Source organism: Squalius cephalus (genome assembly GCF_949319135.1).
Source record: "Squalius cephalus genome assembly, chromosome: 14".
NCBI lineage: Eukaryota > Metazoa > Chordata > Actinopteri > Cypriniformes > Leuciscidae > Squalius > Squalius cephalus.
Window position 1 is genome coordinate 29,764,188 of NC_137135.1, and position 237,403 is coordinate 30,001,590.

General features: G+C 37.2%; 10 protein-coding genes across 20 annotated transcripts in view; 3 read left to right on the forward strand and 7 right to left on the reverse strand.

The window, feature by feature from the left end:
- The first annotated feature begins 45,961 nt into the window (after positions 1 to 45,961).
- On the forward strand, positions 45,962 to 46,828 carry atoh1b (atonal bHLH transcription factor 1b). Of its 2 annotated transcripts, none has more exons than XM_079893406.1 (2): positions 45,962 to 46,032; positions 46,206 to 46,828. In XM_079893406.1, exon 2 carries the CDS (start codon positions 46,234 to 46,236, stop codon positions 46,813 to 46,815), a length of 582 nt encoding a protein of 193 aa, XP_079749532.1. In that variant the 5' UTR covers positions 45,962 to 46,032; positions 46,206 to 46,233; the 3' UTR covers positions 46,816 to 46,828. The 2 variants fall into 2 exon arrangements, with proteins under 2 accessions (XP_079749532.1, XP_079749531.1); XM_079893405.1 differs by having other exon boundaries at positions 45,963 to 46,032; positions 46,103 to 46,828.
- A 178-nt stretch (positions 46,829 to 47,006) lies between these two features.
- Positions 47,007 to 55,381, reverse strand: dok3 (docking protein 3). 2 transcript variants are annotated; one of them, XM_079893403.1, is made up of 5 exons: positions 55,310 to 55,381; positions 54,011 to 54,319; positions 52,629 to 52,719; positions 50,836 to 51,005; positions 47,007 to 49,901 (listed from the first exon to the last, which is right to left on the reverse strand). In XM_079893403.1, the coding sequence occupies exons 1-5, from the start codon at positions 55,364 to 55,366 to the stop codon at positions 48,678 to 48,680; spliced, it is 1,851 nt and encodes a 616-aa protein (XP_079749529.1). In that variant the 5' UTR covers positions 55,367 to 55,381; the 3' UTR covers positions 47,007 to 48,677. The 2 variants fall into 2 exon arrangements, with proteins under 2 accessions (XP_079749529.1, XP_079749530.1); XM_079893404.1 differs by lacking the exon at positions 55,310 to 55,381 and adding an exon at positions 54,798 to 54,858 and having other exon boundaries at positions 48,662 to 49,901.
- Positions 55,382 to 55,665: 284 nt separating this feature from the next.
- ddx41 (DEAD (Asp-Glu-Ala-Asp) box polypeptide 41) lies at positions 55,666 to 63,381 on the reverse strand. Its single transcript, XM_079892634.1, has 17 exons — positions 63,189 to 63,381; positions 62,699 to 62,788; positions 62,395 to 62,548; positions 60,897 to 60,971; positions 60,743 to 60,803; positions 60,517 to 60,653; positions 60,356 to 60,428; positions 59,802 to 59,955; positions 59,483 to 59,619; positions 59,172 to 59,334; positions 58,881 to 59,012; positions 57,917 to 57,988; positions 57,735 to 57,831; positions 57,249 to 57,398; positions 56,606 to 56,677; positions 56,334 to 56,444; positions 55,666 to 56,197 (listed from the first exon to the last, which is right to left on the reverse strand). The coding sequence occupies exons 1-17, from the start codon at positions 63,213 to 63,215 to the stop codon at positions 56,061 to 56,063; spliced, it is 1,842 nt and encodes a 613-aa protein (XP_079748760.1). The 5' UTR covers positions 63,216 to 63,381; the 3' UTR covers positions 55,666 to 56,060.
- A 2,014-nt stretch (positions 63,382 to 65,395) lies between these two features.
- fam193b (family with sequence similarity 193 member B) lies at positions 65,396 to 77,459 on the reverse strand. Its single transcript, XM_079892746.1, has 10 exons — positions 77,100 to 77,459; positions 74,764 to 75,039; positions 73,586 to 73,769; positions 71,513 to 71,728; positions 69,754 to 70,162; positions 68,524 to 68,710; positions 68,176 to 68,412; positions 66,675 to 67,689; positions 66,487 to 66,562; positions 65,396 to 65,598 (listed from the first exon to the last, which is right to left on the reverse strand). The coding sequence occupies exons 1-10, from the start codon at positions 77,286 to 77,288 to the stop codon at positions 65,502 to 65,504; spliced, it is 2,886 nt and encodes a 961-aa protein (XP_079748872.1). The 5' UTR covers positions 77,289 to 77,459; the 3' UTR covers positions 65,396 to 65,501.
- A 1,833-nt stretch (positions 77,460 to 79,292) lies between these two features.
- Positions 79,293 to 87,241, reverse strand: abhd18 (abhydrolase domain containing 18). The gene is made up of 13 exons (XM_079893178.1): positions 87,122 to 87,241; positions 86,165 to 86,274; positions 85,498 to 85,582; positions 85,279 to 85,379; positions 85,090 to 85,165; positions 84,755 to 84,841; positions 84,623 to 84,648; positions 84,357 to 84,495; positions 84,137 to 84,226; positions 81,390 to 81,491; positions 80,851 to 81,229; positions 80,604 to 80,766; positions 79,293 to 79,530 (listed from the first exon to the last, which is right to left on the reverse strand). The coding sequence occupies exons 2-13, from the start codon at positions 86,254 to 86,256 to the stop codon at positions 79,476 to 79,478; spliced, it is 1,395 nt and encodes a 464-aa protein (XP_079749304.1). The 5' UTR covers positions 86,257 to 86,274; positions 87,122 to 87,241; the 3' UTR covers positions 79,293 to 79,475.
- A 772-nt stretch (positions 87,242 to 88,013) lies between these two features.
- LOC307171259 (metal cation symporter ZIP8) lies at positions 88,014 to 97,361 on the forward strand. Its single transcript, XM_079892767.1, has 8 exons — positions 88,014 to 88,717; positions 88,884 to 89,046; positions 90,671 to 90,840; positions 91,290 to 91,412; positions 91,902 to 92,036; positions 95,081 to 95,270; positions 95,454 to 95,638; positions 96,851 to 97,361. Exons 1-8 carry the CDS (start codon positions 88,499 to 88,501, stop codon positions 96,998 to 97,000), a joined length of 1,335 nt encoding a protein of 444 aa, XP_079748893.1. The 5' UTR covers positions 88,014 to 88,498; the 3' UTR covers positions 97,001 to 97,361.
- Positions 97,362 to 98,328: 967 nt separating this feature from the next.
- Positions 98,329 to 134,458, reverse strand: dgkq (diacylglycerol kinase theta). Its single transcript, XM_079893470.1, has 23 exons — positions 133,708 to 134,458; positions 128,698 to 128,777; positions 119,639 to 119,738; positions 117,242 to 117,327; positions 116,246 to 116,371; positions 114,233 to 114,389; positions 113,042 to 113,116; positions 112,860 to 112,960; positions 112,501 to 112,715; positions 110,304 to 110,394; positions 109,932 to 109,986; positions 108,825 to 108,886; positions 108,501 to 108,651; positions 106,486 to 106,524; positions 104,954 to 105,069; positions 104,040 to 104,191; positions 103,772 to 103,920; positions 103,507 to 103,685; positions 101,902 to 102,003; positions 101,654 to 101,799; positions 101,446 to 101,557; positions 100,682 to 100,834; positions 98,329 to 100,276 (listed from the first exon to the last, which is right to left on the reverse strand). Exons 1-23 carry the CDS (start codon positions 133,913 to 133,915, stop codon positions 100,175 to 100,177), a joined length of 2,757 nt encoding a protein of 918 aa, XP_079749596.1. The 5' UTR covers positions 133,916 to 134,458; the 3' UTR covers positions 98,329 to 100,174.
- Positions 134,459 to 139,576: 5,118 nt separating this feature from the next.
- On the reverse strand, positions 139,577 to 177,267 carry nfkb1 (nuclear factor of kappa light polypeptide gene enhancer in B-cells 1). 3 transcript variants are annotated; one of them, XM_079892954.1, is made up of 24 exons: positions 176,884 to 177,267; positions 174,148 to 174,182; positions 172,977 to 173,073; positions 164,290 to 164,330; positions 163,993 to 164,091; positions 159,066 to 159,214; positions 158,785 to 158,948; positions 157,321 to 157,479; positions 156,183 to 156,287; positions 154,259 to 154,350; positions 153,396 to 153,534; positions 152,945 to 153,088; positions 152,730 to 152,822; positions 152,127 to 152,291; positions 151,897 to 152,038; positions 151,614 to 151,728; positions 149,404 to 149,605; positions 149,154 to 149,323; positions 147,427 to 147,529; positions 147,050 to 147,186; positions 146,899 to 146,959; positions 145,878 to 146,044; positions 143,557 to 143,683; positions 139,577 to 141,270 (listed from the first exon to the last, which is right to left on the reverse strand). In XM_079892954.1, exons 2-24 carry the CDS (start codon positions 174,175 to 174,177, stop codon positions 141,182 to 141,184), a joined length of 2,790 nt encoding a protein of 929 aa, XP_079749080.1. In that variant the 5' UTR covers positions 174,178 to 174,182; positions 176,884 to 177,267; the 3' UTR covers positions 139,577 to 141,181. The 3 variants fall into 3 exon arrangements, with proteins under 3 accessions (XP_079749080.1, XP_079749078.1, XP_079749079.1); XM_079892952.1 differs by having other exon boundaries at positions 152,127 to 152,300; XM_079892953.1 differs by lacking the exon at positions 176,884 to 177,267 and adding an exon at positions 176,718 to 176,827 and having other exon boundaries at positions 152,127 to 152,300.
- Positions 177,268 to 177,439: 172 nt separating this feature from the next.
- On the reverse strand, positions 177,440 to 189,805 carry ube2d2l (ubiquitin-conjugating enzyme E2D 2, like). Of its 2 annotated transcripts, XM_079892956.1 has the most exons (8): positions 189,405 to 189,754; positions 183,771 to 183,834; positions 183,648 to 183,679; positions 183,413 to 183,490; positions 182,441 to 182,546; positions 182,203 to 182,296; positions 180,332 to 180,388; positions 177,801 to 178,704 (listed from the first exon to the last, which is right to left on the reverse strand). In XM_079892956.1, the coding sequence occupies exons 1-7, from the start codon at positions 189,426 to 189,428 to the stop codon at positions 180,340 to 180,342; spliced, it is 447 nt and encodes a 148-aa protein (XP_079749082.1). In that variant the 5' UTR covers positions 189,429 to 189,754; the 3' UTR covers positions 177,801 to 178,704; positions 180,332 to 180,339. The 2 variants fall into 2 exon arrangements, with proteins under 2 accessions (XP_079749083.1, XP_079749082.1); XM_079892957.1 differs by lacking the exon at positions 180,332 to 180,388 and having other exon boundaries at positions 177,440 to 178,704; positions 189,405 to 189,805.
- A 7,995-nt stretch (positions 189,806 to 197,800) lies between these two features.
- The window catches only part of LOC307171369 (transcription factor COE3), a 104,002-nt gene continuing 64,399 nt past the window's right edge, over positions 197,801 to 237,403 (forward strand). For all 6 annotated transcript variants that reach the window (XM_079892958.1, XM_079892960.1, XM_079892962.1 and 3 more), the window contains exons 1-6: positions 197,801 to 198,519; positions 210,989 to 211,145; positions 213,439 to 213,502; positions 215,171 to 215,226; positions 218,011 to 218,084; positions 223,625 to 223,693. In XM_079892958.1, coding sequence (XP_079749084.1) covers positions 198,386 to 198,519; positions 210,989 to 211,145; positions 213,439 to 213,502; positions 215,171 to 215,226; positions 218,011 to 218,084; positions 223,625 to 223,693 — 554 coding nt within the window. In that variant the 5' untranslated portion in view covers positions 197,801 to 198,385. The remainder of the gene's footprint in view (positions 198,520 to 210,988; positions 211,146 to 213,438; positions 213,503 to 215,170; positions 215,227 to 218,010; positions 218,085 to 223,624; positions 223,694 to 237,403) is intronic.

Here is a 237,403-nt window from a genome sequence, read left to right on the forward strand (position 1 = left end):
TAATCGTTAAAATTCAAATGATACCCAACCCTAATCAAATGGCAGTAGAAATGTGTAAACAACTACTTTACATGGGCAGACAAATAAATTGATAGGACTAACTACATAAAATTACACACAATCCCTTCTAATTGTTAACAGATGTGATATATTCTACATTGTTTAAGTCTCCTAAAGAGACACAATAGCTTTGTGTTTTTATTGATTTTGATCTATTCCTCACACAGTTCAGGAATCACAGTAGTTAACAGACTTATCATATGGAGTGGTATGGAGCACTTTTATGATGCCTTTATGTCCTTTTTGAACCTTAACAGCCTCAGTCCTCATTCATTTGTTTTATATTGAAAGGAGTGACCAGGATATTCTTCAAAAAAAAAAAAAAATTCACCTTTTGGCCTCCACAGAAGAAAGTGAGATTGAGCAAATGACAGCATTTTCATTTCTGACAGAACTATTCCTTTAGAATCTCATCTACATCACAGGCAATATTGCACTGCAGCTCAGGCCAGACAGCGGGAGGAAAAAGCTCCTGTTTGCCTCATGAACTTCAGGCAAGACTCTAAGCCGAGGTAATGTTCTCACGAGCCACCGCAAAGATTTTACTGCTCAATACGCAGATTTCTATCACATACTTTCCCAATACAGTAAAAGATCTCATCACAGACTAATGTTATCCTTGAGTTTCTGAATTGTTTGGATTCAAAGCCAATGAATTCTGTAGCTTTTTTTTATACATCCTGAAGTTCTGCCTGTGCAAATTCACTTACTAGCATTCGCATGGTGAGAAGGCTAGTTAAGTGTACTTGGGTTGAGATGGTTTTTGAATGCTAGTGCTTTCTACATGAGCACATGGTGTCAAATGCTGCATAGTTTGAAAATAAGGTTAAACAGATTTGCAATGTGTGAAACAGATAAATAATGCTTTTAGTTTTGATAAAGGACTCGTTCTTTTAGTTTGACCAATTTTATTGCATAAGCAATTGAGAAAAATTTCAACGGACTGCAAAAGCATTATTTTGGTAAAACTCTAGCACATTAGAACATCTCAAAAGTTAATGGTTAAAAAGAGCTATGCCAGCAATTCCAAAAGTATTACGGAGTATTTATGGCTGGATTAAATCATGAGAGATGATTATGTAAAATTTCTCATACTACAAAAGGACCATAAATAAACTGGAGGCGTTCATTAGCGCTTTGGCGTTGTAATGTATAGACCTAGCGAGTTCGATAGGAGGGTTAGTTAGCCAGCTATCAGCATGATGCATCAGTCCAGGCTGCCGTGCTCAGCGCTAGATTTGAAACGTGTCAGAGGTAATGGGAAATATCGTCTTATGTTTTTGCTATCATGACTTGCAGTGAGTTTAACTCCATCAAAGGTGCAGTGCAGTGTGAAGAGAGAAAATGCTCTCTATCCAAGATTCACGATGAGGCAATTCCCATCGCATTTCATATCGAATAATATTATGTTGCAGTTGCACGGAGTACATGATGCTTTATATCTTCCACTCAAGATTTAGTACGCCAGCCGCATGAAAATACATTACAATGACAGTAAATATCTAAACAGGGTTTTACAGAACGTATCTATTTACAACAAAAGACTTACACATGGGACACGATTCCACCCATCATTCATGCCAGCTATATGCTGATCCACTTCATTTATTTTCATTCATTTTTAATGGAAACACAAGAACAGCTTTTCGTGTTGTAGCACGCTGAAGCGAGTGTATCTCTCTCTACAGAAAGCAAACAAAGTCATCTCAGCAGGGTGCCGAAATTTATTTCACCCTGTCCTTTCTCTATGGCCCTTAAACTGCAGCTCTACACTCCCGCAGGGGCGTTTTTGCAGAGGATCAGAGGGAGGCAGGGCCTCCTCCAAAAATTGGGATGAGAAAATAATTGGCTGTACAAATTTAAAACAAAAAGTATGAGATCAAAACAGTCTAAAGTAACACTGTTTAACAATGACACCAGAGAATTTAAGATTCAGAAGACTTGGAAACAAAGACTGCGGTGCACTATTTACATCTTAACTTCTGAAGTAATGTCGTCATTTACGTCTAGGGATACAGCAAAATTAACATTCTGGCTGATATTAATAAGCAGGTGATTATTTTTATGTTATGCTCAGTGACTGATAAAAGGCATTTTTATTTTGTCTAAAATCAATCATTTGAAATGCTACAAATGAATTTAGGCATCACAACATGTACAATGTATAAAATGAAAGATTACATGTAAAGTCAGCATGAAATTAAAATTCAAATTGAAAATATTTTCTAATTGTATGTTACTAATCTTTTTGAGCAATTATTCAAATTTGTGAACATTGTGAATGATTAATGCATGCATGTTTTGACCTTGTAATTTTTAATCAAAATGTCATTACTCAATCTTCTGGTGAAATGTCAGACTTGTGTGAACGTGCCTTTATTGCACTGATTTTTTGGGACAATTTGTGGATAGGTGACATGCTGGAGTTCTCCAATTATTTGGTCCGCTTAAACCCCACCCCTTTCTTACAATTGACTGCAAGCCCATATTCAGATCTGCCTCCATCCAATCAACAACCAATGGATTGAACTGAGTGCCTGCCCTAGAGTTATTATCATTATTTATTTGATAATCCGTTTTCCACTCAGATGCACGTCACAATTCGGAAGAACAAGAGCTATCGCTACTCCGCTTCACCGCGACTTTACTAATTTAGTCATTTAAAAACAATAACATTGTTAAAGTGTTAAAGATTTAAAGACTTTAAGTGAGCATGACAGCAAAGTTCATCTAAATGTTAATTATTACATTAAATATCAACATGCACAATTAAATATCCAATATCAGCCGTATAACAATAAATTGACAGTAATCAATACATTTTTAAAAGCTAATGACCGATATATATTGTAATGCTTCCCTAATGAGATGATAATTTGGTTCTGAAGATGGTGAACACACAGGGCTAGATCTTTAAAAAAAGAGAGAGAGAGAGAGAGAGAGAGAGAGAGAGAGAGAGAGAGAGAGAGAGAGAGAGAGAGAGAGAGAGAGAGAGAGAGAGAGAGAGAGAGAGAGAGAGAGAGAGAGAGAGAGAGAGAGAGAGAGAGAGAGAGAGAGAGAGAGAGAGAGAGAGAGAGAGAGAGAGAGAGAGAGATTTGCAGCTTCTGTGGCCAAGCACCAGCTCCGGCACAACAACCAGCACCATTTTGGTAGAAAAGAGTAACCAGAGAGGATACCTTTGCCTCCTAATTTCACAAATCCAGCGCAAAGGCTGTGCATTTTTCTTCGTGAATGAAGACTGACAACAGAAAGGGTGTTACTGGCATTCAAAGACAACCCACAGAATCAGTGCATGGCCCGTTTTTGTATCTCACTTTTAACTTCTTGCCCAGCATATAGAAGGGGAAAGCAAGCAGAGGGAGGGGTCGCGACCCTGGCTCCTCTAGTTTTGAGTGGCTTTGGTTACTCCAATGAATATCAAGGGCAGATCAGTTCCATTATTCAGCAGCTTAAAAGTGCCTAAATTTACACATATATTGGAGAAGACAGAGTGAACTTCCTGTCCTCTCTCTCGCCTGTAATATTGCCTCATTCTGAGTTTTGTTATTGTGGGATCTTCACAAAACCTGGCACCCCAGAGGCGTTGTATGCATTTGTGGGTGGCAGAAGATTTATAAACATAGGACAGCCAGATCACATTTACCCGCTGAATTATTGAACAGGGATTTTATGAGTTTCTCCTCTCTCTCCATCACATTTTCTGTTTGGCAATGTCATTCAGAGTTTACCGAGTTGCCAGCTGCCTAAATGATCTCAATATACAGAAAGATGATGAATTCTGAGAGAACTAAGTACTACAGTGTTCAAACTCAGCACATAATCCTTAGTTACTGGGTTGATGATGTCGAACATCCGAGTTTCCATAAGAGTGTTTGAAGAACTGTTCACCTCACTTGTCATTCTAGCCAAACTGCAGCTGTGTGGTGTCAGGCGTTTGTGTTTTGGGGCAGCATGTGCAGGCTTTTTTTCCAGCATCATGCCAAATCCTAGCCAGTTGGTCATATTTTATTTTAGCTAATCAAAATGCTTTTCTTGTTAGCCTTCTGCTAAATTGCATAGCAGTTTGTTAACTTATCTGGCCAATTGGTTAACTTGCTGAAGTAACCACAAAATAAAAATAAAAAACGTAAACCTGTAAGAAATTTGTTAATTTTCAGAACACAAATGAAGATCTTTTAAATGAAATCTGAGAGCTAACAAATAATTCATCTCCAATGCAGGTTCAAGCAACAACATTTGCTCTCACGCCAACAACAGGCATCTCGTGAACGCAAGTTAGAGATTGTAAAAAAAAAAAAAAGGTAAAAAAAAAAAAATTTATTCGTTTTTTTTCACAAACAAAGCACTCATGTTGCTTTATAACATTGGGGTTAAACCACTGTGGTCACATGGATTATTTTAATTACGTCTTTATACCTTTTTGGGGCTTGAAAGTGGTAGTTGCGTAAAATAATTTGTGTTCTTCATTTGTGTTCCGAAGATGAACAAAAGTCTTGGAGGTTTAGGACGACATGAGATAATTAATGAAAGAATTTTTGTTAAACTAACCCTTTAAGTTGCAAACATTATTTTGTAGGGGTGTAAGAAAATATGTGAATATCACGATATGTTTGGCAAAACTGTACCGATTCTCAAAAACATTACTTAAAAATTTATAAAATTTATTTATTTATTTGTTTGTTTATTTGGTTTACATCCAAGATTCATGTCAGTGGCCTTGTGTTTAAACCCTACTGCTGGATGGATTGAACTATGTACTTTCTTTTGTTAAATACTTCAGAAATCAAAAACTGCTATACTGTGTGTTTGTGTATATATATATATATATATATATATATATATATATATACCTAACGAATCCTGCAATCATTTTACTATTTTCCTTTTACTTAGATTGCACAAATTAGTGATTAGTGATATGAATGCAGATGACAACGTTTTGGTTAAATTATATATAAGTTTTTGCTCAGGTTTTATGCATTTGGTGTGTGTTCAGGACAGTTTTTCTAAAATTAGATCCTCTTCCTAAAAGAATAAATTGTAACCCCTGTATCGCGATACGTATCGTGATGCCAGATTATTGGCGATACACACAGCCCTATTATTTTGTAGAGTTCAGTTGACATAATAATGTTGATCATTACATTAACTTAATATTGTGTGTAATTTTAACTCAATTTTAAAAAAAAATTTAAGTTGTAGTAACAATGAAATTGTCTTGATGACTTTGAAAAAAGGGGAGTGGATTTCTAGTTCCCAGCATGCTTTGAATAGGATTGTATAGGGAGAGTAAATTTTGAAATTAAAGGGACACTTCACCCAATTGCATTAAGCTTTGCATTGTTAGAAACCCAGTCATACTATTGAATGGTCGTGCAACACTCTCATTTTCCCCTGAGACGGGAGAAATCCGTTATTTACCTCTTACACTTCCTCCTACAATGACGCAAAAATCGTCATTTTGCGTCATTGTAGGAGGAAGTGTAAGAGGGGGGGATTTCTGTTGAGACTACAAGCACTCGTTCCTCATCTTTCCCAGGGGGCGGGACCCGCTCACGCTACAGACCTATTACAGATCAGTGGGTGGGACTTTACTCTCTGAAACTGAAAGCAACATCCTCCATCTTGTTTGAAGCTAAGCTAACAGGCGCTGTGGAGACAGATGTAAAGTAATGACAATAGCGGAGGAGAGTGCTCAATATGATATAGAAGAAGAGAATTTCGGAAGTCTGATGCTTGAATCAGGTGTTTGTGGCTACCTTTACAAGCCGCATTATAGCGAAGAGCAGCCGAGGCAGAAGACCTGCCTGCCGCGGACGAGGAGCCCGGACTGGCTCGAGTTAGGGCGGACTGGTGGCGCCGGTGATCTCACTATGCAACTACGAACCGCTACGAACACAGAGATAGAGTCCGTCTGCGGCAAAGAATTTCAACGATGACAATTTCTCCTGGACGAAATCTCTGAATCAGACGAGGACACGGACGTTTGTGTTGAGAACTATCCTAGTTTCGCACCGCATATGTTCTGACTGAACATCCAGGTACCATGCAATAATTCACCTTTTCGAAAGAAATACAAACGAGGAGTAATGCACTAATGAGTTCGCCAACTAACTAGACATTTTGTGTGAAATGAATTTCAAGCTCTGGTGGTAGCTAGCCTTGTAGACGGAAGAGTGATTTCTCTTATAGGCAGATATGCGCTTTCTGGATTAGTGGGAGTGGCTTGCGGAGCTGTGCAATGTGGTGCATTGTGGGAGTTGTTGTCTTTCATACAAATGCGTCCTGAAGTTATTTTTTGTCTTTTCTCGGTCACAAAGGCACCAAATTCAAAATTTCTTTTACATTTCGACTACATATATGACCCACTTTAAATAAAAAACAATGTTCAAATGGGTGAAATGCCCCTTTAAGTGTTATTTTATGTGTTTTTAGTGAAGGGAAATACCTGTTTGTTTCTGTAATGTTAAAGTTTTTGTGGTTACCAATGTGCGGAAGAGTAAACACATGAAGGTAAACATTGATGCTATAAGCAATGACTGTGCTAATGCCAGTGACAGTGATTATCTGGTCTGTACATGTTAAATAAGTTACATTTAGCATGTGTTATGATAGCTGTGGATTTTATATAGATAAGATTAATTTAGTTCCTGGGCTAAAACTCAAGTAGTTGTAGCAACTTAGAGTAATCAACTTAAAACTGTGTTTATGTTACAGATTATTAGGTTCCTCTAACTCAATATAGCTTGTTGGTTGAAAATAATTTCAATTAAATATTTTCAGTTGTCATAACTCCAACAATTTGATGCAAACTGAGCCAACACATTATTTTTTAGTGCAGGGGGTCTCGGTTTGCTTCAGTGCTTATGAATGCATGCTTGCTTTTCACTTTCGTCTTTAAATTCTCAATCACAAGTACTCTGTCTATAGGCCTATAACTTGCAGACATCTGGGAGCAGCTATCTATATGCAGGGGTTTGAGACCGCTTTTGAATGTATGCTCGCTTTTCACTTTCAAATTTGCAATCATGGGTACTCTGTGTATAGGGAACAGCAGTACTGAGTGCACAATGATATTTTTACAAGAAGAGATATTTGTCACTGACACTCAGAATCTGTTGCGCACCAAATACAGTGCCATCGTCTTGTCAGTCATCTTATCTCTCCTTACTCTTGTCACGTAATAAGTGAAATCTGAACCCTGCTGCACTGTTCTGTGACTCTACAGCTCGTGCTGTATGGAGCAAAGCAGACGCTTTCAGTTTATAATTGGAGCGTGTACTAGCGTTCGTTATCCAACTGAACTAAATGGTTTTTATCTCAATAAAAAAGCAAAACGACAGTGGAGGCAAGATGCCGTGGTGGGCAAGTAATGTAATCATGTACAACTGAACACTCTGTAACACCGGTAACACAGACTACCGCAGCAAGCCTATTCGATAAGTTTGCAAAATATAAGTCATAAACACTGTCTAATCAGGTTGTAACATTATCCTTATGCCTTTTGTGTTATATAGATTCTGTGTTAAAAATAACTAGGCTATAAGCCAAGCCAACCAGGTCTAAATATATCATTTTCTTTTTTGGCCCGGACCAAAATAATCAAGAGAAACAAACTACAAGTGTGAAGACACCCTAACAAAGAATAAATAAAATAATTGACACACATGAAATGAACACACTTGGAGAAGAAAACAAGCCATTCCATCAACATGACAAATAAATTAACAGGCATGCTAATGACACCGGCTTCTCACCCCCCAGGCGGAGTTCATCAGCCCAGGTGTTTACACCTCTTAACATACTGAGCGGAGCATGTAATTGACATTCATTTGAATAACAATAGCACCTGTGAGTTTGATTATATGGATGCCAGCCATCACTCCCGGCACTTTGAAGCCATCTAACCTTTAGACCATCGAATCCCTTATCGAAACCAAGAGATATAGCAGCCGCTAATACTGCAGCAGCTCAGTCCTAATAGAAGATAGCTTGAAGCCTGTTGACAAAGCATTTGAGAGCAGGCCCTAATGCTGTGCCTCATTAGGATTACCCAGGGCCTGAGCCCTAGCAACATCACTCATGACGGCCGTCATGACAACAGGAGACTGCAGAGCTGTCACAGAGACCCGGCTACAGCCAAACATATACTTCAGGAGAAGCTGGAAAATGAAGTGTGCGACAAAGGAGAGAGAGAGAGAAAGGGAGGGAGGGGGAAAAAAGAGAACAAGGGTTGATATACAGTCTATCACTTTCCCCTAAATAAATCCTCACAAGGGCAGACCGGCAGTGTCTCTTACCGTGAGACGGTTCAGATAGCTGCACAATACAGAGGCAGGGTTTGAACAGTCCCCAATGGCTAATAAATCTCTGCATCAAGACAACGCTGCAACATGAGCTAGTTTATCCAAGCACTGGTCAGTCCAGCAAAGACCGGGTTATCGTCTCAGGGCTTTTCATCGCACGGCCCAAAGGGAATCGAGACGGCAAGATGCCGATGACAGGATGTAGTTACGGTCTCCATATCTTATTCATGTGGTCAGATCCCACCTGGGACTTGAGGTTGTCTAGAAACATCTATTTACCACCATTGTTTTTTTATTTTTTATTGTGTACCCCAGGGGATGTACCAGACCAGACAACCATTCCAGGAAGAGTAAATACATTTCAGTGCTATCCCAAAACTAGCGTGTAACAGATGAATCCAGCTATGTGAAAATGATCAGTACAGTACCTTATGGACTAGCACTTCCATAATAGGCTAGCTATGATAGCCGGTGTTACCAGTGTTCAGCCGCAACATTGGTTACATCACTTGCCCACCGCGGCACCACCCCCAATGTCGTTTGATTTTTTTTATAGTAATAAAAATCATTTAGTTCAGTTAGAGAACAGACACTACTATTACAAAACTGAAAAAAAGTGTCTGCTCAATTCAGCGTGAACCAAACAACAGTCGCAGCAGGAGACAGATTTCACCTCACTTCGCCCATTTCGCCTCACTCTTGACTGACAAGACGATGGAGGAAGATTTGGTTTCAAAGCTAAATGTAAAAGTGCTTTTTTAAGCGAGTTTGGCATTATACTGTTTTGTTGTGTTTTTCATTAAGAATAATAATGAACCCACCCTACCATATTGGGACGCACAATGTGTCTTTCCTCCAGGTGCACAAATTGATATTCAGCAATGCCTATGTTGCCGAACACGATTTCACATTCTCAGGCGACAACAATATCTAGCAGAAATCAGAAGCTGTGGTCCTGCACGTATTCAAGGTTGGCCTGTCAACACTTTTTGTCCACGGGAAGGGAGGCACTCCAGAGAGGGCATTTGCATGACTTCATTGTTTTCCGCCGTGAGTCATTTGAATGGCACAGGGGGGGAAGCGTTAGGACAGACACTCTACGAGAACGAGTGCCGGGCAACAGCTGCCTTATCTTCTCTCCATCGTTTTTTTATAGAAAGCAAAACCATAACGGCTGTGGCACGGTAAAGGAGATGTCATCGGAATGGAAACGAATTTGACAGTTGCGAATGAAATGAGGTGAAAAATCAAAGTCACATTCTATTTGGTCTGTGCGGCTGCCTGGCCTGAGATCAGTCTGAGCACATCTGGGTGTGTGTGTGTGTGTGTGTGTGTGTGTGTGTGTGTGTGTGTGTGTGTGCGCGTGTGTGCACGACACACGTGTGTCTGCGAGTGTGCGTGCTTCCAAAAGCTTGAGCGCCTGCCCACTCATATCATCAGCAACACACTAATAATTCACAACAGATCTAGCCCGTATCAAATCAAAGATGAAAAGCAATTTACGACAGTAATCACCGGCGATCATTGAATTCCTGGCTTCAGAATTGATTGGTGCTATTCACTCGAAACATTCCCCTTACAGGCTGGAAATGGAATTTCACACAAAATATCTATTCTCAGGATTAATCCGTGTTTTCCAGGCCCACCGTGATGTCTATTCTGCCAAGCTTGTTTGTTTGCGTGCACGTGCGTTAGCATAAACTCAAAGAATCACTGTAGTCTGCTCAAGAGGCCGCCGAGAACAGCCTGCATCTAAAGAGCCCTAAAAGCGGAACGAGGTACGGCAGTTACATCTTACATGGTGCCGGTCAGGGAAAACAAGCAGGATGGATGAGTCTATTCACAAGCTGTCCATTAGTTTTCATTAGTCTGCTCTGGGAACCTGCAGATTTATTGGCCAGATTTGCCTCACACTAAGTCCTGGGGGCTTCCGTCTGATTGCGACACTGAACAAAAGAGTGATCAGCTTTCGTTCGTTTCAGCTCGTACGCCTCATTTTTATCCCTCCCAATTCCACGTCAGGGAGAAAAGCCTGCCAGATGAGGCCTACCATTACCCTTGATCTGATTCATTTGATTTGGACCTGTTCGATCAATTTCAAAAAATTTGAATTTCTCTTGTGATGAGGCCATAACTACTCCACCGTCACATGCTTGAGTAAGCGTCCTTGAGGGGCTCCTCAAAGATTCTCCTCACACTATTAACAACAATCGCGACATGGCAGCGCTAGAAATTAATTTTCTTTGGTTTGAGTTGAGAATCACAACTCATGCCCTGCATTGACCGGCGTGGCTAAAGACGAAGTGCTTTTATTGATTAAACAGATATCGATATAGAGGAGGACATAAAAGAAGGTGCAATCTTGACTAATAATACCCTCCATTCATATACACACTTTGCACAAGCTGACAAAACCCTCATAATATTCATTACTCGCCATGCCTGCGTTTGTTGTGACATTGAAGCATTATGGTCTTGTTTACGACGGTTAAGGTGACAGAAAATCGGGTGTTTCATGTATCAAAGATATGATATTCTTGACCGCATCCACCCAATATTTAAAGTGCAAACAGAAATGATTAATCTGATCACCATGGAGATATTGGATTCCTCCGGCAGTCTCCAATCAATACATTCTTTTCTCAAAGGGGAAATTTGGAGATTTCATTAACCCACTACGAAGCTCTTGACTGTGGCGGCTGAACCATTACACAAGGTGAGAAAGGGCAAGACCATTCTTTTGGCCTAATCACACATATTTCCTTCCACATGTCTATACTTCTTTTTTGGGGGGCTGCACTTTAGCAAAGCGTTGACCAGGATTTATGGTGCAATAAACTGAAATGTATTCAAAAAAATGAATGGGCTTTTTTTTTTTTTTTTTTTACAGCTTTCCACTGGTGATATATACTGCTTTGTTCAAACATGTTTCATCTTTCTTTTCTACAATATTTTGTAATTAATATCGGTTTATCTTTGTCGACCGTATGGCCTGCAAGCAACTCTGCAGTATTGCATGGTTTATTCATGTTGAATTTGTTAAATATGGTTGCAAGCCATGCAGATCAATTCTTAACATGCCATTGTACGCAGAATATCTGAAAGCTTTGAATTACTGTCTCCAAGGAAACTCCCTGTTCACTTTTGCAATCAGTCATTAGTTATTTCATTTTCCATTTATCAACAAGCCTTGTGATTCATATAACACCCAAAGCGTCGCTGAGAATGAGTGTTTTAAATCAACATTGAAACTAATTTTACAAATCTCCTTTCTCATTTGTTTTTCTATGTGTACAGTCTCACACGGGAATATGTGTGGGCTTCTGCACTGGAGTTCCTCCCAAGTCCTCCTAATTTTGTATTCGAAAGGACCCCTTTCCTCTGAAATGCTGTTGAGTTTCCAAAGAAAGTCCAAAGACAAAAGCCTCATTAGCAAAATTTGTCAAACTTGCATGTGATGTGCAAAAATTAGCTCTAACACAAGGGTAGAAAATGCAAGATGACCTTGTTGGTAATAAAGCTAGCTCCTCTGTTTTATTTCTTCTAATTTTATGGCTTGGGTAGCAAAACTTTTGAAGTTGGCAAATATGCTCAAAGTTTAATTTGTGCAATGGACAGTATGAACAAAGCGTTTTATTGTAGTTCTGCAAATTGCCGTCGAGTGCTATTTAAACCCTTTCCAAATCATGCATACAAGAGACAATACAGTCCCTCACAATGTCAGTGTTTTTTTCTTAACCTTGCAGCCAGCATTTCCGTTCCTCTTGTCTTTCATTGATTGATTATACTCTGTCCTCACCACAAACCCACCAGACAGGGATAAAACACAAATGATTTTTATGCTTTGCCACAGTGAGGATCTATTCAGCAGACCTTTCATTAAACTATTTTATTCAAGAAGAATGCCCTCAAATCAATGACATTAAATTCAATTTATTCATGTACTGTATTATTTATTGCAGTTCTAATTCTGTCGGCGCAATCTGATGTTCATCCTAAAGCTTTGTCCCAAAGGTACTGAAATGCGATAAAAACAGTGTTCATTCAGTACTCTGTTCTATATTGTGTTATAAAACTGATTCTGTTACAGAATTCTGATTGGTCAAAAAAAAATTTCCCTCTAAATTTTGAATAGAACAAAAGCTCATTTGCTATACAAAGTATTACGCCAACTGATGTTTAATTATATACTCTTGCAACTGCTTAGCTTTTCTTATTTAAATTGATAGCATTACACATAAAGAAATACCTTAAGTCACTCTACAAAGAGTTTTTACCCAGAAAGAGAAACAACAACTAGAAATGTCTCACTACAGGCCACAGATATTGTTGAAGTCATTTTGTCTCCTCTCTTGGTGGAGAGATGGAATTACCCATCCTTATGTGTTCATACATCTTTCCTTCTCCAGATGACCGGCCCTCCCCTCTGGGATTGACACCTACCATTTATTCTCATTTTAGGCTTTCTTCAAGACATACAGTGCTCCTTAGTGAGGTATAACCAGCCTGGCTATCAGCAGACTGTGTCGTCCGAAGCTTTCCTGGAGCTCTGAAGCTCCCACTGTGCCAAGCCATCAGCGACGGCCAGCATCAGAAGACTGATGCTATCCCATCATGCTGTGGGAATAAGCGGCAACACATCAGATCAGTCCATCCTCGGTGAGGAGGGTAGAGAGAAGCCATTTGTCATTATCAAATGCCTTTTAATTTCAGCTTCTGATTTATGAGTTTCACTCCTCAAAGTAAGACGTTCATTGGCAGTGTTTTTCTATTCTGTGGCATTTAGTTTTCATTAATGCTGCATATTGAGGCCCTATGAGTCACAACTAGGCCTACTCAGATCTCTCATTAAATGTCTGTAATTTATTTATAATTCACATATAATTTGTACAGCATAGGTTCTATTCAGAATTGAATTGAGAATCAGTTTCGACTGAAGAAAATATAGGATGCATAATTGGAATTGGAATTTAACAAAGAAGAATGAATGCATGTTTTCAGTATGAAAACCCATGAAATGTTATCATACAAACAACGGAGATATTTTGAAATGGGCCTATACAACAAACATAAATAAGTTCATTCAAATTTTGATTTAAATTATGTTATCTGAAAGCAATATGTTAAACATTTTGTGTTGCTGCTGTAGGCCTATAGAATAATTATAATCTGTAATGGCTATTGTCTTGTCATTTGTTTTGAGACAATGCATAAATACTGCCATTTGAGCATTTAGGTTTTAACTTAAGATATAAAACTAAAATACCTTATAAATACCTTATACCTTATAAAACAACATCCACACCCACATTAAACATAAAGCGCGATATACAGGCCAACCAACTACTTGGCAAGAAATTCTCAATTATTTCAACAAAACATTTCAAATAAATTCTGCTTTTGTTTACGATAATATAGCCTACTACAGGCCTAGACACGCCATATTGATCGGAACGAAACAAAACGATCAGAATAAATGCATGTTTTGTTTATCTAACAGCACGGCAGCAATAAACGTGAACAAAAATAACCGTGAACTTACCGAACTCCGCTAATTCCACCTCGTGCACATCCGGTAGGCATACCCGCTAAAATTGTTAGCGCCAAAGTTTTTACAAGGTAGAATTCAGTTGAGAGAGTGCCTCCTTCACATGCTCAATGAATGTGCTGTGCATGCATGGTGCCACTTGCATTTATTTGCTCCCAAGTCTTTTCAGTGTTTAGTTAATTCTCATGACTTGTTTTTAAAGCTACCATCCCAACCAAATAGCCTAAATATTTTTGATTTGAAAAGGGTCCGATTTTTAAGCTACTAGCCTACTCTTTCTGCATAGTCACCATGAAATCAAAATGCACAATTTTTTTTTTTTTTTTGGGAATTTTGCACAAATGTGTTTACTATACATTATTTATTCATGCACATCATTATTTTTTTATAATTCATCAGCCCTTCAAATCTTTTATAGACAAAATGAAGTCCTGCCCTATATTTTTTCTCATTCAAGAAGCTGTTTTACTCAGATAGGCCTTTTCATGCCAACTTTAAAAAATAGTAAGTGGAATAGTATTCAAAATAAATATTTTAAGCTGCACTGTTGTCATATGACCTCACCAAATGTGTAATTCAGAATATAAACAGCCTATGCAAAACTGGTTATTTTGCATTTGTAATCCACTTTGTATCTTAAAAAACAAAACAAAACGTGACTAACAATTCTCCCATACTGTGCACACATTTAGTATACTATTCTGAATATAGAATATTTAGGTTCTTTGTCGAATTATTTGATAAGGCTCTTTGTTCACCCATACAAATAAGCATTAATGTTGATATGATAATGTACTATGATGATGATAATATACTATTTCATTTCATGATTTATGTATGCACAACCGCCAACAGAGGTCTCGGCAGATTCCAACAGGCGCTCTCTCCAAATTCTCATATCTATACAAACATGCCTTGGGCCGCATTGAATATGCAAGTCATATTAAAACAAGCTCCCTTAGCTTTGTAATGCATGGCTTCACTTGCTCTTTGCTTGTCTTGAGAGACAGTGTTTTGGTTTTAAAAGTTTTCTCTTTTCTGCACTTTTTTGTGCTGCTTAATTCATTCTAGTGATTTGCAACACCACACCAAAATCTACAACAAAAAAAAAATTATAATAAAAATACAGTTGCTCCAGTATCCTTGAATTAGTCTAACCCTTTTAATGTTGTTTTTCTTTGAGTTTATTCATTCTCCTGACATTAATATTAAATATTAGCCTTTGCTGAATTAATTAATTCCCCCAAGAAAGTAATACGCCATTCTCGCAGATGGAGGCAGAGCATAGGTACCGCTGTTTTACGAAGAATAATGATCCCTAAAAGAGCGTAGTTTTTACAAAACTCTTTGTTCTGTGCAGAACAAACAGGTCATGAAGCTGCCATCCTGGGCCAAGGTTATAAAGAACCCCATTTGTTAGGTTTGCAACAGCATAAGGGAAATTGCAATGCAACAACGGCTGAGCCGTAGCAAACTACTAACCTAAAAAGCTAATTTAATTCATTTTCCAAACAGCTGAATGGAACCTCTTTCAGTGACTCATTTGTTTACCGTCCGTGACTGAAGATCCACAATCACTGGAAACCATCTAGAATGAGAAGAGGAAGAAAAAAAAAGCATCACTGGTGAAATAGACTGTGATTCAGATTGCTCTTAAAGCCCTCTGATTGTGTAGAGAGACCTCGTCTCCACTCAGGAACAATCTCGGCAGCACAGGAGCGTTCCAGTTCGGGGGTGGCATCTAAATTGCAAACAACAGACACAATCAGCAAGGAAATGGCCATTTCCTGTGAGTCAGCCACCGTGACAATTCTCCTCTGATAGCTACTGTTACAGTACAATGAGCAGGCATTGATGGAGATGCGGGCAGGGAAAACAAACCCTCAGTAAGTCAACAAGCTCGTGCAGTTTGGGATGGTCAGTGGAGGAGAAAGGGGTCCGGATCACCTGTGGGGTTAGCGGGGCCAATGCAGGACCAATTGCGGGCTCTGATTGGGCCAATTTAACATGTGTCTATGCAGCGGGAAGGTAAACAACCCCAGAGACACGGTCAAGGGTGCAGACACATCTACAGTATAACTCATGATGGACTGTGGCAACTTTAAATGGCATTTTAGAAATCTCATCAATCTCTTTGATTTCACAAATCCCGTCAGTTCATCGCATTCCGTCGGTGCGATCAGAAACATATGCTATTCGCATTTGCGCTCATTAGATCAAATAGGTGAAGTTCCAGAATTATATTGCACGGGATGCACTGATGGCTCTCTCACTGATGGCTTGTTTATTGTTTAATTTGGGTTCAGCGAGAGCTCCTGCCCAAGTGCTCTAGCCCTCAGTCACAGAGCAAAACAAGCATGTCTTTGCACTGATGGCTTTAATGATTGTCTTTCGGGCTTGTTGTCCAGGTAACCATTCCTTGTTTAGACGTGTTGTCAAGGCAACAAAGATGGAAAAATCAGTGGATTGAAATTATATTTTTAGAAAATCACCAAGATGCTGCCTAAAGGGTTGTTAATTCTCGAGATCTGTGTGCGTGAAAAAACACGAGGATGTTTCATTTTCTGCCACTCTGCAACCCTGAAATGTCTTTTTAAATAGACCATTAAAATGAAATCGGGATCAAGACATTGGCTTTTGTATGAACCCTTTAAATGAACTTCTGTTAAAAATGATAGATTTTCACCTAGATTATGTATTACTCATATGCTTGAGGCTTAGATTCATTTGTTGTTTGTTTTCATCAGAAAGCTTGAGCACAGCAAATAAAAGAGGTAAAAGTGGAGATTAGATAGATTTGTTGTGTTGCTATAATTGCTCTTTCTGCATGAGAGGCTCGCACTGCTGAAGTTTTCCTGCTGTGGTCTTGAGAGAATAGTTATGCAGTATGGCACTGTATACTTCTTGCCTTAAACTAAACCTGGCTCAAATCTCTTCCCACATAGCTCTTTTGTTTTCTGTCAACACACCCACTACATCTGTCATGTTAAGCATTCTTCTCTCACTTCACTTTTTTTCCTCTTTTCTCTGCGATTCACACTGTCTGCAACAGTGATGCATATTTGAGTTTATCACCTTGAAGTCAACATGAAACACTTCACAACCCATTTTTACTTCTGCAAAAAAATGGGATATTCGATTTTCTGTACTTTGTGTCATTCAATTCAATACCATTCTTAAAGGCACAGTATGTAATTCTCGCCACTAGATGTCGCTTATTCAAAACAAAGGCATAGCTTGATGCTGCCGTGAATGAGCGGGTAAGCATGAGAGTCGTCACCTTCACTTCCACAGCCAACGGAAAGCAATCTGACGGGACTCGGGCAGAAATCATGTGTATCGGTGAGCTAATATATTAAAGTTTTATTGATGTTACTGTGGTATGAAGCAGGGCTCAGCCTGAGAGCCTGTGGCATTTTCACTTGCTGTTTTTTTGTGCTTATATGCCGCAGTCGGCCGCTGCTGCTCCTTTTGTTTTGTTGCTTATGTTTATTTTATGATTGAAGTTATGTTTCATGTCTGCCTCCTTCTTCCACTTTAACTTTAACTTTGTAACAATTGCATTTGATAATGTACATTAATGAATGAAAATTCATTAGAATAAGTGCTGAATTACCACTTATACAGGTCACTTTACTTGACGAATTAAAATTTTGGTAATAGCGCTGTTTTACTTGGTCAAAACAATCCTACTTAAATACATTTGAGTGTGTTGAAAGTTATGTTAACATTACTCTGTGCGTTCGCTTTGTGTCTGGTATCAGACACACTGTAAGCTAAACACTGTAAGCTATCGATATTAGAATGTCATATTAATAAAAGCTGGATGACTCGTGTTGCTAAATGGCATGAAATTCATTTTAAAATATATTATATGATGGATAAAATGCTGTATTACTGTTACTGTGGCTATGTTAGCCACTTGCCTAAATGGTGTTGTCCCTGAGGCATGGTACAAACATGTTACTAGTGGTAAATCAAGAAACAAGAGATTCAAACACGACTAACCGTGTTGAGCTATATAACAATGATTAGTTTTCTGTCGATAAAGGTATTCAAACAGTTGCTCACCTGTCAAATAAAACATAATATATTAAGGAAGTAAAACCAGAAATTTACGGTAACGCGGATATGACGTCATTGACAGGCGACACATTGACACGGGCCGTTACACTGTTTAAAATAGCTGAAAAATCTTACATCTTCTGCCTTTAATGCATTCTGTTTACATTCCATTCCTTTGAATAAACTTTTTTTTTTTTTTTTTACCTTTTCTTCTAACTAAATAATGCACACACACACACACATGGTTGAAAAATAAGAGAGTTTGGCAACATCAACCAAAATGGAACGTCATTTCAGAGGCGAAGCAATTTATATTACATTTTGGTAAAAGATTGCGAAGACAAGCATTTGCTTTCCTCAGAAAAACAAGCACTTATTAATTTCAATAAGAGCAGAAATGTCTTTTAAGAGAGTCCATTTTGAATTTATTTTGTCTTTAAACTCTTTTTATAAAAGGTTCCTCACGTAGCATCTTGGATGACTACCTGTCCACAACGTCTTTTGGAGAAATGCTTGTTTTTATTTTAGTGAACGGTGCAATTATTTTAAAATCTCGCTTGTCATACTATTGGCATTTACCCTGTAAGAATTTCTCTGTGCAAAAATTTAATTTAACCGTAAGCGATCATCTTCCTTCACGTAGCATTAGTCACAAAGATGAGAATCATGACAACTTCACAAAAATATCTTGAGGAGCCAGTCCTGGGGCTGACAGAGAGGCTTTGTAAAACTTCATTTAGAGGATAATTGGTGTGCAGACATTGTTAGATTACAACCTTTCAATGGCAGTTCACTGAAGGCAGGTGATTATAATGTTGGATATTCATGGTGATGACAAAGCTGGGTGTGCTGTATGACAAGAACTCCTTCTGCTGCCATTCCCTTGCTCCGACCCTCAAGAAAACACCTGCCATGTGAGACAAGGTTGTCTACTGTAATGGGACTGGGGGCTTTTTAGGGATAAGGGGACGCAGGGACCTGTAAGAAAAAAAAAAAAACTCATAAATGTGATCTCTTCAAAATCTTAATTATTTCTTCTAGACAGCAAAAGATTAAAATGAACTTTCCCTTAAATATCACCCTTCTCAAATGTTTTTCCTTAGAAAAGGACCTTAGTAATTGTAGATTCATCACCTGTAGAGTTTCAGAAGTGATCTTAACGTCTCAAATGTGCTCAGATTTGACAAAGCAAGTCTGAAATCAAAAGTCAGAGCTTTTAAGTAAGGAATAATTGATGACTGGCCTTTGAATTATCAGAAAATAATGCACACCTGAGGTGGTACTGTGGCCACGACGCAAAGCAGAGCTCTATTGTTTTCTAATAATTCAATGGACCGGAGTCAATTATTCTGCTTATACTGCGGCAACCACACCTCAAGACATTGTTCAGATGTTGTTTTTCAGGACATTTGTCAGGTTTCTTGCGTGTAGGACTAATTTCTTACGCATCTCATCCCATGCTTCCGTTGCTAATTCCAAAACGTCATTTTAGAGCTAGTAACGGAGGCTTGAGCCATTGATAGCAGACTAATGCAGTTATTAATGCAGTTATTAGAGAGAGAGAGAGAGAGAGAGAGAGAGAGAGAGAGAGATATTATGCGTGTGTGAGTCTGTGTGTCTCTCAACAGTGCTCGGAAGCAACATCTCTAACATGTTTCCGTACATAAAAAAACATACTTTTGTGGCAAAAAAAAAAAAAATGGAAACATGGAAATAATTAGATGTTTTTATCCTATTGTTTACTATATTTATTTGCTTGGTCAGTGTTGTTGTGGGTTTTGGTTCTTTTGCTGTTGTAGGCTGTGTAAGGACCTTTGAAATAACTGAAATCATTTGGTAAGTGACATTTGATAAGTGACATAAGTGATATGGACATGTAATGCGTTCAAGACCTGCCTGGACCTACTTTAGCCGAGCATTTTAATCCTTAAATGTGACCCTGGACCACAAAACCAGTCACATGGGTCAATTTTTTTAAATTGAGATTTATACCTAACCTGAATAAGCTTTCCATTTATGTATGGTTTGTTAGGATATGACAATATTTGAACCGAGATACAACTATTTGAAAATCTGGAATATGAGGGTGCAAAAAAATCAAAACATTGAGAAAATCGCCTTTAAAGTTGTCCATTTATGTTCACGATTGTGCTGCATTCACTCACAAAATGGTAGGAAATTTACTAAATATCTTCATGGAACATGATCTTTACTTAATATCCTAATGATTTTTGGCATAAAAGAAAAATCTATCATTTTGACCCATACAATGTATTGTTGGCTATTGTCACAAAAATACTCGTGCGACTTGTGATTGGTTTTGTAATCCAGGGTCACAAATGACACATAACACCCACAAAGCAAAATTGTGACGCCCCAGATCCGGCCCACATCTGGCACACGTGGAAAGATGATCTGGCCCACATGCAGCGTGGAATGACGGCCCTTGGGTGGCTTACTCCTGTTTGCCAGTGCTCATATTTGTTAAAATATTTAAACTGATTGTTATAATACTGCTGAATCTCATGCTGCAGTAACACAGGATTTGTAGTATTTATGTATTAATGGAACAACATAATTGTTAGATTAAAAAAACTATTTCATGATGATTATAAAGCCATCAACAGGTAACCACCATCACCTGATCTCATTTCTCTTTATCTTTCTTTGCTGCTGCAAATCTATTTAACAAACACACTGTCACAGTGGCCAAAAAAGACGAAAGCTATAATAAGAGTTAAGAGCCCAACTAATGGACACACTAATCATAGTTATGGTGACTTCTAATGAAACACTTTAGAGTTAAACACTTGTTAATTCTCAATACAAACTTTTGTAGATGTCTGACAGAAATAAAGTCAGTCTGGTTAATAATAAGTGAAGCTGGTAATGCTGTTTGTGGAGTTGTTTAATCCTCCTCTGCTGAGATCTTCAGAGATTTAATGTCTTCTTTTCTCTTCAGTTGATTTCATCTAAGGCTGTGTCTGAAGTCAGTTGTAGTTCTTGTGTTTCTGCTCGTCTCCTTTTCTGTTCTCTTTTTCCTTCAGTGATTCTGCTTGTAACAGGCTTATTAAGGCTGAGATGACTCAATATTTAATATACACAGATTTTGTGGCTTAGATAAGGTCTAGTTCTGGTTTATTTCTTTGCTCTTGGCTGACATGTGGCATTGTTATGGCCTGCTTATGGCCCAGATCTGGCATCAGTGAAGTCATAAGAAGAAAAAGTCATAAGAAGATAATATGCAGGTAAACAATAAAATCATTTCAACAATATTTAATGTTCACGTATTGATTTATTTGGTGGGGAGCCTTGTTTTGTTTACATTATCCCTTACTTAAATCAGACTTTGAACTGTTTGGAAAAAAACTAGTTATTTTATCATTCAGGGTCACAGTCACATGTATGTTCAGTTTAGTTCAGTTTCTGTCTTGTCTGTATTAGTTCTCGTTAGTCACTATGGTTCTAATTAGTTAAGTCTTGTCAGCTGTTCCCGTTTAGTGTCCTCATTTACGGTGTATTTATACTCCCTGTTCTGTTCAGTCCTTGTCGGTTATTGTTTGTGTTAATGTGATGTGAATGTTCTTGAGTTTGCTAATTAAAGGCATTGTATCTATCACCATATATCCTTCGTCGTGCACTTTCTACAGCCACCAGATTCATTACAGTCACCTTCAAGCATTAGTTTCATCAGTGGGTTAAACACAGCTTAAGTTCAAGTTCCGATGTCCTCGATCTGATTCGTCGGCCTGTGCCGGGAAACTGCAGGGCAAGCTTTTGTATTTGCTACAATACATCTACAGAGAGGCTTGTTACTGAGAAGGAGGGTATTTTCTGTATTGGCTTACTCACCTTATTAGCAGTCTTTATTACTTTCCATTTTAATGAACCACAGAGCAGAGGATCAGTTTGTCTGTATGTGTTTATTTGAGTTGCTAATGGACCAATATAATGCAGCTCAAGGCTAGAAATTCAGATCTGAGAGCTAGGAACAGTCCCTCAAGAGATGGCAGGGAATTTTGATGATTTTTGGCACAAAATATACTTACTGAATGGCAGAATATGGATTTGGGTGCAGAACATCTTATTTAGGGAAGTCTGCTTTTTGTATAATCATGCCTATTTATTCCCTGATATGTACTATAAGTTAGACAGCTATACTATAAGTTATGACAGTTAGACAGCACTGTTAAAACGATTAACAGAGCCATCAAAACGGAATTTAATTTCGCAGCACAGCAACACAAAATGTCAATAACAATAAATAGTGAAATTTAATCCAACATGGTCCAGAAAGTGAAAATGAGAGGCTATGAGCAAAGGAAATAGTAAGGTTTACCTTAGCTTCACAAATTTCTGTGGATTGACACATACTACTGTCACGAATAATAACAGTGGATTAGAAGAGAGCTCTTAATTATTAAAGGAGAGCATGAGATAAAATGACACAAAGCTCATCTTGTCACCTTAAACATCACCATAAATGAGCCTGTCTCACTTTATTTCATTTCAGCATGGTATGTGACAAAAGTCTAATTTAACAAATATATTGTGTGGTTGCTAGCAATGCATTTTTCTTATACATATGTGAATGTGATAATGTAATGTATATGACACTTTTTTCTTGTTCATGTTATCTGACATCCAGTAGAGGTGCAAATTACATATTCATTGATGTCTGAAAACTCTTTTTTAAATCTCATCTCCTCTCTAAAGTCTCCTAGTAAAAGAAAAGTTCACACAAATATGAAAATTCTGTCATAACTTACCTTCATGATGTTCCAAACTGAAAAAACAATGTGCCAGTTGAATTTTTCAATGCCGTTACTTTTAATGGGGATCTAAGCGGAGAGTTGAACCATTCAGTCATTCAGACTGTTTACATGATTTTGTTGAGCACTTTGCTCGCTGTTTTTAAATGTGCAATATCAATTAAATTAACTTGAAACTTGGTTCATGAACTGGATGAACTCAAAAGAAAGATTCATTCACATTCAGACATTATCACTTCTATCATGAGCAAACCAATGAGCGGTAAGGCAGATGTCAGGATTTTCACTGAATAACAAGTTCCTCAGAAATTCAAAGCTATTGTATGGTTTGGAATGTGGTGTACAGATCATATGGACTACAATATGGTGCTTTTTTTTTTTTTTTGGAGCATGACAGCCCCAGTTCTCTTTCACTTTATTATATTGAAAAGAGCAACATGAGGGTGAGTAAATAAGTTTCGATTTTGGGTTATCCTTTGTGTGTGAACTGGGTATTGCAAATAAATTAAAAAAGAGAAAATTTACAAGCTCATACCATCCAAACAAGGTTGAGATCACGGATTATGGCACTGCATGAAAGCAAGTGCCATTCAAGTGCCAAGCATGAGATATTTACTGTGCTAAAGCCCACCTTGAATGGAAGAGCACAAGGACGGGGTCTCTTTAAAGAGGAGAAATATCTACTTAGCTCTTTTCATCTACAGCCCACAGTGGGGAGGTGAAGATCAATCAAATGCATTTTGAGAAATGTCAACCTCCCGTCTCCCTCCAGCCCACTGTACTATAAACAGAAGGGCCTCTATTTGCTGAAAATTACTGCTGTTAATTATAAAGCCCATTAGGTTGGGACGCAGTCGATAGAATCCTGCTATAACAAACTAGAGCTTGTTTTTTCCGAAACTCATTCCAGCAACCCTTCGCAAACAATCTCTGTCCGTGCACTGTTAATCACCTCCACGTTGCCACGGTGACATTAGTTCTGAAGACAGTTCTGTCAATTAAACGCCATTCAACAGAAAACAAACAGCCAATCAGGGATAGCGTGCACCGTGGCTATTATGCGTGTGGCAATAATATTAGAATATGTAGATGTCGAAAGTGGAGAAAAAAATGACAGAAACAGCTACTGAACACATTTAGGTGATACATGGATCTGGTATTTATATATGGAAATAATTCTGTAGGTCTGGAGGCATTTGTTTATTTTTCGCAACTGCAGTCATCCTAAAAAAATAATGAGTACATTTTGTAGAAAACTGCCAAGACATTATTAATTGATTATGGAATAAAGTATTCATTAGGTGCTAGCATGACTTCTATCCTGTCTTGGATAAGCAAGAGCACTTGTCATTTAGCTCTTGGTAGGATTAAATCAAAACTAGACCTGTCAATCAATTACAAACACACACTATGTCAAATAATGAATATGAAGAGTTCCATCTGAAATTTTCTTCTAGAATGATCATTTTTATCAAGCTTGTATATTTAAGTTCAATAATTTCACTTAAATGGCAATGCAAATGACCTATTCATTGTCATTTAAGTGAAATTACTTAACTTAAATATACAAGCTTTATGAAAATGATCATTCTAGAAGAAAATTTCAGATGATACTTAGAGGCTTTTGCATCTGAACTCTTCATATAAATAATTACAATAATTGCAAATATCTATGTTGGAGAGCAAAGCCCCTAAATAAAAGTTACTCAAAGACATTTACACTAGTGTGGCAAAACAGAATATTGAACATTACAGCTACGGCTATAAAAGTCAATATATTGTTAGTTTTATCTGTCACTGGCTTACAGTCCACAGCAATCAATTCTGCAGTCAAGACTGTCAGTTTGTCTTTTATTCCGTCTGCACTATTTTAATAGGGGTCAGGGGCATAATTAAATGCATTATTTTCACGTTATTTTCTAAATTAACATGCCAAATTGACAGCCCAAATCAAAACATACAAGGGATGGTTCAGAGTAATTTCAACCTAGTGTCCTTTGCACCATGACCTCGAGCCAAACACCCCCAAGAAGCTTTTTTTCCCTTGGTCGAACATTATTAGGTTAGAGCTTATTTAGAGATATCAGCCGAATGGCTTAGTGCAGGCGCTAATGGATCCTAGTTTGTATCTCGTCAACTAATAATGCCCAGAATGGTACCAAACTTCTACAGTAGTACAAATAGGTTCTGTACTCATAAAACGAGGCATTGGAAAGTGTGTAAGTACATCAGGACTTGCCTGATGGCTTATGTTACCGCTAACCCGGACGTCGAGGTCACTTCCGTGATTTGGGAAAAGCGATGCATAAGGATGTAGTGTAACGACGCCCAGTTCCAGGAATGCACTAATATTTTGTTGGTAGCACCAGTTTGCAACAATTATTAGTTAACACTAAGTTGTGAAGAGAATCCCACCGAAGTAAGTCATTCGTGTACTTTTCGCCTGAATTTTGAACATACTACTTGACTCACACTGTTTTTCGCCTACTATATAGTAGAAGTAGGCACATTTGGATGCATAATTACGACTTTTGAGAGGAATATCATTCCATGATAAGCAGCACCATGCATGTTGAAATCATGTTTAAAAAGCAAAAATAAATTGTCATGAGTGTTCTATAGATGTGCATCTACTGTTCAATAAAATCATTACCAGGGCCTTAAAACAGCACAGCTGTCTGTTTCAAACAAACGCTGCCACCCCAGATCCTCTGTAAAAACAGACCTGTTGGCAAAAAAAAATGTATAAAAAAAAATTATAAACACCTTTAATCTATAAGTGACTTCCTCATGAATCATTTCATTGTATTCTGTGCGTTTCCCCATTCTGTCCCTGTGGGGAAGCAACAGTAATCAACAAAGCCATATAGAGCAGCAGTGCTGTTACCTCCCGTGTGGAAAACAAAGTGCCAATCCTAATAAGTAATGGTGCAGCTATGGCAACTGCGTTCAGCTGCTGGTGCTCGGACTCCATTCCTTCAAGTGCTCACAGCGAGGAGGTGCATTATGGGATGTGTTTTCTTCAATGTCTGGACCACCTATGAGTTAAAGGCTTCCACAATGATTTCTGCACAACTGTCGAGCCCTGTGTGTTGATGTCGCAAGCGCGGTTCAGACAGCCAGTCACGCTGGGGACCATAGAGGTGGACAATGTCAGGCCAGGCTGAATAATGGGCCCTGCATTAGCCTTAGCTCTCAGCATATGCCAAAAAAACACATTCCCCTTAGCTATTCTCTCTCATGTTTTTGGAGCACCTCTAGCCAGTCTGCTAACTGGACATGGATGAAAGCAGTAAAGGAAAGCAGAGACTTATATTTAGACTAGTTTTCTGGTATGAGGAAAAAGGGTAGGTTTTCTTATTCCTCAGAGGTCTCTCTCTCTCTCTCTCTCTCTCTCTCTCTCTCTCTCTCTCTCTCTCTCTCTCTCTCAATCTTATTCTCACATTCACAAAATGTATTACACTATGGTTGAAGGGATTTGATTTAAGTTGCTCTGGTGGCTTAGTGTAGCCTGGTAATACCAAACTCTGCTACTTCGCTTTGCTTCGTAGACAGAGTCTGGCATGGCATAATTGAAAAGCATTTTCTTTCTCGCGGGGGGGCGCTTGTCTGAAGTTTAAAATCATTGGTTACCCATAAGCCAATCACATAACGTTTGGTTATGGCGTGTGTTATGCGCATGCTCAGCCGCATCTAACTTCCACTGTAAACACATGTATGATGCGAAAACAAAACCATCGAGTGAAATACCGGAGTGAACATGGCTGTGAACGACTTTTGCAGATTATGTGAAGTAAATCTACGCATCCACGGTACAATCAGTGTCTACGTCACGGCTCTCAGCCCACCCTCTGTTCGTTGATTGGCCGGCTGTTTTCAGGCCGGAGGAAAACGGAAAGCTATTACGCTGTCTCAGACTGAGTACAGAAGCGAAATGAAATTGAGCGGAAGTAAGAAGTCTGACGTAGTCAGGCTAGGCTTAGTGTGCATTTAGGACACTTTCACACTTGGTTTGATTACCTATTCTGAACCCGAGTTCGATTATATGTCATCAATAGCAGTTTACTTCCGCGATTTGGTACGATTGCGTTCATATCAGCAGCGAACCGTACTGGAGTTCACATGAACCGTACCCCAGACCACCCTTTTTAAGCGGACTCGAGTACGGTTCGTGGGTGCGCACCCGAGTTCGGAAGACAGCGTTTCATATTATCCGAACAATCCGAACTCTGACGTCATTCGAACCCGGGTGCGCACCAAAAGTGCTAGTGTGAAAGCGCCCTTATACTCGTGAGGTAAGATGGCAGTGCTTATAAATAATTAGCTGCACACAAATAAAAATGAGAAACATTAGCCTACAAAATATGATTTTCTTAGAAATCATTAACAGTGTCAACAGTAAATAAAGGAGATGACAAAATATCAGCAAAATGTCTGGTGAAAGGCAGCGCCTCCCCATCACTGTGATTGGCTAATTATGTCGTCAGTGTGATAATGCCCGCCTACCAGCTTAGTCCAATTCACAGCTAAATGACTCTTATGAACCGGATCTTTTAGTGAATCAAAAACTTACAGCTCCACCAGTGTAGTCCGAATTATGAACAAATGACTCGGTTCTTTTTGTTGAATCAAAAACATACCAATTATTCATGATACTAAATGAGCAAGTGTTTTTAACAAATATAAAAACACTTAAATCCTTTGCTGAACCGGTTTAGTTTCTCAAAATCATTGTAAGCCTATAAGCAGATCATCGAAACAATTGGTGCAAGTTTGTCCACACTCTATTTATGCTTACGAAACTTTTAAGAAACGCATCCCAAAGCAGTTAAGAATCAACATATCACTGAACTCTGAAAGTTATTATTTTCAGTGATGTCTGTATGCCCAGATAGAAGTGAAGAAAGCTTTGTGACACCATTATTACATATGACAACATGTCCTGAAATGAACACCACCACACGGCACTGCTTACACTGATATCAGATTTGAACAGTTGCATCCCACAATCACGACTGTGCGGAAGGTTTTACATATGACTTATAGCACATGCACACAGGGGTCTTTTTCAAAGGTTTTCAAATTTGAATACTTCTCTCCCTGCGGTGATGACAGCGCCCCTATGCAAAGGCCAGACAAAATATGTCTGGTTTCGCTGGTTAAGTGGTTTCGCTGAATTTACCACGGAGCACGATCTACGTTTACCTGCTCTCTAAATTCAGCAAAAAGCTTTCGGCACCATCGAATTTCAAAAGGAGTGACTCAACAGAGCTGTATAGTATGAAATCGTGTTGGAAAACAATGCTGCATTCAGCAGGAAACATATTTATGCATGCACTGATGCAATGCTTAAAGTTGAATGAGACACACAGTGAGGTCGATATAAAATGGAACAAAGAGTAATATAAAATAGAACAAAGTTCCAGTGCAGATCCTCAAACTTCTTATTTTCATGCTGAAATCTGAAAGAACTTCAAACTGATAGCAAAGACCCCTTGACTCCTGCAAAGCCTTAAATATGTATGTATCCTATTTAAGAATTTAACGGCACCATTCAAAAACAGACGAGACTCCTGCACTCACTGTCTCACTTAGACTCCTCACCCCTGACACCACTGATACACACACTGACTTTATTCTATAACTCCATTACCACTAAAACTAGTGGCTATGTCTCACTCCCCCTAATACAGCCCTGCTCATCCATAAAATTATGTTTTACATAAAGGACCCGTAACTGAATGTGTGGTCGACCTGAAATGTCCACAACAGCTCTCAAATGCTACTAGTTAACTAATGCTCCCCCTGGTTTAATTATTCTATTTAAAGCCCCCGACTTTAAGGAGGGATGTTTTTTGGGGATCTAGTCTGCGTGCATATGTGCTTGAGACAGCCAATTAATTCAGCTTTTGGAAAGCGGGTGAAGAGACATAGTGACTTCCAGGCTGTATTAGTCATGCGGAGTGGCACAGAACGGCAGTCACTGGGGGAAGCTCTCATGCATTTTAAAGGTGATGGTGGAGATGTGCTCCTTCTCGTCTCTTTGCCTCCTGGCTCCGGGCCTGTCCTGTCCATGTCTCCTGTCATGGTGCCACGCCAGTGCCTGTCCCCTCACTGCTTAGACTCATGCAATTGCAGCCATGTGAGGAAAAACTGCACTTCCTCAACTCAACTGAAATTTAAAGAAATTCAAGCGTCTTTTTAATTGAAAAAGGGAACTTTGTCAGAGCAAACATTTTAATGTTAGCGTGACAAAGCTTTATATGAATTAAAAAAAAAATCTCAATTTGAAGGTTTAATAGGCCTTACAAAGAGATTTACTGACGATGGATGGATGGATGGATGGATGGATGGATGGATGGATGGATGGATGGATGGATGGATGGATGGATGGATGGATAAACCTATAGTATGATAGAACAAGATAGAACAATAGATGATGGATGGATAAAATTATAGCATGATAGAATGATATATAGAAATGGATGGATGGATAAAATTATAGCACGATAGAATGATAGATAGAAATGGATAGATGGATAAACCTATAGTATGATAGAACAATAGATAGAACAATAGATGATGGATTGATAAAATTATAGCATGATATAATGATATATAGAAATGGATGGATGGATGGATGGATGGATCTATAGCATGATAGAACGATAGATATAATGATGGATGGCTGGATAAAACTATAGCACAGTACAACAATGACAGATACTGAAGATAGATAGATAGATAGATAGATAGATAGATAGATAGATAGATAGATAGATAGATAGATAGATAGATAGATAGATAGATAGATAGAATGAAGTGGGAGTGAGTAAATAATTCTTCAACGTGCCATCACAAGGTAGGCGTTCACAAGAACTCTCACACAGAGCAATCACAACCACACCTTGGGTAATTTCACGACAACTACGGGGAACCTAAAGCAAACAACTGAGTTTAAATTAAATTTCCAATCACTCAGTCTTGTTAAATAAGACGGAAGGAGCGCTTAGAGACTACAGCTGCACTGAGCTGTCTCTGGGCTTGCAGAAGTGTTATGAGTAATTAAGACTCGGTTGGAAGCGGTTTTGGACCGCTGGAGGACTGTAACTGTACACTTATTGTTATCGACTTCTCTGCGGCTGCCAAAAGGTTACGCGCGTTACACAAGATCAAGAGCAAGACACTTGAAGATGAGTTCAGCATTTCTCAGCATCCTCATGCAAAAAGATTATTAAACAAATGCATCTTCTCATAATCTATTCATTTTTAAGAAGGGTTTTAGAATAGGTCCTCAATTATTCATGAATCAAAGGTGTTTCTCATGTCTTACAAATATTACTTAGAGCTTCACTGTAATGCAGGCGCACGTTATAAACACTCTTGTGGAGCTGGGTATTGTCAGGGGTGTGAGGTTGCAATAAAGCGCACGGCGAAAGAGAATTCACAAAAGTCTTTAATAAACAAAATACAAGAGAACACACAGGAGAATTACCAGGAAATAACTCAACACCATTTACACTCAAACTCAAACAAGACTGAATCAAAAACTGAGGAAACTAAGCGCTTAAATTCACGGGGAGAGATAATTAACCAGAACAGAAACAGGTGCGGGATTAATTAACAACCAAGGAAACTAACTAGGAAAACAGAACACAGGAAAATGAGCACAAAACACAAAAAACTAAACAGATAACCAGATAAGCTCAACTTTCGGTTCCAAAAACGGAGGCAACTTTCAGGGTATGTAAGTAGCCATAGCAATCTCTGAACATGAGCTGCTCCGAAGTTAGTTTAGTTTACTTCAGAGGTGTTTGCAGAGGAATGCACCCCAGATGTGTATTCCAGAAAGCAAGGTTATCTTACCATCAAACATACCCTGAACTCTCGGTTGATTAAACCAATCCTTGCTTACTCAAGGTATGCTGGTTCCAAAAACACGTCCGGGAGTAAGTTCATCCAACTCAAGAGTATTCATGATTAACACAACAGACATTCTCAACAGAGCGACGAATCTACGAGTCATCATGGAAACGAACGCTAAGAAAAAGCGTGCCGTACTACTTCTTTCTTCTCATTTTGTTAAATGCTGAGTAACATAGGCTACTGAGTGCATATCACCACATATTTGGTTTTAATCACTAGGGCTGGGTTTCGATTCAAATTTCAAGAATCGATTCGATTCCGATTCTCAAGATCTTGAATCGATTATCATTATTCGATTCGATCCGATCCGATCTTCGAGATTTAGATAATGGTTTTTGAAAAAAGCATTTTTTTCCAGCTGTTACCTGAATTACAGGACTGTAGTTATGCAACATATTGATACTATTATTATAGACATTCAACTGCAAATTAATGGAGTAGCCTATTGGTGGTTGTAAAGAACAATCCCCCTTCCAGAGTGTTGATACAACTGCTTTCACAAACTTGCACTGGTGTAGACGACCGAGGACGCAGAGGTATATCAGCAGCAGTAGACCGATTATTTAGACGTGAACCTGATGTAGGCCTATTATTAAAAATTACATTAAGAATTTTCCAAAAAGCTGCTACAGTTCAGATGCAAATGCACCTTTATTTTTTATTTTAATGATCAACATTTAGAACACATTTGTTCTAAGCCAGTGCAAATGTAAACAGATTGTTGGTTACTGGCTTCAGTAAACAGACAACGAGATGCGCAGATGGGCTATTATTTCAACCGCATCACAAAACTCATCCGTCCGCACCAACGTTTTTGACCAATTTTCAAAACACCACCCGCCCGCCATCCGCTTAATGTATGCATATATTTTTTATTTGATTGGTTAACCGCCCGCCACCCATCCGAAAATATAATTTTTCGTCACGTCATCCGCCCGATCCACGGTTTATCCGCTGAGTCCGCGGCTGTAACCGCCAAGCGCGCATCTCTATCAGAATGTAAATCAAATTTGAACTTACAAAACCTTTGCTTTTGTCAAGCTCGTTCTCTGCATTGCTTCTGAACCCGAAATGGTGCCAGATCGCAGCTTTGAGCGTTTCTGGAGTTTTCAAAGCAACCGCTTGCTTAACGTTACTGACGTTGTTTTAATGTCCTTCCACCTCGCGCGCATGCGTGAATTCATTGACGCGGAAAGTTAAAGTTCACGGGGAAAATCGATCCTCTGAGTTACGGATCGATCTTTAGAAATTAATATGAAAATCGATTCAGAATCGGTGAATCGATTTTTTCAACACAGCCCTATTAATCACTGTGAATAAGAACTATATTGTTTGTTTGATGCTATACAATAAAAAGAAAGACTGATTAAACTAAATACAGTCTGTGCTTGCAAAGATAACATGGCTGTATAAGTTTACTTTTTGTTTATCCATTTTGCTTCCACATTGCTTGAAAGGTAAGATATATCATATCACATTTGTCTTTTATTATAGAAATACATTATAGCATAGAAAAATCAAATAAAAACGTCAGAATGCAGATCAACAATGTGTGAGATTAGAATTATATAGCTAGGCCTATATACTATTATAATAGCACTTTATATATCGATATAACTATATATATATATATATCGATATAACTATATATATATATATATATATATACACATACATATATATATATAATATTGTGCGCAATCTGTCACGCCCACTGGAACCTCATCAATAGAGCACACATGCACTGAACACCTGAAGTAAACTAATCTAAAACTAAATCTTCAAATTTGCAGAGGCCAGTTGTAGCTCAACCTCAATGGCGGGAGTGCTTTCATCCCCACAAACTAAGAAACTAGCAAGGAAAACAGAATGCAGGAAAATGAGAATGAGAATTACAGTAAAACACAAGAAGCTAAACAGAACTAAACATGACTGTGACAGGTATTCACCACTGTTGTCAGTGCTCTAAAAAGTTAGCCTAGTAGATTTATTGCCATTTAACGCATTCAATGAACATAGGCCAGTTGTCTTGATTTACTGGTTGTGACAGACAACAAAGTAGCAAATCATGATGTTGAACACAATCACTCAAACACCAACTGCCTTGGAGCCTTTTGTAAATGGATATATGAACTAAAGCCTGGGAGTTAAAAACATAAAAAAGAAAGTATCTGTTCCTATATTTATATCCCCATGACTATATCCACCTTATTTTATCCTAATACAGAAATAAGATATAATAATGTAATAATAAATAAAAAATAATATGCAATATCAAGCAGCATAAAAGACTGTTTTTGCACTTTCAAATTACAAATGGCCACTACTGCTCTTACCTTAAAAATAAGGTGGATACTTTCACATAATATATTTTATGTATTTCAAGTATTCCTTGCATTTTTAAAATATTACTGAGTGTGAAAAATAGTAAGTACAATTGTCAATCTGCACATGGCTTGCTGATCAAAACCGTTGAGTTGATTCTCAGTGAAATTGTCAACTCTTCACAACTTCTAAACATTCCTTGATCACATGCAAGATGAGCCGTTCAATAATCAAAATCTGTCAGACATTCATGTATATTCCATACATATCTTTGACATGGAATGTCTGTCAACTGGCAAATGTTGACTTTATGACTTTACATGTAAAAATGTGTAAAATGGACATGCAAACATTTACATGTAGCACATTGCTACAAAAATAAATGTACTGTATACGGTGCATTATTTTTCTGTGTACTACAGTATTTATGTTTCCTATACAAACCTTTATAATGTTGAAATCTGTAGCCTACCTAAAAAGCTCAGTGTGATACCAATAGCATTCAGCGAGACAGAAACAAAATTCTTGGATAGGGCAGTAAACAGTCAGTGTCAGCAAAAAAGAAGAACAAAAATTAAATTTGTACATAAGATTTTCAGTGTTGACATGGTTAAAAATAAATTAAAAAAATGGTACAGTACAGTTTGATCAGCACTGCTCACACATTGACAGAAAACCTTTACATTTTGGTGGCATTGGCCAATTTACTGACACAATAACTAGGTTAAAGCATAAAATAAATGTTTGGGTGAGTTATTACATTTTGCAGAGTCGTGATGACGTCCCATGGGAAAGTAGTGACAGTTGCACTTACAGTTTAGAGAATGATTTAAAAAATTAGCCAAGCAATTGAGAAAAACTGTAATTTGATTTAACCCTTAATCGCATAACTTGGGTCTTTAGTAACCCTGGACGTCATTCACTACCGTCCTCATTCATTTTTTAAAGTTAGACATCAATCTTCTTAGTATTCCTCAATCAATTAATTATAAACAATAAAACAAGAAAAAAATTATAAAAGAATGTTCACTTTTTGTAAAAATTGTATAGGGTCGCAAACGACCCGAGGTGTGTAACAGTGCAAGTATTTTTTCTGCACAACAATAACTGAATCTTTGATGACTGAATAAGTGCAATTCACCTTTATTCCACAAGGTGGCAATGTCTGATACAAAAGTATGAAGTGACGTTTCACTCAAAGTTCCGCAGGCAGAAAACAAAAGAATAGAAAGTATCATCACCAAAACTTGAAGTGGCTCAGCGATTTACTGCAGAGCAAGTACTGAACGCTATAAAATATTAGCGTCACTATCATTTGATGGTGGATCTGGTGAAGAAGCTATCAGCGATCAAAATATTGATTTTGAAGATGTTGAAAATGATAGTTTTGAGAATGTTTGAGATGGCGAATATGATGCAGATGCTGAATGTACTGGGAAATGAGCTCTGATGAGGACAGTGATGACGGTATAAAACATCTGCTCAAACTGAACTCTTCCCAGCTCCAAAAGGTAACAAAATATGCTTTATTTTATTCTTCTGTAATTGATACTCTAATATCAAAAGAGTTTTATATTACCGCGACAGGTAGAGATCCATCCGTGTTAGATATAGATCCGGGTCACTAAAGACCCGAATATGTAATAATGATTGGAGAAACATTCATGCATTTAAGGGTTAAGTCTGGTGTATGATCTCACATTCTCATCCATCGTGCACAGGGCTGGATCCTGGCACCCGCGCACAGGTCTAAGACACCGACTCCACTTTTCTGTTGCTCATTCCAAGCAATTTTATGGGATTGAGCCCCCTCTCTGTTCCGCCTCCAACTTTCATTGGAAATGAATTGTGTCCTAGCGGGTGACTTCTTCCGAGCAGCACCTTAAACGATACTTCTCTCCCTGCTGCCCCACCTCCACTGCTATCTGTACATCTGTATCTGTTTATACTGCTGTCTGTAAGCCCACTAAAAAGTTTCCTTTAAAGCCGGCATGAAACAGAATTTGCAATTGTCTTTTCTTCCCTGTTGTGTATATCCGAGTGAAACATTTTCAAACAAGGAAAAATGACAGATAGCCATATCAGTCAGGAAATCCTATTAATATCTTTATTATTGTTGTTTTTGTTTGGAGGAGTGGAAGGAGAGGAGAGTGAGAAAAGAGGGGGGAAAGAAAGAAAACAGAAAAAAAATGTTAAAGAACCAAATACCCTAAAACACTCAACATCCCCAAAGGACATGTAGTGTTTCTAATTATAAGGTTTTTCTTTTCTCTTCTCTTTTTTTTTTTTTTTTTTTCTCCTCCCCTTATATTGTTGTTTGTGTTTTGTCGATATGTGTATTTTGTACAATTTCTGTATGTCTACCACTCATTCTTGCAATAAAACAAAACAAGGAAAAATGTAGGGAGAGACTTAAAGGGACAGTTCACCCAAAAATGAAAATTCTGTCAGTAATTACTCACCCTCATGTTGTTCTAACCCTGTAAGATTTTCGTTCATCTTCGGAACACAAATTAAGATATTTTTGATGAAATCTGAGAGCTGGCTCACTCCTTCATATACAAGGTAATTTCATCTGCTAGCCCAGAAAAGTCAGTAAAGACATTGTTAAAATAGTCCAAGTGACTACTGGGCTGGCAGATGAAATTACCTTGTATATGAAGGAGTGATCCAGCTCTCAGATTTCATCAAAAATATCTTAATTTGTTGGCGCCAATGGCCTTGTGGTCAGACATGTAGCTCCTTTGCGCTCGGACGGCCCGAGTTCGAGTCCCTGCTCGTGGACCTTTCCCAATCCCATCCCCCGTCTCTCTCCCACCTTGTTTCCTGTCATCTCTCTACTGTCCACAATAAAAAGGAAAATCACCAAATAAAAATCTTAATTTGTGTTCCGAAGATGAACGAAAGTCTTACGGGGTTAGAACAACACGAGGGTGAGTAATTACTGACAGAATTTTCATTTTTTGGGTGACCTAACCCTTTAATTTTGTTGATCTATAATTGATTGGATCATTGTTGTTTGGTATTGCTGCAATAATGTGGGTGACAGGTTGCTGGAGGTCGTGCCAGTGCACGTCATCAGTGAAGACATGAGGTTGGTGACTCAACAGAGGGCATTTACATTTACATTTATTTAATTCGATTTTTTTATTATGACTTACAAATGAAAAGTAATACAAAACAGAAGCTATTATTAATACAAGGTAGAATACAAGTAGTTTTACCGTGCCAAATTTCTGTACTACAGTAGTTCGACACTACAGCCTAAGTGCATTTATTTAAGGGCAAGTTATGTTTTTAAGTAAGTTTCTTTTTAAAGTGCAAAAAGGCAAAGTGTGAATAGGCTTGTTAGTCAAGTGCTCGCAGTTTTCGCAGCTCGGGTGAAGGTTGGGTGTTTTGCACCATGGGACACAGTGAGTGTTAAAGTTTTTGAAAGTGGCCTTGTACCATGCTGTGATTTCACCACCAAACGTGACACATGCACATTTTGAAGGGATGGGTTGTATTATTTTAATTTAAAGCGACTTACATTGCATTCAAGGTACATCAGTTCTTTCTTTCCCTGGGAATCAAACCCCTGAGCTATAGGTAGGTAGGTAGGTAGGTAGGTAGGTAGGTAGATAGATAGATAGATAGATAGATAGATAGATAGATAGATAGATAGATAGATAGATAGATAGATAGATAGATAGATAGATAGATAGATAGATAGATAGATAGATAGATAGATAGATGGACGGACGTAATAGAGTTCAGTCTCATCACACTTTCTAAACGCAGCTTTAGCAACACCCACAAGGCCACAAGGAGCGTACAAGGTCACGGAGAGATTCCAGGGATGCAGCCTTCTATTTACACTCATCAAATATGTACTTAACCTGGGTCAGCTGATCAAAGACTCATGAGTCGAAGTCTACAGATGATGTATGAAGGCTCCCCATGGATATAATGGCTATGTTATGATTTACAGTGTCTGTATTTAGCAGGGGACATTAATTACCGGGAATGGAGTGACAGGAACAATGGGACGAGGAGTGGGACGTCTCTGCTCTGGCGTTCTTCAACATCTCCCCCTGCAGCAAGGCCGACAGCAGCCCACTGGGCTTTACATTCGCCCTTCAGAAGCCCTCTCCCAGCCAGGAGCATCTGGAGAGAGAGAGAGAGAGAGAGAGAGAGAGAGAGAGAGAGAGAGAGAGAGAGAGAGAGAGAGAGAGAGAGATCAGAAAGATAAAGAGGATGATCCATGAAAGCAAAAAAGAGGAGTGGAAGAATCTGGTTAAAAATAAAAGGGCCTTTTTGGGGACTGGAGCACCAAAACAAGAGAAACAACAAAGGAGAGAGTTAAAAAGGGGACCTAAACAGTAAAGAAGGATTGAGTCAGTGCTCATGAAAGTCTTTACGAGTCCCTGTGATCCATTTTGCCATAACTCACATAAGCAATGGCTCAATGATCAGAGCGTGGTCACAGAATCATCTCTCTTGAACCAGAATCTTTCCCAAGGGGAGCGCAGCCTTCCTTACTCTCCCTCCAGCCGTATGCAGCAAGTTATGACACCTCAGGACAAGACCACACTGAAGGAGGATGTAAACATGGTACTGAAACTAATAAAAAACCAACAGACAGTCTGAAACATCCATATCCTCACATATTGATAAAACACCTCTGTGAGGATTATTCCTGTTGATCCATGCAGCCCAACTCGGACGTTATATATATACGGACGTTGTGCATCCAGCTTCGTGTGTATTCTCATCCCATCAGGACCTTGAAAGGAGTCCGTCGCTGATTTAATCAGCAGCCTTTTTGTTGACTTTTTCTCAGAACAGGAATTATTGATTGGTGATGTCACCGCGATAAGCAAAAATGCCAGATAAATGGCGATGAAAGACATGCAGTTCGCAGACGCCTCACCTTCCTCTCAATCAAATACAGTGTGCAGAGAGAGAAGCTTTGATGCAAACTGTGAATGTCACTTTCATTCTCATTACAGAAATTTCCCAAAGGACATGCACGGTGACAACGGTTAATATACAATCAACAACAGCTAGTTAATAAACAATTAAAAGAATGCCTCGAATAATTGAAACCGCCTCCGATAGTGTTACTGATTAGATTGTTAAATCGCTTCTTATAATGTCTCAATTATGAGAAACGTATCTATTGTTGCATGACTTAAATGAAAGATATTCTCCCATAAGTAAATCACTCTGCAAACTAAACATAGAATCAAGGTTCATTTTATATTGAATTAGATTGGATTACAGATAATTGCACCTCCTGTTAAATTCCACAGCAAAACAGGTGATGTAATGAGGTTACTAAATAAACCGATGGCAGACAGAAATGAAGACATATTCTGGAGAAATTGAACAGACAGGGACATGTTGGAAACACTAAAGGGTACGACATGAGGGCATTTTTGAGAGTCTTCACTGATCAGGAATCCAAGTTTGAAACACCCAGGACGCTATGACATTTCTCCCACCATGAATTTAATTACTGGGGTTACTAAGGGCAATGGGAAAAAGGAAAAGGACAGAGAGAAAGAAAGAAACTTGATACACAACAACTACAAAGTGGAGCGCTACTGCCCTCTGTTGATTTGAAACATTAAGCCATTTGATCTCATATTTGTCAGGATTGTACTCTTTGAATAGGGCAATAGAATAAACTAGCCTACAAACTGCACTTTTAAAAAAAAAAAGTTTAAAAAAATTTACAGTATGTTTTATTCCTGTAACCCATTTAGCAAACTATAGCTAAAATAAATCACATTATAGACTAATGTAATTTGATTGATGTGATTGATTATGTCTACTTACTCAAGTCACGGTTTATCAGACAACTGGAAGTCTTTCATTTTTGAAAGAAGAAATTCAGTTGTAGATTTCATGATCTTTCTCGTAAGGTATGAACACGAGAACACGAATGGTTTTCGTTTTGCCTACAACAGTCGCGCGCACGCACGCACACTTGTCTGCTTGATTATTTAGGGTGATTGTTATACGCATGCGTGTTGCTCAAATAGAATGTCATTGAAGGCACCGAGTCCACGTATGCCAGTTAATTTTTCTCTTCGGCGAATAACGAGTGGGCACAGTTCAATGAAATAGGCCTACCAGCTGTTTGGCAAGAATTTATAATAATCCTATATAATAATAAATAAATGGTTCTGCCTTTTGAGTATCTTCTGTTTGGTAGGCTATATGTTGGGTTTATTAATAAAAAAAAATAAACTTTGAGGAAGAATGTTTTATATTTTCTAATAAATTAATAACCCAAAGAAAGCAGAAAACAGCTGATTCAGCAGGAATAGCTATTTAAATATATTTTATGTTTTGGATACAGGAGTTCGAATATTATTTCTTTCTTACCGGCCCAGGTGTTTGGTAAAATCAGATATGTTAAAAGTCTCTGAAGCATGTTCGCAATGTAAAGTTCACCATGTCCAAACACTTTTGGAGCTTCGCTATTTTCTCCTCGCTCTCTCTCTGGTAAAGTCTAGACGGTACATTACTGCCATCTGTCGGAATGTAGAGAAAACGCCACAACCATTTAAACCCCTCTAGACCAGACGCAGTCCATATTAGTTTGTTAAAGAAAATAGATAGATAAATAAACAGCACTTGTATGTGTTTTCTTGCTGGTCGATGATGGTGGCGTACCAGTTTATTATAAGTCATATTCTTATTAGCCTTATTATTGGTCAGTGCAGTCAATAAGACATAGGCCTAGTCGTATTACTCTCTTGTTTGCAGCCACGTCTTTATTTAAAAAGGACTCATTAATTACCTACAACTCTTCAGGTGTGGATTGTATGCAGACCTCTGGCAATCATGTGTTGTGAAAGCAAAGCTATTTGGAGTTATTGAATTATGGGTGCCACTGCTGAATTGTTTGCCTATGAATGAGCCACGCGCCTCTCGGTGTCCATATGCCATTATGATGCGTCATGTTGAGTTTTACTGATGGTGATCATGCAGAATTATAGTTGATTTTCAGACTACCATAACACTTTATAATAACTTTCAGTAATCCAACTTCTCAGTCAACATCTACACTACCTTCTTTCTTTTTTTCTCTTTTTTTTTTTGAAAGAAATTAATACTTTTATTGAGCAAAGATGCATCAAATTGTTCAAAAGTGACAGTATAAAGGCATTTACATTGTTTAAAAAAAATTCTATTTCAAACTAATGCTGTTCCTTTGAAGATTTTATTCATCAAAGAAGCCTGAAAAAGTATATCACAGGTTTCACAAATATTTAAGAACTGGTTTTGCTCTATTTTTGATTAAATTTGAAATTACAGCCTTGGTTTGCATAAGAGACTTATGACACAAAACTTTTGAACGACAAAAATGTCAAATATAATATAAATATATTATGCAAATAGCCAGCAATTTGGCTAATGCTAATGCCTACAATTCAAAATTTGCTATGCAAACTTTTGAACGATAGTGTACCTTCCTTGACAAAAACTAAATATTTTTTAATTAAGAGATTTTAACAAAATCACTAGAGTACACATACATTTACGTAATCAGACTTTTGACTCAAAACCAGTTACTGTGATATAGGCTAGGCTAGCCTAACCCCTAGTGAAAATATAAAAAATATGCTTTTATGAAAATATCAAAGTTTCAAAACTATCCATATGTCACAGTAAAAAAGAAAGAAAGAAAAGAACATGGGACATATAGGCTATTTTAATGTGCACTATGTTAACCCTACTTTATATCTGTGGTTAATATTGACTGTGCTGTATTGCTAACTTGCACTCCCAAAGTACATATTGCATTAACTGACTTCAGCCGAACTTTTTTTCTTTTAGAGCTTATGTAGCCTACAGATGAAATGAATTCTGTTCACGTCATTGAATCATTTTCCTGTCTATCATTGTAAAGCTGCATCGAAAACAAAAGCACGATATAAATAAAGGTGACTTGACTTGACGCAATGTTGGTTGGTATTGCACTTGTTATGTCATATGGTCCCCTGTGTTTTTTTGTTGTTTTTGTTTATTGTGCATTATGTTGTTATAGACGTGTGATAGCCTATAGGCTACACTGTAATGATTCCACTGAAGGCAAGGCTTAAGAGAACCCAAGTGCAGATAAACATGAACAAACATAAAACAAAAGCGTGGCGTGGCGTTAGAACAAAAACATGGACATGGAGCTTACCATCAATGGTTACACAAACAAAACTTGACAAAGACACATGGCAAACATGAGGGCTTAAATACAAGTGGACTAATGACAAGAGAGGGACACATGTGGAACAATGAACCAATGACAACATGACACATCAGACAAGGAACATGGCAGAATCACATGACTATGACAGAGAATCACATGACAGACATGAAACATGACCAAATCGTTACACCTACATTGTTAGTTGTGAAAGTGTTCATGAACACCTAATAAAAACAGCATTGAGAAAAAAGTTTTGGTTTTGGGTTCATATGTTAATTAGCTCATCTGAGCAAGAGTGGCCGCTATTCTCGAGCTGATCAATGGAACAATTGCATTGAGCAAATGGTTACTGTAGGCCTAATTATTGACGGCATTGATCCATCATAATATAATGTGGATTTTAATGAGCCCTTAGGCTCAACAGAATATTACTTCCGTTCCTAAAATTAATGAGCCGCTAATTTGCTTAATTTGCGGGTAAACCCCTAAATTAGACTCAGAGTGACAAGACAGTATCTAAAGCAGCACGTCCGTACCTCGGGCTGAATGGGAATAATTACATGGGGCTGAGATCAAGGGCGGTGTTGAGATAGGCGAGCGATTTTCACTGTTTCTCTGTGATATTGTCTATTGTGTGAAAAGTGGAAGCGTTCGATCTCTGCAGGTCTTTAATTATCTAAAGGAGAAACAGGCGATGCACGCGCACCCCGGGTCAGACGCGGATCATTCACCCGCGCTTGACTGAGCTCTGAAGAAAGAGTCCATCGTTTCAGGCTCTCCGCCACTGCTGGAGTTTATCGACGTATTGTTACTATTACTACTTTTTACATAAACACGAGCCTAGATGTTCTATTTACAGCCTTTCGTGTTTGTCGTGGCGCATATTTTCATCTGTGGCCGGTTGCATAAACTGCTTGACCTCTCAGTTATTCACTTGTTTTGTTTTCTTCAAAACTGGCCCTGACTTTTTAAAGCCAGTTAGCCAACATCAACATGAAAAGGCATTAGTCTAATTTAAATCGGAAAAGAAAGAATAATCACCTCTTGGTCTTCTTAAACTTCTTAAGACAGTTAGAGGCTAAGTTTATGCAACTGGTCTAGAGGCTCGCAAAATCGCGTGCCTAAGGAAAGGTAACCAGACCTTATTCAGAGCAGCGCCATGACATGTATGAAAGCGAGGCTGTGTTTGACCGAGGGATAGATTTACCGTGTTTTTAATGGCATCCACACAATTTCCCTCAACTCATGTTGTCTGGAATTTTTCTGTCTACTGAAATCTCCTGGAAATATATTTTTTGCAGTGTTTCGTCAGCAGAACAATCCAAAAACACATTGTAAAAAATAAAATAAAGATCAATAAGTAGCTAATGACAACATATGTTTTTACATTGCTTTAACTTTTCTACTTTTTTTAGTTATGCAAAATTCAACTTATGTTTTTAAAGTCAGTTTAATGTAGGCCTAATTTAAGTTGAAATGACTTAAGCATCCAAGTTCATTGAACTTAAAAATTTAAGGCAGTTTTTTTCTATCCCTCTGGCCCCTCAGAGATGTTGTGAACAAGGTCTATAATGTTTGAGCACTTGACAATATGTATAATGCGTTTATTTATTACTTAATTAAAGATGTAAATATTAAAAATAAAGCATAAACAAATCTGTAAAATAAGCTGCATTTGAAGAGGGGTGCTTGGCAATTTGAGTTGCAGTCTTTTTAATGACAATTAGGATTAACACTTATTCAAATTCTTATTGAAATCATTATTTTTCAGAATTTATAATCGAAAACGATCATTTTGATTGCAGACATATTATTCTTTTCTGTTTTTCATTAATCACTCGTCACTTTTGACGCTGTTCTGCCAAAACCTCAATAAACACTGTGCATCAATAACAATAATGACGCCATGGGAGCTCATACATTGACCTTTGATATGTTCCCAAAACCTTCCGCGGTCCTCCACTGTCCGCCACCCCCGTCTCAAGGCCTATACAGCAGATGGGGAGTGTGTCTCTGTCTGCTCAGGGCTGCAGGCTGTTGCGCTGGCAGTAGGATAGCGAGAATTAAATATTCATGTAAAAAATGAATGGAGAACCCCTGCGCGGAGAGCGTGCCCATTTATTCAGCTCGCGCAAGCCTCATTAACCCGATGACTGGCTAGCAGGTCACGCTGATTTCCTTACCAACATTTAACATCTACCGCCTGTCTTCAAACACACACACACACACACACACACACACACACACACACACACACACACACACACACACACACACACACACACACACACACACACACACACACACACACACACACACACACACACTTACAGAGCGACAGAGAGGAATTTCAAACCTTCCCTTTGGAGTTTCAGAAAATAATTGGCTTGTTCAGATAAAACAGGGTATAGTTTATCATGTCTATTCTGTGACTCTGTTTTGATGTTTTTTTTTATTATTTATTTTTTTATGTTCAGCAAATGCAGAAATACAAATGTCTTTTTTAAAAGTAGCCTAGTAGGCTATCCCTTACAAATATTTTACCACAGTTGTCAAAATACCATTATTTGCCGACACTGCCACCAAAAAGAACGATATTAAACAACACATTACAGAAATTATACAAAATGTTGCCTAGCTTATTTTTTAATAAAAAAAGGATAGATTTAGATGCTGCTACTGAGGCCCAGCAAGCATTTTTGCGTTTAAAAGACGTCAAATAGCCGTCCAAACACAGCCCTGACGTCTAGCTAAAACAAAGCAAAATTTGGACTGTCAGTGCAAATTGAATAGATGTCTAACCTTAACCCAATAATAGAAGCACAGGCTACGCATAGAACATGTCAAATAAATTAAACCAAACACCTTGTAATCACTGTTAACTTTGCTTACATGATGGAATATGAATAACAGCAAGTTATTTTGGCAAAAACGACATGTAACCAAATTCAAGGTTATTTTGGCTAGAAGTGGGTTAGCCTACTATGGCCAGACTGTTGAAATGACAGCTATTGCTTGCTGGGATAGCCTACTACATTTTTATTTAAAAAATACAGTGCACTTTTTGAAAAGGAAGAATACTTTACTATGATTTTAAAGAAGCATCAATATGGAATTTTGACATTATTTCCATATAGGCTACTTTTTATAAGAACTGCGCGCGGCTCGAGGAGAGCTGGCCCCTGTAAATTAAAATGATGATGTTGCTCAGTGATTAACACTGTCATGGATGAGGGGGGAAAAGTGTGAAAGTTAAACGATCCCTGGACGCGTCGCAGCATATGGGAGACGTTAGTGTCGGCCTCTGACTGTGAGACGGGTGCCAGGGGACAACAGATGACTGGGCTGAAGTTTGCTACTCTATTCAACTCTCACGAAGAGCAGCCTCAGAGGGGCCACTGTCATCATACTCTCTCTCTCTCTCTCTCTCTCTCTCTCTCTCTCTCTCTCTCTCTCTCTCTCTCTCTCTCTCTCTCTCCCTTTGAGCAAAACAGTCTCGTGTCAAAAGACGTTGACTTGGACGTTAAAAACAAATAAACAAGAAATAGACCTATAGAAAACATCAGTGACTCCCTAGCCCAGCTGTTCGACACAATGTTGACATAGTATTTTAGAAAGGCGTCTATGCTTCTCTGCGCATTTACCAAATTTGATAGGCTAACTAAATTAATGGCATGCACGTAAGCAAGTAAATAAAAATACACTATAATTAAATACACAGGCAAATACATATAGGCTACCTTTCAACTGCGTTTTTTAAAAGTTTCAGTAGGCTAACCACAAGTTAGTTATCTAGCCTAGCTCGCGAACAGAAGTCCCCTTCGCCTGAGGAGTTAACACGCAGTTTCCGTTCAGACGCACGCCGACACAAATAACTCTCGTCATTGTTTATCATAAGCTATATCGAGATTTTTTATTTTTTACACCATAAGCACATTAAAAAAAAAAAAAAAAAAAAAAAGAAAAAAAAAAAGGTGTTTTGTTTAAAACATCGTTAAGACTTAAGTTAAATGCTGGCTTAATAATAATAAAAAAAAAATAGATGAAAAAGAAGAATTAAAAGAGGCTATTGCAATGAATTATTTTCTTTAACTTTAAACAACATGGTCGTTTCGTGTGTTGTTACTGAGCGTCTCCACCTATGATTTGTCCAAATATTGTTTTGCTTCATTGCTAAATGATTTATGACGAGACTGAAGACACTTATCAGTTTTCCTGGACTTCGCTGACGACAGGTGCGACTCACGAACTGCTTTCCACCTGCTCGTTTTATTGCTGCAGATTTTACAGTTTATTTGAGAAGAAATATGACGCTGCTATGCAAGTTTCTTGCTAGATTTTATTGAATACCAATTCCGTTGCTTATCTTGGAAAGTGGATAAGGATGTTAGATCAAGTCCTCTGAGGTTTGAGATTTGAGTTCTTCTGACTAGACTATTTATTTCTAACTTTTTAGATGCATATAGGCTAGACTCTGTTTTTATTAAAACAGGAAAACACATCACAAAATATGTCATGATTTAGATGTAAATAAATGAAAACATAATTTTAAAATAAATATTACATGCTATTTAAATCCAAAGTAGGCTAAATTAGTTAGGTTAAAGCATATGTTAAAATTTCAGTTGATTAAATTCTAATCTGTGTTGTGATCAATCTTTGGAAAATCTTCTATCACCCCAGGACATGCAAGGAAGAAAAAAAACAACTCTTTATTCTATGGAGGATTGAGGAGCAGTTTCTATTGGCTGTGAGCACTCAACAGGAGCATTCAGGGGAGGAGGGAGGGAGGTGATGCCACTATAAGGCCGACAAGGATCCTGTCTGAAGGTAAAGGGCCCACCCAAGGCACCAAGATTGAGTTCAGCATTCTCCATACTTGATTTTTATTTTTTTGTAGCCTACATTATATCAGCCATGACAGCAAAAACCAAACTTTTGCACTGGTCAGATGGAAAATTTCGGGGACGACCTGATGAGTTTTCTCTCTCTGAACATCCGAGGTTGACCCGCAGTGACCCACGGGCCTGGATGACCTCCGCGACCCCCCCGTACTCATCCGCAGGGGACCACTACACTCACACGTCGGTGGATGCCGCCATGGACGAGTACATGTCTGGAGACAACAGTCCTTTGACATCGGAATCTGATCTGGGAGGATCTAAAGCACATGGGGGTTCCAAGCAAAATCCCCCCGGACCTCAAAGACACAGACGTGTGGCCGCTAACGCGAGAGAAAGGCGGAGGATGCACGGACTGAACCGAGCGTTCGACAAACTGAGGAGCGTCATTCCGTCCTTGGAGAACGAAAAAAAACTCTCTAAGTACGACACCCTTCAGATGGCGCAGATTTACATCACAGAACTGTCCGATTTGTTGGATGGTGTTGTGCAGTCGGATTGCAGAGAGCTGAGGGATGGATGCAGCGCATCTGGCAACCATGGTAACCTTGGTCAGAGGAGTTCAGCTCAGACTTTGAGGACCAGCATCCCTTACGCAATGGACGCACCTTCTAATTTTGTTCCGGAGAAAAATGATGTCACGTTAAATGCGAGTGATGGCGAATCGTCCCATTTCAGCGACATCGAAGAAGGACAGACTGGAGGACGCTGATGGCTTTGCTGGATTGACTTTGAGACTGTGGCACTCTGATTAATCATAATTTATTTGTCTGTGTTTTAGTAGACACTGAAGGAACCAAATAGATAGGCCCTGTTGATAATGGTTAGTTCTTCTAGACAATGCTTCATTAGGCTACTTGATTGTCAACATTTCTGAAAACTCACAAAAAAGGGAAGGAAAAAAATATACAAGCCCTTTAATTGCACTTTAAAACAGACAATTACATAAATTTGGATTTTTTCCATTCCACGTGTACAAAACCTTCATCAGTAATGACAAAAATGCTATTTATGTCTCTGTGATTTTTTATTACCTCAAAAGTTTAATAAAGATTTTCTTTTCATATATTTATCGGGATTGCTTCGATTCATACATTGGTTTCATCAATCTGAATGGCTGAAAAACGTTGCACTTAGCCTATTACATTTATTTTAAAAAATAAAAAAAGTTGTTTCATTCGGTATCACATTCCATTGATTAACCAGCACTTGTAGCGTTTGAAACAGTTTACCAAAAACTCGCTCTTTCTTTAGGTTACATAGTTTCTCCAGTAGTTGGTGACAAAGTAGCCCAAGTGTCTGTGTGTTGTGCGAGTCGTTAAAACGGATTTACTCAATAGATTTGTTCACGACTGAAATAAAATCGTTAAAAAAGTTACACGCTTTCCCAATGTCAACAAATCAGGTAGGCCTATGGAAGTATGACTTTTGTTGAACCTTAAAATTATCAAGACCCAACGAGTTTCTGTAGGCCCACCACCCGTATGCCATTTCAATTGAGTCAACATTATTGCGAACCAATTTCTTAAATTGTTTTAAACTCGACTGACTCACATGATGAGTCTCCGTTGAATTGGTCAGCACAGCAGCCTCTTTTCACGAACGACATGCTTCATTCAATCAATTCGTTCACGAATGAGTTTAATCAAATAACTTCTTTGGTTTAATCAAGGGCAAGGCCACAAGGGGGCGTGTTCGTAGTAGTCCAATCAATGAACTGCTTATTCAAGGTCAGGGTTTAAAGACATGTGAGGCGCTTCAAATGGGATTTCACCAAATGAAAAAGATAACTTAAAGGAAGTATTAAAACAGTGTTTCCCAACCCTGTTAATGGAGGCACACCAACAGTACACATTTTCAAACTCTTCCCATTCAGACAAGTTTCAACTAATCCGCTCCTTAGTAGAGACTCCAATACCAGAAATAGATGGGTCAGATAATAAGGGAGAAGTCCAAAATCTGTACTGTTGGTGGACCTCCATGAACAGGGTTGGGAAACGCTGCATTAAAGTGAGTTTATCCAAAAATAAATATTGTGTCATCATTCATTCGCCCTCAAGTTGTTCCAAACCTGTAAGAGTTTCTTTCTTCTGTTAAGAAGATATTTTGAAAAACGTTGGTAACCAGACAGTTGATGGTAGCCACTGACTTCCATATTAGGAAAAAAATTACTTAGTCAATGGCTACCGTCAACTGTCTGGTTGCCAACATTCTTCAAAATACTTTCTTCAACAGAAGAAAGAAACTCATACAGGTTCAGAACAACTTGAGGACGAGTAAATGATTACAATTTTCATTTTTGGGTGAACTATCCCTTTAAAAGACACAGAGGCGACAACCGCACCCAACTATTTCATGCCAGTTAGTAATACACATTTTTACAAAGACTTTTCTAATAAAATCATTTACTTTAGTATTCATATCATACAGCTTTCTCTAGATTTAGTCATTAGCCTATCTCACATATTCTGTACATTATTATTGAAAAAGTATGTGATAACTTACCACACCGTATAACACATATCATTTACATCAATCAGGCTAGCAATAACCTCAACTATAGACATGGAAACCTTAATCAGTCATCTCCTCATCTATATTGTCTATCTGATCGCGACTTCCCCCATGTGACCTGGAAGGAAATTGGGGTTGCATTTTGGACCGGTCTTTAAAAAGAATGTTAGAAAGGGTCTGTTTGAAGTTGACAGGGACTTCGCTTGAAGTGATCACGGGAGTTTGTTGGTCAGCGTTTGGCTGCTCTTGATCATCGTTGTTCTCAGTCTGTCTGTTCTTAAGCTTGGAGGCAAAATTCACTTTGCTATACAGATCCTCAATATTGGGTTGATCCTGCTTGGCAGTTGTCTTAGCAGTCCAGTTAGTGTAGGGAGGAGTCTCATCATCGCTGCTGTCAGAAGGTTCTTGTGATGATTTCCATTCCTTCTCTTTCTCCACAATTACATCTGTATCCGGATTCATGTGAATTCCAAAGTGTTGTGGTAGACTGGGAGGTGTTGCAACTCTTGGGAGATTCATTTTTGCTCTTGGTTTTGGTTGTGGAAATATTACTGAATACAAAACATCATCTGGGCTACCCACAGGGCTTTTGACACAAGAAGGTGGATCTGGTAAGGAGATGTTTCTGCGTGATAGTGCCGGACACGGTCTTTCTTGATTTAAGTTAGCCGGAGGAAGCTTTTTAATATTAGGCCTGTCCCGTGGTTTGGTTTTAGGCAAGGGTGGTGGCAGTGGAGGGGCTTGTTGAGGAGGGTTGGATGATGCCAGTAGCTCTTGGACATTTTGGTGTGTGAGAGCTCCTTCCATGACCCTGTGTTTTGGCTGCCCATAATTCTGCAGTGCAGGTGGGCAAGGTCTTTCCTGATTCTTGTTGACTTTAGTTTTGGGTTTTGGTGAAATTGGTGGGGCTGAAATGGATAGTGGAAGGGGTATGGGTGGTGGCAACCGCTCTTGGAAACTCTGGTGTACGAGAACCTCCTCAATGGTTTTGTGTATCGGCTGTCCATATTTGCATTTTAATGCTGGACGCGGTCGCTCTTGGTTCATGCTGATTGGAGGAGGCATTTTCACCTTAGACTTGCCCTGTGGTTTGCTTTTAGGCGAGGGGGGCTGAGGTGCAAACTCTTGCGGAAGAGCAGAAGCTTGTGCCAGCAGTTCTTGGACACTCTGGTGCATGATGGCCTCCTCAATGGCCCTGTGTATTTGTGACCCCTGTTTTGACAAGAAAATGAACTGACCCTCCCCAGTTTGACAGCGACGACCAGCCTCGATCATAATTCCCCCCTGAAAAGACATAAATAGTTCAAATTCAAAAACTTATATTCACTTATATTCAAAAAACTGAAACAAGAAAATAATTCTATATTTTCAATCATTAAAGATCCTCCTTGCCAAAACATTCTGTTTCTACTCATCAAAGAATCCAGAAGAACTTTCCACAAAAATTGTAAGCAGCACAATTGTTTTCAACATTGATAATTATAAGAAATGTTTCTTGAGCACTAAATCAGCATAATAGAATGATTTCTGAAGGATCATTTGACACTGAAGACTGGAGTAATGATGCTGAAAATTCAGCTTTGACACCACAGAAATAAATATTAAAATATATTAAAATTGATTTTTTTTTATATAATTGTAATAGTATTTCACAGTATTACCTTTTTTTTACTGTATTTTTGATAAACTAAATGCAATTTTTGTGAGCATAAGGGGCCATTTACACAACTTTTTTTTTATTGCGTTTAAGCCATTTTGAAAGATTGAAAACGCAAGATTTTGAAAACGGGTTTCAAAAATGTATGTTTTTGAAAACGATACTGTTATCGTCTCCATGTAAACAACAAAAATGCAAATTTGAAAACGTTGACGTGCGTATTACGTGTTTAGTCTATAGGCACATAGTGTTTCTTTACAAAGTGAAATTTACAACCTCTGGCCTGAGAGCAGAATACAGCGTTTTAGTCGTTATCGCGGATCCGTGTGAACGGGGATTGTTTTGACAAAGTTGTCATCTCTGTACGCAAAAAAACAAAAACGTTTCAGTTTTTAGTACATCGTCGTCATGTAAACGTGCCCTAAGACAGTGGTTTTCAATCATGGTCCTTTAGGGAATTATACATATATGTGTGTGTGTATATATATATATATATAAAATTTATATAAGCAAAAATGTTGAGTCAGAGGGTTACATATCTCTTTATTCCTCATGAAGCACCTTGACTTGGCCAAATCTCCGGAGGAGCCTGTAGGGCCAGCAGTAGATGGACTGTCCGGTCTTGAGGTCCAGCAGGCAAATAGCCTCTTTCTCAGAAGACAGCAGGTATGAACCAGACATCCTACACCTCTTAGATGCATCTGTGCTCTGCACTGTCACCTGGAACTGGCCTGTGGGGTGGAATTCATAAAAACATCAAACCAAAGTCTCTCTGGACAAACCATTTGATGTCAGACCTCTGGAACGAAAGACTAAATAAAATATATTTTACAGGGGTGGCCAAGACTTATTAAGTAGTGAAATTGATTACATGAATAATTGGTCTAAAAGCAATCTTAAATTTTGATCAATAGGAAATAAATATCTTTTAAAAAAAAAAACAGGCTGCATAAATCTAACTTTACCAAAATATTTTCACATTTCTTAAATCATTCTAGTTAGCTAATATATTCATACACACACACACGCACATATAGTCATAGTATATATATATATGTGTATGTATAATATCAGTCTTTAAATGAAAGAGTTTAAAGTGTACCTGAAGTATACTTGCAATAGTTCCAGTTTAGCACAATCAAATATACTTAAAGTCCCCCTGTAGTCAATAATTTTATCCATTAAAACTCATCTTTGATCACCAAAAATTACATATTTAAAAAAAAATAAAAAAAATAATTCCCTTGACATTTTGACAAATTTGCCTTAAAATAGCTTGAATGTAACTTACACCCTTGCCTCATTTAGTATACGAGGATCTATGAATATGCACATTCAGCACTATTTCTGGATAACTATAGTACATTTAATACTAAATTCGTTTTTTTTTTCCAATTTAACACACTTTAAGTATACCAATTTAGTATGTTAAAAGTACAATAGCAGGATATTCATATTAAGTACATACTGAAAATATGTAAATGTATTTGTAGTATACTTGTAGGGTATGTACTGAGGGGCCCTTAGTTTCTAACACCTTTTATGCACACATAGATCTATAGTCCAACAGCAATACATCTGTCTGGCTCAAAAACAGATTTCAGATAACCGTTACTTCGTGTTTCAAAGAATTTGCGTTATCAGTGTTGCAAGTCATCTTGAGAATGACCACCAGTTTCTCTGAGACTAGACTTCTTATCATTTATATTTAACTGTTATTTAACGCATCTCTGGGTGAGCATTTTAATGCTAAGAAAATGGGGAAAACTAGGAATGCGCTGCATAATATTTATTTATGAGAAAGAGGAAGGTAGATCCCAAAATGTTTTAAATAAGTAAAATTTACAATAAAACAAGACCTGTAACTTCTCACCAGACTACTTCTAAATAAGACAGAAATATGTCAAGATGCTGAAACGAACAGCAAGATATGATGCAAAACCAAAGACGGCCATCTGCACGAGTAGATGACAAGAACTTAGACTGAAACCTGAACACTTTTAGACTTAATGTTCAAAGATAAGGAGATAAAACAATATTTTGACACTTTTTATAACTTTTTCATTTATCTACCGCAATAACATCTTTGAAGTGTCTTAACTTTGGGATTTTTGATATCAAATAGTATGTGTGAGAGTGAATATTTCTGTGCTCTTTTCTTATTATTTTAGACCTACATATAGATACAGGACCACATAATGGAAACAGAAGTAGGTCTGCATCATTAAAACACATCCTCTTGCTTAACTGAAACAAACAGTTGGTTACACCTAGTTTAACAGTAGCTAATCGTTATCGTGGTTCTGGATCAGACTTCGCTTATAGCGAGGTGTATTTTCAGACCCCAGTCTCACCTGCTCCCCAGGTGGAGTACACTTGATTATCAGCCAGTGGCATGTATTTATCTTTCTGGACTTTCCTGGCATCTTCAGTTCCTTGGGTTTTCTAAAAAAAAAAAAAAATAAGGCAGTTGATAGCAATGTACATTAGTAATTCCTCTTTTTATGCTATCAATCTTTGAAAAGAACAATCTTGTGCAATCATAAACTCAAAGGTGTGGTTATCAACACTTCCTCTGTGACAGGCGAGCTGTTGTGAGAAGCTGTACCTTAAAAACTGTTTGTCATAATAGATGTGTTGAACTTAGTCACTTTAGTACTTGGGAAATGTACTTCCATTCAATGATGACTTGCTTTATGAGGGCTTACAAGAAAGATGCAACTAAAATGATTCAAATAACTGCTTGATTTATCAACACTTAATCACACATCTCTTGCTTCTGCCGAATAGTTGGTTAATGACTAGATATGAGACAAAATGTTGTGTTAACTAGTTTAGGGTATCGGACAAACTTGCTGTTGCCTGGTTTTAGGTGTCAGACAAAACTTGTACTGGTTTTGGATACATGAATGGATCAAAACGGATAACTTCTGAGAGGAGACTGGATCCTATGATATGTTCCTAGATCAAAATCCTTGTTCGTAGTTGCTTGAACAATTTATCAATAATATATTTTAATAATTTCCCTTTGATTTTAGCAGTGGCTCATAACTAAAAAAAAAGGCAACATATCACACTCAACTTTTTAACTTGATGCAACTAATTCGCTCCAATTGAACTGAAATACTTTTATTTATCTAATGAGCTACAGGTAGCCTTTTGAACTTAAAACTTATTTTCAAGGCAAAAAAAAACAACTAGTTGAGCCTTAAAAATTATTGTCAAGGCAACTAAAAACAACTAGTTGAGCCAACTTGGAAAAAAAATAAGTCAACCTATCACACTCAACTTTTTAGGTTAACTCAAATAATTAGCTCCGGTTGAGCCAACTTAAAAACTTTTGCTCATCTAATTAGTAAAGTAGTCTTTTGAACTTAAAAATTCTTGTCAAGGCAACTATAGAATGTTTTGCATTTAACAATGCAAACAGCTGCATTGTTGTTAGTAACACCCAGGCAAATATATTGCATACAAAAGTTGCAATGAGATGTACGAGTTTGTGTAGCTCAAACACTCCATAATGGTGCTAGCAATGCCAAGGTCATGGGTTCAATTCCCATAGAATGCACGACCAAATGAAATAGCCTACCTTGAATGCAATGTAAGTCGCATTGAATAAAAGCATCAGCCAAATATGTAAATGAAATGTAATTGTCAAAGTTATGGTTAAGGATAGGGTTTGTTTGACAGGAATGTTTGACCCAAGAACACATTGTACTTTGCAAAATCCTCATACCTGAAATGCTAGCTGGCACAGAACAGAGATCCAGTCCTCTCGAGTGGGAGCAGCGATGGTGTAGGTGCATGAGGTGGTGTTTAAAAAGAAGGCAGAGCAATCCGTGGGACAGCTCTCTCCTGGGGCCGGGGTGATGCTCAGACAGTCTGTCAGGCGAATCACCCGTTTGTCCGTCTTCCTGAGCCCCGCAGGCCTCGCAACGGCGAACCCCTTCAGACCCCCTCCATCACGCATGTCGTACAGCTCCATGCGACCAATCCCTGCAGGGCTGGGCTCAAACAGAATCAGCCAGGATTTCCGCCATATCTTCTGCAGGAACAAGGGGAATGTTTAAATGGAGGCAAAGACAGAGTAAGGAAAATGAATTATTTTGTAGCATAACTCGGAAGGGTTTATCAGACTGTCTGGTTCAGTACTCCTCCACTGGGACTGGTTAGTATATGGGAGAGCATGCCAGAGGCGGCAGCAGAAGTTATGAAAAGTTGCTTCGTTTAATCTCCTATGCATGATTCATAGCCGTTAAACGCTACCATGAAGATGGAAGTACCTCAGGTGGTAACCAGCTGCCGTTTCCCTTCGATTAATAATGTACAGTTGAATATTTCTGACTACCTATAATTCCCAAGGCTAGTTGTAAATAATTAAAGGGTTGTTTTAATGCTGTTATAACTGTGATTAGCAATGGTTTTCCTGCCTTTTCCTTTTCATTACTTCCTAGCTAATAAATTGTAATTACTTTAAAGGAGCAGTTCACCTGAAAACAATAATTCTGTCATCATTTACTCACCCTCATGTTGTTCCAAACCTGTATGACTTTTTCTTCTCCAGAACACAAAAGATGATATTTTGAAGAACGTTGGTAACCAAACAACATTGGAGTCCATTTACTTACATTGTATGGATAAAAAAAAAAAAATACACAGCAGGTTTGGAATGAAATGAGGGCAAGAGTAAATGATTAAAAAATGATTTTCATCACTTGGTGGATTTTAATCTCCCTTTAAATCTGTTGATATTTATATGCATTTGCCTGACATTTTTTTTAATCAAAGTGATCACATTTTATCAGTATGCGTGTTCCCATGCAAGTTTAACCCATGACCTCGGCCTGGCTAACTTTACACTCAAGCAATAAACTATAAAATATACTATTATAAGTAATATAAAATGCATAAAAACTAATGCATCAAATATAATAGTAGTACTAATACTAGAATTCAAATAATTAATAAATAAAATTAAAGCCACACAATTTCCACGTGTAAGTGTTAAATTATAATTTTCAATGAACAACCTTACCTTCCCAAACTTGACCCCCTGCAAAAAGAGCGGTCCCTCTTTAGAGATTACGTCCATTGTGCTAGTTTGCCTCTAAGTGCTCCTGTCCAGTTCCTGTATTTACTACAGAAGGTGACAAAACAGAGAGAGAGAGAGAGAGAGAGAGACAGAGACGTGTATGATGCTAAATTTGATAGTAATCATGCTTCAGTGAGGTTTAGGGGGTCACGTCATTCACCATCAAGAGGCCTAAAAATGGTCCGGACTGGTTTCCTACAAATGCTGAGAACTTAACATAGACATGCTTCTTTAATAACAATCAGCAAAGCTTGATCATAAACAGGACGTTGCAAAGAGATGTAATCAAATACTCAAAGTAATCTCTAAGAAGAATTTTATTTGCATCATAAAACAAAGAGAATGAATTGACATTCATATATTTACACTGGATGTGTAGCAAATAAACAATTAACTGTCAAAAACATGCCTGAGTGGATTTCAGATAAATACTTTAACACTTCAGCTGTTACATGATTACATGAACATCAATATAGAGCAAAACCTGCTGAAAACTCTATGGAACTAACTAACTTTAATATATTTTTTACTTATACAAAGCTCTATTTTTGACTGTATTTTGCAACAAAAGGTTCACTGAAATGAATGAAACAATGTACAGTTCCATGAATAATACATTTTGTACAAAATGACATAAAACATAACACCGAAGCCTCTCTCAATGAAGAATTTAACGTCGAAGGAGTAGACAGCATTAAAAATCCATGGAGCTGTTGGCCAAGTAGTCTTTGCGGCCGATGTTGGTGACCTGTTTTGTCTGCATGGCCTCCAACTTGGGACAATCTGTGATCCTGTGGCCCAAACCGCCACAAAATGTACAGCCTCTCTCTCCTAGAAATAAAAAGAAGAAGTTAAAAATGCCTTTATCTTGTACTTGAACCTCTTTGCACAATCAAGCAAATGTTGCAACAATGTTGTGCATGTAAGCTATGTAAGCTTGTTTCAGCAATAAGTATGTAATTTGTACCTCCAATATCCAGCATCGTCTCGTCTCCCGTTTGGAGGACCTGCAGTACAGGAGGAACCTTCTGTTTGGCTTCAACCAAAAGAGCTTTCAGATCCATCAGCACAGACTCATCTATGAAATAAAACAAGAGTTTAGATGCACAATAACATCTATACAGTATATTTTTGGAAATAATTATTCATTGTTTGTGGTAATTTTATTTCGGAAGAAGCAACGATACAATAAATAAAAATGAAAGAGAAATTAAAGATCAATCTATAAAAAAAACTTACCACATCCTTTGTTGATAAATGTTGTTGCTATTCCTGTCTTTCCAGATCGACCTGTTCTGCCTATTCGGTGGACTGTGGAATAAAGGTGTCACACATTTCATGTAAACACAAAAAAAAAAAAAAAAAAAAAAAGGTGCCATATTATGAGCTTTCATCGTAACTTAACTACTTTTCTGAACCATTCTTGCAATGACAATTAATAAGCTAATTTCATAAACTTGTCAAATGTGAAAGGAGAGCTTATACTACCGTTATTTAAAATAAATGCCATTCACAATATTGACATTTTGTTATCTAAAACACATTCCTACATGTGTGGCTTCTAAATATGTTTTGAACTGTATATTAAATACTAGTGCTGATTAAAAATACTGTAAAAACATCTGAAATTTTATTACAATATAAATTAATTTGTTTTCTGTTTTAATATATTTTCAAATTAACATATCAGTGTTGAAAGTTGTGCTGTGTCACATTTTTGATGAATAGAAAGGTAAACAGAACAGCATTTATTTGAAATATAAATCTTTAGAAGCATTGTAAATGTCTTTTCATGTCCCTTTGGATATTTTTATGCTCATAAAATTAATTTATATTTAAAAAAAAATCTAAACTTTAAATAAACAATCATTTGAACACCTACCATAGTTCTCAATCTCCTCTGGCATGTCATAATTGACTACATGCTGGATAGCTGGGAAATCCAGACCCTTCGAAGCAACATCAGTAGCCACTAAGACATCTTTCTTTCCCTCTTTGAATGCTTCAATGGCTTTCGTTCTCTCTTCTTGGTCTAAAAAGCACAATTGAGAAGTGTGTTGCTGAACTGTATGATCGGTTTACGTTTGTGCTGAACAGTCACATTCATAACAGACTATTAGTTATTTTAGGTAACGTGAACAGCATTAGCTAGTGCGTATGATCAGTGTCAAGTGAAGCCACAGAAACTGCAGAGTTCATTGCTCCTTTGAGGTCAAAGTGAGATCAAAAGTTCTGGCATAGTTTGAACACTGGTTGAGCACTGACTATGACACCCGGTGGAGAGCGTCTGTAGCTGCAGGAGCCAGCATGCATACAGCTGATTGACGGTGTGTGCTTTACAAGCAGATTGAGATGGATGATGTGGTACCTTTTCCTCCGTGAATAGCCACTGCCTCCACACCTTTCAGCAGAAGATACTCGTGTATGGCATCTACATCTGCTTTCTTCTCCGCAAAGATTAATACCTAAGACAATGTACGAAGTATGACCTTTAGAAGAGATAGTGTAGGGTTCTCAAATGTGGTTTAAAAAGATCGAGAGGCTACGTACCGGAGGTGGTGTCTTCTGAAGACACTCCAGGAGATAAACCATTTTGGCCTCCTCTTTGACATATTCCACTTCCTAAAACACACAAATTAAAGTGAGGATGTATATACGAAAAACGTTCTGTTCAGATTCATTAGCATACACTAATGTTCAAAAGTTTGGGGTTGGCAAGATTTTTTTTTAATGTTATTTAGTCTCTTATGCTGACCCAAGCTGCAAATAAAGATCAAAAATATTGTTAAAATCATTAAACATCACTACAATTCAAAATATCTGTTTTCCATTTTTAATTTTTTTATTTATTCCTGTGATGGCAAAGCTGAATTTTCAGCATTTCAGTCTTCAGTGTCACATGATCCTACAGAAATCATAATATGCTGATTTGCTGCTCAAGAAACATTTCATATTATTATCAATGTCAGAAAGAGTTGCTTGATATTTTGTGTAAACCATAATTCTTTTTTTTCAGGATATTTGATTAATAGAATTTTCAAAAGAACAGACATTTATTTGAAATAGAAATCTTTTGTAACACCTTAAATGCCTTTATTATCACATTGATCAATTTAATGCATCTTTGTAGAATAAAATAATTTCTTTCAAAAACAACCCCCTTTTGAATGGTAGTGTATTATTCATAGTCATAATTTACTCACCCTCTTGTCTTTCCAAATCTGTATGCATTTCTTTCAATGAAATGAACATCAATGAAGATATTTTGAAGAATGTTGGTAACCAAACAGTTTCAGTTCCCATTGACTTCTGGTGGTCATGTGGGAACTGAAACTGTTTGGTAACCAACATTCTTCAAAATATCTTCTTTCATGTTCCACAAAAGAAATAAAGTCATCCAGGTTTGGAGCGACATGAGGCTGAGTAAATGATGATAGAATTTTACAAAACAAGTAAAAGGATTGAATGAAAGATGAGGAAAGAATAATGATGGGCCTTCATCTTAATGTCTTACCTGGATGACGTCCAAGCTTGCAGCTCCAGCTCTGCCCACATTAATGGTGATGGGTTTCACTAAAGCACTTTTGGCAAAGTTCTGGATCTTCTTGGGCATAGTGGCACTAAAGAGCAGCGTTTGTCTCTGACCCTAAAGCAGACCATAATATCAGGCAAAAAACACTCTTATCCTGGTAAAATTACCATTTCATGATAAAACCACTACATATTCAGGAAAACATTGAAAAGAGCAGTGACATTTAGTTATATATTCTGACTAAATGTTCAGTATAGATGTGCAGAAAAGTACCTTAAAGTAAGAGAAGATAGTCCTAATGTCCTCCTCAAAACCCATGTCAATCATCCTGTCAGCCTCATCCAGAGCCAGATAGCGGCAGATATCCAGACTCACCATCTTCTTGTTCAGCAGGTCCATCAGTCTGCCAGGAGTGGCCACCATCATGTGCACCCCACTACAATCACATCATCATTCATGAGTTTATAAGGGATTTCTAACTCAATCAGCATCCAAATAAAGAAGACCCAGTATGACGCCCTGGTATTTTATGACCTTTTCTTTTTTAAATGTCATGAGGTGTAAATTTAAATAATTTGACTTACTGCTTTACAACCTCCATCTGGTCTTTGACGGACATGCCCCCAATACACAGCGCACATCGCAACTGTGGAGCCCCTTCATCCTCTAGGAGTTTACAGTAGTATTCAATGATACTGTGTGTCTGCCTCGCCAGCTCCCTCTACAGACGAAGAGAAAGACGTGCAATATAAATTACCATACTGTTGCCATCTGACTCTTGACTTGTGATTTATATGAAGAAATATTGTGAAATATTGTTACATATAGGTAATCTGCTTTAATTATTTTCTGCCATATTTCTAGCAGATGACACAGGATGTGTGAGAGACAGAGTGGGCTTACAGAAGGGCAAATGATGAGGCCGTAGGGTCCCTCTCTCTTACAGAAGGGTAGCCGTTTCTCTTGCTCCAGACAAAACATAGTGATGGGCAGCGTAAAAACCAGAGTTTTTCCTGAGCCGGTGAAGGCAATGCCAATCATGTCCCTGCCATAGAGACTAAACAAATAAATAATGTTAATATTTTGAAATGTTTATGCCATATGTACAGTATGTATGTATGTATGTATGTATGTATGTATGTGTGTGTGTGTGTGCACATGTATATCTACATATATACACATTATAAATTATACATTATAAATATATGTGTGTGTGTGTATGTATATGTATATATATATATATACATATATATATATACATATATATACATACATACATACACTTTAATATGAGAATATTAAAATAGTTAAATATTTTTTATTAAAAAAATCAAGCTAAAAAAAAGTATTTCTACTTTTTTAAATGAACAACAAGCTAAAACCATCTAAAGCCCCCTGACACTGTATAATAATGATTGAATATCGCCCCAAGCAAAACAGCCCCACATGGAACTCACATGGTTGGTATTCCCTGAATCTGAATGGGTGTTGGGTGAACGATTCCTTTCTTCTTCAGTCCTTTCAGGATGGCTGCAAAGACCATTAGAGTTAAGAGCGGGCCATTAGCGTGAAGCTGTGAGTGAGGTGCTGCATGTAAAATAGGTGAGATGGATCTTACCCTGAGGAAGCTTCATCTCTCTAAAGCTCTTAATGGGTGGTGGAATGCCTTCACCTTCAACAAGAATATGGTACTTCTTCCGTACACGTTCGTGCCGTGCTGGCGGCATGCCGAGAATGTAACGTGGCGCATTCCAGCTGAAGAGAATATCAGAAATTATTCGGTGTTGTCTTTAATGCAAACACACATGATTTGACAAATTAATGGAGAGTGAAAGTCAGCTCACCTTGTTTTTATTGGGTCATCGTATGTGATTCCTTTGGCCATTTCCTTCACAGACATTAGAGCTGATAAAGACATTAAAAGATGCGGGTTTATGATGATAAATACTTTTGACCAATACATTTAAGAACCTGGCAAATGATTCTGTTTTAGCTTACCTCTGCCTTCAGCCACACTTTCCAGAATTTTTTCTTCCTCTTTCAACTGCTTCTCCTTTGCAGACTCCTTTCGAGCTAGAATTATTAATGTGAGAATTGAGAATAAATAAAAATTATGGAAGAAAAAAACAGAGACCACTCAAGAAAATTAATATAGGCCTATATTTTTTTTTCTTTTGAAACTATACTGTACTACAAGTATAATTTAAGTGAAAACATTTTTAAAAATAAATAAAAAAAAAAACTTTCATATTTATACATTTACATCATAAATTTAAATTTTCAAAACCAAAATCTTAGATCTCTTTTTATTTCCAGGTTTAAATTACATTTTTAATCATTGCATTTTTTACACACAGGTTAAACAAGCTAAAATGTGTGATAAAAAACATTTATGAAAGTAACTCCTCCAAAAAAATATATATATATATATTTATAATGTTTTTGAAAGAAGTCTCTTATGCCCATCAAGCCTGCATTTATTTGACCAAAAATACAGAAAAAAAAACAGTAATATTGTGAAATATTATTACAGTTAAAAATAATGGTTTTCAATTTTAATATACTTTAAAATATAATTTATTTCTGTGATGCAAAGCTGAATTTTCCTCAGCCATTACTCCAGTCTTCAGTGTCACATGATATTTCAGAAACCATTATAATATGCTGATGTATCATCAATATTGGAAACAGTTGTGCTGTTTTATAATTTTTTATAACCTGTGATAGTTTTTTCAGGATTCTTTAATGAATACAAATTTAAAAAAGAACAGCATTTATTTAAAATAGCAATCTTTTGTAACAATATATAGCCTACTACCGTTCAAAAGATTGAGGTCAGTACTTTTTATATACAGTGCTATGCATAAGTTTAGACAACCATGCTAAAGTTGACTAAAAAGAGGAATAAAAAATCATATTTTGCAAATTGAACTTAATGCCTTATTTGAAAAAATTAGGAAAAATCCAACCTTTAAGGACACCAATTTTCTTTGTGAATGAATAATGTATCGTAAATAAATAAATGTTCTTCCTTAAAAAACAGGGTGCATAAGTTTGGGCACCACTATGTTAAATTCCCATAGAGGCAGGCAGATTTTTATTTTTAAGTATTTTTTTAATTTTTTTTTTAGGATACCATGCATCCTGATAAAGTTCCCTTGGCCTTTGGAATTAAAATAGCCCTACATCATCACATAGCATTCACCATACCTAGAGATTGGCATGGTTTAATTTCAGTTAGCCTAAAAGCTAGTTTGATTTGCATTGCTCTCAATGTTTTCAAATAAGACATTAAGTTCAATTTGCAAAATATGATTTTTTATTCCTCTTTTTAGTCAACTTTAGCATGGTTGTCTAAACTTATGCATAGCACTGTATATATAGATAGATAGATTCAAATACTGTTAAGACAGTGGGAGGCCCAGAGTAAAAAAGGTTGAGAACCACAGCGTTAGACTGTAAACAAGTAATGAAGAACAGGGGAGTGTGTAAAGACCTTCAGCTTTCTCCTTGAGGTGTTGGTGCTGGTCCAGCAGACTGACATTGGATCGGGGGCCCAGACCCTCATCCTCATCTTTCTGCTCTCCACCGCTGTCTTTCTGTTCCTCTTCCGTGAGCCCTTTCCCACGCAGACGCATCACCTTATGGAGCTGAGGGTCACGGCAAAAGTATGAGACAGAGTTTTTCAAAAACCATAGCAAATATCCAAGACAGTGGCAGAGAGCCACAGAGCTGACATATGAAACAAAAACACGTTTCTCATGACAATCAATGACCATGCTGTAGTAGAGATTGCTTACCATCTGCTGTTTTCTAATCTTAACAGGAACATACGGCACATAGTCATCATCCTCTGAGCCCTCTGATCCAGACTTCTCCGAGTAGTTTCTCTGACAATTACACAAGTCACACAGCATTACATATAATACAAACTGCATTCATTACACATCAAACAGCATCACATAACGTTATAAAGCAGTTCAGGAGCACACATTCTCTTCGTATAAGTGCTTATTTACACTAAAGCAGGGTGAGCTTTAACAGATTAAATCAGTTTTTATCAAAACACAAACAAGCACACTAGTTTGCTTAATTTTGACACATTTAACTCGTTATTTAAACTGCTAAAACGTAATTCTATAATGGATAAATATAGTAACCAGTAGGGAAAACTCTAATCGATGTACAATTAATCACACGTTTAATACTGTGAATGTGGGTGAGTCTGTTTTTCGAGTCTGTTTCCTTTATTTAAGACCCATTTATTTACATAATAGTAACGTTACTCACCTTTTTAGGTCGGTTTTCTGTTTCCATGATGCTCGACGTTATTAGCTTTAGTTTTACAATTTAACGATAATATTTAGTGTAAAAATGTTAGATAAATGTTACATTATCAAGTATTGTTTTTACTCGCTAGCATGCTACGCTGGTACTGCGCAGCAGATTCGTGACGTACAGGTTACGTACACTACGGTGGCCCAAAAGAGACTAAACGAAACGAAACGAAAGTATCTCTGATCGTCCATATTTTTCACCATAATGTTGTTCCAAAAACATTATGTTGGAACACACAAGGAAATATTAGGCAGAATGACAGTCTCGGTCACAATTAATCATTCCAATCCCAAATATTCTGCCTAAAATCTCCTTAAAAGTTCTCCGGTTTCAAAAGAAACGAGAGTGAATTAATGATAGATTTCTTGTTTGTTTTAGCATAAACTTTACCTTGAAAACCACTCCAAGGTGAATAACGTTAATTTGTAACTACAATTTTCCAAATTATTCCCATTTGTTTATCATATTTTTCAATTTCTTATATTAACAGATTTGAATGGTACCAATAAGTTTAGAAAGCAAACACAACACATTTTTTTTTTTCTCAAAACTGTCATGTTTTAATCTTTCGGCATGAAAGATTTTCACAGTATCAAAAGTGAATAATAATAATAATAATTATAATAATAAAAAACAACAAATTAAAACAGAAAGCCAACATACACTTGGCCATTAATGGTATAGTATAAATCTACATTCCAAATGTTTAAGATAATGTTTTCTAGTTGAATATAACCTGGATAGAGTCAAAGATGTCGGAAAAAATATGAAAACAGAAACTCAAAACATTTCTCAATTGATCTCAATCCTTCAAAGGAGATTCAGACGATCATAAACCCAGAGACCCTAATATTCAACATGATGTCATATCTGTAGTTGGGATTTTTACCAGAAGGGGCTCAGTAAAAAATACAATGCAGACATACAAAGCTATGGAAAGGGCAGCCAGATGTTACAAGTGCCGTACCACTGTGGAGAGTCTTAAATCATCATGAAAAGTCCTTGATTGCAAATGTAAGTGAAAACAGGTCTGAACTTGTCACGCACTAGTGGACTGAAACTACACGAGCAGAACTACTGCAAGTGTCTGGGATGAACAAAATGAGGTCATGCAGCCAAAACAAGGATGCACTGCTGGAAAACCAACTACAAACTGAAACTCACAACAAGAACGTGGTCACAGCACAGAACTATATCCAAACCACCACATGGGAGGATCAGCAGGGACACTACCATAAGATTTTGCTCGGGGAATCAGGGATTTTTGCCAAAAGTCAGTTTTGAACAGCATTCCATACAGTGTTGAAGGAGATGGGAGAGGTTTGTAGTAGCCTACACTTGTCAGTTTTACTCATCATGCAAAGGAAACGTAGCTCATCTGCTCAACCTTCAAATTTGTGTATAAAAGTGACAGTCAACGGATACAGGTCTTTAAAATCAGTTTCTTTTTAGTGTTGATTCCTTTTTCTTTTCTTAAAAACGTCCAAAGTAATAAAACAAAAGTTCTCACTGATGTTCTCGTCGTTGTTCTAAAGGACAACCAAGTCCATGTGCACGGTTCACTTTTTGTGCATATTAACTGTCTAGGCTTTACAAAGTCGACTGTGAAATCAAATGACATAGGTGTGGTATAGTCTATCCAGATCTTTGTATTTCACATAGACAAACGACAAACTTAAACACATCAGTGAACACAACAGTCTTTTGCTGCCTTTTTACCTCCATTATGACAATCAGACATGATACAGCAATTTGAATTTTGTATTATCAAAAAATCTATTCTAAGACTACAGTATATTTGCAGGGTGAGTGACGTCTGCAAAAATGCATGATGGTGATTTGCAAGTGGAGAAGTACCTTTTAAAATCAACAGCTGAAAAAGGCTTGATGGGTCAAACTAAGCCATTGTTGCAAATTTTAAAACATTTTTATTGTAAAATAACTGTGTACATACGACATATAAAGCATATAGATGAACTGGATCAGTACCCGAATGTGTTTTAGCGACTTATGCAATAACAAGATGCAGGTTTTCGGACTGAGGTCAGGGTGCAGTGTGATTCCCCACGAACAACAGGTATAACGAAAACATGTTTGATGACTGGTGGTCAAAAATCAAGGTCCCGTGGCATAGAGGCAGAAAGGGCTGTGAGAGGGAGCAACCTTAGGCCGATTGAGTGTTAAGTACAGTAACCAAAGGCCAAACTGGTTTTTGATACAGTCTTGCTGGGAGGGGAGGGGGGTCTGTTTACCATCACCCATCTGTTACTGAGCTGCATTTGAGGGCATCTTTTTGAGGCTGAAGTTGGACCAGTTCACGGCCACCTTCTGTCGGGTTTGTTTAGCAGAGTCAAGGCAAAACCTAAGAAAAAAAAGGGGAAAATAAAAGAATGTTGAGCAACGAGTGAGACTTTTACATCTGTATACAATTCTGGTTGGTTCCGAGAATGACCTGTGAGGCGATAAAGAGACAAGCGATATCTTGACTATGTAAACCTAGTTGATATCCTAATGATGAGCACCAGGAAGTTTTGGTTACCCTATCTAGATTTTCGTCACTATATCTGCACTTGGTAGCCCCAGCGACAGTCAAATCTCGTTGGAAAAATTGCAAAATCCTATTTTGCATAACTGTATATTAAGCATCAGATATGTTCTAATTGGCATAAAACAGTAATATTGAGAAACATTATTACAATTTAAAACAACTGTTTTCTCTTTTAATGTTTTTTTAAAAGTGTAATTTATTCCTGTGATGGCAAAGCTGAATTTTCAGCATCATTACTCCAGTCTTCAGTGTCACATGATCCTTCAGAAATCATTCTGATATGATGATTTGGTGCCCAAGAAACATTTCCTATTAATATCAATGTTGAAAACAGTTGTGCTGCTTGCTATTTTTGTTTACTGATGCATTTTTTTCCAGGATTCTTTGATGAATAGGAAGTTTAAAAGAACAGAATTTATTTGAAATATAAATCTTTTGTTTAACTTTGTCTTTACTGTCACTTTTGGTCAATTTAGTGCATCCTTGCTGAATAAAAGTATTCATTTCTTAAAAAATAAACTTATTTTTGACTGTAGTGCACCTACAGAAGTCTGTGATCACCATATTAGAGCTAAAATATTAATATAAAATGTAACTAAACTAAACGTCTGTATTGTATCCTAAATATGAGCAACAATAATAATGGTCATGCTTGTCTAAAGAAACAGTTAAATAACAGAGCAGTTTGTCTTTGGGTTTTACCTCTTGAAATATTCAACCTCACGATCGATCTCATCCATTTCGGTAGGGTCAACATCTTTGGGAAGGAACACATCATCTATCAGGGATAAAGGGGGTGAAAAGTAATGAAGAGCTGAACACAGTCAAGAAATATGATTAAACGGACACACAAGATCAGACCAACTTACTATTTCCCAAATGTCACTTACCGATTGCATTTGACTTTTCCGTCTTGTTTTTGTTCTTATTTTTAGTCTTTCCCTTCGGTTGCTGTGCTTGCTGCTGTGAACTGTGAGTGTTGGAGGTGTTTTTAGAGTCTACATCCCGTGTGTCCGAGAGTTCGTTCTTCCCCCTCTGCGTGTTAGACCCTGTATTATGGTGACCGTTTGAGGCTCCGTTGGATGACTGCTTGCAAGCTTTGACCTCTTCTGCTCTCTTATTTCCTGTTTTCTGGGAGTCTGTCTGCTGCTGAGTCTGGTGGTTCTGTTTGGATCCACCTCTGGTGTTCTTATCTGAATCAGCTGCCCTTGTTTCCTGTGCTTTGTGCATCTCAGTTTTTGCTGTTTTCGTATTGGTCGCCTGCTCCTGAGTCGCCTGGTCCTGCTGCCGCTGATTCTGCTGTTTCTTACCCTTCTTTGTCTTGGATCCGACTGCAGTTGAGGTCTTGGTTTCAGGAACTGCATCGTTGGGTTTGGCAGCAGACGCGGTGCCAGGCTGGATGGACTCTGACCCCATGGCTGGGCTTCGTTCTGGTGACTGAACACGGATGAGCTTGGAAAGACTGGGTGTGGAGTGGAGCCTCTGGATGTCTTTGGCTGCAGTGGTGTCCTCCCAACCGTTCACTATGTCTAGGTCCCTCTTGAAGTTCCTCAACGAGAGCGGTGCCAGATCCAAGTCTATCTGCTGCAGATCAGAAGATCCATTGAGGTGAGACAGCAGATGGTTTCCTTCCAGTGTCGCCGCCTTCTTCGGGAAGTCGTTGACGTCCAGGTTGAGGTCGTACATGCTGAAAGAGGCACGGATGGAGTCTTTTATGGTGTTTTTGATCTCCTCCAGACGACTGGTGAGGAAACTGTTAACTCGCTCCAGCTCCAGCTGAGGCCACTCCAACAGTCTGTTCGCTTCCCCATCTCGAGTCGAATCGTCTATGGGGTCGGGGGGAGACGCCGAGCGGGGTTCACCGATGGCTGCCTCAACGCTGCCCTGAAGAGCCCTCTCCTTCTCCTGTTCAAAATTGTTGATAAAATCACTCACAATTGTATTTTTTAAAAGAATGTTGGAAGAGAAAATGCTGCATTTGCATAAAGACTGCAACTGGCAAGTTGGCTTCAAAAAATCTATTTCTGGAAATCAAAAAAGCCAAAGCTTCAAAAGGTACAATCTGGAAACAGAAGCCTGTTAGAAATCAGTGGCTTATCAGTAATAAAATTCAAAATAATAATATTTTTAAGCATATTATTCAAGCACACACACAACCGTTCAAACATTTTTAAAAGAAAAATAAATAGAGAAATAATTGTTATACTTATAATTTATTTCTGTGATGGGAAATCTGAATAGTCAACATAAAAAGGTGTAATTTATTTACAATTAGTTATATTCATGTAGCATATTTAGGAATGTTTGGAATAGCATTTCAACATACTACTCTTACTATTTCTGCAGTTTAAAGTGTCTATACTGCACACAATCAAATGGAAAACACTGTACCTTTTTCTTCTGTTTGTGCCGTGCCCGTTTAGCAGCCTTGGCACTGTTGATGGGTTTGGGCTCTGTGCTGTTGATGAAGTCCAGGAGCTCATCCACATCTCGATGGTCTATGGCACTCGGTGGTGCTGCCGGGTCTAGATCCTGCCTCTGAGGGAGCTCCTCTTTACGGCGGGTCAGTCTGGACCGAAGCTTCTCCCTGATCTCAGCATAGTTCCGACTGGTGGGGGCAGCCGGAGGCTGTAGAAGGGGAGGTGAAGAATACTTTTATTTATGGTTGACAGAGCACACAAACATAATGCGTTAGAGCAATGTCTAAACATTAAAGAAGGAGCATTAGGTAAAAAGTACCGCGTTGTGGCCGAAGAATTCGCAGTAGCAACAGTCACAGTATTTCCCGTCCTTCTGATTGTTGGAAGAGGAAGCACAGGAGCTACGCTCCGAGCTGCTGTCCTCATCATCTCCTTCTTCAAGCTCACAGGGCGGAGCGTGACACAACGACCCATTGGGCAACTTGTGCCCTTTACATGCCTGGTCCCTGCTCAAACAGAACAATACAACTTTAGACACAAATTTTCTTGATTCAATTTCAATTCACAAGCTTGTGATTCGGTTTCATTTGATTTGATATAGATTCATGTGGAATGGATATACTGTATATCAGGTACAGTACATGTCAATTATTCTCAAGGAAAACAAAAATACTTCTCAATTAAAGATGTAAACTATACAGGGAACCCTGTCAGTTGGTACATTACTGTAATATTAAGGATTCAAACTAACAACTGATTAAGGATACAAACATTTAATGACATAATTATGTTTCTTGAATAAATATATACAAATAAACTGTGCCGTCTTAAAAAGTAGTTTTAATGATTGATTTATTCAAACTTACATTATATATTGAAGAACAGGTTAAGTAAAGATCAATGAATATGTAATATGGTGCATATATTTATCAAAATGCTCCTCTCTAAGGTTCATTTTTCAAGCTAACAATCGAGCCGTAGACACTGAATGGCTTTTCTGAGGTAAATGTGACGATAGGTGACATTGTTTGCAAGCTATTTCATCAATGTCTTTCTGTGGTTGAAACACTGATTGTGTTGTACTGTATCTTTCAACATACAGTACCTTTTGATGTTCATTCATGTTTATTTCATGATATAACTAATAGTAAAGAGGAAGAGATGATCAGTAAGGCGGCTATACAGTGATCCGTCGTGCCAAAACGGCATTTATTATTTGAATTTCAAAACAACATTGACGGACTCTAATTCTGAGACTTTGTTTCATAGCATAACAAAGCAATACGTTTAGCACAAAGCACAAAGTTTATTGAGATTTATTGGATTGGAGGCGCACTACAAATAATGTTAAGTAAAGTTTTGTTTATGCATCAATTGAAAACAGCATAGACTAAAATATCGATTCCTGGGATCTAAGAATATAGGCTAATCGATTAAAGCGAATGAGAATCAATAAATCGATATTTTCAACAAAGCCCTAACAGTTAACATACAGAAATGTAAAGTAATAAAAACAACCGATGACCAGTGCACGTCCACCGATGCTCACCTGCATGCCCCAGACGTCAGATGGCCAGCATTGGAAGAGGCTACAGGGCTGCCGTTACTGTGTCCGTTGCAGGGGTGACTGCAGCCTATGAGTGAGTTGCTGAGTTTGCCGTGTTGCGTGCTAACAGCGGGAATGTGGGAATTCTTGCAGGCGCTGGGCTTGTGCAGGGCCACCGGACTGTCCGCCCCACTCGAGTGCTTGGCTGCGGGAGAGTGAATGTTTGGTACCAACGGAGAGAAAGGAGCATGCGAAGGCAGCCCCGGACTAGCGGAGTTGACGTGAACATGCTGACTGGAGTTTTGTTTGGGAGGCAGCAGCGAGGAATGCTGGGATGAGAGACCCGTTGGACTGTTGGGCGGCACTGACAGGTCTGCAGCTTGGTGGTGATCGTTTGGGTGGAACGCTTCACCTGGAGAGAAACACATATTTTAATACTTTGGATATTTAGTTGTCTTTAGAATCAACTCTTCCATGTTAATTAGAGTGACAGCAACAAGCAACGGGACACTTTCTCGGTTGCTTGGTTTCTATTTTTTGCTGTGTTCAGTGGCACTGCCCAGTGAAACTTCATTGGTTCATAATCCCACCTTACATAACAGTTTATCAAATATCGAAATGTTCTGATTGGATGTGATTGTGACACTTTGCAGCAACATTTCCTTTGCAGTGATGTCTGACACATTCTTGTCACATTGAGTATGGTTAGGAAATGGTGTAAATTTGAAAGCTTTGTGGCTCGCACCCATTACATAATGCGGTGCAAAATGAACAACTGAAAAAGCAAATGGTGAAAGTATATAAATTAAAATGCATTAAAATATTAACTGTTATTGTGTACATTAAAGCTGAAGTGCTTGCGTACATATTCTCCCACACAATCCCTTTTAGTCTTTCTACTGCAACACTGCGCTAAAATTAGAACAAGCACTTCGACGTGCAATCAGATACATATGGAATCGGATATTACCAGATTCCATATGTAAATACACCTAAACAAAGTGGTGAATGACATTCTAGTAACATTTTAATTTGATAAAGTTAGTAAATGCATTAGGTATCATGAATTAACAGTGAACAATACTTTTACAGCCTTTATTGATCATGATTTTTTTTTTTTTTTTAAGAAATTAATTATTTTATTCAGCACGGACATACTGAATTGCTCAAAAGTGACAGTAAAGCCATTTATAATGTTACAAAAGATTTCTATTTTAAAATAAATGCTGCTCTTTTGAACTTTGTATTCATCAAAGAATCCTGAAACAAAAGTCTTACCGTTTTTCACAAAAATATTAAGCAGCACAACGGTTTTCAACACTGATAATAATTAAAAATGTTTCTTATATCAGCATTTTAGAATAATTTCTGAAGGATCATGTGACACTGAAGACTGGAGTAATGATGCTGAAAATTCTGTTTTGTCATGACAGGAATAAATTACATTCTCAGTTATTTTATATTGTAAAAATATTTCTCAATATTACAGTATTATTGATCAAATAAATGCAGCCTTTGTGAGCATAAGATAATTCTTTCAAATATATTAAAAACTGTTACCGACCCCAACTTTTTGAAAGATACATTTTTACCATTACAAGTAAATTAACATTAGTTAATGTATTATGAATGCACATGAATTAACAATAGCATATTTATAAATGAATATTAACCTAGAAGTATAAATGTACAAATAATTGTTGATTGTTGTCAGTTAATGACACCCAGTGCAATAACCAATAAAATCATATGGTGTTCTCACCTGGAGGAGTTGGTCGTCGACACATTGTCTTGAAGTGCTTGGGGTTGGTCTTACATAGATCAGTGGAGGCAGACAGTGTCCCAGGAGAAGCTGCATTGGAATTCTGGGATGAGGGATGACTGTATGGACAGACTTTAGTCCCGAATGTTTTGGCAGCCTTCCCGGGAGCATCATGAGAAGATCTCTTCTCATGGCAAGCTGGTCCCAACGTCCCGCCTACCAGGACAAGAAATAACACAATCAGTCTGTCTTATTTCTACAGCCAAATTCTATTTAATACTTAAAGGGGTCCTAATATGCCCTTTTACGAAGATTTTATTTTGTTTTTGTGGTCTACTAGATTATGCTTTCATGCTTGATTGTTCTAATTATTTTTCACATATTTTTCATTATTACAGCTCCACTCTCCCCAGTCTTGCCCGAACGCATCGTTTAGTTCTGGTTTAGTTCTTCATTCAGAAATACGAAATGTCCTGTGATTGTTTAGCTGGCCCAGTGTGTTGTGATTGGCACCGCTTAGCGTGTGTTCGGGAAATGTCACGCCCCTTCATAACCGCGAGCTCTACTCAATTTCAAACCAATTAAAATCTAATGCAGACTTAAGAATGTTAACAAACAAGGGGATCGTCCAGACCAGAACGGATTTCATGCACAGACTTTGCAAGCACGGATTTCACAGGACATTTCAGAGCGGTATGTTTTTTTATTTTTTATTATACATTTTAGATACTATGTTACACGATTTAATCATTGTCTTTGTCAGAAAAAAGCATGGTAATACAAACAGTAATCGATCACAAAACCATGGTTAATTTTCCTAAGGGGGGGTGAACAGCCTTACAAATGTGAGAGTTTACAAAAGCTATAGTAAACAGTATATCAACACTAATGTTGGCTAGCAGGCGAGCGTAGCAACAACATAAAACTTATAATTGGAGCTGTTAAAAGAAAACGTCTCAGTTCCGTATGTAACCCTTGTTCCCTGAAGGAGGGAACGGAGACGTTACGTCCCGTTGCCACAATTGCTGTGCTCGCTGGGCGGCCAGCTCACTGGCTCGGCTCCTCAGCACAAAGCAAATGTGCATTGCATCAGCTTCCTTATTTATACCCGCGCTGCGGAGCGGAGCATGAGATGCAAATATCGCACACCAAATTTCTTTGGCTTATTTAGTTTACACTCGAAGGTGATTAGGCTCTCAGGCAAGATCCCAATACGTCGGTGACGTCGACGTAACGTCAAACGTGACTGACTGAAAGGGAAAACAACTACAAATAACAAGACATACTTACAAGTTGTGATCCACAAACAACAGATTGTCCCAACAAAGAGGGAACTGCACCATTTCGGGAGAAGCTTTTGTGTGTTGTCAAAGAGCCGCTGTTTTTTCCTCAACTCACTTGTTTGACCTTCCTAAGGCTGACGAACTTAGATTCGATGCAGGCTACATAGCAGCAGTTCAGCCAGGCCTCGTCCGCTTTTTTGCATATTCCTTTGGCGGGGATTATTTAAATGAGTAACATTTATGACTTCACAAACCCGGAAAAAACGTGTTGTAGTCCAAATGAGCCGTTCGTTGTAGTTCTTGAAAAGGGGATTCTGTAAAATAAAATATCTCCCTTTGGAGGACTTTGCAACCTTGGAGCTTTGTACCCTTGCAGATCCGTTTTTATGCTCAAACAGCAACATTAAACACTAACTTTCACTTTATGAAAACCACTCTGCAGACTACACGAAATGTTAGATTTTTTGAAGAAGTTTGAAAGAAGCGGTTTATTTTGTCACAATGCCTGTCTGACTGTACATTATCCTGCTTATTACACAGTTAAGTACCAAATAAATCAATTAATGAGCATGACATATTGATTTGAGTTTATCATCTGAGAATAAAGAAGAAATTATGGAGTGATATGAAACCTGAAATTTGCACAGTTAAGTAGAAAATTGGCTTCCTGAGGCGGTCAATTCAGTGGGCATTATACAAAAAAATCAGAACACACAATGCTGCAATTGACCAATCAGAATCAAGTGTTGAAGAGTGCCATGTAATGAAGTAAAAGAGCAGGAAGACGTACCCTGTGAAAGTGTAGGTGTGCTGTGGTTGCAGTGAGACCCTCCATTAGAATGAGCCGAATTCCACAGGCCAGACAGTTTGCGTGCGGAGAGGAAGGAGCTGGGGTCCCAATCCACCGAGCTATGCTCCGGATAACCATTCCCGCAGCTCTGAGATTTACACGAGGACGAGTGGGACAGCGGCACCTGGATAACAACACATCCATCTTTTAGACAAGTGACAAAAAGCAAAATGTGAGTCTGCAAAATCTTTTAGGGATCTCTAGGGGTGCATGGGAAATTATGTTTCACTAGACAAGCAAGTGCTATCAGACTTTTTTTGCCTGTATTATGTACACAGGATTGTCCTCAATGACCTGGTGAGCTTTCCTGTCTAAAGAAGGAACGGTTTTGGTCACACATGTGACACACTAGGTATGTTTCCATCCAACTATTTTTATCCGCATTTTGGGATGTTACATAGAAAGAAAAAAAACGCTGGGTGGAAACGCCAAGATGCGCTTTAATTCTAAAAATGCGCATTAAAAAAACGTATTCGCTCAATTGAGGCGGATACATTGTGGGACAGTGGCATCCTACAAGAAGACATGCACATCCACTACGACGGAAACACATTTAACCGATATATCCCTCGATGCGCAACAACAAAAAACTTGTGTGTCTTTGTGTCAACAGTGGATGAGATTAGATAACTGGACTAACCAGCCGACCAATTTCATCGCACAGGCACTGCATCTCAAATTTATCATTCTGAAATGCCTGAGCAAAAGTCTGTCATCAGAATGCTTTGGTATAATGACCTCCCAGAAGTGTCTCGCATGATTGCGTTCCCAAACACCAGGCATCCGAATGCAAAATAGCATGACAGCATTAATTGCGTTTCGTCTGCGCGTTCTGAGACGCAAGTCATTTATGATGTAGGGAAAAAAGAGCCACAGTGGCTTCCCCGATTGCAGTAACTTCAATTTTTATTACAGATATTTTGCGACAATTTCCCAAGAAGTGATTATTTTATTCTCTTGAACACATGCAATCGAAATGCTGCTTTATTTGTAAGTTTTAGCCTATATTCCAATTTGGCGCATTTAAGTTAAATTCATGAAAACATAACTACTGATCTTCATGCTATCAAAGGATAGAAGCTATATATATATATATATATATATTCTGTCTCAATTACCTGCGTAGTTTGCTCCTGAACCGTTCTCCTCTCCTCCTCTTCCACACTCTTCCTGCAGCTCTGGCAGATCCACAGCGGCACCTCACCCAACAGGGACTGAGAGAGCGAAGGCACGGCGTCTGCCAGCTTGCGGCCCGGAACCTCCCTCAGCAGGGCCTGGGACAGCGCAGGCACAGCCTCCGCCAGTTTGGACCCGTGACTGGGGAGCCCGTTCACCTGGCCTGCCCCCCAGTCTTTAAACTCCCGATGGCACAGCAAGCAGCACGTATGCATGGACTGTGTGATCAGAGCAAACGAGTTAACAAAAACAAACGGACAGATTGTAATGAGCTCTGCATCTGAAACCAAGAAATTATATTCACTAAAATATCTATGAATTTTAAAGAATTTTTCATGCCTGAAAATCAAAAATTCCCTGATTTGTCCCAGTGTTTCATGACCGTGGGAACTGTAGATATCCCACAATCCCGTGCAAGTTGTTCAGGAGTAGGTAACATTTTTTTTAAAAAGGCATCCAATGGAGTAAAATCAAGTTAAATGGGTTCATAAATGATTTCAATGATTCATTTTCTACTAGGAAATAATCACTGCAGAAATATTTTCTTGGTTATGTCTAAAGATCATTTTAATTTGTTCTAGATCATTAGAGATAATGTTATAGTGTTTTGGAAGAAACCGGTTCATACAAAAACGCTGTCTGTCAATTCAATGACTGACTGGTCAGTAGAAAAGCTTTATATAACAGGAACTCAATAATTAAAGCATGATTCTTTGCAAATAAGTTGTTAAATTGTAAAACAGACCTGTGCACATAAATCACATTAGAAATATCTGTTTTTTTTTTTTAACTGTTTCAACAATACAACTATTATAGACAATTGAAAGGGTTCAGCAAGACATGTGTAACCCACCAAAACAAATACCACACATTCAGAATCCACTGTACACACTCCAATCACGGCAAAAGCATTGTTAAATGCATAAGCTCAAACATTTGACTGTTTTTGTGCATTGCAAGTCATTTTAGAGTGTTGCAGATATTAGCAGGTTGGTAACACTGAAAGGCAGCCAGAATTGAATCGTATGACAATAACGTATGTAACCATTGACACATAGTAAATATGCCTCTTAAGTCATTTAATGCACAAACACATAGTAATTGTGTCAGCGCATAGAGTGAGACTGTGGCTGGGTTAGTAGCGCCGCTTTAGCTTGAGCTCTATAGAAATAATTTAGTAGCTACAGCAATAGACGACAGCAACACACTGTTAGCTTTGTGCTTCACGGACTTTCGTTTAGCTTTCTTGAACCAGCTAACGTTATATCTAAACAACCAGTGTCGTATAAAACATTCAGAAGGTACTGCACTGCTTGGGGCTATTAAAACGCTGTGAAGGCAACACATTTATTTATTTATATCGTTGCATAGGTTGCGAGCGAGCTAGTGCTGCTCCGCCCGTGCAGCGCGAGAGCAAGCGTAGTGATGGGAAATCCGACTTATTTCCGACAAACGATTCTTTCGAACAGTTCGTTTCGAAGAACCGGTTCCAAAACAGATTCACGTATTATTTTACGTCGGGAAGTAATCGCGCCATCACATGGTCCCTCAAAGACATATCTATATATATGGTCCATCCTGGCGTGTCATATTATATGCAATCTGCACATATTACTGTTTATTAGGTTTTATTTTACATTTTATAAAAGTGTAATCCCAGGTATCCGACTTCTAGCTCAGTTTGTTTTAGACATGATTCGGCTCATTAAAACAAAAGTCATTTTATAATTTACATTTACATTAAACAATAAGATTTACATCAGCATTGTCTATTTAAAGTGCTATTATAGTACTAAAATAAACTGTTTTGAGACTGTAATTTAATCAAATCATAAACATTTTCATTACGATTGTATATTTTGTTATAGGCTATTAAAATAATATACTTTTTCACCACATCACTCAAAATGCTCTTACTATCACAACTCCATACAAAGCGTAAGTTTCTATAAACGGCTGTCAGTCAGTCAGATGTTTTGATCCGAGAACTGTTCTGACAGATTCCGTCCGATTCGTGAACGAATCGTTCAGACCAATTTTGCGAGTCGGTTCAGCCAAATCATAAAAGATCCGATTCCAAAGAACAAGTCGTTCATGAATCGGACATCGCTAATCAGGCGCTACAAAACGCAAAATAAGCGCGAAAACACAAATAACTGCACGTGCAATAGAGCCCCAAATAAAACACCCGTTCAAATAGTTTACAAAACCAAGTCTCTAACAGCGCGAACCGGCTCGAGGAGGTGTGCTGTTGGATGGACGTGTTAGCATTAGCTACCTGATTGGTCCTGCTCGCTCCTGCATCTCCTCCAGCACCAGCGCCTCCGCCTGCTGTCGCCGCCGCTGCTGCTGCTGCTGCTCCCGCATCGCCGGGCTTCTTCGACAGGCTCTGCTGCTGCTGCTGTTGCTGTCCCGACAATAAATCCTTGGCCCCGACGCCCTGCTGCTTGCTTTTTTTCCTCGCCATCGCTTTAGTCCGTATTATGCCCGTCGGCTGGTCTCCAGGCTCGGTGTATAAACACAGTTTCGGTTCTTGTGGGCAGTCTCGAATGCTCCCTGTTCTTTCTCAAGGCAAGACAACAGTGAATATGGCGGAGGGCTGGCACGCACACACACACACACACACACACACACACACACTCACACACTCGAGCAGGTTCAGGGGTCACACGTACTGATGGCAAACGGCTTCAGTAAGATAGGGGAAAACCGAGGACTCCATGTTTAATGAGGGCAAGATTTCCAGGTGACAGAATACTGTAAGTGAAACTACAGTAGTGCAGGATAGAAGGAGAAATATCAACATAGTAATCACGTGCAGCTTTAATACGTACATGCAAATATGTTCTTTGATGAGAGTAACGCCAGTAAAATTATACATTAAAATAAAATATCATTTTTTATGCGCTTATGTTGTGTTTAGAATATTATATGAATTTTAATAATTTATTTATTATTTATATATGTATATTGTATCATTTTGAAAATCCATCTATACACTGTAAATAGTCAATACGTAATGACAATGTTTACATTGCTTTAGCTAACCAATTTTCAAAATTTGTATAAATGATACAAGACAAGTTATATAACTCTTTCAAAGTCAGTTTAATAACAGTTGAATTGACTTAAACATCCAAATTGATTGTACTTAATTTTAGGCAGCAACTTTAAAAAAAAAAATTTTTTTTACATTGTATCATACAAAACTTTATCTGTATTTAAAAAATATATATTTTTAAACTCTCAAAAACTGCACAGTACATGTATATTTCTTTACCCTGTCATACATCTAAATCACTCAGATAACCATACTTTTACAGCTTCCATATCTTAATTTTATGGTTGTTAATTCTGGGTAGTTGTATGATAATAGATGAAACATTATGTTTTTCATACACTAGGCTATTTAAAAAATGTATTAATATACATTGTCTGTTTATAAAGATATATTCTCACACCTTTAATCTCCCTTTGTCAAACATTAAATGTCCTCATGTTGTTTCTCCTGTAATTCTACAAATGTAAAGTTGTTTAAAAAAAATAAAACTTAATTTCTCCATTTTGTTTACCAGTGTTGTATGCTGAAGAAAAAAAAGTCTGAGAATCCCGACTACTTGGCAAAATATTGTCTTCCATATCTCACAGTGTGTTTGTTTGGTCTCCGACTCAAATATTGTCATTATAATATTTCACTGTTATTTTAGCAGTTAGTTTATAAGTTTCATTTTGAAGAAGGAAAAAAGGACACTTCAATATTTAGGATTTCCTTTTTATTTTAGAGGGGAGAAACAAATGAAATGAAACAAATGGCTCATGATGAATACAGTGAATAGTGAACACATGGCAGATCAGATCAAGTGACAGTAGTGATATAGAAAACATTTCAATTTATTGAAACTACAATTGGTAGTGGTTACTGTAGTATTGGCAGTGATTAGGATTTAAGAGTTTGAAATACACGCAGCACTGATTTTAAGAATGCAGTTCACCAAAAAAAAAAAGTGTATTTTGAATCCTCAAATGAGCCCCAGTCATTGCTAAAGATCTGTTTTAAGTACAACTCATCTGAATGAGTTGTTAAACTTTTTTTTATTTATTTTTTCATATCTGAGATTAAAACAATGGTCTGCCCATGACAAGGCCATTTTCCTGATGCATTATTTTCTAAAAACAGGCAAAGATTTGCTCTGCAAATTAGGATATTCCATGTTGGTGAAACAAAAATATAGATTGCCAAAAGTTCATTTATTTGCCTTACAATTCAAAACACTATATTTTCAGAGATTTGCTTCATTAAGAGATTTAAAGACACCTTGATGTGTAAGTGGATTATGGTTTGGAGGCACATCTTTGTCTCGCTTGGTGAATTATGTTTCAGTCATGATTATAAATATGATTAAAGGCAGTGAGGTCAGAAAGACAAGGTTTTGTATGGGTTGAGCACATGTAAGTTAGCTTCAGGTTACTGTGAGTTTTGAGGTGTACCACACAGAGTTACACAGTTCTGTCACTACAACCGCTGCACACTGCCTCCCTTTGGTTAGTATTTACACAGTCTTCTGTAAGAATCACGCTTATCGCATTCATCGTGTTCTCCATCTCCACATACTTTCAAAATTCTTGTCAGTGCTGAGTCCCAAAAAATCCATGGCTATAAGCTGGAATACTTGTGAAGAAACCGGTCGTAGGCGTCGTAAATCGCTTGCCTAGAAGTAAACAATCAAGCATGAAATTCAAAAGTTAATGCATGTATTTAAAATTTTTGGACATATGGTTAATTCACTTGATTATAAGCAATATGCTACAGTTTAACCACATAATTAACATTGATCACTATTAATGGAATAATTAAAAGAAAAAAATACACCACAGTATATACCTCAGTGTTCAAATGTTTGGGGTCGGTAGATTTTTAAATCTCTCTATGCTGACCGTAACTGCATTTATTACAACATTTGTTATTATAATCAATGTTGAAAACAGTTGTGCTGCTTAATATTTTTGAGGAAACCATAATACAATAATTTTTAGACTAAAAAAAACCAAAAAAAACTTTAAAAATGATGCAAAACACCATAAAGAATCATGATGAATAGTGCATATGATTTGTGTATATTCAAGTTTTCTGAAGTCATTAGTTATTCACTAATAATCTTGACTTCCACACTAACAACTACGTTCATAAGAGAAGCTGGGATCTGTGAACGAATCATTCCTTTGAATTGGACTTTTTCAATGAATTGATGTAGTTTATAAAACCACTCTAAATGTTTCGTTCACTGACTAAATAATACATGATTTTTTGAAGCTTGAACAATTTTGCTTCACTGTAACTGCATGGGGAAAAAAATAAACAGAAATCAAAAATGATCTAATTTTGTGTTTTGCAGAAGAAATAAAGTGGTAACACTTTACAATAAGGTTCATTAGTTAACATGAACTAAGAATGAACAATACTTCTTCAGCATTTATTAATCTTAGTTAATATTAATTTCAACATTTACTAATACGTTATTAAAATCAGAGGTTGTATTTGTAAATATTAGTTAATGCATTGTGAACTAACTTGACAATGAACAGCTGTGTTTTTATTACCTAACATTAACAAAGATTATTAAATACTGTAACAAATGTATTGCTCATTGTTAGTATACATTAACTAATGTTAACTAATAAACCTTATTGTAAAGTGTAACCAATAAAATCATACAGGCTTTGGGTAAACTATCTATTTAAACTCCATGGATATTTCCCTTTTCTAAATTTTGACTGTGCTTACCGAAACAGTCTTTGTTTGAAAAGGTAGGCGCTGACGTGACCTCCATTGAGGTAGCGAACCTCACAGCCAGGCCAGATCTCCTGTAAGCTGCGTACTCCAGTGCGGGGAATATAAGCGTCTTCCTTTGCCTGGACTATAATGATCAGACTGGGATCCACAGGCACTGGAGACAAAGAATGCAAAAAGAAAGAGGATCAAACCCAGGAACACAAGCCAAACCATGGCCAAAACAAAACAGATGTAGTACCTGAAAAATTGGCGATGTGTGTGCATTCGTCCATCACTCCCTTCATGAAGCAGAGAGACTCCCGCTGCAGCGACTGCCGCTGGCCGGTCCCGTAGGTGATGTTCTTAGCATGTAGCATGTCCAAATGAGGCCCGCTGCTGCTCACAGCGGACAGCATCTGATCTAGTCCGTCCCTCTCTCTTCGCCCCATCAGCAGGGCTGAGTCTGACGCGTGACCTCCAGTCCCGGGCTGAGAACACGAGGATTGTAGCCCCATCTGCTGGTCCCTCTCTGGCGAGTGGAGGTCAAGAAGGTCATGGCCAAGATCCAGGTCAGAGAGACTGTCAAAGCTGCCTGGGGCATTTTTTACGAATTCCTGGCCCATACGGAACGAGTCTGTCTGAATATCAGGGGTGTGTCAGTGAGTGATTAGTCAAAAATGTTGCACATTCAACATCAGTCATGTGATGCAAGGAACAAATCATATCTTCCTCTGTGATCTTTTGTGGTGTCCACAAGCTAAATCACAGCAAAACTCTGCCACAGAATAACATACTTACCCCACAATACTCCAGCATACTGATGATTTCTTCCTCATAGACTGTGTGAGCTGCATACTGCTTTTCCAGTTCTCTCCAGTTCACGGCTCGACTTAAAACACCCTGCAGAAGATCAAATTAATAAATCTGATGTTAAGAAAGACACCCAACTGAGTTATTCAAATGGGAATGAGTAACACATGGTGACATAACCATGTTCTGATGCTATCAATTCACTGACACGGGAATGAAGACGTAAAGTTATTCATAGCTACAAAGTTCAATAGCTAAGTGACTAATACTGTCTTTATGTCCTGGGAAGTCCCTACATACCAGGGTTATTATAGTTAAACTAAAACAATAATATATATATATATATATATATATATATATATATATATATATATATATATATATATATATATATATATATATATATATATATATATACACTCACCTAAAGGATTATTAGGAACACCATACTAATACTGTGTTTGACCCCCTTTCGCCTTCAGAACTGCCTTAATTCTACGTGGCATTGATTCAACAAGGTGCTGAAAGCATTCTTTAGAAATGTTGGCCAATATTGATAGGATAGCATCTTGCAGTTGATGGAGATTTGTGGGATGCACATCCAGGGCACGAAGCTCCCGTTCCACCACATCCCAAAGATGCTCTATTGGGTTGAGATCTGGTGACTGTGGGGGCCATTTTAGTACAGTGAACTCATTGTCATGTTCAAGAAACCAATTTGAAATGGTGGTCATAAAGGGATGGACATGGTCAGAAACAATGCTCAGGTAGGCCGTGGCATTTAAACGATGCCCAATTGGCACTAAGGGGCCTAAAGTGTGCCAAGAAAACATCCCCCACACCATTACACCACCACCACCAGCCTGCACAGTGGTAACATGATGGATCCATGTTCTCATTCTGTTTACGCCAAATTCTGACTCTACCATCTGAATGTCTCAACAGAAATCGAGACTCATCAGACCAGGCAACATTTTTCCAGTCTTCAACTGTCCAATTTTGGTGAGCTCGTGCAAACTGTAGCCTCTTTTTCCTATTTGGAGTGGAGATGAGTGGTACCCGGTGGGGTCTTCTGCTGTTGTAGCCCATCCGCCTCAAGGTTGTGCGTGTTGTGGCTTCACAAATGCTTTGCTGCATACCTCGGTTGTAACGAGTGGTTATTTCAGTCAAAGTTGCTCTTCTATCAGCTTGAATCAGTCGGCCCATTCTCCTCTGACCTCTAGCATCAACAAGGCATTTTCGCCCACAGGACTGCCGCATACTGGATGTTTTTCCCTTTTCACACCGTTCTTTGTAAACCCTAGAAATGGTTGTGCGTGAAAATCTCAGTAACTGAGCAGATTGTGAAATACTCAGACCGGCCCGTCTGGCACCAACAACCATGCCACGCTCAAAATTGCTTAAATCACCTTTCTTTCCCATTCTGACATTCAGTTTGGAGTTCAGGAGATTGTCTTGACCAGGACCACACCCCTAAATGCATTGAAGCAACTGCCATGTGATTGGTTGATTAGATAATTGCATTAATGAGAAATTGAACAGGTGTTCCTAATAATTCTTTAGGTGAGTGTATATATATTCGTTACATGCTAAATAAACCCTAATTGAGATAAAATTATATAAGAAAACTTAATTCAACTTAATTTTTTTTTTAGTTTAATTTGATGTATTAAAATAGCGTAAAGGAATAGTTCACGCAAAAATGAAAATTCAAGTTGATCCAAACCTGTATGAGTTTCTTTCTTCTGCCGAACATAAACGAAGATTTTTTGAAGTATGTTGGTAACCAGACTGTTGACGGTAGCTGTTGACTTCCATGATATTTTTTTCCTATTTGGAAGTCAATGGCTATCGTCGATTGTCTGGTTACCAAAATTCTTTCAATTATCTTATTTTTGTGTTCAACAGAAGAAAGGATTGAACTATCCCTTTAAAACTGAAATAAAAAGTGAATAAAATCAATACACACACAACAAAAAACCTAATAAAAACACAAAAACAAAACAAAATTACTAAAACTTTAACTAAAATTAAAAAGGAAACATAAAAATAAAAACTAATTTAAAATATGCGTGAAACTTGAATCTTAGGGCACATTTACATGACAACGATGTACTAAGAACGGAAAAGTTATTCCTTTGCGTTTTTTTGCGTACACTTTGTCAAAATGATCCCTGTTCACACGGATCGGCGAAAACGATTAAAAACGCTGTATTAAGCTGCCAGGCCAGTAGTTGGCAGTGTCGCTTTGTAAAGAAACACTACGTGCCTATAGACTGAACACATAATACGCATGCACATGATTTTTAAAAACTAATAACAGTTTCCAGTGTTACTAAAATAACACTGCTGCATACTTTCTTTTTTCATTTTCTGACAAATATAAGCTAAAATGCAGGAGCTTTTCAGCACTAATGCCACTGATGATTTATCTATGCGTTTTATCATCACTTACATTCTTGTGCTGCCACAGAGCCTTACATTTCATAAACCTTCTTAATAAGCAGTATTTTCTGGGAGGATTTATAGTTATTGATCATTAAAAGATCACAAATTGCATTCGAACTTAAAAGTAGACAACTGACTTGATAAATCCAAACTAAATCAAGTTTAAGTTTCTCACCGGAAAAATTATGATTTTGTGGAATCCTAGAAATACAACCAATCCAAAATGACTTATAGGCAACATTAATACACCACAATATGATGCTAAAACATAGTTGTTTAAATCTTACTGTGGTAAAAACACTTGAAGCAGTCGTCCAGGATAAACAAGGTATGAGCGGAATTGGTTTGGGCCAGTTTGTTACAGCTAATGATGCCATCTAGGAAGAAAATGAGTCAACAATCGATTTTTGATATGTTATAGGATATGTTACAGGTTCTTCTGAACACAGTTGATTGAAAACTGTAGCAATAAAGTCATATACTGTAAATGAGGAATGCAGAACCTACATGTCCGCCCATAGAAATGCCAGTCATGCCCAGAGGCCAGAAACCCTCTCGCTCAAGCCAGTGTAACAGCACCGCAGACTCCAGGATCAGTGCTCCACCCATCACAAACAGGTCTGATACGTTCTTCAGACTGGAGCGACTGCAATAAACGCAAATCATATACATTGTAATAGTAAACATGCATTGTTCATACTAACGCTCCATATTACAAAGACATGGACAAGAATAGCTTCCATCACAGCTGCTGCCAGTAATCAAACACTCACAGTTGGTCTTTAGGTTTCCTGTATCCATGTACAGCTCAGAGTCAAGGAGGTGTCAGATGAGATATAGTCATTTTTGATACTAGGAATCTACATGGCAAACTAATATGTCTATAGTTTAGCATTTTTAAGGATATAATAAGGATTCTCCAACAGAAGAGACGCCATCCCTGATTCTTTAACCATCGGCCTGGCCATAAGTGTTCGCCTTCTCCAGAAAAACTGGAAAAAAATCAATAAAAAACATAGAGATGCATCAAATTCAAATAAAACTCTAGCTGATACTGATATGCCTTGTCCGATAATCGATACATATTAATATTAAATACTATTTAATAATTTTACAATTTTTTTAATAAATGTAACTTTTGAAGTTTAGTTTCTATTGTTTATCCCAAAGAAAAACTTCATAAGTGATGCGGAGATTGAATGGAAGCACAGCCAAACAATGGCAGTTTTTGCACACTCACGTGGTCTCCTGTTCCAGCCAGGTGAATACAGACTGGCCTGTGCCTCTTCCATTTCTTAGGTACAATGAACTGGAATCTGGTGGTAAAGTTGAAACAAAATGTCTTCATTTGAAAGAACAAGCCACACAATAAGTCACATTAATCCTTCACATTTGCATTCAATGTTTGTGGGTGATTTGTTTTGGCTACCGGGCTTTGACGGACTCAGCTGGCAAGATGCCCGGGACAAAGTGCTCCAGTGGCGATATGAAATGACCGTTGTGAATTTTGCAATCTGTTTGATCTTCTACCTTTGGGCACAGCGGTAACACACAGTTAATGGATCATTATACAATTTTTAATTGTGCTGAATAATATACAGTATATGCATATACTATAGTTACTATTACTAACAATAATGTCACTTACTTTGTCAATAAATACTGGGTAGTCCCTCTGTACCAGATCTTTGCACCTCTCCCTGTTGCCAATAATCCTCCGGAAATCAAATATTCTGTAATATCCATAAAGCAATTTAAATTAAACAAGTTAATATCATTAAAGGTGCACTCAGTGTCAAGCTGGTTGTCAATGTGGATGCAGCATCATCCGAATGCTAAACTCTTACTTTTTGTGGCAATCCACAATAAGCCATGATTAATAATTTCCACTATTGAAAGCTTTCAACAGTAGGAAGGTTACAGAGAATATGTTCTTAATACAAATTACAAAAAATATTTGTATATACACATTTTAGTGTTTTATTCACTACTGTTCATTACCATGATGTGACTGATCATGTAATATCCCACTGCCTGTACGCAAGACTACATGCTCAAAATGTTATTCAACCAAAGTCATTTTTAAGTGTGCATTTTTGGTCCTACACACATATCCATCCGTTATGAATGTTTATTTTTGTTACAACAAAAAATAACTGAGTGCATCTATGCACATTCTATAAGCCATACATCAACAAATATAATGTTTATACCACTGCTAATTATTATTTTAGCATCAATATTTTATGAGTAATTATCAAAAAGTTTCTGTATAAGTCATATGATGCAATTTGTTTTTATTGTGTGTAGTTTACCTTTTCAGGTCCTCTGGCTTCCCCCATCCTTGGATGAAGAGTTTGGTGAGGAGAAGCCTTCTGTACAGAACATCAAGCCGACTCACACCCATTGACAAAAAAACATTCTTCTGCAGAGAACAAAACACACTTAATCAACATAATCCGTCAGTCAGCTTTAGGCTTTACACATTCCAGTATATAAGAACTGAGCAGCACAACACACACTTAACAGAACACCAGCTAGACCAGGGCTTTTCAATCATTTAGATGCCATAGACCCCCAAATATGATCATCCTCGTGTCAGGGACCCCATCCTAAAATTTAAAAGGCATCTATCTTTTATACACTGAACATTTTATATTATAAGTGTAGTATTAGAAGTTACATTATTATATATATTTTTTCTACTCACTATACTGTTTAATGTATTATTTGTTTATTTTATTCTATTTCAATATAATCTATTTCAAAGATTAATAAATTTTTTTACATTTGTATTCCTTTATTTTAATCTAATCTATTAATTTACTTATTTAACACCCATTTTTAAAACCCATATACGATACAAATGATCTATCTCTGGTTATTAAACTTTTAGAGGGTGTTTTAGACTATTAGAAAAGGAATTTACTTAACTTAGTTGCTGAAACAGAGCATAAGTTAGACACTTGATATGTCATAACCTCTCATTAATAATGAATGACTAGTGAGTAACCATTGACAGACATACTTCAATAGGTTTGTGTGAAATCTAGAACATTAAAATGATTATCGGGTTTCTCACATTGCCCCTAAAAGATGAACAATGTTTGAACATCCCACACTGACTGTCTGTTGTAAATCTAATCAGCTGTCAGTGATGAAGCTGCAGTAGAGTAAGTTGTTTACAAAGTTACTAACTGCTTGTCTCTTCAAGCCCACAAATACTTTAAAACAAAGTGCGGATGAATGGACGTAAAGAAATAAGTATATACCTCGAGCTAAAAGGACGGATATGTGGGTTTCTCTGAAGAAACTGGATCAGTGCACATAACAGAGGGCGAATTCCATTTGATGGTGCAGCGCCATCCCAGCGTTCAACTCACTGCCGGAAGTAGTAACTCTTCTTCTACGCTCATGATCGGCAGTGATGTACTCAGTTGCACAGGTAGATGGCGGTGTTGTACAGGTACATTTTACAGTCGAGCTCTATTCATTTCAGAATGTCTAGTGTAATTTTATAAAACCGATCCTACCTCTATATCACATTCTTATAGGATTTTCATAGGATTCCGACATAAAATAAATGTAAAAAAAAATCCATTACTATTATTCTGATTTCTTACATATCCCTGTTGCACATCGAAAGGAATTTTTTTCTTCACTATTTTAAAACGCCTATTGTTCCAGATGCAGTGTCCTACCCTATCTCGTGTATATATAAGCTATAAAAAAACATATATATTTACAATTATAAACCTATTTATATTAGGAATAGTGCATTTACTTCACCATTTTGTAGGCTATATTAAAAGTTGATAATTTGATCCTGAGCATCACTGTAATAATAATAATAATAAGCAGAGTTAACTTTGGTTTAACAAACACTGTTAAAGATTTGAAACAATGGCACTTCAATTAGGATAACTTTTCTGTCCTTTAAGGTGATTTAAAAGAAAAATGCTTTAAAAAGTATAGTGTCAAATAAGTTAAAGCAAGTTACATGCAAATATCCCCCCCAAGATTTCAATAAAAGGGCCACTATCGGGTAATTAAAAATGTAAACATATTTGCACTGCTTGTCTGTTACATGTGGATTTACAAATATTTAAAAATTTCCGACTATTGTCATTGAAATTTAAATAAATAAATGCTCACCGAGGCTCCGCCCATAAATAATAAATTAAGTGATGAATTTAGCACGACGTTTTCTTTCTCATGTTATTCACTGTATTAACTAACTATTTTGTAATCTAACCTGCAAAAGTGATTTAGCCTAAGTGTGGGCTCACTGGATTGTTTTGATGGAGCCACTTCTGCTAGAATAACAGTCAAGATGTTTCGACCACAGTGTGCTAGATTACTAGTTTTATTTGTGGGTGAAACAAGCGGAATTTATCATGGTGGGCTGAGTGCCAAATGGAGGTGCGACATATTGGTCAGGTCACCGAGGATATTGGGGAAGAAATAATTAACTCTTTTAATAGTTCTTATCTTTATTATTAAGATGCAACTTTCTTCGTATACGATAGATTTAGTCCTCTGGAGTCGCGCGCCGCTCCCGGGATAATCTCCCGACGGGACATTTAAAACTCTCTCGTTGCTATTGCTTCACTCGGGTCGCTTCAGACTGAAACGTGTGGTCTGTAAGAATGGCAGGCATTCCCAAAGCTTTTACTCATGTCTTCATAGGCTTTTTAATAACTGAAATCTCGGGATTAAGAGCTAACTCTCTGCAGCAGGTTTTCGTGAAGGATATCGTAGCTGTTTACGGAAAAAACGGTTCACTGGATCTCAATGGCATTAACAGTTTATTGAAGACAATTGTGCAAGACAAGCCCTTGGATCCGAACATTCCTCCGCATGCTCAGGTAAAATGGTTACTTTAACTTTAGTTAGGCCTTCCAAACACTGTTTACTAAACTTGTAAAGAACATTTGACATTTGATTTTCTGCCATTTGATTATGTGCCATACATTTTGAGAGCATGGACATTCTTATGGCCTTATTTCATTGATATGTGACCCTGTTTATCAGTGTGTGTCCGGAGAAGATATTCTGGTGCATTATGGGCTTCAGAACCTCTCTCATCTAACAGAGGAACATCTGGTCACAGTCTGCCCGGCTCTGCTCAACCAAGCAGTGCTGCCACCCTGTTCAGCTGAAGCTCCCGTCCTCACTGATCCCACAGAACTTCACGGTGAGTCTTCTTACATGCTCGAGAACCTGGATCAGAACACATGACAGAGGGCGAATTCCATATGATGGTGAAGTGCCATCAAAGACCTATGCTGTCAAAGACCTTTCTCCTGATGTAAACCAGCTTATTGGAGATTTTGTATCCTAAAAGCAGAGAATGATGGGATGGATGTGCCACATGAAAGTTGTAGGCCCTACGCTTTATCTTAATTTATAATCATGTCAATTAAAGTACTTTTTTTTTTTTAAAGTATATCATTTAAAAAAGTATTTTATTTGTGTTAGTACTATTTTTTTATTATGCTATTTGAATAAAACACTGCATATGTTTTACTATAAAACATTAAAAATGTTCTGTATGAAAATCAGAGTTGAGAATAATGGCAATTACTTTGTCACAAAGCAAAAATCTTTCCTTATGCAAAACACAACTTCTAATTAACTCAGACATAACAATAATTATATATTAGTATTTTTTAAAAGTACTATGTTTGTACTGCCTTTAAAAGAATGATGCATAACAATAGTTTGCACTATAATAGATTAAAATGTACTGTATTACAGTCATGAAAATCACCATTGAGAATAGTGGCAATTTCAGACAATTGTGTTTAATTGTCTTAAATATAATGTAACAAATGCCACTGTTGCCTTTGGCTTGCTCAGTTGGGGATATTTTGGGGATATTTAATTTAATTTTATCAATCAATAAATTCCACTAGAAACAAACCTTGTTGTATTATTTTAATGTAATACTGTGAAGCTGCTTTGATACAATCTGTATTGTGAAAAGCGCTATACAAATATACTTGACTTGACTTGACAAATCTTTCTTTATGAAAAACACAAATTCTCACAAACTTAAAAATTAAATAATTAAATGTAGTTTAAAAACTAGTTTAAAAATAAAAAATAGCACTGTATAACAGTAATTTTTACTATAAAATAAAAAAAATGCACTGTATTTTTTGAAAATCCAATGTCAATTACAGACAACTGTGTTTAAAAAAATGAAAGAAAACACAATTTTCTTTATTTAATCTCATAGATAAAAAGATTGGCTTACACTTTACAATAAGGTCCCATTATTTTATGCTTTAACTAACAATTAGCAATACATTTGTTACAGTATTTATTATTCTTTGTTAATGTCAGTTAGTAAAAAATCATCTTCATTGTTAGTTCATGTTCATGTCCTGTCTATTCAATATGAACAGATACAACTTTTGATTTCAATAATATATTAGTAAATGTTGATTTTTATTTTTATTTTTATATATATATATATATATATATATATATATTTTGAAAACAATTATTATGTTGTGTAGTCTATAATAGACAGAGGCAATTTTACTCATTGAGAGATATATATTTGTGAGCCTTACACACATTTATACTGTAATACACTAAAAATGCACCGTATTACAGTAATGAAAATCACCATTGAGAATAATGGCAATTACAGAAAATTGTTTAATTGCTTAAATAATGTCACAAAGCAAAAATCTTTCTTTAGACAAAGCATTTTCTTTCTCTTTTTTTTTAGATGCTAGGATGAAAAATGATTTACCTTTCTGTATAACTTTAACTGTGTGACCTCTCACCTCTCCTTCTGCATATAGTGTGGGGATATGGCTTCTTGGCTGTTACGATCATTAATCTGGCCTCACTGCTGGGTCTGGCTCTTGTTCCTGTCACTAAAAAGCCCTACTTCCCCAAAGTGCTCACCTACTTCATTGGTCTGGCTGTTGGCACACTCTTCTCCAATGCTGCTCTCCAACTTATACCCGAGGTGAAATGCTTTTTTCATTTTTCAGTTTATTTCATTTACATCAGAAGCTTTCTTCCTGTCATTTAGGTCAGTTTAGGACAGTCCTCTAGGAGGTTGTTGAAAGTCAAATTGGTGGTATTGCATGATTGTGAACCCGATAACCAACACTAGTTCACATCTTTAATTGCTGCCTTATCAGCACAATGTTGCTGATGCAGATTATTTATGCTTAGCCTATAGAGATTTCATAATAATACAATGCAAAATGCTCTTTGAACTGGACTCATTAATTCCAGACATTGCATGACGTGATAATTGTTTTGCACTGATTACATATTGTAATATTTATTTTGGGTTTGCGTTATAACTTTAAAATAATACCAATGCGTGTTTACATGAGGAAACCTGGATATCTGGCTTAACTTGTTGAAAGACTCATGATTACATGATTGATTCCTATGATTGAACAGGCCTTTGGGTTTGACCCAAAAGCAGACGGTTACGTCCTCCAAGCTGTTGGGATCTTTGGTGGATTCTATGCGCTGTACTTCACTGAAAAAATCCTGAGGATGCTCCTCAAACCAGGACATGAGGTAGGTAGGTTCAACTCAGTATAATGAGGACTCAACAGAACTCAATTGGTTCTTTTCATTCATTTTGTATTCCTTGTATAATTCAAACTAATAAAAAAAAGCAGTAAAACATTATTATAAGTCTCGATGGAATACTTCCTTCTGATTAGTCAGTCACATACCCACAGCATTCTGTTGTCAAATTTTGTCTTATGTAATAAAATAATTAAACTCAAATCAGTATATCATATTCTTTTTGTACAAATACAGTAGTTGCATAGTGAGCAGGACAAGGTAAAGTCAGCTAGTCATTATCGCTGAATCAACTCCTTCAGGGTGATATAAAGTTTATTTTGTCCTGTTCACTATATTATCTCATTAATATGCATGTAATCTGCAAGAAAATGGAGGAGTGGCAGAGCTTTATTGATGGTCAGTGTTGTATAAGCATGTATGTTCTTTAAAATCGTATATGGTTTTAATTTAATCCTATCTGCTTCGGTCCCTCAGCACGGACACGGACACAGTCACTTCCTCCCCTCAGAGAGTGTCCAACAGAACGGCGTCATTATTCCGGCCGACTCTGACTTCAGCTTTGCCGGCGCCGACAAAGCCAGCATAACCACTGACCCCCCAGTGGAACAGGTACAACTGGTCACATCTCACAAAAAAACACAAATAGTTCCAAGAGATATGCGATTGACCTAAATATAGCTGCAAGTTACATAAACGTTATAAAATAGCAAATGGTTTGGAGAAAAAAACACACAATTCTGATTCATTCCCACATGAAATGAAGTAAATGTAAATGTACTATAGTAGCTTGTACATGTAAAACACGCTAACGGGATGCCAGGACGTTGCTTTGTGGTTACTAGGGTGTTCTAGATGGTTGCTTACGGAGTCAACTAAATAATAGGTCAAATATAAAAAGGATATGATGTGTACACTACCATTCAAAAGTTTTGGGTCAGTAACATTTTTTTGGTTACACTTTATTCTGATGCTCCCCTTAAGACATTCTGTTTACCATTAGTACCTACATGTCAACTCTCAGAGTATTAGTTAAGTATTAGTAGACTGTTAGGGGTAGGATTATGGTTAGTTTGTAGTTGCAAAGTTACTGATAGTCAGTAGAATGTCTGTTAGTGGCGCATATAAAGTGTTATCAGATATTAAGCAGACAGTCTACTAATACTCTATACACTAATACTAATACACTAATACAAGGGGGGCAACTTTACAGACAAATTAAATCAAATTAAAGTTACCTTTTTTTATTTTGAAAGAAAAATAATACTTTTGTTCAGTGAAAATGCATTAAATTGATTAAAAGTGACTAGAAAGAGTCATAATGTTACACATTTTTGATTCAAATAAATGCTGTTCTTTGAACTTTTTTTTATTCATCAAAGAGTATCAACTGTTTTAATAGCACCGAATCAGCATAATATATTGATTTTTGAAGGATCATGTGACAATGAAGACTGGAGTAAAATTTTAGTAATATTTCACAATATTGCTGTTTTTAATGTATTTTTGATCAAATAAATACAGCCATGGAGAGCATAAGAGACGACTTTAAAAAAATCTTACCAACCCCAAGCTTTTGAATGGTAGTGTATGACAGAAATATAAAATATCATAAATACGATATAAATAGGCCAGCCATTCCCATGTGAAGGGAAACTAAAACTAGTACATTTTCTGTGATGCTTGTCCATGCAAAAACAGGATGCCAATGTGTCGCTTTGCAGTTGCTAAGGTGTTCAGAGTAGTTGTTAGCACATTGCTATGCGTTGCACACTCTTTTAGAGCCCACCTGCTCCATAAATGGCTCAGGAACCTCCTTCAGTGTAAGTCTGTCGAATTTCATGTCTGCTTTTGTGCAACAGTCTCCTCAACAAGCCGTATGATTTGAGGTACCATTCATGTCTGCAGTACAAACATGCAGGACAAGTTATGCACCAAAGTTGAATACTGATTGGCTTAGCAAACAAACACCTCTAATTACTGTACGTCATCTACAAAAAAGTTTGATTATCGCAGCGGTAACCAATTTATGATTACATGAAGGAGTCTACAATTATCAAATAAAGATAAATGCTAATTATCTGTCATAACAACCAGGCTATTACATTATTAAAGGGATAGTTCACCCAAAAATGAAAATTAGGACATTTTTAGCGCAATTTTCCACCGGACAAAATTGCGCTTGTTAACTCATGATTTCTGTTCTGTGCGTCTGTGCGCACCAAACTTGTACTTCTATCTACTCCTCAACCAGACCACCTAGAGACTTCGGGTTTTCGGCATTATGTTAAGGAAGGTCTAATCTTGGGAACGCACAAAAAAAATCCAGGAAAAGATTTACTATCTCTTACGCCGCCTTCACACTGGCAGTTGAAATCAGCTCCGTAATACGCAATACGCCCCCAGCGGACGTCGTACACAACGGTGAAAAGCGTCGGAAGCACTGATCTATATAGAATGACATTATATATATATATATATATATATATATATAGAATGACATTATATATATATATATATATATATATATATATATATATATATATATATATATATGTCATTATATAGATCAGTGGTCGGAAGCCTCGGAAGCGAGTATATTTAAATATTGAATTATTTAATTGTATTAACTGCCCTAATAACGTTAAAACATCATGAAAATAAAAAAATGACATGACAACTAATCGTTATAAAATCATTATTTATTTTATTACAAGTTAAGAATCCAGGTTTGTTTATCAGTACCATAGCAACGCTAACTTCCGTTGGGATTTTCGGATAGAAACCGTCCGTAGCCTTTCGCAAGAGTTCTATTTTTTGAACGCATCCGGATGGCCAACGGACACGATTTTTTTCGCACCGCACTCGTTCGCACCTGGTTCGGACCCATTCGCATGCGGTCTGCGAATCTCCATAGGAAATGAATGACTTCCGGTCGTTTCGCTGCCGTATCAGAGCTGATTTCAACTGCCAGTGTGAAGGCGGCGTTAGTGTTGTGATCCCATGACGTCAGAAAATTGCGCTAAAACACTCACTGAGTTTTTATTACTTGTTTAATATAACTCAGATTGTATTCGTCTGAAAGAAGAATGTCATATACACCTAGGATGACTTGAGGGTGAGTAAATCATGGGCTAATTTTCATTTTTGGGTGAACTATCCCTTTAAGTGTAACATCAGACTGTAGTCAATGGTTAAACCAGATTCCTGGGTCATGTGATAACAGTTGTCCTTCTGCGAGATCCAGTACAGTTCTTTGAAGGCCTTCAATCATGTAACACTAAAAAAAATGAATAAATGCAAGGTTTTTTCGAGGGTTTTGAGTTTTAAAAAGCAGTTTTTTGGTACAAAATTAAGTAGTACATAGTGTACAGGTCAGTGCAACTTACAGTCCAGCCATAGAGACACACACAGCTGTGTTTACTTTCATCTGTCACAGCTGCCAGCAGAAACAAGATTGTCTTCTGACCTTTGACCCTAAATCACGAGCACCATGTAATTGGGATCGTCGTCTTGACCCTGTAACAATACAAAAAGTTAGACCTTGGGGCTAACAAATAGTATTTGAAATATGAACCCAAGCTCAAGAGGGTACAGTAATGTTGTTAGAGAAGAGAATGAGGTTTTAATTTAGATGTGTGTGAATGTGTTTGCAGGGGTCTTGCAGATGGCTCAGAGGACGACGGCTGTCCAGCGTGAAGACGGTGGCATGGATGATTTCCCTGAGCGATGCTCTACACAACTTCATTGACGGACTGGCCATCGGCGCCTCGTTCACGGTGTCTGTTCTCAATGGCTTTAGCACCTCTATCGCTATCGTCTGTGAGGAATTCCCTCACGAGCTGGGTAAGAGTAATACAGGGATTCAACAACAATTTTTCCACCTGGAAAACCTTTCAGTTGTCAGCTCTGACCTTTAACCCCTAAGCCACACCACCTCTATGACTACTGCCCTTTGAACGTTGACCTTCACTAACAGTTTATGGATAAAACATGCGAGGCACATTTGTGCTCTGTCTCCCCCTGTAGGCGACTTCATTATCCTGCTGACCGCAGGGTTGAGCGTTCCACAGGCCGTCTTCTTCAACCTGCTGTCTGCGATGTCCTGCTACGTGGGCCTGGTCCTGGGCATCTTGTTGGGCAACGCTTTTGCCCCCAACATCATCTTTGCCTTCGCTGGTGGCATGTTCCTTTACATATCCTTGGCTGATATGGTAAGAGAGCGGTGTGGGTTAGTAAATACAGCACATAACATTTCACCACATTTCATTTTTGGATCGTCTTCTTGGCGCATTAAAAAAACATACATTACTTTTCAAAAGTTGTGTCAGTAAGATTTATTTTTATTTTTAAGAAAATACTTTTTATTAAATCAAGTCACAGAAAAGTATTGTTTTCTGAAAAGAAGAGAAATCAAAATGAAGAGTTTATGCTTGAAAAAAGGAAACAAAATCTGCCATTGGGTTTAGAAAAATAAATTAAATTCAAAGGGATTTTTTTTTTTTACCTCATTGGCAGATATTATTTCTTGTTTTAAGCAAAACTCACTTAACTCTGGTCAGACAACAAGACTTAATAGTAAAATACATTTATTTTGATTAAGAATTTGTAGATATTTGTACTGGAAAACAAAACAAAAATACTGAGTAAGAATTTTTTTTACAGTAAAACAAATGCCATTTCTTTAAAATTTTGTTTATAAAATAATACTGAAAAAATTTAAATATTAAGCAGCACAACTGTTTTCAACATTGATAATAATATTAAATGTTTCTTGAGCAGAAAATCAGCATATTAGAATGATTTCTGAAGGATCATGTGACACTGAAGACTGGAGCAATGATGCTATGCAAATAATATTTTATAATCTTAGAGTTTATACTGTAGTTCTGATCAAATAAGTACAGCCTTGGAGAGCATAAGAGACTTCTTTAAAAAAAAAATGTTTTTTTTTAATCTTTTTGAACAGTAGAGTATTTCAATGCTAACATTCTTACTAAGCAAATATATTTTGGTGCATGTTCTGAGCTAAATAAGCAAAAATATGTTTGTACTATTTTTGTCAGAATCTAAACAAATCCTGACAAATCATTTTTGGACTTTTACTGACACCTAGAGGTGTGGAGGCAGCATAACAAGTAGTTTTTGGTTACAGATGCATAGGAGAAACGCACTGTTAATAGTGTGCCACAGATAATACATTCAGTGACCGATAATAGTGGTGTTAAGATAAAAGAGTGCCGTGTCAGATTGATGTGACCCACTCCATGTCAAATGACTGGAGACTTCATCGTATGTGAGCTTAGATGATTTTAAACCTAGAAGTATACATTTATTTAGGGAACAAAATGACTCCAATCACTAAACGGAACATAAATCTGTTTTAGCGCCGCAAATACTGAATCCTCTTTCTCTCTCTCACCTAGTTGCCTGAAATGAACATGATTGCCAGTGAACAAGTGCGGAGCATGAAGGACGATATCATTTTTTTCGCAATCCAGAATGCTGGAATACTGACAGGATTTACCTTGATTCTTCTCATCACATTGTTTTGTGGGAATATTAGCCTGGGCTAATGTCCCGTTTCATTCTGTGCCTTTCCTGTGCACTTCCCATTCCAGATGATACTCTCATTTAAGCTATTTATTTGAGAAAAAACGACTATTTTTTAAAATCAATTGTACTGAGGAAACTTGAAAATCATTAGGTGTAAAGTAATTCGATTTGTATAAGCTGATAATTCTCGAAATGTAGAATTCTAGCCATTGTGTACTGCTGTAAATAAACTGTACTGACCTACTAATCATGTTTTGTAGAAAAGATTTATTTTTTGGTCCATTTGGTGCTAACTGAATGAACAAGTTTGTTACTTTGTACAATAGGAACTTCTAATATCATGCAAAATAAAAACAGAACAGAACTGTATTAAAAAGTCCAAATTTATGTCTTTTTTTCTCATTGGACACATCCATCTGTTATATCTATACATTTAGTTATTTAATATTCATTTAACACAATGTACACTTAAAAACATCTTTAAAACAGTACAATCAGTGCAATATCTTTCCAGACCAAATTAAAAACATATTCTCTTCAAAAATATACATCTATATAGATCTCAGAACATTAATTCTAACCCACTTTACAAGAAGTAAGAATAAAACCTAAAACCATAGCAAGGGGTAAAATAACTTTAAACCGTTTTGAACAAAAGTTATTGGGCAAATCTCACGAAACCCGTCAAGAACAGGTCCGGGTCATATTTCATCCCAAAATCAAAATAAATGCTTAAAGATATTATTAAAGATTATTTTCATGATGCTGTCAAGTATTTACACAGAATTGTAGTCATTGTTGTACTGCGTTTAATTAACACAAATTGCAAATTTAAGTTTTTAAAAATCATAAATAAAAAAGTAATGCACTGCACTATCTACACCAAAGAGAATCTAACGACAATAATCAGTGGGAATTATGGGAATTACAAAAAAAAAAAAAAAAAAAAAGAGTTAGGTTAAAAATATGCTGGTCCAAAAAGTATAATTAATGCTGTCAAATTGATTAATCACGATTAATCGCATCTAACATAAAAGTTTTTGATTACATAATATATGTGTGTATGTATATATATATATATATGTGTGTGTGTGTGCGCGTGTCTGTGTATATACATATACACAAATATATATATATATATATATATATATATATATATATATATATATATATATATATATATATATATATATATATATAAATATAAATAAATATATATATATATGTGTGTGTGTGTGTGTGTGTGTGTGTATACAGTATATACACACAGAGACATGTAATATATATAAATATAATAATCTATACACACACAGTTAGATGTTAGATATATATTTTTTCTTTTGATTTTAGGAGTAAAATGTGACTGATTTTCGTGAGATTTACCCTATTAGGAGGCACATCAGCTCTAAAGGACCTAGAACAGCACGGTTGTACTTCATAGTCACTGAACCAGCAGAACGAACAGAATGGCATGGAGCTAAACGCACACGTACGGCAATACTGCAGAAGTTCTCGAAGCACTTATATGAGGCACTATACGGGCCAAACCACACCACAGAACAGCACGTTAACCCGAGGGCTTGTCATCGCAAGAGGCACAACTAATGCACAAATCACCACTGTACACACTGCTGGCAAATCAAACACGCGAGAGAGGGCGAATCGGCGAGATAAGATCGCATCTTCTGATTGGATCTGAAGAAAAATGAGATTGAGACCTAAATCATTGGTCATAGATATATAGATAAATGCTTTTCATATCTGTCATCATTCCGAATATTCCCAGACATGACCCATGAAGTGCAGGAAGAAAAGCAGGCGCAAGTCTTTGGAAGAGCTTGGCGGAACTTGATTCTCGGAGTGATGTGTGCCGGTGAGGTAGATGAGGTCAGACAATCGCCGCCCCCCCACCCCGTAGGTGGCCGAGGCTTTAATGCATGCCTGATGGGAAGTGGAGCGTCTAACTGATCATACAAACAAAATCTAAGGCCAGCCTCATGAATCCATACAGCTGGAGCAGGGCTGACCAGTCACTGTACAGAAACAACATATACACGCCACTTACTAGCAAATATATATTACAGCACCGCGCTCGCCTCTAGCTTTAGCTTTACAACAGGACGAGTAGCTTTACACGACTGTCAGATAACAGTAACATATTTATTTACTTACAAATCAATGCTTTCACCAGAACATGATGAAGCTACGCTTGGCTTGAAGGTTCATATGACCAGTTAAACTATAAATACAGAACTTGCTACGTGATCTTGCGCGGAATGTGTTATCAAGTATCGTACAGCGTTATATTACTATTAACACCAAAAGTGGTGCACATGTCCACAAACATTCATCCTTTGTAAAATCCACGACTCTTTAAGTCACAGTATTTTTCGGTACCGCTCCTGTTCGAAAAGCTCTTCGTCTGTCTTTTACAAAACGGCTGTGATGACACCAGCTTGTTTACTCATGATTGTGCCTACAGTCTCACAGCTAAGAAAGCTACAAAATTGATATACAAAGACGATTCTCTCTCCACACTTACACATTCAAATGTGCTCTTAATGAACAAGAACTAGAGTTGTTTGTACATATATACTGCATTGTTTTGGTTTAGATACTTGTAGAAAGCTACAAGGGGCTGCTTCTGCAAATAAACTTCAAGTAAGACATTAACGATAATCATCGTAAAGATGAAAATGACCAGATGAAACCAAAAAGGCAAGATGTGAGTATTAAGTGATAGTCGTAACTTGGCGATGTTGGCGAAACGGTAGTTTTTGGCATTTGTGATGCGCACAATGGGATTAAATACTGGTTGCTTACTCATATGTGCCATAGCATTTCAGTGATGGACTACTTTAAGACAAAATTGCCTCTTAAAAGAAGATGCAGATTGGCAATGGAAATAAAACCGACAAAATGATCTACACCAGCATGAATCTAAGGCAAAAACAGGCCGGAAACAGGCCGAGGGCAGCTAAAGTCCTGAGAAACAGACTGCAGTGCTATCATCTGATGGGGCGTTTGAACACTACAGACTATGAGATGTTAGAGATGAGTCATACATTCTAGTTCAGCTAAAGTCAATGTTGATACCCACCCACCCAAAGTGAAACAAAGAACAGGGCAAAGACTCAAAGAAAAGTTGTCAAGGCAACAGTAAAGGGCTGTCAATGAAGTGTTTGTGAGGTTTGTCACTGCCCAGCATCACTGGGAGCTGGACTGTCGGAACGGCCTTCCTTCAAACTGCCCGTTTGTTTCTTCTGCTTGGTTTTGGACTTTCTTAGCATGCACACCTAGAACAGAAACACAAGGCTGTTTTAAATGCACAGAACTTGATATTCGAACTGAAGGCTGACAGATGGTGAGAAAATGAAGTACTTGAACGGAATGACCTTTGGTTACGTTAACAGTTCTGGAAAGTCTGCATTCTTCCACCGATGCGCAAACATTTTTGAACTCGCTCAATTATTTGTGCATTGTGCAAGACAAATAGAGGCCAGGAAGGTGTATCTAGTTATTATATTTGTATAGAATTCAATGAATCAAGCCTCTACCATTGTAAGACTGTTAAATTCACATCTGGGAATATATTCCACGTCATTAATGTTGTGTCGTCTTTACACAGCAGCTCTGGAGTTCATGGAGTTGGCCAAGCAATTTAGGGAGTATGACTGTGTTAAAAAAATATGTAGAAGTACCTTTGGTCCTGCGGCTGAGATGATGATCTGTCCAGGTGATTGTATCCAGGGTTCTCCGTCCACCTGCACTGGAATGGGTTTGGTCACAGTGATGCGAATATAGCTGCCCTGAGCGATACGAATCCCAGAGCGCAGCCCACTCTGAACCTGACCCTGGAAAAAAAAAAAAAAAGAATAATTAAAAAATTAATTATGGAACATAAAACAAATCTATACTATGATTTAGAGAAAAATGATCAAATTATGTTTAATAAACAATATACAGTAAACATTTTGGCAAAAACTACCATTCAAAAGTTTGGGGTCAGTAAGATTTTTCTTTTAAAGAAATGTATAATTTTATTCAGCAAGGATGCATTAAATTGATCAAAAGTAACGTTAAAGACATTAATAATGTTACAAAAGATTTCTATTTGAAATAAATGCTGTTCTTTTGAGCTGAAAATGTTAAGCAGCAACTATTTTCAACATTGATAATAACCAAATCAACATATTAGAATGAATTCTAAAGGATCGTGTGACACTGAAGACTGATGCTGAAAATTCAGCTTTTCCATCACAGGAATAAATTACAATTAAAAATATATTAAATGTGTTATTTTTCAATGTAATAACATTTTACAATATTTCTATTTTTACTGTATTTTTTATCAAATAAATGCAATTTTGGTGAGCATAAGGGACTTTTAAAAACAGGAACAAATCTCGCCGGCCCCAAACTTTTGAACAGTAGTGTATGTACTTTCTTAGAAAGAAGAACTCACCATGTGCACCACACCAGTAACTCCCACAACCTCCAGCATCCCATCATCTATCTTGGGCCGCCTAAACCGAGAGTCATTGTCTGAGCCCCACAGGTCAGCACCAGAACCCCAGCTACACACACACACACAGCAGCTTTAATCTTCTATAACAAACTCCCGGGTGTGGAATTGTCTTTACTTTCATTGTGTGAGACTGACGTGTGTTTACCTGGGAATGTTGAGGAATATTAATCCCTCTATACTGGGCAGTTCCACATCATGTCTGTCCACTTGCAGTCTGATGTCTTTATGAAGGTTTCGTGTGTGACTCAACTTCTGCAGGCCCACCTTCACGTACACACCTTTATTGTGGAACCTGCAAGAACAATGACAAAGTCAAAATAGCAATGCACACAGACCTCCCTCACCTTAACTCTGAGTCACATGACCACCCTTTAGAGTAAAGAACAATACTTTCCTGCTATTAAACTTGTCTGGATCCTCCTCACGTGCGTGATGAAAGTCCAGACTCAGTTCAGCATCAATTCCCAGCCCAAAATAATTATTCATCTGCACAATCTAGAACACAGACAGGTACAACCCTGTTATGTATGTTTGACTGCTTTAGGCTAGTAACTTACAAAATGTGTGCAGTAACAAATTCCTTAGAAGAACTAGAAGCATAAAAAATTAATTCAATTAGTTGAATTAATAAATAGAATAATTATTTATCATAGTATTGTTATATATATATATATATATATATATATATATATATATATATATATATATATATATATATATATATACACACATATACACACAATGGGTCTCATGTTAGTTGGTGCGAAATAAATCTACACCTGCTCCCAGCCACGCGTAAATAGTGCGTTTAACATCCGAATGTTTTGCTCATTAATAAGGCTGCATTTTAATTCACCTTAATCGGGTACATATTTATTTACACAGAATTTTGAAAAAAATATTATATATATAGTAATTACATACGGTTTTTCTTTTTACTTTTATTATGAGAGCCAGTAATAGCATCTGCAAACGGAACACAAGCCCGCAAGTCACAAGTGTTGCAGTCAAGCTTCATGTCGAACCATTTTCTTTTCACTTCTGGGACTGTTCGATTAACAGATGAAACTCCATTAACTGCATCTGTAATATGCTGCCAAGCTTCCTTTTTTTTAGGACCTGATACGCAACTATGTACGCTTGAAAATAAAATGTGGCGTTTTGAATGAACTTCTGATAATAAAACTTAAATTTCTGCATCAGAGAAATTTCTCTTTTTCATTCGCTTTTGAGAAGACATGTTAAAATCCTTCATTTGGTGTCATAATATGATGCCCATATATAGTTGTCAGTCGTATTTAATGGGTGGGATTTATGGTAATTGAGAATGAGCGTGCACGCGCGTCCCATTTACGACTGATTGGAATTCATTAACACATACACACACACATTTCACTATCATATCTGACGTTTACGAAGTATTTGTGAATCAGGAGAAGAGTTTTCGGGAAGGTCTCTTTACCGCAAATCACTCACATATTTACTCGTATATTTACATTTACATTTATGTATTTGGCAGACGCTTTTATCCAAAGCGACTTACATTGCATTCAAGGTACACATTTTACATTTTGTCAGTTAAATGTTATCATTTTGTCGTTTGTCAGTTATTATGTAAAATGTTACATTTAAAAATATACTTTATTTTAAAACATAAATAAATTATAAAATATCATTAATTATTAAAATAATATTTTGATCATACATTTTATTATTAAAATATGAATAAATAATTAATATGAAATTATTTAAAATTAATGTACATATATGTACATATAATAATTGCATTAATTACATTAAAAAAAACATTTAAAATGTTAAATTAAAAAATATATATATATTTTTTAATAATAAAATAAAAGAGCCGCCCAAGGTACGCAGTCAATCCCTGAGACTTAAAATTACAATAAATATGATTTCTGCATAAATGTACTATAGGTGCATTTATGCAGAAATCATATTTATTGTAATTTGAAGTCTCAGGGATTGACTGCGTACCTTGGGCGGCTCTAGGAAGCCGTTCTCTTTGCCGTCCTCTGCCATTTCCTGTGCGTCCAGAAGAATTGTCCAGCGGTCCATTTGCACTAGCTCTGCCTCGTCCACAGACACCAGGATGTTGAAGGGGTCCTCGCCGCTGTATCCCGCCCCCCATCGCAACACCCGAGCCAGATCGTTCCCTGAACACAAACCACAATGGTTGCAAATAGTAAAACCTACAGTAAACTAGAATTAAATGATAAACTTTTTTTCCTCCATCACGCACCTGTGCCCAGCGGTATGATGCTGATCGCTGGCTCAGGACAGGCAATCTTATGTCGGATGGACTCCAGAACCCCCAGCACCCATCCCACTGTGCCGTCTCCTCCACACACCAGGATACGGAAGTGAGGGACGTTCCTGAACGCGTGCAGCCTGTACAAAACACATACTCATACATGTGAGCAGGGAACCTACAGCATTCATCCATCCATACATATTCCTATCAAGACATTAATATCAGTTTGACCATCATTCAAAAGGAGAGGTCTAACCCAGGAAGTGGTCCTCCGCTGGTCAGCTCAAACACTTGGTGAGGGTTTAGAAGTTTCCGGAAACTGTATAAGATCTCTCTGCCCTTTAGCCCACCACTTTTAGGGTTGACAAAGACCAGCAGGGGGCAGCTTCCTTTGTCCAGCTTGCTTTGCTGTTGGGAGAGAAAAGAACATTTGTTACACTTGTTGTTGAATTGTACTGTAGTTTCTCTCTGGGCCACTAGAGGGCAGATGGATCTAAAGCTTGGGCCAGCATTATGAACTTTAATGAACAGCCTTCTATTGTTGCAATGAACAGCATGTGACCTACTGATCACAATTAAGTCAATACAGGTGATTATTTTGATTCAGCTGTGGGTTCCATATATCTGATATTTGGACACAAAATAAAAAAAACGGCATTATACTCACCCTCATGTCATTCCAAGCCTTCTACGACATAGTGATTTTTTTTTCCCCAAAAAATGTTGTGTTCCCCCCGAGAAAGCACTGAAATACATCCCTCCCACTTCATTATTTCCTTCACAAATGTTTTGCGAACGCAAAGTTTCTTGAGGGAACGCAAATTTTTCGAAAACAAAACATTGGAGCCCACTGACTTTCATTGGTTAAATAAAAAATATATATTTTTAAAAGATCCGTTTTGCAGAAGAAATAAGTCAGAGGTTTTGAATGACATGGTGGTAAGTAAATAATGACAGAATTTTCATTATTGAGTGAACTATCCCTTTGAGCCTCACTTAAATATGCAATGTCAATGTAGAAATCACACTGCATTATACAATAAAATATCAAACCAAGTGGCATTTGTTTTAAAGAAAGTTTAAGAACACTTTCCATATTCACAAAAAGGAGTCTGTCGCACCCACTGAGTGTCACTATTAGATTTATGGCTTGGTAAAAAGATGTTGTACCATGATCTCAGGTATGACAAGCGAGTAGAGCTGTTTGCCGCTGGTGCTGATGTCTTTGGCCAGCATGTAGATCCTCTCTGCCTCTGAGAAACAGCTGATCTGCAGAACCACAGCACCTGAAAACAGCACACCAGCTCAGTTATGCAAACACACTCACTAACACCTGCTCAAACCTGGGACACAATTATTTTTAGCTCTGAGCACAATTATTTTTACCACCTATCATGATATGATGGAACAAGACTACGCAAATCCCAATGCAATCCTTTATATATACCAGTTAAAAGGTTTTTTTAAAAGATAAAAATGAACACTTTTTCCAGCAAAGATAGGCTATGTTAAATTGATTAAAAGTGACAGTAAAGCCATTTATAATGTAAAAAAAAAAAAAAAAAAATTGTATTTCAAATAAATGCTGTTCTTTTGACAACAAAAAGAAAAAAAAAAGTGCAGAACTTTCAACAGTGTTAATAAGAAATCTTTGAGCAGCAAATCAGCATATTAAAATAATTTCTGACATATATATAATAGAAAACATTTTAAATTGTAATAATATTTCACAATATTAGTGTTTTGATCAGTATATTATAGATTTATTATAAATTAATTGATTAAAATATATATAAATAATAGTAGTATATATTATATATTTGATCATATTACATACATATTATTTTGTTTAATTATGATAATATTATATACATACTGTGGGATTACAAATTTAAGAATCGGTTTAAGATCTGCTGGTCTTATGTCCTTACATAACATAACTTGAAAAACTAAGGTAGAGTACATTGAATTTAGCATTTAAGGTTATGATGATGATATAACAATATATATATATATATATATATATATATATATATATATATATATATATATATATATATATATATATATATATATATATATATATATATATATATATATAACACCTGAAAGTTCTTACATCAAATTACCATTTATTTTGCACAATATTTACTTGAGGGAAACACAAGGGGAACTACCACTTCTATTTACTGGCCACTTTGCACCATTACATGCCCTTTGCACCATTGTTTACTAGTGCATAGCCAACGATAGAAAATAATAACGAGTAGAATAGTAATAGCTCTAGGTGTCAGAGCTTGTGTGTTAACCGCTACATACTTCAAGACCTCCACACAAACCAACGCGCCGCTGCGACAACATTATAAATGCGTTCAAAGCATTAAAGCGAGTGAGCCAGTGGGCATGTTGAGGATGACTGAGAACAACCGGCAGTTCGGAGCGTGTGTGTGCAGAACAAGGGCTTTCCTTTACAGAGCGCTGACAGTAGGCCAGATCATGGCCCACGGACACAGCGAGCGGTCTGTTCTGCAGCATGCACCAGCGACCTTCAGTGTTATCAAATAAAGTCATGCAGTTTAGTTGTACTCGGAACAAAGACGGACATTATGAGTCGCCTATAATGGAGGGATGCATTTCCTGTGACGAGGAAACAGGCCGTTCTCCCACAGAACCCTGTGATTTATGGATGTGGTCGCTCTTACCTTGTCCGTCGTATACGTGAGAGATGGTGGCCAAGTGACCTGGGTGGGGAAGAGAGAGAAAGAGAAAGAGATATGTTAGTGTTAACCATGCAATCACAAGAAATTAGAGCCCGACCGATATATCGGCAGGCCGATATTATCGGCCGATATTAGGCATTTTCAAAACTATCGGTATCGGCATTTATAACGGCCGATAAATGAATATTTCAAAAAATAAAATAAAAACGCACGAAACACCCTTCAACCATGTTATGAGTGTTGGCGTTGTATAGTTTGTCCACCAGAGGGCACTCTACACCGTCCCTGTTGGCAACACTCGTGTATAACGCGCCACACATTCTGCAACCTGCTGATCCAGCCAGAGTCGGGCAGAGAGAACCGCGAGTGAGATCATCGGTGAAGTGTGTTCATGGTGAGTTGGTAACGACTCACGAGACATACATTGCTTGAATAACAATTAAAAGAACATCCCTATCAGTTCTCTTAACTCAAATAAGGATGACAAAATTCGTGACTCATGTCCAGTTTTGCTGCGGTTAAATAAGCCGAGAGTGAAGCGGAACAACGCGACGTAGGCTATATTCACATAAAATGTTAACACTGCAGTTCACAAAAGTTTATAATGTGCATGTGCTTTAATGCTTTGTCGGTTAAACATTTAATTTTAAATGCTGATGCGCTGTTCTAACGTGTGCGTTTCTCAGCGCGTACATGTGAAGCTCACATGCACTAAAAGCCTTTCTACCAGCGCCTGGATACTGGACTAAGTTATCTTTCGAGTATTATTGTGCTAATACTGTTAAATACACACAAGATTTACATAAACAAAGTCGGTTGTCTAAAGTGAAGGCAAAATTGAGAGAAAATCTGCTTGTCAAATGCGTGTACATTAGACGTGTCGTGCTCAGCTCTTAAAGAGACAGTAGCAATTGTAAACACATTGCCGCTTGTCCTTAAAGGGATAGTTCACCCAATAATAAAAATGATCTCATTATTTACAGGCACTCTAATGTTGTTCCAACTGTATTAATTTCCTTCTAATATTTTTCTAATATTAATAGTTTGAAGAATGTGGGTAACCAAACAGTAGCTGGTCCCCATTGACTTCCAAAGGAGAAAAATATACTATGGAAGTCACTGGGGTACATCAACTGTTTGGTTACCCACATTCATCCAAATAACTTATTTTCAACAGAAGAAAAAAACAACTTGAGAGAGTAAATTATGACAATTTGAATTTGTTGTCAATTTGAATGTGAAATTGTTGTTTTTGTTCAAAGGACTAAACGTTTAGTCTTAAAAAATAAAGAAAATCTTAAGTTTGTATTTTTATACATTTTATTTATCAGAACTTTAATATATTTTGATGTTCCTCTGTTCTGTTGTGACAATAAAAGAAACAAGTTTCTTTTTAAAATGCATTATCATATTATTTTAGTTAAAACTAATAAATAACTACAAATAACTAATGTTAGGGAAATTTGTTAATGTTTTGTTGCGCGTTTCTGAAAAAAAAAAAAAAATATCGTCCGATATATCGGAATATCGGATTTTAAAACCAACAAATATTTGTACCGGTATCGGCCTTCACAATCCTTTATCGGTCGGGCTCTAGTACCCATCAAAAGTTTGTACACACCAATTGTAAAGTGTGTCCAAACTTACTGTACTATAATACACATAAATAATATCGGCCGATATATCGGTATCTGGCTTTTTTTTATCGGCATCGGCGCCCAAAAATCCATATCGGTCGGGCTCTACAAGAAATCATCAGCTGTCACTATATTATCTGCTCTAAACCCTCTCAGCAGTGCGGCGTCAGGCATACTTACAATGAGTACACAAGATGACTTATGTCAGAGTTATAGGTCAGCATTGTTTGAGGACAATTTCATGGAAAGATTAATATAATCCAAAGAGATTGATGGGACGAACGGCTAAAATCCAAAGGATCGCAGCAGTTTAAATCTTGAGCTTACACATCATTCAAGCACACAGATGTGCAGACTCACTTTTGACGGCGAGGTGTTCGGATAGCAGGTGAGCGTATTCCTCTTTGTCGAGTTGTGTCGGAAAGCCTCCCAAAATCAGATTGACCTGCACCATTCGATTCCTGCTTTCCTCGATGTAAAACCGCGTCTGATTCATCTGTCGCAACGACGTCTGAAAGTCACATGCTCAGAATCAGAGTTTGAGACAACCGAGAAGCTCTCACAAGATGTTTTCCACAACAAGCTCACAGACACTGTAAAATTTGCATGCTGTGCTTATCAGGGCTCATCACCTTGAGTGTTTTCCAAATGCCAAGCAATATCAGCATGACCCGCCCCACATACCTTCCGTGTCTCCAGCAGTTTGTCCAGTAAAAGCTCCTGACCGCTGAGGACTTGCCTTTGAACTGAAGATGGGTAAGAAACACAAGGTTAGGATATCATGAAACTCTTCCACACTTTTCGAAGCGGTTCTATATGTTGAAAGGGGTTGAACCAAAATCCCTTTCATGATGCCAATCAGATTCTCAAGGTACTTGGAGAAAATGACATCAAAATCAATTCAATTCAATTCACATTTATTTGTATAGCGCTTTCATAATACACATCGTTTCAAAGCAGCTTTACAGAAAATGCACAATTTAGAGTGATCTGTTATCAGAGGTAACTGTCTAAGTTATGTATATCAGAAATGTACAAATACAAATGACACAGTTAGCTAAAAATGTATTAATTTAAGGCAGAAACAATTAGCTCATTGAAGTAATGAATACTTGTTTGTTAACAAATGAATATGACAAAAAAAAAAAAAAATCAGGCACATTACATTTTTGCCATTACGGTCTGTGTTTGTCAACTGTAAAATATAAATAAATAAATAAAATTCCTTATGAAAATATACATTTTAATTATTGTGTGCATATACATATTCACATTAAATGTTTTGGCTCAACATAACACATTTTGATTAGAAAATCTTATTCTCTAAATCTTATCCTCTAAATCTTATCTTACCACTGCAAAATTAGCAGTTTCTCTGGAATTATTATTTATATGTATCTGTTTGAGTAAAATGAACATTTTTGATTTATTCTACAAACTACTGACAACATTTCTTCCACATTTTAAATAAACATATTGTCATTTAGAGCATTTATTTGCAGAAAATGACAACTGGTCAAAATAACGAAAAAAGATGCCATGTTTTCAGACCTCGAATAATACAAAGAAAACAAGTTTATATGCATTTTTAAACAACACAATACTAATGTTTTACCTTCAGAAATCAATATTTAGTGGAATAACCCTGATTTCCAATCCCAGCTTTCATGCGCCTTGGCATGCTCTCTATTAGTCACCCCTGGCGTTAAATAATAAATCCAGAGAAACTGCTAATTTTGCTGGAGCTGTATAATATAATATATATATTATAATACATGTAAGAGAACTTACCTTGTTTGCTGCTCATGAAAACTTCTACAAGGTTAAAGTCAGCAGGGTTTTTATTCTATAGAAATTTGCAAAAAGAACATGAGGATTAACATGCAAATTGTGCATAAAAAAATTTACTATTTGCATTTTAGTAAGAATCTATTGTGGTATTTGCCTGTGCAAAAGCTGCCACGGAGACACAAGGGTGTTACAAGCAGTTGCTATGTGGTAGGCAAAATATCAGTTTAAAAAAAAAGCAACAAAAAAGGTTGATTGTTTATAAAAGTAATGGCACACATTTCCACGTGTGTTTTGAGACATCATCAACATTGTGGCACAAATAAGTTGTGTGTCAGTACATGCAGGATTTTTGAGAAGTGAAATCCAAGTTACCTGTTTTCCTAGTTGTGGGAGCACTTCCTTTATGACTGAGTCTACCATGCTGCTTTTCCCAGCAGTCACTGAGATGTAGGCGACTCCAACCCTGAAACACAAATGTGAAACCCAACAATGTTCCTCATTACACCATAATTTGAAAACGTAAAGCATCGAAAAACAATCCATCCCATGATTTACCAGCTGTGTGGCACTGTATAAATCATCCACTGGTCTGCCACTGAAACTTCAGACAATGTTTTGATTTACTGTAGTCAATATTACATAAGAACAAAAACTTTTGATTTTGGCACTAACTGGTTGCATGTGTTAAACCTGACTCAATCCCTCCCTGACTCAAATCTATGTTAATAAAACATAAAAGTCATCATTAGTTCCAGACCCATGTTAACAAACCAAAACGCCTCATCTAATGAAAACATCAAGCACTTGAGTGGCACTGCTCTTCTTTTTAAGAAATCGAAAGGTTCCCTGATGAGTTTTTGTAGGCGATGAGGGTCCATCAGCATTTGTGATCCATTTTCTGCTGGCAAGGCAACTGTGTCACCTCATCTCCGTGGCAACTGGACACACAACAGCAAGACTCATCAGTCGAGCAATGCGTGTTTTGATGGGTTTCATATACACTTGCCCTCGATGACTGGTACACGACACAACTATTGTCCATTTCCTTGCAATGCCTGGTGATGATATATGGTTTGTTTGGAGAAGCGAGGGGATTGATGTGCCATAAAACCCTCAGATGAGTAAACTGTAAGCTAGAACCTCCATTCTGACGCAAGAACTGAGCATCTTTATGATGTGTTTATGTAAATTCCATTTTCCATTCTGTTCTGCTTACCTACATAAAGCTAACTTCGTCTTCTAAATAGGGGTGTGGGATATGTATTGTCTACGATAATTTATACCATGGTCTGGGTGAATACTCGATTCTGATTGGCTGCAGGGTGTCCATTAAAATGTGATAGAGGACACCTAGTAAATAAATCATCAGGCATAACCAGGGAAACCAAGTTATTGTTTGTAAAAACTTTAGATTTCGATTGTAAAACTAATTAAAATATAAGTTTTATATTAATGGACTTTGGCGGAGGCAACCGTCCTCCACGCACGCCTCGCCGTCGTCCATTAATACCTGACAATGGACACCTCGTCGGGCATTAACCCTTACATAAAGTACAAGCTGACACTGAGTAGCCTATTAGTATACAGAACGCCCTCAAAATTCAAGATGGGTGCCTCAAATGCCTCTGTATGTTTTAGTCTTAACTATATCATATGACATAAACATAAGCAATATCACAAGCAAGCGTGCTGTTCTTCTCAAATATCAGCATGATTGCAAATGTGAAATATTATGGTTTAATCATTTACTTTCTTAATACACATTACTGGTCTAATTGTGCATGAGTCATGACTAATCATATCTTTTCAAAATATAATAAAAAATTAAGAAAAATAAAATAACTAAAATGACTAACCCTTAATTAGAACGGCTGTGGAGTCAATAGAGTCAATAGGTTTCCATTAAAGTCAATGTGTGTATTTTCACTGACTGCGGAACGGCTGCGTTCCGACTCCGGCGATCCGGAGTCCTCCGGAGCAGATACGCAGAGCTTCTATTTTTGCCGGATGCCGGAGAGCTCCGCAGCAATTTAGCACTTATATTGCGCGATCATACGTGAATTCGCCAGATCTCGTGGGTCCTCGTGACTTCAGCTGTCAGTCATGGCCGCAGCCGTTCCAGAACAAATCCGGACCTGGTGGGTACTGAAGGACGACGGAGCACGGAGCCGATCCGCAGCCGCTCTGCAGTTGGTGGAATTCCAGGGTTAGCTTTCCAGCTGATGTCACCAAGTCTTCTCATTTTCGAACCATTTCCGAACAAGTCTTTTCAAGTCCTTGTATATAAAATCAAGGTCCATTCTACATGTTTTTCATATTCAATTTCAGTTCAAATATATTGGATTATGGAACAAAAATGTGGTGCGGACACCGTTTCATGTTGACTTTAAATACCATGCCACAGGTGCTGTTGACAGAACTTGAATTAAACCTGAAATATTGCTTTAAAGAATTTGTCTCCTCTACATTCTTGTACAGTTCCTTGTGAATCAATATATGTATGGCAGTCGGACAACACTAAACAAAACGGCAGCGCATGATGCACTAAAAAAGCAGAAGTAGAGCTCACTTGTGCCAGCTGGGGTAAATCTTCACCACCTCTGTTTCTTTGGGTTTTGCTCTGAGCACCAAGGGATCAGACACCGTGTCTTTAAAAACGGGCTTGTTGTCTGGGGTGCCGTTACGGTTGATGATGTCATCTGTAAACAGTCCCTGTTGGCTGGAACTCTGTAGCTCATAATCCTGCGGTTCATCTGGGATGTAGAACGCCCTGAGCGCCGCTTCCTGTCACAACCGGAAATCAGAAACATCAGAATAACGAATGTTATTCAAGCATGATCTTTATAAAACACTTTTGATGTATATATTCATTGTAAAATGTATACATTGCAATTCTGGTGAAACCTGATTAGGGAAAAAACATCTCACCACCACTTCCTCATTCTTGATTATTCGAGGGATCGAAACCAAGCGAAACTGATTGCGCTTAGCTGCATCGTCACCATCGAAAACTTTCAGCGTCTGTTTACCTAGGCCAAAAGATGGGAGATTACTTTGGGTGCAAGTGTGATTACCATTAGCCATGATGTCATTTTTGGACAGTTTTGTACCCGTGTCAGGTGACCCCGTGGACTGTGTCTCCTTTGATGTTACCGGACTCGTAGTATCGACATCATCTAGGTTATCTGGAGAAAACACACTTCTCTATGAGCATTTACAGACATGTGATCTTGTTATTTGATATTCAAAGGTGAATAGGACAGTCTAACAATGAATTAAAGGGCTAAATTTTAATTTCCCAACCATCTCATTTTCAAGGCTTACACATTTAATGGTAGAAAACAGTAATTAAAACGGAAAAGAATTATTGTGCTCATTGACATTGAAGAAATGTTCTGGGTTCAATACAAGTTCAATACATCTGTGACGTGCAGTCGAGTACCAAAGAAAACAATTGTGACATGCATCCCAGTTTGTAAAAACAAGCAAAAATCATGTGTTCAGTAATGGAAATCTATAGGGCACTGCAGCGGGATATTCACCACAACATTTCTAAAGTACAGCCACAAGACTTACCGATTATGGATGTAATCATAAGACTTCCAATCCAATATTATCACTGTAACTTTCACATGACACATGCAAGGATACCAAAAAGGTCTGAATAAAAAGAAAAAAAAATCCATCTGTCTAGAGTTCCGTAACAAAAAGTATAATTTAGCCAACTTTTAACTTTTGAACAGTGGTAAGATAGTAAGATATTTTTTTCATGCTTTTGAAAGACATTTAATGTTCACCGAGGATGCATGTATGTGATCAAAAATACAGTAAAAACTCTAATACTGTGAAATATTATTATAATAGTATAATTATAACTGTTTTCTATTTTAATATTTTTTTAAAATTTCATTTATTCCTGTGATGGCAAAACTGAATTTTCTCATTCAAAGCTAAATCATTCTAATATAGTGATTTGGTGATCAAGAAACTTTTCTCATTATAATCAATGTTGAAAACAATTGTGCTGCTTAATATTTTTGTAGAAACCTTTATTCTTTTAATGCGTCCTTGCTAAAAGTATTAATTTATTTATTTTTTAAATCTTACCCCAAACCTATATTTAAGTGCAAACACATTTTTTGCTCGTTTTTACCACCTTGATGAACAAAATGTCAAAATGATTGTGCTAATGAAGCCACAGATGCTGTGCACAGAACTTGTTGTGAATCAGAACATTTCTTTAACTTTAAGGTGTATGCTCAGATTTCAGGGATAATGGGAAAGTGTCTAGGCAGCATTACCCATCTCGCCGTGCTGGGAATTCTCTGAGATTCTGTAACAGTGCATCTTGCTGAAGTTCCGCGAGCAGATCCACACGCAGCTGGGGTGAAGAATCATGTTCCGCAGTCGTCCCAGGGTGCACTCCGGGGACATGATTATGTAACATGACGCATGTGCCTGCAAACATATAAACACAGATAAGCTCACAAGCTACAGTACAGCTTAATGACAACTGCAATTTTTCTAATAATAATGACAACAGATGGTTCATTTATTTATCCAAAGCAACATATAGGGACATTGTTCCTGTATTAAGGGCGCTATATTAACCAGGGGTTAAGTGGCTTGCTGAAGAGCACACTCATTCATCCATTTGCAGGGTTTCTACCAAATAACCTTTTGGTTACCAGTCCTGATCTTTGACCACTAGACTACACCACCCTGGCTAAAATAAAATAAAGCTACAATCTTGTGTGTAAAGTTCTTTTTTCTTGTGTCTATGTTCTCAAAATCCCTCAAAATCCTAGAGGTTTGTGCTTTCAAAGTATTAGAGCTGCAAACAGCCATTTCAAATATAGACCCTGAAGCCTCTGTCCTCAAAAACCTTTTACTCAGAAGCTACTGCTTACATCATCTAATAACCTACAGCTACAGTACATGCTGAAAAAATTGAGAGCTGGAGAGAGGATGGAATGGATGCTAGTGTTCAGAGGTACATGTTGTGTTAGCTGGAGTGCAGTAGAGTATTTTATTTAGCTCCGGGTGCTAAAACACTCTAATGCAGAAAAAAAGTGGAGAGTGAGCCATTGGTACAGTATGTAACTCTATTGACACAGTGGCTCTCTTGCAAAAATTGCATCTTCGATGTAGGCAGGTGACTTCTAAGTCAGCATCCTAACTAAAATGGAAACTCATAAGTGAGTGATTTGGAACATGGCCATACAATTAGTGCAAAGTGGCTGACTCAACAACTGATTTAAATACAGGTATCACAAAAGGTCTAACAACAAGCATAACTTAACAAGCATTTCTTATAAACCAGTAAGGGTCAGTAAGATTTGTTTTCTCTTTGATAGAAATGAATGCTTTTCTTCAGCATTAAATTGATCAAATGTGATATTAGACAATTGCAATGTTAGAAAATATTTCCATTCCAAATAAATGCTATTTCTATTCATCAAAGAATCCAAATGAAAATGTATCACAGTTTTCACATAAATATTAAGCAGCACAACTGTTTTCAACAGTGATAATAATTAGAAATGTTTCTTGAGCAGCAAATCAGCATATTAGAATGATTTCTGAAGGCTCATGTGACTGAAGACTGGAGTAATGATGCTGAAAATTCAGCTTTGCATCACAGGAATAAATTACATTTTATAATCTATTAAAGTACAAAACAGTCATTTAACTATTCATAAACGAATTATTTAAAACATTTAAAACAGATTTTTATTCATACTCTTAAGTACATTTCTCTCGCATCATTCATCAGTCATCTTGGAATAATTTTTTTATTTCAGGTCAGAGTAATGCATTCTGGGATTGCCTTCGCTGTAAAAAATATAAGAGATGTTGTCTTAGGATCTGGAAAAATAAATATCTGAAGAGGCAGCATAATTAGGTTGCATACCTTTTGATGCCATAAAATGGTATCTATAAATGGAAGCATGATTGGTTTTGAAACAAAAGGCAATCTGGCAACAATCAAAATTAAGAAACCAGGCCAGGCAACAGAAAAAATAGCCACTGCCAAGATGACAGAGGAATAAAAACTTTTTTCCTGCATTCAACTTTGACCGAGTACAACTTTGTGAGTGCTGACAGGAGATGCATCCCACATTGCACCTGTTAAATAATTGATCAATTCTTTCAGACATGACAGCCTAAAAGCCCACTCACCTTCATTCTAATGACTAAATAATGAAGCTGTTTGTGTGATGAATACAGTCGACAACAGGCAAACTGAAAGCGTTGAATGCTAAGACAAGTAAAGTTTGGGTGCACTGTAAAAACGAGAAATAAACACTTACCGTAACGCCACACCACTCACATCTCATGCCAGCCAGGACGTCTGAGGAGCTGCAGGTGCGACGGCATAACTCACAACGGGCACCTGAGGACATGTTGCCCTCCCGCCAGTGATGCTGGTACGTGTCCTATCAGAGCAGGAGGAGATGATGGGTTAGGAAAAGCCATGTGGTCAATAACACAATCTAGAGCAATAATAGAGATGTGATTTACCCAGGACATGCTCCTGGATCAACATCCTAGTTACACTTTTTGCTGGGGTTGAACAACATTCTTATCAACCAATCATTTCCCTCTGAATTAAGCGGTAATTTAGAGTTTGATCTATAATTAGAAATGATCTAATTATATAATTCTAAGTAGAAAGGCAGCTGACTTGTTGCCTTGCAGCCCTATAAATAATGACTATACAGGCAGCGTTTGCGCACGAAGGTACCTCGTGAGGTAGCATAATGGATTCATGATCTACAACAAATCATTGGTAGGCTAATAACTAAGCAAATATTGAATTACTACAATAGTAATTTCTCGCAAGAAATGACATCAAAAGTGGAAAATGTTGGCCAATAAAATACATTTACACAAACTGACCACCAAATACAACTTTCAGATACAATCTTTCTGTTACTTAGCTCAAATGTCACAGAATGGAACGCACAGGATTGTGGGATATCAAAGGCAGCGACGGATACATCTATGCTGCTTTCAAAAATTGAAGGCATTTTTTTTAAGCCCTCAAGCGAAACTCCCAAATGCGTGGACAACAATAACGTTGTGCAATCACAAATAACAATAAGTAGGCAACATGTAGTGTTAATCAGTACTGATGTAATTAAAATCTACCAAACAACATAATTTCAAGCGTGAAGAAAAGCTCGACAAGCTATGAAAAATTCAATTACTTTTCAAATTGAGGTCAGACATGCTGGCTTTAAATGTCAGGTTAATATATCAGTAGAAACAGAAGGATATAGTGCAGTCCTGCTTCTCATACTCACAATGTCTTGCCCTCCATCTTGATGAGAGAAGCGACAATCGCTAACACTGAACGGGGCACAGTCGCTGTGGACGTGCAGCTCACACACTGAAAGACATGTGAGGTAAGGTTATTGAAAGAATAGGGAGTGTCTTTATGTGGTTTATCCACTAAGCAAGCATCATCTGAGGTGAAACAGTTGGTATTTTCATTTTATTAGCACAGGCACTATTAGTACTGCCTGTGAGGTGTTACAGGCCTAATAGAGGGAAAAGCCACTTAATTCATAATATTGTAGCAACTGTTTAAGTGTGTGTGGGAATTAAAGATCGACTTTCCTTGTGAGCTTCATTTGTGCCTTTTGTATGCGAGAGAGGAAGAGAAATAGTAAGAGATTTGGAGTGTGATGTTTTTCTTTTCAGCTCAGTTCTTAGAATTCAGCCCACTGCAAAAGGCCATTCTGATATTTCCATGGAAACAGCAGCTTTCCAAACAGGAACAGCCAGCACAGACAAATGAGCAATGACAGAAAAAAAAAAAAAAAGGAAAAAAAAAAAAGACCAAGACCAAGGGTTTGGGGAAACAGAAAAGGTTTTAGAAGAAACATTGAGAGAATCTGATTATTAAAATAAGGGAATAAGTCCTACTGTGGTGAAAATCAAGCTTTTAATGTTTTTTTAGATGTCTATGTGGTGTTTTAATATGCTTTAAGACAAACCATGTGCAAATTCATAAGTTAACACCATTGCTGAGTATTTTCTTCTTAAAACTGCAGTGAACCAAAGACAGTATCAAAAACGCGCTTTGAAATCGCTGGTGTTTCTGACGTCACAAACTACCTTGCAACCAATCAGGTCAACATGTGATCGTCAACGAGCGGATCTCTGAGCCGGTTCGAGTGAATGGAGGCGGGGCTGAAGCAAGGGTGTAGAGTTACATTTAAGTTATTTTAAGGCATGAAAAAAAAATTTCAAGGAAAACAAAAAAACGATTAAATATGTTGTTTTGGTGATCAAAGATGAGTTTTAAGGGATAAAATTATGGACTCCAGGGGTCTTTAAGATATTCACAACCCTGTAGAAAAAAAAATCTATCTGTACCTACTTTTGTCCTTTAAAGGAGCTATATGTAGAATTCAGAAACGCGACACCAGTGGCTGTTAATTGAACTGCAGCCAGCAACTTGATACTTGTGCTCGCACTTGTGCACACATAACGTATAAGAGACATGATTCAAGGTCCCGGTATAATCACAGCGAAGTGCTTTTTTGTTCTTCGCTAAAAGGCACACTATGCAGTTTCCATTTTTCTCAAACTGCGACCACTAGAGTCGCTGTGGAGTACTTGTATTTAACGTTACTGTCGTAAATACCACTCACGCAGAGCTGTCGTTTTCTTTTCCTTGACTCTTCCGACCGCGCTTTCTTTGTTTTCTTCGTCGACTCTGGCATGATTCACGTCTGAAATGCGTGCTAGTGTCTTCCATAGAGGCTGCTTCATATGTTGTTGATGTATGTGACGTCGTGACGTAAAGCAAGTCGTGATTCTCGCGAGATTTGTCAGGGTGCCACTCTGAAACTTGCACTGCTGGTTTTGCCAGAAAACAGTATCCCAAAACCTCTCTAAAACTAGCAGAACAAATCAGCCTGATCAGAAAATCATATTAACGTGCATCAGCAATGGAAATATCTAACCAAAAGCAGCTGATAGGCTTCAAATAGACCATATCATACAGCTTTCTAGTAATTTTGGTTATTTTCCCAGAAGATCACTTCTAAGTCAAGACTATAATTTAATTTAACGTGAACATTTTCCACCCCCTCTCTGACTCTTAGAATTAAACAGGCTGTTTTTGGTACTACAAACAAAATGAGATCACCCAAATATGTAATTTCTGTCCTCATGTTGTTCCAAACTTATTCAATGGAACACAAAGATATTCTGAAGAATGCTGGTAATCAAACAGTTTTGGTGCCCATTGACTTCCATTGTATGGACAAAAAAAACCCCCAAAACACAGACATTTCTCAAAATATGTTCTTTTAAGTCCTACAGAAAAAAAGATACAGATTCGGACGACATGAGAGACACAAAATGTTCATTTTTGGGTGAACTGCCGCTGAAAACAAAAAATTGTCATATGAGCCCAAATTAGTTTAGGTCAGGGATGGGCAACTTCGGTCCTGGAGGGCCACTGTCCTACAGAGTTTAGCTCCAACCCTGAAAAAAATCACCTGCCTGTAATTTTCTAGTAATCCTGAGGACCTTGATTAGCTTGTTCAGGTGTGTTTAGGGTTGAAGCTAAACTCTGTAGGACAGTGGCCCTCCAGGACCGAAGTTGCCCATCCCTGGTTTAGGTTATTATCAACACTTTGTTTATTCTGAATTTATAACATCCTCCTTCACACACACTCACACACCTTCACAGCGCAGAGCCGAACTGCCTTCCAGATGCTTCCGGCAAACACAGCAGAACCTCTTCTTCTGACCAGCAGGACCGAAGCAATGTGCTACAGGAACCTGGACCACAAACAAGGAGAAGCATGATTAATAAAATCAAATCTTCAAATGCAACGAGGAAACTTGTCGGTGTTCGTTATTACAACATGTCACCTATTCAAGTCGGAAAGTAGCCTTAACAAAATTATAGCTACATCTGAATTCAAAATATAATTTCTATTACTATGCATCCGTGGTTTCCCATTTATACGTGAAGCAAACTGTGAAGGTTGAGAGATTAACACCATTCGTGACAAATTTGCTTTCCACTAACTGATCTCTATACAGATTATAGATGCATCTTCTATATTATAGATCAGTGTTTCCGGTTTCCACCATGTTTCAAATAGACATACCCCTTCTAACTTGTATCATCTAAAAAGTTTCCCACAGTTTCGCTTGGTCATTCATGTGCTTACAATTGGTAATGACGATATTTCCGACACCACTTGAATGGCACGCTGCCCTGATCCACACTGAAACTAACTTACATAATTGTATTCACATTTCATTCACTTTAGCGTATCAGTATGTTTCAATGAAGGTCAGGTCCACAAGAAATCTACACCCTACTCAGTATAGATTGGAAAGTTGGTCATTCTTCATTTAAATTAGTCATTCAAATAACTTGCCAAATCATACTATTAGTCACAAATCAGACATCACTAATGGGCTAGTCATGTATTAGGGAGCAAACCGGCAGATCTGTGCTTCCATGTGACATCACTTCCTATCTGAGTGGTGTGAATGGTGGGAAAGTGCGCAGATGCCCGCACTTCCTTCCCGTCTGGGGGAGGGAAGTAGAGAATTTTAGGATTTAAATAGCTGATTTCTTTTCCCTTTGACCTCATGTACCACCATTGTAGACCACAAATAGACAGATTTATAAATATAATAGAGTAAGGTTTCAATGTACAGTATATGTCTTAATGATAAATTAAGGAATGGGAAGTACCGTATACCCCTACTAAGCATGGCCCATATTTAGATGTACAGTAAAGCACATTACGATAAAAGTGAACATAATACAACACTGAAACCTAATCCTTCCTCTGAAAGCGTTAGAGTGCATTCAAGCTTTATATTTAAAAGTGTTTAACCTGTTTAACCAAACATATACAATTAAACGCACTCAAAGAAAGGGTGAATGGCCTGAGAGCAGTTCTCCCTTTCCTTCCAACAGAGGCCCTCTTTACATCTAACAAGCAATTGCATTTATCGAATCACAATGACCACTTCGCCTAAGTTTAAATTAATCACGGATCACTTAAACTGCATTTGAATCATTATTGCATACAACAAAGAATATGTAATATGCAAATAAAAAATGAATCAAACCGAATCATAAAGAATGTAAAGATTACCACTGAAATGGATTCCAGCTAAATGACATCCAGTTATCTGGAATATGACTCAAATGTGAGCCTGTCTGGAACTATCAAAGACCTGTAGCAAGATGTTCTGATATAGTGAAGAGATGTGGTGACAAGTCCCAGCCCATCTGTAACGACTGATTTCACGGGAACACATTGTGAATTACACAGAGGATTGTGACAGAAACGAGGGAGGAGAAGTCAGCCTTTCTGCCATCTCCTTCCCATTCTCTCACTCGTGATGGGCGGCACTGTGACTCTGGATACATATCTCCAGGTCTTTAGTTTGGTTTGGATTGATGTGCAGGTTTGTAAAAAATTATACAAATATTTTGGTGGGGTGGTGAATTAGTGGTTAGAAGTTTTATGTTACCAAACCAAACATCTAAGGCATTTTGGGTAGTGAGAGTGAGAAGCATCTGGAGAGCCATATCTTGCACTGCCTCCATCAAGCTCTTGAGCTGATGGTCTCCATTCGCATACTGAAAGTCATGCTGCAAAAAAACAAACAAACATCCTTTTAATTCCCCACACACAGGAAAAACTCCCTTTAATTGACGGAAAACTCCCTTTAGGATGTCTATGCTGCTGAACATTTCCATAAAGCATTCTTAAAAGTGAAGTGTGTCATTTTTCCACATCCCAGTTTCTCCTGCCCCAGTTTAAAATGCAGAGAAACTATTAAAGGAAAAACACTGTGGCACAATTAAAACACTGCTAAATTTGTTCGAGCATGTTTTTGACAGTTTCTTCTGCTCATCATGCCTGCATTAATTTGATCAAAAATACAGTAAGAACAGTATTATTACCGAAATTTAAAATAGTATGTTGAAATGTTAAAAAAAAACTTTGTTGCTTATAAGTTTTGTGGAAATCATGATGCATTTTTTTCAGGATTCTTTGACAAATAGAAAGAACAGCATTTATTATACATGTTTTTACTGTCACTTTTGATCAATTTAATGCATCTTTGATGAATTAAAGTATTAATTATTAGTAAAATGTATTAAGACTCCTGATCTAGCCCTAAATGGTCCATATTAGCATTAATACTGTATGTACCCTTAACATACTAATATGTATTCTTTAGGGGTAGATAGCTACAAAGGTGTCCAGTGACAATTTGTGAACATAGTATACAAGCACTGCAAAAAGGCAGGGGACATTGACTCCATTTCTGTGCTGCTAGGCATACCTGTCAGCTTCAGTGAAAAATTAAAGTGACATTAAAAGGGCAGACATTCACACGACAGCACACAGCTCAGTGAACGACGGGATAGATTAGGTGTTTTACTCAAGATTTGAATTTATGGCTCGGAAATACAACGAAAAATAGCTTGACCTTTGCTCAAGCAAATCAGGATATTTAGATGCTTGTCAGGGTGCCAGAAATCGAACTCGCTGATGTCTGTGAGCTCACAGACAAGGAGCAGCTGTTTAAAAGTCTGGACTGCCTTACATTTTCATAACGCTGTGAAATGTCACGAACCAAAATATGACCACTGCACAGAAAATACCTAAACTCTAGGGACAAAAAAAATGTATAATTCCACATAATACAGAGGATGATATGGTGAGGTTTTGTGGAGGCTAAGGTACTCAAAATCTCTGCTGATGAAACCCCGAACACGCGTGCGCGCACACACATACACACACACACACACACACACACACTTTGCATGTGTCCTTGAGCTGCGGCCCATCTCTCCGTCCTGCAGTGGACACATCCTTACTGGCTCTTGCCCTCCCTAGGGAGTTGCTACAGCAGACTACAGAGCATCCTACCGGACATGACCTCGTTTCCTGTTATTAACCGCCATCTCTCTGATCCTAAAGGTGATTGGCTCCTGTAAATGGCTACTGCTGAGGTAGCCTACTCGGCTCAGAGTCCTTTCGGAACAAATGGATGAAAATAAATTATGCTCATTATTGCTAAAAAGCAAACTGTTTGTTCTTGAGTTCTGGATGAGAGATATTTAATGCTATTCACTCTTTTTTGCTGTTGTTTTGGATGGTTTTCAAGAGTAATATTTATATTATAGATTAAGATTCATAATTCATCAAACTGAAATTGTGAGTAATCACTTTAAAGACTAAATTAAATAATAAAAAAATGACACTATTTACTTCCTTAATAAATGTCCTTGCAGTGCTGTTATTGGTAACTAAAACTAAAACTATTAAAAATTGTTTTCAGGAATTGTTTTGTTTGTTAATACCTTAATGCCATGTCAGCTACGATGGCTATATTCATGGCGAGTAAAAAAAGTGAAAGACATAAAAAGTTACTAAATATATAAAAATATAAAACTTTTCAGGGATTGAAATAACACTGAAATAAAATAAAATAAAATAAAATATACTTGAAAAAAATTAAACGGAAAAAAAACTATAATATAGCATATAAATAATACTAAAAGAACAATGGTATCACTGTTTATAATTCATCGGTGTATGACATGTTATACTAAAAAAAATATTTTTTAATAATTTCATTCAATTTACTTTCTCTAGTCCACACCTTAAATTACCTATTAATTCCACTAACATTAATCAAAGCTGTCCAAACAGGGAAACATAATATTAACCAATATTATAAGAGCCTAACAATGACAATCCTCAATCAAAACACTTAAGTTCCAACCAAAATTATGTCCACTTCCACTATGCCAAACATTCTGTTTCACGTGGAAATACGTACCATTCCAGAAGTTAAATGTGTTCTGTGCACATGAAGTCTTCAATTATTAGTTTATTTTAACTACATTTTTATCCACAGAAGTAGAAAGACGACTTTCTCAAGTCTTAAAGGACATGTTCTCGACTTTCAGTAATAACAGTGTCGAATAGCTGCGACCGTTGTGTTTGTATTTCCTCAGATGCGGTTCAGAGAGGTTGTTGAGTAAAGGTTAATGGAGCAGTTGGCTCGAAGACTGACTCACTCCTACACCACCCACCCACCTACACACACGCACACACACACACACACAGAGCTAAGAAAAAAAGTCTTCAGCCAGTACAGAAAAAGTCCACTTCCTTTTCAAACTGAATGCATCACTCTTAAAGCCTAATAAACTAGAAAAAGACAATTAAAACACTGCATTTATTTTCTTGTTTTGTCTCTTCATTCATTATGCATGAAGGCAAACTTCCAGTAGGTTCTCTGAGGGCCCGTCTTTGATTCAGACCGGTGGTTTCTGTTCCACCTCATTATCTTTTGGTTTAAATTAAGTTTTGCTGTGGCATGGTGCTTGACTCGGCCTCCTGTCATGCCCTGAGGCCGCTCTGATGCGATTGGCCGGTCAGCGTTACCTCTTTGCCGTTTGGCTAAAGCAAGGTGGGTTTTGCTGGGTGGGAACTCAGCCCTGATGTGGCATCAGCACATTGAGAGGATGCAATTTCTAAGCATCTCATGTGGTTACTTTTTCGCTAGCTTGTAACCAGCAAGATGTGTTTTTTTTTTTACATGCTAAATGTACATCCTGTTTAAAAAAAAATTAAAAAAAAAATTTAAAAAAAGAGCCAGATAAATCCCAATTATTACATTCCAATTCCACTTAATTAATCATTATTTAAATGACAAATAAATAAATAATTAAATGCATGGACACAAAATATTGATTTTACAATGTTTTTACGAGTTGTAAAATCAATATTTTGTGTCCATGCATTTAATTATTTATTTATTTGTCATGACTTCCTGTCGCGTTGTGGTCTTTCATGAAGGCCAACTGTCAGCCAGGCTTTGATAGCAGCTCATCTAGCATTGAGCTTCAATGAGCATCTAGCAATGAGCATTTTTTTCAAGAAGTATTTCATTTCATTTAATATTTATATTTTATTTTATTTCAGTGTTATTTCAATCCCTGAAAAGTTTTATATTTTTAGATATTTATTAACTTTTTATGTCTTTCACTTTTTTACTCGCCATGAATATAGCCATGGTAGCTGACATGGGATTAAAGTATTAACAAACAAAACAATTCCTGAAAACAATTTTTAATAGTTTTAGTTTGTTTATATGTATGTGTGTGTATATATATATATATATATATATATATATATATATATATATATATATATATATATATATATATATATATATATATAAGTGTGTGTATATATATATATATATATATATATATATATATATATATATATATATATATATATATATATATATATATATATATATATGTATGTATGTATACAGTGAGGAAAATAAGTATTTGAACACCCTGCTATTTTGCAAGTTCTCCCACTTAGAAATCATGGAGGGGTCTGAAATTGTCATCATAGGTGCATGTCCACTGTGAGAGACATAATCTAAAAAAAAAAATCCAGAAATCACAATGTATGATTTTTTAACTATTTATTTGTGTGATACAGCTGCAAATAAGTATTTGAACACCTGAGAAAATCAATGTTAATATTTGGTACAGTAGCCTTTGTTTGCAATTACAGAGGTCAAACGTTTCCTGTAGTTTTTCACCAGGTTTGCACACACTGCAGGAGGGATTTTGGCCCACTCCTCCACACAGACCTTCTCTAGATCAGTCAGGTTTCTGGGCTGTCGCTGAGAAACACGGAGTTTGAGCTCCCTCCAAAGATTCTCTATTGGGTTTAGGTCTGGAGACTGGCTAGGCCACGCCAGAACCTTGATATGCTTCTTACAGAGCCACTCCTTGGTTATCCTGGCTGTGTGCTTCGGGTCATTGTCATGTTGGAAGACCCAGCCTCGACTCATCTTCAATGCTCTAACTGAGGGAAGGAGGTTGTTCCCCAAAATCTCGCAATACATGGCCCCGGTCATCCTCTCCTTAATACAGTGCAGTCGCCCTGTCCCATGTGCAGAAAAACACCCCCAAAGCATGATGCTACCACCCCCATGCTTCACAGTAGGGATGGTGTTCTTGGGAATGGTACTTATCATTCAAAAACAAAAAAGTTCTATTTTGGTCTCATCTGACCACATGACTTTCTCCCATGACTCCTCTGGATCATCCAAATGGTCATTGGCAAACTTAAGACGGGCCTTGACATGTGCTGGTTTAAGCAGGGGAACCTTCCGTGCCATGCATGATTTCAAACCATGACGTCTTAGTGTATTACCAACAGTAACCTTGGAAACGGTGGTCCCAGCTCTTTTCAGGTCATTGACCAGCTCCTCCCGTGTAGTTCTGGGCTGATTTCTCACCTTTCTTAGGATCATTGAGACCCCACGAGGTGAGATCTTGCATGGAGCCCCAGTCCGAGGGAGATTGACAGTCATGTTTAGCTTCTTCCATTTTCTAATGATTGCTCCAACAGTGGACCTTTTTTCACCAAGCTGCTTGGCAATTTCCCCGTAGCCCTTTCCAGCCTTGTGGAGGTGTACAATTTTGTCTCTAGTGTCTTTGGACAGCTCTTTGGTCTTGGCCATGTTAGTAGTTGGATTCTTACTGATTGTATGGGGTGGACAGGTGTCTTTATGCAGCTAACGACCTCAAACAGGTGCATCTAATTTAGGATAATAAATGGAGTGGAGGTGGACATTTTAAAGGCAGACTAAATGGTCTTTGAAGGTCAGAATTATAGCTGATAGACAGGTGTTCAAATACTTATTTGCAGCTGTATCATACAAACAAATAGTTAAAAAATCATATATTGTGATTTCTGGATTTTGTTTTTTTAGATTATGTCTCTCACAGTGGACATGCACCTACGATGACAATTTCAGACCCCTCCATGATTTCCAAGTGGGAGAACTTGCAAAATAGCAGGGTGTTCAAATACTTATTTTCCTCACTGTATGTATGTATATATATATATATATATATATATATATATTTAAAAAAAAAGACATTTTATATTTAATTTTTTATATTTTTTATATTTTTATATATATATATATATATATATATATATATATATATATATATATATAAAATATAAAAAATTAAATATAAAATGTCTTTTTTTTTTAAATGTTGCCTTGGCACCTAACTGAAATAAATAAGTTTAAGTACTAAAATGACTAAAACTTAAACTTATTAAAGCTATATACAAATAGAAAAAACTAATACAAATGACAAAAGCACTTAACAAAACTACTAAAACTAAAATTAAAATAAAAACTGTAAATAAAATAAAAGCTTACTCAAAATAAACTAAAATGACAATGGACAAACACTAAAACAATATTACATTATTATAATATATGCAATTATTAATTTTTAATATTTTTTTTCTATGGACTAGTTAGCTACTGCAAGACTATCTGTATATGAAGACTGTGGACTGTGGAATGATACAAAATGCAATAAAGTAGCACTAGAGCTGCACGATTCTGGATAAATTGAGAATCACAATATTTTTGTTTCAAACTGAGATTACGATTCTCCAAGGATAAAGAACGGACAACTAAAACAAAAACAAAAAATTCTAGAGGTTCTGACAAAATGTTCATTACTGCAGTCTATTTTTTTTTAAAAAGTCAAATTAATTTTAAATTCTCATTTGTGACTAACCAATCAGAATCAAGTATTCCAGAGCAAAGTATAATAAACCAAATTAGCATGCCAACACAATATGTTCATATCAGCAAGGCCACTTCTAAAATTCACAGGGATCGGGACCTGCATCAAGTCAGTACAATGAGTTTATCAACTCTAGATTGTGTTTATAATGAGTAGTGAGTACAATGGGTCAAAAAAACTTCCGGTCTAGGCTGATAGCACCTCATCTAGATTGCTAGATGAGCTGCTTTCAAAGGCACAAAGGCTGGCTGACAGTTGGCCTTCATAAAAGACCACAACGCAACAGGAAGTCATCAGTAATTCATTATGAAGGCTGGACAAAGGGTTACACTGACTGCTGTGTCACTGAGCAAAACAGCTCCAGTCAGTGTATGAGGACTAAATTATTTAATGTAGATTCAGGACATAATCCACTTCCTGTTTGTAATGCAAAGCCACGAAGACGACAGGTAAGCATCAACTGCAAATTAGGATCTTCCTTGCATGATCATACCCTATGAAACGGTTTGATCATTCTTCATTAACAGCATAATTGTTCGAGACTTCATGTCCTGTATTATCAGAGCATCCATCCAGCATCCTCCTGATCCCTCAATAATGTTGTTAGTGGGATGTCCGAGTAAATAAACTTTGCCTTATGTGTTTAAGTGTAATATTCACAGTGTCTTATCTGGATGAATGAATGAATGAATGAATGAATGAATGAATGAATGAATCTCAAGTTCATGTCCAAGTAACATATATATTACAAAAAATATGAAGCCTAAAAATGTATAAATTTTGCATCTATATGATTGATTTTTATAGTAATAATTATTTTTAAGAATAATTTTTTTTGAATAGTGATTCTTATTATATTTTAGTTATGAAAAAAATACATAATATATATGTTTGCATTACAGTAATGATTTTTAGTTACAGTAACAAGAATTTTGGGAAAAATGTGTTTAATTGTAAAAAAAATAAAATGTCAAAATGCAAAGAAAATGAAAGTGAATATAATCTTTTTTCTTTCATTTCTTAGAGATTTCCTCACATAGTTACTGATGTTTGTCTGTTCTGTCAGATGTTATGTGTGGTGTCACTCACCCGAACTTGTGTGGGAGCCATACAGGAACACACGGTCCTGACGTGCTTCAAACACTTCTCATGTGACATGAAATTACACACTGCAGAGAAAGAGAAAGAGAAAAAGAGAGAGATTTAGTGCATGCCACAGAATTATGGTGCCAAGATATGCAGGTACAACAGCTTTAACAAAAAGAAAACTTGCCATTCTTTTTCAGCAGTGAATTCACAGCCATGTCATCATAATTTTCACAATTTAGAGCCAATGTCACTTTGTATTTTGTAAACAAACAAATCATCTATAGCACCAAGAGAATTTCCAAAATAGCATTTGTAAACCGGTTTCCCACACCCATGTGCCACTCTTGAGGGGAACAAAAACAAGAAGATCTGCCCCAAACTCATTTCATTTGTTGAGTGAGAAATAGACTCGTTGGACTGCTCACAAAAACAAAGTAATGCTTATAACTCTAAGAGAAGGTCAATCTATGACTGGACAAAATTTCATGAACATTTACCGCTCAAGAGAACAATTTGCACCAAAGACAACAGTCTCTATGGTGGTCGGTGACTGCAGGATCGCTGCGTGCCCAATTTATGCTGCTGTCAGAGCCCACTTTGGCCCTCAGTACAGACTGAACCTCACTGATGCATTTGTTGGTTTTTCACGCTTACCAGAGACAGGAAGTGATCTCACTGGCCAGGCTGAGCTCCTCTCACTATCACAACCACAAGAGCAAGGAAAACATTCTAAAGTTTAACGTACCACAGCTAAGGACAGAACAAAGACTGTTCTGTTTACACATTCTTAATCAACACAAACATCTGTCATATGAGCACATGCAACTGTTTTAGAAGGCTGCATTTTTGTGAAGTCTAATACGCAAAACACTAGTGACAGTCCATTTAGACAGGGTTTCCAATGTTAATTCCAAAAAAACAAAAAAACAATTATACTTTTTCTTTAACATTTTCTCCATTTAATTTGCAATGACTAAAATTTCAATGTCAATTCTGCAACTGTTGCATTAAAGAGCTATCTGTGCCCGATTTGACCCGTAAAAATGAGTTTAGTTGGTTAAAAAAACTTTTTGACTTCAATGAAACCATTTTTTTTTACGGTAGACCAAATATCTTGGCTGAAACAGAGATAAAAGATACTTTGACATAAACAAAGAATTTTGGCCATGAAATTATTCAGTTCTAATCATATTTAAATAGTATTGTAATAAAGACCTTATTCAGAGCTGCGCTTTGTCTGGTATGAAAGCGAGGCTGTGAGGGATAGACTTACCGTCTTTTCAATGGCATCCGCTGTAAAAAGATGTTTAAAGCTCCTAGATCACTAATCATTTTCCACAGCTCATATTGTTTGGGGTTTTTTTGTCCACTGATATTTCTTGGAAAGATATCTTTGCAGTGTTCCGTCAGCAGAACTATCAAAAAACACTATTAAATAACAGTAAAACCCACTGAAGAGATGCGTCTATCCCTCACAGCCTCGCATTCTTTCCCGTTAAAAATCAAAGATGGTGCTGCTGTGAATAAGGTAATAGTTATGCACAATAGAAATACTTATTTTTTTAATGAGTAAAAAAAAAGAAAAGTTTTTCCTTTACATTTGTTAATTCAAACAATATTTTAAACATTGATAGAGCCTAATGAACAACCACACCAATTGAAAAAAGCTACTGAAGCATGCAACTTTTGAAAGCATAAGATCCCACCCTCCCTTCAGAGCTTCTACAAAGCCACGCCTCCTTCAAAACACATGAACACTCAAGGCCAGAGAGTCTGCAAAGCATCACGAGAGACGACGTTAAATCATAACATTACAATATTAATGAGAGTAAACAACTTTGATCTCTGACTTGTACCACCTGACTGCTGCAGATTTATTTTGGTGTTGATAGTGTTGCATAGAAACGTATAAATCCGAGTCCGAGAACGCGAACAGCTCCGAGTACAATGTCACGAGTTGCCATCTTGTAATCACGGTTATGACATGGCGTGAACACAGAAGGAAATGTAAAAGGTGGCTGCCGCTCTGCGTCTGTGTCTACAACTCTGCATAGCCTTACGAAACGTGCTGATGACTTGTGATGTCTGCGGGAGCAGGTGCATGGAGGTATGGGAATACAGGTTGACAGGACATCGCATCAGAACGAATGTAATGATTGGACGAACGTTTTTTTTTTTGGTCCTGAGACCTGAATGAAAAAAATGGGCCAAGCCCAAAATGGCTAACCACTAAGCTTTTAATTGTCTTAACCACAAATGATTGTTCAGGAAATTAGCAGAATTTAAGTAAATGCACTACTTAAAAAGCCATTGCTGTCTTAGAAAAACAAAGACAGAATTAATTTTTTGGCAGGAAATGTGAAGTTGTGTGTGAAGTGATGAATCACAATGAAACACAAGTTGCATGGTGATGCTCCAGAGTGGTGTCTTCAAACATCTGGTGAGAAATATGATAGTAAAAGCATTTCTACCACACAGAAGCATGGAGGAAGTGTGTCATTGTGTGCGGAGGCTTTTAGCTGCTGGTATTTGTGAGCTACTTCACTGTGAAAAGTCATTTAATGCTTTGGTGTACAGGAGAATATTGCAGAATAGCTTGCTTCCCATGGATGAAAAGTTGATATCTAAAGAGGAATGATCAGATGTTAGTTTTCAACAAGACAATGCTCGTGCTCAAACTGCAAAGTCAACCAAGAGGTGGCTTGAGAACAAGTCCATCAGGCTAATGTTTCACTTTATCTACAGTATTTGTGCAATTCTTGCTAAATTCCTGACCAGTGATTTGTGATTAAAACCACTAAAAATTGTGCCATTTTGGGGTTTGCCCATTTTTTTTTAACCCGGGAGTTTATGTAAAAAAAAAAAAAAAAAACATATATATTTAGACCAAACTTCTATTATTGATTGCTATCAGGATGTGAAGAGAGTTTCAACCAGTATAACGAGAAGTTTTACGTACATCAGCATTATATAATTCGACCCCTACTAGTCATGTCTTACATTAATAGCAACAGTAATGAATATACAATGACATGAATTCATTAGTCTGAGCCTGGCACGTTCCTAGTCTCTTCACCAGTGCAATCAACACACACTGAGCATTAGAACATAGAGCATGCATGTGTGTTTATGTTCTGCTCTCGGTCTGTCTAGCTACAGCATCCAGTCTGCCGCTTTGCTCCATTGGACTATGTGTTGCCATGCCAACCTGGAAGAGTCAATCACGACTTCACTGCAGCACATTACGTAACAGAAACGTCTCATTTCTGCCTAACTCTGCCTGGTAACATCCATATTGTCAATCAACATCTGCTTTCCTGCCATGCCAATCTCATGTGGCGACATAAATCCAGTCCACTTGTCTCTAAAGTAATGCTGCTTGTTGCCATAATCATTCATAGAGGAATTATGGTGAAACCTTGATGAATAGCATGGCATTGTGGATTAATCTCTCCCTAGGAAACAGCAACAGGCTTTAAAGGGACAAAACCGGGTGATCTAGTTTACATTCACTCTATGTGTATGAGGAAAAAATGTTTTATCCGTATAGAAATCAGATGGAAGGGGATTTGGCCCCATCAATGATTCATTTTGAAGTCATTTGCAGACCATAAAAGTTTAAAACCTACAGATCAGCAGCTTTGTGATGACTCCTCATAAAGAGTCAAAAGAAATAAGCTCAGACATAGATTACATTCTGGCTGGTCTTTAGAGAAGATATTCTATCACAGATTCAGCAAGGCCAAGGGTTACTACCCCAGGACTGAATACAAAAGGGGAAAAAACAGTTGCTTTTTTCTATGATTACAATAAAAACTCTCAAGCTTCATAAAGAACACAAAACTAAGCATCATAAAAGTGGTCCATGTGACTATGTACTATATTCCAAATCTTGCTTTGTGCTTGTAAATTTAAATTGATTGAATCGCTATTAATTGAAAATATTGATATCCACCCTAACTTTCATTCATTAGAGCTTATGAGAGAAGACGCAAATGATTCATTTGCTAACTGACATGATCAAGTTTTCTCATTTGTTCAATTATTTGTTTGCAGTCTTTGACAACTGACTGGATGGGAAGTTTATCAGTGAATAAGGGATTACATGTTGATCTGCTCTTGACATCAGAAAACTTGGAATATACTGTTGTATGGACCCCTTTATGATCCTTTTATGGTTCTTTTGCATCTTTTTGTTGTCATAACTCATTGTAATCTGGGTTATTGTAGGTTTGGATCCTGCAAAAGGTGATCAATAACCCATTAGAGATTTTTTTAGACGGATTGTCCATAGGTTGCTTTGAATTAAAGCCTAATTTAAAATGCCCAAGAGCAACTTGCTTATTGTTTACCCAACTGAGCAGCTCTGTAAAGAAACTGACGCTTAACATCTAACTAACAAAAGTGAGAATGGTCCAGATCTTCTCTCTCTCTCACCAGCCTCCATCAATTAGATGGATCTCATCAAAGTGTCATCCTGCACAGATTCCTGTCCAACAGGAGGAGTGTGCTGGATCGATCTGCATCAATCTGTCTTCCCCATGTTAGTAGACAAGCGATTCGATTCTGTCGAGAGGGAGGTGTAGAGGGGAGAGACTGATTTGCTTGACATCCTCCATCTATTTTCTAACATATTTTCTTCATCCCTTCCCTTTGCAGGATGGCACGTGCGCAGATAATAATCTGCCAATCAAAATTGTCAATCAAAGTGGTATGGGGAAATGCAACTTGGAACAAAATCACTTGCACTTTAAATTAAATAGTTAAATGACCCAAATTACATTCAAAAGTCCAACTCACAAATATTATGTTTAGGATGTTTAGAGAGTATTCGTCCAATACTATGGTATATAACAAATTACCATAGTATTGTCGTCTAATACCATCACTGCGCCATAATACTACCACAGCAGTTTTTTTGTTTTTTGTTTTTTTTAGTAAGAGACACTTTGTTGACATTGCTTTGCTGAATGAAACATACCGACCAAGTGAATCCATAAAGCATCTTACCTTCACAAACAAACCCAACAATCCCCCATATGAAGTCGCTGCAGTGATGGCAGAAGGTCGGTTTGGTCAGGGTCACTTTCCGAAAGCAGTGTCCGGGAGCGTTGACAGAGTACCGCGCCTTTGAACCGGGCGACTGCTGCGCCTTTTTCCTCCCGGGTCCGGGGCTCGAGCTCGGGCTGTCGATCTTCACCCGACCGCTGTCTGCCATCTCTGTCGGTTCCAATGGAAAATCCAGCGCAAAACGCCAAGAGAAAATGCTCCACGAGATTGGTTGTTGTGAAAGTCACATATGTGATTTGGCAGTTATGTTAAACCCAACCGAGTCATCACTGAATAAAGTGAATGTTTCTTCTCTCCCGCTAGAGTGTATCAGAGTCGGAAACGCGCGACAATGAATCAATGTAACAGAATGTTTAAACGTTCCAATCAAAGCGCGAGTTAGTTACTGTGAGAGAGAGCTTCACTATCTGACCATCTAACCAGACATCAAACTCAATAAATATGCCAGTCTGCTTTTACCGACGACAACCAGCAGTCTGCAAATGCATGAGGGAAAATAAAGCCACCGCGTCCACATATGATGCGCTGAGGTTTTAATCGTCATAAAACGCCTGCTGCTTATTTACGATGATTTTCACTTTCTCAGCAGAGGAGATTTTCACCAACACAAGCGCCTGTAACTTCCGCCTGTAGTAGAGCTCGGGCCAGAGAGAGAAACACACATTCACACGAGCTTCACACCAGCAGCCTCAGCTATGGCAAGCCGTTTTAATATGTATTCCTTTCAAATTACAAGTATCCTGAGGCGAACCTACATTAAAGGTGCAATAGGTGTTTTTTGTTTTTTTGTTATGCTGGTTGAAAGTCTCCTCACGTTCACAGCGTTCACCTACGCTGTGCAGACAGAGCAAGAATGGCAGGCAAACAGTTGTTTACGTTTGTTATTGTAGTACTGGTATTACTAACTGTATACTGTAAAGTTTTCACACCAGTGAATGACACATGATGTAATCTAATAATGTTGTCTGTGGTCATCTTGCTTCTGGTCTGTGTGCTTTCATGTGTTTTGGAGGAGGTGTGGCTTTGGAGAGTATAGGCAGAGCCCGTCTACGGAGAGCCTGGCCACTCCCTATTAAGTCCTATTGTACCAAATTTTAGTTGTAGTTCCACCAGAGTTCCACTGGGGGCGATTGCCCATGAGTGCAAAATGAATGGGAGTCTATGGAGCTAGACGGCTAAATTTGTCTCTTTCACCCGATTGCCGTTGAGAAATCTCAGATTTGATTGTAGGTTTTGCAAGTTCAACATGGGTTTTAGGTCGAAAGTTGAATGAACGAGTACTTATGTCCTTTCGATTTCTTATAGGTTGAGTTGTTGTTGCCCATAACACGCTAGCATTCTGCTAATGAACGCTGATTGGTCAGTGAAGGACTGATTACGACCAGAGATACCGCTTGATGGCATCGTGGCATCCGGAAATGTTACCAGAATGTTAAGGTAACATTGGACCAGAATGTTAAGGCGGACTTTTTCGTCCAAGTTTTTTTTTTCAACGCAGCAACTTTTTTTTTTTTTTTGGTTGATGGCACTTTCTGCCTTGACAGAAAAGAAAGTGCAGAGCGCGAAAGCACCAAAGTGACTGAAGGATTGCCGTAAAGCAGTATCTCTGGTCGTGCGTTGTGTATGACGTCAATGACATTTTAAAAGACTTTTTAAAGCAAATAAGTGACTCTAAAAAATCTAACAACCAGCAATGTGTAATTTCTTTGCATCTCCTTTCGAATACAACATTCAAATTACTAGACAAAAAATTATATCCTGAGAAAAGTGGATTTTGAGGGGTATAGCTCTATAGACCTCCATTCATTCTGCACTCGTCCTGTGAGCGCCCTCATATGGAACCAGAGTGGAACTGCAACCAGTTCAGAAGCCAGAAGTTTACTGAGAGTGGAAGTTCTCCCCTTATTAGACATTCTCTGGTATAGGGTCTCTGCAGAACAAAAGTGGGCGTTTCTAAATTTGTGGGTGTTTTCTAACTGATGGGTGTTTATAAATCATGCAATTAAGATGCAGAAAGCTTGCTGCTAAGCACCAGCATAATGATAATAAATGTGTAAGAAAAAATAACAAGGAGACATTTTAGCTCCAAAGATAAAGATAAAGATTTAGAGATTGACCCTCAAGCACATTTTTTTTCTTCTAAAAATCACATTTCCAGACGAATTACATCATATGAATCACCACCTACTAAAATATTTATGTTTTCTCATGAGATTCTTATTGGTAACAAATCACAAATGGTTGCCATTGAATTCCAATATAATATATCTATTTATACCATGGGCTGTTTAAATACTCGATTCTGATTGGCTGGAAGGTGTGCAGTAAAACCGTTTAACCTAACCGACCGCTTCGCGTCGGGTGGTTCTTCGCCTCTACGTCGTGCATTAAAATTCTTTAATGCATGGCTAGCCGTGGATTATCCCTTACATATAATATTATCAGCGATTCACTTCATCCTAGTATGTATTCTGGTCTTTTGGAATACAGTATAGTACCTTATCTAATATCTGCACTGGAAATCTCTATAGAATTCAATAGAAACTATCGCAATTTGTTTCAGTGAAAACTATTGGGATAGAAACTAATAGCAAAGGTATAAGCAAAGGAATACGTGCTAGTATAAAAAAAAAATTAAAAATTACTAGATTCTAGTCACTATTGGATTACTATAAAATTTAAATTAAGATAATCATGACTTTTTATCTCACAATTCTGACTTTTTTCTCACAATTGTGAGTGTACTATGGAGCTACTAAAGGGACATGGTGGTGGAAAAAATAATAATTCAATGCTTTTGCACTCTCTCGCAAATGTTTTGTGTTCCCCCGAGAAACTTTGAGTTTGCTGGCAAATCCGTTTGAGCTTTTCTAAAGTTTTTGCGAGAGAACAAAAAGTTTATTGGGGGAACACAAAACATTGACAAATATTTTTTCCTCCATCTCATATTTTTTTTCCTTCACCATGTCCCTTTAGGGGCTCCGTAGTTTGCAATGTCAGAATTACGATATAAACTCGCAATTACGAGAAATAAAGTTTTACATCTTGCAATTCTGACTTTTTTCTTGCAATTATGAGTTTATATCGCCCAATTGCCTTCTTACTCAGAATTCTGAGATATAAACTCACAATTACAAGTTATAAAGTCTAATTTTGAGGAAAATTCAGTTCACAACTTGACATTTTCTTACAATTCTGACTTTTAATTCGCAATTGCAAGTTTATATCACGCAATTCTGACTTTAAAATTCACGGTTGCAAGTTTAAATCACACAATTCTGACTTTATAACTCGCAATTGATAGTTTATATCACCCAATTCTAAGAAAAAAGTAAACTTTTTAAAGGGGTCATATAATGTCATTTTTGTACAAGCTAATATGATTCTTTAGGGTCTAAATTAAAAGTTTGTAATATACTTTAATTAAAAATTCTCATTAGTATTGTAAGAAAACACTCATTTTACCTGGTCAAAACCAGCTGTTTTCAGCACGCCATTTAAGTGCATGGGTCTTTAAATGATAATGAGCTTTGCTCACCTCGCCCCTCTGTTCTGTGCGTACACCGTTTGAAACACAATAACCCTAACGCATTGTTTATTATAAACATGGGATTATGAATTATATTGAGAACGTTGTATATAGAAAACATGCCGTAATGTACCCTGAGTGTAAACAGCCGCATTCATCGTGAAGCGTGCTAGCGATTTGCAAAGATTAATATAAAGATTAATATAAAGGTTAATAAAACGTTACACTCACTCACTTCTTCTGGAGGTGCAGCAGGAACACGAATAGTTGGTAACGTTACCGATCCTTTTTTCAGGAGCAGCTTCTTAGTAAAACCAGCTTTATACTGACCCTTGTTTGTAAAGCAGCCTGGTGAAATGATTCGCGCAAACATGAAAGCATTGGCGTTGATCGTGGGGAATATTCCCTTCGAAAACAAACTCAGCCACTGCGTCTTCAGTGGTTCAGATTTAGGAACATCAAAATGACTGATGTGTTCGTTATTACACCCAAGAACACCACAATCGCTTAGACGCCATTCTACTCAGTGCTCCAGCTATCAGCAATGAACGCGCCAGTCGGCGCGGGCTATGATTGACAGCTCGCTCACGAGGGCGGGTCTGTGTTGAAACGCTGCTGTCAATCAACCATTGTGGGAGGGGCGTCGATTTTGTGACGTCACAAAATCGAACAGCTTGATTCAGGAGAGGGGGAATCATATAAGAAGATTAAAAAAAAAACACTGGATGGATTTTTATAATTTTATGATGGTTGTGTACAGGCACTGCCAACACACATTTCACACATATGACCCCTTTAAAAATGTTTATTCGGTACTATATGGTTATCCGGACGACATGTGATAACCTACCCCAACCCCGCCCCTAAACCTACCCGTCACTGGGGTTACGACCAATCAAGAGCGGTTGTGGTCACGTGTGGTCAGGTGTGGTCCGGATAACCTATAGTAGGCCTAGGCTACCGTTTATTCATTGGCGGTGTGTTCAATAAAAAAAAAAAAAAAAGTTTATTCATTGGCGGAAACAAGCTTCCATAGATTATTAGTAATAAGAAACAAAACAAAAACAAGACGAAGTATATAATAATATACTGGCAAGTTGCCAGGCGAAATGTTCAAACAGCTTGCCACACACTTAAGAGCTCCAAGCAGGATCCACAGGCTGTTTTTAGAATGCGGAATTCCGTTGTGACGTCGACGCTCGCAGCATATTATGATGTTCTGCAGATGCTTGAGCTCGACGCCCTCCTGGCTGCTTACTTACTCTCATAATAAGTGTTTTATGTCATAGACTAGTATAGTACTTTTTTTTTTTTTACCTAGTGTGAGGACATCCCCAAAAGGAGGCTTTGTCAGATTTAGCTAACTTCTGTAGGCAATTTGGTCCCCGAAGTGTAGCTAAAAACACCTTCAGACAGATACAATCAACTAAAGATTGGGTGGTCACAGCTCTTTGTAGGCTTCCTGTTAACATACACATTTCTTTTACGTGTCTCTCAGATTGCTAAACACATTGATGACACGCCTTTAACATACCTGGAATAATACGCAATAGTGTAATGGCCCAATGTTGCTAAAATTGACAGGGCCCGGGACTAAATTTCAATGGTTGGTCAATCTGAGCACAACGAGGAAGCAATGCAGTGATTGTCATTTGTCAACCAAGGATAAAGGTGTGGCTTTGTAAACTGTAAAACAAACAATAAAAGTTTAAAATTACATCGAATGATCTCGAGATTTTTCTTCAGTTACTTTTTAAAGAAAGAAAATAAACTAATGTTTAAAATGTTTTATAAATGTATGTGGATGGTAGCCTACTCATAGAAGTCGTTCTCAGAGTCGTCTTTCACTCAGTATCAGATGCTAACACATTCGGACAAAAACAAACTGCATACACATTTAACATTATGTGTAGCTATACTTGTTATACTTGTTATACTAAATTGTTAAAAGAAAAAGGAAAACTTGGTTGAAAAATAATAGTTAATGAAAAATAATGTCTATTAAATTATATAAATGATAAAAGTTACACTTTATTGTTAGGCTTACAGTTAGCTTATTGCAATTAGCTAAAGACTATTATATACAAGTGAAAAGATATGAGGTATATGAGAATTCAAATAAATAATTGGATGTTTCAAAAAGTAAGTTAGGACCCCATCTGCTGGTAACAACCGGCAAAATAAAAATTACTGTATCAATTATGAAGCAGACACAAATTTATGTGCACTATGGATAGTCAATAAGTACAGGAGATGTAGAATAAAATTTCAAAACATTAGTACACAATGAATAATTTTATTATAAAAGTATTACAATAAAACCAGTTACAAAGCACACACAATTTTCCCTCTGTACAACACTGCTTCACAGGGTACAGACATAAATACCAATTTACAGCCAAAAATACATTACAGTGCCTGTCAAACCTTTAGTCTGGGGTATTGGATGGTTTTGTTGCTCTTTTTAACATAATTTTTTATAGTATGAAAAATATTATGGCGGCTAAAAGCATTTTGGTGACATGCGAGTCCCCGAGTCAGTTAAAAGGTCAGAGGCCATGATTAGAACATTTCATAAAGCAAAAAGAAAGACAGCTGATCTGGGATCAGTTCTAAATATTCTGTGATGCATGAATAGAACGGATTCTACATCAGCATATTATTGGAGTGATGTTTTGTCTTCTACAGTTCACACACAACAGAAGGGAATGAGATTTCACTTTTTTTTTTTAACAGAATGATAAAAATATAACTACAAAAATATTTCTTAAAAAGCACTTGAGGCATCTGGTTGAAGCAATCCACACACACACACACACACACACACACACACACGCACACGCACACGCACACACACACACTCCATCAAAATCTAGTCAAACACACTCCAATCACTGCTCAGGACTGACCCTCCTGTTTTTTTTTTTAAATCAATCAAACAAGTGGAAGAGAGAATAATCTCTCAAAGCTTATGATTTTTTTTTTTATCAGAACCCATGAGCAAACATTAGGAATTACAGGTAGCACCACTAAATGCAAAACAAATTCCATCGCCAACCCAAATAACAGCTGAAAGGGTGAGTATGAAGAGAAGAACTTTTTCCATCATCCAACAGATTCGATTGGTCCAGAGGGTCATAATAATCCAGTAGGACCTCCTTTTCCTCTCATCCTCTTCCTGTATGTCATTGCATTGCAGTTCCAAAAGAAAACTCTTTGCAAGCAAATGACTATGAGGAAGTCTGCGTAATAGGTTATCTAAACTGAAGGTGCTGTTCTTAAATCGGATTGTTTAAAATATATTAACAAAGGAAATAGTTGAGGGCAGACTTATCAAACCAGACGTTAATTTTTATTTATAAACAATTGAAGCAAAAAATTGTTGTTTTTTGCAAATCAGGCCTGAGAATCTAATAATGTCCAAGACATAAACCAACTAAATATTTTGTTTCATTATGTAACATCTGAGCTCTGGACGTCATTGTTCAGCTTAAGCACAAATGAAAACAGCCACTTTAATATACCTTTTTAAAGCTATATTATAGCTATTTATAGATAATATAGCTCTTATAAAAGGAAAAAATAAAACTTTCAAATAAGTGCTGTTTGGTATTATTCATATTAAAAGCTAAAAAAAAAAGAGAATAAAATCCCCATGGCCAGAGGACTCCCCAGCTTAAGGACTCCTCAGAGTTCAGAGCTCATTTGCATTTTGGGCGTGGCTGAGCAGCATCCACAGAGGGCGCTGGCCAATCAAAGGTTTTGTAGGCGTGTCCTGAGGTTGAGTGGCACTGCTGCTGTAGTGAGGAGGGAGAAGCTGGTCTTTAGGGTCAGGCCTCAGTTTGTGCGATTGTGTTTGGAGTCGGCGAGACCAAAGCTGGGGCTCTAGAAAGATGTCTCCACCCCACTGTCACAAATCCCACTCTCCTCCTGATGGGGGCCCAGTGTCAAACCCTGAATGGACTTACAGAGCCCTGAGAGAGAAAAAAAATAAAAAATTTGATATGACCATAGAAGCATTTTAAATATTTTCTCTCTCTCTATATATATAAACACGTTTTATTTATATAGAATAAAATACTTTTATACAGAGTAAAAATGTCATAAAAATTGCTTTATAAAAAGAAAATGGAAAATGTTAAAATTAAATTGCACATATACTCAAGCTATGACACTTATAAAATGAATTCTATAATACTGTGCCAAAATGATCTCTTTTTGATCATTGTGTTTGCTTGGCAATCGTAAACCACAGAATCACAAGCAATCGTAATATAGTTTTATTTGATTATTATAAAATGTAATTACAGATGGGTCTAAAAGTTTGCAAAATAAATACATTAAACTAATATACATTAAACATTAAACAAAAACTAATATCACCAGGTTAACCACTTGAGTGACAAGTTGAATAAAAATAAAAGAATAATCTAAAAATAAAATAAGAGTCAGAATATTGGGTTTGTCCCTATTTTGCATTAATAACAACAATACTCAGAATATGAAATATTACACATCACATCATTTTACATCATGTTTCCTAAAAACCTTTGTTTCCAGATTATTTCACGTGGCCTCTTTTGAACCCCACTATATTTATTGAACAAACAACGTGGCACGACAATATGGACAGCCACGAGAAGGAAACCGAGACCAAAAAAACAAAAAAAACTTTCCCGTGCTGGCTTACACATGCTCACTGAACCCTGACGATGAACCCTTCATATCAGACAGTAAGGTGGAAAGACTTGTTTCAAAGAAACTGCGCCAGAGACAAAAACCAGAAGTGCCATATCTGGCTTTCACTTCTGTTCCTGGGAATCCCCCTCTCAAGCGTCCACTTCCCCCTGAAACATTGGCATCACTGCAGAATCTATATGTGAACACGGGTCACCCCGAGACCGAGGGGAACTCCCTCAGAATGCAGTGGCAGTGCTGTTTTGTTGACATCATGTTTGAGTGCACTTGAGGTAATGTCAGGACCACAACGTGATATTATTGTTACGGAGAGAGGGGCCCGAGACTGACAGTGATTTAGTCTGGGGGTTTTACAAACCATATTGTGGGACAAAAAAAAAACTCCACAACAGGGGTGTGTAATACAAAATTTCACGCATACCACGAAATTTCACAATGACGACATGCTCTTGGGAAAAGATCCAAAATGCCTCACCAATGAGCAAACAATACCTTTCGAGAACATGAATCTTTGAGGTTTATGTTCTGGTACACAAAACAAAATAAATATTATTTCACTATTAGACAATGGTTCAAATGTTATCTGGCATTGTAGTATTTGTACCTTCAACATGTAAATTAAAGCAATAAATAAAGCAGTCAAGGCCTTGTGTTACTGTGATTTTACCATAGTTGAATCTTTGGCACAGTGGCCTTGAGTGGCTTACTGGTTTTGTAAAATGATTCCAACAGAAATGTGATTCAAATATGTTTACGCAATTTAGCAATTTGCATTCCACTACCTTTCAAAAGTTTGTAGTCTATATGTTTTTTTTGTTTTGTTTCAGGAAAGACATTAATACTTCTATTTAGCAAGGATGCAATAAATTGATCAAAAGTGACATTTATGTAATGTTGGATAAGATTTCTATGTCAAATAAATGCTGATCTTTTGAAATTTCTATTCATCAAAGAATCCTGAAAAAAGTATCAGTTTCCACTAAAATATTAAGCAGCAGAATTGTTTTCAACATTGATAATAATAAGAAATGTTTCTTCAAATCAGCATAATAGAATGATTTCTGAAGGATCATTTGACGCCGAAATAATAAGAAAATGTAGCTTTACCATCACAGGAATAAATTACATTAAAAAATGCATTAAAAAGAAAATCTACTATTTCACAATATTACTGTTTTTACTGATTTTTTTAAATAAATAAATTCAGCCTTGGTGAGCATAAAATACGTCTTTCAAAAAAAAATTTAGACCCCAAAAATTTGAATGTCAGTGTGTCATCACAGTTTTTTTTAAATGTTACAAATGGCTTTAAACGAAGTGTATTTGATCAGATTTTGTTTTTATATTATTTGACGAATTACTCGTTTACTAACATATCCAAAGGGACTTACAGTGGAGAAGTTGCTGCGACCAACCCGTGGTTATGCATACTGAAGGACACAATGGTAACGGTTCATGGATCACCCCTTGTGGGCTAGAACCAACAACTTTTGGCTTCCCAGCCCAAATGTTCAACTACTTAGGCCACATTACCCAGAAATGCACATATCAAACAACATTACCTGTGAGCTGAGGTGTGGTGTGGACAGCTTCAGGCTCCTTACACACAGCCTGGAGTAAACTGACAGCACTGCTGTTCCCAACATGCTTCAGTCCCTCCAGCAGCTCACGCACCGTTCCTCCAGACACCTGAAGGAGACAGATGATTAGCAGCTGAAACCAGAGCAACTACAGGAAGAACAAAAATAACAGTTCAGCTTACTGATATAGTTAGTGTTGGAGGAATTAATATCTTTAATGTCGTTCTGAGAAATATGGATCAATAGGTTTAGCTTTAAGCATAGAATGCCATATTTCAATCCAGTATTTCTGGATATTTAAAAAATAAATAAAACTGAGTTCACTCAGTTTTTTTATGATATATGATATAGCCTGTCACAATCATGACAATGTGCTGACAATGAATTGTCATACAAATAATCACAATTAACTATTTAATTCTGTTTGGTTCATGTAACTTACAATGTAAGCCTACTATTAAGCCTACTACTTTTTTGTTGTTTTGTTTTTTTTACATATTATTAATGTAATATAACATAATATAATGTAATGTAATATTATATAATATAATATAAACACACAAGCCTTCATTTTGTATGAAGGAAGTCCTTTGACTATCTTTGTGTTCTTGTATATTCTCTATTCTTGACTCCCTGGCAGATTATGATTCCCTTGCTTTTATAGAATAACCATGATTATAAAATTAATAATTGTGATAGGCCTAAATATAATATAATATAATATAATATAATATAATATAATATAATATAATATAATATAATATAATATAATATAATATAATATAATATAATATAATATAATATAATATAATAATTGGGTCGACAGGTTTAATCCTAAGCATAAATAATACAGAACTTTTTCAGTTCTAAACATTTGAAGTTTTGAGATTAAATACATTTAAAATACAAAGGAATTTCCTAAAGTGCTACAAAGTATTGAATACACTTATATCTAATCTGTTTGGGAAAATCAATTCTCTTAGACATACATATCAAATCTGTTTACTGCCCCACTTTAAAAACAATGCAAATTCGTTCATAACAGCTGAGCACTGTTGCTTCTGCAGGATGGCAGTCAGTTAAAGGGATACTTCAATGATTAGCATTAAAGGAGAACTCCAGTCAATTTTAACATTGAGCTCATTTTTTTGTAAATTTGGAGTGCTGTCAATACAGAGAACAACGACAAAAATCGGTGTTGCCTACACCATGTTATCCTCTTTTTAAAATTTGCACCCTGTTGACTTCAATGGGGCAAGTTTTAAACCTGCTTTTAGCCTCTTAACATCCTTGATGTGTCATTACAAGTGCACAGCCATGTGAGTGATTCCTTCAGAGTGAACACGGGTGAATCTGACTGCAGTAGATGTGAAAGATATGGATAAAAATGATGTTAATTCAGCCAGCGCAAATACCTGTGTTTACATCCTGTTTTCGGTCGAAGGCCATAGTAATCGATTGTCGAGTTCACGCGCATATGCTTAGTTTCCTATGATCACGCGCGTGAACTCGACAATCGATTACTATGGCCTTCGACCGAAAACAGGATGTAAATACAGGTATGTGCTGCAAATTTTAAAAAGAGGATAACATGGTGTAGGCAACACCGATTTTTGTAGATTGTAGTTGTTCTCTGCATTGACAGCACTCCAAATTTACAAAAAAATGAGCTCAATGTTAAAATTGACCGGAGTTCTCCTTTAAGCTTTGTATCAGTAGAGACCCGGTAGTATTTTCGAATGACCGTGCTTCCCTCCCTCATGTCCCCCTGAGACGATAGATTTCTGTATTGTGTGTCTGGAAAAAAAAACTCTGATGTCGCAAAAATCGTCATTTTCGTCATCAGAGGCTTTTTTGGCCAGAGGTGAGAGACTACAGCCAGTAGTAGGAGCTCGTTCCGCATGTTTTCAACCCGCCCATAGAGGGATCTCACGGTAAAACGCCGTCTTTTCAGTTTCGAGTCAACTAGTAGCCTAGTTGTATCATTTCTTCCGAGACTGCCCTCTGTAACCGGTAGGCGTGGCTTGGGAGTGGCCTCGTAGGGCAGCGAAGCAAGTGCATTCTGGGAGTTGTTGTCTTTCATCCACATGAGCCAAAAATACATTTTCTGGCTTTTCTCAGTCTAGAAGGCACCAACTTCTAAAATAATTTCACATTTCTACTACATAAATGACCCAGTTTAAATACACATTCATCTTTCCAGTGGTGAAATATCCCTTTAAGATCGGATTAAAAGACAACTACTTTTTCTTACTACTGTCCAGTGTTTATGCAAGACTGAAAAAGGAAGTGAATTTGTTTACCTCGTAGCTGTCCAGCAGCTTTCCAGCAGGGCAGGAGCTGAGCCTGAAGGCGCTGGTCAGGATCCCAAGCCCCAGAGCATGAGCCAAACTCTCCCAGCCTCCCGTCTGCCCTTCCAGTGCCTGGCACAGCTCCTGCTTCGTGTCAGAGCTCAAGCTCTTCATGTCACCTGCCAACACGGGCCACACGCATTTAAAAACTGCTATGTGTTCTCAACATACACTAACTTTACAATGTTTGGGGTCAGTGAGATTTTGATACTTTTGTTCAGCAAAGATGCATTAAATTACACAGTAATTGACAGTTAAGACATTTACAAAATAAAATATTCAAGTATAAACAAGTATAATGGTTTTCAACAAAATTTTAAGCAGTACAACTGTTTTTAACTGATAAAAATGAGAAATGTTTCTTGTGCACCAAATCAGTATATCAGAATGATTTCTGAAGGATCATGTGACACTGAAGACTGGAGTAATGATGCTGAAAATTCAGATTTGCCATCACAGGGATAAATTATATTTTAAAATATATTAAAAAAGAAAACACGTATTTAAATTGTAATAATATTTAACAACATTGCAATATTTTTGATTACATAAATGCAGCCTTGATGAGCGTAAGAGACTCAAAAATATAAAAGATTTATGCGAACCCCAAACATTTGAATGGAAGTGTACATAGTACTAAAATAGTTTTCCCTTTTTTCTTTTTTGCTAAAAGTATTAAAATTTTCAGCAGCGAGTATATTTGTTCAAAATAAACAATCAGGGTTCCCACACTTTTAAATTAATTTCCATGACTTTTCCAATCCACTGACTTCATGATAACTGGATAAGTTTTGTTTTTTTTAAATTATGAAGAGTAATTAAATAGTTTATTAAATATTTAGAGCTGAGCATAATTATATTATTATATTTCCACAATAAATGTTACTTCCATGCCAAGATTTTATTGACTTACATAACTTTTTGAACCTAAAAAGTCCTGACATGACAAGAATACAAAGACTGGAACTCATACCTTGCGGTGGAACGACGATAGTGTTGGGCTGATACTCTTCTCCATTAAGAATATCATACACCTGTCAGCACAGAACAGACCACACATTATTTTCACAACCAATGACAACCAGCAGTACAATTACATTACATCCTACATTTGGGAAACCCACCTCTGGGGAAGTTGCCATGTTCAGAGGGGTCGTCCCAGGAATATAGCCTTCATCCTCCTCCTCGTCCTCGCATGTGCCACACAGCTCATCATCTTTGAAGAACAACGGTTCAAAGTTCTCCTTATGAGGATCTGCTCCTAAAAGCAAAGCACACAACACTAGTTGGTTACACCATGTAAATGCAAATGAATCTACTAACTATGGATGGACACAATTTACGACTTGGGATGAGTCGTGAAACATCTTTAATAAATGATAATGAATTTGCTTTAGAATGATTCTACCAGATCTATATATAAATCACTAATGGCAGCAGACAAAGACAGTTATTGTTGACCTGTCATGTTAGTTATAAATGAACACACATAATTCCTCACCTGCAGCCATTAGAAGTGCGCTCAGTTTGGTTGAGTCCCGTCCTGCAGCAATGTGCAGAGGAGTGGAGCCGTTATAGGTGACGCTGTCTACATATGCATTACCCTGCGTAGACAAAATGTTACACGTGCAGTGTTATTCATCAAGAGATAACTTCATGAGCACGTTATTTCTGCATTCATCTCACTTTCAAAGGGATATATGGAAAACAAGATTGTCCTTCATATTTTAATATATAAGATTTGATATACTATTTAGACATATTCAAAGTTCTTTTCACCGTCCAGTTTGACTGTTGGTCCTTCAGAAACCGCTACGGCTATGATGTCAGACTTGTCAGTGTATACTGTGATATATCATGTGACCATCTTTGTTATTATATGCACCTCCATTCAAAAGTTTAGCATCAGTAAGATTTTATAATTATTTTTAAATAAATGATGCCGCAAGGACGCATTAAATGGATCGAAAGAGACAGTAAAGACATTTAAAATGTTACAAATAATTTCAAATAAATGCTGTTCTTTTGAACTTTCTATTCATCAAAAAATTCTGAAAACAAAATATCAAGGTTTTCACAAAAATATTAAGCAACACAACTGTTTTTAACATCAATAATAACAAGAAATATTTCTTGAGCAGCATATTAGAATGATTTCTGAAGGATCATGTGACTGCCACTGAATATTAATCTTTGCTAAATAAATAAAATAGAAAAAGGTTATTTTAAATATTACACAATAATAATATTGTAATAATATTTTTTATTACAGTCTTGGTGAGGATAAGAGACTAAAACAAAAAAACTAAATAACATGTACCCAGGGTTTCTGCAGGTATCTTCATTTTAAATTTAATGCTTTTTAATGCCATTTTTTTCCCCATTTTTTATGCCATACACGACCCATGACTAACCACGGATATTTTTTATATATCCTTTTTCCGTCGATTTGTGGCTGTCAGACAGCATATGAGATTTTACGGCGTTGATTCCCATTGTTGCTACCCAACTTAAATACCTTTTCACAAACACTGCAAAATCCTTCTTTATTTTGACCACCAACGGGCTGCAACCATGTCCTAAATTGTTTGTCTTCCTTGCACTTTCCCATTTTTCTGGTCTAGTTTTATTCCTGTTGTTCCTGCTGTTCAAAATGCCCGCGTAATCTCCGCGTCACGGCAATTTTGCTCTGGCCGGAGGCAATCACCAAACTGGTTCCGCATGTTTTTATCACACTAACGTACATATTTTGCGACAGCAAATAAAAATGATTCATTATGAAGGCTATATTCAAATAAATTGATAATATAAAATTTTCTTTAAAACGCAAAATCAATTAATTATCGCAAAATCCATTTAATGACTTTTAATGCTTTTTAATGCCCCGCGGAAACCCTGGTACCGACCCCAACAGCAGTGTAAAAATTAAGTATTTATTAATTTGAAAGGGTTATTGTTACTCATTTCACATGAAACGAGTTTAGCCAATCATAACATAGGTCATTTAGCAATAAAAGTCTTAAAGAGAAAGTAGAATCAACTTCTAACAGTTAGTGAGGTCATGACAGACTAAAATATACACTAATTAACATTTATAAGTGGGCTTCAGTGAAAAAACACTAAAACAGTAGAGTAAACTTTCAAATAGTAGAAATATGCAGTATTCACTAAGTAGCATCCTCCAAAAGCATTCACTGACTCATTGATCATGTGAGGTGTTAGTAGTACCTCCAGCAGGAGGCAGCCGGCGAGGGAAAGGTTTCCCAGCTCTGTGGCCAGATGAAGTGCTGTGCGGCCACAAGTAAGCTCCTGAACCTCCACGTCTGCCCCGCCATCCAGCAGGGCCCGCACACAACACAGACTGTTCGCCTGTACAGCCAGGTGAAGCGCGCAGAGACCTGAACACACACGCATAAACACATCAGAGCCCAAAAAATGTGATCGAATGAATGATTCTCAGATAGTTAGTCCAGCGTACCTGCTGTGTTGGGGATGCTAGTTAACTGCGCCACTGACTTGTGCTTTAGCAACAATCGCAGCATGCTTTCCTCTTTCTGTCGAGCCGCCAGGTGAAGCGCCGTGTTTCCATGGCGATCTGTCAGCGTGACGTCCACCTTGGCTTCCAATAAGGCCTCGACTACCTCTTTCTGCTGCGTCAACACTGCGAGGTGCAAAGGAGTCTGGGACAGAAGTATCAGAGGATTTTATTGGCTACAGAGTTTTTGGAAATTTCACAGGCCTCAGTTGCAGTGAGAAACAAAACCTGTTTTTAAAGTATTATGGGAGTTTTTAGTATACCTGGTAGTAGGGCTGTGCGATTAATCGAAATTGATTTTCGATTTTGATTTTGGCTTCCAACATTATGAAAATGTTGGAAAAACGATTATTGTGCCGCTGCCACCCAGCGCACCATCCTTTCCTTCACTGCGGTGCACTTTCGTTCCTCCCTAAGCCAAACTTAATTCATATTCATACAGAAATTCACACAGGTTTGGAACAACTTGAGGGTGAGTAAATGACTTGAAATGGGTGAACTATTCCTTTAAGGTATACAGTGAAGTCTATATGCTGTTATTTTACTTTATTCAATTTCTGTTGTAGGCTATTACTTATCTCAATACCACTGTTAGTACATCTTCCTATAAATCCTAAAGCACTGTTTATTTAATTTATATTTTTGTTCTGCTATATTTATTTGTCAGTTTTGTTTGTAATTAGTTTTTTTTTTTGTTCTTATTGCATTGCTGACTGTTTACTTGTCTTCTGTAACTGTTTTGAGGACCTTTTACTTAGCTACATTAGTTAACTTAATATTGGTTTTGCTGAAGTATTGATAATTGTGAAATTTTACTGATATCTAAAGTTTAGGGATGCACCGAAATGAAAATTCTGGGCTGAAACCATAACTTCTGGATGCACTTGGCCAAAAACCGAAACTAACTTAAAAAAAAAATAATAATAAGAATTAGCTTCTTTTTTTGTATAATTTTAATAATATTAGACTTTTTATAATTTGATTGAATCTCACACAAGCCAAACTTTTATTTAAAGTAACACACCAAAATTGGACATAAAACATTAAAATAATATTAAATATCAATATATTATTCTTCATTCAGATCCATGCAAAAGAATCAGATTTATTATTTTAGATACATTATTTTTAGAGGTCGACCAATAGTGGATTTTACCGATAACGATAACCAGGTTCTCCTGCGCTGGCCGATAAAGAGATTTTGAATGAAAACAGACATAACATGAAATATTTAAAAAAATTAAAAACAGTACTGAACCATGAAAATGTACTGTACTTTTTAAACATAAATATATTAATATATTAATTTTAGCTTGATCATTCATGTTGGTTCATAGTGCATTAACTAATGTTAAGAGAAACAACTTTAAAATGTAAAAATGTATTAATAAATGTTGAAATTAACAATGAACCTTAGTTAATAAAAGTAATCGGTTATTGGTGCCGATTAATTGGCAAAACTGATCAATTGGTCGACCTCTGTTTATGTTTTGACCAATTATCAAAATAAAGTATAGTTAGCTATTATTATCAGAGCATGTGAGCAGAGCGTAGAGGGGAACTGATCTGTGAACGAGAGGGTAGCGTCATTTTACCAGCGTTGCCCAGCACGGCTATTCCACACCATGTTACAGCAAAGTAAGGCTATTGCAAACAGAAACAAGTCTACTTCAGAGAAATTTCATGTCGGCACATTATTTGAGCAGACTTTGTTTTTCCGGTGAGCGTGAGCGGTACATGAGTGGAGCGTTTGCTTGGGCCGTGAGCGACTGAACAGAGCGCGCAGACACGGAGCGGAACATTGAGCAGAGTAAACTGGGTGTCGGTACAGACTTACCTGCTCAGCCAGAGTCGCTTCAGAAGCGCTTGCGCTCGAAAAGTTACAAACAATGCAAGAGTGAAAACTGAACGCTGAACACTGAGGGGCGGGGCGGGGCGGGGCGGGGCGGGGCGTTATATATTTTCTGCCTTTTTTCTCTTTCAGCCAAAAACTGAAAATGGCATTTTCGGCGGCCGAAATTTCAGTGCATCCCTACTAAAATTACTCATATCATGACATAAGACTTTGATCATATCACCCACCAATAATCGTGATTTCAATATTGACCAAAATAATAATGATTATGATTTCTGCCATAATCGAGCAGGCCTACCTGGTAGAGATCATTCCTCATGTTAAGTACATCCTCTCCAGGGAGATCAGAGATGACTTGTGCTAGATTTCGCACGGCATCTGTCTGACTGTGGATCACTCCCAGATGTAAACCCCTAAAAACCAAACCCAAAATTTCAGTATTAAACCTTCAATCTTTGGGTGAAAAAAGACAAAACAACATCTGAAATCATTTATTCCCATTTGACGTGTTTTGGTGAGAAGTGGATAGTTTATGTGAATAGAGCTTCTACAAAAACATGAGATTGGTTTGTCTGACTTACGTGTCTCCGTTCTCGTCTTGAGTGGTCATGAGGGGGCGCTGTGGAGCCAGAAGCATTCTGGCATCACCGCTTAATGCGTAATGAAAGAGAGCTTGAGCATGTCTTCCAGCTAGCTCAGCCAAATGTGGCTCTAACACACAGCCTGAAAAGAGAAATGCACAAATTTATCCAGAGACAAGTTTAAAGATTTAGCTGCATTGACTATACCGAGAAGTCAAACTCAGTCTAACCTGTGGCGTCAAACTCGAGATCTTCTGTAGGCTGTGCGTCATCACTAGCCACTCCCTGATTCAGGGGAACAGGTTCAGGTTTGGCGCAGATTCGCACCCCTCCACCTGAAGCAGGATCATCATCTGTATCACTGTCGCTATCCTCTTCACTGTCTTCTACTGGGTCTTGATACGCTAAAAGAGGAAGGAAAACTGAGAAACGGACTTTGCTGCAAATTTTTCCCCCAAAAAATAAAAAATAAAAAATCAAATAAATAATAATAATAATATAAAATAAAAAATGTTTTTTCCTTATAACATTTGTACACTCCCATTCTTAGGGGCCAGTAAGTTTTTTTTTAAAGAGATTCATACTTTTATTAAGCAAGGACATATTACATTGATCAAAAGTGATAGGAAAGACATTTACAAAAAAAATAAAAATCCTGAGGAATTCTGAAAAAAAATACATCATGTTTTTTTTAAAGTTAAATAACTGTTTTCACCATCAATAAGAAATGTTTCCTGAGCATTAAATCAGCATATTAGAACGATTTCTGAAGGATCATGTGACACTGAATATGCTGTGATGATGGCAGCTTGATTGACAGCTTGGACACTCACTATGCTTGATGCTTGTCCCGCCTCCTCCCATGCCTGAGGAGAAGTTGTATCCAGACCCATAATTATAATTTTGATATCCCTGGTAAAAATGCGCTAGAAGACAAAAACATGAAATATTTTGATCTAAAAGATTTGGCCAACATCAATGCATCAAAGCAGTGCACGGTGGGATACTGAAACGTTTAATTAAAAAGTCCAATGCAATATTGAAGTACCTCCTCCTCCTCCACTGGGACCACCCCCTGCTGTAGACCCACCCCCTCCTCCTCTAAACATGCCTCCAGCTCCGCCTCCTGCTCCGCTGTAGTCCTGGAAGTTTGGCAGGGTTTTCTGTCTCTTTCTCTGGACCTCTTCTTTGTCTAAAAACAGTTTAAAAGAGAAATTCAGTGGAAAAGTAAACCAGTGTATGGGCAGACATTGGACTTTTTACTTAATTGCTATGCAGTAGAAAAAAAAAATCTTACATTTCAAACATACAAAATAGAATTATTGGCACTTTTGGGCCCCACTCTAAGTATTTTTTTGATTTTGTCTTTTGACAATAGACATTTTTTTCTGTGTGCAATTTTTTTCTTAGCTCACAAAATTGTGGCAAAAATCCTAAAAAAAAGAGAGTTGATGCTGTGGTTACAATCAAAACTTTTGGGAGATGGGTAAAGACTGTACCTATAATCTGTGGATGGTAAGTGAATGGCTTGGGTTCGCTTGTTTCATTGTCTGACTTCCTCTTGAGCTGCACAAACACAGAGATTGGCTTCTGGAGGTTCTGGTCTCGATATTTAGGCGTCTTGAAGACGATGGCAAACTAAGGGATGGAAATGAAAGGTGGATTATTCATTCCGCCAGAATATTTTATTAATAATAATAATAATATTACTATATAATTAGTCATTTAAAGTCAGTATGAAACAGTGACTTGATGAATAATTAAAACTTTTTTCAGCAAGGATGCATTCAATTTATCAAAAGTGACAGTAAAGACATTTATAATGTTACAAAAGATTTCAATTTCAAATAAACGCTGTTCTTTTGAACTTTCTATTTATTAAAGAATCCATAAAAAGATGTATCAAGGTTTACACTAAAATATTAACTGTTTCCAACACTGATAATAAGCAAATTAGAATGATTTCTGATGGATCATGTGACTGAAGACTGAAGTAATGATGCTGATCATTCAGCTTTGCCATCACTGGAATAAATTACATTCTAAAATATATTAAAACAGAAATAAATAATTTTAAATTGTAATAATATTTCACAGAATTACTGCTTTTACTGTATCAAATAAACGCAGCCTCTGTGAGCATAAAATTTCAAAAACATTTAAAAAATCCAAAATCCAGTTTTGAGTCAATGCTGCCTTAATAAATCCTCAATAGCTGTGCTTCTTCTCCAATTATTTATTCCAGAGAAGTTAGGATTTGTCTATACGAAACAGACTGATGGCATCATCAAACCACAAAGCAAGTCACTAAACATAAAGAATCAGGTTTGAACCAGCAGCGCAGGACAGTTCCTGTGCTGACCTGTCTGTGGACGTCAGTCGGGGAGAAATCCCCGTAGGCCTCCCAGGTTAGACCTGAATCATCATCTTCGTAAAACCGCACCTGGATGTCATCTGTCACAACAACAAAAACAAACAATGACATCACATACGAGGAAAATAAGAAAATGAAATTACTGTGAACCAACAGGGAAAGAAAGAGGAAACAACTGTCGACAGACACAGTAAAATTTGAATCTCCGTCATCACAATGCCGAACGCTCGTACTTCCTCAAAAGCCATGATCTAATATAATATAAACTTCATTCAACAGATAAGCACAATACAGACACATGATCCAGAAATATATCAGATGTTCTAGGTATCAACTGGAAATGCCATGGTACTGAGAGATATACCATGATACCAAACAATAAAATAATCATGTAAGACTGTCTTTTCATATTATTAGGGCTGGGGATCGCCAATGCCACCGCAATATGATTCACGCAGCAAAACTCATTCAATGCATCACAATACCATAAACAGATCATGACTGAAACTGTGGTATGAATCTTATTCCTCATTTTAAAACACTCCAGAGCTTGTTGTCAATGTTTCAGAGGATTTAGTGGGTAGTACGTTTTTTTTTTTTTTTTTTTTCTTGTATGTGTGTGTGACATTGTTTTATGTGTATGCTTGTATGCTGCAACCAAATTGCCTTCAGGAAACGAATAAAGATGAACTGAACTGAACTGAGTAATGGTGAACACTGTTGATTTTGTATTTCAGGTTCAACCAGAATCAGAAACAGACTGATCATCTATTTATCATACTATGACATGTCCATGAAGAGACATCTTCTTTGTGAGCAAGGTTAGGATAATATGAGAGAAGGGAAATGGCGAGTAGGTCGTTGAAAAACTGACGTCTCCTACCCCCGAATTTGCATATGAAATGGGGAATTCCCTACAGCTGGAAATCTGCAGTGAAAACTTCCTTTAAGAGTGCAGGGCATCCGAAATCTACGACAAGATAACAAGGAGCCGGATCACCTGTAGGTTAAAAGCTAAAACTGTTTCATTCAGAAAACTTCACAAAATGGCTTTTTCAAATGTTCCCGATCCTTAAAGCATCCACACTTACACCTTTACATCCCTATCTCCTGAAGTCAAGAATTCTTGCACCAAAAACAGTCACTACTTAGTTTCAAAAGACCATTCTTTACTCTCTCGTTCTGAGAGTGTCAGTTCCCTCGGCGGCCATCTTGGTAATGCCCAGGGCAACTATTACCAGTAATGCAAGTATAGCTCCTGTCTACTTTAATGGCAAAAGACGGAAATCACCGAAATTGCCTGTCAATATTACGTTTAAATCACATTTCAAATGAGGAATAAAATCAGACAACAATAGGCTAATAATCTACGCTTTTTTGGTTGAAATCATGCAAATTGTTTGTATTATTCAAGCTGGTCTAGCTAATTCAAGTTCAAGAGTAAAACAAACAGCTCATGGCTCTATCAAAAAGGCGATTGGCTCTTTAAACCATAAGGCGGGACTTCCAGTCCTTTATTAAAAAGCTGATTTGCTCTGCAAAACTGAGCTTTACGATTTCTTCCATTCACATTTATGCATTTCCTACTCTGCTCTGTTTTTGTAGTGTAGTGTAAAGTAGTGTATATGTAAATGATCTTTATGACTGGCTAAACTCTGCAAGAGAAATAAAAAGAATGGCCGAGTTGCTGTACAGGAATTGCGAATGCAATTGTCTATGTTAATTTGATCATGGTTGTGATGTCACAACCACAGTAATTGCTGAATAACTCTTTAAGATGTCCATTGTAAATGTTACAATTTGAAAGTGGCAAGGAAAAAAAATCCTATTTTTTCATTACACGTCCTTAATTCTGTTCAGCAATAACAGACAGGCAGAGCATGCCATGACCGTTGTGATATTGCTCTCTGACCTTTCTGGACTTTGTCACACAGCAGATAGACTTCCTCTCCTCCTGTCACACAGCCGGCAGTCCGATCCATCCGCACTATCTTCAGATTGGAGGCATTTGGGGCTTCTAAAAAGCAACAAGAGAGACAGGGGTGTTTGAGTTGTTGAGGTGTTGTGGAGTTTCCTTATTTTTCCTTTTCATTATATTTTTTACTCTGACAGCACTGAGGAGAGAGTCAGAGATTATCAGAAAAGGGAGGGGAAATTGAAAGTGTAGGCTTAGTTTCAGGGAGGAAGCAATACCCAACAGTTCTCTGCCAGAGAGCGAGAGAGACAGAATAAGAAAAAGAGAATGAGACTGAAAGTGAGACCTGATAACAATCATTAGCCCCAAACTCAAAATCATGTGACCACCCCGTTAACAGAAACTACTGGGACAAAGAAGAGAAAGAAAAGTGTTAGTTGCTAAATTTCTCATGAATTAAGTTATTATAGTTAACTAAAACTAATACTAAAACTGTTAAATAAAACTATTTTGTAACTTGAAATAAAATAAACGTTCACTGAAATAAAATAAAATATAATAAAGTAAGTGTATATCATTTCAGCTAGTTTCCAAGGTAACATTTCTCATTTTCAATCAGTTTAACTAGATGTGTTAAATTAACTAAATAAAAAAGTAAACACTATAAAAAACAAAAATGAATAAAAATGACAAACATACAACAACAAAAAATAAAAACACAAACTAAAAATAAAATAAAAACTAATTAAGAATGTACAATAAGGTTTTATTTGTTAACTTTAGTTAACTACATAGTTAACACGAACAGTTGGCAATACTTACAGTATTTATCAATCTTAACGTTACTTTCAACATTTACTAATACATTTTTTAAATCAAAAGTTGTATCTGTAAACATTAATGCACTGTGAATTAACATGAACAAACAATGAGCAATTGTGCTTTTATTAACAAACATTAACAAATTAATAAATTCTGTACAAAAAAAAACACATTGCTCCATGTTAGTTCATGTTAGAGACCTTACTGTAAAGTGTTGACATAAAGACTACAAATGTATCTCAATGATACTAAAATAGCACTGCTATGAATGCTTCTGATTGACACGGTCAGCATCAAGGAGGATGATACTCACTGCTGTCGAAGATGGGGTCGGAAATGACCGGATCCAGTCTGCGGGTGAACCCTCCATCACTGTCGGGCAGGAAGGCTGTGAACATGAGCCGGACCACACTCAGGTCCATCTCCTTCGACTGATTATTGGCTGCAGTGGTAATCTGGTTCCTCTCATGTTCTGAAATACATGTACAGACAGTCACAATGTGCTGAACACTTCAAGCATTCATATAAAGAATCATCAATTCCTATTTAAATCCATAGGACCACTGCCTTCGGACCAAACTGGGGTTCATTTTCTTTGTACAAAGTGACAAGTGTTCGCTTCTTGTGGAGTTTAAACCTACAACATTTCGGATACTATTCCAGATCTTCAACCATTAAGCTAGAACAACAATAAGCAATATAATAAGTTTAGTCACTTGTACTTTTGGGTTGAAAACTACAAAACAGTCAGTAACATTGGTCACACTGTATGCCATCAACCTCCTGCAAAAATGTATTTATGAATGTACACTACAGTTTAAAAATTTGGGGTTGGTAATATTAATGTTTTTGAACAAAAGTCTTTTATGCTCACCAAGGCTGCATTTATTTGATCAAAAATACTGTAAAAAAAGAAAAAAGAAAAAAATAATAATATTGTGAGATATTATAAAAAAATTAAAATAACTGTTTTCTATTTTAATATATTTAAAATTTTATTTTTATGATATCAAAGCTGAATTTTCAGCATCATTACTCCAGTCTTCAGTGTCACATGATCCTTCAGAAATGATTCTAATATGATAATATGATGACTTGATTAGGGTTGGGTATCTTTTTTTTTTTTTTTTTTTTTTCAATACCGGTGTCAAATCGATACTTTTAAAACAGTGCTGGTGCCTGAAACGATACTTTAAAAAAACGAGAGCCTCAAAACGATGGTGTATGACATTAAAGAACGTTTTTTTATTGAAAAAAAAATAAAATAAAAATCTTAAAATTGAATATATTAAAATTTTAGAGTAAATATATAAATATAAGTAGTCTAAATACAAAACACAACAAATTTACATAACAAATTCACAATAAAACCTAAGCCACCTAACCCAAATACAATAATTTAACACTAAATAACACAAGTTAAGTAGTCTGTATTCTTGGTATGCTACAAACCAGCTTTAAATTTCAGCAATTCTTTTCACATTTTTTGCCTTCTCTGGCCAAATACGACACCTCTCCTGACTTGACACTGACACCTCTCCTGACTTATTGCATGTCCTGCACAAGTTGAGCGTTATTTTAGAACGCATCACCTTAAATGCCGTGACGCGAAACCCCTCGTGGAAGAAGAACGCTGTCATGTTTTACTGACACTTTTAACCAATTGAATGCATCTTTGCTGAATAAATTATTAACAACAATGTTGTTTATTTTAACTGCCCCATGTGGATGTAAAAATACATCACACACAGACACACACACACACACACACACACACCTGTGAGTTCTCTGGGTATGCGAACTTCTCCTTGTAGGACATCTATGTCAGGATTGATGAATATGCCGTAGTTATATCCCATCCTGTAGGCCTCAATCATCCTCTCCTCCAAAACTTTACTCACATTCTTCTTTGTCACGTGCAAAATGCCCAAGTTAGGAAAACTGCGAAACAAGTGCAAGTGGATATTAATTATGACCATTATCATTGCATGTACCAAAAGTGTTGTTTCTCAGAAAGAGGTATTTTGAATCGCTGGATGTTGAGGGATAAATTCAGACCTGATACTTGAGTCTTTGGGCTGCAAATCGGCAATGCAGATTCCTTTATCGCACTGTTTGCCCACCAGACTGTGAGCATGGAGATGGGGCTCCGGAGAGTTGGTCACCAGCTGAACAACCACTCGCGCTGCTCCCTGGTAGTTACAGATCTGTTGTCCCACAAACAAACAGAAAAGAATGACACAATACAGTTTTTTAAAAAGACCGTTTCAAATCCAAAATCTGCTAAAAATTTGCCACTTTGCCATAATCGTCAGCACCATTTATAATTAAACAATAAAAACAATTACTGATCATTATCATTATTTATATAAAAAAAAACAATGTAAATAATTTATTGTGAAATAATAATAATAATCACGTATAAATAAAACTATTATTATTATTATTATTATTGATAGATTATTGTGATAATTAATTGACAATAAATAATATATAATTATAATACTTTATATAATTTATACCTCATTATCTATTTATAAAACACTTATTGATCGATTAATAACTGATCCATTGACAATTATCATTATTATCTTTTAATAAATAAAATAATTGATCATTTAACGTAGATATAACAATAATCGAATCAAACAATAAAACAAATAACATTATTACAATAACATTAATTTATTGTGAAATAATAATAATAATAATTCATGTATAATTAAAACTATTATCATCAATAGATTATTGTCCATAATAATCATTGATACATTTGACAATTATCATTATCTTATGATAAATATAATAATTTATATAATTTAATGTTAAAAAATATTATCACCATCTAAGCAATAAAAGCTACTGATAAATCAAGTGATATTTTTGTCTTTATTATTCTTATTATTAAACAAACAAATAGTACTATATTATATACTAAAATGACTATTCATACATAGGTATGTACAATTTGAAGTCTTTGTGTAGCAGTTCGACAAAAAATACTGTTCAGAAAGACAAACCAGAAGATATTAATGGCAAAGGAATGTCACAGGTATGCTAATCTCATTTCGGTGGGGGAAACCCCTGCATTCAGGGAAAGTGGGCGGACCATTTGTGGACTTTTCCACAAAATAATTTGGCCATTCTTATCAACAACACCATCCTTAATAAACACACAGAAGAGTTAAAATAAAAACAAAAGAGTGCCCTGGTGGCTTGAATAACAAGTAAATCCCAAATATTAATAAGAAAAGACTTTAAAATCATCTCTTCTTGACTCATATGCTGGGGTGTGTGGTTTGACTGCTCATAGGCCGAGTTGAAATGTGGCTTATAAGACACTTTCTCTGGGAAGAAATGACTCATGCACTTAGAAATATCAACCCCCAGAAAAAAAATACCCAGAGAATATTAAAGAACATAAACGCAAGCCCCTCTAGAAAGATCGTTTGATGATATCATCAAAGCACTGATGCCACACATGAAAACATACATGTGTGTGAATACGTAAATAATTATCCTCCATTACGCCCTCTCAGATCCGGCTGAGAGCCAAACAAAACTGAAGACAGCTGAGCTGAACAGTTGATGTGCAATATGGCCAACAGCTGAGCTAATTTCCTCTTGCTGTGAGTAATGATATAAAATACATCAACACGGAAATCGCTACAATAAACCTGTATGATGTCCATAGTAGAGCGAGAAAATTAATAGTAGACCACAAATGAAAACAACATTATAAACATAGGGGATTCCAGCGCATGTGTTAAGATTAAAAGTTGAAGTTTTAAGTTGAAAAGTTTTAAAGAGGCTATATTATGCGCTTTTACAAATTCTTGATTTTGTTTTGGGGTCTAATAGAAAAGGTTTTCATGCTTGAATGTTCAAAAAACATTATTTTTCACGCATTTGTCATTGTTGCAGCACCTCTCTTCCCAATCTGTCAGTAACGCTCCATTTAGTTCCGGTCTCTATGAAGCCCCTCCTTCTTAAAATAGCAGTGTGTTTTGATTGGTCGGTTGGACCAGTGTGTTGTGATTGGTCAACCGCTTTAAGCATGTTTTGGCCCCTTTACCATAACCACGAGTTTCAACACACTACTAACGCAACTCAACCAGGCCTTTTGGGGCGGGAATTATTGAATATTGTAACGTGTAAGTTCCCAGAGCAAAAAACTCAAGACTACAATCAAGACGTTTAAGGGAGTACAGAAACACTGCGCACTGATATAGAGAATAACTTGCTTTGGAGTGAACTTTGTGCTTTGTAACTTCACAAGTCCTTTTTCATGCTCAAACAGCAACATTACACACTAAACTAAAGAAAGTTGACAAAGTAAAAAAGCATAATAGGTCCTCGTTAATAACTTTTTCTTTTCAGGAATAAAATAAAAAATTCATTTTTAGGTTTCCTCTTCCTCTGCTTTCAGAAGTCATCAATATTGTGTGGATTAAAGAGGAAATAAAAAGTCTGTTTATAGTCTATGTGGCTCCATAGCAATAAAGTACATTCACTTATGTGGTTCTAGAGCTATTAGTGAAAAATGTAATAAGCCTATTATAGTGCCACCTATAGTCAGATGTATGTGTGTGTGTACATCTGAGTAGCAGGTGAGATCTGGGACAATTCTACCAAATTTGGGGGCTGTAATTTAATGTTTTTTTGACGACCAGACACTTCTAAAAATAAAACATTTATACAACATCAATGCATACCAAATAAAATTAATCTGATCAAGAATTTGGAGTCCCAGTAAAGCCCACATTTACTCGGAGGTGTGTGTGCAAAGTACACACACACACACACACACATTCTTGTACATCTATCTTTATGATGACATTCATTGACACAATGCAATCTCTAGCCGCAATCTCTAGCCGCTTACCCAAACCTTACCCATCACAACTAAGTGCCTAACCAGAACCCTTACCCTAAAACCTACCCTTAACCTAATTATAACCTTATCCCTAAAACCAAGTCTTGACCCTCAAACAGGCTTTTAAAGGGGTCTCAGAAAGTGAGGACCGGCCAAAATGTCCTCACTTTACACTCTCTGTCCTCACTCCAATGGTCTAAAACTCAAACTGGTCCTCACAAAGATAGTTTTACAAGTACACACACACACACCCACCCACATACACACACACACCCACTCACACACACACACACCTCTTTAATATGTGCTTGTATGTGTTGCATGTCAGAGTGTGTCGGGGCGAGAGGGGGCGAGATTTCCCATCTCTGACGCCACATTACAGAGAACGATTCTTCCCACTAATTACCCCAGTGACACACTGAGGAAATTCCCAAACAGACTGCCGTCATGAAGGAGAACATGATCACAGAACAAAGTCCTTCTTTCATTTCTCTCCTCTCTTTCCTTGTTTTGTTTCACTCACTTTCGAAACCTTGACCTCAAAATAACTGTCCTGGCACAGACAGGCAGTTGTTAGAGAAAGCAGCTACTATTTTTAGCCGAGCGCTCCAGCAAATATTGCATCATTTGGATTTATCACTTGATGAAAGAGCCGCCATGTCAGACAGTGCTCTCTCTCTCTCTCTAGATCTCAAAACTATGCAAATTAGATATGCATTTCCTGAAGGAAATACCAGCACTTACAAGCTTGCAAAAAAAATATTTAGACAAAAATGGCATTATTTACTCATTGTCATGACGTGAACTTACTTCTGTAGACCACAAAAAGATATTAGGTAGGATGTTCATGCTGCTCTTTCATACAATGAACGTAATTGGTTGTCAGTGACAGTGTCAACCTCAAAAACTTAACATTTTCTGAAGCCATACAAGCTTTATGTGAGAAAAAGGCCAAAATGTAAGTGATTTTGGAGCTTAACAGCCTCTGGTTGAAATTCATTGTACAAAAAGTAGAGCATAAGCATTCTGTAAGACATCTTTAGTGTTTAACATGAGAAACATCAAAGATGAGCAAATTAAGACTTTTATTTTAGGTGAATTATTCCTTTAAAGTTTTGGTAAGAATATGATGATCCATACCTAAGCAAAAAGACCAATCACAATTCAGTATTATGCATATTAATACAAGGAAGAACTCAGAATTCAGGATGCAAATGTCACCAATGACATTATTGCTGCCAATTACACAATTTACACTGTTGTTCAGAAATTTGGGGTCGGTAAGATAAAATCTAATTTATTCCTGTGATGGCAAAGCTGATTTTTCAGCATCATTACTCTTTCCTTCACATGATCCTTCAGAAATCATTCTAATATGCTGATCTGGTGAAAAAGAATAATTTCTTCTTATTATTATTATTGAAAACAGTTGTGCTAGTGCTGCTTAATATTTTAATGGAAACTTGATATATATTTTTACAGGATCCTTTGATGAACAGAAAATTCAAAAGAACAGCATTTATTTGAAACAGAAATCTTTTGTAAAACTATAAATGTCTTTACTGTCACTTTTGATCCATTTAATGCATCCTTGCTGATTAAAAGTATGAATAAAAAAATAAAAGGTTACACTTTATTTTAAGGTGTCATTGTTACAGTGTAATTATATATTTAAGTACTGAGTAATATTAATTAACTACATGTACTTACTATAGGTTTAGGGTAGGATTAGGGTTTGGTTGAGGGTTAGTTGCATGTAATTATGCATAATTTACTGTTATTACTATAGTAAGTACATGTAACATATGTAACAAGGACACTGTAAAATAAAGTGTTACCAAATAAAATCTTACTGACCCAAAACTATTGAACCGTAGTGCAAGTCAAAGGGAGATTTTCAACCTTTATTTTTTTAATTTATTCGAGATGATAAAAGTCTACCAAGACCACAAAAAAATAACACCACAATAATAGCAGTGGAGAAATAAAATAGCAGAAAATGGGTTTATCCTGTCAATCAAAACCCTATTGCCGAACCAGAAGTGAACTGTAAGAGAATGGTTTGTTTCTCGCAAAGCATCAGCAGAGCTCTAACTGGTTGAAGCATACCTTCACTTGTGGGTAAGACTTCCTGTTCTTCTCGCTGGAGGCCCCTGGGAGTCCTCCATGGGAGGGGCCTTCACATCCATAGCGGAACCTGAAGCCCCTCTGGAGATGACAATGTCAGAATTAATGTTGTGCCATACTGAGTCTGTTATTGCCACTGCCTGTTGGCAGAGTTACCAGTCTCTTCTGAACCTTTGTGCCATTACACAGTATTTAACTTAAAAACATGTTAGGAAAAACCTTTTTTGACTCGTTCAAATCATTTAACAAGAGCATTTGCCAAAATATTATGTGCATTACCTGTTTTGGTTGTTCGATGATTCGCAGACAAGGTCCGTCGACTGCAAAAGGAGAGATGCAAAAAACTTTAATGAACGGTAAAATTAAAATTCCCTCATTTGTTCTCTTAATCTTCCACTCTGCAGTCCTTCTTAAATATCTTTATACATGCTGGATCATAATTGGTTTTGAAACAGACAACCAATTCCATCATTGATACCAAAAATGATTTGGCAGATCTGAATGCGTCATAATTTAAAACTTGTAAGCTGCAGCATCTTAGACATCAGTCTGCTCCTCGCACAAAGCAATCACATGGCAAAAGGGTGGCGAGAACATCGTGTCAAATATCTCTTTTTGTGTTTCATGGCAGAAAGGAATGACATTCTTCAAAATATCTATCTTCTGTGTTCATAAAGGTTTGGAACAACTTGAGAGCGAGTAAATCATGACAGAATTTTCATTTTTGGGCGAACTATCTCTTTAAGGATGAACTAAGTTGTCATGTTTGCGTAGTTATTGCAGATTCTGTGATTTAATTTAGACAGTTGCATAAACTACCATTCAAAAGTTTGGGGTCACTAAAATTGTTTTTGAAAGAAATTAAGACTTTTTTTTACCAAGGGCTCATTAAATTGATTAAAAGTGACAGTTCTTGCGAACTTTCTATTCATTACAGAACCCTGAAAACAATACGTCGCGGTTTCCACAAAAATATTAATCAGCAAAAATGTTTTCAATATTGATAATAATAAGAAATGTTTGTGGTTTGATTGAGAACTGTTCGTCTGAGAACTGCTTGTGGTTTTTCTCCAGTAATTCAGCTTATAGTGTCCATGTCACACAACAATGCAAACGGCAATAAAAGCAAACATGACTAGCTGAAAGGTTCAACCAGGTGTGGGAAAATCAGAAGGATTACAATGCAATCTTATCATGCAGACTTTCTAACCATCAAGCATTTCAAAACATTCGCTGAGAGGCTGGTGTTCTGCAGATATTTCAAGGCCAGAGCTCTCGCCGTACCACGTGTTTCCACTGAAGTGCAAGCCTCTTCCTCTTCCTGTGCACTACAAGGACTAAGACCACATCCTTGGTGAAGCGCAGCTAAATCAATCTGCTGTCAAATTTGCAGAATTTAACTTCTTAGAGCCCAACTTGAATGTGTACACCTCTGCCAACGCACTGACATTATGGAACGGATCTATAAATGTTGACATAACAGGGACAGCCAGGTAATTTATTTGGTTAGATATGGCATAATGTATATCATTATCATATTTCCAACATTACCCATCAAGTCTAAAGCAGATGTCAAAACCACAGGTGCACTGAACTCTAAACAGAAATAGAAAGAGATTAAATTGTTACACTGAACAGTGAACACACCATCTCAAAACAGAGTAAGCTTGAAGCAACTACTACTCGGTGTTCCTACTTGACCGCCAGCCAACTGAATCACTATCTGCATCTGCCACTGTCTGGTATTTGCCACATCGTGCCACTGCATGCTTGAGAAAAGTTGAACTCTGCTCTCAAACTTTGTCTAACTGGCTTGACTATTATCAATAAGATTGATAATATCAGGGACAAAATTATAACTATGCAACCGTCTACTACAGTATCGCATCAGGCAGTGCATTGTAGTCTCCCTGAGGAAAAATTTGATTCATTCGTTGCTATAGGAGAGGAAGAATTTACTAAACTCATTAAATCATCTAAATCTACAACATGTATGTTAGACCCTATACCGACTAAGCTACTGAAAGAAATACTTCCAGAGGTCATAGATCCTCTTCTTAATATCATTAATTCGTCTTTGTCTCTAGGATACGTACCAAAAAACTTTAAGCTGGCTATGATTAAACCGCTTGTTAAAAAAACGCAACTTGATCCTACAGAATTAGTCAATTACAGGCCGATCTCGAATCTACCTTTTCTGTCAAAGATATTAGAAAAGGCAGTATCCTCACAACTGTGTTCCTTTCTTGAAAGAAATGATATCTGCGAGGATTTCCAGTCAGGATTTAGACCGTACCATAGTACCGAGACAGCTCTCGTTAGAGTCACAAATGATTTGCTCTTATCATCCGATCGTGGTTGTATCTCGCTATTAGTGTTACTCGATCTTAGTGCTGCATTTGACACCATTGACCACAACGTTCTTTTAAATAGATTAGAACATTATGTTGGCATTAGTGGAATTGCACTAGCATGGTTTAAATCATACTTATCTGACCGTTATCAGTTTGTAGCAGTAAATGATGAGATGTCTCATCGATCACAAGTTCAGTATGGCGTACCACAAGGCTCAGTACTAGGACCGTTGCTGTTCACTCTGTACATGCTACCCTTAGGAGATATCATTAGGAAACATGGCATTAGCTTTCACTGTTATGCCGATGATACTCAGCTCTATATTTCTTCAAAACCTAACGAAACTTATCAATTCACAAAATTAACGGAATGCATAGCGGATATAAAAAATTGAATGACTTGTAATTTCCTACTTCTAAATTCTGAAAAAACAGAGTTTCTAATTATTGGACAAAAAACTTCCTCACGTAATAATCTAGAATACTGTCTAACACTCGATGGCTGCTCTGTTAAGTCTTCGTCGTCGGTTAGGAACCTGGGTGTGCTCTTTGATACCAATCTTTCATTTGAAAGTCACGTGTCTAGTATCTGTAAAACTGCATTTTTCCATCTTAAAAATATATCTAAATTACGCCATATGCTCTCATTGACAAATGCGGAACAATTAGTTCATGCGTTCATGACCTCAAGGCTAGATTATTGTAATGCTCTACTGGGTGGTTGCCCTGCACGCTTAATAAACAAACTACAGCTGGTTCAAAACGCAGCAGCTCGAGTTCTTACCAGAACCAGGAAGTATGACCATATTAGCCCGGTTCTGTCAAAACTGCATTGGCTCCCTATTAAACATCGCATCAATTTTAAAATATTGCTGATCACTTACAAAGCACTAAATGGTTTAGCTCCGCAGTACTTGAGCGAGCTCTTAACGCATTATAGTCCGTCACGTCTATTGCGATCTCAAAATTCCGGCCAGTTGATAATACCTAGAATATCAAAATCGACTGCTGGCGGTAGATCCTTCTCCTATTTAGCACCAAAACTCTGGAACAGTCTTCCTACCATTGTCCGGGAAGCAGACACACTCTGTCAGTTCAAAGCCAGATTAAAGACACATCTCTTTGACCTAGCTTTCACATAATACATTATAGACTTCTATAATTTAATGTTAGGCTGCATAGATTAGGTCAGCCGGAACCGGGAACACTTCCCAAAAATCCTGATGTACTCGTTACATCATGAGAAGAATGGCATCTACGCTAATTTTAGTGTCTGTGTTTATCCCGAGGTTTTCCTGCAGCCTGCCGGATCCAGGCCGTATCCAGATCTGACGAAGGACCTTCGCCTGGACCGATGACAACGCAGTGCTGAAGTGCCAACTAGTCTCTCCCTATGGAGGATCCCACTACCACTCTACAGATAAGGCGTTGTCGGGAAAATCCGTTTCGCGTTCCTACCCCAAAGCAACAAAATAAAATAAAATTCTTTATAAAAATTTATAGGGAAAGACAAGTACTTTGTTTAGGCTTGGCTTGTAGGGAATTCCAAACCTGCATATATTCAAACGCACATAACTATAGAACCCATTCTAAATGCGCATGTGAACGCCATCAGTGTTTCTCACAGGTTCGCGTTTAAAGTCTGTGTAGAGGGAATGGTGTCGTCTTAGCGGCCCCTAATTTAATAACAAATGATCGTTGCGACGGAAGCGAATCAATCAAAACTAACTTTAGCTGGAAAATAACTTTATTAAAGAACCGCTATAAAGCCAAAACAATCTCTGTTACCTTAAATTATACGCTTATCTCTGTAAAGCTGCTTTGAAACAATCTACATTGTTAAAAGCGCTATATAAATGAAGATGACTTGACTTGACTTGACTTGACTTGACTCTCTGTTGCTCATGTCACCTCTAATTAGCAACTCTCATTGAAAATAAATGATGCTGGTCGCTTTCTCGCAGTTAATGCGATGCCCTTCCTTAATAACCCCACCAGTTGAAACCTGAAGTCAGCATGAAACAGAAGTTGAGATAGTCTTTTCTTCCCTATTGTGACATATATCTGAGTGAAACAGCTTCTCGAAGAAGAGAAAATGTAGGGCGGGACTTGATTTTGTCCATTGGGAATTGATTGGATGGTTGTGGTTTGTTATTGCTGTGATGTCATGTGAGTGACAGGTTGTTCCGCCCTCATGCCAGTAAACACATCATCACATCAGAGAAGAGATGTTGGGGAAGTTATTTTGATTAAATATTAAGAGGCCACATGAATAAAAAAATAATTATTTGCATGATTAAATAATTTAGAATAAATACTGCAACTGGGACCAAATACGCCAGGAATCATTAGACCTCCGGGGTAAGTCACAAGTTAGTTTTTCGAAAAGAAGGAAACTAGCAATTTGATTCATCCACATATTAACAGAAGGGAAATGAGGAGTGGACCACAACAGAGGTATACATTTTCTCGAACAGAAGTATACCTAAGTAGGTACAAAGATGTACAGTAAAACACATTCAGCTTTACAATTCAAGAGATAGATACTCAGGGACATAGCAAAACTGTCACAGTTTTTTTGTGTGTGTTCCACAGAGAAAGAATATCACACAGGTTTGGATTTTTTTTTTTGTTGTTGAACTATTCCTTTAAGTTTGCCTTTTTGATAGTCTTTCATTCAAAATTGAAAGAACATTTTTAACCAAAACTGTACAGATTTTTTGGGAGCTGTACAAGCATGCTCAGGTAGATCAAGAGAGCGTGTCGAAAGGTGGCAGCCCCAAAACTGCACTTATCTCAAAGCGGGTTTCTCAAGTAACCACATGGCGGTGAAGGGCTGTTCATAGTTTTTTCAGCCCTGTCTCTGCAATCTATGGAGCCCGGGAAGTCACCTGTGGGAAAAAAAACAATCCGTGGCGACGGTTTTGCAATCCGTCCCCTCAGTTTAGAAACCGTACTCACAAATTCTTAAACTGTTCCCTCGGTTTAACAAATCGTGCCCACAGGATTAATAAATCGTACCCACGAGTTCCTAATCCGCTCTCTCAGATTTGTAAACCATGCCTTCAGTTTTTGCAATCTGTACCCACAAATTCATAAACCGTGTCCACGCTTTCGCAATCCGTTCCCACGGGCTTGTAAACTGTACTCATGGATTTGTGGCCCCGCCCTCATTTTAGAAGAACACCAAGCGGTACGTTGTTAACGAATCTTATAGTATATTGTTTTATTGTGTATTAAGTGGAATACATCATAATGTTTTAACTGCGTCTGCATGCTTAAGAGATTCTCAATTGTTGCGGGTATGGGGTGAGGTACACTGAGTTGTTGTTTTTTTACAACATTATGTACTTATTTATTTTTAATTAATGTCAATCTTCATATTTATAACAGAAGATGGGTCATTCTACAGAAAAGTCCACTTTTGGTATGGCAAGATGTCTTAAAACTTTTTCTAACATTTAAACTTAGACCACATTATTAGATTACCATTTGAATTTATGAATACACATAAATGACACCTTAATGATTTTGTATATTTTTTGTGCATTTATTTAAAGTGGTGGTTGATTATGACTTCACTTTTCTAACTTTAGTTAGTGTGTAATGTTGCTGTTTGGGCATAAACCACATCTGCAAAGTTAAAACGCTCAAAGTTCAAAGCAAAGGGAGATATTTTCTTTTAAAGAAATAGCTTTTTAAGGACTACATCAAACGGCTGGTAGGGACTACACAACATTCCTCCCGGGTTAGTGACATCATCAACCCTATAATTTACATAAACCCCACCCCCAGAACACGACTTATAGATTATCAAGACAGAATATGCTAATCAATGACTAGAAGATAACTACACATAAGCTACATAAATTCATCAACTAACCATACAGAAATGTCCAATTGTTTCTACATGTTGTCACCTCTTCTTGAGTGTCTCCATAATTGTCTGACTCCGGTTTGAACATAAAAGGCTAAAAGTTGTAGAAATTTTCAGTGCATATTGGTGTGAGGTAAAAGGACATGAGCTCTTGAAGCTCCGCCCTATGTGCCGGGAGCAGCAGCTCATTTGCATTTAAAGGAACAGACACAAAACGGTGCGTTTTTGCTCACCCTCAAAAAGTAACAATTGTAACATTCTATATAAAAATATCTGTGGGTTATTTTGAGCTAAAACTTCACATACACACTCTGAGGACATCAAAGACTTATTTTACATCTTGTGAAAAGGACATTATACCACCCCTTTAAAAACTGCATGCACCATTTTTTGTCACTGGTGTTACCTTACTTTGGCAAAATTAAAGGTTTTTATGAAATATTATTTCTCTTATTTTCAGCACATGTAGTCAGAGTTACAGAAAAATAATAATAATGCAACAAATGGAAAGGAGATTATGTTTTATTTATTTTAGTCAGGTTTGTTATGAGTGTGCTTGAATCATGTTAGTTCAATTGTGCAACCATGTGTTAGCTATAACAATGAAACTATTTGGAAAACAGCTAAAATCAAGTAATGATGCAATCCTTTAAATCTTAACTTTTCAGTATAGCAGAATTAAATGGATATAAAATGATCATCATGTCACCTGATATTTTCACATGTGACATCATATAGCCTAACGGGTGTTACCCATAAGAAAAGTGACACCAGTGACATTAACACCAGTGACAATTTTCATGAAAAATTAATTTTACAAAATGGCTGCTGCAAGGTATCAAACCACATGTTGTCAATCATGGTATACTAACTAAATTAAGTAGTTTAATCCATTTGTATTCTAGTTTTTTACAATTCCCTAACAATAAAGTAGGTCATACCAGTAAGTTCAACTAAAAGCTTCCTATGAAATCATGAGATAAATGAGAACATTTCTGATAACTGAAAAGAGACAGTGGATTTACTATGGGTATTTCTTCATAGATATTCAGGAAATTGGAAGGAGGAAGTCAAGTGATGTCATCAGTGTGATTTTTATTTCAAAATAAGAGATTTCTGTTTAACTAACACCATTGACACAACTCCAGGGGACCACTACTTTCATTATACATTTTATAATATTTATTCAGCTTTTTTTTTTTATGTCAGTTACATAATATATTTGATAGTTATGTATACATTATTGTATTTTAAATGGTAAAAAAAACTTTTATTGACCTCAAAATAAAGCATTTTCCCTCTGTACATGACTGTGGTGCTTGGAATTCTATATAATTAATTAAAAAACAAATATTGCCACATTGATGGCTCATGAAGGTGTAATTGTTCAAATAACATTGTTTTATTTTAAAATATAAAGAAATTGTGTAACCCTAAAGTGTTGTTCTTTTAAGCAATTAGCCAACTAATCATACGTTTATGTTAATTTCTGCTTAAATAATGGGTGCATGGAGGAATATATCCTATCCTGCGCTCAAGCGCTTACATAAATCTGGCCGCAAAAGCAGGCTAATGATAATAAATGTGTCTGAAAAAATAACGAGGCATTTTAATTGTTTATTAATAAACTAATGTTTTTAAAATGAGTGTTGGCTGCAAACATATCTACATCTTGTGTTTCTTTGTGATAATCTTAGCCCTTTATTATTATTGTCTGACCTGTATTGTGACTGACATTTGACGAATTGCTTTGTTCCTTTTTTGTAAGTCGGTTTGGATAAAAGCGTCTTCTAAATATGTACCCTAAATAGGCTACCTAAATAGTTTTTTTAGAAAATTCAGGAAATTATCCATTTTGAAAAAAAAAGTTTAGAGCCTCCCGCAACTAAACAGGTGGCCTGGTTGAATCAGCCGGCACAGACTGAGGGAGGGACCACAAATCCATGAGTACGGTTTATAAACTGAGGGGACGGACTGCAAAACCGTCGCCACGGATTGTTTTTTTCCCCACAGGTGACTTCCCGGACTCAGTAGCAATCCAATAAGGAAGTCCTGTAGCGACAACCCAAATAATACAAAAATGACTGCGTTTGACATCAGTGAGTGAGATGTTCCTGGGAGTTTTAAAGTGTCTGTACTTCTCTAAAACATCACATCGCTACACTGGGCGGTTTATTGGATTTAGACCTCTGACTAAATCTTAGGGTGCAGCGTTACTGTTTTCTTGAGGAAGGAATAGAGCAAGAAAAGAAAAAAAGGGAAATGCAGGCTAGTGTTACTGCATCAATTCTGCAAAGTTCAGCAAATTATCTTATTATTAAAGTCACCATGAAATCAAATTGAACAATTCTTATTGTTTTATGGAATATTGCCGTATTTATTATACGTATATAACACATCACTTTTGTTCATGTGGTCTCTTAATCTTTATTCAAAATAACTTTCCCTCCCACTTGCAGCAACATCTCTTCTCTTCTCTGATGTGTTTATTGGCATGAGGGCGGGATAACCTGTCACTCACATGACCTCACAGCAATAGCCAACCACAACCATCCAATCAATTCCCGCAAGATCAAGCCCCACCCTACAATTTTTCTTGTTCAAGAAGCCATTTCACTCAGATACACATCACAATAGGGAACAAAAAGATTATCACAACTTCTGTTTCATGGTGAATTTCAGACCTTGATTGAACGACAAGTTTAATGAAACTCGAACTGGAAGGAAACTCTTACCTGTCCTCATAACATTATTGTTGTGAATGCCTGGAAATGGTGTCGGGTCCATGGTCATCCATATTGTGTCGCTACTGAACTCAATTGGTTCCATGAACTTCAGAGTATAAAAAGAAAAAAACAATGAGACACACTGACTGAGTTTATATGCACAATAATATTCATATTATTATTATTCATACTGTATATTTAGAATTTGGTCATATCCAGATTATGCATGTCATGTAAACACATTAATCACATTAAAAGGCATAATTTTTGAATTACTAAAAATACACAACATAATAAATCACATATGCAGGTTTCCATATATATATATATATATACTGTAAAGACTGAGTTTTAATAAAGGCTCATTCAGAATAAAGACATCATAAAATGATATGCATGAAATTATGACCTTTGTTTTAATTTTTGTTAAAGTTTTAATTTTTTTTTTTTTTTAATTTATTAAATTACTTTTAATTTAAAAGTTTTAATTTAATCAGAATTTAATTTAAGCTACAACGTACTTTAGAAAGAGCTTCATGACTTTGTGCCATAAACAAAGAGAGATGTTTTAGTGTTGCATAAGGAGAGAGTTTAAATTTAGGAGTCAGATTATTAGCACAGGTGTAAGATGCATGAAGTGAGTGTAGACAGAAAGACAGACATTTGTGGATACAAAACTGAACAAACTCTAGTCTCGATCTTAATTTGCTGCTGTGTTAGGGTTGAAATATCAACCACAGCAGGCAGGAAAAATGAAAACCTCTTCAGCTTTCTAAGAGACACTTCCTGTGTGATGCTGTGGTATTTGCAGAAATTAATATGTCCTGTTTCAAGTTTAATCATTTACTATCAAGCTTATATGCCTTCGAAGGCATACATCTGTTACAAACAACACAAAAATAACTCTGTGGTCTATGTTTATCTTGTGAAGATAAATGTAAGGCATGAGTTCATGCTATCTGTCTGCTATCTATTATGTTGTCTTCATGACAATAAGCATTTTCATAAATAAATCAGCATGTAGCAACAGAAGCTTAAAATCAACATGAAATCAAAACAGAGCCTATTTACTCCCTGGTCTTACAATGTCAAAATATTCAGAAAAATGTCAGATTCCTGAAGTAAAATAAGTTTCGAATGGCAATTGTGACTCCAAACGTTGTAAAAAACATTTCCTCACCCCTGGATGGTATGGGTCCTCTCCAGCCATGATTCCTAAGAAGAAAAGTAAGACAAATTCATTTATGATACATTTTTTAAAAATAGACAAAAGTAGTAAAACACTGAAAATATAATATAGAAAATATGAGGGGGATGTGAAACGCTAATTCTGCATTTTGTTCAGTCAATGTCCTTTGCAAGGAAAGTAGGCAGCAAACGCATTAAAGTCACCATGAAATCAAAATGGACAATTCTTAATTTAAATGAAATAATCCGTGCACATTAATCAAGTCCCGACCAACTACATTTTTTTTTTCATGCTCCAGAAGCCGTTTCACTTGGATATGTCACAATAGAGAAGAAAAGACTACCACAACTTCTGTTTCATGGAAATGTTAAACGTGTTAAATGACTGATGGCCAACCATATACAATTAAAGGGTTAGTTCACCTACAATTCTTTCATTAATTACTCACCCTCATGTCGTTCCAAACACGTTAGACTTTAGTTCATCTTCAGAACACAAATCAAGATATTTTTAATGAAATCTGAGAGATTTCTGTCCCTCCTTTGACAGACCCTATGCTCCCTTAAAGGAGTATTTCCCTTTAAAATGAAAATTAGCCCATTGTTTAACTGACCCTCAAGCCATCCTAGGTGTATGACTTTCTTCTTTCAGACGAATACAATCTGAGTTATATTAATAAACACCCTGATGCTTCCAAGCTTTATAATGGCAGTGGATTGCAACCATCAGTTTGAAGCTCAAAAAAGTGCATCCATCCAAAGAACCAAAAGTGCTCCACACAGCTCCAGGGGGTTAATAAGGGCATGCGAAGCAAAGCGATGAGTTTGTGTAAGAAAAGTATTCATATCTAACACGTTACAAAGTAAAAAACTAGCTTCCGGCCAAACGAACATACGGATTCGACTTAAGTCTAAAATGCAACTTATGCGAGTAATGCACTGATATTTACGCTACGCCATGATGCACTACGCTACTTCCGACGTCATAAGTTGGGCTTTAGACGCAAGTAGACTGCGTATGGCCGTTTGGCCGGAAGCTAGAATTTTATTTTGTAACGTGTTAAATATTAATATTTTTCTTACACAAACTCATCGCTTTACTTCGCATGCCTTTATTACCCCATGGAGCTGTGTGGAGCACTTTTGGTTCTTTGGATGGATGCACTTTTTTGAGCTTCAAACTGATGGTTCCAATGGTTGCAATCCACTGCCATTATAAAGCTTGGAAGCGTCAGGGTGTTTATTAATATAACTCAGATTGTATTCGTCTGAAAGAAGAAAGTCATATACACATAGGATGGCTTGAGGCTGAGTAAATCATAGGGTCATTTTCATTTTAAAGTGAACTACTCCTTTAAGGAATGTGCGCAACAGAGATTGACAGTCCAAGCAACTGACACTTTGACACTTCAAAAAGTTCACAAAGAGATCGTAAAACTAATCCATATGAATTTTTCATTGAGAGATTTGATCGCTTTATATGATGAACAACAGATTGAATTTAGGCTTTTATTCACATCTAAACATTCATCAACTCACACATCAGTTGTGGTAAACCGAAGCTCAAGTATGAGTTCATTCTTGTGTTACGCAGCATGTTTGAGCTTTGACAAGAACCAATGAGGTTTGTTCTTGCGCGTCAAGCAGGTTCGATGGAGATATATGCAAATAAAAGCCTAAATTCGTTGTTCATCATATAAAGTGACCGAGTCTCTTCAGAAAATTTGGACAAAACTGCTCAAATCATATGGATTAGTTTTACGATCTCTTTATGAACTTTTTGAAGCATCAAAGTGTCAGTTGCGTAGCGGTCTATGTAGGGACAAAAAGCTCTCAGATTTGATTAAAAAGTTCTTCATTTGTGTTTCGAAGATGAACGAAAGTCTTACGAGTTTGGAATGTCATGAGGGTGAGTAATGACAGAATGTCCTTTTTGGGTGAACTATCCCTTTAAGGTGATGCAGGCAAGTGATTATTTTCTGTCTTTTTTCAACAAAAAAAGTTGCGATGGATGAAAATGCTAATCTGTTTTGTTGTCATTTGTAGCGATTTGGTTGAGGGAAATATCAAGTGAATAACTCACAGCACAGCAAAGAAAATTCTAGCAGCTAATTGTCTCGCAGTCGCCACCTACTACTGGCGTTGTGAATCGGTCACTGAACGAATCAGTGAGCAAATTATTTGAGGCGTTTCAAAACATTATTGGCGTTCTTAGAATGAATCAAAATCCCAACCACTACTACTCGTCTCAAACACCGAATGACACTAGAGTCGACTCTAATAGATCCCCGCTCGTTTAAAACAAAAGAGATCTCGCGCGTTTAGAACATCAGATTTAAAATTCGAATAAAACTTATATTCTAACCAACTCCGGATGTTCGGACTGAATGCGCCTTGATGCCCATATGCGCCTTGATGCCCACTGTCTTTATTGATAGATTTTGACACACGGTCAGCACAACACATAACAGTCACTTATCTCAAACTTTGTAGCCTAACTGACTAACGTCCATGAAAAACACATTAAGTTATTAATGTGCATCATGAGTTGCTCGTACTCACCCAAACGAGTTTATCAAAAGTCCTTGATAGCTGAAATGTGCATTTGGCCTCTGAGGCAAAAGTAGGAAGTTCAGCAGCACTTGATACAAGTATCACAACAACCTTTAGATGGCAACATGGGCAACTCAAAGACAACAAGCATGGCTGGATCTACGAGGGTGCTTACCTTTCCTAACAGATATTCGAGGTTCAGGATCAACATCAAACAGCTGGGATCTGGGATTCCGTGTCAAGTTTTCTTATTCGTTACAACTTATTTCTCCATGTTGCGCTGAAGTCAACTAATGTAAGCTCATAGAAAGTCAGTTCAAGGCAGGCTCCTTATTCAGGAAGAGTGTTGCGTCTGCTAGACATGGATATGCAGAAGTCCCACTGAGGTTAAAAGGCGCATCGATCGATCAATCGATTTTAATCGCCGGTCGCGAATGATCACAGTAAATCATGTCGAGATAACGCGACGTTTGAATAGACGGCTTGACTTCCTTACTGGAAATTCCCTGACGTAACTCGTGTTCATGTCTTGCTTTCAAAAAAACTTCCTCTTGCGCCCACTTGTGGAAGAACCTGTTTTCATTTACTGTATTTGAACATGAAAACAAAGCGTCTAAAATGGTTTACAGGTCCCATTTCCTTAAAGAGGTTTTGGGCATATTTAATACCGCCAGGGAGGCCTTTTAAACCATCTAAGTGCAGCAAAAATAAGTAATTTGGACCTGTGCAGGTTTTTATTTTTTTTAAGTGTCTTAAAAACCTCAATTGTGCTTTTTGAACATGGGCGCTCCTCTACATCTATCCACATATACATCAATGACAACTTCAATGGTGTTGGTTAGCTGCTATTCACCTCACAACTGGGGTCCCTCCTTCAGAGAACTAATTATAGTCCAGCAGTTGTTGAGAGATCTCAATTGGACGATAGGTCAAGCAACATGGTCAAACAACTACAGTATACAATTCCGTTCATTCACGTAACATTATTGTCCCAGATTTTGAATACAGTGAAATGAATAAAGTGCAATTATGAAGATATGCAAAGTTCTCAAAAAGACTTCTCTCAGTGATACCGCAGAAGGAAACACAAAATGATAGTTTAGCAACTTTATTGAGCAAACAAAATGAACAGCTAAGTGGAGCTATTAGTTGATCGGGCATCCATTGAGAGCTTCCAATCACATATTCAGTGCAGGGACAGAACAGTGTTTAGGAGGATAGACAAACTAATAGCTCCCCATTCTAAAAACATCAAAAAGAGGAGAGAAAAGGAGTAACAAAATAAGTTCTCAGACTCTAAAAGTGGACATGTATTTGCTTAACATCGTCTGCAGATATTCAATTTTGGCAGACCACAGACCAATTACTTTAACTGTTCCATTAACATGCAAAATATATATTTTCCGTAACTGCTGATACAATGACGAGACTGATTTGGTAAGAAACAGTCAGATATAAGCAAGAATATATTTCACAGACCATAGTTCTTCTCATTGCTATTGTAAAAGCATATAAAAACATGAAGGCCAACCGAGCAAAAGATCGACTTTTTGAGGTACGCTGGCACCTGCAGAATCGTTGTTTCTTTTTCTGAAATAGCACCTCTAGCCAGTGGCGTGAGTCAGAAGCGTTCGATGGTTTCACCTTAGTTATGTTTTTTTCTTTTCTTATCTCAATAAAAAAGGTCTGAGCTCGTAGTTAAAACATGCTTCTTTGACACGAGCATTTTTCTGAACATAAAAGTTGGTGATCTTTGCAATATTGTGGTCTTTTTTTTTTTTTACAGCATGTGAATGAAGGTTGAAAGGGGTTAAAAAAACAACAAAAAAAAAAACAAGCAGAACTGATATAGTCTTAATACATGGAAAACTGTCAATTCATTGAGGGGAAGAAAAAAAAAAAAAAAGTTTTTCCAGCTAAACTGCAGATTGGTCTGATGTTCCTCAGGTATCACATGGCGTACTTTTGAGTCCATTCCCGAGCTATTCTGTTGTACCTGTGCAAGAGAAAGAAAGAGAGATGAAGTGTGGCATTGGCGCAGAGGCACTGTCACACATGCTGGGTAAGCAGACCGTCTGCCAACTCGGCACTGGCCAACATAAACACACAGAGTGCAGAAACAGCTCAAGGTCAAACACAGTGGCATCTTCTCCATGTTTACACTATACTCTAAACATTACTTATAGTATTTACTGTGATGCTAGTTATAGCTTGAACTGTTTACCTCAACCGAACCTTTTGTCATCAAACCTATGATAAAACCAGACATATTTAGATCTGATTTTTGTATGCATGGCCTTTGAAAGTTAAAACATGTACAACAACTGGCTGGTTTGTGTGAAAACTGCTTAATTTGTCATATAAATAGCCTAATTTATCATTTATTTCCATAAGTAATGAAAACGAATTAAATCAATCAAAATAATACATAAAAAATAATGCATAAAAAATGTAAAAACACTTCAGAAATCATCAACATTCTAAGTGAATCTGTATATATATATATATGTATATATATATATATATATATATATATATATATATATATATATATATATATATATATATATGTATATATATATATATATATATATATATATATATATACAGTGAGGAAAATAAGTATTTGAACACCCTGCTATTTTTCAAGTTCTTAGAAATCATGGAGGGGTCTGAAATTGTCATCGTAGGAGCATGTCCACTGTGAGAGACATAATCTAAACAAAAAAAAAATCCAGAAATCACAATATATGATTTTTTAACTATTTATTTGTATGATATAGTATAACTTGCAAAATAGCAGGGTGTTCAAATACTTATTTTCCTCACTGTATATATATATATATATATATATATATATATATATACACACACACACACACACACTGTATATGTATGTGCGCACACACACACTACATAATATAACAAATCAATATGCAAACATTCCCCATGCATAATGTTAATAATTTCAGTAGCAAGAAAACTAATTCATTTTCAAAAACTGAAAAGACATTTTTACCAGCCATACAAAAGTTTGGGGTCTGAATTCTCTTGTGCTCACCAAGGCTGCATTTATTTGATGAAAATTTCAGTAAAAACTGTCATATTTTGAAATATTACTATAATTTAAGATTTAAGACTATAATTTAACTGTTTTCTATTTGAATATATTTTAAAATGTAATTTATTCCTGTGCTATCAAAGCTGAATTTTCAGCATCATTCCTTCAGTCTTCAGTGTCACATGATCCTTCAGAAATAATTCTATGTTGATTTGCTGCACATTTTTCAGCATTCTCTGATGAGTAGAGAGCTCAAAAGAACATTTATTTAAAAATATATATATATTGAGGGGTTATAAATTATAAATGTCTTTACTGTCACTTTTGATCAATTTAGAAAGCGTCCTTGCTTAATAAAAGTTAATTTCTTTAAAAAAAATCTTACTGAACCAAAAATTTGAAACATGTAATACGATTTTAACACCATCAATAACATTAGAGCATCCAGTAGTATGAACACCTACTAGTGGTGACCAACAATTCTGCAACATGGTGACGTCCAGAGATTAGTAAGCCTTTTTCATGCTCAAACAAAAACACTCTCCCACGATACCTTGCTCACCTTAACACCTATAACATGGCATATTTCTCTGTCCATTCCCTGGCTAGTTTATTATACCTGAAAGGAGACATCAAACTATTCACACTAAAAGTAGGGGTGTGAATGACGATACACTTAGCTCACGAGTTTATACACGATATTGGTTCCACAAGAACAAGACGAGACAATATTTTAACACTTTTTTTTTAAAGAAATGCCGAAATATAATACTCTTTTATTCGACTGAAAGTAACAAAATCCTAAATAATGCAGCTGCATTTTGTAATGTTTTAACTATTATCATCTTTTATAAACACCAGAGGGTTGTGGTGTAAATACAGAGGTCCCAAAGTTTTAGCTTGATAGTTGAGTTGGGGGAAAACGACTTGATAATAATGTTAATATTTCTTGTCTCGTCGAAAGTTACGAATTACATTAATCGTGTAAAATATATATATATATATATATATATATATATATATATATATTTTTTTTTTTTTTTATTACATTTTAATCAAAATTATAATCAAAATCAAAATTAGACAAAAGTTTATTATTTTGCATCCTTGATTACTTGTCAGTTCTTTACCAGTTATTGTAAAACAGCTGTCAAATATGAAATGTTCAGTTAAGCTACTCTTATCTCGCTATGACCGTTAAAGGAGAACTCCGGTCAATTTTAACATTGAGCTCATTTTTGTGTACATTTGGAGTGCTGTCAATACAGAGAACAACGACAAAAATCGGTGTTGCCTACACCGAGTTATTCTATTTTTAAAATTTGCACCCTGTTGACTTCAATAGGGCAAGTAGTAAGCCTGCTTTTTAGCCTCTTAACATCCTTTAAGTGTCATTACAAGTGCACAGAAAATGTGAGTGATTCCTTCCGAGTGAACACGGGTGGATCTGACTGCAGTAGATGTTAGAGATATTAATAAAAACGAAGTTAATTCAGCCAGCGCTCATACCTTTGTTTACATTCTGTTTTCGGTGGAAGGCCATAGTAATCGATTGTCGAGTTCACGCGCATAGGTTTAGTTACCAATGATCACGCGCGTGAACTCGACAATCGATTACTATGGCCTTCCACCGAAAATAGGATGTAAACAAAGGTTGAGCGCTGGCTGAATTAACTTCGTTTTTATTAATATCTCTAACATCTACTGCAGTCAGACTCACTCGTGTTCACTCGGAAGGAATCACTCACATTTTCTGTGCACTTGTAATGACACTTAAAGGATGTTAAGAGGCTAAAAAGCAGGCTTACTACTTGCCCTATTGAAGTCAACAGGGTGCAAATTTTAAAAATAGAATAACTCGGTGTAGGCAACACCGATTTTTGTCGTTGTTCTCTGTATTGACAGCACTCCAAATGTACAAAAAAATTAGCTCAATGTTAAAATTGACCGGAGTTCTCCTTTAACTGAAGCAGTGATTTGCACTGAGCCGCTTTTGTGAACATAAAGGCCGCCTACATTGATTTGATTGGTCATCTCAAACATTTTGACATAGGCGAGCGGTGTTAGACCGCTGAGGCAGCTCAGATGAGAAGGTTGGTTATCTTGGTGTTGTGTGATATCTTTGCAGTACCAAAGTAAAGTTGATATTAGACAATTATTTTACAACCTTTATTATATACACTTCAGAAGAATGAAGAGGTCCGGACCTCAATGGCGGGTACAGCTCTGTATGCAAGCACTGTAAAAGGTTTTGCCACAAACTCAATTCCGTCATCCTGATATCGTGAGACAGCTTTTCATATCGCGAGACCTTGTGGTACAAGATCTTATCACACCCCTATCTTAAAGGCATCTCTATTATTTTCTATTGATCTCTAAAGAACAAACAGCCTGGATTTATTTATAAGGCTCAAGACAAACAAATGCACTTACTTTTCATTGTCTGTTTTATAGATACGTGCTATCTCTGGCACTAATGGATCATCTGGGTTTGGATCACATAACAGTGAGCAGATGGACAATAGAACTGCAACAGAAAGAAGAGAGAGGTTGGCACATGGCATAAACAATATCAGTGCATATATTGGCTATCCAATTAAATGATTCTTAAGAAAAAGGTTTTATGTTAAGGGTTAGTGATTTTGTTCTCTGTTGATTTTAATTGGCTCACCTTTAGAGATAGTTAACGCAGGAGACCACTGTGACCTTAGAATATCCAAACAGATGCTGCCATTACTGTTAATATTTGGGTGATAAATTCTTGTGGTGAAAGCAACCTGCAAATAAGAGGGTGAAACAGACGGTCAGACCGCATACATTTCAAACCAATTGATATTTTACTGTAGATCAGCAGGTTTCTCTCATGGAACCTGACTATGTGCAAAATACTGCTAAAGCTGGGCTCAGACTGCAGGAGTTTTTAAATCTTAACCGATTGTGAATTCTGGTTGCATCACACACAAAAGGAGAATCTTTGCAGATTTTCTTCTTTCAAATCTCAAACCTGCGCACACTACAAGATTTAAAAATCATGGTGCATCACAGACTACAAGATATTCTTAAGATTATCATGCCAGCTTTAGCACCTCACGTGATCTCACGGGGAAGAGGATGTAAACAAAATGGATACTGTGTTGCGGCAACATGCTGTAGACATTATATGAGGAGACTTTATAAAGTTAGTCGTGTTGTTGCCATATTTCGTCCAGCCGTTCCTCCATCTCCATTGTCCACCTGACCCCTTACAGCTGTTTTTTGTTTCGCGGTCACCATTTCAAAAGTCCCGTTGCTCCTCTCTCCTTGTAGACTTGTCTCTCATTAGCTATTGTGGAAGTAGTGACATAATCATAGTCATAATCATCCCAATTTAAAATCCTAAATATCAAACATGTTTGATATTGTCGGGGCGGCCCAACATGTCCGCAAACGCCTCACATTACCAGATAATCAGGGCCGAACATTGGAACCGACTAATGCCCTGAACGCGATTTTTCTCTGAATGTCAGGAGGGGTAAATCGGCTTGAAACTCCTGTAGTCTGAGCTTGGCTTTAGAAAAAACAAAAACAACCTTGACAATCTTATTCAAATTTACTCTTTACAGACAGATTAAACCTGAAGGTTGTTTAAATACTTGATTCTTGCCTTAGGTGGTTTGAAAGGGTAGTCTGTAGGAAAATGAATTGTCAAGAAAAACACACCCCCTTGATATGGACTGTCATTCTGTAAAGAAAAAGAAAAAACAACAAGAACAATGTTACACGATTTCCGTGACTCCTTTAGTGAATTCAGTGTTATAACAGTCCAGACACTGCATGCAAATAAATGCCACAATCCATCATTAACATGCATATGCAAATAAGGACATATATCCACTTACAGGTCCCATAATTGTTGCTTGCCAGTGAAACACTGCAAATAAAGAGCAAGAAACATCTCATTACGGTGAGCTCTGTGATGTGCTCGGATACAGGTAATGAAAACAAACAGCGAAATCACTCACGGTCATCTCCAACCGGCCCTGCTGAGCACTGCGCTGGGGGGTCCCGGCCCAGATCAGTCAGCTCCTAAAGACAGAGAGGATGCATCAGTATTGGACAGGATCTTTTATTTTCTTCCTAATTCTGGGTATCTCATCAACTATGTCATCTTTCATCCATCAATACAGTTTCCATTCATTTCATTCCTGAGGTAAAACGGCAAAATGAAAAATACTTTTTCCATTGCTCCCATGTTTCATGTCACTCATGATAAAAAATGCTCATATTTTACATAATTATACAAATTATTGATAGAATTATATAAAGCTAGTTGACTTTTGGAAGGTAACATGTCCTGTGACATGCTACTGTATACTGAATCTTAAATTATTTTAACAATGTTCTAATTCTTTCATAAGTCTTATACATGCAGCTTTAAAACCTCATATTAGAGTCTACATGGAACGTGTCAAAAAATGTCAATTTTTCTCTTATACACAGTAGGGCTGTGTGTAAAATGGAAAATCTTCTTGAGTAACCAATAACCTACTTGGTTTGAAGCAATTAAGCAATATACAAGACAGTCTGTTCAAACGTTCAGTCATCACAATCAAGGAAGTAATAATTTAGTTTTTACAACAAGAGTCTTATGCCACTATCAGGACAAGACAGACATGATACCAGTTATAATGTACCATGCTCTGATTGATCGTCTCTTTTAATATACTGGATAAGCAATCGGGTTTTGATTCCAAGTACATTATCAGTCATTGTGTCAGTTATCTGGTTCTATTATAATTCACATTTAGCCATTTAAACAGCTGAAATCTAAGATGTATCTGTAGGAAACTGTAGACTTCAGTCCTTTCATTTTAATCCAGATGCATTCCTCTTCCAGACAGATCACACGTAATTAATAAACTGTCACAACTATGCGCTCTTCTGTCCCAGAGGCCCAAACTGTTGACCCCGGAGAACAATCAGAGCGGAGACTCATGTGTCATCAGGATAAGATGGGAACAGTGGACAGATTATCCTTTAATTTCACATGCTCTCACCCTTTACTGATGTGAATACTGACAGCTTTCTCAACTCTTGAAAAAAACAGGCAGGAAATGACAGTCATGATGTCTTCTTAATGTAACTTTACAAAGAACATCAGAAGTTGATTGAGCAAAATGTTCTTTTGGTTTCCTCACAGTCACCTAAAAACCACAAACGTCAGCAAATTCATAAAAAAAAATCTAGGGATCACTTCAAACCGTTTTGATTTTAGTCTCAAAATATGTCAGAGAAGTCTGTTGTGACGTATCCCCTTGTACCTAGTTAATATACTTTATGAGTAAATGTGATTTCACCAAGTACATTTCAATCAACCAATCAGATTTGAGGGACAAGTTTACAGTTTATGTCAAGTTTAGGCTTGCAAACAGGGTTAGGTGCTTCTACATTAGTGTTATTCATTTCCCTCTGATTTTATGGATAAGTAATGGGTTAGGTTTAAGGGTAGGGATAGGGATAGGACTACATTTTTGGACAGGAATGTTGCTCCAGGATCAGCAAAATATGTTGATCCAGGACCATGTCTTACTTGGCAAAAATCACGGTGACCAGACTTTATGACACGATATTAAAGAAATCAGCCTTTTCATTTCTTTACGGGTTATTATAAAGTCAAACCAATTGAAGTTCTTTTGCCACACAACAACCAAATATACATTCTATCAATGGTACAGTGTCTGATCACGATTTTGGAAGCCTCTACAGTAAGAGCTGATCTAATGGCTAGTTCATGCTGCCCCAATAAACATTTCAAACATTCTGCAGTTGGTTCTTAGATTTATAATGTTGGGAAACAAAATTCAAGTTCACACTCTCTCAACAAACTTCATCTTTTTTTTTTAAATAGGCTAACACTTTTACTTGTACTATTTTGAGAGGGGCTTTAAAGAATAGCCTTCTATCCAGAAAAGATATTCACAAAGTAACTTATGAAATGTGCTTATAAAGACATTTTAGAATATTTTAAAAGACTTATATTTCAAATAAATGTTCTTTTGAAGTTATTAATCAAAGAATCAAATTTGAATACTATTTCACAATATTTACTGTATTTTTGATCCAAACATTGAATGTTATTATTAGTAGTATATAAGCATTATTTTAATAATAAATTAAAAATAAATGCATATTAGCATCATGTAGCCTAGATTATATTATTGTAGTACAATTGCTTTAGTTATAATTTATTATTATTGCATCAAAACCAAAAATATACCAAAATAGCCTAATCTTAACAATCATGTTAAGATTGTCATAGGCCAAAATAAACCAATATTGTCCAATCAACTCCCTACAATATCAGCACTTGATCAAGATCTTCAGGTAGCACAGATTTCAATGTTTCTGCTTTGGCTAGATTTCTAGGTGAAATAGGGTCAAAGTGTTCACAATGAGGTGTGTAGGCCTAGCTGTGGAGTAGAATAGTTTTTATGATGCATCGCGATGCTGTGAACATTTCTGCATCCATGCATAAAAACAAAAGAACCGATTTTTGAAAAATGTAATTAAATTGGCCTATAACAATTATGTTAATAAAAAAGATGTGTATGCTTAGCCTATGTTCTTTCGGTTTTTATGAAAAGAACATGCATGAATATGAAAATAAAGTGCAGGATGTGCTTGATGCCAAACAGAGTTAAGCGCAATAAGCCACGAAAAAGAATTCCATGCGTTACACAAGAGCGCTCACAAAAAGACGCTTCTCAGACAGCATGCGATCCTGAATTCAGTTCTCTTTAGTGGAATATTTGCGCTAGAATGGTCAGACACACACAGTATTATTTCAAAATATCTGTCTTGGCGAGTACTCACAGAAACATTGTCGGTTATGTTTTAAGCGAAACCAAAACAGTTTGGGGGGGGGGGGGGGGGGTCTGGTGTGTAACATTATATTAAATCCGTGCATAATAAAATGAACCTGCTACTCAATGTTAATCAAGCACCAAAAGAAAAGAGGGAATCACTCACTGCTCTTGACCGAATAACTTTCATAGCTTTAATAATAATCCATTTATTTGTAGGCCTAATTAATAGACTAAAGACTATGCAGTGATTTTTAAATTTGATTATTTGATTTCTGTATTATGTCTTTCCTGAATCCTTCAGTTAAAAGGATGTAAAATGAAAAAAGTAAAGCACTGTTAATTTAATTTGTTTCTTATATTGTGTTTGTTCTGTGTTATTTGCATCTTTGCTGTTATTTTCAATAAAGATAAAATAACAAAAAATAACTATATTGTGATTATTAATACAGTAATAAATAATAAAAGAATTGGAGGAAAAGATCGAGAATAGTTATACAATCGAATTTTATCCTGTGGCAAGTAAAGATTCACACCTCTCATAAGGCGTATAACACTTGCACTGGTTTAAGTAATAATGAAGAATGTTGGCATAATAAACTAGTCTTCTGATCTCTGGCCACACCTAGGCATTTAGACAACAAGGAAATAACTACCGTTCTAGATCTTTCGGTCTCTCTGTATGGGAAAATACAGTGACTATATAAACCACTTCTGAGAAAATAGCAGGTTTCTGAGAATTCATGTATGCGAAGTGCAGGCAACCCTCTGGCAGCGCTTGCCTGTGCGTGTGAACATGTGACCATACAGGAAGTAGAGGTCATAGCTTTCTTTGATGATGAGAATGTCTGAGATGGAAACATCAAAACAAATACAGGTAGACTCACGGTTTAGTTCATAATACTGTTGACAGGTTGCACATCTCTGAATACAAAACCAGTTGACGAACATACAAATGCCTATGAGAACATCAGTTGCTCAGACCTGAAAGATTATGGGTAAAAATTAAAACCACAGACTGATATTGTTTTTTTTGTTTCGTTTTTTACCGGTATCATGATACCTAATTATTGTCCTCCTACAACCAATTTGAAGAACCAAATTTATTTATACTTTTTGACAATAAAAAAAATAATCATTAGACTGCAACATATAGGCTACATTAAACACTGTATTATTAATTATAATATAAAAATAAGAATATAATTAGAAAATGTATTCTGAATTCAATAACAAAAATGGCTGTATGAACTTTGCTGCGAGAAGCAAAATAATCAAACATGGATCTGAGATTCACTTAGATCCATATCTGAGGTACTATTGAGGAACTTAACCAGTCTAAACTAGAAACTAAAAAGTCAGTCACAAGCCACACGAGAAAAATAAAGTTGACAGAGTTAAATCAAGGCCAATCTGTGTAAATAACATTTCAGCTTATTGTAATTGACAGACTAATGCCAGATCAACAAAAATTGTCATCCTTAAAGCTGCCTGGATGACATGTGTGGAGGAAGAGTGTGTTTACGAGAGTCAATGTACGACACCAATTCAGCCAACCAATATAGGACAGTGTGAACATCAGCATTAACAGTAGCAGCTATTTTTACGTCTGCATACTTCAGATGAGGGTGTGGGGAATAAACCAGCCCTCCCACTAGAGATAGGTCTACACGTTGCTGGTATTTTCAACCAGTCGTCTGTGTGCCCACTTGGCATTTGCTGTTCCAAAATTCTCAGCTCATCTTTCAATATCTGCCATACTTTTAATTTCCATATTAAACAACCCAAAGCCCTGAAAACTGATTGATATGGGTACAACAAGCCACAGAAAGTGGGACCAACTCAGTATTTGGCCGTCCGCCTGCAAACAATCTGCTGTGTCAGTCTAATTCATAGAAGCTCTCAAAGTCAGCGAAACAGGTGAAAATGATCCTTTCACAAAGTTCAACAACTATTGTGCAACTACTTCATGCTGGTATGGGCCGGATATTTCCGATTGGAGTATTATGTGCTCATAGTAGCTTTCCAGGAAGCACTTCTAGCAATGACGTAAAGTTCTTGTTGCATTTACCAAAACAAAAGAACATCAGTATTAAAAGAGATGAGAACAACCCAAAGAACTAACAAGTCAGCATTATATGCCCATAGGATTTACTCAAAATCAGTAATGCATATCCTGTCCCAACCAGCACTTCTGTGGCTGAGATGATTCATAAATATTATTCGCCTGAACCAACACCATGAGTTCAAACATGAGGAATCCCATAAGGTTGTGTTTACCTGGATGTGACTCACAGAGGAAACACATCCACATAAAATGAATCCCCCTCATCCACCTTCTAAAATCTGATTCCAGTATTTCCTCTGTTTTTAATCAGTAATATGAGGAATGTCGTGTATAGTTATTTTAGCTTTACCCATTACAATGTGGCACCTGTTTTTATGGGTATTACATGTAATGAATTAATTAACAGATAACGTTAGATAGATAGATAGATAGATAGATAGATAGATAGATAGATAGATAGATAGATAGATAGATAGATAGATAAAAAACGTCGGCATTCCTTTTTGAGGTAAAATAATACAATAAACAACATATTAATAATAATACTAATAATAATAATACTAATACTAAACATATTCAAATAAAAACAGCCTACATTCATAGCCAAGCCTGCTATCCTCATAGCATTTGTTAACATAGGCTATCTTTCTATAACATATCCAGCGAAAAACCAAAGGGTTTGGGCAGTGAATTTAAAATTATTAACATAAAATATAATATTTTACCTTGTGAATTCGTTTTAATGCCATTCTGTGAGTGTACTGGGCTCCCGAGGCCGAGGAAAGAGGAGATTGATCCGGCTAGCTGCGGTTAGCTGTGCTCGCTAGCCAGACACTAAAGATCCAACAGAAACCCGAAGAGACCGAAACGGAAACGAACAAAATGAGCCGTTAAAATGGACCCACGGAATCCCAGCTGTTCGAGCGATAATAATCCTGACGAGAATGAAAGATATATTGAGTATGACCGGGAAGGCCTGTATTTCAATACTGAACACTTGTATAGGTATGTGTGTGTCTCCACCTCCTCTCTCTCTCTCTCTCTCTCTCTCTCTCTCTCTCTCTCTCTCTCTCTCTCTCTCTTTACAAAATGTCCTCTTTCTCACTCCCTCTATCTGTCCTGACGTCTACGCACAGCATCAGTTTGCGGAAATGTTGTGTTAAATGCTGGAAGCAGAGAATAACAGAGAGGAAAGGGCATTACGAAACAGTCTTACAAAATATGAGGATTTGTGTCAGGGTTCTTCTCTCTTTTTAGTGGTTGTGTCTCAAAACCTAGTGCCTACTGTTAAAGTCTCAATGAAATAAAAATTCTGAACATTGCCGTATTTATTATAAATTAGATTTATCTCTGCACATCATTATTTTTATTTATTTTTTAATTCATCATTATTATTTTTTCATCTTTTTATCTTTATCTTTAAGTAAAATAACGTCCCCTCTTGCAACAACGGCTGCATCCAAAATCGGATATTTCCCTACTAGGCCTATAGTAGGCAAAAAACAGTATGTGACCAAAGATGTCTACAGGCTATGCCCGAATTCACAGTAGGCTACTCATAAAAGAGTAGGCAAAAAGTACCTGGATGACTTACTAGCCTATAGGCTATACTTGCACGGGACCACGGGAGAGGATTTATGAATGGCAGTAAAGCGACACAACTGACGCTGGAAGGTCACACATGACAGCATGGCAAATAAAGTAGGCTACGTCCATTCATACTACACACTATAAAATACTTTTTAGGCGGCGGCTGTTAAGTAATTAGGCCTACTTAATAAGAGTATGCGATTTCAGACGCAGCCACTATCTTGCATCAACCTGTCACTCACATGACATCACTGCATTAGCAAAAAACAACCATCCAACGAACGAGCCAATCAATTTCAGATGGACAAAATCAAGTCCCGGCCTACATTTCTTCTTGATCAGAGGCATTTTCACTCGGATATAGCCTACATCACGAAAAGATTATCGCAAATTCTGTTTCATGCCAACTTTAAAGTCAAAATTATTGTTCCATATTTAAACCTATATAAATATAAAACCTATAGCCTATAAATATAAAAATAATTACATAAATAGGCCTACACACACAACACAATAGCCAGGGAAGCTCATTGTGAAATCCGCTAAAAAAGGGCCCGGGGTGATGGTATCTTCCTTCTTTCCTTCTGAAATCACAGACAACCATGGCTGGACTATAGATTTGGCCATTGGGGCCAGTTTCCTGAGGCCTCAGACTTCCAGGGCCTGTCAATCATCATCTGGCAGAAGGACCCTGGTTGGTCAGTAAGACCTCAAATTATTTTGTTATAGCCTACCCTTGCCAGAAATTTTGTGAACTGCAGGAACAGTTTCATCTTGGGAATTTAAATTTACATTGACCTAAATACTGTGCTCTAACCCTTCTGAGCTGTAAAAATATTACACATTCTTAATACTGATATAAAATTGGTATGATTACGATATACTTTGCTATCTTTCAATATCTTGATACAGGAATTTGCTTTAAATCTCTCCTGGACTTGGCCCACAATTCTGTCAGTTGTGCATGGTCCTTCTTGAGGTGTTAAATTAGTTATTCAATTAGTGAAAGACTAAATTAATTACAGTGTTTATATTTTTCTTCTTGTGGAGGCGATTTTGCTAGCAGCATTTCTGCCTGCTTTATTTACTGTTTCTACAGTTTTTAAGCATTAAATATAAGGTTGTTTATTTCTGTCTCTCTGTGCGCATGCGTAAGCGTCAGTTGCGCGGGGTGAGTGGAACGAACGAGGCTGTAGCTTTTCCTCTCAACTTTAACGGTTAGCCAGTCAGTTTTCTGTGTTTCTCACTGTTTGCAGTTGCACGATCACAAAACGCCATATGACACACAGGGCAATGATGATATAGAGTAGGTGAGGTAGAGGACATTGATGACATTTAGGGAGGGAATGTTCGACATGCCATGCGCGTCATTTGGCAAAGTCAGCTTGTTGTCAATTAGTAGCTAGGCTACTTGTGCCAGCAATTATGCAACATGTAATGTGTAACATGCTACTGTACATAACAGGCTTGAGCAGATTTCAACCTGCCATTGAAGGAAGAGTTAGCATAGGAGGCATTCTTTTAGCAGTTCACTCAAATCTGCTTTGTTAAAATATGTTATTAATTTTCATATTTAAGTGACAAGGTCATATATTTCTTGTTCTTCAATATAAGTTTTATAAGAATGTGTTGATTGGCAGCAGTTGACTATGATTATTAAAATATTGTACATAAACTCTTCACAGAATGTGCATAAAATGTTATTTTGTTATTTTTAGTTTTTCAAGTTTGACATGTTAGATCGGTTTCTTTGCTCAAAGCAATTAAAAGAGAACTTGTTCCACAGAAACAGGCAACGTATTTTATTTGGTCTAGAGATTTACAGTGTCTTACATTTCAAAATTCTATTTCCAAAACACTGTGATTGTCTTTTATCTGAACAACTTAAAGGTAAATTTGAACCTTTAAGTTGTTCAGAGTTGAGTTGTAAAATATTATCCATTATAGTTAGGCTTTATGAATCTTATTGACCAATTTGCGTGTTCTAAAGCTCAAGATTATTTATTTTTCTGTCACATTCCTTTCAAAAGATGGTCTCTTGCAATCATTTAGATAAATGTGCAACGATTTATTGATATTAAATTAGGACCTCAAGAGATTATGATGAAGGTGAAAACAGAAGACAGTTTATGTACATTTTTAATGTTATCAAGTTAATTTTTAGTTTTGAACAATTGGAGATTATATCCAGTCCTATATTAACATAATGTATAAAAACTTTTCTAAAACATTCAGGTGGTTTATGAATTTTATTTATAATCAAGGAAAAGAGGTCAAAATAAACAACAGCACAACAAGTTTACAGGCATGTTTGTTCTGTTTGCAGGAATTGCAAGTGGACACCAGTCTTACCTGTATCTTGCAATGAAACACAGAAGGAAGGTTTGTATATTTTGTCTACGATATTTTATGTTTGTGATCTTCATGATTTTAACACTAGATGGTGCTTTTTATCTTAAAGGAAACGTTAAAGTCTCGCAGCGGTTTGTTTTATGCAGCAGAATGTACAGCAGTAAATCAGCCCTCATGTTTAAAATGGATACAATCAATTCTTTGAATGTTTTGAAAGCGTTTACCAGCTAAACTAGTTCTGATTCTCTTGTGACCTTTGAGTAAAAACGTTTGTTTTTACTTTGCTTTTCAAGGGATACAGGTAGATATATGTTTCTGTTTATTCCCCTTTATAATGCCATACATCAAACACACACACACACACACACACACACACACACACTTAGACTTCCATTGATTTTATATTGGGATAATTATATTTTCTATGGCCCAACCCATCACAGAAACATGTGCAAAACACTAGATTTAAATAAACACGTTTTGGCTTATTTATAAGCCTTTTAACTAGGAAGAGTAAAATGTCATCACCAGTAGGTTGTCATTATATTTCACTATATAGGTGAGGATATTTTGCCTGCACAATTATGGCCAAACCTGTACACACACACACACACACACACACACACACACACACACACACACACATATGCATATATATATATATATATATATATATATATATATATATATATATATGAAGAGTTCAGATGCAAAAGCCTCTAAATGCCATCTGAAATTTTCTTCTAGAATGATCATTTTTATCAAGCTCGTATATTTAAATTCAATAATTTCACTTAAATGGCAATGAAGATTACCTATTAATTGTCATTTAAGTGAAATTACTGAACTTAAATATACAAGCTTGATAAAAAATTATCATTCTATAAGAAAATTTCAGATGGCATTTAGAGGCTTTTGCATCTGAACTCTTCATATATATATATATATATATATATATATATATATATATATATATATATTATAAACACAAACTTTGCATTTAGAATTGATTCATCGATTTGACAGCACTTGACTATATATATATATATATATATATATATATGGGGCGTTTCCTCCGAGGAGGCAAGGGAGGCAGTGCCTCCTAAAAAAAATTAATCCATTTTACAAAATGTGTATAAATCACTTTTTTTAAACTAACACTGTCCAACAGCGACACCCGCAAGTAAAGTTACAGCGGTGGTCTGTGTCTCTCTTGCCTCCCCTGAGCCCATTGAGTTTTAACAGACCCCCTAATGCATGTGTTGGGGGGTAATTGAGGATGAATGGGGGAAAGTCACATGAGAGGAGGCAATGCCTCCATTGCGTTATGATTGGATATGATTGGTTATGATTGGCTGTGAGTGATTGGTTCCCGTCTCTTGTTTTCATGCGTGTTCTGCATTTGCGAATCAGTCCGAATGAAAAGAATTATAGCGTTAATGGGAAGGCTAATGGAAAAAGTAAGTAAACAGCTCAGCCACTTAAAAATCACTGCTTTGTCATGTCAAAATCAAACTTGAAATGGCCCGAAAACATGATGACTGTGGTGGTTTTTAATGAGCAATCAGCTTGGTGAAATTAAAGCTACATATTCATGTCTGTGACCAGTGTTTACAGAGCATGACTGATGATCATAAAATAAGTTAACAATTAAAAAGAACTGCTGAACATCAGCTCACAAATAAAATATATTGTTTAAATTGTTGCTGCCTTTAGTTATTGTTTTGGAATACATGTAAAAATATATTTTTTTATGTAATATAAAGTAATATTTAACCAGGAAAATGTGACAACATTAAGTGTAACTGGGACATGAATTTACATTTGGTTTGTAAAAAACAAAAACAACATCAACAAAAGTGTCCATAAGAGTGAATTAGCATGTTAAAAAAACATCTATTTACAACATCTGGGGGTATTCCGATCTTACAAGCATGTAATTAAATATTCAAAAAAAAACAAAAAAAACAAAAAAAACTAGAATTTTAAACCAAAACTAGAATTTTGGAGGAATATAATGGATGGATGAAAGAGTGGAACAGTGACACTACAGTATAATAATATGACATGTAAATATTTTGGACTGCCACACATGTAAGTCCACAAGTTTTACCTGTGTGGCAGTCCAAAATATTTACATGTCATATTATTATACTGTAGTGTCACTGTTCCACTTACCTTGTGTTAAATGTCTTATCCTATTGTGTACTTAAGGACCTCAAAACATTTCCTTTCTAATGGGGTTACTGCATGGAGGAACTATTGACACTATCTTCTGTAGAGTTCCTGGATTGTGTTTTGTACATTCCTGCCCTTTTTTTAAAGGACGTGCAAAGGAGGGTCCTGCCAGTGTGGCATTCTGAGAAAACCCAAATGCTTCCTCAAATATCATGTCTTTTTACAGTGATGTTAATTTGCTTGCATTCAGATCTTCTAGTAAGGTCATTGTTAGAACACTAGATGGAGCTCTTTACCTTACTAACAAAATAATAGCATGGCCTTGATAATGTCTGTTCAGTTGTGTACTTATTTTATTTACAACTCAGGTGTCATGACTTCTGTGATTTACGTTACAATCTTAATAATTATCGCTATTACTAACTTGCATTCTTGCATAATACTTGCAAGCATGGCGTGACAATTAGCACTCAGCCTGATTCTAAACTGACTGTAATTTTATTGTATGTTACTGATAACAGACAAGCTCACATGCTTTTAATAAACAATAAAATAAATTATCCATAAAATGATGTTGCAAGCTGCCGAATCTCTGATCTCAAAAGACCCCAGTAATTATTTAAAACTCTTGAGGTCCTAATTTAATATCAGTCGTTGCACATTTAAGGTGATTCAAAAGATTGCAAGAAACCATCTTTTGAAAGGAGTAGGCTAATAGAAAATAAAATAAGTAGGGCTAATAGAAAAAATACAGATTTTCTCTTGACTTTTTGAAGAGCACCATTAAGTAGCCTAAGTTTATAGATGCTCGAGCATGATTATTGATAATGAATATCCTGGCAAGAAATATTGCTTGTTTTTTTGTTTTTTGTTTTTTAACTTGACGGCCACTAGGTGGAAACAACCGTTTGAATCTGACAGAAAGATGTCCGGACTGATATAGTGACTTCAATTAACCTGAGCCACATGTGTGCGAAAAGACAAGATACCAAATTAAGTGCTTTTTCTCGATTTTTGTTTAAGATATATTTCAGATACATTTCATAAGAGACATTAAAACTATTAAAAAATGTCTTTGCACGTATCTCGCTTTTCACTAAATATGTTCAGTGATGTTTGATAAATTGTGCACTCCAAACTAAAATGCAAATCATCGCCTAGGTTCAAGAGTTTTTTCATATAGTAAAATGTCAGCCGGATGTGTTATATTGTATCAAGGAATATTACTCCATTAGCAACTTTTACAACCCGTCCGTGCAGTTAAAACGGCTCACATGATGTTTTACAATTTGACAGCGTCCATTCCGCGGACTAGGCTACATATTAGAATGATATAGAGTAAAATAAAATGACATGTTCTTGCCATTAATTAACATATATAAGACATGAACATTTGATAGACTCCCAAACAATCGAAAGTGGCTGAAATAAAGCATTAGGAAATATTTTTATACCGTAAACATCTTTCAGACGTCAGACGTCGCGGAGATATTTATCACGGGTCTGGAGAGTTGCGAAAAGCGCACGAGACACAGATGCTGTGCTTTGAGGATTGACCCTTCAACCTCCTCTAAAATATAGAATAGAAAAGAATATTATAGACCGTCTTGTATGTTTTAGTTTCGTCATGTAACCAAACATGAGTCTCTGATGACTATTGACCTTCAACCTTCTCTCAAATATAGAATAGAATATGTTTTATTAGTGGTCAGAGGTCATGCTCCGTTTGAGCCAGTTCAGGGCAGAGAGGGATCGTGTTGTTTTGTAGATGACTTTCATGAACACCGGGCTGCTTTTCTGCGGCTTCAAGTTGTCTTTGAGTGAGACGTGGACGCAACATTTTCAGACAACATAAGCAAGATAATACTTTTGTAATATATATATATATATATATATATAATTAAATTAAGAAGAGTGATATATATATATATAATTATATATAGGTAATAATAATACTACTAATAATAATGTGTAAGGTATTATTTTTTATTTTTTATTATTTATATATATTTTTGCATTATACGGGGACTCTTTGCTTTAGTCAATAATATTTGTTTAGATGAAATTGAGTTTGTTTGTGTTTTTTTCTTTCTTAAATCCCACTGGGTCGTTTTCTGACTATGAGCTCTGGAGAGCTAACTGTAATAAATATTTAATCAGGCATCATTTGGTGGAATTCAAAATAATGTCAAAGAACACCAAAAACCCTTAATTCAATGCACAATTCAAAATTTATTTGGGATAATAATGTGTATGAGCAAAAACATTATCTTATTTACTGGATTAATTTGACCCAAATTCTATAATAACTTTTGTTAATATAAGTTATTTGATTTATTTTATATTTGCATTGCAGGCGGACTGATAATAATGATATTATGATGATTGCTATTATTATCGTAGTCCATGCAGCTGCTAATAACCCTGCTCAAATTTGAATATTTCTTCTAATTTATCGAGCAGGAGACAGCATAGTCCTAGTTAGGAGGACAACTTCATTCCTCAAGGTTTTACAAAATTAAGAGATGTCACTGTTTAATAATAATATTTGACAGTGTTACAGAATATTACTGCGCTTTGCCATCTGTGGAAACATAATGTATAGTAGTTTATAGTAGCCTTTCCAGTATGCTCCTCTTTCACTCACTTTGTATCAAATCATACCGGCTGCACTTTTAGACAAATTTGACTTCTGGAAACCTATATATCCAAGTCGATTATATTTTAATCATGATAGATGAAATGCATCGTGAATGTTCCTGGATATTAAAGGGAAGTGTCAGGTTAAATCTGGAAAGCACGAGACCACTTCCACTGGCAGAGCGCTCAGTCCCTCTAACATCAGCTGAGTTTTTGCGGCCAATTTTGAAAATGACGCAAGGGATGACCGTGACCAATCAGAGCGCAGAACGGAGATTGACATGTAAATGACTTTGCCTTTTAAGGACAAGTCTCCGCCCTCGTCAAGTCCACGCTTGTCCCCCCCGAGAGCTCTGGAGCCGCGGAACCCGAGAGAAGGTGCGCTCCGCTGGGACACAGGAGGCATTAAGAGACGGGGAGGGAGGGAATGAGATTTCTTGCTACCCAATCCCTCTTTTCCCCAGGGACAGCAAGCCTTCCCTGGTCCATCCCTCCCTCTTGTTTGGTAATCATTTCATTTTACTCCTTTTTGAAGCAGTCGCCCGTTTTATCCCACTTTTCATTTCACAATCCCGTGCGCGTCTGTTCTCCTTCTTCTTCAGAGCAAGTTCGCGTTCTCCCCTCTTTCTCCCCGCGACGAGAAGGTCTGCTTGATCCCGGTTGATCGTTTCCTTTGAGATGCTCCACAGCTCTTGCCTTCTCTCCACCCTCTTTTAACTAGAGACCGGTTAATCTTGAGTGAACTGAACTTGGGTTTGGAATCTAAAAGAAAGAGGAACACCCAAAGGGATACGGCAGCGCGTCTTTGGATAAGGACCTCTTTCCCCTTGTTGCACTTTGGGGGAAGATTTTTTTCCCTTTCAGTTGGTTTTTGTTAATCCAGGTGGTGCAGGAGGATTATTCCACTCGAGCTGGTGTAGAGAGACATCCCCAGAAGGCTATTTTCATGTTCTCCATCCAGGACGGTCTCCCACGGGGAGCCTTGACCATGAAAGAAGAGCCCCTTACGAGTGGCATGACGCCGGTGCGCTCTTGGATGCAGAGCGCGGGGATACTGGATGCCAACACAGCTGCGCAAAGGTAAACATCACCAACAAGCTCCAAGTTGTTCATATTCCAAGTAGTTGGGTGCGTGAAACGGAGCTTCTGAAGCGCGGTAGAGAAAGCGCTTTGCCACAGTTCTGTGAGTGTTTCGAAATCAGTTGTTTTGAATCTGTAAGTGCTCGTACATGGTCGTTGCAAATAGCACAGTATCCCAGTCGGTTTGTCGGCTGTTATTTAGTTGTAGACGTGTTGAAACTGATTGCGCATCGTTAGGCGCATTAGCAAAAGCTGCTCGCTCCGCTCCAGAAAGGCGGACTCTGATTACACTGCCTGTCACACATGAGAAAACATTGTTCTACCTGATTTCTCTGTGGTTGAAAGAGAGCTGGAGATCTTTCAGGTTGTCCTGGGTAGGAATGTCCCGCTCATGCCATCTTATTTACCGTTAAAATGTTGACATTACGCGCTAATCTAATGATGTTTCACGTGCGTCGCAAGGACAGAGAGCTCTAGTGAGAATCACTGACAAGCATGAGTTTATAGTTTGTTTGTAAATAAAATATGCAATACATTGAGCGCCCTTGAAATAGTCGATTAAAAATGATCTTCAATTATTTATTCTGATAGGCTTTATCTTATTTATGTGGTACGTTACAGAATATAACAGATAAATGCTGAAAGTGTCGAAAATGTGTTTGTGAGGTTATTGCGCTGTCGTAGACAAAACTATTTGGCCTGTTTTCACAAACAGAAAAGTCAAACCGACCATGCGTGTTTTTCAATAGTGTAATGCAAACCAAACCAGTTTCCAAACCATTTGCGCTTGAATCAAAGTTAGTTTTAGGACTGCGAGTTCCTCCGCTTAGGTAGCCTACTCTCCTATGGGTTCTAGAATGATATGTTGAAACACCGAGGAAATGTGTGCTGTTCTGTCTCAGCCTTCAATGAAAGACCTGGGATTTTGAGAAATGTGTAAAGGTTACACTCATGTTGTCTTGTAGAAATTTTACGCAGAGTGACAACATTTATTTGAGCATAAAAAAAAAAAAAAACTCTGATAGCGGCTCAAAATGATTATTATATGGGCAGTGATATCATGTTAAAACTGTTTAAAATATATATAGGAGGAGAGGGAAGAACAGGGAGCATCACACTAATTCTGAAAAATGAATTGTATGTAGCCTAATATTAAGACGGGCACGCTTTTTTTAGAAAATATACGTGTGTGTTTTTGACCAAAATTTCCATTTCTTTTCTTTTTCTGACTTCATAAACGCACAGAGAAAACGGTCAAGGACTTAAGGAGATTTGCTAATTTACTGCCACTGATTCATTTTTTTATTTTTGCAGCATAGCCTATTTGAGCTCAATTAAAAACTTTATGTAGGCCTATATATTTATTTATCATAGGCTATACATTTAATTTGGCTGCAGCAAGGCCAAACGTGCGGGCTACAATAAATTAACCTCTAAATAACGATTTTATGTGATATTTATACTCAATTGAGCAGTAAAATGCAGTTAATTAGACGGGTTGTTATTTTCTGCTGGTTTGTGGAAAAGTATGCATCCTGAAATCAAAACATCTTCAGGACATATAAGCTTTCCAGGCGTTTTTTAATGTACAAATAATCTTGCAGTTCATTAAAACATGTAGCCTACCAAGAGAGATTTGCTGCGTTTACATGTTTTAGTGATTCCCTTGAATACGTTCGGAGATAAATCCCCGTGGTATATTAATACTGCATATTGTGAAGGATAAAGTTGACGTTTCAAACTTACACCGAGGTCAGCTGCCGTGTACAAGTGGCCGAAATCACCTGCCCATTCTCAGCCTCTCATTCGCGCTAACATGAAAAAAAATAAAAATAAAAAATAAAAAGTCGCGAACACCTTGTAGATCACCAGTATTTGCTGGCGAAGCTGTTGATGTTTTTACTATGATATTAATTAGAGACAAAAATGCAGAGTCTTTGGGCATCTAATTACCCTACATGGGATAAACTCACATCTTGAATTATTTATTTTGGGGAGAAAGAAGTCGCATTGAATGTAAGTTTCAATGCATATCGCATACAAAAAAGTCCATTTGCAATGTGACAAGAAAAAGCACGTTTTATGTGCATTTATTTATTTAATTATTTAAAATAAATCGGTCAAATTTATCGCACGTTTTATAGTCATTTCTCATGCTTAAAGTTGTGATAAAGAGCCGTGTTTTCTCATCATGTAGCAGGGCTTCAGAAAAGTCATTTGTAAATGTTAATACAAAACCGTTTCCCTCATAATAGCCTAAATAATTTGCTCTAGCCAATTATCAGCCTCATACACAATTCGAGCTCCTGACAAACGTGTCACGATAGCATCTTAAACTAAGACTAAAATATTTAAAAAGGCTACTTAAATGATTAAAAAAGAGTTCTTAATTTTTCCATAACAAATAGTGTGTTTATAATCCTTAATTTGTTAGTTGTACATTTCTGTGTCAGCCCATTAATGCTTTAGTTAACTTTCAGGTAAAATAAATATGCACCTATTCTTCTGCTTCTACTTTAAATCTATCCTCTTTCTCTCTTTCTTGCTCTCTCACTCTCACATTTTTCACAAATTTTTTTTTTTTTTTTTTGATTTAGTGCTTCATTTTTATCTCAAATATATACTGATGGCAGGATATCAGTTTTATGGGTGCAGTAAAGCGTGTTCTGTTAAGAGACAGTAAAGAGAGTGAATCTAAAAGAAGCAAAAGTGAGAGCTTAATTTTATTTTAATCCTTAATGTGATCCTGTAAATATAGGCTACCATGTGTTGGCTGTGGAGGTGATAGATAGGTGTATAAGGGGTGAGCTTGGTGTAAAGTGTAACCTTTTTTTTGGGATTAGTCAGAGTAAAAAAAAAGGAAAGTCATTATTCAGACACATTGGAATTCTGCATTCAATTTTAACTGCAAAAATGAGGATTGATGCATGATCCCATTATTATTACCCACATTGTAATCACAGTTCAGTGCAAATTTCCATCCAGTGTAAACTTGTTTGTATTGCTTCGCTATCTAGATGGATGTAGATGGAGTTGGCGGAACAGGTTTGTGATGCTCAGGCAGCTCGGGGGTACGTTTGTGGGGTCCATCTCCCCCCGAGCATTTCTCTCTCTCTCTCTCTCTCTCTCTCTCTCTCTCTCTCTCTCTCTCTCTCTCGTTCGTTCTCTCTGGGCCTAGGGGTGAGTGAGAGGGCCGCACAGCTGGGGAACAGATTTCGATTGACCCTTTCACCGATTCCGTACCCCTACACTGTAAAACCTGGCAAAGTGAATTATGTCGCCTCTGTTTTGTCCGCTTGGGGGAGAAGGAGGGGTCAGACTAATGAAGTCCAGACCCACAGGCTTTGTAAAAAATAAAATAAAATGTAAAAAAGCATTTTTCTCTCCGCACCGTCCCAAAATCCCTTGCATGCTGAAAGAGAGAGAGAGTGCAATGGCGGGATACATACTATTTTTACATGTTGCAAATCCGACCAAATATGCAACAACTACACTGGACGGTACAGAAATGGCACTTGGCCGCTCCAAAAAAGTTTAAAACATTTCCGTATTCGTAAATACATTAAAACACTCACCGAATCACAAAACACACCTGATTTACAGGGTCTCGCTCTGCTCTGTCTCAGTTGACGCCTGCATGCCGGAATGTAACACAGAGAAACAAGTGTTTTAGAAACAGCTGCCCCATAACATGCTCGCGATTAGAGGCCGGGTGCAGGGCCACCTCTGTAATGACCCCATTAGAAACATACAGGTGACCAGCTAATGATTTCAGCTGTAGGCCACTAACGATTTTAGAAATGACTGTTAGGTTTTTTTTTTAGAACAGTGTGAGTGAGAGAAAGAAGCGAGTGCTATAATTTGTAGTGTGTGTGTGTGTGCAGGTCTGGCAGGTGCAGTCGAGCTAAACCTACAGCAAACACGCACAAGTGCAATACTAATAAAACACACACAGACCCCACAGTGCAGGGGCAGCACTTCACACACACTGCACTGCTCTTATGTAGAGCTCTCTCAGTCCAGCTGAGGAGAGACATGTGACCAGTGCATTGATCAAGACGTCCATAGCAGATCAGTTACAACGAGGCCCTGCATGGCTAATTTTCACTCTCTCTCATGATAGAAAGAAAAACAAATATATGGCAATTTGGAGGGAGACAATAATCGTAAAGGAATTCAATGTGATTAAAGCATAAAGAATGCAATAATATTAGGGCGTAACAAATGTAAATACCCGTTTCCTATGCACTTGATACACTTCTGCCGCTCTATTCTTTGTCACATGTTCAATTAGAGTGTCCTAATCGCATGAAACATTTGTCTGTAATTTAGCCGTCCAGCTCCAGGAAATAACTTCTCACTGTGCAACGGTTTACTTGTCTCGGTGCAATTACGAACAAATTAGAAATGAGCTGGAAGCGTTTAGCACTGGCTGGTTATACGCTTTTACGATTAAAGAAGAGGAGTATTACGTTTCGGACGTGTCGCAGTGTCTGACAGAGCCGTCAGCACTTTGAATTTGTTGGTGCGTGTGTGTTAATCTTTATTGCTAGTTACACTGGCTTAATAGTACCATTAGCAATCATTGTGTGGACAGTAATTACCATTATTTGGATACAAGACATTAAAAGCTCTTTTATATTTTGAAAAACCTAAAAAGACCAAGTCGGTTATAGAGACTTGCATGAGGTGCTTGTTAAAACTGAATCAGCATTATGGATCATGATATAATTTTTTTCAGGAAAACATGATAAACCTTTATGGTTCATATCACATGACATGTACTTTGCATTAAAAAAAGTCTGGGTTCATAATAGCCTACATCATGTGATGTGCCCTCGTTTTGTCACAGCTGTGGAGAGTTGCACACTGACATGATAGCCCACGATAGCGAGCGATAAACAAACGGGGGTGAATTTGATTAGATGTCTAATCTGTGAGTGAGCCGCGAGTCTATTGACTCAGATCATCTCGTGTTGAGAGCCACAATCAGTGAGCAATGATGGCACATCAACCCCACTGACTCCACGGGCCATTCAGCAGAGCACCTTCTCTTCTCAAAAGAGACGTTCAGCTAAACGTTTAGGTGGCAAAAGCTGTGTTTTGTGTGTGAGGAAGAGAGTGTTTTTTCAGTGGCTCATTGTTTTTTTGTGTGAAAATTCAGATTTTGTTCAATGCGTTTGTTTAAAACATGTTCGGGTGCTTTTAATTGGCATAAACTAGTGATTCCGTTTAGATTGAGATTATTCAAAATCATCAGTCAACAAAAAGTATCCAAATAAATGAATGGATGATTAATGACATTGAAAAGTAAATATTTGGGCTTTAATTTTTTATTGAGAACCAAGCATATTGTTTAAACCAGTGTACATATAACCAAACATATCGGTGTATATAGAAAGAAAAAGAAAGCAAAAAAAGTACAGGGGAAAACATCTGTACATCTTAAACAATTTCATATGCAGTTTGTATTGCTTTTAATTTTTTTCTTTTACATATTTTCCCAAATGCTTCCAATTTCCAATTGTTCAAACAATTTGACTATATGAATATAATAACAATCAAATACATTAATTAAATGAAAAATAAGTGTCCACCATCCAATAAGAAACACCTTAACATCAATGTACTTTAAGAAATGAACCCTCTGATGCAAGTTACATACAAACCACATTAGGTGATAACTTTTGACCCTTACCCATAATTCTTCTTCACATGTAATTGTGTTTTTACTTCTGTTGCATTGGATTTGCAAACCTCTTAAAATACATAATTTTCAATACATTTCTCTATTTTTGTATGCCTTGTCTTTATGAATCCATGCGTCAGAGGTTAAGGGAACACGATCAGGAACAGAGAGGCTTTTAAAGACACTGTGTACTTTTACACAGTAAAGTGTTAGTATGTGTGTGTGTGAATAAAACGGCGAGCAGGCGGTGGCAGGGATGCAGGCAGCTGGTGATGTATGTGCCAGCTTATCACTGGGAGACGTGACAGACAGGCCGTTTGTGTTTGTGTGGCAATAGAAATCATGGAGAAATGACAGGCCTTTCTTTATGCAAAGATCCTCTCCGACACGTTTGCTTTGACTTACGGCCACCCGTTACTGTGCAGCGGTGACAAATGCCTCTATTACTCTCTGCACTCTGTCATTCCAGGAAGGTTTTCCTATGATTCCACGTCGTAACATCCAATTAGCGATAAAGAAACAAAGATGCCGCCTATCCATAAATGCAATCAGCACATCTGGCGCAGCGCTTTCACCTCAGATAACTGCCATGTAAAATACACATTTTTATACTTTAGGGGGAACTAAACTGCCCATTTTGACAATTTACAATGCACACGGCTTGTGTTGAACAATTAAATCACCGCACACTTGAGTCGAGAGAGAACGAGAGCTACAGAGATGACATCGCAACAGGCCAAGTGAACCAAAGGAGAAAAAAAAAGGCCCCGTTTGACCACAAGTGGGATTTGGGTTTCAAAACAAGCTCTTATTCTCTCTCTCTCTCTCTCTCTCTCTCTCTGTTCCTATTCTCATTCTGTTTCTGCTCTCCACTAATCCCAATATGCTGCCCGTGCTCCTACAGCGCTTTAGTCCTCAACTCATTAAATCTTATTACACAGCTAATAAGCGCTAACCAAACATACCGCTGCCATGCTGACTGCCCGCTGCCGCCCCCCAACACCGCACGAGTGCACACACACAAACACACACACACTCGTAAGATGAGCAAATGTATGCCACAGTAATTGTCTGTTTCTGCATAAATTACTCCTCATGTAAACATAGAGTATGTGCATATCTTAGTATCCACCATCCTCAAAATTCTTCCATACGGACCCTGATGAGCACGAGAAAAGCGAGCATGTTCTGGTTCTCAGCTGTCTTCTTTCTCATTTGGTCTGTTTTGGACATGTATTAGAGTAAAGGTCAAATTAAATATGATTCCCTTATGTTGGTTAATTTAGAGAATGATCTCCTTCTCACTGATGAAGGCAGGTGCTTTATCGACCAAATCTCAGCTGATTTTTTTTTTGACGAGACCTTTCTGTGAGGGAAACTGGTTCTGAGACCTTTTTGAAAGGATGGAAGCAACCAAACAGAACAAGAAATTCTTAAATAAAGTGAAAATGAGGAAGGAAGAGTGCAAGAGAGAGAGAGAGAGAGAGAGAGAGAGAGAGAGAGAGAGAGAGAGAGAGAGAACAAGATTTACATTTACTTGTTGGATCAGCACGTTGGCGCTCAGCCAGGGCAGAGATGATTTTTCCGCGTCACATTTGTATAAACAGAGCGCTGCTGTACGGCTCATTAGTTCGATAGTGAGAGAGAGAGACGAGCTGTAGTTAAAGACTTCCCTTTGTCACAGTCCATCACAGGCGTGATTAATGTCACCAAGATGTGGGGCCGAGTCCGTGATGCCACCCATATGCCCCCCCCACACACACACACACACACTCACACTCTACATGTGTCATAGTATTGCAGTCGTTTTAACAGACACCTCATGAAAAAAAAAAGGAAAAATACTGGTTGACAGTCAATACAAAATTGATGCACTACCGTTTTTGAAAGATGCTTTCAATTGTTTCAATTGTTTAAAAGTGACAGAAATGAAGTTTGCAATGTTACAAAAGGTTTCTATTTCAAATACATGTAGTTCTTTTTAACTTTCTATTCATCAAAGAATCCTGATGGAAAAAATTATCAAGGTTTCCACAAAAATAATAAGAAGCACAAATGTTTGCAACATTGATAATAATAAATGTTTCTTCAACACCAAATCGCAATATTAGAAGGATTTCTGAAGGATCATGTGACACTGAAGACTAGAGTAATGATGCTGAAAATCACATGAATAAATTAGATTTCAAAGTATATTAAAATAGAAATAGTTGTTTAAAATTATAATAATAATTCACTGTTTTTAATCAAATAAATGCAGCTTTGGTGAGCATATGATAGTTCTTTCAAAACATTAAAAAATTTACAGACCCCAAATGAAGTGTAGTGTACAATAAAGATAACTTACGTTTGTTAACACAACATTGATGTACTAAAAATGGAAAAGTTTTTCCTTTGCGTTTGGATGACAACATTGTCAAAACGATCCCCATTCAGACGGATCCGCGAAAACTATTAAAAACGCTGTATAATGCTGCCAGGCCCATAGTTGGTGATGCCACTTTGTCACTTTCATTTTTAAAGAAACACTACGCACCTATAGACAGAGCATGTAATACACATGTGCATGAGGTCACCGTTTTCACATATTTGCGTTTTTGTAGTTTACATGGAGACAATAACGGTACTGTAAATTAACGGCCAAAATGCATACCATTGCCGTTTTTAACTTTTAAAAAAACGGTGTCGTGTAAACGGCCCCTAAGTACGTGAAAATTCATTTCATTATGATTCATCAAAGTAATGTGACATTTTTCATGTTAAAAACATGTTATCAAATTCATTACTTCAACATTAAGTATGCATGTTAAACAACTTTACCGACCTCTGAAACATCTTTTCTAATAGTAGTAACCAATTACGTAGCCTAACAATCCAATCAAATCCTGATAGCTGATATCAAGTAACGCTCTACATTTGAATACCAAATATTCTGTTTTACTCTGAAATATGACACATTGTGGGAGTTAAATGTGTTGTAAATTACATATTTGCAATAGAGTGGTGCAGGGATGACGTCAAAACCCGGAAGTCTAATTCGCCACTGGTTTCCTCGAGACTTTCCTGTGGGGTTTTATAATGGTAAAGTAAAATAAGGACTGTGTTAAACATAACTTGACGATACTTTGATGTTTTGTTCTACAATGTAAACTGCACACTCTCACACCCCAAAGGTTCTTATCTAGTAACTTATTAGATACATCCGTTTTTAAAAATAAACATAACAGCTTAAACAGTTTTGCCGTGAGATGACTGTTTTATTGAGATGTACATGTGAAGGCATCACTCCTTTCTGCTCCCACACGTCATCTAACTCCTCAAAATCTCAGCAGATCCTGCTGAATCCTGTGTATCGGCAGTTTCTTCTCCTCTGCATGTTCATTAGCTGATGATTTCAGAGTTTGAGAGTCTCTGTGCTTAGTATCTATTTCCCTCAAGTGTTCAGGCCCTTGAGCTGTGAGGATCTTAGCCTGGGGTTACTTTTTTCATTTAACATAATTAGACTTTGCTGTATCGTGTTAAGCCTGCAGTGTGCAAAGGGCCGCGGACTGCACCGACTGCCATTGCATAAAGAAAGACGGCGCTCTTGTATTCTGAAATGTCATCATTACAAACCCTTCAGCTCTTGCTATGAATGGTTTATTGTTAAAGCGGTTCTGTGAGACTGTATTTATTGATTCAAATAAAAGTCTTCAAGTGGAGGGTGTTTTTACGTCCAGAATTGTGTCAGAACTGTGGTTGTTTCTGGCTTGCATGCTTTTTTCCCTTTTATTTCTCTCTGCTCTGTGACGAGAAGACGTCAAACAGTGTGTTTAGCGGAGACCGTGTGCTGTAGCCGTCCGTTAGCGACTGATTTACACAGCTCTGCTGTCTATGTGTGTGTGTTTGTCACCTCGATTGCAGTTATTTCAATACAGAGCGAGCGAGAGCCGACCAATCGTGCCTGCCTCTGACTCAGAACTGCTGGAGTGGATATGGCAGCAATCAACATAATTAAAATAATAACACTAACAAGCTTTCCGAGTCGATCGTTTCCTGCACGTAAAGATCCGTGCTTTGCGAGAGTGTGCGGGAACGCTGTCTCTCTCTCTCCTTCACCCCATCAGAAACATGACGCCTGGCTTTGTAACCGAGCTGATGGGGTAATGGAGAGGAGCTCATGATGCAATGCGTGTGTGTTTAAGTGTGATGCTCCCCCACAAATGTGTAAATTTTGGTAGTTCTGTCTTCCTATGTGAAGGTGATAATTTGTGTTTACATGTGCTTGTGCATTTCATGCAGTGCAGATGCAGGATTTGGGCCCAGACTGTTGATGTATCCTGTTGTGCGATATATGCCATATTTATTCTGAAACTCATATATAGTATAGAGTATGTATTCTTTTATAATTATTATGCATGGAGCTAATTAAAAAATTTGAACCTATTATCTTGATGATTTGATTTAAAAATATTATTTAGAATTGGCAGTCGACACGATGCATGTCCACTAACAATTTTTTCTAAATTATTTTGACGTATATTAAATAATACCCTTCTCATAATGTTATTGTGATCTTTGAAGAACCCTCGTCTTACTCTCTTATTTTGTATGCCTTTTTCGTATTGCATTTAGAGGGCATCTGTCAGACTTAGCACCGCCCTGACCAGTCAGACTGCTAAAGATCTTCACTGCGAATCAATTACTACAGATGAAGAAGATCATATTTCCCATTTACGTTGAAGTCATCCGCTTTACAAGTGCTCCTCCCAGAACCCCCCCTCCCACAGCCTCTTCTGTGAAAGCTGTTTTTGCCTTCAGTGTAGTAACCTCAACTTCACGAATGAGATTTCACCAGGCTCGGATACAAATGAAGCATTAAGCCCTGGTAATAGTACTGGGGAGGGGTCAGGCTTTATTAATGTCCTATCAGGGGAATATCTCAACGAGCGGAGACAGAGAGCAGGCCGCTTTCCAAAACACTGGCTCCCCACCCCGAGCTCAGCAGATGAACAAATATTTATGTATGAGCATATTTTTGAGATTCAAATGCATTTCGGCCCACCTCATCAGGGTAACGAGTAAATAATGAACCGACTTAACAATGACAGCTGCAATTTACGTCTGTGAACATTACGCACTTTTTCATTTAATGATTCAGGGAATTGTAAATATTACGGGGCGCTTGTTTTGACTTAAAGGTGATGTCATTTTTTTCTGTTAATTATGTTAAAATGCTTTCTCCGTTTTTATTGTTCATGAAAGAAGTCATGCCTCATGTTATGCAAGGCTGCATTTATTTGATCAAAAATACACTAATACTAAATAATACTACGCAGTAACTAACACTACAATATCGTGCAACATTATTACAATTTTAAAACAACTGTTTTCTATTGTAATATATTTTAAAGTGCAATTTATTCCTCTGATGTCAAAGCTGAATTTTCAGCATCATTACTCCAGTTTTCAGTGTCACATGATCCTTCAGAAATCATTCTAATGTGCTGATTTGATGCTCAAGAAACATTTCTTATTGTTATCATACCAGCTGCGCTGCTTAATATTTTTGTGGAAAATGTGATACATTTTTTCAGTATGTCTTGATTTTTATTTAGCATTTAATTAAAATGGTAATCAGTAATGTGCGTTTGGGGCGGGACTATCTGTTTTGCAACCAATGGCAGATGTGTTTGAAACAAGTCATTATCACCTTTACATACATAAATATATACATGAATATTTCATAATAATTATATGATTTATGTATAATTCAAATTGTTATTCATTCATATTTTAATGCATGTCAAATTTCTTTGTTAAAATGTAATGTTGGAAAAGCGTTAAGAGATAGACTGAGTGCTTGATGTCAGTTTCTGCTTGAGGGAAGGGATGCATGCATTACCACCCTATTAAAAATACAGATCACCTGCATTTTAATCTACCTTCCTTTACTTCAGGCCTTTATCTCTCTCTGAGGACCATGTGTCCACTGATCCAGGTATGGCCATGGAAAGATGATCAGTGCTTGCGTCAGTGGACCAGGGCTGACGGTTTGATTGATAGGTGGAGGTGTAGGGTTGGCGTAGATGTGCGGGCCTCCTCCTCTCGGGCTGCCCGAGGATCCTCGGTCTCTGTCAGTCCGTAGTTTGCCACGCGTTCTAATCGATGCTCAAGTGCGCGAGTCAGGATGGAGTCTCCTCTCGGCTGAACCCTGGGGAGGCCCGAGCAGGTTTGACTGACAGGTCAGGGAAAGAGGAACGCAGCAGTTGCCAAGGCGAGCCGTACCCAGTAGCGATTGGCAGCCGCAAAGGCAGACGGTGCCTTCTGGGGTCCCCGCTCTGCGCCAGATTCCAATTGTTGAGGTGGCAGAGCAGAGAGGGGCAGACAATAGAGTTCATGGCACACACAGGGCATGAGACAACAAGCCAAATATCTCTCTTCTAACCCCTCTCAGTTATGTCCTGTTATCTCTCTTTGTAACCGCTGTAATTTCCTGTTTGTGTTTCCTATGGTCTTTGTCATTTTACGGGATTGTCGTATAAAGATACATGGGACTCTGCATATTCCCATGTAGAAAAGGCTTGTGAATCACATGCAGATTTTAAAAACGTTGACGTTGCGGTGACTTTTCAACAACACGGCGTTATATATTTATATGCAATGTGATAGTATATGTGAAAGTTCATGTGAAACTGCCATTTCATCTTTCTGCAAGCTCATGTTTTGAGTGATTATTTGGGTTACAGTACATTAATCTCTCTGTCTCTTTCTCTCCATCTCTCTCTCTCTCTCTTGTAGTGGTGTGGGTTTGGCAAGAGCCCATTATGAGAAGCAGCCTCCCTCAAACCTGCGCAAGTCAAACTTCTTCCACTTTGTGCTGGCCCTGTATGACCGGCAGGGACAGCCCGTCGAGATCGAGAGAACCTCCTACGTGGACTTTGTGGAAAAAGACAAAGTAAGCACTCTGTCACTAACAGACGCCGTTCCACAACGCGACAGGGTTTGCGATATGCTGGGGTGCTGCTTATTGAACTTAGAGAACATGCTAAGAATGGTATAATTGTTTTTAGATGCATTTTTTTAGTAAATTATTTAGGAAGATTTTTTTTGTGTTAGAATAAAACCTCAAAGTAATTCTGATAAAGCCGAAAAGTTATCGTAGATTTTATTTTGAAATCTCTGAAAACCTCAAATGTGAGACAAAGATTTTATGTCATCTCACACTTTGGTTATTTTTATTTTTATTGTTGCATAGGTCAAAACCATTGTTTATTGTCAGAAATGAATTTGATAGTGTTTGTACGTTAAAAAGTAAAAGTAAAAAAAAAAAAAAAAAAAAAAAATATATATATATATATATATATATATATATATATATACATACATTTTTTTTTTATTAAAAAACAACACAAATTCCTAAACATTTTCCAAACCCTCTGCAACAATATTTAATGTAAAGGTAAGTAAAAAAAAAAGATAAATAAATACTTATTGATCATACACATTCATAATTGAAATGATTATCTTGTGTTTTGGACGTATTCTTCCAAGATGCTGTTAAAATAAATACTCATTTTATGAAACCACACCAACATTTCCCAAATCCTCTGCAACAATGTTTCCTGTTTACACACATTGTTACATTTTTGTTGCAATTTTTGTTTCTTTGTTGTGTAGTTGCAGTGTTTCTAAGTGAGATCTAGGTTCTGGGCTTCACCCATTCTCAATAGTAGTTGTACCAAATTATACATCTAGGGGGCAGCAATGAGACCACTTTTTTTCATAAGAAGTGCATTAGCAATATTATATAAAATGTTCTTATTAACTTCAAAGCATTATTTATAAAATGTTCTTGTTAACTTCAAAGCATTATTTATTTTTATTTTTTTTATTGAATTTAACTCTAAAACATTCAGCTTTTATAATAAAACACTGTGTTTAGCTTATTTTTAGCGCACATTATTTTCTTCTTCTTCTGAGTCTGATTCTCAGTCGTGTGTTTGTACCTGCTAGCCCGCTGTGTGTGTCGGAGGGTAGTCCTGCTCACCTCGCGGTGTGTGTGTCGGGGGGTTGTTCTCAGTAAAAGGTTACAGAGAACAGCTCCGCCCACAGTCATGCGGGACGGGGTCCAGCTGGCAGAGTCAGAGCTCTGTCCTCGCTGTCCGTTCACCTCCGCCATAACCCCCGCCCAGCATCCCCTCCACACACTCCTCCACTCCACCCTGGGTCGCTGCCAAGACACTACCACTAAACTTGGCAGTGAGGAGATAGAGAGAGACTGACGACATGTGTGGGTGTGTCGTGTTCTTGCGTCTCATTGGATTGATGTTACATCAGGGGAAAATAACTCACCTGAAGCCGGGATGTGATGCTTAAATGTAAACCTCACACGAGCTTAGTCCAAAAAAGTGACATCAAACTAGGCTCACGTTTGGATGGACTGATTTCGAAATGATTTCGTAGTGAATGATTTTGATAGACTCACCAAAGACTTGAAGTAAGCCTTCAAATTAAGTCAGTAAGATAAAGATAAAAAAAAAAAAAATATTGACTTTAAAAGTTTAGGCTTAATTGATCAAAATTGACAATAAAGACATTTATAATTTCACGAAATATTTCGATTTCGAGAAATGCTTTTCTGTTGGACTTACTATTTATCAAAGAAGCAGCAAATCAGCACATTAGAATGATTTCTGAAGGATCATGTGACACTGAAGACTGGAGTAATGATGCTGAAAATTCAGCTTTGCCATCACAGGAATAAATGACATTTTTATAAGTTGAAAAATAGAAAATAGTTATTTTAAATTGTAATAATATTTCACAATATTACTGTTTTACTTTATTTGCTGATCAAATAAATGCAGCCTCAGTGAGCATAAAGACACAAAAACATAAAAAAAATCTTACCGACCCCAAACGGTTAACTGGTTCTGTATTCAAGACTATAAGGAACTACATAGAAGAATGGATTGCTAAACCTGCACAAATAAACATCTAGTTGTGAATGTATTTTTATTTAATTGTAGTTTTTGCTAATTATTGTTGCCACAGTGACAGTGATTATAAGTCATTACCGGCAGTATGACATTCACAATTCAGATCTGAAGGTCAATGTGCTTAGATAACCTGTCTTGAATGCTTTAATAAATTACCCCAATAAGCACAGCACACACATGTATATGCACAGTATGCTAGTTTTGTTTTTTATTCTCATACATGTCCTGCTTGCTTTTGTGTTCTTTTAGGAATACAACGGTGAGAAGACCAACAATGGCATCCACTACAGGTTACAGCTTCTCTACAGCAACGGTGAGACCCATACTGCTCCTCCAAACCCTTTCCATATCCCATCAATAACAAAGACATATTGCGAGGCAGAGCGAGGCCAACTGTAAACGATATGTAACCACAATCATGCAACATGTCTCATCACATCTGGGAGAGTATTTGAGAGCTCCATCTGTTTATCCTGAGAGGAGTTCATGCTGTTGAACACATTTGCCACCCTTTCACAGTTTACGCTCATGTCTAATGTCATTCCACGCTACTCACCCTCACAGACACTTTAAGCATGGTCTCATTAGAGCTCTTAGTTCTTAGTAAGTATATACTGACTGGCCACATTTGTAAGAGCAGGTATGATGTTACACTTGTCAATATAAGTGATTTAAATTAATGATAATGTATATGTACATTGGCATCACAGGAATAAATCATATATTAAAGCAGAAAACGGTTATTCAATTTTAATAATATTTCACAATATTGCAATTTTTACTGTGTCTGTGATCAAATAAATGCAGCCTTGGTGAACATAAGAAACTTCTTTCAAAAACAGTAAAAAAAAAATGTGTTACTATGTTTGCATAATATGTGAACAACTATGAACAATATATAGAACAACTTGTTGACCTACACAGTCATGACCTACTTTAAAGTAACTTTCATTAATATCCGTATTAAACATTGGTACACTATTCAGTGCTTAACAGATCTTCAGTCAAATAATTATCACCCAAAAATGTAAATTATGTTATAATTTACCCTCATGTTGTTTAAAACCCGTATGACTTAACAATGCTGGTTGCATTTTGTTTCATATAGTTACAGTGAATTAGGACTAAAGCTTTCAAGCTTCAAAAAGGATGAAATAATTATTTTGAGTTGGATCTTTTCAATAAATCTGTTCAATCTTTTCACAAAATAAGACTGATTCATTCATGAATCTGACTGATGCATTCGATTTGGGTTTGTAATGAAATTCGGGTGAATAAATTAAGTGAAGTTAAATTCCTTTAATGTACATTTAAACAGTTAGAAATGCCACCTTGAAATATCTGAAAATGAAAATGAAAGTTATCATAAATAAAGTGTGACTCAACTCAACATGTATGCTATAAGAAGATTCAGAACCAAAGACTGTTCTCTTCTCCTGCTCTCCTTAGCGTAATGCTAACAGCTAGTGATGAGTGATTTGTCTATAGATGTGGATTCTCTGTCATCCTCCAGCACAGAGACAGCAGGGCAAGAGAAAAGCAAGCTCTCACACTTTAAGGCGGGAAGATCATAAATAATAGAAAAACTGAGCCGAGTTTGTTTTTGCTAAGAAGCGTTAGCGGAATAGCTCAGTCAGCACGACAAACATAACAGAATGTGCATAAACGTACTGTGGGGAAAAGAATAATAAAACAAATTAATTTCCAAGATTTTCATAAGAATTTAGTCCCTTTATTTCGACTTGTCAAAACAATTGGACTGCGTTTAAGGGCTGGCTTTCTGTTTTGTTTGCTCAAAGAGCTCTTTAATTTGAACACACACTTGATTCTACAAGTATTTGTGTTGAAATATGGCACATTAGATTTTTTTTATTATACAACTGAGCAGGATTGCATTAAATGCAGAGCGTATGAGAAAATTTTTGTGTCCAAGATGCATGTTTTTGTGCCTAATATATATTTATTCCATTTAAACTTGTAGGTATCAGGACAGAACAGGATCTGTTCGTTCGATTAATAGACTCCATGACTAAACAGGTAAGTACTTTTTTTATTTATTTGCAATGTTTTTGTTGTTGTTGTTGTTGATGATGAAATTCTTCTCCGCTCTGAAAGTTGCATTGTAAAGTGTATAAAATGTAAATCTCACCAGATAATGAGTTAATAACTCAAATGAATTAAATTATATTATAAAACATATTATAAATAACAAATAATTCAACTACAATAAGTATATCCAACCTTGCCCGGATACAATCACGTTAAGTGGTATGTACTATATAGCAAACTGCTGGATATTAGCACTTGATTTATTAAAAGTTGGATAAAGTGGTACTTTACCTGCGTACATATAGTATCCTCACGTAAAGCAATATACTGTATACTCTATAGCAAATCTTGGCTGCGTGATTGTTTATATCATTGAAAACTGTAAATTCTATTATCACACAGCTCTCTACATAAAGTTGTATATAATAATAATAATAATAATAATTCATTAATAATTCAACTTTATCTGCATACATACAGTACATTCACGTAAAGCGATACTATATAACAAATCACAACTGCTTGATTGCTTGTATTGTCCCAAAATGTAAATTATATTAATGCCCAGATCTAAATGCGACTATAAGGCATGGAGATATTAAGATATTCTAAACATTAACATTATGATTTTCTAAAAAGCTTTGAAAATGCTTTGAAACACATACATTTGAGACGACTTAAAGTGCATGTGATATGAACCCCACGTGCAAATAAAAGTGCCATTAGAGATGCCTCTCATACCCCGAACTCAGTTCTGCACCTGCGTTCTTCATTCCGTCATAAAATGGACCAGACCTCAACCCCCTCCGGTCTTCACATGGCCTATCCTTTCCCCAGCCCAGCAGGTCCCACTGTCACTGCGTGTCAGCCTGTCTCAGATCAATATGGCAACCAGTTCCTCGACAAAGCATCAACCCCGGAGACCAATCAATAGGCCTTAATGTAGCTGCAGAGCCGACACGCTGGAGACAATAATCCTCCCGACGACAAAAAAGGGCTGTAGCTGTGCGTGCCCGTAAAATCCTTCTCCCAACCCGCGCACGCAGTCTTTACATATGTGCATCAACAGCGAAGCTGCGAATATCGATTGACAACGGACACGTTTTTTTTTTTTTCTAATTGAGAATACGAGGGATAAGGATATTGGTTGAGCTATTTAAACATTTCCCCAAAATTAATTTAGCAAAATAGCTTTGTTCTACTAATCAAATTATTCCTTGTAAGGCGAGATGACTTAATTAGGAAACCAGGAAAGAGTGTGTTTGGAGTTCATGGAAGAGTTGTAACACAATTCCATATCGCTGGAGTCAGACGTGCTTGAAGACCTGGGGTGGGGCCACTACTGATATGGCGCCAGCGATGTGAATCAAGAACGATGATATATAAATATCGACCCGATCCACCTCCCGACCCCCTCCGATACCAAATCCCCTCCCCCTTCGACAGATTTGGAGGATGGTGATGAAGAGGAAGAGACTTTCATAGGCAGCGGAGAGAAAGATCAATAATGTAGAAGTGGTCGTTATCCTAAAAGTATTGTTCCCTAGGGCGTTGGGTCAACCCCGTCTGGCCGACTGACTGACTTAGTCGAGTAAGATGGAGGATAGTTTGAGGTGGATTGTGTTTTGCGTTTCTTATGTGTGTGTGTGTGTGTGTGTTTATGATGGATTCATCGTTACCGGTGATTGGGATGAGGTCTGGTTGGAAGGGGGGTGAGTCCTTTAACTTCCTTGATATGCACCGATCATCCGTCATTCAGGCCAGGCATGACAGCCCGATGACGGATGCCTGGGAGGAGGCCTCTCTTTCGGGGCCTGGCTGGCCATCTGGCTGCTCAGGTTGGATGCTGATGGGGAGAATGGGAAGATTGTTACTCCACATGAGCTCCAGCAGAGTCTGGATCCCCCTCTGATCGCTGCGTACATCCAACCGTTGATGACCAGATTTAGCTTTAAGCATATGTTAAAGTTGTCAGCATGCTTCGAACCAAAAACATGACTAATGACCAGGTGTCAACATCCTAAACATTTATCTTGAGCAATCGCTGGTTTCAGGATGAGCTAAAGGAGGGCTCAGCCAAGTGTCAAAAAGATTTTTAAAAAGTAATAATTTTAGTGAATACTATCTTCCAAACTACACTACCACTAAATTTTAAATGACTTTTATTCAGCAAGGACTCGTTCACTTAATCAAAAGTGACTGTAAAGACATTTGTTACAAAAGTTTTCTATTGCAAATAAATGTTCTTCTTTTGAACTTTGTATTCAAAGTGTCTGGAAAGAATGTCTCCTCAAAAATATTAAGCAGCACAACTGTTTTCAGCATTGATAACTATAAAAGAAATGTTTCTTAAGCACTAAATCAGAATATTAGAATGATTTCTGAAAGATCATGTGACACTGAAGACTGGAGTAATGATGCTGATAATTCAGCGTTGCCATCACAGGAATAAAGGCATTTTAAAATATATTGAAATAAATAAAAAAATCACTTCTGGGGTAGGTTGTCACATTGTATTTAATGAACTTTTTTCCCTGGACAATAATTGTGGACATTTTTCAATCGTTTTTTTGGTAGCCAACACTTTATGGTATGTCACTACAAAAAAAATGACTTAAAAATAAATAAACCCTGGGAAATATTCACTGGTGTAAAAGTGTGACAACTAGCCCCGGTCTGCTCTACCTACTATAAAAAATAATATGCAATATCTTTCTGCTTAACTTTTTATATTTAGCAATAACATGCATTTGTCTCTCTTTATTCCTTTAGGCAATCCTTTATGAAGGCCAAGACAAAAACCCAGAGATGTGTCGCGTTCTCCTCACCCATGAGATCATGTGCAGGTCAGTTCATATTTACCTCTCATTTCCTAAGACAAGACCCTAAGACCTTTATAACAAGCACAGCTCTTCTCACATTCAAAGCACTAACATATTGAACACCGCAATTTTTGATTTATCTTTCAATGCCTTATTAATCCCTTTTTTATTATTTAATGTGAAAAAAAAGTATTACGCTTCATATTACTGATCACGATTCACTATCGCTGCATGAGAGAGGCTTTAGAAGAATATTAACATATGGTTTGGGAGTTCAGCTCACGGGTGTACCGCAGGGTTGCATAGGTTGGCCTACACGATTCTTCCCGCTCCACTGTGAAGTCCTACAGGGCTTTCCTCATTACATTGACCTTAATGCAGTGTAATTATGGGTTCACAGTAGGCTCGCGTGGCTGGAGGCCTGGATAGAGGGGTGTGTTGTCCATGAATTTTTGCCTGATGGCCATTGGAGGGGGTATGGACCAGTAGGGGAGCAGGACTGGGGGGTTGAGGAAGTTAAGGGGGCTCAGATGCTGATGTCCTGGGTTACAGGGTGGGGATCTCAGAGTTAATAATGTAAAGAGGGGAAATTATAGGGCTTCGTTTGAGACCCGGGGCAGGTGGGAGACACAAATGTGGCGAGAAGACAAAAATAATTAGAATACCGATTAGGGCTGCACGATATAGCAAAATAAAATGGATATTGTGATATGACTGCATGATTGCAAACTGCAATTTAATTAAATAAATGTATACCATGTTCTGTCTGAATACTCGTTTCTGATTGGCTTGAAATAAAACATTTTAATGCACTGGTAGTTCCAAGTCAGTTTAATCACCGTTCTAGATTAAGGTGCTGCTTTCATTGAAGCGCACACACACACATACTTGCATCACTTGCACACAGAAAATTTCATGAGCACAAAAACTTGTCCAGTGTGTCCCATGACATAAATTAGCTTCGCTTCTGTATTGCAACATTAAATTACTCAGCAAGGAGATTGTAATGTCGCTGTTTTTTAAGTAATTAAACTCACAGCTTCATTAATTGTAGAGAGACGCTGAACAGACGCAGGTAATTCACGCACACATCTCTTTCTCTCTCTCTCTCTCTCTCTCTATCTCTCTCTCTCTCTCTCTCTCTCTCTCTCTCTCTCGATAGGCTAATTCATTCAAATAAACGTTATAATTCAATCACATAGATGTAACCTATACTTTATCTCAGAATAATGAATTCTTTCCAAATATAGCTATTCAAGTTATCTGGTGAAAATTAACAAAATATTGCAGTGTCAGATTTTTACAATATCTTGCAGCCCTACTACCGATGCAGTTTGGGTCCAATATTTTTTATATATTTAATTAATGTTAATGTTCTTTGCTTTGCTCTGACAGAGAATTGCCAAGAACAGAGACAGTCAATTATTATGGGGAGCATGTCGAGTTATTAAAGTGTTGATGGGAATTTCAACACATTCCAAATCATTAAGATGGACTTTGCTAATTATGTTCATCACTGAAGTGATTCCATCTGGCTGCCACCAGTGCTACATAAATCTCACAAATGCTTCACCCTATAAAGTGGACATCATCACTTCCAGAAAACTCACCTGTTTTATGCCACACAACAGAATGTTGGGTATTCTGTGCTATTTTCTCCCTCAAGGAACCGAGCTTTCTTGTAGATGATTTCGAAACAGGTTCCATTTCCATAATGATGGCTCAGTTTGAGTTGGTCATTATGTGATTGAGTGTGATTATTAACTGCCTCCCCTGATGAATGGTGTGTTTCCATTCGCTAATGAGAGCGAGATGAGAGATATTTCCCCTGTCTCTCACTCCCAGGTGATAGAACTCTTTATCAGGGCCCTGACGGAGTCTGCCTCACCTGCAACACCCATCAACAGACTGAAAGCACAGCAGATGTTCATGGCAAACTTGATGTTCTTGTCCCAGACGTGAGGATGAGTGTCCTATGGTCCCTTTCAGGTTTAATAAATAGCAATTGTTTTGGAGATCATTTCCTTTGTGTGGTAAATGAGCTTAGCAAATGACTTTGACAGATTAATTGGCATATCTTGTAAGCAGAGTTACAATATTGCCACATGAACATACTCACAGACACCAAGAGTTTTAAAGAATGTTGTTCTGAGATTTAGCTGGTTTTCATGGCCCCATTAGCTGCTTTGTAACCATTAAAAATGAATTTGCTTCTATTGACAGAACAATTTTTTTCAAAAACCCAGAGATGTGTCGCGTTCTCCTCACCCATGACATAGTCAATGCAAGTCAATTCATATTTACCTCTCATTTCCTAAGACAAGATCCTGAGACCTCTATAACAAGCACAGCTTTTCTCACATTCAAAGCACTTTCAATGCTTTATTAATTCCTTTTTTATTATTTAATGTGAAAAAAAGTATTACTCTTCATATTACTGATCACGATTCACTATCGTATCGCTGCATGAGAGAGGCTTTAGAAGAATATTAATATACCAAATAAATTAAAATGGGAGTTTTTATTTTTATTATTTGTTATATTCTCCCTGTCTACTGCCTTTGAGGGTTGGGTACTGTGTCCATCAACCAATCAGTCTGTCGTTATGTCATTTGCAGCTCAGGGGATTGACTTAAATATTTTAATGTGGTAGGTGGTTATACATTTTCAAGATTCAGACTACAAGTAAATGGATTGATTAAACAGAAATGTTTGACTTACAAATGACAGTGTTTTTTTATAGATGGAAATAATATGCCCCTAAAAATCAAATCCAAGGTGCAAATTTAGCTTCTTAACTGAAAATGTAAAAGTTAGAAAGAGTCTGGTGTTCTCCGTAATCTACCGTACAAAGGAATTTGTCATGGGACAGGACTTGATTTGCCTTCAACCATTCAAGGTCCTTCCTGGTCATCCCAATGACTTGAAATTGGCACTTCAGAGTCTCCAAATGAGGCATCGCAGCAGATAGTTGGCATGGCGCATCTACAAACTCATGGCGCGTGGTGCACAGTGGGCACGGACTGGTCTCTGTCCGCCAGCCTGGATGAGGATGCTGTGTTGGAGAGGTCTGTCATCGGCTCTCACCCTCCAGTCAGGCAGCCTGGTGCATATGATTAGCCCTGGCTACATCCTCCCTGTGCCTGACTGGGTAATTACAACACTTGCCCTTTGAAAACAAGCCCTCTATTGACATCCATTCTCTCTGTCCTTCTCTATCGTTTCATGTCTTATCTTACCCCTTCAGCATGTTCCACTCTATCTGATGTTAGTCTTAAGATTCCCCAGGGAAGCTTTGAAGGCTGTTTTTTTTATAAGTCTCGCTCTGATATTGCACCCTCATCCGATAAACCCACCTTTCTAGTTTTTGAGTGAATCTACTTTAGTATACCGGAGGTCCATCTGGTGGACTAGTGAGGGCCACTGTGGAGATAGCAAGCTGAGTAAGTAGCTCTTAAAGCATCTGTTCCTCAATCTATGTCTAATCAGTAGGAGCGACCAGAGTAGGTGCCTCTCTACAGCCGCACAGCTTGTCCTAAGGTTGGAGCCGCATTTGTTTTCGTGGTTCTGGCCCTTCGTCATTAACCAAGCCAGGGCTAGTCTACTCAGACCCTGGAGGGAATGCCATTAAGGCCACATTATGGACGCTCCGCCAAGGTTTGTTTTTGCGAACGGGGGCCCGGGCCTCCCTCTGGACCTGGCTGTGCTCCTGGGGTCCAGTTTGTTTATAACACTTCTTTCGCAGTTTGAGGAGGTTGTCACCACAGCCTCACCATTGGGTTTCCAATGCTAATTGGTCTCCTGGAAGTTTGCTAATGGTTCCAAGTAGCTGGGGGAATAAATTATGGTGGCGCGCACTATGGCAACAGTCACACACACAAAGAACAGGAAAACAAGGAAACGGTTTATGTTTTTTCAGGTTCTTAAAGATCAAACAATGTGATAAATGATTCATAAAGTCAGATCATTTTGCATTCAGTGGCTCTAAGTGAGGATTATTTGTCAAATGGCAATCTAATGCATGACAGCATGAAGAAAGTAGGATGAATATATCAGGAGTCTTAGTGGTCGGAAAAATCTATACAATATGATTTGAAGTTATTGCTTAGCTAATCTTAATCGAGGGTAAGGATTTTTTTGTTTAAGCATCTACTTCATCATTTTATCAAACTGTGCAGAGAAAAATGGAGTAGGTACACCAACTCAGTGTCTCCCGCTTTGTTATTCAGGAGTGCTGCTGCTTCATGATTAATTATGATTATGCTTAGTCATCATTCATAAAAAAATCTATATTTTCTTTAAATATGTTATATTATAAAAATATTAAATCATATTTTTGAGAATAAATATTGATAGATAGATATGTATATATATATATAGATAGATAGATAGATAGATAGATAGATATGTAGATATATAGATATATAATATTATAATATATATATATATATATATATATATATATATATATATATATATATATACAAATATTATATAAAAAAAATGTAAACTTTTTTTTCTTTAAATATATTTTTAAGTGTAATATTTAATATTTATGTGCATACTATAGTTAGGGGGAAAATTATTTGGGATTATTTATTATATTATTAGGCCCAAATTCTTAGGGCTATTGCTGTCTCTTGCTGCAAAAAACTAAATCCTGCAGGAAGCACTACTGCAACACTATTTCTCTTCTGACTGATGATCTCAAGCTGATGAGATTAAACTTAATTGGAACCATTTTCACAAAGCAGGCGGCACCAGTGGTCTCACCAGTTTGGTTGGCAAGGGGTGAATGGGCAAGGCGGGATGTATTTAGGGGAACCACATGCCACCAGATGAGGTGCCAGCCTGGGGCGAGGGCATGGGCAAGGGCAGAGGTGATGACAGTGTCGGAGAGGAGCATTTGGGAGAGAGCCGCTGCACCAGGACTTCTCTGGGTGCTGTCCAAACTGTCAGAGGCTGGCTGAGTGACCTTGGCGGGGGCCCAGCCCAGCTGGAGCACAGGGCGAGAGGAGAAAGAGGGCGACCTGTCAGGCAGCCACCAGCTTGGAAAGACTTGCCGGTCACCACATAGCTCCATCCCTACCTCTCAAAGAAAAGAGCAGAGCATTTCTTTTAAGCATCAAAGCAAATCTCTTTTCTTCTGTGGTCTTTCAGAGAGCTTTATGTCCTTTTTCTTTGGTTCCAAATCAAGTCACTCTTCTCAAATTTTGTATTTAAAAATCTAATTGAACATCAAGCTGAAAAGAAAAAAGAAACAGTCATTTTTGTGTTTCTTGCTATATATAACCCCAATCATAAAAGTGATTATGTTTGTTTAATAAAAAATCTGTCATCCAAATATATTATATATTCTTTGTAAATACAGGTTAAATTGAGATTATTATGCAACTAATTGCAAATTATAATGTTGAATGTTTGAGTCTATTGACACCCTATGTTTTTGGTGTTGATTCAGTATTGGTACTGAGGTTGCAGTGGCTAGTATTGCACCAAAACATTTTGATATCGATCCAACCCTATTAGATAGGCATGTAACTTATGTCTCTTATCCATTTCAGCCGGTGTTGTGACAAGAAGAGCTGCGGGAACCGAAACGAGACGCCATCTGATCCTGTCATCATTGACAGGTAAGAACATCTTGTATCTTCCTCTTGCCCCCCAAAAAGGAAAGACGCCTGCACCTACTGACACCTGGATATTTTATTAATGTCCATTTTGGGGGTAAATCCTCAATCAGACTAATGAGTGAAAGATCATTTGCGAAGTTTGTATACACATTCTCCTCTTGACAAATGCAGCTCTCGCAGGGGTTCATGTGTAGATGGAGCGGTAGGATTCTGAAACATTTGGGGATATTGAATATATTGCATAATTCCCATCCTTTTTGCACCCCCCCCCCCCCCCCCCCCCGGGTTAATGCCACATGTTTTTAATTTTAGGTTTGCTAACTGCTTATTCCGTTCTGAATACGTTTCTAAAACTCTTTACCCTGTTGACTGGACTTCTACCCACTAAAAGCATCTGTAGGGAGGTTTTGTAATGACTGGAATGGAGTAGACGAGATTGTGTGAGAGAGTATGCACTTCCAAACAGGACAGCAGTGAGAGTGTCCTCCTTGGGCACAGGGGTCATTACCAAATCCATGTTGGCTCATTAGACTGGCCTTGGAGCGTATCCAGCGGACAGAAGTGAAGGGAGCCGGAAATCAGTGACCCTCCCTCTTTCTCAACACACACACACTTACAAAAGCGCATACGCACAACCACACACGAAATCTTCTCACCTCTAGCTGCCATGGAGTGCATCTGATTGGTGTAAGGTCCGAACCTGCAGAGATGATGTCACCTTTTCATGCTCTCGGTGTCTTTTATGGAATGTACCATTATTTAGCCGCTCAGTAAATGACAAAACCCTGCAGCCATTATTGCATCCACGCCGGCAAACAAACTACCAATAATGCCAATTTACTAACAACCGACTGGGCGAGAGAACCATCAAAGGCGCGACAAAATACGACAAAAGCGTGCGCGAGAGCGTTTGAATTTTTCATCTCTCTACAATGAGGCTGATATTGCCATCTGAAATGTTTCCTCTGGGAGTAGTCTGAATGAATGGCGCTACGTGGGGGCTGAATCGCTGATGTCTAGCTTGTGTGTGTGTGCCAGCCACATCCGAACTCCTCATTACGCTGACCAAAACCCATTCTAAAGTGTTTACGGGTGACAGCGGATGCGTGTGATTTAAGGCGGACCGGTCCATACGACTGCATTTTAGCGCCCTATTAAGATGGGCAGTATTTATAGGAGCGCCGCCCTGAGCTCCTTAAACCAACAGATAAATCAGTTCGGCGCGAGGGGCGGCCGCCGGCCCACCATGCAAATCAGCTGTAGCGCCCGTCACTGTAAAAGGCTTAATGACGGCCATTCATTCTGCCCTCCACAATCTCTACCTTTGTTTCAAGCACAGATCTGCTCTGTAAATCAAGACCTGCTGTGCACGGCTGTGCGGCTCCATGCATCACAAATAAGAGCCCTCGGACGCGCACGCGCACGCTTGCATTAGCACAGCCAGGCCTGGTGGCATTCAAAGGAATCATTTTTCAACCCTGCCTCTCTGTTAGTTTGGTCTCATCAATTTTGCCCCATTGATCGTGATGTTTACTGCTAATGGAGACGATAAACAACAGCAAACAAAAGAGCTTCACTTGATTCTTTCTGATTTCGGCCCATTATCGCCTGTCACAGGAAATAAGGCAATTGCGGCGACACGGTCACTTCCTGTCCTGTTTCAGCTTCGTAAATGCGAGTCTATTCACTTGTTAAGGGTTAAGTACGGGTCAGAAAGGTCAGGGGTCGTATCTCACTACCCCTTTACTTACGCAAAACTGGAAGCACTTGCATTACATGCCATTTATAGATCAAGAAGTGCTCAGGCAAGAGTTAATTTGTGATGGGCTGGATGAAATATTGCTCTGCAAGCTTTAAAACAGGTGTTAGTACAAGCTAATTTTGCAATTAGATTGTCCAGAGAGTTCTCTTAGTTGGACAATAAATTGTGCAGCGCTGTCAGTGCTTAGATGGGTTCGGTCTAATTACCTCCTTTTTCCTCTCAACCACCCAGCCTCAAACATGATCATCATAATTCGCCTCTATGCTTTTCATTTTGAGTCATGCACAAAGAGAGAAATGAGATGATAGAAAAGGGTTAACATCCATTTCCATGTGACCTTCCTGACCTTTGCTCCATGTCTATGTTCACCAGTGTCTCTCCTCTTATCTCTTCATCAGGAAAGCATGTTTTCATGAAGGTCCTGTATAGCATAGAATAGTAGATGTGTGAAAGTGAAGGGAAAGCCAGTTCTTAAGATGCGTGTGTGTGTGTGTGTGTGTGTGTGTGTGTGTGTGTGTTTGCGTGGAGTGGAGCACACAAGTCTGAGACCACATTGAAAATCTGGCAGAAAAAAAAAAAAATTTTAAAGGAAAGATCAATTTCTTTAAAATTCAACGTTTTTACTATTTTGATAATATAATTTGTTAAAAAGAAATGTATTAGAAAAATGGGGAAAAAAAATATTATTTATACTTAAGATTTTATAGATATATTTATAATATTAAATATAATATAAAAAATAATAAAAATGATATTAAATGAATAAATTAAAACAAAAATAAAAAAGAAATATACAATTATTTTAATATATAGTTATTTATATTATTAATATTTCCTTTTTTTTTATGTAATACACATTATATTACTATATCCAAATATTTTTAAATTAATAGTACAAAATAGAAGCATTTTCACAACTGGTCCTTCTCTAAGGAGTTATCTCTCTGCTTTATTATTTATATGTGTGCTTGTGTCAGAACTTAAACCCTGTGTTTGTCTGTCTGTGTAAGATGGTGTCTATACAAATGTGCATGTGTGTCTGAACTTCAGCTTAACCCTTATTTTGAATGTTTGTATGTGATAGGACTGTGTGTGTGTGTGTGTGTGTGTGTGTGTGTGTGTGTGTGTGTGTGTGTGTGTGTGTGTGTGTGTGTGTGTGTGTGTGTGCTTTGTACATATATGTGCATGTCTGTGTCAGAGCTTAACCCTGTGGGGGTGGCTGCTGGTTTTTGGTTATCAGCCTCTCTGGACTCTTCCCAGCAATCGCGTTCTATTGATCGAGCTGCTCGCCCATCGGTGCCGGCCAGATTAAGAGTATAGATTTGCAATAAAAGAAGGACATTACTGGGCAGCCTGGGTAAAATTGAAAAAAATGATGAGCTCTTGGAAGTGGAGATGAGTCAGAGGCAGAACAGAAGGGTGTTAAAGAGGCAGATTTTATGTATGTGTGTGTTAGAGACATATTACAGGCGGACACTGTACATGTATGACATTATACACTCAGGACCAGGAAGTCTTAGCTCGTTTTAATGTGCTTTAATGTGGAATGTTAAGAGGAGTGATGCAGCTTTTTTATTGATTAACCATTTTTAGAGTAATAATTTGCAGTCAATCTTAGCTGTCACAAAAGCAGCATTTTATTACCATATAAAAACACTTCTTAAAGGTGAAGTGTGTAATTTCTGCACAACTAGTTTTAACAAATGGAGTTGCAAAAATAACACTCCTCCTGTCTGACATTGGTAAAATAATGTTTGCCAAAAAATATTGTTCAAGTGTTTTAGGTTGGATTCACACTAGGCCTGTATGGTATAGAGGTATGTTTTAGTGTGCGTGTGTGTTTTATATGTGAAATATGAATGATCATGGTGTAGGGGCAGGTGGCCCGTTTGGCTGGTTCAATAATTCAGTATATCCTGTCCCTCACAGGAGGACCCGTCTTGCCCCCTATTCCGCTCTCGCACACACTTCTGTGGAATAGAAAAGGAAAAACAGGGGAACGGAAAGAAAAAATGAAAGAGAGAGTGAGTTTTGAGTATTCTGCAGTAGCACGGCTGTTAGCCCTGGTGGTGGCACTCTGATAAAAACAGTGACAGATGCAGGTGAAATGAGGCCAGTCGCCATGACGATGTGGAGCGTAAAGTTCCCATAGCCATTCTCGAATGGTCATCTCTCATTAACCCTGAGTCTATTGAGCCGTTTTTACCCAAAGCACCCCCATCAACCGTAGAAGCGATTGCGAACACAATCATTCCTGTGCTTTTAGCCTGGACTTTAAAAGTTATTATGTTTTTTCTGCCTTTTCTGTATAGTAAATGTCAAGAAATGACAGGAAATGATGGAAGAATTGGATAATGACATGTTGCGGGTCAACTGAGACCCATCACAATTACATTGCGATCGCAATAAAAAAAAAAATCCCCAACCTTACACCACAGCTCAATGTGTCTTGGGCCACGATTCCAATACATATCATATCTTACAATGTCAGCACTAATTTTGCAACCACGACCTAATGTGTACGTGTGTGTTTATCATAGCCGTAACACGATGATGACCTTGAGTGGCCGACTGAGAGGATTGAAGGGAAATACGACAGTCGCTGTTTGTGCTGTAGACCTCTCCTCTTACACGCGGGCTATCTGTTTCAACTCTCGCTACACCAGCAACACAGCCAGGCCTGCAAATAGAAAGCCACACAACCACAAGCACCTTCCCTCTCGGTTCTGTTGTTACAGGCTCACCCTCTGCCACACAAGCCTCCAACAGAAGGTTAACTCACTGTAACTTATCTGGAGCACCAGCTTCTGCGTGGACTCGGATGTTTACTGTCTTGTTGTTGCAGTATCATCAGTGTGAATTGTGTGCCACATATGAAGACTTTCACTGAAGAAAAATCTCTTTCACTTTATATACAGTATATATTTATATATATTGCATGTTCTAATTGAATATCTGAGCATTTTTAGGTATTTGTTCGTGCATTTTTTTTTCACTTTTAATTTGTAGTTTTATTTATTTTTATATATATTTTAATATTTTAATTAATATTTGTTGATTTTTTTATTTCTATTAAAATCATTTTATTTATTTATTGAGTATTCAGTTACATACATTTTATATTTTTCAAATTTTTCTCATAGAATGTCTGTTTTTTTTCTCTTTTCTCATTTTCCTCATGGAATCTCATTTTTTTTTTTTTTATTGTTTTAATTTTAAATATTAAAAAAAAGTACTTTTTTTTGTTTTGTTATATGCATCTACTGTAGCTAAAAATGTTCTTCATACCAGAAGTTAAGCTATTCAGTAAATGAGGTTAAGCCAATGTAATTGTAAGGTTGAGAGCAAACATTTGTTCCTCTTCGCTGTTGACATTTTCCATACATGTAAAGAGCTTTGAGTAAAAGGCCTGCACTTGTATTTCTTCACTTTAAAACAGACGAAGCAGTCGTTTCGGCTAGCAGGAGTTATAGCAGAGTGAAGGGCATCTGTAGTGCCTGTTTACAGCTCTCTATGGGGAAGTGTTGTGTTTGCATCCAGAGCCTGAGGTGAGATGTGTCTGGGAGCCTGTGGGGCCGACAACTGTAGGCCCAGGCTCAGTCACAGCCTGCAGAACGGCCCCGGGGCCTGCAGAGATGGATGTGCTCCTGAGGGCCCACTCTGATGGAGAAAGAGAGAAGCAGAAAGGCATGAATAAAAAGAGGGGAAAAACCCAAACAAAACAACAACTACGCATCTGTCAGTTCTTACACCATTATGCTGGTTTTCATTCCTAACAGTTCAACTCCTTTAGGGATGCTGTTAGATGCTCCCAGCAAGAATCTCCAAACAGCCAGGTGAGCATCGCCTCCTTCCAGTGAATGGCAGAGTGTGTTTGGGGTCATGGGAATCTGATCGCCCCCCTCCAGCAAATGTGGAAGTGTTGCAGCTAAATCCACCCCTCCAGTGCCTGTCACTAATGCTAGCATTATCCCTCGCTACCCCTCTGCGAGGGAAAAGCTATCGATCGCTTCTTCCTCATCCCTCTGTCGACATATCGCTGCCTCCTGCGGGTCTCAAAGAAGGAACGCTGGGTGCTGTGTAATCTGGGAAAGTAAACACAGGCAGGGGTCCTCTTAGCCACGCCCCAGTATTGATTTGACTAAGATCATGCTGACTTGTCTGGGATACCACTGAACTGGACCTGAACCCCGAGTCCGACCCACATTCTGGGCTACTGTATATGATCTCAGACTAAAATCTGATGAACTATGAATTTTGCCTAAAACTGCCCATTAACTCTGGTAAAATCTCTGTAATTCACTCTCTCCTGTCTCTAGGAGGGCTTCGAGATATATATATATATAAATGTCGAAATAAAATTGATATTGCTTAGTGCGATTGTCAAATCACAGAGGTTGTGATTTAATTAAATATATATATGCACTACCGTTTTCAGAGTTATGTGCGCCATTTACACGTGTAGTTCAGGAAACAATAGTTACTGTTGAAGAAGTTAAGGTGTAAATATTGGTATTGTAATTTTACAGTAAAAATAGTTATTTTTATTACTTGAATATTTATTTTACAGTACAATATTACAATATTTCTTATTGTCAATAATCACAATAATCAATCAAAATAAATATAATTTTATAGTTGTGTTAAATTACTCATATTAATATTGAATTTCAATTTTTTGGAAAAAACATTTTTCAACTCTAGAAAAAATTGGTTTATTATTTTCAGTCCGAAATTGCTAGTAAATTTCACTAATAATTACAAAGAAATGGAAAGTAACACATTGAAATAAATGTTTCTTTAAAAGTAGAAAGACTGAAATAGTATTTTCTTGTAAAACATACTCCAATAATCTTTGTTTTATTTACAACTTCAACAAATATTTTTTATTAACAGTAAAGCTTTTAATGAAGTGAAGCTCGTTTACATTAAAAGGATTTTGCAATTTAAAAAGTCTTCAGATTAAAAAGTACTTTTTCAGTTGTTGTTGTTTTTCTATGCAGATGAACTCCCCAACAAAATTACCCAAATTATTCAATCTTTCCAAATATAGCTATTCAACTCCTATGGTGAAAGTTCCTGTATTTTTTAATATCTCAGTATATATCGCAGAAAATAAATATCGCAATGTCCGTGTTTTACAATATTGTGCAGCCCTAGTCTCTAGCAACAAATAATTGATCAAATTTGTCAATTTCAATATCAAATACATCCAGCGTGCTTCTACCCACTCTCTGATAACTTTACCCCCTCTCACCTTAGTAACGGAACGTCTGCCCAATTAAAAACAGCCCTAATGAGGCCCTGCTGTTTTGCATCAGAGGGTTCTGTGCCATGGTTCATTAAGGTGGCTCTCTCCATGGTGCTGATTCTGGCTAGCAGATGTGAAGGGGGTTCGCATTCTCCTCCTTAAGCTGCTGAAAGGGTAGAGCGCTACTGTCGCCCCATAGAGATCCAGACCAGCATGGGGCTCCGTGCAGGTCATGGTCTGGTCAAATTGCAGATGTTCTCGAGAGGTGCTCACACATAAGGGTGGTTTTGAATACAGAATGCATCTACGGTTAAACATCAAAATCAAAAGTAGTTCTGACTTATCATATACCGGGATATTCTACCTTTTTTGATTTTTAGTAATCAATTTAGTTGTATACCATGGCCTACACTGTTATCACATTTTGTCAAATCAATTTAGAAAATTTATGTGGTTTAGATAACATAATATTTTGAATTTCTGTTGATTAAACCAATATCCTTCATTGTATTAACACATTTTTTTATTTTATTTCAATGAACTCAAAATTTTAAGGCAATAAGGTTACTTACTTTAAGTTAAACCAACAATATATTTTTTACAGTGTAACTACATGTAAAGTTAGACAACATATTTTTTCTATTTTTTCTAAGTTTTCATATTTCACACTGAATATATTTCCTCATTTATTTGTTTTGTATTTGTTATTATCATAAAAAATTTGCTTTAGCATTTTCACTTTTTCTTCTCATAGAATTTCCATTTCGTTAAATTTGTTCCTCATTGAATATCTGAACACTTTTTTTCTCACTTAATTATTTGCACTTTCCTCATTATATATCAGAATATTATTTCCCCCATGTTCAGTGAATATCCAGTTTTACTCTGAAATGTCACATTATGGAAATAAAATGGGTTGCAAACTCTGTTTCATGCTAATATAGAACTATGTGGTGTAGGACCATTGAGATTATACTGTGACCGTTAGGTTACAACGTGACAAAAACAGATACCAGTGGACCGACAGAACGTATTATCACTTGTTGTTGGGACAAAAACTTGATGAGATACACAATTTATCGCTTTTTGTTTTATCAGGTTGTGCATGGTTAGGACACAATGTTATGTCATTGAACACAATAAAACCTACGGTAGATAAACGGTAACAAAAGCGGAAGAAAGGTCGTTTCACTTTTAGATTTCCCAACTGGATCAGGATGAGATTTGTGAGCTGAACTCTACAGGTCCAAATCTAGTCAACCTCACAACCTAAATCCCACACAGCTGAACAGCGGGACAACACAGCGGTATAGAATGTCCTTGATGAGGTTTTGAATGAGTGCGATTTATTCTCTACCACTCCATCTCTGCTTTCTTCTTCCTTTCCTTCCTGTGTCCTTTTGGTCTCTCACTGTCTCAGGGTGCAATCTGGCCCTGACATGCCCAGACCAGCCTATGAGCGCAGAAAGAAACAGAGACCAATGGAGAGGGGTGTGGAGGACAGAAGTGATGGTGTGGATGAGGGTAGAGGGCAAACGAGAGAGAAAGGCAGGGGCTGGATGGAGGCAGGTGGAGAAATGGAAACAGAGTGAGAATGGAAGAGGGGGAGGGATGGAGGCCAGAGAGATTGGAGAGAGAAAGAGGAGCAGATTAAGAGGGTATTGATTTCTATATAAAGATCCATAAATCTGATGTGGGCGACCGTGGCAGTGTAGTAGCCAGCCACAGGAGACTGCTTTAGGGACTGAGCGTTACATAATCACCAACGTACTGTACAGACAAACACGCATAGACCCTTCCATTGAGATGTTATATTGTTTCAATGAACTGCTGGATACTCTTACGTTGAAATGCAGAAACAGTGATCTTATCATATCAGTTAAAATCAGCCAACAAAAATGAAATTACTCTACCATTCAAAAGTTTGGAGTCAGTGAGATTTTATAATATTTTTAAAAGAAGTTACTTATGCTCATTGGTGTTATTTTGAAATTTTATTACAATTTATTATGACCGTTTTCTGTTTTAATATATTTTAAAATGTAATTTATTCCTCTGATGCAAAGCTGAATTTTCAGCATCATTACGCCAGTCTTCAGTCTCACATGATCCTTCAGAAATCATTTTAATATGCTGATGTTGAAAATTGTGCTGCTTAATATTTTTGTGGAAACCATGCTAAAAATATATATATATATATATATATATTTTTTTTTTATTTTTTTTTTTTTTTCATTGTTTTGGCAATTATTTGAAACAAAAATCTTTTGTAACATAAATGTCCTTACTGCCACTTTTGATCCTTTCTAAGTATAAGTATTCATTTCTTAAAAAGAAAATCTTTCTGACCCCATACTTTTGAAGTTTAGTGTATTTAATAGACAATACTTAATATATATATGTATGTATGTATGTATGTATGTATGTATATTAGTAAGTGATTCATGGCCTTAAAACAATAATGCTAGGGTGTTGTAAGCATTTTTAAGGCCATTGTTATGTGGTTGCTAAGGTGTTCTGAAAGCATTTTAGGGTTTTGCTATGTGATTTCTATGGCGTTATGGGTGGTTGTTTACTAGAACACACCTCAGATCTCCAGATATGGCTCATGTCTCTCCTTCAATGTAGGGTTATACGTTATATGTAAACCATAAATCTGAATGCTTAGAAGAGTAATATCACACTCAAAAAACAAACAAACAAAAACAAAACAATACATGGTTTAAAATGTGTAAAGGTGTTTTAATAATTGGTTAGAAGTGTGTTAAATCACTAACTCTAAGTAGGAGCAATTATAATAGTGCTGCTTGCCTTAAGTGCTGTAGTAAACACCACTAATTAGTGTTCACCACTATATAGAGAGCTTTCCCCAGAGCAGACATTGCTCGTGATGAAACCTGGCTCATGTGTGAGTTGTGGCGGTGTAGTTTATTGTGTTGGTATTTGTCTGGGTTGGCCTTTGTTGTGTTATGTGCAATGGACATAGATCTCTCGTCTAGAGCCAGAGGATCATGTATATTTGATGCTTTGCTGTTGTTAGATATTTTAACACTGCACACATGTACAGTATGTGCACATAGTCACAAATACACCTACTTACATTAATAGTGTCATATGCATACATTCTCACATAGGCATGTCAATTCTCATTCATACTCACACACCACACCGTGCACACACTCGTTTGCTCACCTAAAGCTACATACACCTCTTATTAGAATTTTATCGGCCCTGTAAAAAAAAACACACCCTCTCTCCCTTTCCAAACGAATACTGCGTCTACATGCAATTACACACACACCTTCTCTGTCTGTCTTTCTTACACACACGCACACACACACACACACCGTTTCTATATTTCTCGGTCTCTCCAACAAACACAAGAGTGCACGCACACACTCACACAAAACACAACACAAATCAATACCAATTTATAATTCAGGATTGCTGGAGTTTGGGTTTTAGGGCAGGCCAGCATCCAGCCTTCATAAATATTACAGTGTTATTGACTGGATCCGAATGAATTGGAGATTTTTTTTTCTTTCTATCTCCCTCTCTCCTTGCCCCCTTTCTTGTTTCAGGGTGCCGAGCAATAAAGCTTGCTTTTATTTATTCCCTTTGAGTTGGAGATGAGAGGCCTAACTGGACAACAAATTTGATCCTAGGAATGAAATAAAGTGGCTAATGGTGGGCAGAAGTCCCCCCCCCCAAATCTGTGGAGAGTAGTATAGCGTGTGCAGGGATCGGGATAAGTGGGGCGATTTGTCTGAGCCGTGTCCCCTCTGGTTGCCAGAACCGGGTGCACTTTCACACATGGATTTATGCCCTAAGTAAAAACACATTGTCTTGTAATACATTGATCTCTCGGACTGGAGCCAGGGGTGCAGTCTCTAGTCTCGACCACCAGAACGGAACGAGTTTTTGATAACTTCAGTTAACTGTAATTTTGAATTTGTAAAAAAAAAAAAAAAAAATTCAACCCATTAAAATTGTTACATTTAAAAGGTAAAATTGAAACTGCCTTATATTTTGAAATGAAATCAGTTACACAAACTTTTTGGTCCACTTTGAATTTAATTATTGATGAAGAAAATTGAGTGGGAAGCCTGGAAACTGGAAATTATTGTGACAAGGACCAAATAAGTTGGTCCTCATGGCAATAATCATGATGATGAAATAATTTTTACAGTAAAATTCCAGCTTATTAGACGAGCCATGTTCAAAGGTGATGTGAAATCGAATATATAACACCATATATGGTCTACAGTTATGCTAATGAGATATATTGGTGGAAGAATTGTTTATTGTGAATTTTTCGTATAGTCTGCCAGATGAAATCTTCTGTATGATATATTTGTTGTTAGGCATGAAAAAGGCTTGTTATATACACTTATCTGATTGATTTATTGTTATAATTCTTATTGAATTGTCGGTACTACTAATTTAAATAATAATAGTGATTAAGGACACTCTGAAGGGAAATTTGATGCAAGAATGAACTGTCTCCTGCAAGAATAGAGTGTCTCCTGTCCTGCAGTTATTTTCAACAGTTGGGAAGTTCAGAGCTGTCAGGCCTGTAGAGGTGAATAAACTGAGTGTGCGAGTGTGTTTGGGGAAGATGATGTCTCTAACCCTCTTCAGTTTGCGTTCCCTGGCATGTTGTATCCAGACACAGTGTGAAGCACTCAACTTGTCCAACACACACGGAAAGAACTGGTTGGTAAAGTCCGGTGAAAACATTCGCACACACACACACACACACACACACACACACACACACACACACACACACACACACACACACACACACACACACACACACACACACACACACACACACACACACACACACAAACACACACACACACACAGGGTTCAGTTTTCCCTGACCTACCCCTCCTCCCACCCCCACCACGCATCTCCTGGGGAGTCTCAGCCGATGAAAGAAAATCAATCATGTCATAAAACAAGGGAGAAAAAAAGAAAAGAAAAAAGAAAAACCTGTTTTTACCTCTGCAAGTAAAACCACCAGCAGCTATAAACTTTACTGATACAACCCCAGTACCACACCACACACATGCACACACTGTACAAATAAAGCACACAACAATTTAAGTTAGTGTGACTTAATGTTTGCCACCCATTTTGCTGTAATTTATTTATATATATATATATATATATATATATATATATATATATATATATGTAGATGTATGTATATATATATATATATATATATATATATATATATATATATATATATATATATATATATATATATATATATATATATATAATTATTATTTATTTTTTTTAATCAATGGATGCTTGGTAAAAAAAAAAACATTGTATGGACAATAGATGATAAGCAACTTTTAACATTTTGATTAGTGATTACAAAGTCAAACTATTTGATTTTCTCTTGAATAACGTGCACAGATGAATTGTTCACAATAAGACTGGAAATGTGCTTTTAGATGTAAATGGGGTTGAATTGTAATTCCCAAATAAAAGTATACATTGAAAAAAATTATTACTCACCATAATGTTCCAAACTCATGACTTTCTTCTATAAAAAAAACCACACACACACACACACACACACACAATAAATGATGAATTTTCATTTTTGGGTGAACTATTTGCTTAAGGCTTTTTCACTTCCACACAGAACTTATATATTTACATATTCTTGCTTGCACGAATTCAGATGCTTACACACACACACTCTCACACTAGACTAGAGGCCGGGTTGCAGGGCTAGTGGCTCCAGAGAGAGGGGGGATTTAGGTTTGCTCGTTCTCTTCCAGCAGTCAATACCGAGCTCATCAACCAGCCCGTTTTAATCCCTTAATCAACCACAGCGACTGACGCTTAATTGGGCCGAGAGTCCAGTAAAGATCCCTTCCTCCACCTCTGATCCTGTCAACACATACATAAGGGCCACCGCTCACCCCTCACGCATCTTAACCGTGCTGCAGAATCTACCGGTAAGACACAGTCAGCTGAGAATAAGAGTTTCTCGATCAGGGCTTTACTGTCTGTGTGATTGACTGGACTTTCAAACATTGCTGCAATACTAACAAGCTTACTAAGAGATCTCCACACGAGTTAAGCTAGACCTTAGAGACATTTAAGCCAGGATTGGTAAATGTACCTGCTGTTTTGTATCCCTCATTTAACGGCAGGTTTTTTCCAAAGTTCCTTAATGATAACGGATACATGTAGAAGCCCAAGTAAAACCATCTGTTTTTCTCACAACACAGCTTGAGCTATAGCAGGTCAAATCTATGGAGTCTCCAGCACACACCCCCACTCTACTCTTGCAAACCGCCCAACAAAAAATGAATTTATTGATTTATTTCTGACCATACGCATGATTTTTCCTATTTTCCTACCTGAGCCGAGTGATCTATATGTCCCCTGACGTGGGGTAATGGCCAGGCTGACTATACATACTGGCTCTGAAAATACCACCAGACAGGTTCACTGGTGCAGGCCTTACAGTTGGTGCCTCACCATAGCTACAGTCTGCTTGATTGGGTTTCCAAACGAGCCAAGGAGGTCTAATATATTTGGAGAGAGCTATCCGTTAGCATTCCCATTCATTCCAATGGTTGGCGCATAGTCACTCCTGAAATTCCAGAAACTTAATTCCAGATTTTTTACCTAAGCCATTTATGTGATTGGCCTGTCT

Bases quoted from the DNA above. Each gene is read 5' to 3' on its own strand.
- atoh1b (XM_079893405.1), top strand. From the start codon at position 46,120: ATGACAGCAAAAACCAAACTTTTGCACTGGTCAGATGGAAAATTTCGG.
- dok3 (XM_079893403.1), bottom strand. From the start codon at position 55,366: ATGGACGTAATCTCTAAAGAGGGACCGCTCTTTTTGCAGGGGGTCAAG. The intron at 54,320-55,309 runs GTAAGGTTGTTC...TTGTTCCTGCAG, and splicing joins AGGGGGTCAAGTTTGGGAAG to AAGATATGGCGGAAATCCTG. The intron at 49,902-50,835 runs GTGCTTCATGAG...ATGTCTTTTCAG, and splicing joins GGAGATTTGGCCAAGTCAAG to GGGGGAATTATGATCGAGGC.
- ddx41 (XM_079892634.1), bottom strand. From the start codon at position 63,215: ATGGAAACAGAAAACCGACCTAAAAAG. The intron at 60,429-60,516 runs GTAAGATCCATC...TGGTCTTTGCAG, and splicing joins AGAGATGAAGCTTCCTCAGG to CCATCCTGAAAGGACTGAAG. The intron at 56,445-56,605 runs GTAAGTTTTTTT...TTTATTTCATAG, and splicing joins ATTTATCAACAAAGGATGTG to ATGAGTCTGTGCTGATGGAT.
- fam193b (XM_079892746.1), bottom strand. From the start codon at position 77,288: ATGGCGAGGAAAAAAAGCAAGCAGCAGGGCGTCGGGGCCAAGGATTTA. The intron at 75,040-77,099 runs GTAGCTAATGCT...CTGATCACACAG, and splicing joins GAGCGAGCAGGACCAATCAG to TCCATGCATACGTGCTGCTT. The intron at 71,729-73,585 runs GTACGTCTTCCT...TTGTCCTGGTAG, and splicing joins CACACCTACACTTTCACAGG to GCGGGACGTTGGGACCAGCT.
- abhd18 (XM_079893178.1), bottom strand. From the start codon at position 86,256: ATGGGTGTGAGTCGGCTTGATGTTCTGTACAGAAGGCTTCTCCTCACC. The intron at 84,842-85,089 runs GTGAGTGTGCAA...ATTTTTTTCCAG, and splicing joins TGGCTGGAACAGGAGACCAC to TTTTTCTGGAGAAGGCGAAC. The intron at 81,230-81,389 runs GTAAGTATGTTA...CCTGATATTCAG, and splicing joins GTATGCTGGAGTATTGTGGG to ACAGACTCGTTCCGTATGGG.
- LOC307171259 (XM_079892767.1), top strand. From the start codon at position 88,499: ATGGCAGGCATTCCCAAAGCTTTTACTCATGTCTTCATAGGCTTTTTA. The intron at 91,413-91,901 runs GTAGGTAGGTTC...TCGGTCCCTCAG, and splicing joins TCCTCAAACCAGGACATGAG to CACGGACACGGACACAGTCA. The intron at 95,639-96,850 runs GTAAGAGAGCGG...TCTCTCACCTAG, and splicing joins ACATATCCTTGGCTGATATG to TTGCCTGAAATGAACATGAT.
- dgkq (XM_079893470.1), bottom strand. From the start codon at position 133,915: ATGGCAGACAGCGGTCGGGTGAAGATCGACAGCCCGAGCTCGAGCCCC. The intron at 119,739-128,697 runs GTGAGTGACACC...TTTGTGGTCCAG, and splicing joins TGGCTCCCACACAAGTTCGG to GTTCCTGTAGCACATTGCTT. The intron at 101,558-101,653 runs GTAAACACACGT...GTGTGTGTGTAG, and splicing joins ATATTCCTCAACATTCCCAG to CTGGGGTTCTGGTGCTGACC.
- nfkb1 (XM_079892952.1), bottom strand. From the start codon at position 174,177: ATGGCTGGAGAGGACCCATACCATCCAGGG. The intron at 164,331-172,976 runs GTAAGAGTTTCC...CTCCTTTTGCAG, and splicing joins CAATAATGTTATGAGGACAG to TCGACGGACCTTGTCTGCGA. The intron at 149,324-149,403 runs GTACGCTGGACT...GTGTGTGTTCAG, and splicing joins TAGCATCCCCAACACAGCAG to GTCTCTGCGCGCTTCACCTG.
- ube2d2l (XM_079892956.1), bottom strand. From the start codon at position 189,428: ATGGCATTAAAACGAATTCACAAG. The intron at 183,835-189,404 runs GTAAAATATTAT...CTCTGTCTTTAG, and splicing joins CATTAAAACGAATTCACAAG to GAGCTGACTGATCTGGGCCG. The intron at 182,297-182,440 runs GTGAGCCAATTA...TTTCTGTTGCAG, and splicing joins TGCGTTAACTATCTCTAAAG to TTCTATTGTCCATCTGCTCA.